The sequence below is a fragment of the Melitaea cinxia genome, chromosome 21 (assembly GCF_905220565.1).
Source record: "Melitaea cinxia chromosome 21, ilMelCinx1.1, whole genome shotgun sequence".
NCBI lineage: Eukaryota > Metazoa > Arthropoda > Insecta > Lepidoptera > Nymphalidae > Melitaea > Melitaea cinxia.
In genome coordinates, this window is record NC_059414.1 from 8,511,628 (window position 1) to 8,746,424 (window position 234,797).

At 35.3% G+C, this 234,797-nt stretch overlaps 9 protein-coding genes, 1 non-coding gene and 1 pseudogene across 10 annotated transcripts; 4 read left to right on the forward strand and 7 right to left on the reverse strand.

The window, feature by feature from the left end:
• Positions 1 to 4,638: 4,638 nt before the first annotated feature.
• LOC123664290 (golgin subfamily A member 5-like) lies at positions 4,639 to 12,822 on the reverse strand. The gene is made up of 8 exons (XM_045598881.1): positions 12,134 to 12,822; positions 11,879 to 12,037; positions 11,572 to 11,782; positions 11,056 to 11,331; positions 9,213 to 9,405; positions 8,271 to 8,555; positions 4,950 to 5,158; positions 4,639 to 4,831 (listed from the first exon to the last, which is right to left on the reverse strand). Exons 1-8 carry the CDS (start codon positions 12,558 to 12,560, stop codon positions 4,639 to 4,641), a joined length of 1,953 nt encoding a protein of 650 aa, XP_045454837.1. The 5' UTR covers positions 12,561 to 12,822.
• Positions 12,823 to 13,526: 704 nt separating this feature from the next.
• Positions 13,527 to 25,425, forward strand: LOC123664291 (serine protease 3-like). The gene is made up of 9 exons (XM_045598882.1): positions 13,527 to 13,701; positions 13,780 to 13,949; positions 18,816 to 18,870; positions 20,463 to 20,622; positions 21,023 to 21,192; positions 21,804 to 21,905; positions 22,152 to 22,294; positions 22,977 to 23,091; positions 24,929 to 25,425. Exons 1-9 carry the CDS (start codon positions 13,527 to 13,529, stop codon positions 25,345 to 25,347), a joined length of 1,509 nt encoding a protein of 502 aa, XP_045454838.1. The 3' UTR covers positions 25,348 to 25,425.
• Positions 25,426 to 27,224: 1,799 nt separating this feature from the next.
• LOC123663825 (ralA-binding protein 1) lies at positions 27,225 to 50,184 on the forward strand. The gene is made up of 11 exons (XM_045598462.1): positions 27,225 to 27,490; positions 28,561 to 28,699; positions 29,088 to 29,307; positions 36,715 to 36,855; positions 36,904 to 36,979; positions 44,080 to 44,189; positions 45,886 to 46,037; positions 47,651 to 47,831; positions 48,226 to 48,350; positions 48,752 to 48,935; positions 49,371 to 50,184. The coding sequence occupies exons 1-11, from the start codon at positions 27,406 to 27,408 to the stop codon at positions 50,040 to 50,042; spliced, it is 2,085 nt and encodes a 694-aa protein (XP_045454418.1). The 5' UTR covers positions 27,225 to 27,405; the 3' UTR covers positions 50,043 to 50,184.
• Positions 50,185 to 72,962: 22,778 nt separating this feature from the next.
• Positions 72,963 to 75,104, forward strand: LOC123663898. Its single transcript, XM_045598544.1, has one exon. It carries the CDS (start codon positions 73,020 to 73,022, stop codon positions 74,280 to 74,282), a length of 1,263 nt encoding a protein of 420 aa, XP_045454500.1. The 5' UTR covers positions 72,963 to 73,019; the 3' UTR covers positions 74,283 to 75,104.
• A 2,499-nt stretch (positions 75,105 to 77,603) lies between these two features.
• Positions 77,604 to 80,025, reverse strand: LOC123663915 (putative glutathione-specific gamma-glutamylcyclotransferase 2). Its single transcript, XM_045598559.1, has 4 exons — positions 80,000 to 80,025; positions 79,441 to 79,680; positions 78,782 to 79,010; positions 77,604 to 77,882 (listed from the first exon to the last, which is right to left on the reverse strand). Exons 2-4 carry the CDS (start codon positions 79,573 to 79,575, stop codon positions 77,692 to 77,694), a joined length of 555 nt encoding a protein of 184 aa, XP_045454515.1. The 5' UTR covers positions 79,576 to 79,680; positions 80,000 to 80,025; the 3' UTR covers positions 77,604 to 77,691.
• A 346-nt stretch (positions 80,026 to 80,371) lies between these two features.
• LOC123664049 lies at positions 80,372 to 81,030 on the reverse strand (annotated as a pseudogene).
• Positions 81,031 to 89,862: 8,832 nt separating this feature from the next.
• Positions 89,863 to 92,066, reverse strand: LOC123664292. Its single transcript, XM_045598883.1, has 4 exons — positions 91,848 to 92,066; positions 90,836 to 90,949; positions 90,296 to 90,487; positions 89,863 to 89,922 (listed from the first exon to the last, which is right to left on the reverse strand). The coding sequence occupies exons 1-4, from the start codon at positions 91,992 to 91,994 to the stop codon at positions 89,863 to 89,865; spliced, it is 513 nt and encodes a 170-aa protein (XP_045454839.1). The 5' UTR covers positions 91,995 to 92,066.
• A 2,381-nt stretch (positions 92,067 to 94,447) lies between these two features.
• LOC123663987 (CCR4-NOT transcription complex subunit 9) lies at positions 94,448 to 96,945 on the reverse strand. Its single transcript, XM_045598622.1, has one exon. The coding sequence runs from the start codon at positions 96,943 to 96,945 to the stop codon at positions 96,052 to 96,054; it is 894 nt and encodes a 297-aa protein (XP_045454578.1). The 3' UTR covers positions 94,448 to 96,051.
• Positions 96,946 to 100,249: 3,304 nt separating this feature from the next.
• Positions 100,250 to 153,620, forward strand: LOC123664293 (HEAT repeat-containing protein 5B). Its single transcript, XM_045598884.1, has 38 exons — positions 100,250 to 100,405; positions 102,533 to 102,744; positions 103,047 to 103,194; positions 104,654 to 104,859; positions 105,210 to 105,307; positions 112,409 to 112,572; positions 120,090 to 120,223; positions 120,722 to 120,872; positions 121,741 to 121,872; positions 122,637 to 122,787; positions 123,120 to 123,308; positions 124,149 to 124,267; positions 124,805 to 124,941; positions 125,355 to 125,542; positions 125,811 to 125,905; positions 126,459 to 126,619; positions 126,953 to 127,127; positions 127,568 to 127,834; positions 128,452 to 128,641; positions 128,805 to 128,959; positions 138,284 to 138,422; positions 138,829 to 139,011; positions 139,349 to 139,467; positions 140,078 to 140,189; positions 140,572 to 140,753; positions 141,442 to 141,566; positions 143,079 to 143,199; positions 143,523 to 143,814; positions 145,415 to 145,591; positions 146,458 to 146,556; positions 146,642 to 146,765; positions 147,141 to 147,292; positions 148,139 to 148,435; positions 149,108 to 149,317; positions 150,403 to 150,542; positions 151,287 to 151,491; positions 152,775 to 152,932; positions 153,444 to 153,620. Exons 1-38 carry the CDS (start codon positions 100,280 to 100,282, stop codon positions 153,618 to 153,620), a joined length of 6,210 nt encoding a protein of 2,069 aa, XP_045454840.1. The 5' UTR covers positions 100,250 to 100,279.
• Positions 153,621 to 157,490: 3,870 nt separating this feature from the next.
• Positions 157,491 to 233,303, reverse strand: LOC123663849 (tRNA (adenine(58)-N(1))-methyltransferase catalytic subunit TRMT61A). Its single transcript, XM_045598486.1, has 7 exons — positions 233,044 to 233,303; positions 232,703 to 232,859; positions 232,286 to 232,428; positions 231,137 to 231,266; positions 190,625 to 190,794; positions 158,061 to 158,190; positions 157,491 to 157,641 (listed from the first exon to the last, which is right to left on the reverse strand). Exons 1-7 carry the CDS (start codon positions 233,236 to 233,238, stop codon positions 157,526 to 157,528), a joined length of 1,041 nt encoding a protein of 346 aa, XP_045454442.1. The 5' UTR covers positions 233,239 to 233,303; the 3' UTR covers positions 157,491 to 157,525.
• On the reverse strand, positions 175,343 to 175,481 carry LOC123664329. Its single transcript, XR_006744813.1, has one exon. It is a non-coding gene; the product is annotated as a U4 spliceosomal RNA (small nuclear RNA).
• Positions 233,304 to 234,797: the final 1,494 nt, after the last annotated feature.

A 234,797-nucleotide genomic window follows, 5' to 3' on the forward strand; every position in this document is an offset into this window, starting at 1 on the left:
GGCAACTGCTTCTCAGCCCCTGAATACCCAAACGCTGCGTGGCCAAATAACACAGACCACACCGTCTTCTCTGCAGAGTTTGTTCCAGAAGAGAGCCAATAAAAACGTACCTCCGCAACCTACTCACAGCAAAACACCAGTGGCCTTGTTCAAAGAATGGAAAGGAAGCGGTGAAGTGGGAATAAAGACCAGATGCGTGGCTCTGTTTATGGACAGCGAAGCGGAGAGAGTCGGAATGAGTTTTTGTCGCTCCGAAGGTCGCGATCGTCTGGTGGTCTCGCCGGGGCTTGCCCTGCTGATGACAGGTAGCACGCTAAACACAAGCATAAAGCGCTCTAAGATCGAGGCGCTTGCGCAAAAACTGAAGGACGACTTAATTTACCGTCTGGTGCGGTTGAAAAATAAAACAATCGTGCTTTTCGAGGAAGGAGAAAGGTCTGCCTTTGCGCAGTCAAGTTTGTGGCTACAGCGGCTGGACGAGGCCTCCGGTGGGGCCCCCGGAAGGATCAGTGTGGACTCAATGAGAGTCGGGTATGACAAAGGCAACGTATCAGACAGGTACGGGTGTCTAAAGGCCTCACTGAACAACGAGGTCATTATATACGAAGACAGGGGGGAGGATCTAGGCTACCTAAAACCCAAGATCAGGACATCTAAACCCCCCGCATCGCCGGCTCTTGAAGAGCCCACACCCAGCGGATCGGAGCGCCTACAGAAACAGGTCGAGGCCCAAAAGGCTGAGTTAAGCAATCGGACAAAAGCCACACCGAAACCGAGCCTGATGTCGATGGCGAAGTTTATCCAATCGACGATCTCCCCAAAACGAGGCAAAAAACCGCCCCACTTGTCCCCCAATCAGGTCGATACAAGAGAGCGGCAAATTAAGGCGTTGGAAAGGTTCACCGAGGACGAAAGTTCGAAGCACCCGGAGGCGCCACCAACTGTTCGAACAAGGGCCGATATGGGGCAAGTAACACCACCAAAACTTCGACCAGCGTCCACACCATCTGAACACGCGCAAAATGCCCTTACCGAGTTCCTGGCCATAACAAAGGCAAACCGAGAGGTGAACCTGGCCACATGCAATAAGATCATGCAGACCTACCAGTACAACAACCTAAAGTTACTGGAGGTGGAACTCGAAGAAGCCGAAGCAGCCATTTACAACAACGACACTCGACAGATACTCAAAGGAAATATGTCGGGGAGGTATATGGCTGCATATAACATCACAGCAGGCTTCGTGAGCGCGGTCGAGTCTGAGGGGCAGGAACAAGAGCCTCAGATCTTCAATACACCACCAGGGGACCCGGTGGTGGTAGTGGCCAGATGCACGAGAGTAATGCTGGATGATCGGATACTCCGGATGGCTCAAACCATCACGGGGGACCGTGACGCCGATGATTCTTCCGTGGTCTGGGGGCTACCTTCACTGGAATGGATAAATGGGGTTCCAGGATGTGGCAAGACAACTCGCATAGTCGGGGAATTCGATGAGGACGAGGAAGTCGTCATTACGACCACAGTCGAGGCTGCCAAAGAACTTAAGGAGAAGCTGGCACACCGCTATGGCGTTAAAGCCAAATCTAAGGTGCGCACTATGGCCTCCGTACTGGTCAATGGTTTTCGAGGGGGCGCAAAAATCAGCCGTCTTACGGTAGATGAAGCCCTCATGAACCACTTCGGGGCCATAGTGATGGCAGCCCGACTATCAGGGGCCAAGAAGGTGGTCCTCATCGGAGATATTAACCAGCTGCCGTACATCGACAGGGAAAACCTGTTCAAGATGCGGTACAGCAGACCAACCCTGATAACAGGCATATCGTGGGAGCTGTCTTGTACGCACCGAAACCCCAAGGATGTCGCCTTCGCCATCAGCGAGGTCTACAAAGATATTTATAGCTCAAGCCCAATAATCCGTTCCCTGCGCGTGGAAAGCTTCACGGGCGCGCAAATCTCTGCAAGACAGAACTGGACCCTATACCTGGTCTTCACGCAGGAAGAGAAGAAGTTGCTGGTGGACCGGGGATACGGGAAAGGGGAGGGGTCGCGTGTCTTGACTATCCACGAGGCGCAGGGCCAGACGAGTGAGAGTGTCATCGTCATCCAGACGAGGAGTGGGAGGCTGCGAATACATGACAGCGTTTCGCACGCGATAGTCGCGGTGACTAGACACACCAAGGCCTGTGTCTACTACACCGACTACAGGGATGACGCGATCTGTCGTTTCGTCGGGAGGGCGGCGGAGGCTACGGAAAAAGACATCCTCGAGCATAGTCTCAAGATGGCGATTCATAATAGAGACACCGCCGTCGTTGAGAGTATTCTCGAGATGTCAAAATAAAATTGGAATAGGTTGCTTGGCTTGGGAGTACTCCTCGTTGGTAGTAATATAGATAATATTAAAAATATATATATATTTAAGAAAACTATTATCACGCATGTAAATAATGTTTAGCTAGATATAAGTATAGTATTATAAGGAAATAATAATAATAACAAAAAAAAAAAAAAAAAAAAAAAAAAAATTGTACCATAGATTAGATTAAGAACCGGTCGGTGGACTCACGTCTCTTTTGGAGACATTAAAAACAAACATAGTGACTTGAACAGCGATGTTATTGACTAACGCCTACCTTGAAATAGAGAAAAAATAAAAATAAAAATTTGCATGTATTAGAGTAAAAAAGGACATGGGTTCATAAGCCCGTGGATGTATGACTTGTTAAAAAAAAAAAAAAAAAAAAAAAAACCTGCCTGCTCAGCGTGGTGACTATGGGCAACACACGAGTTCGCGCAATTTGAGGCCTATGTCCAGCAGTGGGCTAGGCTATAGTGTGAGTGTGTTGAACGTTCTCATATGGACTCGAGTTTTTATGTGTGCGGAAGCTACGTTTAGTGACTCTCCATAAACGCAAATATGTACGGCTCTCGTATCGTTTTCGAAAATGATAGTATAGAAAATAACATTTCTGTTAAATATGTATTGTATAAGAACCGTGTAAAAAATAAAAAATACTATTATAAATACTTTTAGGAGAAACAAACTTATTTATTTTAAAAAAAAAAGACAGAAAACCGAACACTTAACTTCTATTTATTACTCATTTTTACAAATATAACAATTATCACAAAAATTAACCTTAACCACTAACTTAATCGAAAATAATGACCGAGAATTACAATTTTAATTAACCAGGCAAACAACCGTTACTTTGAATATAAAAATGATCAACGCACTCGTCATGAAACAACGACCTATCGTTCCGAAAGCCGAGAAGCAAAAGAGCCCTCTGAACGGGTAGGGACTGCTTTTATTGACGTTGTTGCATGACGTTACAAAACGCGGGTAGGGAACTATTTTTATTAACACTGTTGCACGACGTCACGAAACGTATTAAAATAATCGATATTATGCTAACACGGCCTCTCCTGACCGTGCGCCGTCCCCGGTGCACATTTTCACCACGAACGCCGTCGGTGGACGCTGATAAGGACTCGAGCTCGCCGTCTCCAGGGAGAACTCCTGGGGAAGCAGTAGCGGGAGCCGTCGAAGGCCCAAGCTGAGCATTGTCACATTCATCGTCTGTAGCAGACTCTGGCAGAAGTAAAATATCCTGGCTGAAGAACCTCCGTGAATGGTTTAATCTAAGTACTCGCTCTCTCTTCCGTGCTGCAGCTTCGAAGATTAAGATACCCATGATGGTCGCCAACCTTTGTAGAGAAGAGGCACCGTAAGAAGAAGAAGATCAACGGACAGAGGCAGTACTACGCGATATCCACTATGTGATCAACGGACAGAGGCAGTATTACGCGATATCCACTATGTGATCCAGGGACAGAGGCAGTATTACGCGATATCCACTATGTGATCCAGGGACAGAGGCAGTATTACGCGATATCCACTATGTAATAACGGACAGAGGCAGTATTAAACGATATCCACTATGTAATCAACGGACAGAGGCAGTATTACGCGATATCCATCATGTGATCCAGGGACAGAGGCAGTATTACGCGATATCCCTTGGGCAGAGGCTATATTACGCAATACCCATCACACAACATTTACTTTACCTTACGGGCAGAGGCAGTATTACGCGATATCCACGATGTGATCCAGGGACAGAGGCGGTATTACGCGATATCCCTTGGGCAGAGGCTGTATTACGCAATACCCATCACACAACATTTGCTTTACCTTACGGGCAGAGGCAGTATTACGAGATACCCACGATGTGATCCAGGGACAGAGGCAGTATTACGCGATATCCCTTGGGCAGAGGCTGTATTACGCAATACCCATCACACAACATTTACTTTACCTTACGGGCAGAGGCAGTATTACGCGATACCCGCGATGTGATCCAGGGACAGAGGCAGTATTACGCGATATTATCCCTTGGGCAGAGGCAGTATTACGCAATACCCATCACAGAAAGCAGACAGAGGCAGTATTAGGCCGGGTCCAGACATGATCATTTGACCGATCCTATCACCGTATCCGATCACCGTGCGTATTGTCAAGCCCCGTATCAAGTTGCGGACGCCTCCGATTTGCTCCGTATCCGTATCTTCACAATAGTCATGATCGCGTATCAAATTGCCCAGTTCAGTTTCTGCTCTCGATCAAACATGTCATTCATCCCAGGCCTCCTGCTTCAGATTCCTGTTGTAATAACTTTTGTGGCTGGGATCCCATAAAACTTGCTTTTCTTTATAGGCCTTAATAACATTTTCATTGTTCCAATTCATTGTTTTTTCTTCACGGCAAGGACTGAAAATGACGCGCACGTGCAACCGACCGAGCGTCGCGAGTGATGCGTCCAGACTGACCCACGTCCGTATCTGTATCACCTTTGATGATCGGACAAAAACCGACACGACATGGGACGGGCCGTATCATAACGGCGTATCGAGATCCCGTATCATGATACGTATATCATTACCCGTCCACATATGCGATCATGATACGCGTCGACGATACGGATACGGTGATCGGATCGGGCAAATGATACATGTCTGGACCCGGCTTTACGCTTGTCTCAAATAACAAAACGGTCATTTTGTCACATCGTGCCAGCAAAGTGCAGGTGCCATCGCACGTGTACAGCTCCGCACTACACCGCACCCATATACGGAGCCACCACACGCATGACTACGCCGACAAGCGTGACCACTCGTGAAGGCATCTCACATACCACACTATTCATGTACATTGCTGTAAACAGGGATATTCCGGTATGGGTTATTTACCTTTATAAAACGGTACTTATCGAATCAAAATAACGGTAAGAGAATCATTCGGTAACCGAATCATATCGGTAATACAGTATCGAAATAAACCGGTAGTAGGCATAACGTTCGCGTCGTAAGTTTAAGCGGGCAATTCCCGTTCTTGTAGCTGCGCTGCGCTAGCTCGGATTGCGGTCCGAACGTACACCATATCTCTATCTCATTCGCTCCCGTGTGTTGCGTGATTTTACTTAAAACTTATTTGTGATAGACGACAGGCCCCGGGCGTGGCGCGAGCAAGTTTTCATCTCTTTTTCGCGTTAATGTTTATATTGCATATAACGAATAATTCAAAACAAAAAACTTAATTACTTTCATAGTTAAAGAAGCCAGTCTTATGAAAAACCAAGCATTATCAATAAAAGCAAGGAACATTACAGATTCTTCATTTTAAACGATGGCTCACAGATTTTGTCACCCTTTGTTACTTCTCCGAATCATTTAAAACCGAAATACATAACGTTATATTTCGGTATTACAGTTTAATCGGTAACCGTTTTATTACGGTTTTGGAACCGAAATAAAACGGTAACCTTTTCAATCGGTATCCGATTCATACGGTAATCGTTTCAAACGGTTACCTTTATGAATCGGTTTGGCGAACCCTGGCTGTAAAATACGGTAATTGGTTAGCTTGCTAATTCATGAAAAATATAGCAGTGTAAATATAGTACTGTGTGGCTACGGTACTAAGGAACATAGCCACCCCCTCTCTTTCCGCGCTTGTCGTAAGAGGCGACCAAGGGACAACACAGTTCCGCCACCACCATGAAACCCAAAAAGCCGACCGGTGGCGGGACAACCATCCAACCGCTGGCCCCGAAATACACAGGCCGAAGATGGGTAGCAGCGCTCCCGGCGTGACAAAGCCAGCCCCGCGGCCACGAACTCGCCTGTCCAGCGTGGCGACCACGGGCAAAACACACGAGTTCACGCCACGCTTGGCGCAAACCTGTGGAGACCCATGTCCAGCAGTGGACTGTATAGGCTGTAATGATAATGATAGCAGAGGCTTCACGCTTGCTTACCCGTACTGCTACCATGGCGGTGTATACAAACCGCTATCGAAGAATGCGGAGCATGTGTCTGGCATTCACTCACCGAGCCACTGAACCATGTGTTCAGAGGCTGCTCGTATCGTCTTACCATATGAGCCTGCCAGCAACTTCAACTCGTATCGGTTATGCGGGAGTGCGCTAAGCACACTGTAAGTGCTTGCTAGATTTTAATCACAAAGACAAGGTCCTCTACAGCAAAGATTCGCACTTTCTTAATAATTTGGCAATACAGATATAGCCTGTAAGACCTAGAAATCGGTTAACCTGTCTTGCGTTGGTAGGCTTCGGTGACTGAATAAGCGCCTCAATTTTACTAAAGCTCGGCCTCACCTGACCTTGGTAAATTAATCAACCAAGATATTCTACCTGTTTCTAAAAAGATACTCGACTTAAAGCTGCTCCACGTTCTATCCTGCATCACACAATCATTTAACCACGACCGCGCTTCATCCCGTAAACAACTACCCACACGACCTAAACTCGCGACAGAAATTAAACGACGAACGATCATTACTGATCCTCTCGTTTAATCAAATTTTGGCATCGCCCTTAAAACAATTAGTGACTCGCGATAAGCACTAAATCGTCCCAATTATTAATTCACTTCGTCCTATTTACTTCCACACTCCAAAATCGTGCACAGCCGGATCAAAATTAGAGACATAATAACTCTGCGGCTTGGTTTAAGCAATGAATTTCGTGATGAGTTGACTGTCGATTGTTCGATAGTAGACAGACGAGTCATAATCGCATCTATCGTATATCGTAATCGAACTACTACATCTGCGCGAACGAGATCTACCCAAAGTAACGAATACTCACTGCTACTGCGTGATAACCGTTCGCGATTCTCCGAACACAGCCTGCGTGGTCGCAGGGAACGTTCAGTAAGTTGACACGACGCCCACTTGCGACAATTGCACACACCTGAGATAACCTTTCATCGTCAGATTCACTTCGCGATCTATGACGACGGCGATTTACCCGTGACGGCCTATTGCGCGTTTGTTCGTTCCTTATAGATTTACCGCGGGACTGCCTATTTTCACGACTAGGAGTCCTGCCTGATCGACTATGTGAACACGAACCGCACGATCGTGAACGCGGCATGACGATTTCAAATTAACGGCTGTTTGCTTATGAAGTGGTGTCGTAAGGAGCAATCCCACTTCTGATTTTAGGAGAAACAAACTTATTTATTTAAAAAAAAAACAGAAAACCGAACACTTAACTTCTATTTATTACTCATTTTTACAAATATAACAATTATCACAAAAATTAACCTTAACCACTAACTTAATCGAAAATAATGACCGAGAATTACAATTTTAATTAACCAGGCAAACAACCGTTACTTTGAATATAAAAATGATCAACGCACTCGTCATGAAACAACGACCTATCGTTCCGAAAGCCGAGAAGCAAAAGAGCCCTCTGAACGGGTAGGGACTGCTTTTATTGACGTTGTTGCATGACGTTACAAAACGCGGGTAGGGAACTATTTTTATTAACACTGTTGCACGACGTCACGAAACGTATTAAAATAATCGATATTATGCTAACAATACATTTAAAAATACTATGAGAGTAGCGAAAACAAAAACAAAAATTACTAACTGAACAAAAATACTACTAACAATTTCGTTCAATTATTTACCCTATTGTTTCTGAATAGATAGTATTAACGACGCGTTGACGCAACGGTCATAGCACTGGTGGCTGTGCGCTGGCGGCTACGAGTTCGATTTCCGCACATGCCAAAGAGTTGTATTGACCATACAGATGTTTTCCGTGGTCTGGGCGTTTATGCTTATGTATTGTGTGAGTTGGTGCCGGACCTCGATACAGGATTAAATCCCATTGGGGCCGTAAGTATGAGGCGTTAATTTATTATATACCTTATATTTAATTACGCACCTCTAATTTATCCAACTGAATCCTCAGTATATTATTATCGGCCAGTAACGTGTCTATCTTTCCTTGTTTCTGTATCAACATTTGCGTCAGATATTCTATCTTTTCATTGTCAATGTCTCTGATGACGTCATAGTCTGCTACGTTCAACGCGCTCGTATCAGTCGTTCGTGCTGTGGACGCGGTTTCGTTGATTATAAGATTATTTAGTTCCTCCTCTTTGTTTTGTAAAGCTGTCCGTAGACTGGCTATTGTTTGGGCGGACTCCATCCGAAGAGATTGCAACTCCTGAAAATAATTAATTAATAATTTAAAATACAAATTAATAAAGAATTAAATGAATCTGTGGTAAACGGTTTAGTTACTACTTTAAGTATTATTATATTCACTGTGTATGATAAAGTGACTTTAATATTGTTGGTTTACCTCAACAAAGAGACGAAATAATAAATAAATAAAAACGGTAACCTTTACGTTAAATGTAATTTATTTTGTTTGTAAATGATAAAATCAAAAATCGTAAACCGATATTAATATGTATAGGTTACTATCAAAACAAACAAATATACTTTAGACCACACGACTGAAGTAAAACTTCTGCACAATAGGCCTGCACTGTGTCTTAGATATACGAAACGTAACTGGCTATGAGAGAAAGAGAGAAGGAAAATGTGTGCTCGCACCTCTCTCTTGCTCCGTTAGTATCGCCTGATCACACTTTTGGTAACGTTCTCGTCACGCATTCAACAGCTTACTTCCCAAGTCAAGTACACGTAAAGTAGTAGTGCGTAAAGAATTTTTACTTCGAAAATACATTACTTACAACCAAAACAGATAGGAAGTATTCGAAAATACATCCAACTTTATTAAACTCTATAATTAAATAATTTTTCCTTTAATATAATTCATATAAACATCAAGTCAAAAAAAGAAAAGTCAAACTACCTTTCCAAGAGTAAGACATTGTACTTCAGCCCTATTCCTAGAGCTACGCTCTTCTTTCAAGGTGTCCCTCAGGGCTGTCACGACGCGCTCGGCAGCAGCGTGACGTTGCTCCAATTGTGACATACATAGCTTTATTTCATTGCATTCGTTACGAACAAGTGTTATTGATTGTGATAATTCTTCTTTTTCTTGTCTGTAAATAAAAAAGAGCATAATATATAGCAGAGTAGTTTTCTTAGACAGCGGAAAACGATAAAGACCTCATCCTTAATATTGCAATAGTAACCTACTTTGATAATTATAATTTTATTGTCTATGGAAGCAAAATAATACATTATCAATCAATGTAATTTAGTTACGTCTTTTTTTTTATATTACTAGTTCGGCAAACAAGCGTACGGCTCACCTGGTGGTAAGCTATTACCGTAGCTTATAGACGTCTGCAACACCAGAAGCATCGCAAGCGCGTTGCCGACCCAATCCCCAATCCCCCCAGGAGCTCTGGTCACCTTACTCACCAACAGGAACACAATACTGCTTGAAAACAGTATTATTTAGCTGTGATCTTCTGTAAGGTCGAGGTACTACCCCAGTCGGGCTGCTCCATATTTTGAGCAGGAAATTCCTGCTGTGCCTTACCTCAGTTATGTGTTAAAAGAAAGGTGGGGATGCTCTATATATGTATGTCTACCGTCAATTATCGTGTACATATTTTTGAAGTCTCTCTCTAACGCCATCTTTTGGATTCGGTTGAAAAGCATCTTTAGTGAGTACCCTCTCTATTTCTGACTCCGTTTAAGATACAATTTAAGGTAAAGTTTTCATAAAGATTTTTTTTAATATACATTTTATGGTTTACAATAAATAACATTTCTATTTATAAGGACGTATACAATATTATAATTAAAATGACCGTCGTTAGTATAGGTGTCTGTGTCCGATACATAGAAAAAAATTATTAAGTCCAACAACTGAAACTGGATAATTCAACGTCTTATAAAGTGTTGCGAATTTGAGTACATGCAACTTTTTTGTTAAGTTGAGTTGATTAAAAACAAAGATTTGTTAATCTTAAAATTAAATCAAAATGGGTAAATTCCATTCTAGATAAAAAAAAAAATTACAGTTATTGGAATCTATAGATAAAACCGAAATAACATGTACCAGGTTATCAGATCATCAGATAACGAAAATCACATACAATAAGTTAATTGAAAGTAATGTAAGAAAGCTTTTGTAATAAATTCATTAGAGGATTTATAGTGGGAAAAACTGAAATCATGTTATTAGTATTTATTTTAAATCATGTTTTGTAGCAGATTATCAGAAAATATAAAAAATAAAACGTCAATTCGTAATCAAGATAACAAATATAATTACGTCTTATGTATCTATATCATACTGTGTAATTCTTCTATTTTTTTTTTTTTCGTTCGTTCATCTTTTTAATTATTTTGAGTTTTTTCATAAAACCTATTTATTTATTATGAGTATTTTTTAAGAAAAATTTTAATTGATGTTATTTGTGACAATTTATTCATTTACATATATTTCTTCTATGTGTGCGTTTGTCACTGAACTCTAAATGGCTACACTAAATGCTAAACCGTTTTGATTAAAATTTTGTACATATATTTTATGGGTTCTTGGATGGTTTTAAAACACATACGGATCCTGTATGTGGTGCTGCTATCAGTATGTCAGCAATCAAATTTATTCCTGCTGGGAGGATAATATCTGCCGGGTCCGCTAGTTTATTTATATATACAGACATAAATAATACATAAAAATTGTCTTATAGATCCAAATTCTATTTTCTTACATGATTACAATAAATACTCACTTTAATGTTTCTATTTGCTCCATTAACATTTTTGCATCTTCAGTGAGGTTTGCTCCTTCTCGTAGAGATTTAATTTCATTATCTTTGGCGAAGAGCATGTTTTTAACTCTTAATTTATAAGCTTCCCAATCTTTCTCTAAGCGATTGCACTCTGTCTTTGATTTTTCAATGCTACTTTGTTGTTCAAGTATAGTTGTTTGTGCGTGACGTAGTTCAGTTTCTAATTTATTTAGAGCTCTTTCCTTATGACTTATTTCTTCCGTTAGCACTTTTATTCTAAAATAAATATAAATTTAAAAAAATATATATACTGTGTGTTTAATATAAATGATAATTATCAGTTACAATTTACCTCTAAATAGTGCTAAGATTTTCTAAAAATGCCTTACTTAATTAAGCATGTAGCTAAATTATAAGTTAATTAATAACTTTCTTAAAATAAAAAAATTTTCAACACAAGATACAAAATACAATACCCAATTACTTTAGCAATGGTAACTTTTAAGAAACACTTACTTATCTTCAAATTCACTATTTTTATACTCCAACAAGTGGATATTTGTTTCAAAATCTTGATTCTGTTCTTTATATTTACTTTGAACATTTTTGAATTCATTTTCCTGTGATTTAATCTTCTCAATTTGTGCAACCAATGAATCTTTTTCATCTTGTAGTGTGTAATTTAATTTTTCACTATTTTCGAATTTATTTTGTGTGCTTTTGAGTTCTGATAACCAATATTTAAATACATTGACATAACAATAAAGTTAAAATAATTAACACAAAACTTATATATTACAAATAAAAACAATTGTGTCCATACCATCTTCTGTTATACGCAATCTGTCAAGCAGTTCGGAAATTTCTCTGTTCATAACATTAAGTTCATTTTTCAACATTGCATTCTCAACTTCCAAGTTTTGCATATTATATGCTAATTTTTCACTGTCTATTATTTCTAAGTCTGAAGGTAAACTGAATCCTGAAAAGATATCATAGAAATTAAAAGAAAAGATATCATAAAAATTAAAATAGATATAAACATTTGTTTTCAAAAGCCTAACTTAAGTGAGCTTACTTCTATGCCGAAGTCCAAAATGATCAATTCCTTTACTGTCATTAAAATCGCCAACTAATGTCTTAGGGCTGTTATTGAGATTATATTGGGCCGTTCTCCGTGTTGGAGACTTTTTTCTAATGTTTTCCTGGATGGTTCTAGTACTATCTTGATTTTGTTTAATCAAAGATCGCGGTTGATGGGGTTTTGTTGGTGAAGTTTTTACTGTTGGTGCATAATTTGACCTTGGTTCGGGAGTAAATATATTCTTTTTTGTATTCTTTGGACTGTTTTTTTTCTTCTGGCCCCATGAACTCTCGTGGTTATATATGATGTCATGTTTTCTTTCTTTCACACCATTACTTTGGCGCAGAACCACACCTGTCTGTTCATCGAGGTTGTTGAGCAGGCTTTCCGCCTTGCCAGCAAGATCCGCGAACCACGACATTTATAACAATATTATTTATGTTGTTTTAAGTGTTAGAAGTTAGACTTTTCCTTATAAACTGTTCCTCTATCATTTCACTTTCTTATATTAAAATGCACACATATACGCACACATCACGTTTAATTTAGTAAATATTTTTATATCAAAACCTTTGTTTTAGCGATCATGAGAAATTTAAGCCTGAAATTAGAAACTAACATGACACAAAACAATTTCAGCTTTGTAGACAAGTTGACAGTGACAATGACACGTAAACAAAGTAAGAACATCTGATTTCGTCCTACGTGACAACCGAGGTGACAACCGAAATCATCTGTGTCACAAATTAGCCATAGCCATACAATACAACGAAGAAATTGAATTAAAATTGAATTGAAATTAGAAGAGATATTTAATAAAAAATAAAAATGAACCGGTATAATATTTCGAACAAGACCACACATTTAATAAATAACGTTATTCAATTTTAATCTGCTTTGAAATCTGATTAAAAATCTAAAATTTACATTTTAAGTATCTTGACATTATAAATCCAAGTATATTTTCTTCAATCATTTATTTCAAGTAAGAAATGGCCCATAAAAACAATTCATACAAACAAATACAACAAAAAATTTAAAATGTCACGATCATAGTTTACTTTTTTTATGAACTGTTTTAATTATACTATAACTATATAACTTATATAACTCTTTATTTAAATTAGTAAAAACTGAATTTTCTACAATATTTACTTCAAAAACAGTCAATTCAGGGGGTCTCTTGACATTTGGTGAATGGGCAACTACTGGCATATATAAGAGCAGGCAAAGGCTTTATGAATTGTACAGTGAAAAAGCCTATAATCATAGTGTATCGTTTGCTTCTTTTATAAGTGCCTACTCAAAAATGTTTAGAAGAGTATGTTCCATGGCAAAATCCTTGTATATTAAAGACAAAATAAGAAATGCGCATAATAAAATTAAAATGACATGGAACATAATTGCTTGTGAAAGTGGAAGAGTCACAGATCGCAGCTTCGATTTTAAGTTAAATGTCAATGATAAATTTGTTACCTCAGACCGAGAAGTTGCATCTGAGTTTGAAAAATTTTTCACTGACATTCCGCTTTCAACAACGCAATCACTTAATTCGTCTCCAGGCATTGCCGAATTTTTGCTAAAGAAAAACGTTAAAGAATGTAATGTAATATTTACATTTAAACCTGTAAACCCCAAAGATATAATAATAGCCTTCAGAAGCCTGGACGTCAAGAAAACAGCTGATCTATGGGGTTTATCTGTAAAAGTCGTTAGTTCGATAATTGATGTTGTCGCACCTCATCTAGCTACTATATTTAATGGCTGTATAGAACATGGTGTGTTTCCTGATCTAATGAAACACAGTAAAGTAATTCCTATTTTTAAATCAGGCAGTACCCTAGATCCTAATAATTTCAGACCAATTTCAGTACTCCCAACATTTAGTAAAATTTTTGAAAAAATCATCCTCGGGCAAATGTTATCGCATTTTAATGCACACAATCTACTACATAAGAAACAGTTTGGTTTTACAAAAGGTCGCTCCACAACAGATGCTAGTGTTGAGCTAATTAGAAATATTTTTGAGGCATGGGAGAGGTCGCAGGATGCTCTTGGGATATTCTGTGACTTATCCAAGGCCTTTGATTGTGTGCACCATGAGACGTTGATCAGGAAACTGCATCATTATGGGATTAGAGATAGGGCACTCAGCCTCCTGAATTCCTATTTGAATAATAGAATACAGAGGGTTGATGTAAATGGTAAGAGATCTCCTGGGGCTCCTCTGGATATGGGGGTTCCACAGGGCTCTATCCTTGGCCCATTTCTCTTCCTTATTTACATAAATGATTTGCCATTTTTTGTACAGGACAAGCATGAGATAGTATTGTTCGCTGATGACACTTCACTTATTTTTAAGGTGAAACGTAATTTACTTATGTACGACGATGTAAACGATGCTCTCTCAAAGGTTGTCTACTGGTTTGATTCAAATAATTTATTATTAAATAACAAAAAAACAAAATTAATAAAATTCACGACACCTAATGTTAAACTTGTTGATAATGGTGTAGAATTGGGAGGAGAGATGTTAAAACCGGTGGAGTCCACTAAATTCCTAGGCATCACTATAGATTCGAAATTGCGGTGGGATCTTCATGTTGAGGGGATAGCGAATAGGCTCAGCTCTGCAGCGTTCGCGGTTAAAAAAATTAGACTTATTACTGACGTAGATACAGCTCGCGTAGTATATTTTAGTTATTTCCATAGCATTATGTCATATGGAATCTTATTATGGGGAAATGCAGCTACTGTCAATACTATTTTTGTCCTGCAGAAAAGAGCTATTCGTGCAATTTATAGTTTAGGCCCTAGAGTATCATTAAGAGATAAGTTTAAAGAAATAAAAATATTGACTGTTGCTTCTCAATATGTGTACGAAAATGTTATGTATGTTCATAAAAATATACACGAATTTCCCAGGAATTGCGACATGCATAGCATTAATACTAGGAACAAACATAAACTTGTAGTGCCTGTAACTCGCTTACGCCGAGTCAGTAATTCCTTTTATGGACAATGTATACGCTTATACAACAGGCTCCCAGAAAACGTTCAAAAAGCTTCTATTGCTAAATTTAAAAAAATTGTGAAAAAACGATTGTGTAGTAAAGGATATTATTCGATTAATGATTTTCTAGAAGACAGTACGCCTTGGGAATGATGTGATCGCTTCCAGGCTATTTCAACTTATAAAATTATTGTTCAATTCGATTTGCTTTGGGAAAAAAAACATTACTGTAAAAAAAAATGATATTAGTCCCGCTGAGTTTCTTCCGCCAGTTCTTCTCAGGTCAGAGGCTTCTTCTTTCCGAACTGGTAGTAGACTCATGACGTTCAGTAAGAAATTGTAATAATTTTATGCTGAATAAAATATTTTGAATTTGAATTTGAATAATTCATCGTGTTTTATTTCTATTTTTTATTTTTATTTTTTGTATTAATATTTAGTCATTGTCTGCAATGTTTGTGACGTCCCAAATAAATATATTTTTCTTTCTTTCTTCCTTCTTTCAATTTTCCAATTACAGTAATAGTAATACACATACACTACACATATAATAGAATGGTAGGAAAGTCAAAACTGTACATTGAATATTTTTTTAAAAGAATACTTGGGGTGTGATCTACAATCGATACCGAAGCCAAAAATATAATTTTTAGAATTTTTGTCTGTTTGTCTGTTTATCTGTATGTATGTCCGGGATAAACTCAAAAATTACCGCATGGATTTACTTCAAATTTCGCACGAATATTATACGAAGTCGGGTCAACATATAGGCTACATATTATCACGCTATCACCTACGGGGAACGAGCAATGAACCTTTATTTCCTCAACGCATTCTGTAACAACGTGTAATCTAACGACGCATATTTGAATGTTTTTGTTATTATGTTAATAACCATGCTATATAAGCTAGCTTCACACTATAAAAATCACGCAATATAAGTTATTAAGCCGGTAAACATAATTAAATGAATATAAGTAGATAAGACAATTTTAAAGCAGCGCCATCTATGAGATTGTTCTGTAGATATGAAATGTAAAGAAGAAACGGGTAAATGAATGTTATTTTAAAAGGTATAATCGTAGGTATTTTTTGTGCTGTATAGCGTTCACGAAGACGACGTCGTGGGCAGCAGCTAGTAAATAAATAAAAATGCAAATAAAAATAAAATAATTAACTATGTTTTCATTATATTAAAACTAACACAAGTAATAACAATTTTATAATAATAATAGCCTTTATTTAAATAATCTTATAAAATTATTTTTAACATACTATTGTATAAATACATTTATAAATATATATATATTAGCGTACGGCTCACCTGATGGTAAGAGATTACCGTAGCTTATAGACACCTGCAACACCAGAAGCATCGAAAGCGCATTGCCGACCCAATCCCCAATCCCCCCCCCCCCCCCAGGAGCTCTGGTCACCTTACTCACCAACAGGAACACAATACTGCTTGAAAACAGTATTATTTTGCTGTGATCTTCTGTAAGGTCGAGGTACTACCCCAGTCGGGCTGCTCCATATTTTGAGCAGGAAATTCCTGCTGTGCCCTACCTCAGATGCTCCAAATTTTTTTTTTTAAGTTTTCAGATCGATCTGCCAGCGAAACTAACGTTGTCCTTTAATCTGCATGACATTAAACCTTAGGGTGGCAACCGTGGCTGACCGTACATAAAAGCAAAATATGCCATGGATTGTACCTGTTGCGCTGGCGGTTGCGGGTTCCATCCCCGCACATGACAAACATTTGTATTGGCCATACAGGTGTTTGCCGTGGTCTGGGTGTTTGTGCAGTCCTAGTGGGTCTCCCTACCGTGCCTCGGAGAGCACGTTAAGCCGTCGGTCCCGGTTGTTATCATGTACACCTCATAGCGATCGTTACCCATAGTAGGGAATATATCCACCAACCCGCATTGGAGCAGCGTGGTGGATTAAGCTCTGATCCTTCTCCTACATGGGGAAAGAGGCCTATGCCCAGTAGTGGGATATTACAGGCTGAAGCGTATTATAAGACCAAAATCATGACAAGTGACTGCAGGTTACCAAGTAGAAAACCAAATCCATTTGTACGATTTTATTTTGTATTACCCACACATTAGGAAATTCTAAACATTTTTTAATATCATATCAAAAATCGACCGTTCCAGCGGGGATCGAACCTGCATCTCCGACTGACTGTGTCGGTGCTCTAGCCAATTAAACTATGGAACGATGTACCCGCTAGATCAAAATTTGACCCGCTCGGGATACGTATGTATTTGTATTTAAAAACAAATGTTTGAAAATAAAATTACCCTACTACGAATACTGTTCACAGTTTCTTCATTCTTACATTTTTTATTATACTAAACTCGTTGACAAGCGTGCTCGTTTGACCTAATTTAAAGTTTGTTTTTTTTTCTTGGGGAAGGAGAAATCTCCAAAATGATGCCCAGCTAGTGGGGAACAGCCGGGGTTATGTGGGATTTTTTAAATATAAATTATAGAGTAGTATCCCTTCCGTCTTTTCGGACTTCAAATAACCCTATTGTAGTCACTCATTTCATCTGCCAACTTAACAGTCTTTTCATCTACATCGAACACGTCCGTCCACGCGATACCATTTTTGTACGAATTCCAAAGTAAATAGACTTCATTTCTGTAAAATACTAACAATTTATTCATTACAGAATTTTTATCTGATCTATCGTTCCATCTTGAAATGTTGTTTTTGGCTAACTATGTATGACAGATTTTTAATGGAAGCCTAATCAATTATCTAATAGTAAAATCTTAAATAAAAAACTATTTTATTTAAAAAAAAAAGTAATATAATTAATAGTAGGTGTTAGATATTGATATTTGAGATTATTATCAAATGATAAGGATAACTATGCAATTAAAATGATAAATATTATCGACAGTACCTTTTATTTATGTTGTGGTAAAGGTATTATAAACAGGATTCGGTTTAAAGATTAGTCAGTGTGTGTGAAAGATGTGGCTAGTGACAATTTGCCTAGTCGCATTCGCGGCCCAACGGGTAAGAAAATTACTAATATATATTTTTAGTACGAAAATTGCTTTTTACAATTGGCAGCTGTTATTTCGTCTCCCAGTAAACGATAGAAAGTAAAAAAAATAGAATTCTTTAAGAACAGGATGACAGAACAATTAATCTGCCTGACCTGCGATACATGCAATAACGAAGGAATCAAGGAACAGATCATACGTTCCTGTTATTTTTATAGATATTAGCGTGTGCTGAAATATCTACGTGTTTAATTTAACGTTGTTCGGATAGCTCTAACGAAATTTCTTTTAGAATTTACCTTATTCAATTTAATAACAATATTTTTAACGCGTGGGCGCGTTGGCGTAACGGTCACAGCACTGGTTTGTTGCTGTTGCGCTGGCGATTGCGGGTTCGATCCCCGCACATGACAAACATTTGTATTGGCCATAAATATATTTGCCGTGGTCTGGGTGTTTGTGCAGGTTCCGGTTGTTATCATGTATACCTGATAGCGATCGTTACTCATAGTAGGGAATATATCCGCCAACCCGCATTAGAGCAGCGTGGTGGATTAAGCTCTGATCCTTCTCCTACATGGGGACAGAGGCCTATGTCCAGCTGTGGGATATTACATTCTAAATTTTTATATATTACAGGTCTCAGCCCAGTATGAACCAGTATACATAGAAAATGCCGACCCTGAAGGTAATGGTAATACATGATTATTTTCATAACAAACGAGAATACATCGACTTTAAGCAACTTAAAAAAAAGAGGAGGTTCTTAATTCGGCTATATTTTTTTATGTACTTATGTTACCTCATAACTTTTGACTGGGTAGTCCGATTTCGATATTTATTTATTTTTTTAATCGAAAGGTGCTGCGTGTCAGTGAAATTTAAATATTTTCCCATTTAAATATAATTAAGATCTGAGAAGTACATTTTGAATTATCGCTAATAATGCGTATTTGCTGGACTATTTTTTCATCGACCGATCTTCTTAATCTTAATATATATAAATTACGCGTCACGTTGTTTGTCCCCGATGGAGTACTACTTAACCGATTTTAATGAAATTTGCACACCGTTTGCACTTCGATCCAACTTGAAAGATATTATATTTTATTCCGATATAAATAATTATTATATTCACAAAAAACGTAAGGAATTCGTTAGGCCAGATAGTATATACCTATATTATATAAATTACGCGTCACGTTGTGTGTCCGCGACGGAATAACTACTTAACCGATTTAAATGGAATTTGCACACCGCGTGCAACTGGATCCAACTTGAAAGATAGGATTAATTTTATTTTGACACATGTAATTATTATATTTAAGAAAATATAAGGTGGTACGAAGGTCGCCAGATCAGCTAGTATTATATTATATATCTCATAACTTTTTACTGGATGTACTGATTTTGATCATTTTTTCCTTAATCGAAAACTAGAGAGTGTTAATCGATGTAATTGAAGTTGGTTTTTTTTTCGTTCGTAAGTAAATACAATTATATTTTTTTAGAAACCTTGTCCTAACAACAACGAACACAAAATATAATTATACAATTTAATGCAGTCGTAAAGAAATTCAGCGATTAATTTTTACTTATATATCTAAATGAAAAGAAACGTACGTAACAAATTATTTAAAAGTACCTACTTAAATTATTTATCAATTTTATCCACGATCTGTGATTTTTTTTAATCAGATTTTTTTATTTTTGTCGGTTGATCCGACAAACAGATATGAAAACTTGATAAAAATAATAATGATGACTACTACAACAGATTTTAATTTAGGTGTAATTAATTTAATCTCTTTCGTCACCTAATTGTCAGAATTATTGTTATTACTTATACCATACAAATACCGTTTTCCGCGAATGCTTTTAGCGATAGATCACAGTATACTTAGTACATACTTAAATTTTATTATGAGTATCGTACATCAGGTAAAAGTCTTAATATGTTTTTATTTTAATACGAAACATATCTGCAGATCTAATAGACACGTCTTTACTAAGGGGTATAACTTACAACCCCTTTTCATTCCCTTCAAGATATTATTTTTGAAGTGAAACTTTATGTATCTTTTTATGTAATATGCTTTCGAATAATAAGCTTTAGCTAATAATTTCTTTTTAATCAGTCTGTCAACCATAAAATGTTATTTTATAAATATCTTTAGGTTAGAAATCTAAAGATCCCTTTTTTTATTTGTGTGAACACTTATTTAAGTATAGCGAACGCATAAGATTTAAGATAAATCTAAACAAAAATAATTCTTATCCTTACAGGGGCACAGTCTCGTATCGTATCTGGTTGGGAGGCACAACCAGGTCAGCACCCTCACCAAGTTTCCCTACGGATGGTTAACAGATTAGGAACTGTAACTGGCTGCGGAGGAAATGTTATTCACAGAGAATGGCTACTGACTGCAGCTCACTGTACTGCTTCGTGAGTATTAAAAGAAATATTGTTGACAGTACATGGTATGTACATATCACAAGTCAAGTAAAATGTGACTGTGTCGCACTCTTACGCGGGCCTTTGCAACGATACCGATAACGTTACCTCTGACGTCACTAAATAAAGATGTTTTTACTAACACCCCTTAGACGTTTTTAGGCGTTACACACCTCCCATACATTTATGTCTTTGTTTATTTATCGTGACGCATTTCCGTTTCATTAAATTTCAAATCACAACTATTGACGATGACATCTACATCTGATAGTATCTATATTTTTTTTTGTCTTATCAGTTTTAAGTACATAATATTAAAACTTAAAATTTTTACTTCAATGTATCATAATGGGAATGGTCTGTTTATAATATTATCAATGATATATTTCAGCCAAGTTTCATTGATAGTACGCGCTGGACTTGTCCACATGACCCGTCCTGAAATGATGTTAGAGACTAACGAGTACTACGTCTATCCCACATTCGACGCCTCAAGACCACTCGAGGTGCAACTTGATGACATATCACTTGTCAAGCTACAACAACCATTAATATATTCCGGTAAGTTTTTCTGTCGATACATTCTAATACTAATACAATTAAACGAAATAGTTTTATGGTTGGAAGTGTTGGAACACACCAACCTTCAATTCAATCTGCTTAGGTTCTAAAGTCCAGTTCGTGAAGGTATCACCAAGATAGCAGAATATATCCTGTTCAAAATTTGGAACAGCCCGAGTGGAGAAGTACCTCAATCTTACAGTAAAATAATAGCTGTATATGTGCTTTTAAGCAGTGTTGTGTAGTAAGTAAGCTGACCAGAAGAACTCTTGGTTGGATTAGGGTTAGCAATACGCTTGCGATGCTTCCGATGTTTTAGGCGTTTATAGGCTACTACCAACCGGTGAGCGATTGTTTGCCAACTTAGTTGTATAACAAAAGTTCTGTTATGGGCTATAAAAGATCTCGCTACGTTCTTTATCATAAATGAAATAATACTGCTAGTATTACAATAAATCTGCCCAACCTGGGTCATGTTCCAGTATATTTAAGCCCATTCTCGATTGGCTAATAAAAGACAATACTTACGTACCTGCTGATGTTATAGCCGTTGTAAAAAATATCAGCGTTATTTCAAATATGTCAACACTAAGTAAACGTTGTATTTGCAGAAAACTTACGTTCGATTCGTGTACAACCTTCATCAGATGCATTCAGAAACTATGATACACAGGTTGTTCGTGCAAGTGGTTTTGGCAGAACATGGACTGGCGGTATGTATAATTTTACTCGTCATTTAAATATACTTCACGATCGACAACTTTATGTGCTCTCCAGCAGATGATCACAACATTTTCACACAATAATTTTACAATTACTGAAACACACACTTCAATATTAAAGAAACTTCGGTATTTTAGCATCAGAAAAGTAAAAATTATTAAAAAAAATGGAATAAATAAATTAATAGATTATTAAAATTGATTACGAATTAGTAATTTCACATAACTTTTTCTCAGGTTCTCAATCTGCGCACCTCATGTGGGTTTACCTAAGGTCAATTAGCAACCAAGCTTGTGCAAACATTTTCACGACTAGGTACGTCTCAGCAACTACAATCTGTGCGAGATTCTACAATGTGACTTCACAATCCATCTGCCAGGTAAAATAATACATTTTTATTTTTTTATAAAATATCAAGAATTAATAATAAAATAAAACTTACCATTTCAATGAGCAATCTATTCAAATAAATAAAATTGGAGTGTCTGTTTGTAATATTAAAATGGCAGCTACTTATTATATAGGATGGATGTATACACGGTACATATTCCAAAATAACATTTTTTACAATTTTTGTCTGTCCGTCTGTCTGTCTGTTTGTTCCAGCTAATCTCTGAAACGGCGAGACCGATTTTAACGGGACTTTCACTGGGTAGCTGATGTAATAAGGAGTAACTTAGGCTACTTTTATTTAAGAAATTTATTGATTTTGTAACTCTGCGAACTAAACAATATATTTTTCAATTCCACGTGGCTAAAGATGCGGGCACAGCTAGTCCACAATAAAACAGCTAGTAGACGTTACGCACGTTTACTAGCAGATTTATTAATTTAATTCGATTAGACCAACATCGAACAACAACAAAAACAGTCTGTAAACATTTTATTACTAGGTTAAAACTTCCTCTAAATAGGTAGAATGTTTCGAGCTTAATCTGTCACTGAAAACGCTCACTAAGACACTTTATGTGGGACTTATAAAGCCATACACAAAGAGCAGAAACAAATATAAAAAACAATTGCCAAAGTTATTAACAGTAAAAAAATTTAAACTTATGTAGGGAGACAGCGGCGGACCATTGGTGCATGTGTCTTCTGATAACGAGCCGATCCTGATCGGTATAAGCTCGTTCGTTGCGGGTAATCCCCAAGGCTGCCACTCCGGCCTTCCTGGCGGTAAATATCTATGTCGTCATTAATTTTGTACTTGTTAAGATTATAATTAATCGTGAAAAAATTCTTAGTATATGTATAAATAAATTATTGTTCAAATTTCACTCTGTATTCAAAAGGTTAAAGAAATACGAATTGGTAAGGAAAAGCTACCGACATGGGCGTACCCAGGTTCTGAGCCAGGGGGGGGCAAATCAAATTTTACTCGTATAAGCACCTAGTCAAATAAATAAACATAAAGTAAAATAGGTAATTATTTATTTAAATTCTTTGGGAAAGTTTTAGATTAGGTAAAACCGAATTTCGAGACCGTGGGGGGAAGAGGGGGAGAGGGTGGGGAACGCTACCCCTGGTACCACTGTCACACCTCAGAACCCCATGGTTATGGAGATATCCATGGTTAAAGTTTTGAGGTTAGAAGAAGAATTTCGAAAGTTAGAGGAACGCTTGGCTCCGGCGCTGCGGGAAGTGCAGCCCTTCCGCCCTTGCGTGCGAAAGCACGCTCACTCCTGCTCCGTTCCGCAGCGGAGCCGGCTGCCGCTCCTCTACGCATTCGTTCGCGCGCTTTCGCACGGCGGGCGAGGGCTGCCCTCCCTCCGCGCCTCCGCGGCACACAAAAAAAACACTCTAGGGGTAGGACAGACCAAGACCACGTGGACAGTGGGGTGCTCCGATTCGGTTTTGGGGTATTTTTCGAATTTCTAAACCTATATTCTAGCACGCAATGTTACCAATTTTATTAGAATATTATGCCTGACGCGTTATTTTGTTTAAAAGTGTCGATTTGTCACACAATGCAAACAGTACGAGCTCAAAGGTATTATAATAGCTTTAAATTCTTCTTCTAACCTCAAAACTTTAACCATGGATATCTCCATAACCATGGGGTTTTGAGGTGTGACAGTGTTACCTTGTATAGATTCCCCTACACCCTCCACTCTCCACACCCAAAAACCCCATAATTCAGATTTTCTAATTCGGTTTTACCTAGTCTAGATCTTAGCCAAATTCTTTAATTATAAAATTCTCACAAAAAAAGTTCCGAATATCCATTTTCATTCAACGTTTTATTATTGTTCAACAGAATATGTACATATACGTATTATCAGAATACAATAACTCAGTAACACAGTATCTACCAATATTTTTAATATACCTACTTTGAATTAATATTTTTCATCACCAAAGCCCGTTGTGCTCTTTCAAAACAATTACATGTCAAATAAATGCAAGCCTTTCGTACTCTCTCCCACCGTAGCGGCACATCACGTCGAGCAAGACGAGCGCTCGCCGTGGCTCGGCTAGATTCGGTAATGTTCGTGTGCCGTGTCGGCGCGGAGCCGAAGCGGCCACGGACCGAGCCACTGGCAAGCGAGCGCGGCGTTTGCCTACAGGCTGCTAGCAAGTAGAATAGGTGCGCCGCGCGATTTTTAAAAGTATAAAATTATTCCAAATGGCAAATAAAAACTTTTATCGACAATAGTAGATAGTTAGTAGGGAGGTTAACAAAATCCAGGGGGGGGCAGCTGCCCCTCTTTGCCCCCCCCTGGGTACGCCCATGGCTACCGACAACATTTATTTTTGCGTTGTTTTGACATACGTTAAAAATAAATAGTTAATTTAAAAGAAAGTAAATACTACAGGCTTTTAAATTAACATGTGACGTTTTTAAGTATAGGAACCAGGCTTAAGAATACTTTCATTCTAGAAAAACACACACAATACTGTTTTAATTACATTCACTCGAATGATTATGTTAACTTTTATCTGTAGGTCAACAACTTAAGTAATAAAATTAAATAGTAACTAAGTTATTCAGAAAAAATATATTTCATTTCAGCTTTCATACGTCCTGGACCTTTCCATGAATGGTTTACTCAGATCACTGGAATAGATTTTAATAATCTGAAAGAAGATATTGAGCCAACTACTGTTGCTCCTACGACACCCAGTCCCAGCCCTACCACACCTTCTCCTACCACACCTTCTCCTACCACACCTCCCCCTACCACAGCACCTCCTACAGTCCCTAGTACGCTTCCTCCTACGACTACTTCCCCACCCACCAGTACGACGACTACTTCCCCACCCACCAGTACGACAACTCCTCCAACAACTACTCCAGACCCTGATGAAGACGACATAGATGATCCAGAACTTTCTGAACTTCTCAAGCGCTTAGAAGTTATAGTGAAAGTGAAAGTCAGACTTAGTAAATACAAAAATAATAAAGAGGAAAACATGGTTCTTGTTGAGTAAATGTAATCACACAAGATGAAAGAGTATATTGTATTGTGCAAGTATAAAATATTTAAAATAAAATAACTGCTTATAATAGATTTTTTTTTTAATTTCATTTCATTTACTTTTACTATACATTAAGCTTTATACCAAGACCAAGAAATTAAAGTAAAAAATATTAGAAAATGAAAAGCTTAAGCAAAATACATTTATTTATTTATTTATTAATACTTTATTGGACACAAGAAAATACATTTTAAAACGATTAGATATAAAAACAAATAGTGTATGCAAAGGCGGCCTTATCGCTTTTAGCGATCGCTTCCAGGCAACCTTTAATAAAAGTAGTATAGAAAGAATAAATCGGTAATAGTGCGCAATTAACAACGCATGTTTATTACACATAATTAAATCAATTTATAACACTAAACATAGTTATACAATACAATATCCAAACATTTAAACGGTATATACCTTTTTTTTACGTGGGGAAAATCCTTCATGGATACCCTCCAGCGCGGGAGCGCCAGAGGGTTATGTCAGACTCCTACCGACTAAAAAACCAGCACGTGTGAGTAGTCGTCCGTCTGGGTAGGGCGAGATGGGGTCGCGCTAACATTCGCCACCTCAAACGGTATATACCTACATCAACATATAGGTACATACATATGTAAATACATACAAAATATATTTATACAAACATACAAATAAAAACAATATACCAATAGAATACATGTAAAAATTATGTAAGAGTTAAGTAGTATTTGTGCAACCGATTCTTAAAAATATTTATAAATATTTATAGACTCTGCTTGACGGATGTTAGTGGGCAGGGAATTCCAAAGTTTGATCACTTTAGTGGTGAAAGAACTACCATACGCATTAGTGATTAAGGCGACAAAGAGGTACTAAAGCAAGTTATTACTACGGGAACGCAAGTTTATAGTCAGTGTCATGTCCTAAAAAAAAAACCAAACATTAATTATGTTGACTAGTTGTTTAAAAAATTATAAGCTTTAGTAGGACACCCCATCCTGTCCTAATTTTTCCAGATTTACCCTAATTTTGAAGATTCACCTAATAAAAAAAGAATTCCAGTCAAATCCGGATTTTCTTTTTTCTTATTTATTTATTTATACTTTATTGTACACCACAACCACATTAAACACATTCCTTTAAAAACATTTACAGACTGTAAAAGTGTGGAGTACAATGGGCGGAGTTATGGCTATTTAGCCATTTCTTCCAGACAACCCAATTAAAGGAAGGATAAATTTAATAAAAAAAAAAAAATACAATATAAATGAGGAACTCTTTCTTTTTGAAGTCGATTAATGTTTTTTAAATATTATGAATTATGCATTCAAAATATGGTGGGATCTCATTATTCCGTTATTTTATTAAGTCATGGTTTTGTGCCATTTGTACTTAACTTCGTTTAATAACAAACATAAAACAGAAATATATTAAATTATTTTTTATTAAAGATAAATATGCTATAGTTTAATAAGGATTATATATTTAATTCTTAAATGATATAATTATCTGATGTGAATAGTTTTCAATTTACATTATTAAACCAACTTCAAAAAAGGAGGAGGTTTCTCAATGCAACCGTATGTACCTATATTTTTTTATGTGTGTTCGCGGGTAGTTTCGTCGTTTATGAACAGATTTTGCTGATTCTTTTTTTGTTGAAAAGGAGATATCCCAAGAGTGGTACCATAATAAGGAAATTAGGATTTGTTGATGGTATCCCAGAGAAATTGAGGGGACCTTCGAAAATCGTAGTGATGACTAGTCCGTTTGTTAATTTTTTCGTCTACTTACATTGTATTACTTTTCGATGTAATTGAAATTGGGTTTTTTCGTTTGCTAGCAAACAATTATTTTGTTTTGAACTTTTGAATTCTACTGCAAAATGTCATTTGACATTGACATTGTGACAAGTAAAATTTTGACAATTAGTGATTTAGTTTATAATCATGGAAATCGCATTTTTTTTCGCTAATGTGTTGTTGTAAGTGAAATAAATAATCCGTAATTCAGATATTTTATCAATTATACATTTAAATCATGGACTTCGAAAGTCCTGATGTAGAGAAAGATTTTCCAGGATTATACGCGTCGGAAACTGGACGTAAAAGTAACGAAAGTGACTGTAAGTTGTTATGAATCTAAAATGTATTTGTTGAGTTCTGTGAAAACGCTACGGGAATAGAATTCTTTAGTTTTGAGGATGGTTGTATAGTATTGTGCAGCATGCTACTTCTATATCTCTTACTTTTGACATTAATCAAAACAAAAAAAGCATCTGTTATTATTTCTTAGATCCGTAGTATTAAACGTATTTCCTGCCAGAAATTTACATAAATATAGTTACATATTATAAAAATAATTTAAACTAATCAATACCACTACAGCTTAACAAATGTGTACTATTGATGTAATATAAACATAAATAATTATAACTATATTTCAAATTGTTCTAGGAATGTGAATGAATTTTATTGTATGTGCATTTATTTTAACAAACAAGAGGACTCTTAAGAAACAGACTTAAAACATTCTCTTTTTGTACTCTTGGCTCCCACTTTTAAATGTGATTATAGTGGGAGTTTAATAGGGCTCATTGCTCCACTATGCAATGATAGTACTTTTCTTATCAACTAAACTGATCACCATAATCGAGTAACAGCTGGCAACATAAGTTTTATGTGCATTTCCTGATGGAGTAGTGGTCACGGAAACTAGCCCTGCTGCCTGATGCCCTAGTTGCGGGGGTTTCAATCCCAACACATGAATGTTTTTATAGAGCAGTTGTTTGTCTAGATTTGGGCATTTGTGATTGTTTAAATTCCAAGCAGTCAGATTATTTATAATACACATGTTTGTCTTTTTTGGGTTATGTTGTGTGTATTTCCGAACAACACACGCAAAGGATTCATATCCTTTTGGTGGCCGTTGAGTGTGAAATGTTTATTTCTTTGTTTTAATGTTAGGTTAGTTAGAGGTTACAAGAATTACACCGAAAAAATATATGCGCAATATATGAACAAATTCTTTTTAAATAAAAATTCACTACAACAACTTCTACAAACAGGAATTAAATGCCTAACTCTACTGAAACTTTCATCAATAGATCAGATCTGCATGAACAGTGGATGCCTTGCTTATACATGTAATTATTAAAATATGAATGTGTTCATTAAAACTTTTATTAAAATTTAGTTAGTGACGGTGGAGACCATGAGAAACCTAGCAAAAAAGATCTTCTTGGACGACGTAAAGATAAAAAGGAGTCAAAAAAAGACAGAGGCTATGCAGCTTTAGAAGGCGAAAGTTCTCCTGAAGAAGACACTGATACAAAGTGAGTACTTAAAGTGTAATGTGTTTCTAAAACTTGAGAAGTATTTATTATTTGATTGTACATTTAAATTAACTTAAGTATGTTTGTTTTAATCGAAATAAAGATTCTTCAAAGCATATTTAATAAAGGCAAGCATAAATATGGATAATATTATATAAAAAAAATTTTTTTTTTTAATCGAGAAACTCAAAAACTACTGGATCGAATATAAAAACTTTAGAAGAATTACTTATCACTGGCTACCTAAAATATCATTGACTAAGGTAGGCTATATTTTAATAGGAGAAAAGAGAACAGCCAAATTTGTGTAATCCAAATGAGTAAGACTGTATATGAAAAGATAGTATGTAATAAAACAAACCATTTATGAAATGTCTCTTGTCTCTAGAAGTCCTTCAAAAAGTAAGAAGACTAAATCATTTAAATTTCCAACTAAAAGTAAGGAAAAACGGGAAAAGTCAAGAGATAAAGAAAAAGTTTTAGATGATGCAACAAAACAAAAGGAGCTTAGTGAAAAGGAGAAAAAAAAGGAAAAGGAGAGAGAAAAAGAGCGGGAGAAGGAAAAGAAAGAGAAAGAAAAGCGAGAAAAATTAAGAGAAAAGGATAAGGTAAGCTTTGTAGATATTAGGATATTTTCTATTCTTCATTGCATGTTTTTTATATGTATTACCTCATATTTTTTTCCTAGACGTACCAACTGATGATTTTTTTTTAATTTGGAAGAGAGTTCTTGTCATTTGATCCCAATTAAATTTGAGCAAAATGGCAATTGCAATTTGAGCAAGTGGTTTTTGAGTTATCACCTATAATGCATATTTAAGTGACTATTTTTTTGACTACCTATGTCGATGATGTTTTCATTTTATTACTTGTTGATATTGTAGACATTTATAGAAGTGCAGACTTCTTCTGAAATTTCATCATTTACTCCCAACATCAACCCATAGATTCATAGAACTTATATATAATTACTTGCTTCATCCTGTAATATCCCACTACTGGGCATAGGCCGCTTTCTCCATGTAGGAGAAGGATCAGAGCTTAATCCACCACGCAGCTCCAATTCGGGTTGGCGGATATATTCCCTACTATAGTAACGATCGCTATCAGGTGTACATGATAACCGGACCGAGGAGGACCGACGACTTAACGTGTTCTCCGAGGCACGGCGGGGACACCCACGAGGACTGCACAAATACCCAGACCACGGCAAACACCTGTATGGCCAAAACAAATGTTTGTCATGTGCGGGGATCTGACCGGGCTATGACCGTTGCGCCAACGCGGCGTCGCGTAATATAATTACTATGAGCAATAAATTATGTTATGGTTACAGTTCGAATTATATTTCAGGTACATAGTGCTATTAGACATTTTATATTTTAGTTAACAAAATCTAAACTTTTCGAACTGCAATATTGAGTTTTTTGTACATAGTATAGACTGATATTATAAAACTGAAGAGTTTGTTTGTTTGTTTAATACGCTAATCTCAAGAACTACCGGTACGAGTTGAAAAATTCTTTTTGTGTTGGATAGACCTACTGAGGAAGACATACCTAGGAAGGCATACATAAAATATTTTTGTACTTACTTCTCTCAATTTAATGCGGGTGAAAACGCAGGCCACAGTTTACCTAGGAAGGCATACATAAAATATTTTTGTACTTACTTCTCTCAATTTAATGCGGGTGAAAACGCAGGGCACAGTTTACCTAGGAAGGCATACATAAAATATTTTTGTACTTACTTCTCTCAATTTAATGCGGGTGAAAACGCAGGGCACAGTTTACCTAGGAAGGCATACATAAAATATTTTTGTACTTACTTCTCTCAATTTAATGCGGGTGAAAACGCAGGGCACAGTTTACCTAGGAAGGCATACATAAAATATTTTTGTACTTACTTCTCTCAATTTAATGCGGGTGAAAACGCAGGGCACAGTTAGTGTGTAATAAATAATCGAATAGGCAAAATGAAACAAAATATAATACACAATTATCTAGTGATACTGCTACTCTATATGTATTTTATAAAACAATTTCCCACGCTCGCTGCTAATGTGATAAATATATTAAACACTTATGCTACTTCTTAACATATTGTAAAATAAAGTCCCCTGCCGCGCCTTTCTGTCTGTTCGCAATAAACTCTTAGCTAAATAAACTACTAGATAACAGATTTTCATGTGGTTTTATAGACAGAATGGTTCCTGAAAAATTTGTGGAGAAACAAGAACTTTGTAATATATATTAAGTATTCCATGTACTAACAATGCGACTAATAGGTACTAATTCAAAATTTTGGTTGAAGCATTGATATACAATATTAAAGACACAACTGAGGTAGGGCACAGCAAGAATTTCCTGCTCAAAATATGGAGCAGCCCGACTGGGGTAGTAAGTACCTCGACCTTACAGAAGATCACAGCTAAATAATACTGTTTTCAAGCAGTATTGTGTTCCTGTTGGTGAGTAGGGTGACCAGAGCTCCTGGGGGGATTGGGGATTGGGTCGGCAACGCGCTTGCGATGCTTCTAGCTACGGTAATTCGCTTACCATCAGGTGAGCCGTACACTTGTTTGCCGACCTAGTGACATAAAAAAAAAGACACACTGTCCTAATCACATCCAGTCTATTTCCATTAAATATTCAATCTGAAAGTCTTCCACGGCACACCGATTTTCGCATGATATTTTTCTTGCCGAGTACAAGATGAATTTTCAAACATTTAACACTTGAAAATACAATTCTATCCCTAATTGGTTGTTTGGTCCATTGGCGCAGTTGGCCGTACCCGACCTCCTACCGTACTGTACTATCTTACCCGAGCTATATGAGTATTTGTACTAAATGAGTTTACTACAAAAATGTATGAAAATGTTATATCAGTTAACTGTTACCTAAAACACCAAATCAAAGACGACAAAATCAATTCAAGAAAAAATTGAAATGATTTTTTTTATTATATGTACACTGTCTACTGAACCATCTCAGCTATTTTATGATGTTCCACTAAACTAATGTTTATTCATTGCAATCAAAATATTCCCCAATATAAAATAGGCACGGTGTGGAAATATTGACAGAATCTTGTTAAAATCAGCGAACAGAAAACGATTGTTACATAGACTTGCAAATGAAGCTCAACCTCGCTGAATGATAAATATTGAATATGATAACTTGTGCATTTTTTATTTAATAAGTTTTAATTTAAAAATTTATTTTTGTTTTTACCTACTACCTATTTTTTATTGTGTGCCATAACATTGTTGATAGAATAATTTATCAAAAGCAAAGTATGCTGCTTATCTGATTAAAGTCAACGGTCAGTACAGTTCGCTATAGTATTTAATTATTTGGATTTTTTATTGTCAGATTGACTAACGAAAATAACCGCTTAGTAAACTTGTTAAAAGTTCGAGCATACTTGTCTCATCTCATAAGCAAAGTAAGTTAACAATTTTTTAATAAATAACATGTATTCATGACATGACATGTATTCATGATATGATGACGCCGCGTTGGCGCAACGGTCACAGCTATAGATTGTGCCGGTTGCGCTGGCGGTTGCGGGTTCGATCCCCGCACATGACAAACATTTGTATTGGCCATACAGGTGTTTGCCATGGTCTAGGTGTTTGTGCAGTCCTTGTGGGTCTCCCCACCGTGCCTCGGAGAGCACGTTAAGCCGTCGGTCCCTATAGCGATCGTTACTCATAGTAGGGAATATATCCGCCAACCCGCATTGGAGCAGCGTGGTGTATTAAGCTCTTGATCCTTCTCCTACATGGGGAAAGAGGCCTATGCCCAACAGTGGGATATTACAGGCTGAAGCGTATGTATTCATGCCTCAAAACTCATCTTATCGTTGCCAAAATTATGTGGTAGTTAAAATTTTATGTTAATAGTAGTTTGTGCTCTGATATCTAATTAGTTATTCAATTAAGCTAGAGTGTCGGGCATAATTCATTGGCATACGTGTATATCTCTGTATTTATATATTAATGTGTATATAAATGTTGATATTTATTTATTTTTTATTTCGTACGTATGTGTATAATGTATATGTATATATAATTGTTATATATTCTATTTTTTTTTTTACTTATTATATTTATATACCACCTGTCCATCTGAAAAGCAATATCTCTTATAATGTTTCATAAATTAAAATAAATACAATTAGATTTAAGTAGTTATTAAATAACGTTTTCAATTTGTTGTTTCTTCAAATTTATATTATTTCTTATTCACAAAATTGTACCTGAAATCAGCAAAGTAATCCCTCGCGGTTTGGTATTTAGGCGCAGCGATTTTATATTGTAGCTTTTAGTTGTGCAAACGGTTATTATAATGATTACAAACAGAAAGGGAGTAAAGAACACCCAAAACGTTGATATTTTTTATATTGTATTTTTAACCGACTTCAAGAAAAGAGAAGTTTCTCAATTCGACTGTATTTTTTATGTGTGTTCATAACTTTTTTACTGGATGAACCGATTTTTAACCGACTTCCAAAAAAGGAGGAGGTTCTCAATTCGACTGTATTTTTTTTTTTTTTTTATTTATGTTACATCGGAACTTTTGACTCGGTGGAGCGATTTCGACAAATTTTCTTTTAATCGAAAGGTGGTGTGTGCCAATTGGTCCCATTTAAATTTATTTGAGATCTAACCACTACTTTTCGAGCTATATCTAATAATGCGTTTTTACTTGACGCTTTTTTCGTCGACCTACGTTGTATTATACCGCATAACTTTCTACTGCATGTACGGATTTTGATAATTCTTTTTTTGTTATGGGAGATATCCCAAGCTTAGTAACATGATAAGGAAATCAGGATCTGATGATGAGATCCTAGAGAAATCGAGGGAAACTCTTGAAAATCCGCAATAACTTTTTACTAGGTGTACCGATTTTGATAATTCTTCTTTTGTTGGAAAGAAGATATCCCTAGTTTAGTACCATGATAGGGAAACCAGGATCTGATGATGGGATCCCAGAGAAATCGAGCGAACTTCTTGAAAATCCGCAATAACTTTTTATTCGGTTTACCGATTTTAATGATTTTTAATTTAATCGAAAGCCGAAGTTTATCATGTGGTCACATTTAAATTTCATCGAGATCTGATAACTACTTTTTGAGTAATCTTTGATAACGCGTAGTTGCTTGACTATTTTTTCGTCGATCTACGTTGTATTACTTGTTGATGTAATTGAAGTCGGTTTTTTTTTCGTTTGCGACCAAACACAATTATGATGATACTATTTTTAATTTAAAGTTGGTACTTGTCATGTGGTTTTAGTTAAGTTGAATTAATCGATACTGACTAGAATTTTTTTGAGTTGTCTAATAATGCGTATTTATTTGACTATTTTTTGCGTTGTGTTACTTATCGATGTAATTAAGGTTGACTAATAATCGTACGACTCACCTGATGGAAAGCGATTACTGTAGCCTCACATAAGCCTCTACAAAATCACGCCAAAAATGGCGTGAACTCATGTGTTTTGCCCATAATCACCACACTGGGTAGGCGGGTTGGTGACAGCAGCGCTAACCTTGTCGCATCGAAGACGCTGCTGCCCGTCTTCGGTCTGTGTCTTTCAAAGCCAGCAGTTGGATGGTTATCCCGCCATCGGTCGGCTTTTTAACTTTCAAGGTAGTAGTGGAACCGTGTTATCCCTTAGTCGCCTCTTGACACCCTCGGGAAGAGAGGGGGTGGCTATATTCTTACTGCCCTAACCACACAGCTGAATAGAAGATTTACTCAAGAGTAATCTCTTAGATATATGTAAAAACGGGTAGAAGGAAAATATCAAATTTTTATTCTTATTGTAATTTATATTATTAGTACTTTAGTCAGTTTTATACGCGCACTAAATAATAGGTAATAAACAAAGAGGTAGTGCGTATATATCGTTGTATATACGTACCATTTCTAGCTGGAGAATTAGATTCACCTATCGCATTAACCTAAAAGATTATTTATTCAATCTGCGGTATTAACTTAATCCACGCCTACAAACGTCAAGTACTTTTAGATACAAAATGATGTCGTGCGAAATGATCTCTGTTATCAGTTTTGTTACAGTTATTGCAAAAATCTTGTATTTTAAAATGTACAGCTTAAATACTAGGCATGGTAATCATTTTTAAGGCCCAAATATATAACAAAAACTAAACTTTTAAACATTTGGCTATAAAAACAGTAGATATTGTATTCGAAATTATAATAGGTATTTAATTTATTGTTAGACAACTTAACGCCTGTGTTTTAGATAATAACCGATTGTATTACCTTTCTTGTACATACTCAGGACGGTGAACGTACCCGCAACCCTAGAGTACAAAACGGTATAGCCAACTGCGCCAATGGTCCGTCTAAATGAGAAATTAGAAAAGGTTTTTCTAACGCTAATTAGTGGCAAAATGTATATATGTCAAGAGTCAGACCTTACTACCATTTACCTTTTTATAGAGATTGTTTTTTTGGATAAAATTTTATTGCATAACTTACCCACGGATATTCTAAATATAGACATTGTTGATTTTCGTCGAAGAAAACAATTAAATTCTACAAGAAAAGGATCGATATCTTTGGATAGAAAATGACCTCTATGATTGTTGGGATAATAGATTCCACGAACCTTAACATTTACTCAGATAGGTATATATTTTATAGGCAACAAGTGTATTGATCTGTTGCTGATAGAGCTATCTGATCCAAAAATGTATCCAACAGATAGAAGCTTATGATATATTTTCCTTTTTCACTATAGAAATCCACTGTGTTTGCCAGATACATATTTATTATATTCGTAACATGTGAATACAAAAGTTAAAAGTTATTACAACTAATGAACTGACATTTTTGTTCTTTTGTTTCGTTTGTAGGCGATAAACTATAGTTTATTAGCCTGGAGTTTATTATATATTTTGTAAGCACTTGTCTTTATGCGGATCCTTAATCAGAATTCAGATTATTGCATATTTTAGATAGGGTAGTTCGTACTAAAAAAAAAACGTATTAAATCATAAATCTTTTCGAAAATATATATAATCTAGTGTTAATTGTATAGGTAGGTACTTGTATAGTTACAAATTTACAAGTCAAACATTTTTTTTTAATCAAATTAATAACATGGATCAAATTCATTGTAGTCAAATTTTTTCTTTTTTCTTAAAATAGATTTTATATTTGTTTACACGTTAATTCTATTTTTTATACGTAAAAGACATAAAAATTTACCAGCACAGTAATACCTACATAATTTCACTGTTGAGTAGGTAGTTCCGACCTTGGAATCAGTCGACTGACGCTCAGTTGCTCGGAGACCGCGCCATGCATCACCTGTGGAGTGTTTTTAATAAGGTGATGGATTTGATTCCGATCGACGGCGCGTAAAATTACGATATAATATTTCGAGTGTCACCTTACTTGTGAAATTATTTTATTGTTATAAATAACGTGTCTATATGTGTGCGTGAATAAATGTGTCTGTGTGTGAATGTTTATGTTTCAATTTGCTCGTCCCATTTTATTGGTTTCCTGCTTTATATTAAATATCAAATTTCATAAATTTTTGCTCATGAAACGGTTTACTATTATAATGATGAAATTTTGTACTTGCCGGTTGGCGCAGTTTGTAGTGGTCCTACTTTCTACTCCGGGGGTTATTTGTTCCATTCCTGCCTGAGTCTGGGAGTAATATTTGTATTTATTTATATATGTATTATTTGTATGTAAATTAATAAAAAAATAGCTATGATAGTCGACTGTTTGTTACCTATAACACAAGTATTAAATTACTTACCGTAGGAACAGATGACTGTGTCTGTAGGTTATAAGATATTAATCAAAAAAATAACAATAATTCGGTTTTAGATACTGAGATTTTAAATTTATTGTAGCATTAGTTTTGTAAAAAAATAAAAACAAAAGGAAGCTTACTGTTTATTTATAAACATTGTCTGAATTTAAATCTTTAGATTTGTCGTTTTCTTTTCAGGAGAAAGAAGAGAAAGCTAAATTTAAGCTCGAATCGAAAGAAAAGTTAAAAGATGACAAGAAGGAAAAGGTAAAAGAGAAAGAAAAGGACAAGGTGAAAGAGAAAGAAAAGGATAAAGTGAAAGAGAAAGAAAAGGATAAAGTAAAAGAGAAAGAAAAGGACAAAGTAAAAGATAAAGACAAAGATAAGAAAGATAAAAAGCTCACAAAGGTGCCGTCCACGGTGACGTCAGGGGTGCCGTTTGAAGAAATATTTACATTGGGAGGTTAGAACATTTTATTTTACCTTTTTTATGCGTAATAAGTAAGCCCTTGACTACAACCTTGCTAATGCAAAGCTAAGATTCTTTAGAGGCTTAAGTTTCTCTCTCATTGACATTGTCATTGACATTTGTCTTTCAATGTTTGACTACTATGAACCTTCTGACACAATTAAAAGCCATTAAGCACAGAACTAAACTATTAATCTTATGGTACATAAAATAATAATAATAATAATAATAGGTAATAAAATTATAATCTTATAAAAAAATTAGTTCCTACATAATTACAATTGAAAACAGCTTTTGATAAATATTTTCACAACAACTTACGAACTTTTACCAAAGCGATACAGTATTATAGATATGGTATTATCATTTATCAGAAAATAAAATTTCGGTTTTGTTTGCTTAGATAAAATAGAGTGTTATGTATTAAGTAAAGCCTATTGAAAGTAAATATTTAATATACACAGGTGTACCGTACCTACTATCTATAAACATAAAATTGAATCGTTCACCTACGGTCTACGCAAACAAGCTGCACCAGATTGATTCTTCTTTTTTGAATTCTTTGAAAAATCTATATATTCGCAAAAAATAATAGTGTTACGAAATTTGCGGGGTCAGCTAGTATAATTACAACGATTTATATATTCTCCATAAAAACGTGGGCTTTAAAAAACACGCTACGATTATTATTTGTGGGTTATATATGTCAACATGGATGTTATCATCATCGTCACTCGACTATTCCATTGGTGCAGTGTATAGTGATTGCTTTAACGGGCTATTCAAATTGTGTACTTTCCGTTCGTATGTAAGTTTTTCCTAAGATATTTAGATATCCTAACTTGTTGAAACATCAGACATATTTCGAACAAATTGAGTAATGAAAATATAGTGATTTCCATAGTCTTTATAGTATAGTGATATGTGACTATAGCTGAAAACGAGTGTCCACACATATCTCTTTGCCATGTCGATTGAACAAAATTGCTGTTCTTATACCTATTCATCATCATCATAATTACCTTCATTATCCATAATGGTGTGTAATCACATGATAAGTCCCTTTCCATTTATTAATTAAGATAATTCCATTTCCTTGGTCACGTTATGAATTCAGAACGACCTTACGAATTTATTCCGCTTTTTTAAGTTTTTTTTTTGTATAATTTTCTTAGGGTATATAATATCTACCTACTAATATTACAAAGAACAGACAGTTGACAGTTTGATTGTTTGTTCGAACGGGCTAATCTCAGGAACTACTGGTTCGAATAGAAAAATCCTTTCTTGTTTGAGTTCATTTACCGAGGAAGTTGTAATGTAAATGTTGAATATATAAAACTAAAATTTATAAAATTCGTAAAATTCGCAAAACAAAACAACATGTAAGTAGGTCAGCTAGTTGTTAATACGTCTTGATATACCTACTATTGTAATGTACTTATTGTATTAATATCTTTTTTTTTGTGTGTGTGACCACAGCACACTTAGCATTTCCTTTAAAGCATTTTTAGGGTTACATTACATTACAGCCTATACAGTCCACTGCTGGACATAGGCCTCCACAAGTTTACGCCAAAAATAACGTGAACTCATGTGTTTTGCCATAGTCACCACGCTGGGCAGGCGGGTTGGTGACTGCAGTACTGGCTTTGTCGCACCGAAGACGCTGCTGCCCGTCTTCGCCCTGTGTATTTCAAAGCCAGCAGTTGGATGGTTATCCCGCCATCGGTCGGCTTCTTAAGTTCCAAGGTGGTTGTGGAACCTTGTTATCCCTTAGTCGCCTCTTACGACACCCACGGGAAGAGAAGGGGTGGCTAAATTCTTTAGTGCCGTAGCCACACAGCTAATCAACAGCTATCTAATAGGTTTTTTTTAGGGTTTCGTAGTCATAATCTATTTCTATTGCTGGGATTCCACTAATTAAGAATTCGTCTGGTAATACGTAAAGGATACCTGCCTTATAGCATACAAAAAACTTCGCCTTTTAAAATTTTTAGATTGTTGTAAAGAAATATGTACCTAGTATTAAATTGAGAGTAGGAATCGCTTGCGCGAATCGGAATCATACCAAACGACTACCGTATACCGTATACCGTTGTATTTTTAAATTTAAGAGCCATTAAAATAGAAGGATCGAGGTATTTTATTTCTATACAGCCTCCTTTTGCCTTACTACCTAATTTGAAAGAAAGGCAATGATGTTACACACTTATAACTTTGAGCGTATGAGCCGTCAACAAAATTTAAAGAGTTTTTAACATCCACATATTGTTTAAAAAGAACATAGATAAAAAAATTACAATTCGAGTAAATAGCTGATGTTAAATATCTTAATATTCTATTGTTAAGTTATAAATGTAAATTATTTCTATGTTTTTTTTTATATACTTATGATATCTAATCGGTTTTTTTTTTAAATTGCACTAGTCATTGTGCTGCACCTTATTGTCGGGTTCGCGTGTCACTAAAAAGTACTATTAACAATAAAATTCGCTGTATTATCTGTGTTAAAGACTAAACTAAACAATCGCTCAAGGTAAGTGATAACGTGTGACACAACTTTTTTAATTTGGAGCGCTAAATCTTACGTCAGTCAGTGGTATAACCATGCATTGTACTAATCCTTTTTTGTACGGCTTTGAAATTAACGGTAAGGACAACCTTTGTGTATAATCTCAATCTTGTAATCTTTTGTTTTCAATTCAGCGGTAAAATCTTAAAATATGTAAAATATTTTAAATAAGTTTTAAATTCAGTAATAACTTTTTTGTTTTGCAATATATTGCTGTTTGTTTTTTCAGATTTTTTGCATTTTGTTTTTTTTTTTTTTTTTGATTACGTGAAGTATATGTTCTATCGATAGTAGATCATTCGTATATAATTGTATATTATAATTAATATGTAATAACTTGTTGATAGAGTACGTACAGTTTTTTTTGTACGTATGTATGTGTTGTATAAACAGATAGTGTCTATGTTATTATAATTTCGAATTTACTTAGTTTTAAAAATGATAAAAGATATACCTATTTATAACACTAACACTAACTACGAATAAATTGAGTTGTGAGGCGTATATATTACCAATTTTATAATAAAACGTAGTTCTCTTTTCAAACAGTTACTGCGGAGTTCTTTGATGTTAGCTTCATTTTTAACTATAAATAATTAAGTCAAATGTAATTTAATTTGTAAAATAATGATTCAAAAGTGCTTTTGAAGCAATAACGTAAAATTATATAATATGAAAAATTACAAAGAGATTGTTTGACTCATAATAGTTTATAGTGAATTTACCTACTACTACCTACTACCCTATCAATTGTATATTTGTATATTCGATATTATAGTCGCAGTGCTTGAAAGTTCATCACAGGTGTCAGTTTTTTTTTTTGAATATTTTTCTGGTAACTGACTCCGGTTTACCGACCTAGTTAAATAAAATATATATTTCAAATAACTAAAATAGGAAAAGCAACATACTATTTAGAAATCTTCATTGTAATATTAGGTACACCACACCACAATTCAATTTAAATTCGCTTAAATTTGAAAAACCCACCGTCATATATACGATACCAGCGCTTCGCGCGAATTGACGTCGGATCTTAATCAAACTTCTGCCTACTATTGTTAGCAAAATGTTAGCAATGACAGTAGGACATTATATAATCCTACAATTTTATAATGTCGCGCGTCATATGGAATACGAACAAAGTGTTGTGTTTTTAACATTTGTCGGTTTAACAATGACAGGCACAGCCTAACATTAACCTGTCAAATCATATTTTCTTGAATTCGATACCGTTTTTACCAATAATTATGATTTTTGACACGGTCGCATAATCGCAACATTCCACAGATTAATTTCGTAATAGTAGTTAATTCGCTGTGAATTTTTCGTTTGTGCGTTCTTGTTATTAGTGAAAATATTAATATATTAGTGATGAATAAGTTTACTTGTGAAATATGTAACGGAGATGTGTGTTTGATGGAAGTAAATAGTGCATTCAACACGTTGGATTTTACGGATAAATTAAAAATTCTTCAGGCGTATCGATTTAACATATAAATAACAATGACGTTATAATTTTTCATTTATTAATAAATAAACAAGTACTTTTATTAAACATACAATCGTAACTAATTAATAGTGCTATCAATGATTTCCTATGTTTGACACAAACGAAAATATCAGAGTGCCGGCCTCATGAGGTCACAGTCTATCCAGTAACTGATTTGTTTGATAAATATCAGTTGGTAGCTGTACCTACGTGTATTTGTATGCCTGCATTATTATAAGTATAAATGCACTTTACGTGTCCAATAATTAACTTGTCTGTTCTTGAAATTATCTAAAAGCCTCTATTCCCAACAAAATTGAAATAAATTAGGAAAAAATTGCGAGAAAGTAGGTGCAGTGTAGCTGTTCATATTTTTTTTTTACTGCCTACCCTGTCTAAAAACTTTATGCACGCCACTGCCAGCCACGCCAATAAAATTATTGTCACAAAATAAGAGGCCCGTTTGGACATAGGTATGTCATAGGGACGTAAATAGCGAAGTATATACATACAACTCGGTATTCGATACTCACGATAAATCGATTCAAGTTCGTATGAGTATTTAATCGATTTGATTATGTAATGTAAAGTGCATTTGATTAAAAATTTTATTAGAAAATTAACTTAAACTTTAATATTGTAGGTAATATGAAATAATAAAATGGTACAAAAGGTCAATTTGTCTTTATTTTATATTTTTATATTGTTTTCTATTGTTTGCACGAGTTTAAATCATTATAATGAAATTTTTCGGATTTTAGCGCGGTTTATTAGCCAAATCAAAATTTTATTTACGACTTTGAGCGCCAAGCTCTTTTTTTCAGTATCACGACACAATATTAAATTACGATTAAAATCGAACGAAATGAAATTCAGTATTTAATTAGTTACAGTACTAGTATTTAAAAAAAAGAAGACTTAGAACGTAGGTAACTGTTTTTGAGATATCTCGTAATAATTAGAAATTGCATGCAAAATATATTTTACTTTTCTTACTTTTTAATTACTCGCATTATATTCTATCATATTATAAAGTGCGCCAAAAAAATGTATGTATGTTTTAAAAATACCTTATGTTATTAACACAAATAACTTAAATAAAGTACTTTGGTTAATTTTACGTCATATGATATAATAAAATGCCAATAGGTAGATGCTACATCCCTCAAACTGCTGAATGTTCCAAAGAATGATACAGATTTTAGTAAAAATAGAAAATGTTACGTAAAAAGCATAGATCATAAAGTCAGAAACTACGTTTATAAATCTAAATTACCTACTGGTAATCATTATCGCGGCATTTTGGTGAATTAAATCATAAGTGACATAACAATGTCCTCGTCCGTTTAGAAATCTCAGGATTTTGTTAGTAGCAGAAGTGATGAGGGACCAAGGAAGGTATTTCAAAAAGAGATTTTGAAGAGAAAATGATTTTCAAACCCCTTTTGTATTAGGGGATGTAATAAAGATGTTTTATTACAGCTTTTAACTTTTCGGGATTTTAGTACAACGAGAAAAGATAATTTCGTATAATTTCAATGTTATGTTGTTATTATATTCAATTATTGTTGTTTCAGTGTTATTACGTATAAATTCAAGGTTTCAGAAGTAGGCTTCGGTAATTTCGGTGGTGACAGTTCTTCTCATGTATCGTATATTATGTATCGTATTATTTTAATTACTCAAATGTCCACAGCTCCAATTATTCAAATAATTTATTCTAATAATGGTAGGATCCAGTATCACTAAAGCAGACTAGTTGTTAACTAAAACAGCTAACATAAAAAAATGGTTCTTATTTTCAATATAAATAAATATCGTAAAAGAAAAAAAAACCGACTTCAATCACATCAACAAGTAATACAACGTAAGTAGACGAAAAAATAGTAAAGTAAATACGCGTTATCAAAGATTACTCAAAAAGTAGTAATCAGATCTCAATCAAATTAAAATGGGACTACAAGACAAGTATCAGCTTTCGAATAAAATAAGAATCATCATAATCTGAATAACCAGTGACAAGTTATGCGGTATACTCGTACTAAAACGTAGGTCGACGAAAAAGTAGTCAAGTAAATACACATTATAGATATAACTTGAAAAGCACTTGATCGATAGATCTCAATTAAATTTAAATAGGACCACATGACACGCACCACCTTTCGGTTAAAAAAAAATCATCAAAATCGGTCCTCCAAGTCAAAAGGTCTGAGGTTAACATACATAAAAAATATACATTCGAATTGAGAACCTCCTTTTTCTGAAGTCGGTTAAAATATATATTCAATTTAATATATTTTAGGGTTTTTTATGTTTGTCTGTCATCTTTATTTTGTTTTTGAATCGAACATTGAATAGTTTAAGTATTTTACGTACGAACTATGTTTAGAATTCTTATCACTTTTTTGACTAGCCCGTTGGCACAATGTGGAGTAATCCTGCTTTCTGCTCCTGGGGTTGTGATTCCGCTCTGAGTCTAGGTGTAATATGGATATTTATTTATATATGTATTATTTAACTATATGTATATTATATGTATTTATATGTAACAAGCCCCCTGTTTGCATAGGCCTCTTTCATCATATAAGAGACGAGTCGACCAACATGGTTTAAATTAATTACTAGCTGCCCGGACAGACTTCGTTCTGTCAACAGTTAATAGTAAAAAATTTTTTTTTAATTTTTTTTTTTAGTAGGAGCACCAGTTAGTCGAATTGGTCGAGCCATTCTCGAGTTCTGCGCTTTGCATGCGCGATTTTTATTTATAGAGATTAAACTTATAAAGGCTAATTATAATGAAATAACTTTTTTGGAGCACTCAGTCCTCCCGTGACCATGGTTGCTGTAAAGTATCCGAAACGTCGGGCATCTAAAAAACTTAATAAACGGCAATAAAATCCGAAAAAGTTGTTTCATTATAATGAGTGAAAATCGCTTAAATATTCGAAAATAATATAAGGCTTATAATAATGTATATAGTTTAACTCGCTCTATTAAAGGCTTACAATATTCGATGTATTATTCCAGTTGCTCTACCAATATTCGGAGTACCGCTGCAACAGTCCGTGGAGCGCTCGCGATGCCACGACGACACCGCTCTACCACTTGTCGTACGAGACAGTATCGACTACTTACAGGTAACGTATTCGTAGCAATATTAAGGGGTAAAGTTAGTTTGTTTTAAGCCCGTGTAGTGGATATATGATTTTTTTTTTCTATTTGGTGTAATACAAGTTCCTTTCATATCCCACTAACTTTTTATTTATTGAGTTAAATGACAAAAACTAATATACATAATATACTTACATGAAGATTTTAACTGAGTTGGGGCACAGCAGGAATTTCCTGCTCGAAATTTGGAGCAACCCGACTGGGTACCTCGACCTTACAGAAGATCACAGCAAAATAATACTGTTTTCAAGCAGTATTGTGTTCCTGTTGGTGAGTAAGGTGACCAGAGCTCCTGCGGGGGATTGGGGATTGGGTCGGCAACGCGCTTGCGATGCTTCTGGTGTTGCAGGTGTCTTTAAGCTACGGTAATCGCTTACCATCAGGTGAGCCGTACGCTTGTTTGCCGACCTAGTGACAATCTATAGCGTGTATCAAAAATATTTTTTTTATAAAAGTATATAAATTCAAATGAGGTTTGATATGACAGTAAAAAGGTTATGTGAGTACACCACACCCATTTCTATATTTAAAGCACAGCTCATTTTAGTCACGAGTTTAATATCGAACATATTATTGACCAGCTTTATGATTACGTCTCAAACGGAACGTAAAACGGTATTTCAAAGAAGAATTAAAAATAATGTATAATAATAATTCGTTTAACATACAAATTTACTGTTACAGCATTAAATATAAAGTTACAGTAATAACAAAAATGCCTTATATTCCGATTAGTTATACTATGACATATGTTCACCTGAAGTAAATATGTTCTCTGGATGGATTGTTTTTTTTTTTCAATAAATAGTATTTGTTATACATTGTTTATTTTATTTTTTTATTTTATTTTACAAAGGCAACATAACATGCTTGAGGCCCACATTTGGTAAGCGGTAACCGTAGCCTATTCGCCTTCCTATCGCCCTTATTGTAGGTGCCAAGGTATCGAGAGTAACAAATAATTGGAATAACAAAAGCACGGGCATTATAAGCCCGTGGGTATATATGGTTATAAAAAAAAAAAAAAAAAAAATCCGTAGCCTATTGACACCTACCACACCAGAAACGTCTGCTCGACATCTGGAGCAGCTCGTCTTTCAATTTACAGAAGATCAGAGCTCTTGGGGAGGTTTGGAGATAGGATCGGTAACGCGCTTGTGATGCCGTACGCTTGGTTACCTTACTGAAAGTACACTTGTAAGAAGTATAAAAATAAAAATAATTACTTAAAAAATACTATGTAACGGGATTGAGAAGTTTAAAAGATCGAGATCCAGTTGTAACAACAACTGTGTGAGTGAGATCAGTAAATAGACATTACAAGGTCAGTCAAATTGTACAAGATAATGCTTGTTTGTTATATTGGTTATTGTTGTTGTTTTTATAATTCGCAAGTTAATATTTTATTTCAAACTTTTTCGATAAATGGATATTCCGATAAATATCATTTTTAATTAGATCTAGAAATACTATAAATTTTAGTCAAAAAGACATCGTTAACGATGTATCTGAAACGCAAAACGCAATGGTGTACGCAAATACTTATTTGTCATGTGCGCAGATTGGACCCTCAACGGCATTAGCAAGTTTCTGTGGCAACCGTGCTGACACGTCAATTTTGTTGTATTAACACAGATCAAAAACGATTATTTATCATTACAGGCATACGGCTTAAAATCGAATCAAATATATCGGACTGAACCAGACAAGATAAAGCTACAGCAGCTACGAAAACTGTATACAGATAGAGGGCCAACGTTTCCCTACCACTGGGATGTGCCGGTCGCTTGTGCGATATTGAAAAGCTTTATTAGGTAACGTATTACTTTAATAAACTTTATACTATACTAGCGACCCGCCCTGGCTTCGCACGGGTGCAATGCTGATACTGAATATACTACAGAATGCCTTTATTTATAGCGTGAAGCAAGCTTATAGCATGGTTATAAACATAATAACAACAACAGACAAATATGCGTCGTTAGATTACACGTTAATACAGAATGCGTTGAAGAAATAAAGGTTCACTGCTCGTTCCCCGTAGGTGATAGCATGATAATATGTAGCCTATATGTTGACCCGACTTCTTAATAATATGCGTGCCAAATTTGAAGTAAATCCATGCAGTACTTTTTGAGTTTATCCCGGACATACTCGTACATACAGACAAACAGTTGTCTGTTTGTCTAAAAAACTATATTTCTATAAAACTAAATTCTAAAAACTATATTTTTGGTTTCGGTATCGATTGAAGATCACACCCCAAGTATTCTTTAAAAAAAATATTCAATGTACAGTTTTGACTTTCCTACCATTTTATTTTATGTATAGATACTATCGATAGATATTATCCTATCTTAACTAAGAAAACTACACTACATATTTATTATTTGACCTTAATTAATTTTTTCTGAATCCAAGGGAACAAGAAGGTTCTACTATGTTAAGTATAAATTTTTCATTCAAATGAAATCAAAATTTCAATTATTTTTGTTAGATTTTGCAACATTTTAGGAACACTATTTTTTGTGGATTCTTTGAGATAATTCAACATGCCTGCATAATACTCATTTGTGAAACTCATGCATAATAAATACATAATTCATTTTCACATGATTACTAATGCGTCATAAGTCATACTCATGTACAAGTGATTCTTGTGACAACGTATGTGTGTGTGTACCTATTGATATATGTGACCTTACTTAATTTATGGGTTAATCCGTTAATGTAACTGAAACGTTGTAGGGCTCCTGACATATTAATAAAAATTTGTTGACATAAAGAATGTTTTTTTTTGTCATGAAATGTTTGGATTTTTCTAGTGTCTAGTGCGTGGCGCACATTTTTGTGCACTTATCTAAGTTTTCTAGTAGAAAATGCAACAAAAAGTGGAATTAATGCCTTTTATTAACACGTTTTAAAACTGTATGAGTACAATAAAAAATTAAATATTATTATTAAAATGGTTATTTTTTTATTTTAACTTTTATTATGTGACATTGACATATGACGGCTAGCACATTACTATGACTAAGTCTTAGACAAAAGTGATGTCACTTTACTTTTACCAAAGTCAAAGTATTTGCTTGCCTATGATAGGTGAAATGTAATTGAGATGCTCTGTAACTGCATGTCACATGTAAATAACTACATTTCGTGTAAATAAATGATTTATTATTATAATTGTCTATTTTGAGTACGGATCTATATTAATCTAAAGCTAAAGAGTTTGTTTGAACGCGCTAGTCTCAGGAGCTACTGGGTCGAATTGATTTTTTGTTTTGTTTTGGATAGTCCTACTTACGAAGTCATATTTAATAATGTATTATATATTTATGTATATAAATTATTTTAGTACGTTTGTCATCAAATTCACGCGAGTGAAACCGCGGAGCACTGGTAGTAAATAATAAATATATTCCAGCGAGTTGCCAGACTCAATACTGACGCAAGAGCTACATGGCCAGTTCGAACAGGCCACAGCGATGGCAGAGCCTCAGCGAGAAGTGACCATGACGGCGCTGATCAGCAAACTACCGGCCTGCAACCACAGTCTACTGGGCTGGCTCATGAGACACTTTGAAAGCGTTGTTGCTAACGAACAGGTCAGTTGGACGCTACCAATATTGTTGTTGCATAAATGTGTCGTTACCTATTATAACTTATATTATTATATTCATATGATACTATGTACAAGTATATTGAAAGTTACGAAAGATTGAAAAATAAAATTCCAACTATAAAAAGGCGTAAAAGTCAAAAATAAGCTGATGTTTCACTGGTGTGGTTACTGAGTTTTTAAGCTATTGCCAATTTAATAAAATTTAAAAAAGTACTAGAAACTACGGAATATTTATAGTGTTTGATGCTAGGATGGCGATTTGTGCGCGTGTTGATTTACTACTATTACTCTTTTTTTTCTTCTTGACGTTCGTCGATTGTGTATAATCAACCTCATGGGGAAAAAATGTTTTTATTCTATTTCGTTTAAATTTTTAGACGAATCACGCGAACATTCAAACGATAGCAACGGCAATGGGTCCAGCGTTGAACATGTCTCTCAACTTGATCACTTACTTCATCACGAAAGCTGATAAGTTGTTCCCTGAAGTACGTCTCACAAAGTAAGTTATTAAAGTTATTTCAAAACTTGTACGAGCAGAAACTTAATGAATGAAATCTGTCATTTCACTTCTTAATACACGATCAATGCAAAATTTAATGTGGTATCTCCAAAAAAAAAGATGATTTAAGAAATTTAACTGCATTTTATTGTGTTGGCTAGTTTGTGGAAGATTTTTTTTTTCTCTGTTGTTTCTTTTAATGGTGTACAATAAAGAGTATTATTATTATTATTATTATTAGCACGTACAAACACCGTCCGAAACATAATTAAAACTTTTTTAGTAATGTTTATTCGCATACGTAGTACAAGGCAGTACCGCTATTACCAATATAATTTTCATGTACTGCCAAAGGAACAAATGCTTATATTCTTTATTTTTTATAATTTAACCTCAATCAGATATGTGCCTCCACTTTTGTCGATCCCGGCCGATTTCCCCGAAACGGCAAATGAAATAAGCGAAGAACTACGCAAGCAGGAGTCTCTGTTGAATCAGATCCACGCAGAGATGCACGCCGGCTTCATCACCAACGCCAGAGACCAGCAGCTGTGGGAGGCTCAGAGAATCGTCACGCAACTGAAGGTACACACTAGATTACTCGGAGAGAGATCTTTTCAGCCTATGGCAGTTCACTACTGGACATAGGCCTTCCCAAATTCGCGCAAAACGTCTTGGTTTTTCGCAGTCCTCGACCAGAGGACGTCCCACACTTGTTTGCCAACACTTGATCTCCTGATGACAACTACTAACTCTCTAACATAAGCTTATAAAACGTCAAAAAAAGTTTTGTGTGAAACCGATTGTAATAGAAATATGTGGACGTAAGTACGAGTACATACATTAGTCCAGGACTACGTAATTTTTTCTGGCTCTTTAATGTGGACATAATATTCAATTGAAATTTTAGTCTACAATCAAGACCTCATATTTTATGTAAACAAACGTGTTTAAGCTTGTGGGACGTTCTGGGTTGTTACTAATTTACTAAAATTAAAACAACGTTTTTTTTTTTTTCAGAGAAAGCTCCGGTCGGTTCAGAAGTCAGTTGAACCGAATGCGGCGCCCGTACAACAAGTTTCAACCGATGAGAAACAAGAAGGTGAACCCATCCGAGAGAACTCACAACCAAGCGAAACAATCGCCATTGAAGTCGAAACAAAAACGCCACAACCAATCATACAGACAGTCAGTGACGCATTTCAAGGAACGAAAGATTCTCCAATTGCATCCGACCCGACATTCCCAGTAGAATTCGAAGATAATTTCGATTTTAAGCCAAGTGAAACTAAAGAAGTAACAGAAACGGAAGTACCAACAGAAAGAGTTAAGGAAAAACCTAAATTCACAGAAAAAGAGCTCAAAGTACTGCAACTCCAATTAGAAAATGCAGAGTATTTGCAATTAAAATCACTACTTCAAGCAAAAATAAATTCGGAACAGTTCGAAATTGTTAAACTCAGAAGTCACGTTGCTTTAAAAAATAAACAAGAAGGTAACATACAGACTAGTAAGGAAAATAAAGAGAATTATACGCCTGAAGAACAAGAATTGAGACAAAAGTTGATAAAAGAAAACGCCATCTTGGAACAGAAAAGGCTGAATTTGGTCAACCAGATATTTCAAGAGAGAGTTGCTTGTATACAATTGAAAATCGAGTTGGCCATGAAAGAAATAATGTCAAAATCTTGAATTATTCAATTACTAAACTGAAATTTATTTATCCTAGATTAAGTTTCGATGTATCAATTGTCTTCGTCTATTCCAAGTATGTTAAATGTTATAATTGTAAGATATTAGCGCACTGATATAATAAATACGTTAGTTTAACATATTATGGGAGTTTTTGTTTATTGTTCAAGTATTTTGTTTTAGTAATATTCAATTAGTATAGTTTTAAATATATTTGAAGTAGAGAAATCAAACCACAGCTGCAGCGTAACCGTCGGTAATGTTCATCGTCCAGTAGTTTTCATAACAGTGTGCATCGAAATCTATACAAATAAATAAAATTAGAGTGTCTGTTTGTAATATTAAAATAACCGCTTTTTACTAAATGCATTTGGATGTTATACGAGCTACATATACCAAAATCATTTTATATAAATTTTGTCTGTCTGTCTGCCTGTCTGTTTGATGCTGTATGATAACTGATGTAATAAAGAGTAACGAAGGCTACCTTTATTTTAGTTTTTTTTTTTTTTTTTTTGTTTTACAACCATGTGAACTGAATTTTAATTATTATCTTGATAAATTCCACGCGGTCGAAGTCACGGGCACAGACAGTACTATAAAAGACAAGGTTTGTTTTAGAACAATGGTTTTGAACATGAAGTAACTCTTATTTATAACTCATAAGCATTAAAATTCCGTGCTTGATATCCTCATAAGTCACTTTAAAATTTTTAATAAATGTTTAAGTTGATAGATACCATACCATAGTATTCAGAGATTTTATCTGGCTGTGTGGCTAAGGCACTATAGTATTTAACCACCCCCTCTCATCCCGTAGGTGTCGTAAGAGGCGACTAAGGGATATCACAGTTCCACTACCACCTTGGAACTTAAAAAACCGACCGATGGTGGGATAACCATCCAACTGCTAGCTTTTTAAATGCACAGACCGAGGACGGGCAGCAACGTCTTCGGTGCAACAAAGTCAGCCCTGCGGTCACCAACCCGCCTGCCCAGCGTGGTGACTATGGGCAAAAACCCTCATGAGTTCGCATTTAAAATAAAGGCCCCCAGTTCCCGGCAGCCCCACTATTTCCGGCTACGGCAGCGGCCATAGTAAAGGTGGGGTAGAGAGTGTCAAGTGGCTACGTATAATGGACGTACGCTACGGTTAGACCATCACCTTATCGAATTTGAAGTAGAACTTAGTCACATTAAGTGGAGCATACTGGGGTTATCTGAAGTCCGAAAAAAGAGTGAGGACACGATGATTTATTTATTTATTTATTTATTATTTATTTATTATAACACTAATAAATTCACTATAATCATCAGCACAGGGTACAAACAATTGAGTGATACCTCAAGTATACAGCACAATATACAATAATACAGCTTACATGAAAGTTTTTCATTACAAAAACATATCGAATTAAATCAATGAAAATTAAATTATTACAATAAATCTAAGAATAAAATAATCCAATTTAAATTAATTAACAAAATTAATAATCATACGCTAGAATTTAAATTAATACTACAAAATTATAATTAATACTAAAGATTAATAATAAAACAATCAATTATAAAATTATGAATGAAATCAACATTAAAATCAATGCCATAAAAAAAATTAGGATTTAAATTAATACATGATCCTGGACTCCGGGCACTTGTTCTACTTCCGTGAAGGTGATGGGCTTTCTCAAGGTGGCGTCGCTTTCTGGTCCACAAGACTACGACAACGTGGTGAAAACGGTGTGTACACTGGGTCGCAGGCACATTCCACCATTAAAGTCAACGAAGCAGACCAAACTTTCTCCCAAAGCCTTGGATCTGATGCGGCAGAGGCGCAAATTGCGGCTGCTTCGCCAGAATAGAGGGCTCTTTCCAAGAGGGTACGGAAACTTCTACGCCGAGACCTCCGCTGCTTAAATACGAGAGAGATTGCTACTCTGATTGAGCAGTTTAGGGGGTCCAAAGTTTTCCAAAGACCATTGCGGAGAAGCCTTCTTGCGAAGCTCAAAACAGCGGATGGCAGAACCGTCTGCTCTCGCCCTCAGATCCGAGAAGAGGTTGATAATTTTTATGGACAGCTGTACTCGTCAAGCGCACGCAAGCCTGCGACTTGGGACACCGAAGATCCACGGGCACCATTATTGCGCCATTATTCGGAGAGTATCCCCGACTTCGAAGAGGGCGAGATTAATGCAGCGCTCGGGCAGCTTAAAAACGGGAGGGCCCCGGGGCATGACGGAATTACCACTGAGCTCCTTAAAGGCGCAGGACGATCTGTCCTAAAAGCCTTGGCAAGACTCTAACGCCGTTATCCACCGAGGTACCACGCCGGAGGCGTGGTCCAGGAGTGTAGTGGTGCTGTTCTTTAACAAAGGCGATAAGACTCTGTTTAAGAATTACAGACCAATCTTACTTCTGAGCCACGTCTATAAACTGTTTTCGAGGGTTGTTACGAATCGTCTCGCCAGAAGACTCGACGAATTCCAACCACCAGAGCAGGCTGGGTTTCGAAATGGCCACAGCACCGTGGACCACATCCATTCTGCTCGGCAGATTATTCAAAATACAGAAGAATATAATCAATCGTTGTGTATGGCATTTGTGGACTACGAAAAAGCCTTCGACTCTTTCGAGACCTGGGCTGTCCTGGACTCTCTGCAGAGATGTCATATCGACTGGTGATATATCGAGATACTTAAATGTATATACGACGCGACGAAGATGACCGTTCATGTCCAGGACCAGAGAACAGGACCTATTTCCCTCCGGCGTGGGGTAAGACAGGGAGATGTAATATTTATTTATTTATTTTATTTGACAGGCTTACCTACAGTTATTTACATTAATATAACTTAAAATTAATTACAAATATTACAAAATTAAATGTAATAACTAATTAAAGGTAAACACCACATGTATAACATTAAAGACATTACATAAAATAAAAAAAAAACAAATCTACAAAAAGAAATGTTATCCGCTGATGGTACCAGAATATAATAAAATTACAAAATTATTGTCAAATACTGTACATATATTTTAACACATTTTTACCATAGGAATAGATGGAATCAGCGTGAAGGTCAACCAAACCACTACAGCCGTGTATAAATTTAGAGATTCCTGGCACAAGGGAACTAGAACCTAGAACAGTTCTTCTAAGAGGAGGGCATAGAGGGGTAATTGGTCTCCTAGTGGTACGTTTGGGAACACGGAGGTTAAAAGAGTGTAACAAATGTGGAAAATCAACTTTGTTGTTGAAAATTTTGTAGACAAACATTGCGCCAGACCAAAATACTGAAGTCTACTACTGTAAGAAGTAACTTTTTTTGTCTTTCCTTCGGAGAACGCAAGATGCCACAAAAATCGTTTTTGTATACGCTCTATACGTAAAGAGTGTACACAGTAATGAGGACGCCACACCACACTGCAATATTCCAAGATACTGCGAACCAAAAAGTTAAATAATAATATTTTAGAATTTCTATGTTTGAGGTCTTTAGCGTACCTGATCACAAATCCCAACAATTTAGAAGCTTTGTTGCAAATATTCTTAATATGAGAAACAAACTGAGGTAGGGTACAGCAGGAATTTTCTGCTCAAAATATGGAGCAGCCCGACTGAGGTAGTACCTCGACCTTACAGAAGATCACAGTAAAATAATACTGTTTTCAAGCAGTATTGTGTTCCTGTTGGTGAGTAAGGTGACCAGAGCTCCGGGGCGGATTGGGGATTGGATCGGCAACGCGCTTGCGATGCTTCTGGTGTTGCAGGTGTCTATAAGCTACGGTAATCACCTACCTTCAGGTGAGCCGTACGCTGTTTGCCGACCTAGTGACATAAAAAAAAAAATAATTTTCCTATCAAACAAAACACCAAGATCTCAAATAGTGTCCACCTCCTGAATCAAATTGTCAACTGTAACTGTGTAATATTACCGAAACTGTTTACCACTGCGCTAGAGGATGTCTTTAAAACCTTAGATTGGGGAAAACGAGGCATTAACGTCAACGGTGAATTCTTCTCTCACCTTCGTACGCCGACGATATTGTCATCTTTGCGGAGACGTTGGATGAGTTAGGCCACAAGCTGGCCGGCCTAAACGAGTCCTCCCAGCGTGTCGGTCTCTGTGTGAACTTGGACAAAACGAAAGTTATGTTTAACAACCAAGTCATACCGAGACCGGTATCGGTCGATGGTACCCTTCTCGAAGTTGTTCAGGACTATATTTACCTAGGCCATACTATCCAACTAGGCCGCAACAACTTCGAGAAGGAGGCCGACAGGAGGATTCGGTTAGGCTGGGCGGCATTTGGCAGGCTTCGTCGAGTCTTCACTTCGAAGATTCTGCAATGCTTGAAGACAAAAGTTTTCGAGCAATGCGTCCTGCCTGTGTTAACATACGGAGCAGAGACGTGGACTGACGAAGGGACTGGTCCACAAATTTAAAGTCGTTCAACGTGCAATGGAACGCGCTATGCTTAGGGTTTCTCTCAAAGATAGGATTAGAAATGAGACTATTCGCGAGAGAACGAAAGTAACCGACATAGCCCACAGAATTAGCAAGCTGAAGTGGCAGTGGGCTGGTCATCTGTATCGCAGGACCGATGGCCGTTGGAGTAGACGGGTCCTGGAGTGGAGACCGCGTCTTGGCAAACGCAGTGTGGGACGTCCTCCGGCCCGTTGGACTGACGATCTACGTAATATTGCCGGTGTGGGCTGGATGAGGATTGCGGAAAACCGGGATGTCTGGCGCGAACTTGGGGAGGCCTATGTCTAACAGTGGACTGCCATAGGCTGACGTAATGATGTGATCTAGAGATTGACATCTTTGTAACACGTTCTAATAACGTATCACTTGCATTATATATATCATTTGCATGCCACGTCATGGTAAGCGGATAAAGCGGCACAACAAAAATTTACAAATGTAATTTTTTTTTTCTCGCAAACTTACGAATATTATTGCGTTTATTTTCGTAACGTTGTCGTCGTTTCAATAACCTTTGACTTGGGAATAATTTAACATTCTATATAATATTGAATCAATTTTGAAAACTGGTACAAGTAGTTTAAAAGTTCATCTCTACAGTCTCACAAACTTTATTATTTTATTACTAACAGAGGTCAATTATAATCAGAACAGGTCAGTCCAACACAATTTTTTCTATTAGTATGTAGTTTTCACTTAATAAGCTTTGGAAAAATATATATAAAATGGAATAAAATCATTTCATATCGATTATTCATTAAAATCAACAAGGCTAGATCGTGATAAGATACAGTAATTTAGTCACTATGACTTGTGTGATATTGTATCTTTACATAATCAATCATTTCTAAGTTTAAATATAAATGTATTTTTTTTTCTAGACAATTATTTTTTTTTATGTCACTAGGTCGGCAAACAAGCGTACGGCTCACCTGATGGTAAGCGATTACCGTAGCTTATGGACGCCTGCAACACCAGAAGCATCGCAAGCGCGTTGCCGACCCAATCCCCAACCCCCCCAGGAGCTCTGGTCACCTTACTCACCAACAGAAACACAATACTGCTTGACATCAGTATTATTTTGCTGTGATCTTCTGTAAGGTCGAGGTACTACCCCAGTCGGGCTGCTCCAAATTTTGAGCAGGAAATTCCTGCTGTGCCCTACCTCAGTTAATTATTCTAGATATACTAAAATAAAAACGGTAAATCATATAGGTATATAAAATTCTCTTCTCATAATGTTAGTTACAATATTCCTCCGAAACGGCTGGATTGATTTTTATGTGTGTGCATATCGGGTAGATCTGAGAATCGGACAACATCTATTTTTCATACTCCTAAGTTAAAAGGAGGGTTAATAATATATATGGCAAAACGACGTTCGCGGAGTCAGCTAGTAATATATAATATTTCTTATACGACGTACCTACCTAACATACGATCCAAATGATGGTAAACGGTTACCGTACCCTATAGATGCCTGAAACATCAGAAGCATCGCAAACGCGTTGCCGACCCTACCACCGAGCCTCCATAGGAGCTCTGACCAGGGCCGGATCTACCCAAGGGCTTAATGAGCTTAAGCCCAGGGCTCCGTGGATGCGAGCCCAATGCCCATTTAGATATAATAGACGATACTTGTTGTCTCAAAATGTAAAGCCTTAGAAACTTAGAGCCTGAAACCAGGGACTGTTTAATTTAGCTAAGCAACTGAAAATGAAAACAAATTTTACTGAAAAGCAAGAGTGTGAGCAAATTACCAAAATGTACTCAACAATTATGAAAGCTTAAATTTGAATTTCGTATTTTCGAATTATTTGTTTTTACTGTATTTCCTTGCATAAACCTCTGTAAAACTTATAGCATGAGCTTCAAAAACAAGTATAGCAATGGTCTTTCTTCTCATTTAAATAACGGGAAAAAAATATTTAATCCAAGTAGATAGTGATAATAACTACAAAGTTAAAAATATTATAAAATTACGATTAAAATTAGTTAACAGGGTTGTTGTAACAATATTCAAATTATTAATTTTAATTACGATTAAGATTCAGCCTGTGATATTCCACTGCTGCATAGGCCTCTTTCTCCATTTAGGAAAACAGAGGTCGGAGGTAGGAGGAAGGGTCAGTAATAGTAAGCAAGTATGTCTTCATAGCACACACTACTATTACTTACCAGTATTTTCAATTTTCATTTCCCAAGACATTTACATATACAGGTACTGTGGTGATCTATAGCTTAACCTGACTTATTGATAACAACGTTTTTCACTTTTAGGTATTCAGTTCTTATTCGTATTTTATGTCTCGTATCTGCTCTGGTGATAACCTCGTCGTAGGTAGAGCTTCATGAATATTCATGACGCGCAACCCTTCACTGGTTCCGTATCCTTGGTCCTTGGTCTTGGTTATCATTTCCTCTTGCGTATAAATCAAGTACAGGGTTCTTAATTTAGTCATTCTTATACCTATCTCTGCTCAAGGAGTGGATAATAGGGTTGGACGAGTAGATATCTGTGTATACTTCCCTGATGACATATGCAACTTCGGTGGGGCTTCGGTACCTGCAAGACAAGTCCCACGTGATGTTTGTTGTCAAGTAAGGGTAGCAGTACCTCATTTCAAAGAGATTTTTTCCGTCGATATATGGCAACTGGTTGACGTCTCCGAGGAGTATAACTTTGCTCGCACCCGACAACTTTGCTGCCATTAGGGTACAGCTCCAAAGTGATTCATAAGGGCTTCATACACCGTTAAACGGTTGCAATTTGTATTCTCATTGAATTTTGATTTACTAGAGTGGAAGCCATAGTGCGCACCCTAGACCTATAACCGTTTCGCCAAAGGGCCAGTTTTTTTTAAGTCCTTGGCAGCTTTCACGATTTGTCAGCGATTGTAGCGGAATTAAAAAAAATTCAAAATATGTGTAAGTATATGTTTCTGATCTCATTGGTTGTCTCTATGAATTTGAGACTTCAAAAGACCTCTGAAAACGGAGCAGTTGCCCGCTATTATTTTAATAAATGGCTGATAATTATCGTTACTTACTTAAAATAAATCACCTAAGTATTTCTAGAAAAACGGATACGCAAGTATTTTTATTTTTATTAGGTCTACGAAAGAATGAGTTCATTGATATCTAGCAACTGGCAACCATCAATGGGCAGGAAATCTCGTTTCGGAATACGGTAGAAGGTTATCGCTTTGACCTATTTACGAATACAAAGAAAGATTTCTTTACTAACGCGAAGCTGATTCTTATTTCGATCTTTATCCTAACATAAAATAACAAACCTATAACTACTCAATAAAAATAACGATAATTTACCAATTCTATTAAACTCTATGATTTTAATTCGATCAAAGAGAAGATACTTAAAAAAATAAAAATAAAATTTATTAGATTTTTTTATATTGTAAAGCAATATTTTTGGTAGTAAATCAATCTATACTAATACTATAAAGCTGAAGAGTTTGTTTGTTTGTTTGTTTGAACGCGCTAATCTATAGCTAGGCTATATATCATCACGCTATGACTAGTAGGAGCGGAGCACCAATGAAGAATGGATCAAAATCGTTTTTTTTTTCCTTTAGTGAGCTTCCGCTGCGTGCGCTGCGTAAACAGTTTGGGTTAAAGTTAGCGTTAGCCCAAAGTAACTATTCCACGTGGACGAAATCATGGGCAGAAGCTAGTGATAGATAAAAGTTATGAACGATAGGTATTTTTAAAATTGATTAAATTTATAATCTAATCTTATATTTTTGTTAAATTATTTTGTGAAAACTATCGCTATAGGTTAAAATCACTTATACGAGTTACAAATGAAATCGAGGAAGAACGCAATTTATCGGTATACCTACTAACAATAAAACAATTATTATGTTGGTAATTGGTATCGAAAATTCTCGAAAAACCGCAACCTATTTTTATCGCGCCGGTCCACAACTAAATTGCGATTAGTACACAATTAATTACAAAGCCAAACAATTTAATTTCGTCACACATACAAAACAAAAAATACGACTTTTATTTGTTATCTTATCTCAGAGACTGAATTTGCTTACAAGTTTTGTTATTTTCGTTCGTCTGGGCCTACCCAGGTTATAAGCATCACGATAACCTTTCTGGAATAAACCATAGCTCACACCTAGCCTCACAGATAAATCCGCTAATAACAAAATCATACCTACCTTTTTTATTCATACTAACTCAATTGCTGTCTTTCTGTACGGCGACAAAAATGAATTACAACCTATTCCTTCCTTTCTAAAAATAGACTCCTATTATGATTTTGTATGCTAGTTATAAGTAACGCCCTAATTACATAACCGTAACGGTGTTTTCTTATCACGTTTCATTAATTATTATTATCATCAAGTAGGTACGTTACTTTATCATAATTCTCAGGTAGATTTCATTACATGATAAAACTAAATGTCGTAATTGATTTATAGATGTATTTATTCCACATACCTACTTACTAAATAATTGCAACTGAATTTATCTTATAGTCGTTTGTACGACGAAGAAATTGTTCATGATATATTCCCCTATCATTGAAATTAATATATTTCTACCATAATGACAAGACAACAGTCAAACAGTCAGTGTTGTTTTTGTAATAAAAAACATATCTTAAAATATAACAAATTAAAATGATGTTATTATCTAACAATTGGAGAATTATTCTCTCTCTATTATATTATTATTAGCTATTTATTACAAAGCTGCTCAAACCATGAAGGAAAATTATATTGGTTTAAAAATCGGGTGTTTAAAGTGTCATTATGGATGTAATTAGAAATACTATTAAAAAAATATTGGGAAAATACATACCTATGTTTTTTTAATGTCCTAACTCCTATAAAACGGACAGACCTGCTTACTCAATGATTGAAATACTATATTAACTGTCTCTAAAATATTGAAACAGTAAACTACCGTACGAAGAAAAACATATTAACATAGTTTAGGGGAAACGTTTAATATAATAATATACAATTGAATAAAAAATAAAAAATACATGGGAACCTTCAAAAATTACCTAATTTTATTTTTGTCTGTCAAATAGTACTTTTTTTTTTATTTGAGTAAAACGAAATTGAGATCTTATTTTACATTATATTATTTATTTGTCTATAGAATAGAAACAGCATCGTCTTTGTTCAATAATTTCAAAATATTACATCAGGTTATTTATTCGATTTCACCTAGTTTCATCTCCGATGAAGATTTGTTAGCAAACGGTTTTAAATTTTTAATGATTTTTAAATCTAGATTTGCTATTTAGTACTGGAAATTAATAGTAGTATTGCGTTTGCTCTTCAATATCTGAATGTCTTGTTTGTTTAACGTAGGTACTGACGGGATTTTCGCTGCAGTAGAACTCAATTTAGGACAATAGACAATAGTTTGTTTTAACCGACTTACCGAGGTTACTCAATTCGACCGTATATATGTATATACTTACATAACTTCGTCGTTTATGAACCAATTTTGATAATTCTTGTTTTGTTGGAAAGGAGATATTCCTGGTTTTGGTACCATGATAAGGAAACCAGGGTCTGATGATGGGATCTCAGAGAAACCGAGGGAAGCTCGAAAATCCGCATAACTTTTTACTGGGTGTACCGATTTTGATAATTTTTAACTTAATCGAAAACCGATGTTTATCATGTGGTCACATTCAAATTTCATTGAGATCTGATTACAACTTTTGGAGTAATCTTTGATAATGCGTATTTACTTGACTAATTTTTCGTCTAAGTTTTACGTTGTATTTCTTGTCAATTGAAGTCGGTTTTTTTCGTTTGCCATGCCACGTTTCACATGCGAAAGCATATCTTTCTTCTTAATATTCAACCTGCTGTAGGTAATATTACTGGTAGATTTTCTTTCCTTACGTGGTAAAATAAATAGTTAACTAATACTGATTTTTAGCGAAATAGTTTTAAAATCTATTCTCTCTTTGTCAATGGAAAAAAATCTACAAAATAAAATATATACATAATTATATATTTATATTTTTATATATAAATATCATACTGAAACAATACATTTAAAAAAAATATACTTGCTGGGCTTTGAACCATAAAGTGACTTTTGCTACACTAGCCATGGCCATTGCCAAAAAAAAATCATCGTACATTATTATAGTTTCTCTTAGATATATCAAGTGTAAACAACCACAGAATACTGTTTCAATCCCGAAAGCACACATCATTAGCAATTTATTAATATAAAGCTGGCCATTGACGATCAGTTTTTCGCGTCAGTTTAACTGATCAGTTTTTGGCGTCAGTTAAACTGATCAGTTTTTCGCGTCAGTTGATATATTTCCCCACTGACTGGCGTCACTCCGGCTCTTCAGTTTTCAACCGACCGGGCTGTTTTAAGGAAGTGTAGGTACTACCTATTTTTGTTGAGAAAAAAAAATGGATTCTGAATCCGAAGAAGAAACATTAATTCTTAAAGCGGCTGTTTGTTGCTATATACTGGGTCTACAGTGGTCTATAATTCTATATGAACAGTTTTTATTATTAGTTGTACCTTATCTGTAGTAAGTATGTCAATGGTCAATCGATCATGCACGGTGTCGTTAGTGACATTAATTATAAATTTATTGGATTTTCGTGGCGCGTCGTCAGTTAAAACTCTGGAGCGATGGTTCTACACTCACGATCAAATTTTGGAGAGCGCGAAAAACTGACCAGTTAAACTGACGCGAAAAACTGATCGTCAATGCCCACCTTAAAGAACGTGCTATTGATAATAAACTACATACATTTTCGTAGAAAATATTGTTTGTAGACTTATTAGCAATGTCCGTTATTTGGGACACTTTAAAGAGCGCCTTAACTTATTTAATCTCGGCAACATTAGATTTCACGCATTCATTAAAACTTTTTAAACATATAAAACTATTCAAATATTAATTTACGTAAAACGTAAAAATTAGAATCCCAAATCAACTAATTTAGTTGACCCGAAGTATTGAAACAAGAAGTATCTCAGTGAGCAGTCTATGGTAAATCTTATTTACAGAAACTTTCAGGTGATCTATATATGTATACCTTGACTTAAAATACTCAACTACACACTTCAATATTTCATTAGACATGAAAATTAGCTTCCATATACCAGTATACCTTCTATATAGTTAATTAGTTACCTATATGAATAGTCATGGATACAAACATCATGAGCTGAAATGATTCATGAGGAAAAAAACAAAATTAATAACAGTTATTACTTAAGTTATATACAATTACAATATTCTTTGTTGATGTGAAACTATATTTTTTTATTAAGAAATTAATTACAAGTTTTGAAATAAGGTCATTACAATTCCGTTATTATACATTATGTGATACGTTCCTGGCCAATAATATTAGTAGGTACGATTACAATATACGAGACAACTGTTATTTATAACTTTTTCCGATAGAACTAAATAAAAAATTCTGAATGATTCACAAAAATATTGCCCAGAGACGCTACACTGAGATATTTGTAAACATTTTATAAATAAATTTTACTACACAGGAAATATAAATCGTAAAGTCCAATAAACGAAAAGTTACGGACGTATTTACTCACGGCACTAACGGCCGAACCCAATATTCAATCTAAAGATAGAGATAGGTAGTTATCATCGACTGCTAATAACTAACTATCTATCCTTTGTAGTTGTCCCAATAATTCGCATAGGGGACTACTATCTCCAGTTAGCTGTAGATAGACCGGCTACCTGAGTTCTTCCTTACATTCCAGTATACACAGCGTCACAGACGGCCTCAGTTATGTTACACAGATGTTTTGTAGTATTTAAATTTGTCATACAAATTTTATTCATATTAAAGTAATCTTGTTTTATAAAAATATGGACAAATTAATTTTTACACAGACTTTTTAATTTATAATAAATGATATTATTTTAATATGGAATCCATGGTAAATCTAGTAACGGAACGTTTTAACACGACACGAAAAGACGCTACGACGCCATTACGCTTTATCGTCGTTTCGTTTGAATTTGTATAATTTTTTTACAAATCAAAATTCAAATTATACCAATCATTACAAATTATAGGTACAATCATTCACCAAATTGTTTGTTTTATTCACAAGATGAGTAAAGTATTATTTCACAAGAAACTTATTATTTTTATTCAATTAATTGTTGCAAAAGTGCAATATCACTTGAACTGCTACTTGAACTTGAGTCTGCCATTATTTTTCACTCGAAATCAATTTTATTTTAAACAAAGAAAATACTTTTTCAATTAATAAATCTTAGTTATCCCCCGAAAACTATAGATCGGATATTGTTGTTACTAAAGATAACCAACGTTACTGACAGATAGAGCTCTATTATTATTGGGACGCTTGCACTGTCATTTTCATACGAACTGTTATCTCTAGTAAGCTATCCTCCCTCTCGTCGATAGACAGCTTTGAAGGATAAGATTGCCTATCGTCGACAAGTTTATTGGGTCAGTAAAATGAATGATAGATAGATATTTCTGTCTCTAGTAGGACATAACCAGAGATAGATTGAATATTGGGTTCGGCCGTAAAACAGTAACGGCCGAACCCAATATTCAATCTAAAGATAGAGATAGGTAGTTATCATCGACTGCTAATAACTAGCTATCTATCCTTTGTAGTTGTCCCAATAATTCGCATAGGGGACAACTATCTCCAGTTAGCTGTAGATAGACCGGCTACCTGAGCTCTTCCTTACATTCCAGTATACGCAGCGTCACGGACGGCCTCAGTTATGTTACACAGATGTTTTGTAGTATTTAAATTTGCCATACAAATTTTATTCATATTAAAGTAATCTTGTTTTATAAAAATATGGACAAATTAATTTTTACACAGACTTTTTAATTTATAATAAATGATATTATTTTAATATGGAATGCATGGTAAATCTAGTAACGGAACGTTTTAACACGACACGAAAAGACGCTACGACGCCATTACGCTTTATTGAATCGTTGTTTCGTTTGAATTTGTATAATTTTTTTACAAATCAAAATTCAAATTATACAAATCATTGCAAATTATAGGTACAATCATTCACCAAATTGTTTGTTTTATTCACAAGATGAGTAAAGTAAGTATTATTTCACAAGAAACATATTATTTTTATTCAATTAATTGTTGCAAAAGAGCAATATCACTTGAACTGCTACTTGAACTTGAGTCTGCCATTATTTTTCACTCGAAATTAATTTTGTTTTAAACAAAGAAAATACTTTTTCAATTAATAAATCTTAGTTATCCCCCGAAAACTATAGATCGGATATTGTTGTTACTAAAGATAACCAACGTTACTGACAGATAGAACTCTATTATTATTGGGACGCTTACACTGTCATTTTCATACGAACTGTTATCTCTAGTAAGCTATCCTCCCTCTCGTCGATAGACAGCTTTGAAGGATAAGATGGCCTATCGTCGACAAGTTTATTGGGTCAGTAAAATGAATGATAGATAGATATTTCTGTCTCTAGTAGGACATAACCAGAGATAGATTGAATATTGGGTTCGGCCGTAAGTATAGTGAGTTATCCTTTGATCCCGATCATCGGACAACGCGACAAATGAGGGCATCCCGAACATCTAGATATAATTGGAATTGTTTTAAGTCTTCTATTGTTTTTAATTTTAGTTTTAATTTTATTGCTTTTAACATTAGAAGTGTTTGACTGTGTTGTACATTTTACATTATATACTAGATTGTTAAAAAAAAATCAGCTTATTTTTGTTAGTATTTTACGTAAAATTTATAGACCTTTTTTGTTTTAACAAAAATAAAAATGTAGGTACTACTACAAAACATACTTTCCAGTTTTATAATAATTTTCTAAGTTCTAGATTAAAAATAAAGATCTTTAACCTTAGATTTAAAGAAAGACCCGAACTGGTGGCTACCCTAGATCCGTCGTTGTTGGTTGTTGGTTGTTGGTCTATTGGTGAACACGAAAATGTTCGAAACAGTGGTTTTTTGCCGTGGTGGTTTTTTCAACCAAAAATTTGCCGCCCCTACCAATTATTTTATTTTTACCCGACTTCAAAAAAAGGAACGAGGTTACTCAATTCGACCGTTTAAGTATATGTTTTTTAACCGACTTCAAAAAAAGGAGGAGGTTACTCAATTCGACCGTATATATTTTTTTTTTTTTTTTTTATGTATGTTCGGAGATAACTTCTTCGTTTATGAACCGATTTTGATAATTCTTTTTTTGTTGGAAAGGAGATATTCATAGTTTGGTACCATGATAAGGAAACCAGGATCTGATGATGGGATCCCAGAGAAATCGAGGGAAACTTTCAAAAATCGTAAGGGTGACTAGTAAATTTAATCATGTTTTCATTAAGTACTATAAAGCACTACTATTTAATAAAGGTCTGGAGTCGATCTGATGATGGAGAAGAGAGATAGTCGAGGGAACTCTTCAACAATTTATAGCAATTACCTGCTTTTTGAACTTAATTCGTTTCTATTGATGAGAACTTTGCACCTGTATGAGTTATAAGTGCCATTACAGTCTGATGATGGAGACAAAAGTTAGTCGAGGGAACTCTTTAACGATTTATAGCAATTACCTGCTGTTAGAACTGAATTCGTTTCTATTGATGAGAACTTTGCACCTGTATGAGTTATAAATGCCATTTCAGTCTGATTATGGAGACGAAAGATAGTCGAGGGTACTCTTCAACGACTTATAGCAATTACCTGCTGTTTGAACTTAATTCGTTTCGATTGATGAGAACTTTGCATATATATGAGTTATAAGTGCCATTTCAGTCTGATGATGGAGACGAAAGATAGTCGGGGGTACTCTTCAACGACTTATAGCAATTACCTGCTGTTTGAACTTAATTCGTTTCTATTGATGAGAACTTTGCACCTATATGAGTTACAAGTGCCAATAAAGTCTGATGATGGAGACGAAAGATAGTCGAGGGAACTCTTTAACAATTTATAGCAATTACCTGCTTTTTTAACTTAATTCGTTTCCATTGATGAGAACTTTGCACTTGTATGAGTTATAAGTGCCATTACAGTCTGATGATGGAGACAAAAGTTAGTCGAGGGAACTCTTTAACGATTTATAGCAATCACCTGCTGTTTGAACTTAATTCGTTTCTATTGATGAGAACTTTGCATATATATGAGTTATAAGTGCCATTTCAGTCTGATGATGGATACGAAAGATAGTCGAGGGAACTTTTCAACGATTTATAGCAATTACCTGCTGTGTGATCATCTGTGTCGCAGGACCAGGTTTGATGATGGAGCCCATAAACACTCGAGGGAATTTCTCAACAATTTACAGCAGTTACCTTTTGCTGTTTGACGACCGCTTTGATATAATGGTGCATGTGCCGTGTCGGCGGCACCTAAACACCGACGGTCGCGGGTTCTCTTCCAGCTCGGAGTGGATATTTATGTTTATATAAATATTTATTTTTGGTCTAGTTGTTAATCCTTGTGGTTCTCCCAACCTAGCCTCGGAGAACACGCTAGGTTGTCAGTCCCGGTTGTTATTACGTACACCTGATAGCGAACTTTACTCATAGTATGTCGACGCGTTAGCGCAGCGGTCACAGCACCGGCTGTTGCGCTGGCGTTAGTGGGTTCAATCTCCGCGCACGACAGACATTTGTATTGGTCATATAGATGTTTGTCATGATCTGGGTGTCTGGGTGTTTATGTATTGTGTATGTTTCCGAACCCCCGACATAAGAGAAAAAGCATACTTGTTACCCATACCCATCACTAAAAATTGTGAAATAAAATAATTTTTAACAAAAAAAAAAACCGACTTCAAAAAGGAAACTAAAAAGTGAAAAATAAATTTACTTAGTACAAAGTAATTCGTATTTTGATTTAGTTAATCAGAAATGATTAATAAATATTTTATAATTTTGAAGTTGGTGCCAAGTAAATACTACAACAACCGGGCTACAATAACAAATACAAACAACACACACACAACAAACAAGTACAAAAAATATTATTAGATATGTCAAAACAATAACAGAATAATAACAGTATTCAACCTAATAGTCAATGAAACAAATTATGAAAGAAAACTGAATACAACTTACGAGTAGATACTAGAGTAGTTATTGTTTTACTTGGCACCGACTTCAAAATTATAAAATATTTATTAATCATTTCTGATTAACTAAATCAAAATACGAATTACTTTGTACTAAGTAAATTTATTTTTCACTTTTTAGTTTCCTTTTTGAAGTCGGTTTTTTTTTTGTTAAAAATTATTTTATTTATGTATGTTCGGGGATAACTCCGTCGTTTATGGATCGATTTCGATAATTCTTTTTTTGTTGGAAAGAAGATATCCCTAGTTTAGTACCATGATAAGGAAACCAAGATCTGATGATGGGGTCTCAGAGAAATCGAGGGAAACTCTCGAAAATCCGCATAACTTTTTACTGGGTGTACCGATTTTGATGATTTTTAATTTAATCGATAAACATCGGTGTTTATCATATGGTCATATTTAAATTTTATCGAGATCTGATTACAACTTTTGGAGTAATCTTTGATAATACGTATTTACTTGACATTTTTTTTGTCTACCTATGTTGTATTACTTGTCGATATAATTGAAGTCGGTTTTTCTTCGTTTGCCTTCAAACACAATTATTACCAAATTAATTTAACATACTCATTGGAAGCACAAATTTCATTATTTTCATTAACCGACTTCAATAAAGGACCACGTTCTCAATTGTACTGTATTTTGTGTGCGTTACATGGCGGACGCGTTTGTTTTCTTTTTTTTTTCAATTAAAAAAAAATCGTGGTGATTTCGCCACTCACCTTTTGTGTGCCGGCCGGGGTCATACCCCCCTTCCTCACGCGAGGCCACTGGTTCGAAAAGAGAACTTAAATAGAGAACTACTTTGTTGCATGAATAAAGCAGTTATTACTTTTCAGGAAGCAACACAAATCTCTCAGCAATGGTTCGTGCTAACCCGGTTATTATGATATCGCTAGAAAACTACGTTTCTTGATTTCTTCCTTTATTTTGTCAAAACGTTACTAGTCCAAAATATATAAGGCTTCTGGTAAATCCACCAACTCTTGTAATACTAAAACGTAACATTGACATTATTATAACATCTTGCCTTTGCTGTTACTAAAATATACCTATAAGTAGTTACATATTTTTCATGATTTACTGTCTGCAGCAACTATCTTTTCTTAAAACTATTGGCACTTCAGCTTTTTAAAGTGTAAAACTGACGCCATTTTTTTCTATGGCGATTCTCATTGCTGATTTGATCGCATAAAGATGCGACAAGCATAATTATCTCTTACGAATCCATGCTTATTTTTCAGTTTGTCGTTAGCATACCGATTGTAATTAACCTATCGGTTAATCGCCCGTTAATTAAGGAGGATGTTTGGCCTATGATCAAAGTTTCGGTTTCCTTTTAATAAACGTAACGTTAAATCTACTTTTCAACCGCCTTCCAAAAGGAAGTTACCAATTCAATTGTATTTTTTTATGTGTGTTACCTCATAACTTTTTACTGTATGGACCGATTTCGGTGATTCTCTTTTTAATCATATGTTCGTGCTTGTCTCGTGGTCCTCTTTAAATTTGATCTGATGAGTACTTTTTGAGTTATCTCTATATTTTTCGCCTACCTACGCTGTATTACTTGTCGATGTAATTGAAGTCATTTTTTTTTTCGTTTGCGAGCAAACAATTATTTTCTTGCTGTACTTTTGTTGAGAAAGGTTGAGGCTTTACTCTTGATATATAGGTAGGTGTCATATTAATTGCATCACTCACTCACTCACTTCAGCCTATCGCAGTCCACTGCTGGACATAGGCACCACAAGTTTGCGCCAAAATGGCGTGAACTCGCTGACGTGTCACCACGCTGGGCAGCGGGTTGGTGACCGCAGGGCTGGCTTTGTCACACCTAAGACGCTGCTGCCCGTCTTCTGCCTGTGTATTTCAAAGCCAGCTGTTGGATGGTTATCCCGCCATCGGTCGGCTTTATAAGTTCCAAGGTGGTAGTGGAACTGTGTTATCCCTTAGTCACCTGTTACGAGACACCCACGGGAAGAGAGGGGGTTGCTATATTATTATTAACTGCCGTAACCCTAACCACACAGTGTGGTCTGGAGCTTACTTGTTTTTGCATTAAAGTTACTTTAATGCAAAATACAAGTAAGCTTCAGAGATATTTAAATAGAATCTAAATCTTACCTATTATGCTAAATCATCACGCTAACAACGTCCCATCAAGTAATTATTTACTTATTTTTGTGACAGTATAGAATGGATGCTCTCTTTAATAGACACTCTTAATAGACTCTTTAATAGAAATAGTAAACGATTAAACTTGACACACATGTTTTAGTGGTCCCGTGGCGCCCCACCAGGACGATGAGGGCACCGCTGGTTTTTACTGAGTAGTCCGGCATTGCACTCCCCGCCGGGAGTCTCAGACTTCCGTCGCCTTCGGGTGACGGGGGTGCGTAAATGCATTTGCCAGCGTAAAAAAAAAAAAAAAAAAAAAAAAAAAAAAGGTACCTATTTTTTCCAGGTATGTTATGAATATGAAATTTCGGATACAATTAGGATTATTATACCGGTTTCAAATAAACTTATGAAAAGGTAGTTATAGGAATTGTTAAAGTACTTACTTAATAAAAATAGGTAACATATGATGGTATTTTTCAGTTAACATTTGGTACTACAAGCAGTCATGATATATAATAGTATGGTCATATTTCAGTCAGCCTAATGCACTAATTTTTTGTTGGTAAAGTTGACTAATTGATTGGGTGACGTCATTCGAGGCTAGTCAAACCGAAGCCGCTAGCAACTTCACGCACGAATGCTAGTTCAATCAAGCGAGTGCGGTTAGTCATACTTGAACACCTTGATACCTAAGGCTAGATTTTTAGACTAGCCACAATGCGATTAACTATAACTGAGCATGTATCTGGAACGTTGCACTTCACACGACAAACTATTAAAAATATATTAAGTGTAATTTTAACTACAATGTAAACATACAACTTTGTTATCAAACCTTAAGTTTTAATAAGATCCTTTTGTATAAATGTTTAAACTAATTAAGTTTCAGTATCACATTTATAATTTTGCAACTAATAAAATTGTTTTTTTTTTTTTCAAGAACTCTATATTCTAAAACTTATAGTACAATAAAATTCACATAATTGATTTGGCGCGAGCCTGTGGAGGCCTATATCCAGCAGTGGACTGCGATAGGCTGCAGTGATGATGATGAGTGATGAATTGATTTTAAAGTAGTTAATAAAAGTTTCAATTATAATCAGTAGCAAGTGAATTTATTTCATTTACCTTATGGTACCTACCTTTACTACCTAAGGTAAACTCTTATAGAATTACCTAGTAGAATATATTTATTGAAGAATGTTACTTGTAGACTTTAGACTATAAAACATCTTATTACCAATCAAAACAGGTGCAAATCCATAACCAATAATATCAGCGCAGATGAAACTGAACGGGCAATCTAGTATAGATAAAAAAGTTACGTTCAATTATTAATTGAAATAAACGAAAAAAAAAAGAAGTGTGTGTACACTATACTTCATTGGCTAGCTAACTTCAGTGTGTCGGTTTTTTGTGACGGTGTGCGCGCGCATCGTAAAAAATTATTCTCATTTTTTCCGGACGCGCCAAAAGAGGTATAACTTTAATAAACGAAAAAAAAAAAACACAAATATTCGATCGAGTATTATAATATAAATTCAATTTTTACTTTTAACTCTTAGCGTATACAAAAATTTAAATGCAATAAAAAAATCAAACGACAAAAACCTCATCTATGTTATTTTTTTATTTTATTATTATTATTTTTTTGATGAAATTGTATACCTTGTAGGTAAACTCTACATTAGCTCTACTATAGACAATTATTATATATTTCCATTTTATTAAAATTGTAATGACACTGTTTATTGTTTTTTAATGTCGTAAATTAAATTACAGTTAGGTACATATTCAAAAGAATAATATTAATAACTTCTATACTATGTGTTTATGAAACACAAGTCTGTAAAGCAGATTTTAGTCAATTTGTGACTAAATTTTTTATTGACCATGAAAAAAAATACCATTCACCACACCTAATCATTACGCATACACACCACCTACGTAGAACCATATTTAACACCCGCTTAATAGAAAGCCTTGAACCTGTATGTAAATGAAATGATATCACTGTTCAAATAATTCCGATATCCGAAGTGTTCGCACGTCGGGCATTTTAGGGATCGACCGTCTTCGGAAGAAACTAATCGAGTCATTGACCGACCGAGAATTGCTACAAATAGAGAAACGTGTGTACTTACTCATAGTAGCTATACATATAAATAAAATTAGCGCAGGATCCCGGGTAAAATGACAAAAAAAATCGTCACAGCTTATAAATAAATCGTTCACGAATTTAAGTTATTACTTTCGCTTTGTTATTCTGTCATGACGCAGCTATTATGCCATACTATTATTATTTGTAAACAATGCATTAGGTACGTCGAATTACGTCGGTGTCTATGTAAATTCAATGCTATTTGTAAATTTTACTGTACGACACGCATTTTCATTCTGAATCGTTGGGCATCAACCTAAATAATGAAAAAACAGACTATCTCATAGTTGGAGCTCGGTTACATATTATGAAATACGCGAGCAAAGATTTCTACATACTTGACCACACAAGACAAGGCTCTTAACCGCATTTGTTTTACACACTAACATCTATACATATAATAAAATGGTAGGAAAGTCAAAAAACTGTACATTGAATATTTTTTTAAAAGAATACTTGGGGTGTGATCTACTATCGATACCGAAGCCAAAAATATAGTTTTTAGAATTTTTGTCTGTTTGTCTGTATGTATTTCCGGGATAAACTCAAAAATTACTGCATGGATTTACTTCAGGCACGAATATTATTAAGAAGTCGGGTCAACATATAGACTACATATAATTACGCTATCACCTACGGGGAACGAGCAGTGAACCTTTATTTCTTCAACGCATTCTGTAACAACGTGTAATCTAACGACACATATTTGACTATTGTTATTATTATGTTAATAACCATGTCATAAGCTAGCTTCACACTTTAAATAAAGACATTCTGCAGTATAGTATCAGCATTGCACCCGTGCGAAGCCGGGGCGGGTCGCTAGTAAATACATATAGAAGTTCATACATATTTGAGACACAAAGAACCTACGTGTATCAAATTATTATTTTATATATTTCTTACTTAATTATTTTATTCATACGAAAAACAACAGATAATGTTATTTATTTTTAAAAGAAAAACTGTGAGTCATTTAACCCACGTATTTAATAAAATGTCACAATCATAAAGCGTGAAGAAGACAATATTTAAAAATTAAAAAATATTTACATATTTTTTTACTTAAAAGTCCGCGCGGTTTCACTCGTTGATATTTTGATTTGTCGTACTTAGCGCGATGAGCAATAACATTACATACATAATTTAACATAAACATTCTATATAACGAAATAACAATTTTTAAAAGCTATCGTATAGATTCCAAGATTACCGCATTCCAACAAACAAACTTAGTCCATTAGTATATACCTACTACCTATAATTAATTCTCTGGAAATTATTTTATTATAACACTAACATTTTTAAACTATTTTGCCTCAACACTCGCTGGAGTTGGCGTAATAGGTAAAACAAAATAATTGTGTATGAAACATAACAAAAACTCAATACTTTTAAGTATTAGTAAGTTCAAGTAACTTAAAAACTTTCAATTTATTCTTACATTTTTTTTTCAGTCAGTCTTTCAAAGCATTTGTGACATTAGCATAACTACACAGAAAGCAAGAAATATCTTTATACTTTAGTAAATATATACATGGCTAATAAGTTCGTTTCAGCGTGTCAGTTAAATATCTTAATATTTAGCATCTGTAACTTCTGTAAGGACGGCGAGTTCGTCTAACGCATCGTATTCGGGACGCTTGTTTTAATATTCATTATATAATGAACGCTCGGCGATCGGCCGCCGCCGCCGCCGGTTGCTTTCACTCGGTCCGCTATTAATTACGAACATGATTGTGTTCATTCGGTTCTATTTACCCAACTGTTGCGACTGCTAAAAGATAAAGAAAATAAGTAAAGCGCTACATGACACTCATATCTTATCGGAACCACTCTATTGATCACTCATCATTATATCGCGGACGACTCGCCTTATACGGACGATCGTACTACCTTTATTGTCCAATTTAACGTGTAGACGTGTACGATTTTATAGGCGCGATGTTACCGGTGAAGTCATAATGTGTGCCGTATAAAAATAGAAATACAGTGTTTGCAGGAAAATAGTATCAATAACAAAAGTGTTGTGGTTTGTTATCGAGCGGAAATGGCGGCTAAATCGCCTACAACTAGTGTGAAGTCGCGAGAGATGATCGGCGAGACCACGTTCAGTAAGCGGCGCGAGGTTTTCGAAAAGCACGACACTGTGATTTTGCCCCTACCTTCCTCGACCTCACCGATTCCGACGTACAGGGAAGTAGAACCGATCATTACTACTAACCACGGAATAACGACGTCTAATTTTAAACGCAACACTCCCGGCTATTCCAGCATGCGCGAAACGAGGAACGAAGATCGACAATACGAATATCGACCACGAAAATATTCCGACAATTTTACATCCGAACTCAATCAAAGTGACGATGTTGACAACAGATACAACATGGCTGAAAGAAATAGACGGCTATCGAAGTTACGACGAGACTTTTTAAAGTCAAACCTCCACGAACCGGGAGAAAACACACTTACTCGGAGCGGCGTCCGCGCCTCTCTCCCTACGACTAGTACAGTGTCGGCAATAAAGTACAAACTTGAAAATCTTAATATTCATAAATTTCCATTTGCCGAACCGTACTCGACACCGACACCTGTTCGCCGCGTTGTTGTTGACTTAGGATCTCCAGATGAAAAAGATGGCGAAGGTGAAAATGTAGAAAAGAATGAAAAACATCAAAGTTTACCAAATCATTCACCAAGTTCTCCAAAATTCGATCATCAAAAAGTTTATGAGGAATTAGTGAAACGGTATTCGCCACAACGTAAACCCGTGAACTGGAACTTACCGCCAACGAAACCAAAAGTTGTGGGTTCAGTTCCGAAATCTACATCGAGTGCTGGTGATAGCATTGATAGCACTGATAAGAAAGATGCTGAAGAAACGGACGATGTCTTTGAGAAAAAGGAAAATCAAAATGTCACGAATAATATATCCGACGAGAAACCAATAGAGAATGTTAAAACAAACGTGGAAAATATACAAAACGGGCCCGAAAACAGTCAAAATAAGAATAATACAAGTAAGAAAGAAAATATCAGTAAAACTAACGACTCGAAAGTGTCTTTATCGGAATTAGAAGAAAATGACTACGTACCGGAACTATCAACAATTACACGACAATTAAGTAAAGAGTCTGCGAAGAAAGTAAAAGTCGAAAGTGATTTAACAATTCCAGCCTTGATTGAAAAAATTACCGCGGAGGGTGAAAAAATACAAAACCATAAAGGCGACGGTAAGAAAGTCAAGCGAAAGAGAAGTTTCCTAGACAAACTTCTTGGTCGTAACAAAGGAGTTAAAAAAGAAATACATTAAAATACCGTTGTAATAAGACCCTGCCAAAGATTTTATTTCGGTTAATTACTCAAAGTTAATTGTTCTATTGTTAAATGTATAAACTTTCAAAACCATTTTTATTATAATGATGATGGAAAATAACTTGAAATACTATTTCCAAGGTAGGTCCGGCTTTAAAATGTGACGTCAGTACTTCTTATCACTTGATAAAAATTGAAAAAATACATATAGAAATAAAAAATTATATTACTTTCAGATATGTGTAATAATTATATTGGCATACAAGCTAACGACTGCTTCCTCAATTTTTTATCTTAATGCAATAGGTTATCTAAGCTTGATAATTTGTAAGTATGTGCCATGTGATGATGGACACTCCCTATCGAGCGAAATATTCTCTACTGACGACATTTTGATTTATAAAGTACATCGAACTTTTTCTACACAACAATATACCTTTTTGTTGAAGTTTGAAAGAATAAAATAAAATAATTTAATTATTATTTTGAACATAGTTATTTATTAAATTCTAGATTTATTAGTTTCCTGTTTAAGTTGCCGTTTCAAATGAATCACGTTGTTTTGCATTTGATAATTTAATATTATTTTTCATATTTTATTGTATGTTTTTTTTGTGACTGCATGGGAAATTTATGTTAAAACGGTCTTATTGTCTAATGTTTATATTATAGACTTGTGTATATGTTTGAATGTAAATAGTATTATTTTTTAATTGTCATTCTCCTAAAACATTACTTATTGACTTGGTTTAAGAAAATTAGTATTTGCTAGATGTTATAAGCAAAATTATTTTAATTATTAAATGTTACTAAAATATTATGTGATTATTATTATTATTACAAAATGTACAATATTTAATTAAATAATTTTATAAGGAAAACAAATTGAAATAAATATAATTAAGGATATGTTGTTTGAGGGACAAATACAAACTTAAAAATATATTATATTATAATGTATAAAATATATTAATTATTGTGATATATAAATTTATTGGGAGCTAAATAACCTATTGTTATTAATAAGGTAAGTAAGTACATATCCTAAAAATAACTTGTCTTTTTGCGTAGATATATGCTCGACTGATTTGGAGGTTTTTGTCCTTGTTCTTCTTATTTAAGTCAATATGCGACTTTCAAGTACAGGTTTTTTAAAACAAAAAAATATTTTTTAAAGTTGGACCAGTATATTTTGAGATTACTCAAGTTAAAAAAGAATTATGTGCTCCGACTGACCGTGTCGATCGGAGACGCGGGTTCGAACCCCACTGGAGCGGTCAATTTTTGATATGATATTCAAAAATGTTTAGAATTCCTAATGTATGGCTAACACAAAAATAAAATCGTACATAATAAGAATTATGTGGTTTCATGGGACACCAAGTAGGAACGAAGTTCCTTCGGATAGTATAGATATTATATATATTATATGAATTTATATATATTTATTATATGTATTTATATATATTTATTATATGTATATATAGATATATTTTTGCAAGTTCTTGATTTTTTTTTAATTTTGTTGATTGTATTTAAGATATAAAGCCGTATTCTAAATTTCGCCAAATACATTGTTACATCTAAAATTTATTCATAACAGTAATGACTAAAAATACAATGAACGGTAAATGTTAGTACACATTAAAAAAATTCAAATTATTAAAGAAATTCCTTTTCAGTTTTATAATATTTATAAGGCTTTAAAAAATGTCGCTTTATCGAAATAAGTAGCATTATCTAAAGCTAAACTTGTGTTCGTGAAAATCTGTGTTCTGTTATGCCATATTATGAGTCGAGTTAAATATCTTGTTACTAAGATACACAAATGTATATTAGAAATGTATCTTCAGATTAACTGATATCCATCCTAAGATTTGGAAGGAATGTGTAATAATAAGACGCCGCGTTGGCGCGGCGCAACGGTCACAGCAGTGGTTTGTGGCTGTTGCGCTGGAGGTTACGGGTTGGATCCGTGCACATGACAAACATTTGTTTTGGTCATACGTAAGTTTGCCTTGGTTTGGGTGTTTTTGCAGTCCTTGTGGGTCGGACCGTGCCTCGGAGAGCACGTTAAGCCTCGGTCCCGGCTGTTATCATGTACACCTGATAGCGATTGTTATAAAATATATATTCGCCAACCCGCATTGGAGCAGCGTAGTGGATAAGCTCTGACCCTTCCACTACATGGAGAAAGAGGCCTATGCCCAGAAGCGGGATATTTCAGGCTGAAGCGAACGAACGAATAATATGACCGTAAAACCTCATTCGTATAAGTGTCATTAGTAATTAAATACATGAAAACAGTACCTATCGTACGTATTGCGCTGACCTAATTACGATACGCGCCTAGGCACAGGCAACATGACCACAAAAAATGTTTATCATTCAATTTGTATAAATTTTTCCTGTATAAAATTATTAAATAATTGGACAAGTTCTTTGTGTACAATATTGATATATTAAAGCCTATAGGTAGTATGTAAAACGTCTTAGCAAAAAAAGCAATATCTATAACAGTTAAACACATTTTTTTACTAACAAAAAATATGAATAAAATGTTTATATTTTATCTACTAGAGAAGTATGTTTAGATACCATGCCTATGCCAAAGTTTTTTAATCGAAAGGTGGTGTGTGTCAATTGGTCAAATTTAAATTCATTTGAGTTCTAACAACTACTTTTCGAGTTATATCTAATAATGCGTTTTTACTTGATGCTTTTTTCGTCGACCTACGTTGTATTATACCACATAACTTTCTACTGGATGTACCGATTTTGATAATTCTTTTTTTGTTGGAAAGGGGATATCCCTGGTTCGGTACCATGATAAGGAAACCAGGATCTGATGATGGAATCCCAGAGAAAACGAGGGAAACTCTCGAAAATTCGCAATAACTTTTTACTGGGTGTACCGATTTTGATAATTTTTAATTTAATCAAAAGCTGATGTTTATGTGATGTGGCCACATTTAAATTTTATCGAGATCTGATAACTACTTTTTGAGTAATCTTTGATAACGCGTAGTTACTTGACTATTTTTTCTTGTTGTTGTATTACTTGTCGATGTAATTGAAGTCGGTTTTTTTTTCATTTGTCTGCAAACACAATTATATATATTTTTATATCTAATAAAGAAATACTTTTCATATAAATAATAAATAATAATATAATATTAATATAATGAAATAAATAAGGTAGTTATGTTCAGGTGGAATCAATTAAAGTAACTTAAAAATAATACAATTTATTATCGATTTATAATTTTACCTCTATATTTATAGATTAATAAAATAAATATTGTAAATGAATATCACATAACAATAAATAAAATTTTACTAAATACTAATTTAATAATATTATAAATTTTTCTAATAGATTGACTATTTTCTTTCATTATTAAGTATTAACTATTCTTTTTTACATCTGGATCAAGTTGTCTTACTGCAGCTTCGAGTGAGAAAAGGTGATCATCTATAACACCTGGAAACAGCTGTCTCATTGCCTTTGCCAAGTTATAAATATATTCTTTATTCGTACCACTTGGGCCTTTACAACTTATTACTTGTTTTGCAATATCCCCTATTGAAGCCGGACCTGAAATGACAATAATTGAAATACAGTTTCATATTCAAAGTATTATAGCTCTTATATCTTAGCCCTTTTTTCTCTCTCTTTCTCTTTCTATTAGTATATCAGATAATTCAAAGTTATTAGGTAGGTAACATTTTTAGATTGTAATGGAACAGAGGATATTAAATGTACATAAAGTAATTTAATTGAACCAGTGGTGTGCTAGAATAGAAACCATCAAGTCTAGCTATGATGATATAATATCTCTGCAATAATAAATATCTTTATATCTATACATTTTTTGTAAAAAAAAATTATTAATTATATTTTGATTTAGTAATGAGGCTTGCTCTCAAAGTAGCAAAAGACTAGCTTAATCCATACTGTTCCAATGCGATATAGCCTATAGTTTTTCTACCACAAGTAGCAATATCTTTCTGGTATCTATGATAACAACTAAGACCGACATTTCCACATGCTTTAAAGTAATGTGAGGAAAAATATAATGACATACCCCATGACAAGAAATACTTTTATAAAGGGTCATTCAAATATTACGTAAACATCAAAGGGGGTTGGGCATCTATGTTTTGCTTATTTTTGATGACATGGGGTCGGGGGGGGGGGTCTAGACGGTGTGGTTACGTCAGCAATATTTATTTATTATTTCTGAATAGATTAAAACTATACATACCAATGTTTACGTAAGCATAGGGGGGAGAGGATAGGGTTTGCTGACTTTCGCTGACAAGGTGGAGGAGGGGGTTAAAAATTACTAAAATTCTGCTTACGTACTTGAATGACCCCTAAATATAAATATTTCCTAAGCAGGAATTGAACCCACATCTATCTATGCTTAGGCAACAAACACACCGATACACCAGAAAATTGATCAATTAATGGGTAAAGCCTTTTGCTATTACCTGCGTATGATTCGTTGTCTTTTGTAGCAACATAAAGAGTTAGACTAAATGGATCAAGACTTTCATCCTTTGGATGGAATGTGACAGTCTTCTTAGAATAACCATTCTTTTCCCGATAATCTAAATGATTTGTCACTTGTTCTTTATCCTCTTCTCCTATTTTGTATGCTACACCCCATACTTTACTGCACGGGTCTTCTGAAGGTATTAGAGTAACTACACGTCCAGGCTGGAATTTATTAAAAAAAAAATATTTAAAAGACAGCACTTTTATCTGCTTATAAATTATTTCACCATGACACTACACTTTTTCTGTCAGATTATATTCGCAAATCGAAATCCAAAGTTGTGTTGTACGTCTATAAGTAGAGTTGAAACAAGTGCAAGTATTTGTTATATCTACAACTAATAAATTATATCAGAAACTTATATGGTAATCATGTACAATCGAGGAGTGTAATTTAACCCTAACCTATCTAATTTAAGAAGTACAACGTTTAACGACAGTTTCGTTTAACAAAAAAAAAAATAACCCTAACCTATCTAACTTAAAAAGTACAACGTTTAACGACAGTTTCGTTATACAAAAAAAAAAAAAAAAATAACCCTAACCTATCCATAAATTACACTCCTCGATTGCACATAATATCCCAGATTACCTTTTCTGGTATTCCTCTGTGATCAATGCTGTGCTGATAGAATCTTCTGAGATAACCTTCAATATAACCTAAAACTTTCAACTCGTACTTAAAATCAACTTTCCATACTAAAGAACCGTATCCAAAGACCCACATTATTTGTCAAATATTTTTTTAATTGTTTTTATACATAAGTATTCATATCTTTTTGAATAATATATAAAATCCAAACTATTGAATGTTCTAATACCTAAATTATAACTGTGGCTCCACACATGGCTATTTGTGTTTGCGTATTTGCCATACTTGACAAATAACTTCCATGTGTGGAGATTTACTATTACCAAATTTATTGCCGTATTTACCTATTTGGCAAATATGGCCAATATCAAATACAGCTTACCGAACCTCTGTCGGTTTTGCAAGACACATCAAAGGCCAATATCAAAAATATGTTAAATTTTTTGATATTTGGCTCCATGTGTAGACGGTCGTATCGTCTATTTGCCCGTACGTCAAATATTTTGTCAAAAACAACAAATACTGAACAGCAAACACAAATAGCCATGTGTGGAGCCACCTTAAGCAATTGTCAAATAAAATAAATGTCATATAAATGTACAAATGACATTTACCAACATGAAAGATAATATAATAAAAATAAGGCGCGTTAAACTGCGTTTCATCGAATAGTTCCTATGGCGTTAATGTGGCAGTAATGTTTTCCAGTGTTCCCACATAATCTATAATAACTTACCTCAAAGTAAGGGTAATTTTATACACGTTTTTTAGTTATTCTAATATATTTATTATTTACTTTTATTTTGTTGCACACTAAAAACAAAAAAAAAACATACTGAATAAAGTGTAAAGGTCTTATTACTGATTATATATTTAAAAATTATTCCATTATTGTAATTTTAAAAATCAGGACGGTAATGAAAAGCATAAATAATTTAATTTTTTTTATTATAATTATGATCAGGCAAAAGATGCTCATCTAACGGACTTATACCCAAGAGATCGTCGTCATCTTCATCTTCCATATCATCTTCGTCACCAGAAGTGTCGCTATCGTCTTCCACTTCAATTATGAACCTGTCCATCTCACTGTCAATAACTTGGCCATCAGCGTAATATTTTTCTTCCAATTTTTTCACGTGCTCACATTCTTTTCTCCATTCTACTTCGGTAATCGTTGCAAATGCTTCTTCTGTAATTTGGACGATTTTATTTGCTTCCTGACCTAGGTTTTTTTCAGCAATTCGTCTTTTTAAGACACTCCATATCAGCTCGATGGGGTTTAAATCGCAGTGATAAGGTGGCCACTTTATGCCCATGCGCCTCCAACATTACATCGGCTTCATAAACAGGCGGTTGTTTGTGCTCCTTTATTATTTGAAATAGCTGGGCTTTTACCATACTTGGCAAGTAAGAAAGACCATTACTTGTTATCCAGTTTTGCATTTCTGTCTTTCTGCTTGACATTGTTGGTGCTTTGATAAGCTACACTGTGTGGTAGGAGGCGTTATCCATCACCACAATTGATTGAGGAGGCAGATTTGGTATAAGCTTTTCATTAAGCCACTTATTAAAATTCGTCTTATTCATATCGTCGTGCCGCTTGTGTCTGAGATCTGAAGATCAGTTGAGCATTGGGTATGAAACCCATAGCACCACCTGCGTGGACGATAATCCAACGTGGCCCTTTGGAGTCTGATGATAATACACCTTCTTCTTGCTCGCTTTGCCAACATTTTCCGGCGCAATATGTTGAATGTATATATGTCTCGTCCAAATATACAACTGGGCGCTGGTTTCCGAGACGATTATTTCGCAATTCTTCCAGGTATCGATAACGCCAGGCGACAATATCGTATCTCTCCATTAGAACTTTTCTTTTGGATCCACATATTTTGAAAATAAAATCCCATATCTTTCATTATTCTCCACAAAGTGGTACGACTTGCTTTGAAATTTATCTCGCTTCGCATTTCATGCAATAACTTTGTTAGAGTGGGCAACTCCTTTTTTACGGAATAAAATTCATGTATTTTATGCCTTATAGCACACCGGTCGAAGTCATCCAGTTAGATTCTTTTAGGCCGGGGGCCGGTTTTGCGTGGTGTTGAAACCTTGGTCGAAGTGCTGGCTGCGAACTCACCTTCTTTAGTGATTTTAGAAACGGTTTTTTCGGATATACCTAAAACAAAATAATTCGGTTTATTATTTTTTTTTAAATATGCGGTTTATCTATTGTCAAAGTAATACGTAAACCAACATTAGGCACAAGTGCACATGCTTGCCTAGGTCTTAAAAATAATTACCGTTAAAAAAATGTTAGTTTAAGTGAGGAAATTATTATCTGCTACTGGTAACCCTATTTGACTAACCTGTCATGGCGGCGACAAGAGCCTGAACACATCTTAAAGGAATTAATGGGGCATTATTACGTTTTTCACGTTCACAAAATGTCTTCACCTTTAACACCATCATTCTTTCACCACTTTTCAAAGTTTTGGGCATGATTTCAGTCAAAAATCAAATGAAAATAAACAAAATCTGCGGTCGCGTCTTCTCGTTGCAATGAATTTGACAGAGAGTGGAGTTCAGTGGGGCCAACATAACGCCATAGGAACTATTCGATGAAACGCACTATACACCAAAGGCCCAAAACGTCATCTATCACGACAGCTGAAAACCTGAAATTGCCATTCTACTCCACTATAGTCGTCACAAAATAAAAGGCCCGTTTTGTCATTTGACAAAAACGGTAGAAAGTATCTTGGTACGAAATTGTAAGAAACAATAAAATAATCTGTTGTGTGGGTACGGCAGTAAAGATTATAGCCACCCCCTCTCTTCCCGTGGGTATCATAAGAGGCAACTAGGGATAACACAGTTCCACTACCATTTTGGAACTTAAAAAGCCAACCGGTGACGGGATAACTATTCAACTGCTAGTTTTGAGATACACAGGCCGCATGATGGGCACCCGCCTGCCCAACATGGTGACTTTGGGCAAAACATATGAGTTCACGCCATTTTGGCGTGATCTTGTGGAGGCCTATGTCCAGCAGTGGACTGTGATAGGCTGAAATGATGATGATGATGAATAAAAGAATTATTAATGACATAGTGTTTTTAAAATATACGTACCCTAAATGCTACAACTTTGCCAACACTGCTCAACATTGCCTAAATTCAAAATATGTTAAATTATTGTAGTTGGGAATTGTTTTTAATGTCTACAGTATTACTAAAAGCAAGTCGGCAATGCATATTGCAAAACAAAAATCAAATTACATGCGAAAATATACAAATAAACTGTTAGTGTCACTTCCAAAGTCAGTCACGATACACGCGTTTTTACCGGCTCGAGCAGAAATTTCATTTTGTGAATATTTAAGGCTTATTTACTAAAGTATTATGATGTATACCAAAGATAATATGCTCTTTTATATATTTTTACTATTTTTCTGTTTAAAGTAGTATTTTAACCAGGCAAATCTTGGTCGGCAATGTTGTATTAGGTTTACGAAAAAATCGACACAACAAAGCCTTGGGATAGGGCTGATACTTTTCCGGCGTACGCTAATTGAGTGGTGTGGGCTATACTCTAGACAAGCGGGCGTCGATTTATGGGGTTTTAAGGGGAGGGTTGGAGGAAGGGAATGGGTTACTTTCTGGTATGCAAAACCCCATGGTTATGGAGATATTATGGAGACACCCATAGTTAAAGTTTTAAGATTAGAAGAAGAATTTAGAGCTATTACAATACCTTCGAGCTCCGCGTCTGACTCCACCTTAGTTCAGCTGCTGCAAAAAGTGCACTCATGCTACGTTCCGCAACTTTCACACGTTATTTTCGAACAGGAGTACGTAAAAACGATCTCGACTGCAAGATCAACAAACGATACTAACTGACGTTTAACGACTGACATGTAGACGTTTTCAAACAAAATGGCGTCACTTAGCGTTTTTCTTAGTACCTATTTAAGATGTTTTCATATGTTTAAGTAAAATACTTTGTTAGTAGGTAGTACCACAGTAGCACAAATATTACGATGCAAGTATTTTTTTTAAATTTATTCTCAATTGAAAAAGTTGTAATCAGATCTCGATGAAATTTAAATGTGATCACATGATAAACACAACTACATATGATAAAAACAGTACTGCGGTCACCAACCCGCCTGCCCAGCGTGGTGACTATGGGCAAAACACATGAGTTCACGTTATTTTTGGCGTCAACTTGTGGAGGCCTATGTCCAGCAGTGGACTGTATAGGCTGTAATGATGATGATGACATGATAAACAACGGCTTTCGATTAAATTAAAAATCATTAAAATCGGTACACCCAGTAAAAAGTTATGCGGATTTTTGAGAGTTTCCCTCGATTTCTCTGGGATTCCATAATCAGATCCTGGTTTCCTTATCATGGTACCAAACTAGGATATCTCCTTTCCACAAAAAAATAATTATATATATACATATATACGGTCGAATTGAGTAACCTCCTCCTTTTTTGAAGTCGGTTAAAAATAAAAACAAATTGACGTTTTGTAGCATTGTATTATTATCGTGTGGAGAGAACGTTAGTATGGAGAGTGATAACGAGCATTTGGGGAATTCTATAAATTACTATTATTACTGTAAACTAATAATTAAAATATATAAAAAAAAATTAAAAATGGGGGGACCGCCCTTTCATATTATTATATACATGTCCGACGAAAAGCATTCATGAAGAAGGCGTTGCGGTAGTCTAGGATAAATTTAAATTAAACTTTTCACAACAGGGGGCGTTAATGTTTACATAGTGTAAACTTAAATTAATTTCACAAAAAAAAATTAGAAGCCCTCAATGGTGATTAATATTTTGTGTGTCCACTTGTGTGTCGATTCTTGGTAGATTAAACTTACACATAAGCAAACATTTCATACCTATGTCCATTTTTTGAAGTCATGCAAGCACCAGCATCTGACCTACACCTCGCCCCACACTTCCAGGTACAATTACACTTTTAAAAGGCTTCGCACTCATATTATAACTTTCTGCAGTGGTCATTATTGAACATGTGGCGACATCTATCGCACGACTACGAACTACGTAACTTGAGAACAACTGACGTATCCTACATCGCGCTATCAAAGCAAGAACCCGAAAACAACCGTTGGGGGCGTTACCCCGCCAGACACAATAACTGTCTGGTCGGAGGATCCTCCCTTTTCGATGGGGGATGAAGAACTTCACAACCTATTCTTCACAACCCCAAACTGGTGACCCCGAGCATGAATATCAGCGCAACCTTCATCGTCCTTATCACTTCCTCAAGCTTTCGAGCAGCGATCCATACAGCCAGCCAGCATCTACGGCTACTATGGGTATCCTGACCACCAGCATGCAGCGGACGCGCATTCCTGGTCATCGCCCAACGCCTTCTCAACGACTTTGGTACAGAACACTGTACTTCGGCCGATCAGCAAGTAGAGACGTACTTCTCCCCTGGTCGACGCAGCAGTAGCCACTACGCAGCACTGCACCACTCCAACTCACTGGAGAAATGTTACTTATAAAGACGAGTAAGCTTTAGACAACACGACTGAAGCGTTACGAAACATAAGTCTCTCTCTCTCGTTCTACTTTCACTGACTTATATGTCCCTCTCAACTTCCATTCGCCTCACTCGATCATACTTTTCGTAACACTTTCATAACATATTCACCAGCTTACTCCCTAAAAGAAGCGTGCGTAAAGAAGACGTACTTAGGTAAAGCTTTAGATTAGGTAAAACCGAATTTCGGGACCGTGGGGGGATGGGGGGGGGAGAGGATGGGGAACGCTACCCCTGGTACCACTGTCACACCTCGGAACCCCATGGTTATGGAGATATCCATGGTTAAAGTTTTGAGGTTAGAAGAAGAATTTCGAAAGTTAGAGGAACGCTTGGCTCCGGCGCTACGGGAAGTGCAGCCCTTCCGCCCTTGCGTGCGAAAGCACGGCGGGCGAGGGCTGCCCTCCCTTCGCGCCTCCGCGGCACAAAAAAAAACACTCTAGGGGTAGGACAGACCAAGACCACGTGGACAGTGGGGTGCTCCGATTCGGTTTTGGGTATTTTTCGAATTTCTAAACCTATATTCTAGCACGCAATGTTACTAATTTTATTAGAATATTATGTCTGACGCGTTATTTTGTTTAAAAGTGTCGATTTGTCACACAATGCAAACAGTACGAGCTCAAAGGTATTATAATAGCTTTAAATTCTTCTTCTAACCTCAAAACTTTAACCATGGATATCTCCATAACCATGGGGTTTTGAGGTATGACAGTGTTACCTTGTATAGATTCCCCTACACCCTCCACCCTCCACACCCAAAAACCCCATAATTCGGTTTTTTTTGTACGGAGCATGAGTGAGCGTGCTTTCGCACGCAAGGGCTGCACTTCCCGTAGCGCCGGAGCCAAGCGTTCCTCTAACTTTCGAAATTCTTCTTCTAACCTCAAAACTTTAACCATGGATATCTCCATAACCATGGGGTTCCGAGGTGTGACAGTGGTACCAGGGGTAGCGTTTCCCACCCTCTCCCCCCCCAATCCCCCCACGGTCCCGAAATTCGGTTTTACCTAATCTAGATCTTAGCCCGTACTTAAAAATATCGAGTGTCGACATTTAAATTTCAATATCGAACTATCGATATATCGTCCAAAAAAGTATTACTAATAAATATCGATATTTCTAAATAATAATATCGATATTTTGATATATCGATATTTCATCAACAGTCCTATACTCCTACTTTGTACTCCTGTCTCCTATACATAGACTCCTATATCAAAGCAAGAACTCGACAACAACCGTCGGGAGGTTCATGAAGTTGGCACCCAGAATTATGAATTTATAATTTATGATAATTTCTAAATTTATAATTTATGATAATTTTTTTTTTAATACGCGCAGACGATTAAATAAAACGAAATTATCATAAATTATAAATTCGTAATTCTGGGTGCAAACTTCATGAACCTACCGTCGGGGCCATGGAGCATAGAGAAAATGCTCCATGGTCTGGCCGGAGGATCTCCCTCACAGAACATATATACCCTAAACGGGAAGAACGACAAGTTCATAGAGTGTAATTGCCTACATAGAAGCACACTAGCGCTGCACTTGCTGCCATCGGTAACTATTCGATACCGCGGGAAATTCGAATTGTATTTATCTTTAATAGGTTTTAATACGGAAATTTCAAGAGGCGTAAGAGAAATTAGTATTTTTTTTTCCCTAACGCCTTTAGAATTTCCCGGTATCGTTATTAAAGGGTAAAGGGTAATGAATGATACCAGTTTTTTAAACATTTTTTAGTATATTTACTTTTCGTATCAACGATTTTTTTGATGCATCATTAACAAATTCTCGATTTTTTAAGGTGCAAAACCGTTTCAGGCAGATTTCGATTGTGCTTTTCATTATGTTTATGTAATTTATATCCTTGTGTTCATTACACCCCTTCAGCCAATCTTTATTTAAATAATCACATTTATTTTTTAGGTTATTTTTTATTTTTCTTTTATGTGAATTTTCATTTAAATAATTATTAATAATGTTTGCAGCATTTTCCACCATTTTGCAGAAACTTGGCTGGATATATTTTAAATAAAATTTTACATCGTCGTATTCCTTAAAAGATGTAAATAGATGGAATACCTCAGTGTTTGGATCAGCAAACATGATTTTTTTACAGGGCTCACAGTTTACTGCCATCTTTTTAGCAATAAAGCCACACACATATGCACATGCTTGCATTTCTCCAGAACACTGAGGTATATCAAACTCTTCTACACCTTCAAAAGTAGACTTTATAGATAACATTTCCGCTGGTAAAGGTGTAGAAGAGTTTGCATTATTTTTTGCTGGTTCACCTTTTTCAAGGAATACTTTAAAATTACTTAAAATATCATATTTATCATCCAGACAGTTACTGTTTTTATTATTATTAATTAAATTGGTAATTATACTAGTTTTTAATGCTGCAATAAATTGAACTGAAGTGGGGTTTGGATTACAACCACAATTGCTTCGAATGCACCCGAAACAGTTTTCTAAAGGATCTTGATTGAGCCTTCGGACACATAATGTGTGGACATTATATTTTTTTAAATTTTTATAAATTCGCTCAACTGCGTTTATCGTCCTCAACCAGCCTTCTTGAGATGGGGGCTTACTCCTAGCTCCTAAAAACTTTATGGTTGAGAAAAATTCTCTCATTTTGCAAAAAAGTTCAAAATGAGGACTGGTTGAGGACATGTTGGTCAAATATTTTTTCCCCCTTTTTATGTCCGGCGTATCCCCATTCATGGAATCAAATAGTTTGTCCATATTTGATACAATTGTAGCAGTGCCTGCGGCATCTTGTGGTAATTCATCTGGAAGTAAAAATTAAACATCACGTATTAAAAGGTGTATCTACAATTAACATGACATGACATTCTAACCCATTATCTTTATACATATTTCCTTACTGATATTATCAATGTGAAATGATGAAATCTAGCATGGAGATAGTTATAGCTTATATATGATGATAGTTAGTTAGGTTTAGTCCTTACATTGTTAGTCATTCTTGAGTTCTTGTCATTTTTGTTTAAATGCAAGTGTGTAGGGGAAAAAGAATAGGTAAATAACACAAACTAAATAGATAGATTTTGAAACTTACTCTGGGCTACTTTGGCAAATAATCCTGCTGCAACCGAATGGCTTAAAACTTGAGCAGCTAGCCGTACTTTCATTTTCTGTTTGCCATTCGGTTGCAGATGTTGCTGGGTCAATGCTGGAGCAAATACAAAGTTTTGGTTGTTTTTCTCCAAATTATAGAATTCTTCTATATGGCTCCATTTAGCTACGCCTGCAAAAGAAAATAATAAAATAAATTAATATATTGGTAAGTTGAGATGTTAAAAAAGAAATGAATACTGATTAAATGTTGTGGAATGGTTCGTGTTTATATTATTAGCTATACTTTACAATAGCATTTAGATACAAGAACGTTTTTGGAAATAAATATCTACAAATATTATTAGTTTTTTCTGACACCTGAAGTGGTTTGAAGATCAAACTCAGTGGCTTGCTATAGGAGAGGTCTATGTCTAGCAGTGGACGAACATGGGCAGATGATGATGAACTATATACAAATAATTATATAATTTTTGATAAAAAATTAAGGGTATACATCTCCCAATCCCTTAGAGGACACCCCAGGCATTCTGTACCAAAATATAAACATACTAGCTGACCCCGCAAACGTTGTTTTGCCATATATTTTATTAACCTTCTCAATCCCACCTTATAACTTAGGGGAATAAAAAATAGATGTTGGCTGATTCTCAGATACCGATACGCACACAAAATTTCTTGAATCGGTCAAGCCGTTTCGGAGGAGTTTAACTACAAACACAGCGACACGAGAATTTTGTATATTAGATTACATAAACCGATACCAACCTAAACTTTGTTGACCTTCTATTTGGACATCTTGTAAAAATTGTATATTATGCTTTAAAAAATTATTTCTAAAGCATTTTAGAAGGTGGGGTGGGTCCAAGATAGTCACAATTTCATGTCCCTCATGGTAAAAGAATGGTTGATCTGTCGATGATCCTAAGCAGTTTATTGCCCGTAAATTGACGCCATCCAAATCACATACGACGCCAATTACTTCCAATCCAGCACCAAAACAAGCACTTAAGACCTGAAAATTAATAATTTTTTTGTTAATGTCCATGTTATTGTTTCCATGAAATTAATTGAAAAACTATCTAAGACATAGATGCATCTCTATGCCACATCTCCCCTGAAAATCTACTGATTGTCACGACAGCTATTGCAATTTCAAATTTTTGTTAGTTGATGAAATACATATGATACAACATATAAGGTGCTATGAAAATATATGCAACCGCTGCAATGTGATAAAGTATTGAGTATATAATAATAATAATTTATTTTCAGGCCATATAGCCGAACTTTGTTAGTAACAATATTCTTATGTTCTGTGTTAGTATTTAAATAACAAAAATAAAGCTAAATTAAATTAATATTTTCTAACTGGGGTCGAGCAAAGCCTCCCCATCCGGGCAGCTAACACTACTGTACCTGATTAGTTTTTGAATTTTTCTAGCATCATTTAGTTTTTCATGATCTACTTACATACATACATATATAAGTAAATGTTCAGTTAGTTAGCTTATTTTATATTTTTTTAACTGCTCCGGAGCCCGAAATTTCTTTACTATTATATAAGGTCTAAGTTAATGTGCCAAACAAAAGATAGACCTACCTCCTTGATGAGTACAGCTAATCTGTCGGCTGTAACGCAGGCTCCAGAAAAATAAAAGGCTATCGGCTGTTTCCAAGCTTTTCTTATTCCAATAGCCATAAACGTTAGCGCATGACTTGCGATTTCTTGAGTTCGGCCTTGGGTAGCATGGTCTTGATAGCCGTCTAATTGATCCAGTTTTGTATTATAGCTTAAGTTTTTTCTTATTGACATTTCGTCAAAGGCTATAATACATAAATTATCACTGATTGATCTTTGTTTTGTAATTTCTTTAATAGTTTCAATCACTTGATCGTTTATTCCGCACAGTATTGGTATTTTGTTTAATAATGCCTTGAGTGAACTCACACTAGGCAAACAGAATAGTTTTCTTAATAACCTGTAGCATGAGTTAGACTTTTTATATATACTTAAAGCTAAAACTTTGTCATCTAGTGACCATCTCCTACCAGTCAATTTTCTCGGCCCATTTTTCAGTTGGCTTTGCAACAATAAATAAAGTGAACTGCTAAGTTTGCTTTTAATAATATTGTTCACCGCATCACTATTGTGTAAAGAACTTAAAACATCTCTTTTGCACATTTTAATGTTTTTTAATTTTCTTCGAAGTCTTAAGATTTCAGTTAAATTTCTTCTGCATTTTTTATAAAGTTTCTGTTTTCTGGGAGTGAGTTCTTTAATTCTTTCCACGTCTAAATCTTTAAGCACACCTTTTCCTTTGCTTGATTCCTGTAAAAAAAACATGTCAGAGGTTACACTACCTTTAATGTCAGATCATGATCCCACAACACGCACTATGTCTTTAGATAATTTGTTCCTAATTAATAGCAACTGGTGTAAATGTGTATTATTACACCAGTTGATAGTGTTATTGATATTGGTGGGTGATATTTTTTTTCTATCGTATCTCGTTTTTGCGTTCCCATTGGAATTTCACAAAATATTGCACATCTAGACCCTAAAAAGAACCTACACACTAATGTGAAAAAAAAAATAACATTTGTATCTTTCCAACATCTGATCATATGACAGAAGCGACTGATAGCAGATACTATCTATCTATAGATATTATATTACCTTTGTCAAATCTGGGCTCTGAAGATTAAATTCAGTGACATGTTCTGTGGGCTTAGAACATTGAGATGTACTGGGGGTAGCTTCCATGTCCATTTGCATCGTGGTTGTTTGACACTGAAACATTTTATGCATATTGATTAATTTTCCATTTCATGAAATGTTATATTATAATATTTGCAAGTTATATGCAAGTAAAACTATAATATATATGTAAACAAAGTGCGTGACACTTCATTTAAGTAGTTATTAATATAATTTGTAATTGTTCTTTGATGGATATTTGATCTGCGAATTGGTTGCTATGGAGCTGTTATTTTCATATTAAACGATTGTAAGAATTATATTGTAATTGTAAATATATAAATAATAGTTATTATTAAGAACTGGTGAAGCAATAGCTTTAAATGTTGTTTCTCTTTTCAGGTTAGTTTGTAAATAATTTAATAATAAATAATATTTTGTAAAATTAGTTTATATGCAAAATAAAAAAACTTCTCTTTTCAGAGCAACACAATTATTGTTTTACTGTTCAAAATATACAAGAATAATTATAAAATAAAACATTATATATATTATAGTTTTCCACAAATAATTAGATTATATATGTTGCAGTAAGATAGATACATCCTTAATATAGTTATATACCTTCGGATACAATTATGTACTGCAACATACTTATACGAAAGTGGTTTATTATTAACTTAGGATACTCTTTAAATATTTGAAATCAATTTCCTCTGAATCTACTGCACTTTAGTTAAATAAGTTCTTACCCATCAAAGATGAAGTTTATACATATTTATATGGTTTTTTCCACTTACAATTATTTATATAGGGCTGTGGCAATTATTTCATCAATATAAAAGAGAGCATCAGTACTTGACAATTTTTAAGTTTTATTTTTTATTTTATTTTATAGTTTGCAATGAATGTTACATTATAGATAGATAAAGTATAGACCTCAGAAATTTTTGAATTTAAATAACCTGTTTAATACATAACAAACACTCACTTGAGTTTCTTGTACTTCTTTAAGTTGATGATCATGTCGTAACTGGGCTAAAATATTTTGAGCTTCAGTTGGAATGGCGAACTTATTCAGTCTTGTTTTGGCACTGCTTGTAAATGATGAATCATCAAAATGATTGCCACAAAGCATTATATGCTGTTTGTATAGCTTCACCAAGGATTCATCCGTAGTCCAATCATCATTAGGATAACAAAATTTTGCCCAGACTCTTGCCCTGTAAAACATGTTTTTGTAAAAAAACTTGAAAAGAAAGTTGTGTAACAAATGTTTAACTTTAATAATAATAAGAATAAGGTTTCTGCTACAAGGGTTCCGTAAATGTATTATATTGTGTAAATTTTTGTAGATTTTTAGATTATTTTTAGATTAAGATTAGTTGCACTGAGTTGGTTTTGCCAGTTCTTCTCAGTGGACAAGTTTTGGAACCGGTAGTAAAGTTCATTTGACGTTCAATAAGATACTTTAATGTACAACATTGAATAAAAATATTTTAAGTTTATTTTAAACGTAATTTAGTGCATTGACTTACTTCAGAGATCCATGCATCGACGGGAGTGGAAACCTATGAAAGGTCAAAGAAGAGTTTTCCTTTGAGGTTAAACCGCATTTAGCGCACTTTACACTACTTTTTCCAGCCATTGTGGAAAAACACCACAAAAGCGTCAATTCGCACAAAAGAAAAACAGGAAAAGCGTCAATTCGCACAAAAGAAAAACAGGAAAAGCGTCAATTTCGCACGAGAAAAACAACACAAAGCGTCAATTCCGCACAAGAGAATAACAACACAAAGCGTCAATTCCGCACAAGAGAATAACAATACAAAGCGTCAATTTCGCACAGTAGATTGTGATTCATGATTATTAAATTTAAAATGAAAACACAAACAAAAACAAACCAGCAATTTCACAAAACAGTTGAGAGCTCAGTATTCAAAAGACAACAGAAGTTATCAGAATTGCCCTCTCTTAAAAATAAGTTCAACCATCATAATTTAAATGAATGGATGATTTTTTTGTAGTAATACAATCTAAAAAAGTATACCTTATGTAAAAGGAATAAAATTAAAAAAGGAATTAATTAAATTATGGTATTGATTTAAATTAAACAAAAAAATTAATTAATTTTACATTTTCATATCGTATATCTTCAAATAACAAACTCAAAATCTACTAAAATGGTAGATATGCAATTACTATGGCATTAGCATTTTTATTAATTCGACTATCTCATTCTTTCGTAGAGCGCTATCTACTTTTAACAAACCGTGCCTGTGCTGGCATTCGTCGCTTAGAAAGCTGACACCCCCTGATCTCCCTTTTCACTGGGGGACGAGGAACTCGACATCATGTTCCTCACGCGTTCCCAAAAACACATCTGGGTTAGCTAGCTTACACCAAAATCTTATTTTGAGTCATAATTTATGTAAACGTTAGTTGTTGATGCTTGTTAAATAAAATAATCGAAGCATTGGCAAATAAAACATACCAATTTGTCATTAACCAACTCTTAAGTCAGCCGTGATGAAGCGTAAATAATTAAATACAGCTCAACTATAAAACTAGGCGAGGTATTAAATGACGTAGTATAATAGCTTTATACTGAGGAACAGCAGGAATTTCCTTACCTGGTAGTTACCTTGACCTTACAGTAGACCACAGCTAAATAACACTGTTTAGCCGCAAAGCAGTTTTGTGTTCCTGTTGGTGAGTAAGGTGACCAGAGCTCCTGGTGAGAAATTGGGGATAGGGTCGGCAACGCGCTTGCCATCTTCTAGTGTTGCAGGCGTCTATTAGCTACGGTAATCGCTTACCATCAGGTGAGCCATACGCTTTTTTGCCGACCTCGTTATATAAATCATCTATTTCAACAAGATAGCTCTGACATCTGCATTTTTAAATGATTTTTAGTTAAAACCTTCTTAGAATGAAAAACTTACTACACACACGGATACTTTAAAGTATCGTAACACCGCGAATAATCCGAAAAAGTTGTTTCATTATAATGAGTGAAATTCCCGTAAACAGTATAAAACCTTTTTATTTACAGCTACAGATGATATAAAAGTAGAAAATTAATAGAATATTGATAATATTTATTTCAATCAAAATGTAACTACTTACCTATTCCTAGTTTTTTAATAATTCAAAAAAAGACTAACAATGTTGTGCCTCATATAAATTCAAACAATAACGTTAAAAATAATTTATAACGAGAAGCCGATGTCTACTTTAGCCCGAAAACTTTGCCACGATATTGTAGAACCTATTTTAAAACCTTCATCTAATAACAGAAGAAAGGTAAATTCTTCAGAAAAATCGGAAAATACACCAAATGCAAGAAATAATGTTAAGCCAAATCCAACTTTCCAATTTGAGAATAAGAAATCTGTTAAAATTATGCCTTCAAATAAAACTGATTTAAAAAATAGAGTGAAATTTAATGAAAATGAAGTAAAAACGAAATCAGTTAATTCTGCAATAAACACACCGAGTTCAGGGCCTTTAAGTCGTGATAACAATTCATTAACTTTAATTCATAAACGAAACCATCAAAAAGGGATTTCAAAAGGAATTCAAACAATATGCAAAAAGAATTCTTCTATTTCAGATAAATCATGTACACATTGTGTTGAAACAGTAAGCTGTGGAACTCAATTTATAGATAATTTAAATGGAATACTCAAACAAAATTGTAGTAAATTAAAGGCCGAAGTTGCAATACAAATACAAGATAGTAAAGAGACATATAAATTAAGAAGGAAACAGGCACTTTCAAATGAAACAAATTATAAAATTTTCATAGAAAAGCCACAAATATCAAAACCTCCAAGTATAAGATATGTAGGTGCAAAGTACTGGGCTTTGTCAAATTACCCGACCAGAGGTCCAGACTTAAAATATTTACATTTTTATATTTGTATTCTACAACTTAGCCAATTTATTATTTAACATTGTATTACTAAGTTATAATATCAGTTTTTTTGTAAAAAAAAAACATACAAAATTGTTACACATTGTTACTGACACTAAATAGTTTTATTTAACATTCAATTTATTTTATACATTTTAGAATTTACATTGGGCTATCAATTCACGAACATGTGTTATATAAACTTAGATATAGGCTTTAATTAGCATAGAATTAAATATGCAATCATCAATACATTGTAATTGTCACCATTTATTTGCCATTTAGCATCATAGAAATAGAACAACATGCCACGGTAACATGATTGCTAATCAATGTTTATACAAGTTTGCATATTTAATAATGTATTGAACTTATAAGTATTGCTTTTCATACATAGATACTTTTTTATTACAAACATTTTTATAATCTTAATATATTAATTAATAGACTAATATTTCGATACGAATTATTTTATTAATAGTCAACTCCACAACTACATACAAAGTAAGTGTTCTTCTTGTATATTTCTTGTGTATATTTATAAAGTTATACACAGATTGGAAAATGTAGCTAATTCATATTTATTATTTGCTTATTTTATACTATTATACTAGTTGACCCGGCAAACATTGTCTTGACGCTAAACGCTATTGAAAAATAGTGATTGGTGGTACAAGTGTGAAAATTTAGGGTTGTATTTTTCAGTGCCAAATCATAATAAAATAAAAATATAAAATTTTGTCAAAAAATAAAAAAAAATATTTAGGGTGGGTCACCTTTATACCATCATTAGGGGTATAAAAATAGATGTTTGCCGATTCTCAGACCTACCCAATATTCACACAAAATTTCATGAAAATCGGTTCAGATGTTTTAAAGAAGTTTGGCAACAAACACAACAACACGAGAATTTTATATATTAGATTGTTATGTCAATGAATAAGATATTCTAGCAAAACAATGCAAATACTTGTTATTTGTCATAAGAATATTGTACTTTATTCAATATTAATAGATTACAACATTTATTATTTTGAATTTACACATTCAGGCACATTTTAGCTATATCTATCCGACTGTAAAAAAAATTGTAAGTAGTTTGTATGGTGACAATTTCTGTACTCTCAACCCACAACAACATTATTAAATATATGGATTGATTATTACCAGTAATCATTAAAGTTCATAAGGTTTTCTCTTTCAACAGCATTGTAAAAAATTGCTGAAACTACATCTTAAAAACTTTGTAATGAGAAAACCTATGAATACTTAAATCTCACATATTCTGTTGAGCTGGACTGGCAGGCGGTGGCTGGGCTTCCAAGTTCTTAATCAACTGTGCCAGCCAATGTTTTGTGGAATTGTCTTCTTGAAGGCATGCTGTAAATGTTGCATCCCGTAATTGATCTGGAAGACATTGCCTTAATGCTTCTCGGGCTCTAGGGTTATCTGAGAGACGTAAGTAACAACGAACCACATGTTTTAACAACCTTGCTGATGGATCTTTGGCTAGAGAGAGGACCATTTTTCCTAATATCATAGCTACATGAGAAAACCTGTCGTACGTTTGACAAATGTAACTCAAGCCACTGTCATCTAATAAAATCTTTTGTAATATAAATGTTGCCACAGTCTTGGATAGTTCAGACCCATTTTCCATGATGCGTAAACATAAGGGTATTATCTCTGTAGTTAAAAGAAAGGTAATCACTTCTTGTTCATCAGTCTTAACAAGGGCCCCAATAACACCTAAACTGGTCAGTCTGAGATACTCGAATGGACGAGTTTTTGACACAGTGTGAAGGAAGGGATAAAGAAATAAAGGGACGTGTGCTTGAAGAAAAGCCGATCTTGTTTCTGGATGAGATGCGACACACTGCATCAAAGCTAAAGCATTGCAGACCCTGTTACTTTGATGAGCAGTAAGAGTTGGCGGTATCATTGCCACGTAGATATTGGTAATTTCTTGTAAAAGAGCTGCAATTGTACCAAAACTATGCCAAAGCATAGGAGCCAAATCTGGCACAACTTCTCGTTTTTTACTCAGTTCTAAAAGAGCATTCTCACGTGTTTCTGGATTACACAGCTCCAAAATCCATGCGTATATCTTGTCTCTATCTACAGCTTGCATATTGGCCGGGCTCTGTTGTGCACTCATGTTATTATTCATTACTGCTCGATTTTAGAAAACTTTACTATAAAACTAGACATCACAGATAATCCAACGACAACTCCGTTATAATTATTGAATGAGTGGCTTAAAAACATTTATTGACCAATTCACTACCTATTTTATAATTTTACAAATCGGTAATCAAATCATATGCCAGCACTCAATACTCAATACTTTAGCAGTTGTTAAATGACAACAACTGACAGATAATAGAAGAGTCATATACAATAAGGGCGCGTTCCGTCTAAGGCCCACAACGCCATCGATCACGACTGCAGAAAATGTTGTGAGTAAATATTTTACATCAAAGAGCAACACGGAGGAGAGTAGCCATGTACAGGCGTTCCCCTATGTCAGGGTATAAGGTCAAATGGCCATATGCAAACAATAAAACTAGTTGCAGCCGCACTGACCACTAGACTAAATCTAGTTGCGCGATTGAATCAACGTCCTTCAAAAAATGCCAAATTGTTCTGTTTTTTGCTGCAAAAAAAGATCTGCCACGTCAAATTTACTACAACATGGCGTTACCTTTCATACGTAAGTATTTTTTAATCACATTATTACTTGTAAATATTATCATTCGTGTTGACTCGATTTGTTTACAAACACAGGCCGCTCGCCCGCATAGAATATACGGATCGGTCGAGCGACTGATCGGAGTCTATTTCCGAGAAGTCACTGTCACCGAGCGATAGTGTTGTTACCGGTTTGTTTGTAGATGGTTATCGATAAAAACGGCAAAGGCAAAAGAGGAGACAGACATTTTTGAGATTTTGATTTATTTAAAATATTATATTGCTAGCTTTTTTTAATAAACATAGTTATATAATAAAATTGCATTAAATTAAATATAATACACGTATTATGAGTATTAATACATTTTACTAGAATTACTTAATGTGAACTTCCACCATAATGTTTTATGTATATAAAAATTTGGCAGGTTTTCTAAAAACCCCAATTTAAGGGATACATGGAAAAAAATGGTAATAACAGATTAACCTGGACGCCCACAAAAAATAGTGTAATTTGTTCAGATCATATCAATACCACTAACTTTCAAGTGTTGGCGAACAATAGAAAGATTAGTCGAGGGCACCAAACCAACACTAACGCCAGAACAAATACAATTATTGTAAATAATGATGTGTTCTACAAAGTCTTACTACATTATATATTTCTATCATCATTAGTTTTTGCAGCACACACAATGTAAAGAATTTTTTAGGTTATCTTTTTATCCCTTGGGTTACATTTTTGGAGTTTTAGTAAGGATACCTAATATTTTTGAAAATATAGTATAACCTATGTCGCTCAAGGATAGTGTAGCTTCTTAATGGTGAAATATTTTTTTTAATCGGTCCAGTAGTTTCGAAGCCTATTCAATGCTAACAAACAAACAATCAAATCTTTACTCTTTATAATCGTTTATTTTACATGAAAATGTTTGATTTGTTGTATATAATAATTAAGTCTATTTTTATAATAACACCTTACCTTTGTATCACCTTAAAAACCTTATTTCCCTAATCGAGTACTTGAATTTATCGAAAATGCATATCGACAGTTGGTACAACCACGGCTGTAAGCAACTTGTCAGTGTAGTTGCGGCGTGTCATTATACTGTAATGACACAGAATGTGTGTGTGAAAAATGTAAGTGTGTTTTTAATTTAGTATGTGTGAGTTTCGTAGTGACAGACGATTATTTTTATGTGGGAATTAGATAAAGTGTGCATGTGTGTAATTTCCCCCCGCAAAAAATGACAGACAGTTTTGTATCGGTAGCAGACGCAATGGCTACTCCCCTCCGTGTTGCTCTATGTTTTACATGGAATTTTATTTATTCCATAAATTATTTGATTAGCTCGTTGGCGCAGTTTGTAGTGACCTTACTTTTTTCCAGGGGCTGTAGTTTCGATTCCCACCCCGAGTCTGGGTGTAATATATACATAATTATATATTTATATATGTATTACTAATAAGTATGTTTATCGAAAAAAAAAAAAATTAGCTATAGCAGAACGGACGACCGTGTATATTTTGTGCAGATATTTATAAATTTTAATGATACAATATTTATTTATATTTAATAACAAACTGAATTTAACATGGATTTCCGGGAATTTATCGTTGGATTTTTTCCCACCACGTTTTGATGAAAGTCAACTCTGACCCACTTATATTTGGTGGGCGAAGTGGCCACAATGTGGTCACGAACAGTGTAAGTGAGAGTGTCGAGCGATCGCTCGCGACCACGGACCACGGACCTTACGTGGAACGATAAAATAGGCTTCGCGGTCATTTTGGTCGCGCAGTGGAACGCACCTACTGTCATATCTCAATAACTGTCAATCTGACAGTTGGTTTTTCATTGATGCTATTTACCTTTGATTTCAACTTATAAGATTATTTTAGAATTTTAAACAGTTGCAATTAGTAGGTCTTTTTTTTTAATTGATTTACTTTTTATTTATTTTTTTCACCAATACTGGTTTAGTCGTTTTAGTGTATTAATTATGTTAATTTGAAGAAAACAAAAAATATCGTAAGTATTCGTTAATTTGTAATGATCTAATTTATTAAGTAAGAAAGTAAGTGTTTTATATTTATGAAAAGTAAAATGTGTTCCTTAGATAGTGAAGGCAAATTGTTTTAATGTAGTTAACATCTGATTCACGGATGACGCCATTGTTTACGATGGCGACCCACAAAGCTGATTATATTATGTTACAATTTCGCACAGTTATCACGAAGGTCGGCGAATTACTGAAACATTAACGGAAGTATACAATTATCGTTTTAGTAAAATAATTTCCAATTAATGAAAACGACCTAGATAGGTATTTCGAATTAATTTAAATAAAAAGTATTTTTTTATTTGTCATAATATCATATAAATAGTGAAATAACTATAGGAACGATTAAAACTTAATACTTTAATATTAATTAACTAAAAAGCAAGAAACGTGATACATTAGTACACAGAGATGTTATAATATTGGTTCAAGATTTTATTCTCATAAGAATTTTTATAATTCACTTAAATAAACATTAGAAAGAAAACATTTTTTAATTTATGTAATACATTACTTTGAGCATGTCGGATGATACACAATATGTTCAACACAATAAAAAATACCTTTACATAAGCCTTCACAAAGATTTACTCCTGTGTTGGGGATCAGGACACACACAATACACAAGCACAAACGCCCAGACTGTAACAGATGTAATAAATGTATGCTATGTGCACAGATGGAATTCGCAACAGCTATAAGGGCTGTGATTTTTGTGCTAATATTTTGTCAAATTTTTGTTTTAGAAACATGGAGGTATCACATTCATTAACTCTGAACGAGGCTGCTCTGCAGCAGCTGCCAGATGATAAGAAACCCCATTTCATATTTGAATGGTTGAGGTTTCTCGACAAAGTTCTTGTTGCTGCACATAAGGTAAATAAACAAATTAATTTTGCATATGTTCAGCTGTAAATATTACATGTGTATAATATATTAAACTCAGTTATTTATTGATGTTGTTTTTTGTGCTTATATAAAAAATATTGTGTTTACTACAATTTACAATAAAAAGAGATTATCTATTCTATACAAATAAATAAAATTGGAGTGTCTGTTTATAATATTAAAATAGCCACTTTTTACTAAATGCATATGGATATATACATGGTACATGTACCTACTAAAATAATTCTGTCTGTCTGTATGTTCCGGCTAATCTCTGAAATGGCATGATCGATTTTGATGGGACTTTCACTGCCAGATAGCTGATGTAGTAAGGAGTAACTTAGGCTACTTCTATTTTAGAAATTTATTTATTTTATAACTACAAACTGAACAATAATTTTTTGTCAAATTCCACGCAGACGAAGTCGCCCGCGATTAGACACAGCTAGTTAATAATATTACACATGAATATATCATTCAAAACTTAATTTTATTTGTACTGAATATACAAATATAGATTACAACTAAATATATTTTAAAATTCTACATTTAAAATACACCTACTTCAATTGATTAATATTAAAAATAACAATTTAGTTGCTTTAGATAAATCTTAATTTAAATCAGGGATAATGAAACTTATTTATTAAAAAAAAACCTGTTTGTGACTAAAAAATAATGAGGCTAATATGTTACATCAAATCTGTTTATAGCCAAAAAACAATACCCATATGCTAGTCACCAGAATGTCTCATAATTTTATGTATGTTTACTCATATTCAAAATTTTGCTACATGTAATATAATGTAAATATATTGTCAATCTAGACATATATTACTGTCAGATTAGAATAATGCAGACTAAAACATTATTGTCAAGATAGACTAGCCCAGTGATCCTGCTTTTTGCTTGGAGGCTTGTGAGTTAGATCTATTTCCTGAGTCGGGGTGTAATATAATTATTTGTTTGTTGCTACATGTATAATCCAAATGTGTCAATAAAACTGTAACTATATCTGCTTAAACACAAGAATTAAGTTGCTTAACTTATGAATAGACCACTGTGTGTATCTGTGTGTAACTGTGTAAATCTTTGTTTATGTGCCATTACTTTGCTAGTCCTGACTTTGTTCAAAACATAGGGTCAATTATTTGTGATATAAATAGTATATTATTTATGTCATATCAATGTTTTATAAACTTGAACATAAATTGGCATAGATTTACAATGTAAGCCATGCATTCTTTCATTATAATAAGTCATGCAATTTATAAGGTTTCAAGTCTTAGGAAGTAACAATAAAAATCTTAATATAGAAATATCACTGATGTTGTAGTTTAGAAATAGATTTATTTATTCATATATAACCTTTTTTCTATGTACCACATAGTATAAACTCTTTTGAATTGATAAATTTCTACATTAATTTTGTTTTTACTTTTTATGTTTAGTCCATTATATAGACAAGGTGGTTAGTTATTAAGTTCAAATTCAAGTCAATATGTTCTTATTGTTATTTGTTTATTACACTTATCACATTTTCTTAAATACGTTGGTCAGAAAAGCTGCAAATTATTATAACAATTACCTATATTAAACATCCGTCTCAGTTTTACTTATTACTGAACACCATGACTCGTACAGTTGTGTTTGATAGCTGTTTATAAACAAATTACAAAATCATCCTCAATGAAGAGCTTGTAAGAAAATAGGACTCTTCAAATTGGTGTAATCATATCAGGTAGTCCTGAACTAAGAATATTTATGATCATATATATTGTACTCTTGGCTTCTAACTTTGAAGCTTCCAAAATTTCGAAATGTAGAGTTTAAAACTGTCTGTGCAAAAGGGCTCTTAGTTATGATTATTACACTTGGTACGGTGGTTTGATTTGAGCAAAATTTAAGTTGCAAGATCTAGTATTGAATTTTGATATGATCGCTTGATTAATTGTTAAATTTCCCAGAGTACTCAATAAATGGTGCCCGATTATAACTCTCGAGATTTGTACAAACAAAATACATATTAATCTACAAAAACAAATAAAAAATAAAATACAAAATAAAACGCTATAAGATTTTAAAAATGAATTTTACGTATTTATTGACCCACAGTCAGACCTTAAAAGCTGTCAGCAAAAGCTAGTGGCACAGTTAGTGAATCTGCTTCGTGAAAATCTCGGGCCTCCAGCTCGACGGCTACTCGCAAGATGTCTAGCTACACTTTTCTCCGTTGGGGACACATTTCTGCTTTTTGACACCGTGAACAAGTGCAATGATATAATAAAAGTCAAGGATGACTCGCCATCGTATTTACCAACCAGACTGTGAGTTTAGTACTTTATATATATTAGGTCATATATCGAAATATTTAAAGGGTAAGTTAATTACATTTATGCTCATATTATAATTGTTATTTTATAATTATTCTATAACAATTAAGATTATTTGTTAAATATTACTCAATTACTATACTCATAATAACATTGCTGCATAATGAACAGCTCATATTAGCAACATCCATTAAATCATAATATTTTATCTAAGAAAATAATGATTTCTTGTATATGAATCTATAACGATTAGTATACCACAAACGTAAAATCTTGTTATTTGAATGTGTTTTTAGAGCTGCAATATGCTGTCTCGGAAGTATGTACGAGAAATTGGGAAGGATGATGGGACGATCATACGAAGAAACGGTCACGACTCTTGTGCGGTCTATGAAGAGTTCAGAGTCGCAAACTCGACTTGAGATCATGAATACGCTTGATAAGGTACAGTAGAATTACGGACAGGAAACCGCCGTGTGTATAAATAGATTATTACAAGGATTAACCAATTAAATGTTCCCTTACTCTTAGTTCATGAATTGACTCGCTTGAGTAATATATAATAATATATAATAGTTTAAAACAAAATTTGTAACGGTAAAATAAATATGCATAATTGTGTTATTTGAACATAGTTGAAATAAATAGTTTATTCAAATAACGGTAGGCTAATCATAGAGTTGCTATTTTTTTTTTTATTGAAAGCTATTCATAATGCAGTCATTTAAGATTAATGTGTAATAACATTTTAGTCTATAAATGGTATTTTACTTTGGCTTAGCATATAGAAACACAGTTGGTACATAATTGTCTGTTGCATAGCGAGGGTCCAACAAACAAATCGTTGATGTGGCAGAACTAAGGGGATAGATGAAACGATTTAATTAGGCAATTGGTTTTGAAACGAGATCCTCTATATTATTTATAGGGAGTTTGTGGGTCTGCATATTATAATTCAATATTTTTCCAGAAGAAATGTGTAATCTAGGAACTAAATTGTTCGATACCGCCTAAAGATCGTTCGTCGGTTCAGTACTGCCAATCTTCTTAAAATATTTCTCTAAAGAGAAATCTTCGTGTGCTGTTAATTAAAACTTTGATGAGATAATAACGAAATCTTGCGCGTATGAGTATGTTGTCTGCGATACTATTAGGGACATGCATCACTAGTAGAAACATGATTATATCCCACTGAGGACTTTAAAGTAACAGGCGACTTTAGAATAATGGACCTTCGTGTATATGTAATTATGTAATATAGAGTCAATATTTATCGTTTGAATGTCTAATGGTTGTAGTTTTGGTTATCGTAGGATAGGAACTCTTCATATCTGGTAGGACTTAGAAGACCTCAATATATGCAAGCTTAGGCAAAAATAGTCCAGAGTACCAATCAATAAAAATTGCTGAGTTGGAGATACTACACCCTCTACTATAAACTGGCATTGTCTCGATAAGACTACTAAATAATTTATCCAATAAAATGATGTTCTTTAGTTTACTTAGTTACTCCATGTATAAAAATGTAATGGGGTTCCCATTAGATTTTTTCCCGCTTTAATCCTTTATTAAATTAATATAATGTGTTTACATATTGTTTTTTAATGTTAACGCGAATTTCACTCATTATAATGCATCTAAAAAACTAAATAAGCCGCGATAAAAATTCAAATAAAAATAAAAATATGTCAATATAATAAATTGTCTCAAATTATCACCGTATTCAATATAAATTCAAAATTAAAATCATAATCAAATATCAAAATTAAAATCACGACTACAATCACAACTTAAATCAAAATTAAAATTTAATAATAATAATAATAACAACAATTATAATTTATTTAAAATAATAAATATAAAATCCGAAGCAGTAGTTGAACTACAACATTTGCCGGTATAGATCTGCGTGGGCATGGGCACGGCGCTGCGCGAGGTGTCGCGCGCGGCGCGCACGGCGCTGCTGAGCGAGCGCGCGAGCGGCGTGCGCGCGGCGGCCGCGCACGCGCTGCGCCGCATGCTGCCGCTCACGCGCCTGGCGCCGGCCGACGTGGACGCGCTCGCCGCCGCGTGTCTGCGAGCAGCGCACCCTAGCGACTATGCACTGAGGTACTTTGTTCTACTTTCAAAATTTGACAAGGTGACATTTTAGTTTTTTTTTTATATATAGGAACTCGTCTCACAAAAAAGTAGACAAAAGTAACAGGAAAAATTTAAAACTCGTTTTTTAGTACTAAATAAAAGAAACATCTATTTACAAAGCAGTCAGTCAGCAAAGACAGTGAGCCAAATTTCATTTTTTATGATGATGCTAATGGTGATATAACTTTTTTAAATATATTAGAATAATTATTAATTTATTTATTTTAGAATATACTCGGTTGTTTCTTTTACAAATTTTTTGTATTTTTTTTTTTTACAAAGAATATTCAACTAATATTGTCTTATTACTATCGTAGATGTGCTGTAGCTGAACTTTTAGGCGCTCTAATAGCGGCTACTCAAGCTGGTGAAATGACGAACATCAATATTAAGAATAAAATAGGAATGCAACCAGGTAAATATGAAATACGTTACTAACGTTCAAAATTTAAATTTATATCAGACTAAAGAATATACACAAGTCATTAAATTTTAAAATCAACAATTATCTTTCATGATTAATAGTAAATTATAATTAACGTCTTTATTATTTATGGAGATAAATCATATTCACTTCATAATCATAATTATTTATAAATCTCTAAAAAGATCTATTTTCTCTATAAATATTTGTCGTATAAAGTAGAAATCGAACCCACAACCGCTTAAAATAAAATAAAGTGATGCTACTATACGAGCCTCCGAGGAGGTTGCATTACTCTTACAAAATGACATCTACCTGTCTTGACATTATATTAAATTTATCTTGGGAAAAAAAAGCGCGGGAACTTTGAAGTGAAAAGGCGGTCTTTTTTTTTCAAAAATATTTTATTAATTTTATAATTCATTCACTGGAGTTTTTTATAAATAAATACTTATAAATTAATCAAGAGATGGGGAGAAGTAAGAAAAGGAAAAAGAAGGAGGAAGGTAACGCTGAGGACGACTCGTTGAGCTCCGACTCCGAGTCCATAAAATCTGTTGAGCTAACAGACGCCGAAAGGTATGCCCCGTTTCGGGTAGCCGATTACGTGCGGCACTACCCTGAGAACGGGGGTAATTTTGACTATATTGTATTCCTGGAGAGTACAGAGGCTGACAAGCCAATCGGATCAAGAGACATGATGACACTCGCTAATAGCATAAAAAAATATAATAAAGGCGTGAAACAACTAAAACGCATTAATAAAAGTAAAGTTGGAGTTATCTTTGATAGACCTGCTTTTGCTAACGCGGTCTTAGGCAACAAAAAATATCTTGATGGGTACAAACTTAAAGCTTCCCTTCCGGCTGCCGCTACAGAGGTCACTGGGGTAATTTCTCATGTGCCTATAGAATTATCCAATAAAGAAATATATTCAGCTCTAACTAGCACGAAAAATATTATATCTATACGTAGATTTATGCGACGTGTAAGAGAAAATGGAGAAATAAAATTAATCCCCACAAAAACAATTTCTATAACCTTTTCCTGTCCCAATTTACCAGATAGTGTGGACCTCAACAGCTGGCGGTTCGAAGTACGGCAGTACATCCCGCCAGTAAAGCAGTGTCTAAAGTGTTTAAGATATGGTCATATTGCAAAATTCTGTAAAAATTCACAAAGATGCAGCATTTGTGGCGAAGGTCACAATTTTAAAGATTGTCAGACTCCTTATACTGCAGCCAGTTGCTGTCACTGCTCTGGCAATCACATTGCCATATCCCCTGCATGCCCTGTTAAAAAAGAAAAAATCCAGCTTAACAGAGATAAATTTCAGAAAAAAAGCTTTGTTGATGTTTTAAACAGCTCTCACTTTCCATCATTAAACAAAACTGATCAGTTCTTATCTCTTTTAAATTCCGAAATAATACTCAAATCTATTACAGAAGCTTTAGTAAAACTTATAACACTAAACAAAAATAATGAAATACCTATCTCTTCCCAAAATATTAAAAATGTCCTGCAAGATACATTAAAAAAGGTTACTAATAAATAATTTGTACTTTATGGATACTTTAAATATTGTGCAATGGAATGCTCAGAGTATTCTACACAATCAACATATTTTTAATTATTTCCTTTTGGACAAAAATATTCACATTGCGTTAATTTGTGAGACTTGGTTAAAGCCTTGTCAAAAATTTAAGATACGTCATTACAATGTAATTCGTCTTGATTCAGGAAACACCCACAATGGCGTAGCCATATTAATACATAGCTCTATTTCTTATTCTAAAATTGATACTTTTTATGATGACTCCATTCAAAATGTTGTTGTTCGTATAAAATACTCTAGCAACAAAGAACTTACTATCATAAGCTTTTACAGTCCAACTAATTGCAATCCTGCTTTTTCTAAATCTAAACTAGACAGGTTAATTAAAAGTTTACCAGAACCAATCTTCCTAGCAGGAGATTTTAATGGCCTAAACTCAGCCTGGGGCTGTTCTACTTCTAATTGTCGAGGCAAAGACTTTTTAGAGTCTATCAATAACAATAATTTGGTTATACTTAATGACGGAAGTATGACCACTGTTGGTTCGCACATATGGAGACAGAATGCTCTTGACTTAACCATAGTATCACCTTCATTGGCTCTAGAGTGTGACTGGTCAGTACATGACGATCCCTTAGGCAGCTACCACTTTCCTGTAATCACAAAAATTTTACTTAATAACAATCATTACAATGCCACTCCTATTCCCAATAGTAGCTCACTACCCTGCTTCCCTAACCTGAACAACGTTGATTGGAACATTTATAATTTAAATGTCCAACTATTGCTCACTGAATTTTCTCTTGATACACAAGACCCCCTTCATAACTACACAAAATTTACAGATATTTTACACTCAGCACTGTGGAAATCATCTTCTATTTCTAAGCACTCTTTGGTTAATACAGCTTTATCTTCATGCTCTCCTTCTAACTTAAATAAAAAAAAAAAACTTCTTCCTTGGTGGAATTTCAATTGCACCAAAGCCGTATTAAATAGCAAAAACGCTTATTTGACTTTTAAATCTGATCCCACTGAGGCTAATTACATTAATTTTAAAAGACTACAAGCCACCAAAAAATATATTATCAGAAATGAGAGAAGAAACAGTTGGATAAAACTTTGTGAACAATTTAACAGATCGACTCCTATATCAGTCATTTGGACGTATATGCGAAAATTTAACAAAAGCTATTCTCCACCTTCCCATAACAACTCTGACTATTCTTGGATCTTTGATTTTCTCAAAAAATATACTCCAGATACTGTAGAGCCAGCCTTTAATCTTAATTCTTTCTGCCATATTCTTCCTAATCAAAATTTTATTATAAAATCTTTTACCATTGTCGAATTAAATTCTGCTATTTCATCCAGAAAAGACTCTACACCTGGCCTTGACTACATTTCATATAAAATGCTTAAACACCTGTCTTCTCAATCTAAACTAATTTTATTAAATATCCTGAATCTTCTTTGGGAGCATAATCTTATTCCTATGGATTGGAAGGTTGATTGTTTAGTACCTATCTTAAAACCCAACAAGGACAAGTTTAACTTTGATTCATATAGACCTATAGCATTGACTTCTTGCATGGGAAAAATATTTGAACAACTTTTAAAACAAAGATTGGAACATTTCATAGAGTCTAATCATATTTTACCTTCTAATCAGTTTGGTTTTAGAAGAGGCAGGTCTTCAAGGGAGAGCATTGCTCACTTACATCTTGATATTTATAATGCTATACAATCAAAGCAAGCTCTCGCTGGAGTTTTCTTCGATGTAGTTGGAGCCTTTAATAATGTTAACCATCATATTCTATCCACGGAATTAGCTGCGATTGGTTTACCTGTAAAAGTTATACAATGGATTTTTAATTTTTTGCACAGTAGGAAGGTATTTGTTAAGTATAATAATAGACTTATTGGTCCAAGGCTTTCTCATAAAGGTACATGTCAAGGTAGCATTTTGAGTCCATTGATTTTCACACTTTATATACATAGATTAAACTTAATTCTAGGCTCTCATATATACAATTTACAGTTTGCTGATGATTTGGTAGTCTATTGTTCTAGTAATAATATAACTACCCTAAATCTTAAGTTAAACGAAGCTTTAGTTAAATTAAATTCTTATTTTAATTATCTTGCATTGGACATTAGCTTTGAAAAGTCTAAAGTCATAGTTTTTAATAAAGTAGGGTCTGAAAGAATTAAAATAAACTATAATAATATATCTCTTCTTATCACAAATGAAGTTAAATTTTTAGGTGTTATATTCATGAATAACTTATCATGGAACAAATATGTAGACCACATAGTTGATAGAGCTCTTAAGGCTCTTAATATTTTAAAGTCTCTTGCAAAAACATATTGGGGTTCTGATCCAAAAATCCTTCTTACCCTATATAAATCTCTTGTACGCAGTCATTTTGAATATGGATTTCTATGTTTTTCTGCTAATGACAAGTTGGTTAACAAATTAAATATTATTCAAAATCACAGCCTGAGACTTATCACTGGCGCCATGAAAACAACCCCAATTAATTCGTTACAGGTCGAGTGCAACATTTCCCCTTTACACCTTAGATTTAAATATTTGAAATACTGTTTTTTGCTAAAACTGTTTTCCATTAGTAATCATCCTCTAATTAAAAAGCTTAATTACTTACATAGTAAATATCCTGTAAATGCTCCATTAACTTCTAATAACCCATTTATTCTCTTCGAATATTCATTCATGTTAAATCTAAATAACCAACACAAAATACACAGTTCTAGCAATTGGATGTGTTACGAAAAGGAGTTTGACTGTCTTATTAATCAAATCGATATTATTATTGACCATAAGCTAAAAGAGCGCCAGGAAGTTTACAACCTCATAGCACAATACTCTGATAAGTTCAAACAAATTTACACAGATGGATCAAAAAATGATATAAATGTTTCCATGGCCTATTATGTACCTCATCTGAAGTTTGGCCAAGGCGTCAGATTGAAAAAGGAGATATCAATATTTACAGCTGAAGCTCTAGCAATTACTGCTGCCCTAGAATTCATTAAAAAACAAACTAATCAATATTGGCTGATCATTACTGACAGTATGAGCGTTCTAAAGGCTTTAGATAATTATCAATTCAGTGCTAATACAAACTTCATCATTTTAGAAATAAGACATCTCCTTTATCAACTATCCAGAAGAAACTACAACATCAAATTATTGTGGACACCTTCACATATAGGAGTAAGGGGAAATGAACATGTGGACTTTCTGGCACGTTCAATTGTTGACAGTGACAGCGGCAGCCCTGTTGATGAGAATGTTGCCGTACCATACACTGATCTATTAGTTGCTATTAAATCAAAAATCCTATCTGATTGGCGTGATCTTTGGCGACAAACCTTGTTAAGAAAAGGATCTTGGTATGCTCAGATAAATCAAGATATTGGAAAAAGTCCTTGGTTTACTAAATCGCATCAACATAGAAGCAGAAAATATTATACAATACTATGCCGCTTGAGATTTGGACATTGCAGATTTAATGCACATTTGAATCGTATGCGTATCATCTCATCGCCCGTTTGCCCACATTGCACCAACAACTCTACACAGTCTTTAGATCACATATTTTTTGAATGCTCCGCTTTTAATCTGGAACGCCTCTTATTTATAGCCAACTTGTTATCAACTTCTGGACCAAAAAATGTCCCGCGCAATACACAAGATTTATTGACTAATTTGGATAACTATACTAGTATATTTGAATTTATTTGCAATACTATCAATGATATTTGAAACAGGATCAGGACCTTCATTCATCGGATGTGAAATTTTATTTTGATATTTCAGGCTTCGGCCTATTACAGACTTGGTTTCGACCTCGCCTATCACTTATAGACAAAGAAGAGTAGACGAAAATATGAAATTTCAGACTTGGTTTCGGCCTTACTCTACCAGTCATCGAATCAGAAGAACAATAAAGTTACTTCAGACTTGGCTCCGGCCTTTTGATATATCAGAACGAAACTTACAAATTCAGACTAGGCTGTATGGATTATAGTCCTTTGCCTTTCCCTATTGGGGATAAATTTTAAAACAACATATTAAATTTATCCTTTCTTTAATTAGGTTATCTGGAAGAAATGGCTAAATAGCCATAACTCTGCCCATTGTACTTCACAGTCTGTAAATGTTTTTAAATGTGTTTAATGGAGTTGTGGTGTACAATAAAGTATAAATAAAAAATAAATAAATAAATAAAATGAAAAATACGGGAAATGAACTCCTATATTTTTAGAACAACGCATTAATGTAATGCTATCAAATACACACTTTTATACAGAATACACATCACTACATAGTATAAAACAAAGTCGCTTTCTCTGTCCCTGCACATGTATGTACGCTTAAATCTTTAAAACTACGCAACGGATTTTGATGCGGTTATTTTTAATGGATAGATTGATTCAAGAGGAACGTTTATATGTATAATAACATCCATTAAATAGTGGAGAAATACTGTTATTTTTGAGTTTTCTAATGTTATGTCGTAAATAATTATTTTTTTTTCGCTTAAATTGCAAACGCAGGCTGAACCCTACGAGATTTATCAAAATAATGTACTAAGTATTGTACACATTGAAAAGGTCTACAGAAAACTGCGCGATGGTATATACCTATCTCTTATGGATATCCCACAATAACATTTTTTTGTCATTTACTTTTTACGACAAATAATGGCTAATTTTCGAAGCGATTTTAACCAATACAGCATTAATCCTTATCTTATTAAATACCTTAAATACATTGTTGATTTAATATAGATCTATATGGCCCTTTACATCATATGACTTAAATGAATATTTTTGAAGATATTATAGATTAAAAAATTGCGATACGTAGCGTTTGCGGCAGTTCCGGCCGGCTTTTACTCTAAAGTTAACGCGTGCGGGCCACGGGCAGTAATGTATAATTCAAAACTACTGGATCGATTTTAAACATTTTTCAGTGAATGACATAGGCTATAATTATATTTTATACCCGTGCGAAGCCGGAGCGGGTCGCTAGTCAAACTATAAATTAAATTTTATTTGAAGTCTTTTCAATGTTGGACGTCAACATTTTAGATGTATGGACGATAGCAAAACACTGCGAGAACCACTTGACGAAATAAACTATAAACTAAGAAGCTTATTGAATATGAAGGCTGCAAATTCTTAAATTTTTTACAGTAAATATTTTAAAATTTTAACATAATAAAATAATGAATTAAAGCCGTCTATAATTATATACAAGATCCAAATCAACTAATCGAAATTATCATCGTTGTATGGTCGATCATTAGTTACTAAACAACCAACTAGAGGGCGTTAAGACGTACACTTTTGAATTTTCCAAATATTGTTTTTTGTTTTATTTATTTAAATTTGATTTACACATAACAATAGAACAGAGAAAAAGAACTATTACCAAACCCTTGTTCCAATACACAACTTATCACAAGAGTATTCTACTATACTATTATTTTTTATAATTTTAGTGCAACAAAACAAGAAAGATCCTCCCAAAAACGTGATATCACTAGATGAAGCGCTTAATTTATTAATGGGCGCGTTCCTCAGAGGAGGCACGTCATTTTTGAAAGGCGAGATTATCAAATCTGGCTCAGGTGTCAACAGAGAAGTTCGAGTTTGTGTTACTCAAGTAAGTAAAATGTATTTGAATAATTATTAGCTATTGTACGCGCACAAGCAAGCGCGATGACGTCACGGCGACCGGCCTGCGCCGCCGCCGCCTTCACCGCGCCCCACCGTGTCCTTCTTCCCCCCTCCGGGCCCCCGCGGAGTCGAACTTTGAGCGCGAGACTCGACGCACGTTACTTACTCATTTTAAATTTATTGTCTGTTTAATACGCAATAAAGTCTTTATTATTACTAATTTTGTTTTGCTGAATCCATCGCAAACAAAGTGGCGACCGTGGCAGGATACTACAGCCTACAGCAGTCTATAAGGTCATAACAAGAGGTCATAAGGACATACTTAGTGCTAACGGTCAAGTAAAGGGACTACAACGGACATCAGCTGCTTCGCAACAGGGCCTGGCGGACTATTTCGTACACGATTCCGGAGGTCAACCTGAGGGAAGTGATCCGTTCCTATTTTTCCTTACTTTAAGTTCCGTTTTCCTTTTTTTTCTTTTGTGTAAAAAGCATAGCTATTTCCTTGGGCATATTATTGAAGTATCTTGCTTTATGCGTACTTTCTCCGCCTGTTAGCTAAAGCTTTTACAAAGTGTATATACGCTGTCGCTTGCGCTCATATACTATTCTTATTCTTTCGACTCGTAAGCTAAATTATTTTTGAACAATAAAATCGTTGTTATTGAACTAATATTAATGTACTGAATGATTTTGCATTTTAAATAAAATAATAATTTTTAGCTTATATTACTACTATTCATTTATACTTAAAACTAAAGGTCTTTTATTACTTGCATGAACAATAAGGCTGTCTACTTATCTGCATTTGCTATTTTTGTGCTTAATTAATTACCGATTGCTTAAATTAATGCGTTTTTAAATTAGATTTTATCATTAAAAATTAATTGTCGTATGCAACAAAATTCAGATTATTTTCTACCCGCTTTTTAAAAAATAATTATTTCTTTGTTCCGCATTATTAACGTACTTTGCCGAACATTCCAGGGACTTCGAAGAAAGTACCTACCACCTACTCGGGGTGTATTTAGCGTGATCAGCGCTGGCGGAATTGGAACTGCTGCGGCGGGCTACTGCAATAACTGGTTTGAGTGAACATTTTTACTTTCTTTAATTCATTCTTTGTTCTATACAATGCCGGAAACTGAAATGAGTGGTTTGAAAGAACTTTTAAAGAAACGCAGTACGATTAAAGGTCGTTTAACTAAATTTAGAGAATATATAACGGTTTTAAATCAAATTAAACCTGCAGATTTAACTGGTGCTCAAGTAAAAGAAATTTCATTGAGATTAACTAAATTCCAAGAGTTGTTTACTAGTTTTGATGAATTGCAAGATCAGATTGAACTTTTAAGTACCGACCAGGATGAACAAATTAGAGAAAGAGACTTCATAGAATCTCAATTTTATTCTTTGATATCGACTGCGCAGGAAATAATCGATTCGATTTCTCAAAGCAGGGATCGAGCCGAGGGTTCTGTAAATTCCAAGCCATCAGGCACTTGTTCTCATGCTCTTAATACAATCAAATTGCCCACGATTAAACTCCCGAATTTTGACGGGAACTACTTAAAATGGCTGGAATTTAGAGATACGTTCGACTCGTTAATTAATTCTAATGATACTATACCTACGATAAACAAATTCCATTACTTGAGGTCTGCTTTAGAAGGCAGTGCTACTGTTGTTATAAAATCCATAGAATTTACCTCTGCGAATTACAGGGTTGCGTGGGATTTATTATGCGAAAGGTATAATAATAAAAATATTTTAATAAACAATCATCTAAAGGCATTGTTCAACATCGAACCTATAACGCGAGAGTCTTACAAGGCTTTGCGTTATCTTATTGATCAAGTATCTAAAAATTTAAGAGCACTCGGAACGTTAGGCTTACCTACTGAGCAATGGGACATTTTGGTTATATTTATGATGTCATCTAAATTAGACATTAATACAAATAGAAAATGGGAGGAATACAAAGGTAACCTCTCCGATTTACCTACGTTACTTGAATTTAAGACTTTTCTTCGTAATCGCGCGGATGTGTTAGAAACCACTCAAGGTACCCGCTCGGATAAACACACCCATGACTATAAGTCTAATTATAAGTCACAACAATCTTCTAAATCATTAGTCGCTGCTAATACGGAAGTGTCAAAACGGATTGTATGTAGTATATGTAAGAAGGACCACCGTGTGTATTTGTGTCCCGTCTTTTTAGAAATGAGTTTGGAGGACAGACATAGTGAGGTAAATAAATTAAAATTATGTTCAAACTGTCTCCGCGAAGGGCACAATGCGCACAGGTGCCGTTTAAAGGGTTGTTGTAGGTCATGCAAGGGGAAACATAACAGTTTACTCCATAAAGAAATTTCAGAGGTTTTGAAGGCTGCACCCGTCTCTTTGGCAACAGCTAGCGCAAAAGAAGTGCTACTGTGTACCGCTCTTGTAGATATAGTTAATCCACAGAACAATAGCTGTCAAAGGGCTCGAATATTATTAGATACTGGGAGTCAATCCTGCTTCATGACTACTAATTTTAAAAATAAAATGGGTTTATCTGTAAATCGAGTGAAACCTGTAAACGTATCGGGTATAAATAATATCGGTTTTGATATATCTGAGCGCTGCTGTGTACAGTTAAATTCTAGAGTATCTTCTTTTACGGCTAAGTTAACATGTCTCATTGTACCAAGGATTACCGGTAGCGTGCCTAATAACAAAATTGAATTGCAGAACTTGAAGTTACCATTAAACATCGAGCTGGCCGACCCTGCATTTTATCAACCAGCTGATATTGACATACTTATAGGCGCAGATGTTTTTTGGGATATTATAGGTACACAACAGATCATGTTAGGTCAAGACAAGCCTACGTTGCTAGATTCGAAATTGGGATGGCTTGTGTCTGGCCCAGTAGGTAAAAGTACTTGTAACGATAATTTTATGTGTAATTTTACTCAATTAGATATTTATGAAAGTATGAAAAGATTCTGGGAAGTAGAAGAGTTACCTACGACCAAAGATAATTTATTCTCTGTAGAAGAGCAATTATGTGAAACTCATTTTGTAAATAATACTTCAAGGTTAAGTAATGGTAGATTTTCTGTTAAAATGCCGTTTAAAGAATCACCTGAAGATTCTTTGGGTGAGTCATTTTTTTTTAACTGAGGTAGGGCACAGCAGGAATTTCCTGCTCAAAACATGGAGCGGCCCGACTGGGGTAGTACCTCGACCTTACAGAAGATCACAGCAAAATAATACTGTTTTCAAGCAGTATTGTGTTCCTGTTGGTGAGTAAGGTGACCAGAGCTCCTGGGGGGATTGGGGATTGGGTCGGCAACGCGCTTGCGATGCTTCTGGTGTTGCAGGTGTCTATAGGCTACGGTAATCGCTTACCATCAGGTGAGCCGTAAGCTTGTTTGCAGACCTAGTGACATATAAAAATAAAAAAAAAGCAGTGCACGTGGAAGATTCTTGAACCTTGAGAAGAAATTGAATAAAAATTTAAATTTTAAACAAAAATACGTTGACGATACCACGCCTTGAGCTATGTGGTGCGTTGCTAGGGGCACGATTGTGTGCCAAGGTTATAGAATCACTTACTTGTAATATTAGCAAAAAAAAAATATGGACCGATTCTACTATTGTGCTAGGTTGGTTAAACACTCAATCCCGAAATTTAAAAACCTTTGTTTTAAACAGGGTAATCGAAATAAACGATCTTACTAAGGAATTCGCATGGATGCATGTACCAACAGATCAGAATCCTGCTGATTTAGTGTCCAGAGGGATTGAACCGCAGCAGCTTCAGGATTCTACTTTGTGGTGGCGAGGTCCTTCCTTCTTAGCGAAGGAAGAATCTGAGTGGCCTATTCAAGGGTCCTTTGCAACTAATAATTTACCAGAGTTAAAAGTATTTACATGTACGAAAGTGGACACTAAAATTAATAACTGTTCACTTGTAAAATTCGAAAAATATTCTCGATATGATAAATTAAAGAGGATCGTAGCTTATGTCTTAAGATTTATAAATAAATGTCGTAAAAATGCTGTAAGTAATGATGTAATTGAACCTGAGGAACTGGAGAACTCGTTAATGTTGTTAGTTAAGCAAGCTCAGTTAGAATCGTTTGCTAATGAACTTTATACTATTGCTAAAGATAAAAGTTTGCCTCTTAAGTCTAAATTACTGCCTTTAGATCCATTTATAGATACGTTAGGAATTCTCCGAGTAGGTGGCAGATTGCAAAATTCAAAATTTGATTTTAATAAAAAGCATCCTATTTTATTAGACGGCAAACATCATTTTTCTAAAATACTCATGAGGCATGAACACATTCGTTTACTTCATGCTGGTCCACAGTTATTACTAGCTGCGGTACGCGAAGAGTTTTGGCTTATCGGGGGCAGAAACTTAGCTCGCAGCGTAACGAGAAAGTGCACTGTTTGTGCGCGTATGCGTGGTCAAGTGATAAAACCTATAATGGGTACTTTACCGTCTGTAAGAGTATCCTCAAGCTTCGCTTTTGATACTTGCGGAATTGATTTCGCTGGGCCTTTTTTAATTGCTAGCAAAAAGGGTCGTGGCAGTAATATAACCAAATGTTTCCTTGCACTGTTTGTTTGTCTTCAAACAAAGGCTCTGCACTTAGAGACGGTGAGCTCAATGTCTAGCGATGCTTTTCTTCTTTGCCTACGCAGGTTTGTGTCTCGACGGGGCAGATCTCAAGTAATTTACTGCGATAATGGTACTAATTTTGTGGGTGCAAAGAATGAATTAGGTAGGGTTCTTAAAGCCAGCCGTCAGTCCGTGTCCGATTACGCAGGCGCTGAAAAGATTAAGTTTGTATTCAGTCGCGCATACGCGCCTCATTTCGGAGGAATCTGGGAGGCTGGTATTAAGTCAGCAAAGAGCCATTTAAAACGTGTAGCAAGCAATGCTTCTCTGACGTTTGAGGAACTAGCGACGCTTTTTACCCAAATAGAAGCAATCCTTAATTCCCGCCCGCTATCTCCTCTTTCGTCAGACCCCACTGATCTATATCCATTGACTCCAGGACACTTTTTGATTGGGCGACCTCTGATGTCGGTGCCGTCACTGCCTGTCACCACTAAAAGGCCTAACAGATATGAGTTTATTGAGCAGCTGAGACAACACTTTTGGGAGCGTTGGCGCAGGGAGTTCATCGCTGAGCTCCAGCAAAGAACGAAATGGCGAACTCGGCAGCGTGACCTTCAAATCGGCGACATGGTTGTCCTGAAAGAAGACCAATTACCTCCACTACGATGGCGCCTTGGGCGCATTACTCGATTGTACCCTGGTCCAGATGGCATAAACAGAGTAGCCGATATCTTCACAGCAAAAGGAACCACGAGGAGAGCATTCAATAAAATATGCCTTCTTCCAACATCTCCGGATGCCTAACTAGAGAAAGCGAGAGAAGAATAGTTTGAAAACGTCTTTCAACGGGGGCAGTATGTACGCGCACAAGCAAGCGCGATGACGTCACGGCGACCGGCCTGCGCCGCCGCCGCCTTCACCGCGCCCCACCGTGTCCTTCTTCCCCCCTCCGGGCCCCCGCGGAGTCGAACTTTGAGCGCGAGACTCGACGCACGTTACTTACTCATTTTAAATTTATTGTCTGTTTAATACGCAATAAAGTCTTTATTATTACTAATTTTGTTTTGCTGAATCCATCGCAAACAGCTATCTAATTTACGATTCAGTCGGTATAATCCCACAGCTGGGCATAGGCCTCTTTCTCCACGTAGGAGAAGGATCGAAGCTTACTCCACCACGCTGCTCTACTGCAGGTTGACGGATAATCTATTAGTGTAGGATCCCGATATAAAACGACCTTCACCAAGATGTTTATTTTATGAAACGTATTTTATATTTAATTTTGTACGGGTTAACGTACATAGAGCAATATGATTGTTTTGCTAATTAGTAACCTCTTTAATTTAACTGATTTATTACGAAATTGTTATGCAGATTTCTTATGAAATTGATATTTGTTTGCTACGAATGACGTCAAATGACGTCTGTACTTCTGCCTATATATACTCAAAATAATCTTAATAAATTTAGTGTTAGATCGACTTTCATTGGGTTTGGTTTCCCTCATAACCTTCCCTCACATGTCGTCTCTCACTCATACAGACAGGACCATACAGTTTTTTGGTCCTTCGAGCCGGATATGAACCAGCGACCTATGGACTCATACAGACAGGACCATACAAATTTAATATGTCAATAAATATATTGCTATAATTTTTCATCAATTGAAATATCAGGAGCATCTGTTAATATTGCAATAACTGTTTGATATTTTTAATTTTTCGGAAATAGCTGAAAAGGTTTTACTTTTCCTTTAGCTGCTATGTTGTGTCCTCTTCTATCGCATGAGATGGTTGGTTGGGATCTCTCAGTCACATTCACTCGCAGCAATATTTCACTTTTTAAATTTGACAACCGGGATTCGGGACTGATTTTTCGCAGGCAATCCTATACCACCGTGTTCATAATGAAATAATCTTTAATTTCATTTCATTTTAATTCAATCATCAGACCGGTGCAAAATGCAGTAGTATCGATCGATATTCCTGTTTCTACCTGGCTACCCGAGAGTTGGGACCGGAAAAGAATATGCAATCTAACGTTTGCGTATTCAATGGGCTTCATACTTTCGATTGGTATAGAATTTGTCTAATAATAATCAAACCGGTAAAATGTTTAAATTTTTTATTATTATTATTAATTAATGATGTCCTGGACTGCAATTTGTTAGGCTACCCATATGCAATATATTTATTGACAAATTAAATAAAATATAAAATACGGTTCATCAAACAAACATCTCGGTGAAGGTCGTTTTATATCGGAATCTTAGACCATATAGGCTATCTAATTTCTTATTTGTTTATATCTATTTTGACAAAAAAGGTTTATTTTTTGATGTAATAAAGAGGAATACAACCCAAGAGACATTAAATTAAAAGCTACTAAAAGCTGTATCCAAAAATCAGTCAAGTAAAAGAAGTACTTTAAGTACAAGATAATTTTATAACTGAACCTAATTACTGCCTACCTTCGACTGATTTTTAACCGACTTCAAAAGAGAGAAATCGAGGGAAACTCTCGAAAATCCGCATTACTTTTTACTGGGTGTACCGATTTTGATGATTTTTAATTTAATCGAAAGCCGGTGTTTATTATGTGGTCACATTTAAATTTCATCGAGATCTGATTACAACTTTTGGAGTAATCTTTGATAATGCGTATTTACTTGACTATTTTTTCGTCTACCTACGTTGTATTACTTGTCGATATAATTGAAGTCGGCTTTTCTTCGTTTGTCTGCAAACACAATTATTGTATATAGCTTATAAATGGTGTTCTTGTTCTATTTATTACATTTCAAAAACAAGGCATATGTAATGCAGTGCATATGTAAGAAAAAAAAAATTATATTTGAATGTAAATACAATTTGCAGGCGTACGTAGTGTTCGTACAGAACATGGGCGGCGTGTGGTTGGAACGCAATATGACGACATTCCTCACGCACGTGTTGGACTTGGTCGCTAACCCCAAGGCCGCTAGTTCACATGTTGATGCTGTTTACTCTAGGTATATATTTGTTTATTACATATGAGTAGGTTAATAGCAAAAAACCATACTATATATATTGAGTGTTCATTAGCTATTAGCATCAATTTTACATTTTTTTAAAGTTAATTACTGTTGATTGTATTTTTATTAAACACTGCATTTTTAAATGCAAAATGGTATGCTATATATTATAACCACTTCCACAACACAAACACCAAGAATTCTTTACGCAACTTTTTAATGTCTTAAAAATGACTAATTTGTATTGTTTTTATTTGACCAACTTTATTGTCTATTTGAGTTAAAAAAGTAGTGAGTCATCGCTGTCATGTAGCCACGCCCCTTGACCAATTAAATTGTAGCAAATTAGAATGTCGTCTTCGAATTGGCCTGTTGAAGCAAGCCATTCAGACAGGCTTTGTTTTTACTCTTTTAGCATAGTTAGGATTCACTCTTAATTATTTATTTATTTATTTATTTATTTTAGTATTTGGACAAAAAATTATTTGTTATCAGGAAATGTATAAACTACATACTGAGAAACACACTGGGAAAAATGTTGGGAGAGAAAGCGCAAGCGTCGGCTTGTCGAGAGATCATACAGATCGTCGCCAAGCAGATGAACAGCATCGACTTCAACCCTGAGAACGCGAAGGATTGTAATCAGGTTGGTTTGAAAGAGAGATGGTTTAGCTGCAGTGGTTACTTAGGTAGAACAAAAACCTTTAATGTCCCACAGCTGGGCTGAAATGAAACTATGACCGTCTGATAAGATTTATTACTATTAACTAGCTATTTAGTGACCATTAATTTTCTACACATATAATTTTTTACTAAGTTATAAAGCGGTGATTCTATCTCAGTCACTCAGTCGAGTTGATTATAAAACTTAGTAAATTTAACAATAAGCCCAACTTTTTGAAAAAAAGTGAAATAATGAAATGTTCGTATAATATCATATCCAGCGGTTACATCGTTCCATAGCTTAATTGGCTAAAGCACCGACACTGTAAATCGGAAATGCAGGTTCGATCCCCGCTGGAACGGTTAATTTTTGATATGATATTTAAAATTGTTTAGAATTTCCTAATGTGTGGGTAACACAAAAATAAATTATACGAATTAAAAATAGCATGGTGTCGTCTCCTGTCAAAGAATTCATTGTAATGTGAAACTTTGAATAGTTACGAGTGCTGTAAAGGGCTCACTATAGACGCACCACGGTCGCTTAGACCAAATATAAAATCATCATATCAAAAATTTCGATCTAGCGGTTACATCGTTCCATAGCTTAATTGGCTAAAGCACCGACACGGTTAGTCGGAGATGCAGGTTCGATCCCTGCTGGAACGGTCAAATTTTGATATGATATTAAAAATTGTTTAGAATTTCCTAATGAAATGTTATTTTATTTCATTGGTTCTAAAAAAATTTCTAATGTAGTTGAAACATTGCGTATAAATGGCATTACTATAATCTTGATGCCGTACTTTAAAGGTGAATGATCATAAAAGCAACATTTTTTTAATCTCCAGGAGACGTTGTTCAGCCAGCATCTACTCGTATGTGCTTTGACGGAGGCGGGCGAGTTGGCTTTGCAGTTAGGCACTGCCGTGCATAGCTTAGTCGCTGATGCTTCTCTTGGCCTGCTAGACACCGTCTTTTCGGTGAGTACATACTTTCTCTGACAACGGGACTGTATGAGATGTCAATTTTTAATTTCTCAAATTTTATTCTGTTTTTTTCTGGGATTTGTTTGCTTTTTTTTGTTTCAATAAACTTCTAGGTCCTCTATTTGTGGATGTATATTCATTAGAGTTTGTTTTGAGAACTATTGGTTAAGAATAATAAATTATTGACAGATATAAATACTATATAAAGTCCAGTATAAAAAAAATATCTAACTGGTCAAGTGCGATTTCTTCGAACGTATAATTTTTCATTTCGTAAAATAAAAAAAAAAAATATCTTTAACATTAAGGGAAATTCTTTAATAAACTTTCTATAGGTTTTGGTTTAATAATACAAACCCTGTAAACATTTCAAGTGTCAAACCTATTATGGCTTCAAAACATTTGTAGTGTCAACTGAGGTAGGGCACAGCAGGAATTTCCTGCTCAAAATATGGAGCAGCCCGACTGGGGTAGCACCTCGACCTTACAGAAGATCACAGCAAAATAATACTGTTTTCAAGCAGTATTGTGTTCCTGTTGGTGAGTAAGGTGACCAGAGCTCCTGGGGGGATTGGGGATTGGGTCGTTAACGCGCTTGCGATGCTTCTGGTGTTGCAGGCGTCTATAAGCTACGGCAATCGCTTACCATCAGGTGAGCCGTACGCTTGTTTGCCGACCTAGTGACATAAAAAAAAATATAATGGTTTCAAACAGTATCTGTGTACAAAATCATGTAAACTGAGACCTTCGGTGCTCAGGTGTTGGAGCACCCATGCGTGGCAGCGCGCCTGGGCGCGGCGGCGTGCCTGCGCGGGCTGTGTCGCGCGCACCCCGCGCTCCTCACCCCCCTGCTGGACCGAGCGGCCGACGCGCTCGACGTGCCGCGCCCTACACCGCACCGCATCTCCGGTACCGTCGCTAACTTATATTTAAAACTAAGTAATGAGCATCTGACTCATTTAACCTGTATTATTCAGTCTGTACTATCCCACTGCTAGGCATGGTCTACATTTCAACATTTCACATTCAAGGCACAAGTTGTCGAAGTTTCCTATCAAATGTATATACAAATTATCGGCATTAGTGCGTCTATAATTGAAAATGTTCAAATTGGTACATTAGCCCGAGCCAGACAAGTCGTACAATCAATGCATCAATAGGCGCAATGGGTTCATTTTTTGTATATGAAGAAAAAGTATGATATACACGCCTAGTCTTCTAACGACCCCCCCCCCCCCCAGGCTACTCGGCAGCGCTGGCGGCCGTGCTGGGCGCGGTGCAGCAGTCGCCGCTGGGCGTGCCGCACGGGCGCGGCAAGGTGGCCTTCAACGCGGCCGAGCAGCTGCTGCGCTCCGCCGGCCAGAGCAGCCGCCTCACGGCCGCGCGCACCTCCGCCGGCTGGCTCGTCGTGGGCGCCGTGTGCACTCTCGGTGAGCCTCGGCTTCTGAAGGAAACACACACTGACCTCTCCCACATATCTCAAAAACTTAAAGTAACACTGCTGTTGTACTATGCCAATGTTATAATCTTTTAGATAAGGATACTTGTGGCGCCATCTAGTAACTGTTTTTAGGAAAGGTAAGGTTTGTCAATTCTCTTTAGTTTCGATTGTCCTCCTCCTGTCTATTCTCTGTGTGTTTTTAAAATGTAATGGTAAAAATGGATATATGGTCAATATAGAATTGTAAAAGTTTACAAATTTTTAATTATTAAACTTTTCCAACAACTGCAAACTGTTAAATATCTTTAAATGAAGAAATAAAATGTTGTCATTAAGAATATTTTTAACCTGTACTGAAAAGCCAACTACAGTACGTAACGACATTTGTAGGATCAAGCATTGCCCGCTTTCCACTAAGCGTCCGCAACGCCCACATCATGTTTTCACCATGCTGCCATATTGCGAGTACACAGCTGACGCCTGACACTTAACAGCGCCCAAATTTGCGTCCCACTTATAAATTCGCTCACAATGACCGGCGGCGTTTTTTACGTTAGTGGAACGGCAATTTTAGCGATCGTGATCGATGGCGTTGTGGGCTTTAGGTGGAACGCGCCCATTGTTATTACCCCAAATGACGTCACGTGCTCTCAGATGACATAGCGTGGCGTTATGACGGAATTTTTAAACAAACAACATTAAAACATGAATTTGAGTGCAGGCTATAAATAAATAAAATTTTATTTGTTATGGAAATAAGTATCCATAAAGATTACTTTAAAACTCTTTCTGAAAATTTGACCGATCCCCTATTGTTTTTTTTTTCCAGGTGTACCTGTCGTACGCGGCTTATTACCTCGGATGCTGTTATTATGGAGAAACAGTTTCCCTCGATCAGCTAAAGAGCTCGAGTCAGAAAAAGCGAGGGGAGACGCGTTTACTTGGCAGGTTAATATATTTTATTACTTTACTGTATTGTAATATCAACAGTCTTATCCTATTGATTGATACTTTAGATTTGTGAAGCTCTTGGATTTTTTCAGATATATAAATATGCATACTATTTTTTTCAATTGATTTGATGTTTCGGTGCGAGAGTTGAATTAAATTATTAAACGCATAATCTATCACTAAAACTTTACATTTCATCTACTTGGCTTTGTTGTTATTTTAGTGTCTGTTCAATTACTACATGAAATAGTTGTGGTGATCTTGAATTAGACATCTTTTGCCGCAACAACTTTTTTTTTTTGACCCAGAGGAAATCCCTAACAGATGCCTCCAACCCCAGGGAGCTGTCCGAAAGTATGTCCGATTCACACTAAGACTAAAATCTCTGGGGTGTTCCTTCGCTACCCTGGGGCAGGATCACGGGGACGCTAAGCACTTCCGCGATTTGCCGCAATAACTGGCAATCCCTATTGCAACTAGTTTTAGACGAGTAGTGCCTAGAAACATTTATATTTTTTTTTCTTCATATTTTAGGTAACGCTAGAAGGGAGAGCGGGTGCATTGTCTGCTTTGCACAGCCTGCTCATACATTGCCCATCACTGGTGAATAATGAGGACACTGCTAAGAGATTGGCGCAACCTATTGACGGGGCTATTGCTGTTTTGACCAAGTTAGTATAAATTTCGGTAGGACTTTAGAAAACCGGAAAGTTATAGAAATTAGATGGGATTTTTTTTTTTAAAATCTATTTTACTATAAAGCTTTTGATTCTGAGATAGTGGCTTAGATTAAATACCCCTTATATATTTATTTATAATGTTCTGACAGTGTCTGAAATTACTCTTTACGTTACTACCATGGCTTAAAAAAAAACAAATTTAAAAAGAGTTACAGCTGAGATATTGATAAATAATTGTTGTGTATCTACATCTAGTCTAAATCGATTAATCTTCGTATCATTATATTTATCATCACATCAGCGTTTCGCAGACCTTTGTTTTGCGTAGGCTTTCCCAAGTTTTCGCCAAACATTCTGTTTCTCCGCAATCCTCATCGTATAAATATAGAAATGTAACTCCACAGCGTGGGCACCGTAGTGCGTAACTACGGCGGGTCGCTGAAGGCCCCGGCGGCGCTGCTGCGCCTGCGCCTGTACCAAGCGTGCGCGGCGCTGGGCGCGGCGGGCGCGGCCCCCGCGGCGCCGCTGCTGCGCTTGCTGGCCGCCGAGCTGGCGGGCTCGGCCGACCCCAGCGGCGCCAATGTGGCCACTGGTGAGTGCTCAGCTACTTTGTGTCGCGGTGTCATGTTTGTTTACTAGCCGCTGAGCGGACGGGCTCGGCCGACCCCAGCGGCGCCAATGTGGCCACTGGTGAGTGATATGATATCCAGGCGACCCTAAGCCTATATTTTACTTATCATTTTCGACGTGATAGTGACGTCAATAGAGCCGTGAGCTGTTTATTTTGCCAAATATCTACAGTTCCGACTCAATAATACCTAGATGTGTTAACGCATATATAACTAATATATTGTTTTCAGGAATGTTACGAAGTGCTATGCATCCACGCGATACTATTCTTCTCGGCGAGGAAGGATGGATATATGACACAGATCATGCCGAAATAGAAGAACAGGTAAATTTAGTAGTGGAAATTACTAAATATTGGTATGATAATTGTTTGATCGCAAACGAAAAAAAAATCGATTAAAATAAGAATCATCAAAATCGGTATACCTAGTGAACAGTAAAATACAACGTAGGTTGACGAAAAAGTAGTCAACTAAATACTCATTATTAGATATAACTCGAAAAGTACTTGTTAGATTTCAATAAAATTTACATGTGACCACATGAACACAACACCTTTATTCATTCCTAAATTTTTTTCATCATAATCGTCCACTTAGTCATAAGTTCTGAGGTTACATACATAAAAATATACAATCGAATTGAGAACCTCCTTCTTTTTTGGAAGTTGGTTATAAATGGATGTTACTACTGGTAAATATATTGATATCTGTCATTGAGATATTTCTCATACCACCAAACTCACTCCAAAACCTAAAAATTTTCTTAAATATAATAACACATACAAAACAAACACAATTTGTATGTTATAAAACTTTCTATTAAATAAGTCATGGTAAAAATTATTCTAGTTACGAAAGAGCCCATTTCTGTTTCAGTTAATATCGCCGCTTAGTGCAAGTGGCTCCAGTGCCTTAGAGCACGACCCGTGCTGCCTGTACCGGCGCTCGGCAGGTGCTCAGCCGCTGGGCGTGGCGGTCATTGACGCCTCTGTTGCGCTCTTCCCGCAAATATTCGCGAGAGCGGCGAACAAACATCGGTAATTTTCATTATTTGACTAGACATGCTAAAAGCTGATTTTCAGGGAAAAAGGAACTTGAAACTTTAGAATTAAGTCATGTAGTTTCAAAAATAAGATAATTGAATTATAGTCTATTGTCGTTAAAAAATTGTAATATGTCGATTTTACTGAACTTAGCCACTCTTCTTTATCAATTACAGCTCAGTAAATTAAAAAGACTGACTGAATGCTTTACTGCGACTGGTGTCTTTACACATGTCGTTCGAATTTACTACATTTAAATTGCTGAAGGGGCGTGGCTAAAATGAGTGGCAGTGATAACTCATTATTTTCTTTTATATAAATTTCCAGACAACAAATGCTAGAGCACTTCGTGGAGTGTATCAAGATGTCGAAAGGTGCCAGACAAGAGGCGATACAGATTAACATCTACACTGCTTTACTATTGGCTCTGCGTACGCTCGCCGAGTTGAAAAGCTCCTTGGGCCAGGAAACTGTGAAGAACATCGCTACTGAACTTATTATTGTGAGTGATTGTTTTAGCATAAAAACTCATTAGTGGTTCATTTTAATGTGGTAGCATTTCTGTAATGATGTCAAATTATGCTTTGATAGAAATAGTACTTTAAAATCAAAAACGAAATATGGAAACAGAGGTTTCATTGGAACATCTAGTATCTGGGGTGAATACAACATTTAGTTAATATGATCATAGTACCTAGCAAACTTACCCATAAAGCGATGTTTATCGCTTTATAGAAAAGTTCTAATCCAATAATAGACAAACAAATTAGGAGGATACTCTCACTCACTCACTTCAGTCTATCGCCAGTCTATATCAGGCATAGGCCTCCACAAAAATATAACATGAAATTTTTTTTTTTTAATGATAAGGTTATATCTTCCAGCAGTCATATTTAAACTAATGTCATTTTATCTAATTCATACTCGACCTCTAACCCACAGAGCGGTCTATCAGCTAACAGTGCCACCGTCCGCGCCGCAGCGGCGTCATGCGCGGGTCGCTTGTGTGGTTGCATCAGCGAGACAGAGAGCCAGGCTCTCAGCGAGCGTGTCATTACCTTGGCACGTACGTCCGCCAACCGTCCTGTCCGAGCCGCCGCTGCAGCTGCTGTAGGCGCTGTACAAAGAGCGCGAGGTGCTGCTTCGAGCGCTGCAGCGCTGCCTGTTTTACGTGCACTGGCGCAGGACTCTTCTGCTGTTGAAGTGCAGGTGTGTAGCGTTAAGCTTTGTATCAGTAGTATTTAAATTAAAGAAGTATGTTTAACACCGTCAAGGATGTTTTCTCCTAAGTTAGGTAAATAATGCTTGTGGTGTAGTTATCAGCCGATTCATATACGAATTTATAACATACTAACTGACCTGGCGAACTTCGTGCTGCCCTATTTTTTTTAAATATAATAATTAGATATATCATAATAAAATATAGCCTATCTTGCAAGTTGGATCAAAATGCACACAGTGTGCAAATTTGATTAAAATCGGTGAAGTAGTTTAGGGAGTCCATCGTGAACAAAAACGTGACGCGTAATTTATATATATTAAGATACATTTTTATTCAAACAAAATACATATGTAAATGTGAATATTATTATTATTATATTAGACAGACTCATGAGTGGTATTCGATCCCATGACTGGTGTGAAAAATAGGGTCATTATCGACTATATTAACGGGCAGACAAATGAATATTACAATTAGGTCGTGTATATTATTCACATTTGGTTTCATGTCTCACTTTCGGAATTATCCCTTCCAATTGTCTAATGATGTTCCCTGTCATTTCTGACAAATCCTCTGTAACATCATTAAAATATCACACAAACAGGTGTGGTCACTCCACGCGCTGTCAGTTTTGGTGGACGCGTCGGGTCCCATGTTCCGAAGTCACGTGGAGTCGACCCTTAACCTGGTGCTGAAGCTGCTGTTCACGGCTCCACCGTGCCTAGACGATCTACACCGAAGTATTGGGCGCTTATTAGCGGCGCTTATAACTGTTGTGGGACCGGAGCTACAATGTAAATTTTTTTATTTTGCTTTCTATGATACTTTTTAATTTATATGCTATTAGTTAATTGAAGTAAAAAAAAATGCTTTTAGTCGCTTACATTATTAAAGTCGAATAGCTTTTTAATAATGTAATTGGTCAAATAGCAAGTGGTCGTCGTGATTGTTTCGCAGCGTGCGGCTGCGCAGCGGTGGGCCGCTTCGTGTGCGCATGCGCAGCGCTGCGCGAGGCGGGCGGCGCGCGCGCCGACGCCACGGGCGGCCTGCAGCAGCTGCACATGTTCGCGCCCAACCACATCAACCTGCCCGCGCTCGTGCCGCAGCTCTGTGTAACTGTCCTCCACACACGCACACACACGCGCGCGCGCCGACGCCACGGGCGGCCTGCAGCAGCTGCACATGTTCGCGCCCAACCACATCAACCTGCCCGCGCTCGTGCCGCAGCTCTGTGTAACTGTCCTCTACACACGCACACACACGCGCGCGCGCCGACGCCACGGGCGGCCTGCAGCAGCTGCACATGTTCGCGCCCAACCACATCAACCTGCCCGCGCTCGTGCCGCAGCTCTGTGTAACTGTCCTCCACACACGCACACACACGCGCGCGCGCCGACGCCACGGGCGGCCTGCAGCAGCTGCACATGTTCGCGCCCAACCACATCAACCTGCCCGCGCTCGTGCCGCAGCTCTGTGTAACTGTCCTCCACACACGCACACACACGCGCGCGCGCCGACGCCACGGGCGGCCTGCAGCAGCTGCACATGTTCGCGCCCAACCACATCAACCTGCCCGCGCTCGTGCCGCAGCTCTGTGTAACTGTCCTCCACACACGCACACACACGCGCGCGCGCCGACGCCACGGGCGGCCTGCAGCAGCTGCACATGTTCGCGCCCAACCACATCAACCTGCCCGCGCTCGTGCCGCAGCTCTGTGTAACTGTCCTCCACACACGCACACACACGCGCGCGCGCCGACGCCACGGGCGGCCTGCAGCAGCTGCACATGTTCGCGCCCAACCACATCAACCTGCCCGCGCTCGTGCCGCAGCTCTGTGTAACTGTCCTCCACACACGCACACACACGCGCGCGCGCCGACGCCACGGGCGGCCTGCAGCAGCTGCACATGTTCGCGCCCAACCACATCAACCTGCCCGCGCTCGTGCCGCAGCTCTGTGTAACTGTCCTCCACACACGCACACACACGCGCGCGCGCCGACGCCACGGGCGGCCTGCAGCAGCTGCACATGTTCGCGCCCAACCACATCAACCTGCCCGCGCTCGTGCCGCAGCTCTGTGTAACTGTCCTCCACACACGCACACACACGCGCGCGCGCCGACGCCACGGGCGGCCTGCAGCAGCTGCACATGTTCGCGCCCAACCACATCAACCTGCCCGCGCTCGTGCCGCAGCTCTGTGTAACTGTCCTCTACACACGCACACACACGCGCGCGCGCCGACGCCACGGGCGGCCTGCAGCAGCTGCACATGTTCGCGCCCAACCACATCAACCTGCCCGCGCTCGTGCCGCAGCTCTGTGTAACTGTCCTCCACACACGCACACACACGCGCGCGCGCCGACGCCACGGGCGGCCTGCAGCAGCTGCACATGTTCGCGCCCAACCACATCAACCTGCCCGCGCTCGTGCCGCAGCTCTGTGTAACTGTCCTCCACACACGCACACACACGCGCGCGCGCCGACGCCACGGGCGGCCTGCAGCAGCTGCACATGTTCGCGCCCAACCACATCAACCTGCCCGCGCTCGTGCCGCAGCTCTGTGTAACTGTCCTCCACACACGCACACACACGCGCGCGCGCCGACGCCACGGGCGGCCTGCAGCAGCTGCACATGTTCGCGCCCAACCACATCAACCTGCCCGCGCTCGTGCCGCAGCTCTGTGTAACTGTCCTCCACACACGCACACACACGCGCGCGCGCCGACGCCACGGGCGGCCTGCAGCAGCTGCACATGTTCGCGCCCAACCACATCAACCTGCCCGCGCTCGTGCCGCAGCTCTGTGTAACTGTCCTCCACACACGCACACACACGCGCGCGCGCCGACGCCACGGGCGGCCTGCAGCAGCTGCACATGTTCGCGCCCAACCACATCAACCTGCCCGCGCTCGTGCCGCAGCTCTGTGTAACTGTCCTCCACACACGCACACACACGCGCGCGCGCCGACGCCACGGGCGGCCTGCAGCAGCTGCACATGTTCGCGCCCAACCACATCAACCTGCCCGCGCTCGTGCCGCAGCTCTGTGTAACTGTCCTCCACACACGCACACACACGCGCGCGCGCCGACGCCACGGGCGGCCTGCAGCAGCTGCACATGTTCGCGCCCAACCACATCAACCTGCCCGCGCTCGTGCCGCAGCTCTGTGTAACTGTCCTCCACACACGCACACACACGCGCGCGCGCCGACGCCACGGGCGGCCTGCAGCAGCTGCACATGTTCGCGCCCAACCACATCAACCTGCCCGCGCTCGTGCCGCAGCTCTGTGTAACTGTCCTCCACACACGCACACACACGCGCGCGCGCCGACGCCACGGGCGGCCTGCAGCAGCTGCACATGTTCGCGCCCAACCACATCAACCTGCCCGCGCTCGTGCCGCAGCTCTGTGTAACTGTCCTCCACACACGCACACACACGCGCGCGCGCCGACGCCACGGGCGGCCTGCAGCAGCTGCACATGTTCGCGCCCAACCACATCAACCTGCCCGCGCTCGTGCCGCAGCTCTGTGTAACTGTCCTCCACACACGCACACACACGCGCGCGCGCCGACGCCACGGGCGGCCTGCAGCAGCTGCACATGTTCGCGCCCAACCACATCAACCTGCCCGCGCTCGTGCCGCAGCTCTGTGTAACTGTCCTCCACACACGCACACACACGCGCGCGCGCCGACGCCACGGGCGGCCTGCAGCAGCTGCACATGTTCGCGCCCAACCACATCAACCTGCCCGCGCTCGTGCCGCAGCTCTGTGTAACTGTCCTCCACACACGCACACACACGCGCGCGCGCCGACGCCACGGGCGGCCTGCAGCAGCTGCACATGTTCGCGCCCAACCACATCAACCTGCCCGCGCTCGTGCCGCAGCTCTGTGTAACTGTCCTCCACACACGCACACACACGCGCGCGCGCCGACGCCACGGGCGGCCTGCAGCAGCTGCACATGTTCGCGCCCAACCACATCAACCTGCCCGCGCTCGTGCCGCAGCTCTGTGTAACTGTCCTCCACACACGCACACACACGCGCGCGCGCCGACGCCACGGGCGGCCTGCAGCAGCTGCACATGTTCGCGCCCAACCACATCAACCTGCCCGCGCTCGTGCCGCAGCTCTGTGTAACTGTCCTCCACACACGCACACACACGCGCGCGCGCCGACGCCACGGGCGGCCTGCAGCAGCTGCACATGTTCGCGCCCAACCACATCAACCTGCCCGCGCTCGTGCCGCAGCTCTGTGTAACTGTCCTCCACACACGCACACACACGCGCGCGCGCCGACGCCACGGGCGGCCTGCAGCAGCTGCACATGTTCGCGCCCAACCACATCAACCTGCCCGCGCTCGTGCCGCAGCTCTGTGTAACTGTCCTCCACACACGCACACACACGCGCGCGCGCCGACGCCACGGGCGGCCTGCAGCAGCTGCACATGTTCGCGCCCAACCACATCAACCTGCCCGCGCTCGTGCCGCAGCTCTGTGTAACTGTCCTCCACACACGCACACACACGCGCGCGCGCCGACGCCACGGGCGGCCTGCAGCAGCTGCACATGTTCGCGCCCAACCACATCAACCTGCCCGCGCTCGTGCCGCAGCTCTGTGTAACTGTCCTCCACACACGCACACACACGCGCGCGCGCCGACGCCACGGGCGGCCTGCAGCAGCTGCACATGTTCGCGCCCAACCACATCAACCTGCCCGCGCTCGTGCCGCAGCTCTGTGTAACTGTCCACGTGCACGCGCACTCACGCACTTACACGCATACGTACACACAAACACACGCTCACGCATTCGAACACATGATGCGTCGCATTTGTTACAGACATCTCTTTTACACAAATACAGTTACAAGTAAAGTTTATACCAGGGTACTGTACGAATTATTGCCATCACAATTATACACTGACCATATATATATCTTGTACATACCTATGTGGTCTGCTATATTAACAAACACTTTGTATTAAATTCATACTAATAAAAAAATATGTAAAATCGAAATTAAAAGAATGGTAATATACACGTTTTACACAACAATAAAACGTTTATTATGTGCCGAAAGAAAACACAGCATCGCTAATGAAGAAGCAGTGTGTAACTTACCCTATCTTTATAGATACTACCGTGTTTTTACGCCCTTGTCTATGCTTTGACAGTGTCTTTGGTCTCTAGTTGTCTATGAATTGTCACTGCTAGGCGGGAATCGCGCTGTTTCGTCATTGCTGTCTTCACCAGGAAGATAATTTCTGCGATGCTGTGTTTTCTTTCGGCACATAATAAACGTTTTATTGTTGTGTAAAACGTGTATATTATGTGTCTGTTAGAAAACACAGCATCGCTAATGAAGACGTGTTTGATATCTGCTGGTGACAAGAACAAATAAAGAACACACGCAATGTTGAAAGGAATGTAAATTAAATAAGACTCATTAGTTAAACTAGTATAATATTTCAATTATAATCCTTTATGATTTTATTCTAAATAATAAACCAAAGTAATAATTAAGGGGAATATTCAATGAATTTATTGAAATCTATTCAATTAAATTCTAAAGAAATAACTTCTAATGTTAATAACTCTAAATCAATCAATATTTAAATCATAATAACACTGAATTCTCAACGATTTTATCTACTAATTATTCTTATATATTTCTAGTTATTATAAACTTCATTTAAAGAGGTTCAAAACCTCTCAAAAATGTATTACTATTGTCGCGTTCCTGTGTATTAATCTCTCGGCAATAGTGGTTTCTCCATGTCTGTACAGATGCCCAATTACCTCTTGATAAAATCTCTTCAATTGGTCTGTTTTCTAGCCAGGAGAGTGATGCTACTGCAGCTCTACAAGAGCCAGGTGTAGCATCTATACCAGCATCTTTTAACACTGAACGTATCCAACCACCAATTATTGTCCTAGTTGCTGGTCTTGGGGGTCCTTTAATGGTAATGAATAAATAGCCATCTGTTTTATCATTTTGACGGTCTCTAAATGATTGTATTAAGAGCCTTGTCCATTTGACAGGACATATATTTTCATTTTCATTAGGGAGAAGTCTCCAACCAGACTGCCTTCTGGTACCAGTATCGGTCTTAGCACCGAATACAGGCCATAGGCAAATTTCATGACCGTTGTCGAGAAAATGGGGCTCTTTTGTTCTAAGGAGTGTAAGGTCATGAAGCCTACGACCAGAGACCAAAAGCAAAATTGTAGCAGTTTTCCTCGCAATTTCAAATAATGAACTACCTCCTGGATGTTGTTCTAACCAATCTATGACTTTTTTCACGTCCCAAACTGCAGGTTTAAAGCTTGGAGGTTTAGAATTATGTATTGCTTTTAGTACTTGTCTAATTAAAAAATTTGATGAGATTGCATCACCCATTCCACAGAAGGTAGCAATGGCAGATTTCTGGACTAACATTGTACTGTAAGCTAGACCTTCCTTTATAAAAGTGTCTGCTAAAAATTGTGCCACATGCTCTGGACCAGGGGATCTTGAATTAATCCCTTTGATTGTGCACCAAGTAATCCATCTTTTTAATGCTGGCTTGTAAGTTTCTAAGGTAGATTTGCGCCAGCTTGACTTAAGCAGGTCCCTTTCTGCTTGAGACCAAGATCTTAGCTTGTCGCCCCACCCCCAACTCTCCAAACCTTCAGTGTCAGCTTGTCCACTTGTGGGGGTGAGAGCCCGGTCGTGAGGTCCACTAATACCTTCTGTAACCGGTTCACTTTCATTGGTTTGTCCAGTGCTCGTGCTTGGAGATCCGCTCTCCAAAACGGCTGTTCCCAGTCTGGAGCTACTAAGAGGAAGGTGCCCCTCGATTTGTTGAGGTGGGTGAGAACTCTTGGTATTAAGTTTGGAGGAGGAAATATCCAAGCCAGTGGATAGTTCCATTCCCTCGAGAAGGCGTCTATGAAGAGAGCTGACTTGTCCCGTGGATCTAACGTGACATAAATTGGTACGACAGCAGACCTTTTCGTTGCAAAGAGGTCTATGTTCGGTACACCCCAGCGTTTGAATACCTCCGTGGTAGCCAGTGGTTTTAAGTGCCATTCCGGGATGGGTCGTCTCCGAGATAACCGATCTGCTATAGTATTGTACCTGCCGGGGAGATACTGAGCTGATAGCGTTATGTTCCAGCTGTCTATGATCATCAGAAGCTGGAATGTCAATGATAACAGACCTATGGACTGTGTTCCGCCCTCCTTGCGGATGTATGCCATTACAGTCTTGTTGTCTGTTTGTAAGAGAACATGGGAGTCTCTGAGACTCTCGGCGTTTCTCCTCATTACTGACAGTACTGCAAACATTTCTTTCTTGTTGCAGTGCCATAATTCTTGGTGGGGTGTCCAGACTCCGGAAATGACCTCTTGGTCTAAAACTGCACCCCATCCTATGTCGGAGGCGTCTGTAGTGAGAAAGTGAGACACCTTTGCAGCATGTATTGGTGTTGTCAGTGATAGGGCTCCGTGCCACCACTGTATGTCTAGTAATGCCCCCCGAGGGACCGTCATCCTCAAGAGATTTTTCGGGAACTGTCTGAGTAAAATCTGTAATCGGCGGCAGTGAAGCCGACCTCGTGGGATGACATAACACGCAAAATTTAATTGTCCGAGAAGGCATTGAAGTTGGCGGAAGCGACAGACTCCGTGAATCAAAATTTTTTCTAGTGATTTTAGAATTGAATTTTGTTTCTTGATTGGTAGACTCATTAGGTTCTTGTCTGAACTCCACTGTATGCCTAGAAACTCGAGTGATCTCACTGGTGTCAAGACCGATTTTTTGAGGTTCACTTGCCATCCCAAAAACTCCAAAAGCTTCACAGCTTCCGAGGCCTGTGTTGCTAGTTTGGAACAGTCCTGGTGTGCTAGCAGAAAATCGTCTAGATACACTAGGACCCGCATTCCTTTCTTGCGTAGTATCTCCGCGACCCAGCAAGTTATAGAGGCAAAGAGCCTTGGAGCCGATGATAGGCCAAACGGAAGTGAGGTCATTTGAAGCACTTCTTGCTTGTAAAACATTCGCAGGAAAGGTCGGTGTGACTGTGCTATTGGCAGGTGGAAATATGCCTGCGATATGTCGACTTTTACCAGCCAATCTCCGGGTTGTAGGAAGTCTGGTACCTTGGTATGGTTTATGAGGTGAAAATGTTTCGTTCCTACAAACTTGTTCAACTCTCTTAAGTCGAATATTGGTCTGACGCCACCATCGCTCTTTTTTACCAAAAACATCCGAGAGAAGAAACCGGGGGTCAAAGTAGCAGGTTTTTCTAACACTCCAATTTGTTTTAATTCCTCTATTTGTTCGGTCATTAATCTTGACACTTTTGTTGCGTAGCTCCGAGCTACTCTCGTTGAGGGGTATACTAACGTGGGTTTTCGAATGAAGGGTATCCGAGATCCTGATATAGATTTCAGTAGAAAGGGAGTTGCTCCGAACTTCTCCCATCGACCTCTGAAGTCCTTCAATTGCCCCCCCCCCTGAATTGTCCTTGTAAGTCATTGTTTTTGTCTGTCGAAGGCACGAAAGGAAGATCTTTTACCTGTGCCTTTACCTTTACCGCTGGGCCTAGTTTGAGAATTTTGAAAACGAGAGTGAGAATCATTAGTCTGATTATTATTGTGATTGTAATTTCTCCGAGAAACATCTAATCTCGATCTTTTAGGTTCTGCACTAGTGGAAGGAAAGGCACTGGGATCTGCTCCCTTCCTTTTTGCAGCAAAATTATGAGATTTATTTTCTTTAAAAGAAAGTGATCTCATCCACTGTGTAGGACCACCGAAATTTTGAATGAGGGCATTAAGTTTAAATTGGTCAAATAAGGCACTTTCAGAAGGAGGAATATTTCTTAATGCTAACTGTATACATTTGTTTGGTATTTCTTTAATTAATCTCTCCCTCCTAGTTTCTATACACTCGGCCCTCTTTCCACATAAAATCTGTAATATGTCTTCAGAGTTTTTATTAAAACAACTGCCTTTTCCTATAGAAGAACTAAGTTTTTCTACTAGTGTGGTCACATTTAATTCCTCTGGGGATTTCGCAGCCCAATCAACCACTGCTTGTAAGCCCGTTCTCAGTAACTGACTACTCTCAAAAATAGCATTTGACAAAGCTGCCATGATAGATTCAGTACCAGCTAAATAATCTTTTGATTTACTTAAATGACATAGCTCGTCATTAATTTTAAGATCAATAAAACCTGGAGTAGCTAAATAGGACTGTAAGGTCTTAGCATATCTAACATTTTGCCATGTGGGTAAGCCAAAATGTTGTAATGATTTTATTTTATCTACCCTCTCCGCGAGAGCTGGTTTCACTAATTTAGTTCCATCAATATTGATACCTATTTCACCTAAATCCAATAATTGAGGTGTTTTCTCTGGTATAGTAAGAAAATTATCACTAATAATTGCATTATTAGTAACGTCTTTGTTAACTTGCGAACTACCGAGACTCTGCATATATATGTTTGATAAAAAGCTTACCTGATTCATTAGGGCTTCTATTCGAGGGTCTTCCTTTACACCTCGTCTCTTAAATGATGGTCTTTCACTATCAGATTGAGGAGATGAACTAGATGAAGACGAATTCGCTTCGTTATCATTTGCATTCTGAACACTATTTCTTGTATTTTCCTCCTCGTGCGGAGAGTTCTCAGCGTTATAGTTCATTTTTTATTTTACCCACCATTTTTTTATATACCATTTTTTTATATTTTACCCACAACTTATACTTAACAAATTCTTAAATTCGAACTTTACCGGTAGGGAGTAACACACGCAATGACGAAACAGCGCGATTCCCGCCTAGCAGTGACAATTCATAGACAACTAGAGACCAAAGACACTGTCAAAGCATAGACAAGGGCGTAAAAACACGGTAGTATCTATAAAGATAGGGTAAGTTACACACTGCTTCTTCATTAGCGATGCTGTGTTTTCTAACAGACACATAATAATATGTTAAGTTCAACAAAGTTTAATAATTTTTACAAATAGTGAATGAACAAATTGTTAAACTTCCAATAAGAGATTTAAATAAAAATACAAAAAAAACTATAATCTTATATATAAAAATGAATCGCAAAATGTGTTGCTAAGCGCAAAACTCGAGAACGGTTGGACCGATTTCGCTAATTCTTTTTTTAAAATAGTCCTTGAAGTACGAGGATGGTTCTTACGGAGAGAAAAATTCTAAAAAAAAAAATTTTAAAATTTTCTGAAAAAGTCTAAAAACAACACTTTTCTATACTCCCATACAAAAGATTTGTGATAATACTTTAAAGTCAATTTGAACTTTAATACCATACGATAAAGTTTGTGTTAGGCGATACGAAGTTCGCCGGGTCAGCTAGTTATAAATAATAATGAAAAAGTGATGGAAATAGTAAACTAATTCCGTGTTGTCCCAGCGTGACCTATCCAGTCCGGAGCTGTCAGTGCGGCGCGCGGCGCTGTGCTGTCTGCGGCAACTGTCGCAGAAGGACGCGGCAGACGTGTGCAAGTATGCCATGCTGGCCAAGGACCACGTGCCGCCTAAGCCTTATTGCGGTAACTTTCTTCATATTTATTATTGTTCAGATATATTTTGAGGTAGAGCACAACGAGATATATCTTGCTAAAACTCTTGAACTAACTGAAAAAGTAGTTGAACTGTACAGAAGATCAAGTAGTGTTATGTCCCTGAGGGTAGTCAGAGCTCTTAAGAATATGTTACGTTCACAGAGAGTTGAGTTGGAGGATCGGCAACACGCTTGTGGTGCTTCAAATCTTGAAACGTCCATAATTATGCTACTAGTTTAAAAAAAATACACTTCTTTCTATACTTGTTTTATGGACTAATTTCGCCATTTGATAGATCGCCTTAGTCGTAACAGTCGTATTCGTCCTAGACATGCATTTTTACATTAAGTAGTAATATTCTTCTATAATTTAAATTAATTTTGTTTACTTTCAGGGGTGGTAATAAATGACACCGGTCTTCCAGGAGCGTTGTTCGCATACTTAGACATGGAGCGTGATGAGACCGCTCTGTCGTATGCTCGCGACACTCTAACTTTCTGTCTATTGGCGGCCGCCGCTAACAGATCCGTTAAAGATTGGCTCGTGTTGACTAAGCGAGTGTTGACCGTGAGATTGGGTGAGATCTTCAATATATTAAAAAACGGTCTCTAGCCTTTCCAAATTGTAATATTGTAAAATTTACCTAATTTTTAAACAAAGGTGCGGTATTAATTACTGTATTTTTCGGATTGTGAGACGTTCTGTACGATAAAATGCACCTTAAATTTATTAAATAGTTTTTATATAAAAAATAAACTTCATTTTATCGATTATATCGATATATAATATATAACTATTGTTAATATAATAACTGATATTAGCCATTTAGTTCATCTACACTCTAGGTGCTATCTATGTTTGAATCCATATTCTAAGGGGCACAGCAAGTTCAATGTAAATTCTTTAAATCACAGAGGACAGCAAAAACCCGGAGACAGATTTCGATGCTGAAGGCGATGACGATCAAGCTGAGTTCCATGCGGAGAGTGAGCAGTCCACTCACCCCGCCGTGCAGCCGAGGTGGCCAACAAGGGTAACAATATTAAAATATTTTTTTTTTTATAAAACTAGGGCGGCAAACATACGTACGCCTCACCTGATGGTAAGCGATTACCGTAGCTTATAGATGTCTGCAACACCAGAAGTATCACAAGCGCGTTGCTGATCCTATCCCCAATCCAGGAGCTCTGGTCACCTTACTCACCAACAGGAACACAATACTGCTTAAAAACAGTATTATTTAGCTGTGGTCTTCTTTAAGATCGAGGTACTACCCCAGTCGGGCTGCTTCATATTTTGAGCAGGAAATTTCCTGCTGTGCCCTATCTCAGTTCTAATTTTGCACCAAAATACTAATAATTATTTGTTCTACAAATACGTGTTACTTATTAGGGATAGCACAAAAAATACTCGTCTGATTTCGCTTAAATTTAAAAGGGAATACAACGACAAGAAAAAGCTTTCGAATACAAAAAAAAAAATCTGTACACAGTTAAAATCTATGAGGTTAAAAGTAAAATAAAAATATTATCGAACTAAAAAGCTCCTTCTTATTTTGAAATCGTTCAATCAACACATATCATCATCAGGTCATATATGCGATAGCAGGGTATTTTTTATTATTATTGTGTATTCCTTTTTAGGTGTTTGCCATGGAATGTATACAGAAGCTAATGAGCGCTTGTGAGGCGACAGGCGATAGCGCTCATTTCGATCTTGTCAAGGCAAAAGAGAAGCTGCAAAGTGACCCTAATGGTAAATAAACTTATTATTTGCTTATTAGTAGGAGATCTGAACGAGAAACGAACTGTATGTCTCATGTTTAATGCATGAAAATATTTTTATATTTAGTATATTAGAAAAATAATCGCGAAAGGGTTGACTAAAATTCCTGGTTATATTTAATTCAAAATTTCAAAATTATTGTTATTTAAAAATGGATCTTCGAGTTTAAGTGTGCTTAAATATTGGAAACTCAATATAACTCACGAGATATGGTCAATATCACATTTTACATATAAATCATAGTTTTAGTGACCGTGAAAGTTAAACCCATATCGCGACTAAAGTAGAACACTTATTAAATTTTTGAATATAGAAACAGGGCTCTAAACGGTATTGTGCTAAACGGTTCCAGGCGACTACCTGTCGCTGCACCTGTCGGACCTGGTGCGCATGGCGTTCGTCGGCGCCACGGGCGAGTCGGACGCGCTGCGGCTGTGCGGCCTGCGCACGCTGCAGCTCGTCGTGCAGCGGTACGCGCGCGCGCCCGAGCCCGACTTCCCCGGCCACCTGCTCATGGAGCAGTACCAGGCGCAGGTGCGCTCCCTCTCGACTGACATCGATGCGTTGTATTTACATATGGCCAAGAATTTCTGTACTGTGTGGCTACGGTACTAAAGAATATAGCCGCCCCCTCTCTTCCCGTGGGTGTCGTAAGAGGCGACTAAGGGATAACACTGTTCCGCTACCACCTTGGAACTTAAAAAGCCGACTGGTGGCGGGATAACCATCCAACTGCTGGCTTGAAATACACAGGCCGAAGACGGGCAGCAGCGTCTTCGGTGCGACAAAACCAGCCCTGCGGTCACCAACCCGCCTGCCCAGTGTGGTGACTATGGGCGAAACACATGAGTTCACGTTATTTTTGGCGTAAACTTGTGGAGGCCTACGTCCACCAGTGGACTTTATAGGCTGTAATGATGATGGGCAATAAAACTAAAATAAACCTATTCGTTTCGAGAGAAATTCCAAGCTCTATATTTAGTAAGGTATTGTGACAAATCAAGTTTTAATCCAGTGAAATAGCTAATTCCCAAAAGATTTTATTAAAATTTAGTTAGGTTAGAGGTTTGTGGAGGTTCGATCAGTATTTATAAACCTGCGTTTTAAAATGTTTTTGGAATTTATGAACGGTATAACAGACTACACAAGAACTAACAGAAGAATCAAATCCAAAAAAGTAGCAAGTCGACATTCTTAACGTGACAATTGTTCCGCGAGGCAGGTGGGCGCGGCGGTGCGGCCGGCGTTCGCGCGCGACACGGCCTCGCACGTGACGGCGGCCGCCTGCGACGTGTGCTCCGCCTGGATCGGCTGCGGCGTGGCGCGCGACATCGGCGACCTGCGCCGGTACCGCTGCACGCTTGCTTCGTGCAATATTGCTTTATTACTAGCTGACTCGGCAAACGTCTTGCCGCTGAACGTTATTTAAAAATAGGGGTTAGTGGTAGAAGGGTGAAAATTTAAGGTTGTATGTATTTTTCAACGCCAAATCATAATAAAATAAAAAATAAATAATTTATCTTAAAATTAAAAAAAAAACTTAAGGGTGGACTACCCTTAACTTTTAGGGGGATGAAAAATAGATGTTCGATTCTCAGACCTACCCAATATGCACACAAAATTTCATGAGAATCGGTCCAGCCGTTTCGGAGGAATTTAACTACAAACACAGCGACACGAGAATCTTATATATTAGATTATATTTACTATTATCTACTAGCCAGATGGGTGAAGATCACGCCTAGTTTGGATCTTAGACTACATTTACTCTTAGATTATTAACCTCTTAGACTACACTTATTCTTAGATTATTAACCTTTCGAAGTTTTTATCGTCTAAAAACTTTCACTACTAATTTTTAAATTTAATTTAAAATATTATTTTATTAATACCACTCCTAGCGTGATTGAATGAAAGCCGGGTTCTTATAAAAAAAAAAAAAAAATTACTAGTGTGCTTTAGACCACATGACTAAAGTAAAACTTCTTTAATTCCTACAGTAATATACGAAACTTTACTCTCTCTCTTTCTATCTTCCCTAACTTATCTGTCTGGTTACACTTTTCGTAACTCTCTCGTCACGTATTCACCAAGTTTAAAAGCTATTCGTTTTGCTTACCGAACGTTAAATTAGCCCGTTGGCGCAGTGTGCAGTGACCCGCTTCCTGCTCCGGAGTTTACGGGTTTGATTTACGGAGTATGGGTGTAATATATGTATTTATTTATATACTATGTATTATTTGTATGTATTTACTAAAACAATATCAGTCTCCTGTTATCTATAACACAAGCACTAAGTTGCTTAGCTTAGAAACAGAAGACCGAGTGTGAATGATAAAGATAATACTTATTTATTTATTAATTTTGATATTTTTTTATATATGTAACAAAGTAAATACGAACTTTGCAAGCTTTTAAAGCGAATATCGTTCAATCATAAAAATCTTATAGGTGCTATTTGATTTTGAGTTTTTAATCAACTTCTAAAAAAGGAGGAAATTCTCAACTCGACTACATTTTTTTTATGTATGCTACCATAGATATTTTGACTGGGTGGACGGATTTCGATGTTTTTTCTATCGAAAGGTTGTGCGTGTCCTGTGTTTCAATTTAAATTTAATTGAAATCCGACAAGTACCTTGTTACTTGTCGATGTAATTGACGTCGGTTTTTTTTTTGTTTGCAAGCAAACACAATTATTCACGAACGTTTTGCTACCTATTTATATAATTATATTCACTGTCACTTATAGAATTTTGAAATCACTCAAGAGCAGATGACATGATTAAGTGTTTTTTTTTTTTTTTTTAGATTATCTGTATACTTACATTTTTCTACATTTTATAATTGTGATTTCAGAGTTCATCAGCTACTGGTTTCAAGTTTGGATAAGTTAAATAAAAAAGGCAACACCACGCTCATCTACAACGAAAGTATGGCTACATTGGAGAAGCTGTCAATTCTAAAAGCTTGGGCTGAGGTAAGTATATTTTTATTCGACTTGGGTGTATCAAAAATTAACTTTATTGGTAATATATATGCGAGAAGTCACATTAATGCCGAACTATGCCGACTTAGTCTATAACCAGCGGTTCCGGCCGTTTTCATAAATACCGACCGTACATAATGATAGCGACCGCTACTTAGGTATTATAATTAGTAGTGAAATTATCAGCCAACCACTAATGAAGTAACGTTGTTTACAGTTCTCCTATAGCAGCCATAGCTTCCTGCTTAAGCAGCTTTCCTATTGTTTAGTTTAAATCAGATCAAATACCAAAAAATGTTTTTATAACATTCTAGGTATACATAGTAGCAATGGTCAGTAACGACAGCGCACCCGGCAGTTACGTAAAACAGCTCGATACAAAGCCGGTCAACAATCGCGCCGAACTGGCAAAATGGCGCAATCAAGTTCTCCAAGAAAATAATCAGATAGACAACGCCAACCAGGATAGTTCCGAAGACGACGAGTATGGAGAGTTTGAGTCGAAAGGCGAGAGTTTGCTCAAACTCGTCGAACCAGAATTGGAGAGTTTGGGAGAAAACTGGTTGGCTGCTTTGAGAGATCATGCTCTATTGAGTTTGCCACCTGGTGAGTATTTTATTTTGTATTAATGAATAAAGGGGACTGTCCATTTTCGGCCCAGCGTGAACAGAATTTATACAAAAAAACAAATATACCAAAAATTTTCATATATTATATCATGATTATTCGTGATTTTCAGTTGTATCAATATAAACTGATAAAAAGTTTATATAATAAGTATTTTAATTCATTAATTATATACGTCTAGTTTATTTCCGGTTGGTGATTTGATTATACCACGTTGTCAGTCTTAAACAAACAATTATTATTAACGAACAATCGATTTTAAAATATTTTTAAATCAATTATTTGTTAAAATCGATTAAAAGTATTTGTTAAATCGAATTATGTAATTAGAAAAAAAGTCTATAAAAGTGCATTTAGTAAAAAAAATTTAACTTTGATGAAAAATAAACTATTTTAGAAACATTGTTATTGACTACATAAAAAGCAAGCAATTAATTATATTAAATTCGATTATCGATTTAATCGATTTATTTTGTTTATTGAAAATATTATTTGTTATGGCAACCCTAAACTACAGACTTTTGCGTCATACATTCATTTGACTTCCATATTCTTTCATAGTGATATAGCAACCTACTGAAAGGTTTTCAGTCAACCGAGAATTCATCACTACTGCGACGTAAAATACACAGTAGGCATATTTATAAGTAGGAAAATATATTTTGTATTCATTTTATATGTAAACAATAAAGGTCAGGCAAAGAAGCCATAAAAAAATATTATTGCAACTGCATGGTTGGTCGACAGACAGTAGGTTGTTGTGCCCATGTCATGACAATTATTTGGATTTTGGGCTGGAAATGGTTTCAAGATTTTATAAATCTACCTGCCTAGTTTTTAGATAACATTCTGTTAACGTACGAATCCAATTAGTAGAACAAAAATAACAAAAACAATGATTTTTTATTTCAGAAACCTTCTTGTAATTATCCACAAAAAAAAAACAAAAATGAAACACCTGGACACAAAACTATATCATTTTTCTAATTCCTACTTGTTAGTACTACTAACTTAATATTTAATTTAATTAATAATTTATTAATAATTAATAATTATTATTCTCAGTCACTGTCCACTCGGGGCCGAAACCCCCATACAAAGTGGACAGTCCCCTTTTGGTCACTAATAAACTTATTGCGGTAAACTTGGTATTTGGATAGATAAAATAAGCTTAGTCAAACTTTTGATGGTGTGAAAGATATCAGGGTTAAAATTTCGCATTATACGTAACATCATAATTATATGTAATTTTTTTTAATAACAACTACCAAACGCTAGTTCATCAAGTCTGTTTTTTATTTAATAATCATAGAACCGCAACGATCCGCTCGTTAATCCGAGCGTTTCTTTTTACTGCTCTAATTCTATTTTGTAATGTGATGGTACTTTATCCATATTAAAACACCAAATATTTTTAGAAGTTAATAACTGCATTTGATTATTCTAGTGGGACAAAATATATTTTTTTTAAATCATGATTCTGCTAACCAACCAAACACAACTCATGAAGTAGTCGAGCAGTAACCGTCGCGTCGCCGCGTCGTCCCGTACACCAATGACCGCTATGTCCCGCCGCCAGAGTTCGCGTCGCAGCTGCCGCACGGCGGCGGCGCCTTCTACTCGGCGGAGACGGCGGAGGCGTCCCGGGCGCACTACGCGCGCGCCTGGCCCTCGCTGCTGTACGCGGCCGCGCTGCGCTTCAACGCGGGCACCGCCGCCCCCGCCCCCGCCCCCGCCCCCGCTACTGCTGACGAAGGTGAACTGACTGTAACATCTCTACTCTTTGCTATTCAATGTAGCCGCGCTGCGGTTCTACGTTAGTACTGTAGCATCCTCAGCCCCCGCCCGGACGAAGGTAAATTAATTTTCAAAACTTGCCAAGCTGTAATTATACACGTAGGAGACAACTGAGGTAGGGCACAGAAAGAATTCCCTGCTCAAAATATGGAGCAGCCCGACTGGGGAAGTACCTCGACCTTACAGAAGATCACAGCTAAATAATACTGTTTTCAAACAGTATTGTGTTCCTGTTGGTGAGTAAGGTGACCAGAGCTCCTGGGGGGGATTGGGGATTGGGTCGGCAACGCGCTTGCGATGCTTCTGGTGTTGTAGGCGTCTATAAGCTACGGTAATCGCTTACCATCAGGTACGCTTGTTTGCCAACCTAGTGATATAAAAATAATATAAAAAAAAACTTAGGAGGTCTATGTGTGGGCATGAATCGCGTTTGACTATGACTTGGACATCAGCAAGATTGAGGAAAAAGCAGAATATAAGGGTGTACAAAAAAGACTGTCACTTCATTATGAAAAGCTTCTGTGTTAAGTCACGTTAAACGGTATCCAAAACAGAGCAAGTTATGTGTATATAACAGTCCTTTAGCAGACTAGTAACAATACACGAAGGGCAATAACCTTTTTTAATTATTAACACTATTAAAGAAAAAGAAATAAAGTGAAACTGCAAGATACTGAAAAGTTTTTGTATTAAATCTTAAAATAATATTCATAGTATGTTCTTGTAAATTTAATATGGTATTTAGTATTTACGTTATATGGCAAATAGTTATAAATATTAATTGACCTCCGTTTTTTATTATTCATTCGTAACTTTTTATCGCAGAAAAATCTAATGAAAACATGGATAACCGAAAGAACAAAAGTGAAAATGGAAATTTCGAATTCTTCGAACCTGAGGACGAAAAGTTCCATCTGTTATTCGGTAAGTTATTAACAAAACAATCATTAGTTATTTATTTATATTTTAATATAAGTTATATTTACTCAAATCTACTTCATTTTATTAGGTATTTGTATGGAAGCTCTTTGCGCACAGCGTGACATGAGCGTGGAGAACACGATATCAGTGTTGCTATCTTTAGTGACTTTACTCGATGCTCCTGAAAATAGTGCGAGGTTGCTCAAGGACAGGTAATAGTTGTATTAATATTTCTCAGTCCGGTAAGTTACAAAGGCTCTTATATTCGTAATTTCATCAATTTTGAGTTTTACCCGCCGGCAGTATTCCTCGATGGTTCCATCTGTTAGCTTGCTCACATCACTATGGTGTGGGGTTGTGACTAGTAGGATATGGACATTGTGCTATTTAGCTAAGGTATCGTTCTCGTCAATATGAGTCAGTAACCTCAACTCATTATGAGGAAACTTTTTGTGTTCCCACCACATTTGTGGTGTAATCCTATTTATCCACCGAGCGAAATAGCTCTTCTTTTATGATCGCTTACCATCGGATGAGCCGTATGCTTGTGAGCCGACCCAGTTGTATGAACGTGCCGTTAACGCCAGGGCGCTGGCGATCGAGCTGTGCCAGATAGTGCACCGCGCGGGCCTGACGCAGGACAGCGTGGGCGCGCTGCTGCTGGCCGCCGACGTGCTGCGCCTGCTGCTGGCCGCCGCGCGCCGCGACCTGCAGCGCCTCATGTGCGACAAGATACGAGGTGCGCCCCGGCCTACAGCTAAACTCTTTACTTCCGACTATTTCATCCTTCAACAATCAACAAGACAATAGGGGATCGGACAGTAATCAGATTTAAATCTATAATGTACTTAAATTAAATAAATATACTGTTTTACGATTATCGAATAATAATTTAATATAATTCATTCAAATATTTTTAAATGAAGAAATAAAATGTTGTCCGCATCATGTTTTCACCACGCCGCCATATTGCGAGCATACAGCTGACGTTTGACACTTAACAGCGCCCACTTATAAAATTCGCCTACAAAGCGACGTTTTTTACGTTAGTGAAACGGTAATTTTAGCGGTCGTGATCGATGGCGTTGTGGGCCTTAGGTGGAATGTGCCCATTGTTTTGGGGTACAAATGACGTTACGCGCTCTCAGATGACCTAATGTGGTGTTATGGCGAGATGTTTAAACAAACAATATTAAAACATGATTTTGAGTACCTTAAGGGCTATAATTTTTTTTTTTTAAAGTATCCATAAAGATTAATTTAAAACGCCTTCTGAAAATTTGTCCGATCCCCTATTTTTATCCCTGATGGCGTAAAAAGTGATTTGTAAGAGTTTTTTTTTTTTTTTCATAAAAATCAATTTCTAGTTTTGTTGAGTTGATGAATTGACTCCACCGGATTCTACAATGCATTTGCTACATATTTAATGCATTTCTAAAGTAATGTTTTTTGATTTTAGCTGGGACTGTATGTTGATAAAGTAATTAAATCAATTGATGTTTATTATATTATTTAAAACAGACGACGTAAAGATATATCCAAACAAAAATACTTTGAAAACAAATCGCTTATTTTTTTTTTTCAGAATTAGCACCAAATGAACCGACAGAAAGTATCCCACAATCTGTATTAGAAGTTGTTCATACATTAGGGGAGGGTGGACCAACGGGTGACCTTCCCCCAGGAAAGTCACTAGTATTCGCGTGTTTGGAAGTGTGTATCTGTCTACTCGTACGAAGACTGCCGGCTCTGAGCCCGTTAAAACAAGAGGGCAGAGTGGGCGTGATTGGAACAAGAAAGGGCTTAGGTGTTCACGGAGATACGCTGTTGATCAAGAGTTTGGCTTGTATGTCTGAATTGACTACACTTACAAGTCCACAAGGTAATTAGTACTTTGTTATCAAAACTTAATAGAAAATTATTGATGACTCAAAGTATCACGACTTTAGTTACCGTTATGCTTCTAAATATTTTTTTTAAATCTTTAATTATTTATAGATGGTTTATTCAAACACTGAATATGTCACTCTCATAGGGGCTTATATTAAACTTATCTACGCTTTACTATTAGTTTGTACAAGTTATACATCATTACAGCGTCTGCCGACAATGGATTGCTCAAAATCGTATTACATAGACCCAAGTCGAACAAGTTAATATTATATTTGATAAAATAATCTTACCTTTTCGACTCGACGCGGACACATTCGATCAGAACATGGTACATGTCTTCAATGACTTCACACTCTAAACATTTTGGGGTTGGATTTTGGGGTTCTAAATTTTCAGTGACAAAATGTTTGGCATAATCTAACTCAATGAAAACTACATTTTTAGTTTTCACCATTGCTAATCTAAAATGTGCCGATAAAAATTGTTTCTAATGGCGATTTTAAATTTAGAGATTTGTAAAAAGTAGTGTAGTCAGTAGTTTTGCCTGGTAAGGCTTGATCTTTCTCCCTCGAAACACGTACCGGACTTTTTTGTCTTAATGTTATGAAATAAACGGCGCGTTAGTACCACGTTCGTGCAGCACACTGTAACACGCTCGCAGGCGCGCTGTCCGTGCTGCCGACCGTGCTGTTCCTGGCGACGGAGATCCTGCGCGAGGGCCGCGGCGACGCGCTGCTGAGCGACGCGGGCGTGCTGCTGCTGCAGCGGGCGGCGGACTGCCGCGCGGCGCGCCTGTCGCCGCCCGCGCGCGAGCGACACGAGGCGCTGCTGCAGGCCACGCTGGCCAAGCTGCTCGACGGCGTCAAGACCGGTGAGCACTAGCTTCCTCGACCTTCGACCGCTATTGCGGCGGCTGTAAGCCTTTTGCTTGGATTTACGAAATTTGAGTATTTCATCTAGAAATCATTGGCGCATTCACCACTGTAGTAAAAAATAAATTTCCCATATCGTTGAAAAGCAATATATTTCATTGTATGTATATAGGGAGTGTTGTTAAAATTTTATTTCTAATGTAAACGTTTTAACAAGAATATTATTACTAAACCTAATTACAATAATTTATACATGTATTATTATTTATACCAGCCTATTTTTTACATTTTTAATTTTTATGTCTTAAGAAATAACATTAGCGTGATTTAAAGTACTGCTAACGTCATCTACCGACCATAAAACAAACAAACTTTTTTGAACATAAATTAAATTATACAACGTGTTACAAAATACCCCGTAAAAATATAATTAATTATCAACACCAAAAATTTTGTCAACCCTAGTAAGCTGTCTTGTCAGAGAACCAGATTATTTAACAGAAAGGCCAATTTACCTATCTTAACTAATAATTGTTTACTTTAATAGTTTTTCTACTTTTCATTCATAAATGTTTGCTACCTCCATACAAGGATTATACTCAAGTACTGGCTTCAAAAAATGTCAAGTTGCAAAAAAATATGTTGTAAATTTCTTCTAATCGATATCCTACAACTGTTTCGAGCTTTTTTCCAACATTTTTTTCCAAAATAACGATGCTTTCTAATTCGGAATATTACGATAAGTAAAAGTAAAAAGTAAGAAAATGTAAGTGTTCGTTTAAGTTGTTTCGTTAGGTTCGGTCTTTTAAAATTTTTGTCTTTCCGCGAATCCGGACCTACTGTAACCGATGTAGTTACTAGTCATTGTAGGATGCCCCACCGTGGCTCGTGGAGCACGTTAAGCTGTCGGTCTCGATTGTTATGTACATCTGATAGCGGTCGTTACTCATAGTAGGGAATATATCGCCAACCTCCTTCTTCTAAACGAGGAGAGAGGTCTATGCCCAGCAGTGGGATATTTCGGGCTGAAACGTGAAGTGTATGGGAAAAAAATGGGTAATACGTAGAGTGTACCTTGGCACAGAGGAGCCGGAGCAGCGCATCGACGCGGTGGCGGGCGCGCGCGCGATGGCGTGCGTGCTGGCGCGCGCCGCGCCCGCGCCGCCGCTGCACTACCCCTGCGTCAACCACTTCCGCCAGCTGCTGGACACCGGCGACCACGACGTAACCGCCTTTGTGTTTTGTGTACTACACGCCTATACAGCTACGGAGCATCTAACTGAAACGTCATTGCTGCGTTAACTCATGTACATGTAGTACTCGCATGTGTATAACTCATAAGATGGCATGGCAGAGTATACGTAGTAAAATTAAAACATTTGGCTATGAGGAGATTATACAAACCTAACGAACGTAAAAAAACCTACATAAATTTTTTTTTATCACGGTAGCAAAATAACTAGCAATTTTAAAATTGCTACATTTAACATGAGGTACATTATGCTCTGCTCACAATCCTATGTAACTAGAATTAGTAACAGACTGGGACACGCACATAGCTTTCGCTTCAGTGCACGCACATGCACGCACGCACACACGCACACACGCTCGCAAAAACTCACGCACAAACGCATACACACACTTCAGCCTATCAGCCGCGACAAAAATGGCGTGAACCCATGTGTTTTGCCCACACTCATCACGCTGGGCAGGCGGGTTGGTGACCGCAGGGCTGGCCTTGTCGCACCGAAGACGCTGCTGTCTTCGGTCTGTATATTTCAAAGCCAAGTTCCAAGGTGGTAGTGAAACTATGTTATCCCTTAGTCGCCCCTTATGACACCCACGGGAAGAGAGGGTTTGGCTATATTATTTAATGCCGTAGCCACATAGCATAATGCACATGTACAATAAATAATACAGTAGTGAGGCCATGGTAGCCGAAGTATAAATCGCGTGCCCCGGGCGCAGGTGTTCGCCTCGTGCTGCGGCGTGCTGCGCGGGCTGTGGGGCGGCGCGGGCGCGCGCGTGTCGTGGTGGGCGCGCGCGCTGGCGGGCCGCGTGGTGGCGCGCGCGGCGGCGGCGCGGCGGCCCGCCGGCCCGGCGCAAGTGCGCGCCGCCACGGCCGCCGTCGCCGCGCTGGACGAGCTCGTCGCCGCCGCGCCCGAGCCGCGCCGTGAGTACTTGCACGCGGCTACCTTCCACTTAACGCCCGCAGCACCGTCGATCACGACCGCTGAAATTGCCGTTCCACTTATGTAAAAACGTCGCAAGCGTTGTAGGCGAATTTTGTAGGTGGAACGCATTTTTGAGCGCTGTGTGCTGCTGTAGAGGTTGTAAGTAAATAATTCGCATGGATTTGAATAAAATTTAATTCAACATGAATTCCCGTGAATTTATCGTTGCATTTTTGACGAAACGAATGAGAGATAATGATTCGGAAAGTTCATCAAGTTCTAGTGACAATGTCAAATAAGAAATTGTCAGTGTCAAATTGTGAAGGATTTGACATTTACAATTTTTTTGTTCGAATTTCCGCCACGTTTTGGACCCACCAATATTTTATGGGCGATGTAGTCTCGAACAATGACGTCAACATACGCTCACAGTACAGTCAACGGTAGCAATACTTACCAATATACACTTCAGTCGCCAGAGATAGAAATGCAATACCGCGGATCCGCATAAAATTAGCGGCATTACAAATGCGGTATACGCCTGCGAAATCCGCAAGATTGACGGTCTAATGGTCTCAATCTTGCGGATTAACAAGATTGTCTTTTAGGTGCTGAATTACATACCCTAACCGGATTGTACCCGGCCTTCGAAATTAGCCGATCGTCTCTTTCCAATGGTTTATGTGCGTTATTTACGGCCGGGTACTGTACATGAATACAAAAAATTTATAAGTACGATTAAGGCAATTATCGCGCTTATTTACAAATACGTAGTAAGTTGATAGATTAATTATATTTTAATTTTATTGTGATCGGTATTTAAATGTAAATTACGCGGACTTAATTGTAAATTAAAATCGTTATCACTATTGTTATCAACGTGACAATTTCATAACTGCAGTAATTAATAGTTATTTTAATGATATATATATAGTTAGTAATAATTATTTTTATGATATTCTATTACTTATATTTAATAAATCTCTCTCGAAGTGTAATCCTAAGTGTAATCTAAATCTTTTCGAATTCAGATAGTTTTAAAAATTTTCTTTAATAAGTCTTATTTTATTTAGTGAAGAGTTTATTTAGTTATAACTTTCTAGGCTACTAAACTTAAAAAATAAAAAGAAAACAATATGAATAAATAAGTTGTAATAATATACATTATACAATATAACTACTTTTTTTTGTTTAATAGAGGATCCTCACAGAGGTGAGATAATTAAAATATTTATTTAATATACAAGTTTATAAATCCCCACTCTGAACACGTTCTAACAAGCAACACGTCGTACAGGTATACAGATGCTGTGGATTTTAGTGCCAATAGTGATCTCGTATCTCCATGAGCCGGAAGACGTGGTCCGCATTCCGCACGTTCGCACTCTGCACGAGTTCGCTCTCAATTGGCTTATGCGCATCGGACCGAAATATCCACAGGTAATATATAATTGAAAAATTTGAATTGAATGAATAAATAAAAATGTTTAAAAACTTTAATAGACGACATATGCATGACTGGATGTGCAGATTTAATGTGTTTAATAGATTTTTCTAACACTTGGAACATCGTAATAAAAAATTCAAATAATAGTTTGCCAGAAACCATCTGGTTTTTTTTGGAATTTCTTTTAATATATAGATCCTGATTCAACTGTAAAGGCGCTTTACTGTTAAATATTTTTATTAATAGTCAAAACAAAAACAAGAAAGTCTGTAGTTATTTTATAAAAAAAAAAAAAACATAAAAATGTAAAACAAGTTTTTGACATTTATTTTTTCGAAATACACTTTGTGAATAAGTTTTTATATCTTTTTAATGTACTTTTATCCATTTCAATCTTTGTTACTCAGTATTTTATCGGAGGCGTAAGACGTCCTCATCCCGTATAAAAGTTCCGGATGAAAAGAAAAAGTTTTCTAGTTCATAATATTTGTACGTAATTTCCAGGAATTTAAAACAATGATGCAACAGTCTCCCGAACTACGTACGAAGTTAGAGAGCGCGGTGAAGGCGAGTCAGGCGAGTCGCGCGAGCCGCCGGCCGCCGCCCTCGAGGCCCTCCTTCGAAACGCGGCCCGCCAAGCCGACCATACAGCTGAAGACTGACTTTAGCGATTTCAGGTGAAATCATTTCGTATATTAGTGCTTTTCTTAGTGAATACAATTTTTAATACGCATTCAGCTTGTAACATCCCACTGCTGGGCATAGGCCACTTTCTCCATGTAGGAGAAAGATTGGAGGTTGTTTGTGACAGGTTGGCGGATATGTTCCCTACTGAGTAGCGTTTGTATTAGGTATTTATGTTAACAATCGGGACCGACGGTCTATCGTGCTCTCCAAGGCACGGTGGGAAACAAACATTCAATCGGGAAAAAAATATTTGTACAAATCAAATATAAATCCTGAGCGAGAACCGAATCCACAAACCGTCGGTGTTTTAGGCGACTAATAGCACCACCACACCAGAGTGATTGTTAAATTTGTTTGTTATGGTTCACTTCAGTCTGTAATATCCCACTACTGGGCATAGTCCTCTGTCCCCACGTAGGAGAAGGGTCAGAGCTTAATCCACCACGCTGCTCCAATGCGGGTTGGCGGATATATTCCCTACTATGAGTAACGATCGCTATCAGGTGTACATGATAACAACCGGGGCCGACGGCTTAACGTGCTCTCAGAGGCACGGTGGGGAAACCCACAAGGACTGCACAAACACCCAGACCACGGCAATCACCTGTATGGCCAATACAAATGTTTGTCATGTGCGGGGAACGAACCTGCAACCGCCAGCGCAACAGGTAGATACAATCCGTGGTTGTAACCGTTGCGGCAACGCGGGATTATTTAACAAACTGAACATAAAATAAATAAAAGTAGATTCAATAACAAGATCATGGTTGCCTTTGAATGAATTCATACAATATTTTACTTTATTATTATCAAAACGAAAAAAATTTTTTTTTTGGTACGGTTGGTAAATGCAATTTTTAATACCATTACAATACTCCGCTAGCAGACATAATACTTCTCTGCACCTAGCAGAAAAGATAAGAACTTTGTGCGTCATGCTACTCGATTGCAGATTGTCAATATAAATGTCAAAATTTGTCCTAATGCTTAAAGATGGCATTGTCTATTTTTCTATAACTTTAACGAAATAAATTTAAAATTAATTTTAAACAATTTTTTTTTTATGTTTTGTTATGTATGTAATTAGTTTTGATTTGAACATATGATAGTCTGGACTATATAATATATTAATGAGAACTAAATGGAACTAAATAATTATTTGCAGATAATTACAAATCATGTCCGCGTGGCAGTTTCTATTATTGGAAGACAGTACGAGGACTATTCTACGGAAACATATTTTATTAATTGACTAATTAACTAATCGCTAGCATGTATAATTAATAACTGAATTTGTAGGAAATAGTCATTGTAGAAAATGATACACCTTTTAAGGTGTATATAATGTAGAATATTAATGATTTTTAAATTATGTTAAAAAAGTGTCGAAGTCGAGTGTTTTGAAGTAATGGAAACATGAAATTATTGAAAATGAAATTAAATTATTACAAGTTGTGAAAATTTTATTAAAATATCAAAAATTATTAAAAAAACTAGTAAAGAGTGATACTAGTAGCATATTAGAATATATTTATAACATATGAAGAATTGTTAAAAAAGTTTGTTATAGAATTCACACAACAGATCACAAAAAATATAGGTACCCGCAAAGTAAACTATGGAATGTCCTTCTTCCTGGGGTTTCCCTAAGCGAATGAATTTGAGGTTGTCAAGCATGAAATTTTTCCCTGAAGGCTGGCAATGCACCAGCAACTCATGTTGTATGTCTATGGGCGACAGTAGCCATTTAACATCCGATGGCACCATCATTCATTTGTCCCTGTTATTTAAAAAAAAAACTTTTTGTTCCCTTACTAATAGGTAACAACTACAAGGCTACTAATTAATATATTTAAAATCGAAAAAAAAAAATAACTTAAACTATCTAATTGAACACAACATTTTTTAAACAATTATGTATCTTTTGACTTTAATCATGTAATAAAAAGGTCTTAAAAGTCTATGGCACGTGGAAAATTGACTGAATCTCTGTAATAAACGTTTTTGTAGACTGTTGAGAACTATTCCACTCACTATTGATTTATACCATATAGTCTGAGTAGAGTTGTCTAAAACTTCATAGTTGTAAGTTAAATAACACTTTTTTTTTTAATTTATATAAATATATTTAGTATCAAACATTGTAACCGCCGTTAAAACTTTAATAATCTATCATTTTAAGTATTTTTTTATCTTACTGCATTCATTCATATCTTTTAAACATTCCGAACAGATAATTTCAAGCAAAGTTATTACTTATACTTATTTATATACCTGATAATTATATATATAAATTATAACATTTTTTGGTTAAAACATTTTTTAACGTATACATATAATAGCAATAATATTTATAACAGGTTATAAAATAATTGAAATATATTATATTTTAAATATTTAACTAACATATATGTACGTGTATTTATAAAATAATCTACTATATATTATATTGCAAACTATGATCGAAATCTCTTTTATTTATGACGTATATAGAAAACTATTCGTTTTGCTTATTATTTTTTAATTAAATACTAATTTTGAAATTTTTCGTGTTTGAAAATTATACTCTCTTGACCAAAACAAATTGTTCATTTGAACAAGAACCTGGCTTAATTATCTTGATAGTCAACATTTTATTTTGTGCTCTTAAATTCTATAATGAAGGAAATTATAAAAGTACGTGCATAGCAATTTCCTATAATATATGTAGTTCGTTATCGTATATAATAAAACACACGGTGAAATTATATAGATTTAACAATAAACATAGATCAAGATTTCTGTGATAAGAGTAATACGACATGTTGAAAATGCCAAAATTATAATTTTTTTGATATTATTTTCACTGCCTTACACTCCCAATAAATGAATTGGAGAGAAAAAAATGTTCCGAAAAAATATCTACATTTAAGTAGCTGTATTTGTTAGTTTAAGATATAATTGATATGTAAGCAAATCTATCAAATAAACGATAATTACTATTTGTTGTTTATTTTATTTATATCTCGCACCATTACCCCAGACCCCTTAGACAAGTATCTATTATTTTTAGGTTCTGTAAATGGAATGAAAATATTTCTAAACTTCTTGGAGTAATGAAATAAGTTAAATTAACATTCGACTATATAAATTTTTTATAATTAATAGGTATTACTTTTTAGCCTTTCATAATATACGTTATATCATACTGTCACAATATAGTTTAAGGTAATTTGTTATAATCACACCCTCGAGACAGTTCTCGGAGGGGACTTGTCACTGCCGAGCGTCATCACCGCGATGCTCGGCGACGACGAGTCCTGGAAGGCGATGGTCTCCTTCTGCGAGACAGTAATGTCCCAGAAGGAGAATGACGAGCGGATGAGTGAGGAGGCCGCCGACGAGGCCTCCGTCCGCAGGCGACGAACGGGAACGCGTAGGTGGCGCTACTTAATGCGACTCCAGTAACGCCCCCGTGCCCGTGTCGGGCCGGGATGGGAATCCCATCCTGCTAGACACGGCGTCGTCGGGATTGTTCAGAGGTGAGCTGGACAGTCCCCATGGAGGAGAAGTCTGGTCTTTTCACGAGGCCAGCCTGTCGCTGGAGGGATCCTATTGCCGGCAGATTCGGAACCCTCCAATTAAAGCGGTTGAAGGCTCCCGCTGGGGTTTTGTCGGTATTGCACTCCCAAGTTCTGAAGCCGACATACAATCTAGGACTGCCTACACGGGCGTCCTGGATATCACCCGTAAAAGGGTTCCACCAAACATAGATATATTGTAACAAATTACCAAAAAAAAGGTGATTTGTTACAATATATCCACAATTTTAATTTTATTTTTTCTTGAAAAGGAAGTGTGTTGCGTTTTAATAAAACTTCGAAAATTATTTGCTTATTTATTGTTATAACATTAGAAAATCATTGTTTGTTTTCGTCTATAACCATTTCTTCTACGTCTTCAGAAGGGTTTGCTTTCTCTCCATTATTTGTAGCTTTCACTTCGCTAGAATTCTCTTGAAACTGATTTGATTTCTCTGTAAAAGAAAATACGTTGTAAATATCACATTTATATAATTAACGTGAATTTATCATTAATAATGAGAGAAATGTTTGAAATTACGCAAGAATACATAATTGTACTTGGTAAACTTTTAGAAGATAATTTAGAATAAGATTTTGGATATAACGGTAGTTTGGAGGAAACGTATTCATTTTTATAATTTGAAGCTGTAAATTACCAATGTGTGTATTACCAATTACCCGATGATATCACTAAGGACAGTCAAAATCATATAATTTAAGTTTATTTGATTTGAAGATCGAATTTTTATTTTTATCCTTTAGTTTATGTATTACCGTCCCCTTAATATCATTATTATATTAAGTTATATAGGATATATCATTATTATATTAAGTTATAACAGGACCATAACATTATGCTGAATGGTCTTACTTCGTATGAAAGTGGGCGGTAAAGTAGCAACAGTGAGGTAGCCCGTGTGTCCCGGCGTGCTAGTCGGCCACGTGCCCACTACGTAGCTCTTCTCACTGGTCGGCTTTTCGTCGACTGGATTATCTGAACTCTGTAACAGACAGGAATATAATTATATTACATTCAACAAACTGTTAAAAGATAGTTAGATTAATGGTAACTGAAGATGAAATTTTTGTATTTTGAGGAAAGTAAAAAAAAGGAAAGGAAAGTAAAAAATCATTATGCCTATCTATATTCACTTATTACGCAGAAGTTCGGAACGACAAGAATCAGTAAGGCTGAGAAATAAATTTTTAGATAGATAGAAAATATATATTTTTTATGTGAAAAATAAAAAGTAGATTTTAATAATTTATTCTATTGATGTTGTAATGTGCTGAGTTAAAAAAAATATCTCAATAGTCGAAGCTATTTTTTCGTCATAGAAGAAATAGGATAAATCGTATCTATTTGTGTATGTAATATAGGTGCAAAATTTTTGACAGTGGAGTAGTAAATATAATTTATTTAACTAATAATAAGTATGTTTTAAATTTTACACCGATTTCGATTACGGCGATCAAAGCAATAATTATGTTTCCACCCTATGAGCCATAACAGGGTCCGCTCAATTAAATCTCATCTTTAATACGCAAGTGTTTTAGTAGAGCTGTTTTGTATCGTTGTACTCGTATGTAATATGTATATGCACGTGGGAATAAGCCTCTGTTCATTTAATTGGAGTTTTATGTTTCAATCAAGTATTAAATTAATCTCTGCATTAACTGAGTGCCAATCAAATGTCTATAAATGTAGACAGTAAGTAAGCAGACAAGCAGTTCGATATTGAATAATTAGGTTATGCTAATAGATGCACGATTAACGCTATTTTCTGATTATTCCTGTCAAAGATGTTGCAGCGTGCGTCATCTCATCGCCTGTTAAACGTGTAAGATCAACAGACTGCGCTGTACACCTGTTCGCTGAGTACGTGCTCGATGGTTCGGGACACTTGAGCACAGAGGTCTTAAGCTTTAATACGAGGAATGTTTTTAAAAGTAATTTTAGTGTTAGTTTTGGCATAGGATGTACAAAATTAGCATTTTAGGTAATAAACAGGCAATCTTCACTAAAGTCTCAAAGTTTGAGAAGACGATTTCACGGTGGGTACATTACCTAAGTTTGTTATATTAGGTACGTGTACATGTACGTTATATTATAGCAACTTTTAAATTGTCACATGATTTTGATACCTATAGCTATGACTTTTTTTGAAGTGTAGATTGTTTGACGTTCGATATGGTAAATGTAATATGGTAATATGATATGGTAAATAATAAAATCTAATGGCAGAAATAAATGTTCTAATTTTGTTTGATTTGTACTATATAGGTGTCATAGTAGATTGGCCTAATAATTAGTTATCCGCTATTTTTGATAAGAAAAGTTCTTCCGAGGTTTCTACTACTTAAAATTTCTATCTACTACATTTTTTAAATATTGTAATAAAATATTTATGAGCACGAGTATATGCATTGCAAGCGGGTCAGGGCGCAGTTATTATCGATGTCACGGATTCGAGCTCGTCAGGTGAATTATCGTGTCCTCTGCTGTACTCACTAATTTGCCTAAGATTTTGGATCATAATTTTTTTCTTCATAATTTGTTATCTGCATATTTATTTGTTAATGAGAACGTAATTTAGCCAATGTTATCACGTAGTACCTATACTTTTAAAAAAATCGTAGCAAATTAAGCTTACATGATAGTATGTAGATGAAGAACAATAAATTATCATTTCTACACTATTATATATTTTAATTTCTGTCACGTATTAAACAATATCGTTTAAATATTTTACATGAGCGTATTTCGTAAAAGTACTTTTGTCAAATAATTTTAAACCTTGCGGTGGCGCCATACCTGCCGCTAATGACAGGCCAGTGCGTCAGATGTCTCTCTCAATCACTGAGATTACTATAAATTGTACGCGCAGTTGTCACGCTGAGATTATAAAGCACATTGGCTTGCTGTTACCGCTCTTTGATTAGAGCTATGTTTGTTCTTTACCGTACGACAGTTTTAACGGTAGGTGTTAGGGTTACTCAGTTGCTTAATAAGTTTTTGCAGTCATTATTGTACGTCAGAGGATGTTTCCTATTTTCTATTGTTACTTCATTTCTACTCCTTTTTAGTCCTTTAGTCAATAATACATTTTTATTTAGTACTGAAAAGGTTCAATAGTGTTGACCTAAACAATTTCTGTTTAGATCTAGTAGGTGTTTAAGATTTTAGATTAACATGGTTACTTCTATTGCTAAAACTATTCAATAACGGGATTTTTACCATGTTTTTTATTTTCTTGTAAGTATGAAAAAGGAGGTAGTCCGGTATGGACACTGTCAAAGCCGTCAAGATCTATCCGCAAAAAAAAATGGTAAATATCCCGTTTTTGAATAGTTTTAGTAACAGGACCTGTTTAGTTTTGTCGGCTTACACAGCCGATAACTTAAAAAAATGGCATTTGAGTTAACTATATTCAATAATAAGCTACCATTGAAAGAACACTATTTGAAGAACACAATAAAATCTCATAAACACGGCAAATAACATAAAAGTATATTTTTTAATAAAATTTAATCGTCATAACGACGCAATAACAGTTCAGTACAAGCTAATGGCAATCGTAACCAAGAGCACAGATGCTGTATGTACGAATAATTTTTATGTCTTACAAGTACGTTCGTAATGTGGAACCTTGGTCTGTGAGAAGATTACACTAATTTGGAGCTGGCGATGCTAACCACAACTTGAACTTAAGGCAACCTTGGCTTTGATTTGTAAAAAAATATGTTTCTTCATTTGAAATCATTTTTAAACTAAATAACGTTCTTGAGAATAAAAATAATTATCGGCTGTATTATAAATATAAGGGGATTTTTTTTTATTTACTATTAATTTTTTTTTTTTTTTTTTCTTTTTATTTGGGAAAACAAACAGTATTACAATGGGTATCAACAACATCAGTATATATACAAAAAGTACTTATCGTAATACCAACACCGTTTACCACGGATTACCTCAAATATTACAAAATAAGTCGATCACAGTTACAAGACAAACAGCTATAATTACAAGGTAAATCCAATTAATTTAAACATTGCAATACAAGTTTTTTATAAGTGCGGGGACTCGTCACAGCAATATCGATTGCGTTAAACAGATCGTTATAAGAACTAAGCATTCGATGCAGTGGAGATCGTCTACCAGCGTTTGTACGGCAGCGAGATGTGGCAAACATTTTAATAATATTGCGACAGTGGGTTCTATTCGGCACTCCATAACATACTTGGTTCACAAGACCAGGACAATCATATCTATTGTGACACAAATCATACACAAACATAGCTTCAAGTTGACTACGTCTAGCTTCTAGGGTAATGAGATTATACTTCTTAAGCAACTGATCATACGGCATTCGACACAGACAACACCTGTAATGCATACTCTTTAAGAATTTAGCTTGAATGTTTTCGAGTATCGCAGTATATTTTTTGTATAACGGGTTCCACACAAGCACAGCATATTCGACCTGAGAGCGGACCAGAGCATTATATAGAGTAATATAAGAGGATGTCTGTTTAAAATTAATGGATGCTCGCATAACAAAACCGAACATTTTGAAAGCTTTACTTCTAATATTTTCAATATGCATATCAAAATGTAGCTTACAATCCATCAAGACTCCAAGATCTCTGATGGATTTAACAGAATCTAATTGTACATTGCATAACTCATATTGAAAGCGACTAACATATTTCTTTTTCGTGAAAGTGATGTGCTTACACTTGCTTATACTAAGTTCCATTTTGTTGTTTATACAGTAAGTAGAAAATCTATTAAGATCTGCTTGAAATGTGACGTGATCATTAAAACTGTCTATAGTATGGTAAATTTTTAAGTCGTCTGCATATAGTAAGATATTACAAAACTCAAAACAGTATTTTATGTCATTAACAAATAGTAGGAAGAGTAAAGGACCCATTATCGAGCCCTGAGGAACACCAGACGTTATCAAAATAAATTCTGACTCACCACCATTGAAAGCAACTTTTTGAGTCCTATTAGTTATGTAAGACTTAAACCAGCGCCATAAATTACCACGAATGCCATTGAATGCTAGCTTTTCTAAAAGGATTTTATGATCAACTCTGTCAAAGGCCTTCCTAAAATCTGTGTAAACACAGTCGGTCTGTTTATTTTCATCAATGCTTTTAAATAAGTATGTTGTATAAACTAACAAATTCGTGTTGGTTGAACGACGGTTAACGAAGCCATGCTGTTCAGGAATTATTATGTTGTGCAGCGAAGGGTATATGGCATTATGAACAAGTTTCTCAAAGAGCTTTGACAGGGCCGGCAGTATTGATATTGGTCGATAGTTCTCAACATTTGACCTATCGCCACATTTAAAGACTGGTGTGATTCTAGCGGACTTCCAAATTGTTGGGAAAACGCCTTCACTTAGGCTTAAATTGAACAAATGATGTATCGGGCGGTACAAGACGGAAGCACAGGACCTAAGTAGAATAGGAGGTAGATTATCCAGACCAGAACTTTTAGTGACATCCAAGGCTCGCAATGCAGTCAAGATATCAGTTTCGGATATATATAAATCTGTTAAATTAAGATCTGAATTTACATTAACGTCAGAAATATTATTTACGTCGAAATCACATGGAACATTATTTGGTCCAAAAACTGATCTGAAATGCTGGGAGTATAACTGGCTTATGCTATCTGGACTACTTGCTGTAATACCATTATAATGAAATGTACTTGGAGAGTTGTGGTTCTTATTTTTATTATAGATATATTTCCAGAAATAATTAATATTTTTATTTACTTTTTCCTCCACTTCCTTCATATAAAGTTTATAGCTACTCTTTGATATGCTTCTAAATCTATCCCTGTACACAGCAAATTCTTCATAGTCAGACGGATTTTTGTAAGTTTTCCACTTTACCCAGGCTCTATTTTTATTCCTAAATATATGAATCAACGCTGAATTAAACCAAATGGGAAACTTAGTGGTCTTAACTAATTTTGTAGGCACATACTTCTTAATAATATTATAAATAACTTCATAGAATGCCGAGGTAGCGTGCTCAGTTTTTTTACCGTGAAATATTAATGCCCAATCAATCTCGTCAAGTGCCTCAGATATAGCAATAAAATTAGCCTTGTGAAAGTTATACTCAATCCTAGGTTTATTAGGAGTAGATATAAAATTACTACTTATAGGGACAAGCACGTAAAAGGGCGGATGGTTTTTATCAGGAGGTACCAGTGGGACGGGAGCAGCATATGATTCACAATCACTTATGTCAGTAATAAACAAGTCAAGTATGCGGTTATTGTTATTTTTGAATTTATTCATTTGGAAAACAGTAAAACAGTTAATAAAATGATACAGGTACATGCACGATGAATTATAATTATTACATAATATGGGTGTTAAATATTTTCCAGTGTCCCGCCATTCCATTCTAGGTAAATTATAGTCACCCAATACAATAAATCTGTCAATATCACCAAACTGAAACACTGACTCCAAATCTTCCAGATGCTGTTTATAAATATGAGAGGGTACATTAGGCGGTATATAACTAGCACTGATTACACAGCAATAGTTACGCGTGTGTAGTTCAATAAAAAGACTATCAATAAAAGGCGATGAGGACCCCAATGAAGTCTCTAAGTTGCTTGACTTGACGCGGCTCGTTGGGGTAAATGGCCGCGCGCCCATGCCGATGCGAACCGCTACCAGCACACCGCCCCCGTCACGTCGTCCGCAACCGTCGCGGTCCCGGTCGCAGCGGAATACGTTATAACGAGCATCAATAAATTCACTATCGCATATATTACTATTTAACCATGTTTCAGTAAGAACAATGACATCGTAATTATGAGAGAGAATATTCATATAAATAGTATTAAGTTTTGTTTTCAAGCCACGACAGTTCTGATAAAATACTGATAACACATATTTATCCATTGTTAAACCGAGTATATAAAACGTATTTAATAACATAATAATGCCGCCTACCCGCAAATCTCAAATAAAAACATAAATAGTAAATATTTAATCGCAGCTGATTTAAAAAAACATAGAACCTAAATACAATATACTTAATATTCCTAAGTTTGCCTGCAATACAAAATATATTATAAAAATATGATAATATAAAAATAAACATTTTATCACACTGCCAGTAAATACATAAAAGTTCATCATAGTAAAAAAATACTAATTGAAGACGCATAGCCACAACAAAAGCAACCGTAAACACACCACTCCAGCCACCAATAGCTGTGCTTGCATAAAACGCGACGGAGACATAATAATATAATAATCGTATAAAAATTAAAAATAACAAAAAACTATGTATGATAAATATATTACAGTTAAGCTTTATATATAATAAATAAAAAATAATTACATTGCTATAAGGGTACAAGCCCACCACTACAAGTTCACAATGGTAATAAAGCAATAAGCACGCCCTGAAAGCAGTAACAGAAGCAGACGTAAACATGTTACTCAAGCCACTCATAGCTATGTTTGCATTGAACGCAACAGAGACGTAATATAATAGTTTTATACAATACAGAAACAACACAACGACACGTATTACATGATAACAAAGCTTTATATATACTAAGGGAAAAATAAAAATATTATTATAGGAGTGCGAACCCTCTACTTGTAAATAGTAAGAAAAGATGTTACTTGAACTTGGAGATGTCAGCTGATGTTTTAATAGCAATAACGGGCGATGTATCCGATTTGCGAGCGAGAATTGTGCCATGCTTAATCCATACATATTTATAATCACACTGCTTAGCAACTTCCCGACACCGGCGAAATAATAGTTTGTAGTGTAATGTTAAGTGTTCGTTTATGTACACAGAGTTTGGTGATCCTGATACGGATAGCCTTGCTGAGTCCAAGCCTTTCATGGTGCGACACGCAGCCAGTACATTGTCGCGTTTTAGTTTACTGGTAAACTTAACAACAATATTTTTTGGTCTTCGATCCTTTTGATCACCATGAGGTACTCGATGAATGGCTACAATATCCGTGGAACGTATAGGATGTTTGATTTCGTTTCCTAGGCATTCTAATATAGACAATAGGTTTTCACTGCGTCGCTCCGGGAGATTAGAAATTTCAATATTGCAATCCCTTGCCTGCTGTTCCATGTTTAAGATTTTATTTTCAAGGACTGATATTTTACCCTCGCAGTCGACAGATGTCTTTGTTCCACTCTCCAATGATTTGATACGAGTATCAAACTCGTCCAGGCGATCCGACGAGAAATTCAATGATTTTTCGAATTCATTTAAACGGTTGTTAAATAGGGTGATAGAATTATTTATTTTGATATTTTCAGCTTTCAACTTGACTATGTTATTATTGATATCACTTAACAATGTAGATATTTTGGATAGCTCTGTAGACATAGCCGAGCTTACTGCCGTAGCAACACAGTTTGAGATGCATTCATTAATATTTGTATTCCATAATACCATTTGCTGCTTGAACCTTTCCTCAAAGATGCCAAAAAGTTCACTCATATCTGGATCATGGGGTACTTTTCGTTTTCTAGAATAGGTGTAATCGATTTGTTCATCACATTTTGACAGGTCACCGTCCGATAAGAATTTGTTTGGTGGCGTTCTTTGCAAAGACATTATCAATATAAGATCCTGGGAGTTAGAGGAAAACAAAAAATATTTGTTGTCTCTTAGTCTAGCGGTGAGGTGGTGAGGAAACCGCACCGCTGCGGCCGACAGATGCGATGCCAGAAAGAGAAACCTCGCTTAGATGTTACTATCGCGATTAACTTAACACAGATTAGTTTCACAGCAAAACAAGTTATCTGCTTATTACACTACGGAAGTAAATCGTATGCACTTTATCTTTTTATTGTTAGTATACCAGCAGCACGTCCGTCTCAAACAAGTGACCGACGATGAATGATTGTTGAGTTGTTTGCTGATTGTTCTCAACAGAATGTATCTACTCCGAATCCGATATAATTTCTATTATTGTATGTACGATATATTCTTTCAAAGCATACTTGAATACAGCAAATTTAAATTTAATTTAATTTAATTTTAGTATAATTAAGAAACTTTTAAACTACTGTTATGATTTTAATGACTGACATCTTATAAAAGCTAGGAAATCGTGAAAAATAAACTAACTATATTTTCAAATAGAGAAAATTTGTCCACAGTTCAATATTAATTACTTAGAAGGAAACCGGGGGAGACTTTTTCATTACCCATTTATTTAATGGTAACCAATAGGTAACTATTTAAAGGTAAGTTATTGGTAGACTTTATCAGAAGGAGATAAAACAGATCTTGATGGGTTGTTTTACCACAGCTAATAACTACTCTTAGGGGGAATAGGAAATAGGGTCGGCAACGCGCTTGCGATGTTACTAGTGTTGCAGACGTCTATAAGCTACAGTAAACGTTTACCATCAGGTGAGGCGTACGCTTGATTACCAACCTAGTTATATGTATATATAAAAAAAAACTACAACGTTTACCTGCTAAATAAGGTACTTCATACTTTGGTGGAAAAGTATATATTTATATAATTTTTATGTATATCATTATTAAAAAATCATCAATTATATCATTTTTATCTGTAAGATACCGTTATACGTCAGGTAGCTTTATCAGCAACCGTGTAACAGGTCTACAGTCAATAGTTTTATGGAAAGATTTATTGATCGTTAATGGACACTAAATACGTTCAGATTTGTGTTAGCTTCTGAATCGTATTTAATACCTTGTAGACATCCACCTACGCTTTGTCTCATAAGTACTTACCTACTAGAACTGTAATAGATTTTACGCTAACTTGTAATTTTATTTAACGGCATTAACAACTACCCATATACCTATTTACTTAAAGTTAATATTTTTTGAAAACAAAAAATATAATATTTAATATAAGAAAACCAACAAACATAGATACTTTAAATGATATTTGAATTTGCTTGCAAACCATGACTAACGGAAATGAATTGTACCACGGACAGTGAAAAGGATAAAAAAGAAATAAAGGTTTATAAATAAAATTATTTACATCTTTGGGAGTTATTTAAATGACTTCATCATTACAGCCTATACCGTCCACTGCTGGACATAGGCCTCCACAAGTTTACGCCAAAAATAGCGATAAAAATGACTTACTCTTACTAAAATATAAAATGTTTTTAATAAAGAAAATAGTATACAGAAAAAATATTCAAATATAAAACGAGTCGATTGAATATTGATTTTGACAATATAACATTGTTATTATTAAGACATTACTTTAAATTATAATCCAACATCATTTGCTGCAATATGAGTGCGCGCACGCACACCACACTGCAATTACGTTACATAAATTTATTCAAACTTGGAACGGGCCGTGATCGATGGTCCGTCTCGTTCGGAAATGCAACAAAATATTGTTCTTGCGCTTTTGATTTATAACTACAGCTTTATGAAACTACCTTAAATCGTTCATAATTGAGATCATTAAAAAATATTAGAAATAACTAAGTCTCAATATGGTGATGATAAAATTCTTCATATATCACAATTGCCTAAGCGACTGACTATAAACTAGATAAATATGTTGACAAAGCCTCAATATAATCTACCTATAATATGTGTTCGGTGCATACTACCGATTACATTTTTTGAACGTATTGAATTTTTTGTTCAGATTAAAACATAAAACCTCCGTGGTGTCAACACAAAATTTAACTCGCCGACGGATGACGTGGGATAAAAGAAAAAAAAAATCGAAAAAAGAATGACCAGCAAAGAGGCGCATTAAGAATTGAGATAAGAGAGATGGACGAGCACTCAGCGACGCGGGGCCATCTTTATTATTTATTGACACTTAAAATAATTATCTACTTTTAGTTTGGCCCGTGCCGAAATTTTATGTTTACGGAAGTTGGTGAGCTTTAAGAATCATTAGTGGTTTGGTGGGTCATTTGAATTTATTTTTTTTTTTTTTTTTTTTTTTTTTTTTTAAATAAAGTTATGTCCACAGGCTTAAAGTGCCCATGCTTTTGTTATTCCGATTTTAAGTTTTATTACTGATCGTTTACTTGTTACACTACTGCAGCTTACACTAAGAGACCTAATTATTCTATCTTAGTATCCCTAATGCAGACGTGAGTCCACCGACCAAAATTATGCTAAACTTAATTGATATCTTACATGCAAAAAGACATAGAATTATATTGCGCCTTACTTTAATTATTGTTGTCACTATTATAATAATTATTATTATCTATGTTTATATATACACTTACTTGCTATCTATAATATATGTACACTTATTGTCTAGCTAACGTATATGTACACTTATGGCCTACTTGGCCTACTTACAATATACACTTAACCTATGTTATTATTAGTAATTTTTTTTTTTTTTTTTTTTTTTTTTTTTTTTTTTTTTTTTTTTTTCTTACTCCTAAGTTTTTTCCTTATACAATTTATTCCTACAAGTAAGGTGTGCTACAATTTTAACATTTCGAGCACACCCTCAATGACGGCGGCATCCCTGTGGTGAATCGCCATCCTGAGGCTGTGCTCGAGGATATCTTTTTCAGAAGTTTCCGCTGCCTTCGTCACAAAGCGACCAATTGCGTCGTCACGGTCGTCGGTGTAATAGACACAGGTGTTGGTATGCCTAGTCACCGCGACTACAGCGTGCGAGACGCTGTCGTGAATCTTGAGCCTCCTTGTCTTCGTCTGGAGGACAACGACGTCCTCATAGGTCTGGCCCTGCGCCTCATGGATGGTTAAGACGCGCGATCCCTCACCAGACCCGTATCCCTGGTCAGTCAGCAATCTCTTCTCCTCTTGCGTAAAGACCAGGTACAAGGTCCGGTCCCTTCCTACAGGAATGCGCGCGCCCGTGAGGCTCTCCACTCGCAAAGATCGGATCTTTGTGCTTGAGCTGTACACGGTCTTGTAAACCTCACTGATGGCAAAGGCGACGTCTTTGGGGTTACGATGCGTGCATGACAACTCACATGAGATGGTTGTTAACAGGTTTGGTCTGCGGTACCGCATTTCGAACAGGTTGTCCCTGTCGATGTACGGCAGCTGATTTATATCTCCAATGAGGACTACCTTCTCTGCTCCCGATAGTCGGGCGGCCATTACTATGGCTCCGAAATGGTTCATGAGGGCTTCGTCCACCGTTAGGCGTTTGATTTTTGAGCCCTCACGGAAACCATTTACCAGCACGGATGCCATAGTGCGCACCTTTTGCTTGGCCTTGTTGCCATAGCGGTGCGCCAGTTTTTCCTTTAGGTCTTTGGCCGCCTCGACTGTGGTCGTAATCACGACCTCCGTGTCCTCATCGAAGTCCCTGACTATGCGAGTTGTCTTACCGCATCCCGGTACACCGTTTATCCACTCCAGCGATGGTAGCCCCCAGGTCACGGACGGTAAACCGGCTTCCCGGTCGCCCGAGATGGTTTTCGCCATCCGCAGCATCCGGTCGCCCAGCATTACTTTCGTGCATCTGGCCACTACCACCACCGGGTCCCCTTCAGGTGTGTCGAAGGTTTGAGACTCCTCGTCACTCCCCTCAGACTCGACCGCGCTCACAAAACCTGCTGTGGTGTTATATGCAGCCATATACCTACCCGACATCTTGCCCTTGAGTATTTGTCGGGTTTTGCTGTTGTATATGGCTGCTTCGGCTTCCTCGAGTTCCACCTCCAGTAGCCTTTGGTGATCGTACTGGTAGGCCTGCATGATCTTTTTGCAGGTGGCCAGGCTTACCTCGCGGTTTGCCTTTATTATGGCCAGGAACTCGATTAGGGCGTTCTCTGCATGTTGAAACGGTGTGGACGCAGGTCGAAGTCTTGGTGGTTCTACTTGTCCCATATCGGCCCTAGTTCGAGCGGCGAGTGACGCCTCCGGGTGCCTCGGACTGTCGTCTTTGGTGAACCCGCTCAGCGTCCCCGATAGTCGCTCTCCCTGTCCAGCCTTTTTGGGAGAGGGGTGATGCGGGAGCTTACCTTGTTTCGGGGAGATGGTTGCCTGGATAAAGGTCGCCAATGACATCGAGCTCGGCTTAGACTCAGGTGCGGCCCTTGCTTTGCGTTGTTCAACCTTCTGGTTCTCGATCTTTTGTTGTAGGCGCTCCGAGCCACTAGGTGCGGGTTCGCTGACAGTCGGCAATGCAGGGGATGAAGGTGTTTTGGATTTCGGTCTTAAGTAACCAAGATCCTCCCCCCTGTCTTCGTAAACAATGACCTCACTGTTCTTAGAAGCCATTAGGCAACCGTACCTATCCGATACGTTGCCTCTATCATAACCGACTCTCATCGAGAATCATCACATTTGAATTTATTGTAAATTGCCATAATAAGGAAATTATTTGATTGAAACATTAAACTAAGTACGTGTACCTTATAAATATAACGTAGATATGACATTTTGCTTGGGAGAGAACCATATAATAGTAATAACATAGGTACACAAAGTATAGAAATAAACTATAAACTGATGAAGCCAAAATACGTTTAAAATGCTTACTTTTGTAGACAAAATTTTGCATGTCATTGGTTTAAGAACTTTAAAAATATTTTTATATACCACAATATTTAAAAAAAAAAAAAAAAAAAAAAAAACTAAACGGAACAATAAAAATTAAGACGTTCTTTATCTCTTATTTAGCACTAAAAATATTTATTTTACATTTTTTACAAATACGATTTCGAAGAATCGAAACGATAATGCAAATGACGGTAAAGCGAAAAAAAAAATCGGCGATAAAATGACGCAGCTGCCAAATCCCGAGACAAAATACGAGTTTTATCACCAGAGCTCGTACCCGTCGCCGTAACTGTCACCGTCTGATAAACATACCTTCGAATTTAGACGTTCGACTCATACGGACACAAATGAGGTATAAATAAAGGATAAATTCGAAGCGTTCGAGATATCGTAAAAAGCATCGGTAGCGGTCAAAACGCATGTTTTCGATAGCGTGTATCTTCGTAAGGTGTATAATTTATAATACGTCATCAATTTATTTCCAATAACAATCTATACATTTGTTATAATCTTAAGACTTTTATGACTAGCCCGTTGGCGCAGTTTGAAGTGAACCTGCTTTCTGCTCCGAGGGTTGTGGGTTCGATTCCCACCCCGAGTCTAGGTGTAATATAAATATTTATTTATACATTTATATATGTATTATTTATAAGTATGTATATTGAAAAAAAAATGTAGCTATAAGCCAGTCGGCTTTTACCTATAACACAAGTATTAAGTTGCTCAGGTACTTTAGAAACAGACGACCGTGTGTGTATTGTGTAGATATATATTTATTTATTACTTATTTATTTATACTAAAAAATAAATAAAAGTTCTGTAAACATTTAAAAAAAAATGACATAAAAGTTATTTGGATATGGAAACTTAATCGGTAACAGTTTTAAAATCGATTGAATGCTATCGACTGAGTAATAATATTAAAAAGGTTACAGTTTATATCGAGTTAGTTACCAAATATCAGATCTTAATATTGTGAATGCTTCATATATAAAGCGAATGTATACGGTATAGACATTATACGATCAATAAACGATTACGCAACGATTAAACGTTGCGGTATCGTAAATCAATCGCCATTACACTGCCATCTGTCAATAATGAGAGCAAATGAATCATGTTCAACGTACACTCAGCACCGTAACGTACCTTAATATGACTTTTAATACTTTCATCATAGAGTTTAATACATGTACATTTTTATGACTCTCGAAATGTTTTGTTTTTTAGCTTCTTACTAGCTGCTTAATGCGATAATCATCAAAGATGTGGGATGAAAAGAGCCGCTGTAATATGCTGACAGTTTTGATGGAATGAGTAAAACAAGACGAAAAGTTTACTTTTTTTTTACGCTATGATTACCATAAAAACAGTAATGGTTATAGTTATAACATTGAAATTTGAAAGGGTCCGTCAATATAATGCAACTGTTTTCTCTGCGACTTTTAATTACTTATTTCTCATGTATTTTCTAACTAAAATCAGTTTCAATACATACTCGGTATTAAATAATGAACCCAAAAGTTTATGCCATTTATTTATTGCTAAACTAACAGCCATTGAAATAGACTTTAAAATACATTAAAGTTTTTATCAATAAATAGTTAATCGTGGCTCGAGTGTAAATTTAATAACAATTTATTTTTCCTATGTCAACGATAAGTATTGAAATATTAATAAGCGAATACCTATGTTTTCTTTCATATGAACATATTATGTGTATTGCGTTTGTGCATAAATATTAAAATATGTTCTAGAATTCAGGGCGCATCATATCCACGTAAATTTATAACAACATTCGTGTCATAAATATGTAAAATTTAAATAATTAAATTAATTTATAACTATATAAAGTACATAGCATTAAGCATATATTTTAAACGTTAATCTACAAAAAAATTACAAATAAAAATAAAAACAATAAGTGTTTTATGGTCACTAGCACTATGATTTATAATTAAATGGGTTATATACGATGTTTGTTTTTATGCCATTTTTATTCCGTTTCGAGTTAATAAATTGTACACTCATGACAACAGCATTTGCAATAGTACCGACATATCGGAAACTCAAAAAAAAAACCAACAAAAAACAGCAAACCCGTTTTAGATTTAAAATATACTTTTTAATCCGTTATTACTTTATTCATATTATTAAAGGGTTAAAAATTCAATACTTCAAAGTCCTCCTTGCAAAATGTAAATAGCTGCAAGCTACCGAATTAAATTCCGTGGGTGTCGACTGCCGTGCCGGTTTACGCTTCACGAAATATTTACATTATTATTTACACCGTTTTATAAGTATCGGATATTATTATAAATTATGACACAATTGAAACGATATCGACGGATCGATGATTTTTATGTTATAACCCGGAGCCGACATTAATAGGGTTTATACACATTTATAGCAATAAAAGCGTCGATTTTGTTTAATTTAGTTATTTAATAATGTTATTTACTGTCAGTTCGTGAATTGCAGCTGCAAATATAACCAGAATCCAACCCTCTTATTGTGGATGATGAGACCTAAGTATTGTTATTATTGAAAATATTGTGATATACTTTAATAATATGCAATATTGGTGATGTTAAAAATGTTGCAATAAAAAACGAAACAGTCGCAGCTTAAATTAAATTAAAAGTTTATAAGGTGTACTAAAATTAACACATGAAATGATTTGAAATTACTTATAAATATTGCGATTTCTTACGAGTTTATTTCTAGCATTTTGATTATAATGATATTTATAATATGTCAATTTATATATATACCTATACCTTACCTATTACTTGTATAAACAAAATTTATTGCAGTATAAAATACATATATAAACTTATTCACAATATCTTAACTGGAATAAACTAATCCTAAATAGTATAATAATTAAGAGAGTGATTACAAATAATCATATTAATCATATGTCGTATGTATCCGGTTTGTAATCGTGACCGAGTCCTTACATTTCGATGATTGAAGCACTTAGCAGTGATTGATTTAGGTTTTGAAACGCCGATGTTATAACGTTGACATATTGGCTAATATCAGGGAGCCCTTTTAAGACTAACATACACAAGTAGAGACTGAGCGTGTTCCCATTAAATATAAATATCGATACGATTACTAATTACATCGATACATTTATATTTATTTGATAATATTTACATAAAATATAATAGATATATTCTGAAGTCCGCGGATCAGCCAGTAAAATATAACGTCCTATATATTGTTTTTATATAACTACTAGGTCGGCAAACAAGCTTACGGCTCACCTGATGGTAAGCGATTACTGTAGCTTATAAAAGTTACAGACATCTGCAACATCATAAGCTTGGCAAGCGCGTTGCCGACCCTGTGCCCAATCTCCCTCGGGAGCTTTAGTCACTTTACTCACCAACAGGAACACAACACTGCTTGAAAGCAGTATTATTTAGCTGTGATCTTCTGTAAGGTCGATGTATTAACCCGGTCGGGCTGATCCATATTTTGAGTAGGAAATTTCCTGGCGTGCCCCAGTTAAAATATATAGCTTACACTCAAAACTTAGTTCTGTTTGTAGGTATTATTATTATATCTCATTATTATTGCAGCACGAAGGATTTTTTACGCAGAGAAGTACAGACCTCCCGTGAATCGATAATGCGATTAGACCCGATCAATCGATTCCACTCAATATGCCAGCACTTTCTCTCGCTGTAAATGTCAAATCTTAGTGACATTATTAAATCTGGATCAGGCGTAATCTTGTGTTCAGTTTTGTAACAATCCTTTTTGTCACGGTCACTTATTGTGTGTTTTATAGACTCGATCTATTATTAAGTGTCTGTGAAATTTATTCGTTTTAATTTATAGGAACATAAGAATATAGAAACATCAATAGAGAAGTAGTGTAATAAAAAAAAATAGACAATTAAAGAATATAAATAATTTATTTGTTTGAAACTGTTTTCCTTAGACTACATGTTCAATAAAAAAAATTAAAATTTTAAAATAATGTATAATATAAAAATTATATAAGCCATCTATCTATATAAATAAAAATGAATGTTGCTAAGCGCATAACTTGAGAGTGGATCGACTAATTCGGCTAATTTATTTTTTGTATCGAAGGTTTTAATACTAAAAAAAATAATTTTTACTATTAACTTTTGACAGAACGAAGTATGTTCGGGCAGCTAGTAAAGAATATCGGAACCATTAATTTAATAACAATCAATCTTACTTAATATCGAAAGTGAAAACTATTAATAAAAAACAAAAACGCATTTCAAAGTGATTTTTTTCAATATTTGCTATTCGTGATTTATTATTAAAATTTTACATTAATAACAATAATATTTCATTACGTTTTATAAAGTAAATTTTTAAAACCGTCTTTGTAAAATATGAAAATATACCTACGTATTACGTAACCACAAACAGATGCTATATCATGTAATGACTTTAGAATAGTTTAAATAAATATTTCGTGGTAATTTTGGTTTAGCAATATAAATTTTTTTATATTATACTACAAAATTTCAAAAGCTTTTGATAGGTATGAGGCACAAATATAAATGAATGTATTTTTCGATTTCAAAGCTTTTTTGGCCTTTACGGCCTTTCAAAAATTGCCATAGCGGTCGGTATTTCACGACCACAAGGCGGGGTATTGGTAAAGTTTTCAACTAGCAATAATCGCACCTCGGATTAACCTCATTGGTTACGATATTGCCTCTGCGCAAAGTTAAATTTTTACATTTACTCTGGACTACTAGTACTATCGCGATGAGCAAACCATAGCGCGATGTAACTGAACGCACAGTGCCATCTATTGAGACATTTCGGTACTAGCCCGGTTTTGTGAATGTGTACTTCTGTTGCGATTCTTTGCTTCTTCACGTTTAAAGAAACGTTATTAATAATATATTACTTTTATAATTTTATTACTATATTATAAAAAGTGGTTATATTTATATTATAGTAATAGAGTAATGATAAAGTCATACATAATTAGAGGTGTTTTTTGTTGTCACTCCGGTCTTATTTATAACAAGAATAAAAAATAATAGAAAAACACATATTATTATTTTCTTAGATTATTATAAAATTTATGTTTACTTATCTTTAAAGATATTTACGTAATGAAAAATATTAATGATAAGATTAGAGCGGTAATTTTTCTAGCTAAGCGGATCGAATGTTGCGCCGCGAAAATGCTTGCACGTAGCATTTTCTCAGAGGATCTTGTGAATGAATCGAGTCGGAGTCACGATCTTATTGTGACTATTTTTTACAGGGCCGTGACACTTCGCCTTCCGTGTCGGAGGTCGGCTGAACGGCCGTTTGTCCATAGCACCGACTCGACCCCAACTAATATTGTAAATGTGGATGTTTTTACTTCTTCACAAGAAAACTATTTCACTGTTTCCAATGACACTTTTTATGTATGTAATAAATCTTAGATTAACAAATATATGGCGCGTAAAATCACGCGTGCGTAGTCATTGTTAAAATTATTTAAAAAAAAAATTGGAAATTGTTGCGTGTGATTTTTTTTTAAATTATTGTTATGATATTATTTAATTTCTACAATTGATTTTTCAATAAATTTAACATTAAACATAATACAAAAAGGGTTTTTGGTTTTTAGAACAGTTTGTATTTTTGTATTTAAATATTAGATATTTTTATATATTTAATACCGTGTCGGCGACAATGGTCAACAGTGGATATTCGGTCAGTGGTTTCATCGTGACCCATTGCAACTTTCGGTCACGATGTCTTTCCCTCTTCAATAAACGATATTTACCCTTATAAAACTTTACAAAAAATATTCATCTCCGGAAATCACCGTAAAATTTTCGTCGACTATTGTTTCCTGAAGCGTGCAATCACGATCCGCTGTATTACTCTTTGATAAAGGAAAAAAAAAAACATTTATTAATTTCGTTTTAAAAAGTTTAAGATAGGTGTTAAAAATGCGTTATATTTATTCAGAAACGATGGTAGTTTACTTATGCATGACATAGTTTTAAATTTGCCAAAAGAAAATTTGGTCGTATTGTAATTTAAGAAGTTTCTCTGAGCTATGCTATTTACGTATTCAATTTATTGACCTATTGTGATTACGTATCACTATGGAATGAATGCTCTATTAATTATACAAAGCCAACCATTGTATATAACCTCAGTAGATATAACTGTTATTCTGATGCCAAACAGATATCGGCTGCTGATTTCGAGACACAAGCAAAGCGCCATGCCTCCGATTAGCTATCGATAGCGATCTTCATCAGCGAGGTCGGGGGCAGCAGTAATACCATTAATTCAACCAGTAGGAAACAATGGTACCCAAATGTGCTCATTAATGCTTGAGCAACTTCTGTCGATCGCTTTGTTTCAATATCGATCAGTGTATTAGGAAATTTCTATAGATCAATTAGTTCTATTCATACTCTGTGTTTTAGACGTCAATTTTGCAAATATGCTGGATTATTTCCTACCGAAAGATAGAAACGTAATTGCGGATTGTAATTATTATTATGTTGTCAGATTGTTTTATCAGCTGCGCGCTGGTTCAAGTCAGAAGAATATACGTCCGAAGAAACACTTTTTCTATAAAGAACGATTATAGGAAAATAAAAGGGACGAGGATAAGATTAATTTAAAAATGGCACCAAAAAGTCCACTTATATTTGCAGATTTTTGTACTCGATTTCTTTTTACTAACTAATAAGTATGACGTTGGCTTAAAGGTTAATATTATGTTACAAAAAATACTAAAAGTTTACAAAATTAACAGTTTGCATACAAAGCACTCAATATAATTTTAATATTTGTGATGTAGCTATAAGTTAAAATAATAGAGCAGTACAGCTTGAATTTCATAAGTTGTGGCACAAGTCAAGTTAGAGACAATACGGTTGGTTAGTAGATCGGGGTCAGGGCGGGTCACGAACCGACATAGGCTCCAGGCACCAGTTTTAGGGTCAAACTGCCTCTGAGCTGTAACAGGGAACGACTTCCTAAACTTAATAAATATTTGTAACGTTTACGCGTTTGCTTTATTGGAATATCGCGTAATTATAATTGTATTTTATAATTACGTGTCAATTTTAATGTTTACTATCATGATTTAAAAAAATTAGTTTAAAAATGGAAATGTCCAGTCATACTTAATTCTTAAATATTGTGGAAAGATAGAACATATTTCGTTCACATTTTAATATCTTTCTTGATTAATCAGTATTAACCACTTCAATGAGACCAGTTTAGGTGAGAGAATCTGTTTCTAGATTAAGAATTGTTAGTTTACTTATAACGATAGTAGAGTGTCCCACTTGTTGTCAGCAAATATGGTAACATTATGTTATGCTGATAAATATTTACAGCCCAATAAAACCTTGACCACTGACACGAAACAAAGCTAAAATTACTACCTCAAACGAAACAATGGCAATATAGTTCGTGTTAATACTAATTAATATAATAAACATGATAAAGGAACATATCCGTAATTGTGATTGATCGCGACCAGAAACGACAATGGAATTCGAAGTGGGCAACCGGATAGTGGACCGGTGGACCAGTAGACCAAGATCACGAGTACTGACGAGTCTATCGGTTGTTCGACGTGACGACGCGGCCCTGATTGATACTATACGATTTGATCATTACTTGCTATTTTGTAACTTATTGGAATGTGGATGGAATTTTGGATGTTGGAGTCGATCGATGCTTATTCTTGGTTGTAGAGTAAATCAAAAATTCTAATATAGCTTTTGATAGGTGTTTGATATGACATTTTAAATATTTAATCATTAAATTGTATAAAAATTACAGTTGATTAGTAGTTTTACTGCGATAGGAAAAAAAAAACGATAAGATATATTTTACGCGTCAAGAAACAAAATTTTATGTTGATTTATAAAAACATCGTATCGTTTTGAAACCATGTAAATGCTTAATACTAGTTTTCAGTTATAAATCAAACGAGTTTGGAAAGGAGCCAAGTGAAACATTAGTTAGGTCTGTCCTAAGACGAGACACGGCTCGTCCAGATCATACGGCACTAGTAAATAAACGATGGCAGGCCAATTTGATGCGATTTATGTTTTAACATTGCGAGTATTAGGTTACGATTTGTTGTAATACTCTAAATTTCAGACCTGTTATGCAAAATAATTTGTCTTCGTCTTGTCTTGTTTTCGCGCACGAATGTATACTTTGTTTATTTCTCCAAGAGTCGAATAAATTTGTTCTAATTGCAGACGATTTCTCTTAGTAACATTGTTTGAATCATTAGTATAAACTATTTTATAAATTGAACGCAGCCATCGGTAAAATGTTTCACGTTATTTAAATTTGTCGTAGAAAGTGAAGATGCAAAAGACGATATACACTGGCATTTGTACAATCCAATTTTACAAGGCACACTTCCCGTATGATCCTAAGGGCACTTCGTTACGAGTGCAAGTGACAACTTACAAAACGCAAGCGAGTGTCACTCGAAATAAATCGAGTGAGAAAATAAAGCATTTCGTCCTCGTTTCAAGTCTCGGACGCGTTGTTCGAGCTCATCTTGATACGGTTCCTCGTGGGAACACCAAACACTCACTCGCTAATTTATTGCCGAGAACTTCACTACATGCTAGTGACGACTCTATTCGCGCTCTCGTAAATCCGAATCGTAAATGAGAGCTCGCGCCATAATCAACGGCTGCAGCCGTACTTGAAATAAACAGTTTTTTTTTTCCATTTATAGTACCTATACGTACATACAAATAAAAATATATACAAAATTATACATATAAAATTAATCCCATCCCATCCCAGAACTAAAATAATATAACTTTTGGAATCAAAAACTTTTTACAAGAAGCAAAGAAGTTATACTTAAGTTTCTATTCAACAATTTTTTTTAACTTTAATTGGCTCAAAGGACCAACAAAATATTATTATAGCAAATAAAATAGATACTCAGTTTATAGGATTAGTCGAAGAATACTAGAGTAATACAAAGTAACTAGTAACCCGTGTCTCGGTATATGATTCACACGGTAAATCTGATTACTGCACACCCGCTACCACTCACTAGCAGTGGCATAAATAAATGCACGTGATGACGCACGAATTTACTATATCGGTTATTTATAATGACAGTTGTGCAATAAGGCTTAGCGGTAAATAATGCATCTTCAACTACATTACTCTGACTTAGCTTAAGCTGAAACCCGCGAAATATTACAAGATATAGTAGACTCAGTTTTAAATTAAACTCACTACGAGCTTGATTTAAATCTTGCGAAATTTTGCAATTTTTCGAAATATTGTGTAATACTCTATATCAATATTTAGATCAAATGACTATCATTTTAAGTGAATTAAAAAATATAAAACCATTATTATTTAATTCAGAGAGAAACAATTATGACTCGAAATGAAAGCACAAATGCGACTTTGAACACGGATTTGCACTTTTAAAGCATCAACATAAATATATTGAATAGAATATTAATAGTGAAAATAGTAACTCTCGAGAACGAAGAGCTCGCAGCCATTAGTTTATGTTGCGTGTCGTTAATGCAAATGTATGTACTACTCCATACCAATATTTTGCGTTTAAGTTATTATGTTTCTATCTTCTATGTATTGAGTGAGACATTCGTCTTTCTGTTCCTCGATAAAGTTGCTTTTGAAATGTTACTAAGTATTCAGGAAATTACCATTTATAACATTAATACTTGTTTTTAGATACATTCTAAATTTTAATACGTCTTGAATATTGATTGACATTGTTTGACTTCTTAAAGCCGCGACGTTTTTTAGCCTACAGAACTTTTCAACCAACAGGCTCTCTGAAATAAAAATGTTTTTCAATTTGAGTTTGTGTGTTTTGTTTGCATAAAAAAAGAAAATACACAAACTAACATTTTATTATATTTAGAAAGAAATATTTCGATAGAACAAGTTTTTAAATATAAAATACATTTACATATTTTTAGCATAGTTTTTATGTGCAATATTAAATTCTTGATAGTGTTTACACAAAGTTAAGAAAATCGAGACAATGTAGTTAAAATGTAGCTCAGAGCTAGTGAATTAAGTAAAATATATAGCGTAACAGACATATTGTAAGTTAAAGGCTGCGTTGACACTTGTCTTATGTAAAGTTACGTTTTCATCGAGCGACTCTTGTCAGGTTTGTATTTGCGTAGTTATAAATTGTTTGGTGAGCTTACAATGTTATCTAAATGAGATTCTACATAAACAGCTTAAGACTCTCAGAGTATTAATTACGATACGCTTCAAAAGGTTTGACAAATATACGATGCTATATATGTAATTACACATTTATATACTCAGTTTTTTTATTGAGTACATATTAAAAATTATCATTGCTTTGTTTGAACAAAAAAGCAGTAATTTTGAAGGTTATAATGCAAATGTTAATTTACTCTCGTGCTGTCAAATATGTACCTACGAAATTATTTCATACGAGTAATTATTATCGAAACTGATTTAGGTCGCATGGAATAAATATAAATAAATTTAATAAGTTCTGTAGACAATTGACAAGATCCATGAGATACAATGTTTGCTGTATAGATAGGTATTGCAATTGCCAATCGGAATTATCTTGATATTAAAGCGCTTAGAAATTTCTATTACACTGCACCCGTATTTAGGTATCTGATTGAGAGGAGTAGGCTCAATATATCTCTTTGGGCGTTAATAGCTTCGAACTATCGCGTTCCTATTATTTTGTCAAGTTGCGGATTTATAGATGGCGGGCATAACGGTAAAACTGTGTCGAGTCCCAGGAACACTAGCTGGCGATGGTGTCCTAAAGGTCGTCTACGGTGTTATACAGCTGATGCTATCGAACGGGAGGATAAGACGAACCAAGTCCATTTATAAAAGAGGCATGCGAACGTAACATTAATAGGACATTTAATAATGGATTTTAGTTGCTATTGATAATTTCACTTCTAATGAAATTGATCGCTCCTATGAAGATTAGTAAACGCGTAGGAACGACTGAACTGTAAAAAAGTAGAAAATATTATTGATTAATCCAGGGCAAGATACAAGGCAAGCGCAGTGTGGGTCGAAGAAGAACATTTTGGCTAAAAAATCTACGCCAATGGTTTGGGAAAAGTACCCGTTCGTTATTCAGGGCTGCAGTATCAAGAATACAAGTTGCCAAAATGATCCCCGAACTTCGTGAGAAGATGGCACTTTAAGAAGAAGATGAAGAATTATTGATTAAAAAACCTAGCAGCTATTCCATATCATTTTTTGTTAATGGCGTATTAGATGATAATCTAAATAGTATGACCATTTATCTGTCATCTAGAGCTGTGTTATAATTTTTAATTGGAATAAAACATGAAGGAGGTCGGAGAACGAACGCATTTATTAAACCTGCATTGCCACACGGGCCATAACAAGCGATTTCACGGCGCGGGCGCATCCTTTAGCCACGGCTGTCTCGATCCGCCATCTTGCCTGCGACAGATTTGTTGCGTCACACGCCGCAACAATATGGAGGATCGTGTTACACTGCCCTAAATCTCTTTGTTCTTTGATTCGCGTGTTCAAACTGTCTAGTGAATGGTGTTGGTAAACATTATTGGAATTATTCGCCGCTCTTGTGTTATAAATGATAGACTTGTTTCAATAGGAATTTATGCAACGTAAGGTACCTATCACGTGTCGTGGTAAACGTCTTACGAAATCTCGTATACGCCATAAACATTGCTATTACATTTAAACCATGAGCTCCTCTAAAGAAATATATCTTCAATGGCTCGATATTCAAAGACATTTCATCATTTCATCACACCCACGGTTCCGAACTGTTTTAATCGACCCTTGTCATTTAATGGCGATTGATTACGATAGAAGCGGTCAGTCGATCGCTTACAAGCTCGGACAGTGTTTGGACACGCGCCGGCGACCGACAACGACAGATCGCGCCGATCCGCGATAAGATGCTATCTGTCGGGTGCGCACGCGCCGCGCACCGGTTTAGATTGCGCCGTGAAATGGAGACCGATTTATGGCTGTGCCTAATGGCTTTCTCGATTAATTGTCCTCTAAATTGTTGAAATTACAACACTATTAACGTTTTACATTACTTGACATAATTATATAAGCGCCCTGTTAAGGTATTGGTTTAACTCGATAACATTGTGCTAGTTGTAAGCTAACTTACAATTTTATTTATTATTTTAGTGCTTAACTGTAAGTCTATCCGTATGCCCTACTAGATCAATAGGAAACATAACGCAAATACATAAGTTTAGCCTTATAGTGAGTTATATTATTTCTTCCTATTTGCCAATTTAAATAAATAAAAAAAAATGCCTAAATAAAGTCTCGTCTGTTTTTCTTAATGCAATGAGCAGTTTCTACACTTGTTCGGGCCCAATACAAGAATACATAAAGATATTTGTTACTCTAGTATTGGGGGTTACAATACTTTTGTTTAATATTATGAACGGATCTACGTCTATCATCCCACATCTCGCCGGGTAAGTAATGTGGGAACGTGAGTGCCTGCTTTGTTCTAGCGCAGCTGCGTCCGCGCACGCATAAATCATATTCGGCTCCATACAGATCGATACCTCGCTAGATATCGCTGATAGATTTAATTAAGAACTGTAATATATGATGGAGAGCTAGATAACCCTTTGTTTGAAAATTACTCAAGTGAAAATAAATCATTGTCCAAACCAAGAGACATTTGTTGCCCTTTACTTCGAAAATAGTAAATCATTTTACTCAAAACTTTTTTTTTATTGACATACTTTTAGGAGATTTAAATAGGTTGTATGATGCGATAATATAACGGCATCATAAACATAAATTGCAAAGATACAGTTTATTTACTATTTATTGTATTTTTTATTGCACTTTAACTTATTTACAGTTTTCGATTACAAAAAATTAATTGCCAAGGGATTACCTCTAAAAGAGATCTCTTCCAGTGAACCCATGATGGTGATAAATACATACCTAATCTAAGGTATCAAATGCACAAAGTAAGAAGTTTAAGCTGACTGGGTCATCATAATCAAATATAAAGTAATGAAGCCAGACATAAAGCTTGCCTACAACGGTCTTTTTATAATAATATTAGCCACTAGTCTCTGAAATGATATTTGAATAATAATTGTGTTTGCAGGCAAACGAAGAAAAACCGACTTCAATTATATCGACAAGTAATACAACGTAGGGAGACGAAAAAATAGTCAAGTAAATACGCATTATCAAAGATTACTCCAAAAGTTATAATCAGATCTCGATGAAATTTAAATATGACCACATGATAAACATCGGCTTTCGATTAAATTAAAAATCATCAAAATCAGTACATCTAGTAAAAAGTTATGCGGATTTTCGAGAGTTTCCCTCGTTTTCTCTGGGATCCCATCATCAGATTCTGGTTTCCTTATCATGGTACCAAACTAGGAATAAATACTTTCCAACAAAAAAAGGATTATCAAAATCGGTTCATAAACGACGAAGTTATCCCCGAACACACTTAAAAAATATATACGGTCGAATTGAGTAACCTCCTCCTTTTTTTGAAGTTGGTTAAAATTTACAGCTGAAATGGATAATACTTATAATCTATATAAGAGCTCGGTAAGTATTAGATTTAGATGTGCGAAACTTTACATAATTAAATATAGTTAGATTGTTTATAAGAAATAAACATGTTTCATTAATGTATGTTTTTTTGTTATACAATTAGGTCGGAAAACAAGCTTACGGCTCACCTGGTGGTAAGCCCTCCAGGAGTACTGGTCACCTTACTTACCACAGGAACACAACATTACTTGAAAACAGTATTTATTATATAGCTGTGATTTTCTATAATGTTGAGGTATTGCCCCAGCCGGGCTGGTCTAGATTTTGAGCAGGATATTTCCTGCTGTTCCCTACCTCAGTTAAAATTGTTAAACTGTATTTTTTTTAGCATCGAGAATTCGACTATATAGGTAAGTAATGAGAAAAAGTTAATAAAAAGTCGAGTAAAGCAGCAGACAACAGTTAGTCTAATTTAAAGACAATCACTATGTTAATGTCATGTCGCAACCGAATTGAATATTCCTTTTGAGTCTAAAATGACCTCTTGTTGACATTTTGTAAAGCAAGCAATTCGTTTCTGATCGCACAAGTATCGTTATAGCAATATGTAGCGGTGGCAAATTCCTGAAGTATCACAGAGTAATAAACAACGCGGTACGTTAGGCTACATTGTACAGAGTAAGCGTAGATGGCAGAGACAACCCATACACTATTTGCGTACAAGGACACAGGCTCATAACCGAGACAGTGGCCAACCTGTGAATACCAATCATTATGATTTGCTAAGGTCTCCTAGGGCTGTACTGGGTTTTCGTGGGACTTCACGATATGGGATATTTATTGCTATCATTGTTTTTTAAAAATAAGCTAGTTTTTATAACTCCGTTTTTATACAACAATGAGATTATTTATCTTATTGATTGTCTTTGTTTTCAGTTACAAGTTGGTCAGTATACTAATAACTAATATTATAAAGAAGAAAGATTTGATTGTTTGTTTGCATTGAATAGGCTCCGAAACTACTAAACCGATTTGAAAAATTCTTTTACTATTGGGAATCAACACTAAACGCGGGTGGTATAGGCTATATCATAATAAATAAAAAAAATGAAAAAAATTATTTTTGAAATTTTTCTTAAATACCCGTCCGAAGTCGGAGCGGGATTCTAGTTAATAATATTTTCACGTTAATCTAAGTACCTACTCGTATATAAATATTCTAAAGTCAACACCAGGATAGATAAATACGTATAGAACACGTTTAATGTCTCAAAACCTAATAAATAAATAACTAATTTAACATGGCCCTAATATTCTAAGACTTGAAATTATACTTAACACAAGTATCGGAAAAATAGTCAAAGACATAAATTATCTTTTGAAATACTTACTATCTTACTAGCATCACGTTGTATGGAACTGTACAGTGGAGTGGCATTTTGCGGTCATATCTTTCTAGGATTTCCCAAAATTGGCAACATTACAAATATGGTATGAAATAATTCCGTCCGTTATCACTAATACAGTTATAATATATTATGTGTAGAGCCAATTCGGGCCAACGATAGATTTAAAATGCAATATTGATTTTCCCACGACTGTTGCGAGCTTTTGTGATTGAATAAGGTTTTTATCCTACTGATAGAAATCGTTGCGATAATTTATAGTTTTCAAGTTCAGATATAACATACATATACTTAAATTCCTAATTTAAATGAAATATCATAATAATACTCTTATAAAAAAAATAGTAAAAATTAAAAAAAAAAAAATAGTACAGTAAAATTAAATCGTTAAAATAAATTAATTTTAAAACATCTAAATCTTGTATTGATTATTGACCCAACATCCAAAGAATTGTACCTAGTATAGGTACTTCCATTATGTGAAATAATAAGTAATGACAAATTTAATGTTTCAAGTATCGAATGACTATCGATAACTGCCACTGCCACTGTCTATCGGCTACCGTTCAAAGCCTGACCCCTCGCGACAAACGGCGCGCGTGACGATTTCGAGCGCTCCGATATTTCGCCTATGTTAAAAATTCATCCATTCGATATGGTCTATAATTCTGTATGGTAATAGACTAAATCTCTAAAATAAAATTTTGTTTTCGGCCAACATAAGACTGTTAAAAAAAAATCAGTTCTGAAATTTTGGCATTTAAAGGTAGAATTTTTAAGTACGCTGTTTTTTTTTTTTGAAGGATAAAGAAAAAAATATAACACAATATAACGTATATTAAAGAAAAAAATTAGTTAATATTTGTATTGTACTTTGAAATTCATCTAACTTTACATATTTATGTAAGTATACTTTTTAAAGATAAACGTACAATATATACGTTCAAATGTTACATAATTATGTACTAAATTAAACTTATTAAAATATTTGTAGAACAATATACTTACTCATCTGATAATACAGCTATAGATCAATGAAGCTATTTTCTTTTTCAAATAAAATCTCTGACACAATTACGTTTGAGTTTATCTTTGTAGAACTTCAGTAATCTCCTAGCTTTAAATACAAATGAGAAAGATATACGATCGTATTCATACTCTCGAAGGAGTTATCCAATTAACTATACTGATAGTTTAAGTTTACCGTATATCAGAGCATCCGTTTCAACCGTCTTTATGCGAGTAATAATTTTACGTAATTTATTTTATACAAAAATAAATATATATCACAATGAGCCGTTAGTAACGGTTACGCTTAACGTAAAACGATTTAATTCGTACATATAAAGCTTAGCGTAATTAGATATATAAGGATATACCCAAAGATATAGCCAAATAAAGTACTATAACGCAAATTGGTCTAGCAGCTTTTTGGTAAGTAAAGTGTTGAGTGTCTTTAAATATTAAGTTTATATTTTACAATTAAAGTTAAAATTTGATTGATGTTTTATAAATTTTATTAATTTGTAAGATTCCTACAATGTTTGATGTTTTGTAACGACACAATTTCAAGTTGTTAAAATTTACAAAAATATAATACTACCCTCGTATTGGGTATCGATATGTGAACTAATTCGTGTCGCAACTAGACATGTGTAAGTAATGCAATTGATACATTACGCGTGATATTACTCGAACATGAAATATGGCATCACACATTACGCGACGAAATGAAGTATTACACATCACACTTGACATTACGCGCTCTGTTCGGTCGGAATGTTGGATTTCTTATCTATTTGCTCTGTCTAACTTCACTTACTGAGTGAGACACGGTGATGCGCGGCGCACTTTTGCAACCAGTCATAACCTCACTCTCTAGCTCTACATTATTTTCGATAGTATGAGTGAGAGCGAGCTACTGAGCCGTGGCGAGTTTCCGTCATTTTTTTAAGTGAAATATGAATCGTATTTAAGAATGCTAAGGCATATTATAGCACAACACTAGACTTGCGCAAAACAGTGCTTCAAAATGTAATGTAATATTACATTACATTTCGTACTGAGTAATATGGCATCACACCATCACACCGAACATTACCCGAAATGTGTACTGTTCGGCGTGAGATATTTCTTATGAAATGCTATATATCACGTAATTGTCATCACACCAAACATTCCATGAGATTTTGTACTGGTATGTTTAAGTGTACGGTGTTCGGTGTACTACGTAGCAGACTAAACATCACTTTAGCATAAAAATGGTAAATGAGAGGTGGAAACTGGCTAAAAATTCATAATATTTGTTTTGTTTTTTTTTTTGTTTTGGTTTTCTAAAAGTTTGTTCTAAAATTAGCTTTGATTTGTAAAAAAAGTTGGTTTCCCTTCATACTTAAGTAAACCCCAAGGAAAATTGGGATATTTATTCCAGGCTTAGGACTGGCAATACAAATGGACAACTAAATTAATACTAGCCGTGATCCGCGATTTTACCCGTTTAGTTTCGATCCCCATGTGATTATTGATACCAAATTTCATCAAAATCAGAAAACGTTAGATAGAGTTACTTTCGTATCCCTACTAATATTATAAATGTGTGTTTGTTTGTTCGTCCTTCTTTCACGTCAAAACGGCTGAACCGAATTTGTCAAATTTTGGTATACAGATAAAACAGACCTTGGAGAGCCTTAGGCTACTTTTTATCCCGGAATCATCACAGGAACGGGAACTACGCGAGTGAAACCGCGGGACGCAGCTAGTTTATAATATAAGTTAGGAATAAACTAATGACCATGAATACTGGCGTATTTAAAAATCAACTTTATATACATACAATGATTACTTTTTTTATGTCAATACTTCATTTATAATTTTATTTTCACAAGCAACATAAACAAACAAAACATTTTAATAAATGCAAAAGCTGAAATTTGAACTCGAGTTTTAGCGGCAATCAAGTGCGTAACGCATTATTAAAAAGTATTACGTACAGTGTTGTGCTATAATATGCCTTAGCATTCTTAAATACGATTCATATTTCACTTAAAAAAATGACGGAAACTCGCCACGGCTCAGTAGCTCGCTCTCACTCATACTATCGAAAATAATGTAGAGCTAGAGAGTGAGGTTATGACTGGTTGCAAAAGTGCGCCGCGCATCACCGTGTCTCACTCAGTAAGTGAAGTTAGACAGAGCAAATAGATAAGAAATCCAACATTCCGACCGAACAGAGCGCGTAATGTCAAGTGTGATGTGTAATACTTCATTTCGTCGCGTAATGTGTGATGCCATATTTCATGTTCGAGTAATATCACGCGTAATGTATCAATTGCATTACTTACACATGTCTACACAACACTGTACGTAATACTTTTTAATAATGCGTTACGCACTTGATTGCCGCTAAAACTCGAGTTCAAATTTCAGCTTTTGCATTTATTAAAATGTTTTGTTTGTTTATGTTGCTTGTGAAAATAAAATTATAAATGAAGTATTGACATAAAAAAAGTAATCATTGTATGTATATAAAGTTGATTTTTAAATACGCCAGTATTCATGGTCATTAGTTTATTCCTAACTTATATTATAAACTAGCTGCGTCCCGCGGTTTCACTCGCGTAGTTCCCGTTCCTGTGATGATTCCGGGATAAAAAGTAGCCTAAGGCTCTCCAAGGTCTGTTTTATCTGTATACCAAAATTTGACAAATTCGGTTCAGCCGTTTTGACGTGAAAGAAGGACGAACAAACAAACACACATTTATAATATTAGTAGGGATACGAAAGTAACTCTATCTAACGTTTTCTGATTTTGATGAAATTTGGTATCAATAATCACATGGGGATCGAAACTAAACGGGTAAAATCGCGGATCACGGCTAGTATTAATTTAGTTGTCCATTTGTATTGCCAGTCCTAAGCCTGGAATAAATATCCCAATTTTCCTTGGGGTTTACTTAAGTATGAAGGGAAACCAACTTTTTTTACAAATCAAAGCTAATTTTAGAACAAACTTTTAGAAAACCAAAACAAAAAAAAAAACAAAACAAATATTATGAATTTTTAGCCAGTTTCCACCTCTCATTTACCATTTTTATGCTAAAGTGATGTTTAGTCTGCTACGTAGTACACCGAACACCGTACACTTAAACATACCAGTACAAAATCTCATGGAATGTTTGGTGTGATGACAATTACGTGATATATAGCATTTCATAAGAAATATCTCACGCCGAACAGTACACATTTCGGGTAATGTTCGGTGTGATGGTGTGATGCCATATTACTCAGTACGAAATGTAATGTAATATTACATTACATTTTGAAGCACTGTTTTGCGCAAGTCTAGTCGCAACCCATACTGGTGGCCCTTTGGTATTCTGTCAATTATCAGCTTGTTAGACTCTGATCGATCCTCGCTTACGCTGCAGTGGCGTCGTAACTTACTTAAGTTAATGTGTCAGCTGTGTGAGGTCAACGGGCGGCCCAGATTGCGCTATTTAACTAGTTAGCGAACGAAATTTTCCTATTGTAGTATATATAGACAATGTTACTTCAAGTCGACTGCTTATGTCCTGCTTATGTATATCTTAGGTTATTTGGAAATTATTACTATAATCATTTTAATAATTAATATTATTTGATTATGTGATAATATATCCAGTGTGTGTAGTATGTTTAAATTTTTGTTTTTTTTTTACGATGTAGTATTAATTAACGTAATTACTTATTACTAGGCTATATTATATTACGCTTTTTCTCAAACTGATGCCGAAATGGTGCGGGTAGAATCTGTCTTTAATGCCCATCTTTAAATGTTTTTTTTTTGCGTGTTTTTATCATTTACTACGGTTTCATATCATATATGAGTTTAAGTTATCTTACCTTATGTTTCAGAAATGAGATATCTCGCACAGGAACAGTTCTCCTACTGACTTTGATTTCCGTTTGCAGCACCTCCATCGTACTGATGTCTTGAAAGCCATGGTTTTCTAGCGCCAAACACGTGCGTTGGACTTGTTCTATGCATGGAGAAAATGAACAGAAACGTCCTCCTGTAAATATACATAATAATACATATCATTTTCTATTATCTGGTAATGATCTACATAAATAGCATAAAAATATAAAACATTTTATATTTGCTAGGCTAGGAGTCTTACTAGTACTGTTTCTAATGATTCTTACGATTTCTTACGTTTTGTAATTAAACTACTATTACTTGAATTGAAGCTGAAGTGTTTATTTATTATTTATTTATTTCATTAGATATGAAACGAGCTCCTTTGAGGAAGATTTTATATATATATTAGAACGCTCTTGAGGCTATAAAAATATACTGGAACTTAAATGTGAACTGGGCGAAACTGTGTGGAACGATAGGTCTGATAATATTTAGTATTAGAATATTGGCAATTCTGTTATGATAGTAACACGTTAGCTTTCAGAGTTATATTTGTTGTTTTGTATATTTAAATAAAATATCAAACAATTCGATAAGGAAATTTTACATTAAAAAATATTTACTGAACTACTACTGCGTGTTAGCGAATAGCTTCTCTATCAAGAGCGATATCAATATCAGGTTGTTATGATAGCAACGGGGACCGACGACTTTAGTACTCTTCGAGGCATGCTGGGGATAAGGACAAGAATCCACATCGGCAGGAAATATTTGTAAAAATACAAATGTTTGTCTTGGCCAACAATCCACAACATCAGAACTATTGTTAATCATTAATAGGGACTCAAAAATGCATATTTATAAAATAAATATACCAAGACTGTATCAAGATACAATAAAATATCTTCCTTATAAACGGTAAAACCAGGGTGGCTAACATTTCTACTTAAGTACTGGCTGGTTACCATAACGGATCTTTTTGTTACAATGATACAGTTTGAACATTTTTACATGGTAAGAGACCGATGCGCATCTTTAACGTGCCGCCGTCTCTTATCCGTCAAATCTTATCGACCAATAGGGACAGCGCACGTCACTCACTCTGCCAATCTGAGTTGTAGTACGAGTTCCAACGCAACGGGGGGTGATTTTCAAATTGTTTCCATTTTAAAATGTGTATCGCGTGCCTGGATGATATAATAGGCATTGTAGCGGTATATTAGCATAATGCGACTGGATAGAGGGGTAATGAAGCCATTACAGAGGATCTCATGCGCATAGGTGGCGAAATATGTAATACGTTATCTTAATGCATCGCGAGTCACGTAGCTTTGTCGATCAGAGCTCGGGGTGCTTAGTTTTATGGTGGGCTTGTGGTTGAGAATTTATTCTGAGGTAATTGGATTAAAGTTTTTTGTAAGCTTTTTGTGACATTCACTCGAACAAATGCGCGAATTGATTGTTTTAAAATGTATCGACATAGACATTGTAGTGTAATTCTTTTCAAAAAGTATTCATGTAATCCAGCAATGCGTTATCTCAAATTCACAGCAAAAAAAAACATTTATTTTTATCTTGACAAGTTAAGTTAGTACAGAATATTAAAACAGCTATTTAACTGTATACTGTACACATAACGAATTCTCATCACCAAGGAATAATAGAGCAGTCATATCGACAGACCCATCTAGCCGAATATACACAAAGCTCAGTAAATAGCAAGGAAAGGGTTTAAACAATGGCCGTTAGTCATCCTCGTGGTTGCGACAGAGTAGGTCACGGGACTGGAATGCCGGCTAATTGACAGAGTAGTGAGGACATCAGCGCCGGTATATTACACGAACCGACGCCGTTAAAAGCTGAACAATGTGCACTGACTAAAAATATTTCACCGCCAAAATTATAGACCCAATACGACGGCGGACTAGTGTGCATATCAAACATGCTTAATTATTCGAACTGACGTCATGTAAGACTATAATTACTAGCATATTCTGATACATATTACAAAAGTGTTAAAGCGATTACAATGTAACATTAGGAAATCCACAATTTCTACTAAACTAGTAGCTTTATCGGTATAAATATTAATAATATAAAGAGTTTGAAAGCTATGATTTCATGTTAAAATTTCTTTAACAAGCTTAACGCTACGTTATTACTGAGTGACAAAAGCTATATTTTACGGACTAAACGGAAAAGCCAAGATTCACACTGGCAAAGCCGAAGACGGGAAGGCAGTGGATTATAAATCACATTAGTGTAATGCTGTGTAACCTTTGAATTTTTTTAAAGCAAGATAAACTTATACTAAATATGCGTTATTTAAAAAATATTTAATTTAGCATAATTGACAGAAAATTTATTGCATAATATTTTAAATAGACTTAAAATAAAACTTAAAAATTAGTTTGAATAAAAAGGCAACGCTTTCTATGCGGCTACGTAATCGGAATCTATTCATTGTTGCTATGGTTTGAGCTAACTCTATTAACCACAACAATAGGAGATGAACCAGATAGATAAAACGAGTCTTTTATCAATTAAATAATGTAATTTTTGACTTCGAAAGTCGCTGCATAATGATGGAGTTATAAATTTATATTAGAATGCAATCGTATCTACTTTGTATATCAGGTAGGTATGTGAAATGTTTCATATAATTACCATCCTATTTTTAAAATGGATTTCAGGGCATATTAAGGTGTGCTATACACATTTCTGTAAAAAGTAAACACCTTATAACAATGAAAGTATCTTAGTTATAAGTTCTTAATAGTTGTCAGTTACATTTTATTATATTTATATAATTATGTAACAAGTCAAATCTAAATTTAAGACTAAGATTAAAATATTTGCAATAAGTAACTCGGACTTAACAGTTGAATATTTATATATCAATCAATTTTTTTCTGTTCTGTCAAATAATTCATTCAATCAATCAGCAATTCTGTTTTTTTTTTAAATAGTATATATCTTTTTATTTAAAAAAGAGCGCACAAAAGTGACTATGGCGATCTATACATATTCCTTAACTAAGAAAAGTGCACTAAATTACAATAAAGGTTCAGTATCCAAATTTAATTAATTAAGTACTTAATTTATTAATAAAATGGTATGATTTTATGTCATATATCTATATATATTTAGTTAACGAGCATAGATAAAAAATTAAATTAAATACAATACTTAAAAAATAATAGAAGCATCATATTAAAATCGATCAGTTTCGACATATCGCATCGATATATTATATATATATTTTACCGGTGCGGTTCCCAGTAACAGCTTAACACTTTTGATAGGTCATCCTTGATTGGAGCTAATGTGGTTACGGGGTCATAGTGCCTAATCCTGACTGTGAGATTTTATAGTAAGGCACTTTATTTTGTAATATTCCTTGTACATCCTGTAATCCTAAGTACCCATTTGTATGAGAGATGAGTATGGCAGAGTGCTAATATCGCATAGCGAATATTGTATTTGTTAGTATGACTACAATTTTTTAACTTGTAACCTCTTGTAACTATTACGAAGATTTTTGGTTATATTTGTGGGTTTAAACTTTTCAGTAGAATTTTCAAAAAGCAAGTATTATAAAATGTATAGAACTCTAGCGTGAGATTAGTGTTGCCCAAATTCAGTCTTGGTCTTGCAGTCTTGGTCTTGTTCTTGCGTTTTTGCAAGACCAAGACCAAGAACAAGACCGCGTATTTTTAGCAAGACCAAGACCAAGACTGACCGTGCAAGACTTGAGCAAGAACAAGACATAGCCTGCAAGACTCTTGCGTCTTGCAGCTAGGACTTAGCGCTATTTCACTGAGTAGTTAGGTGTAACAGTTCGGTGTATAGGTAGGTACGCTTAGGAATTCTATGAGACGCAAAAAACTGTATCAAAGAATATGAAAAACTGGACCTATGCGCATTACGACTAATACCATAAACATAGCGAATAAAAAAATATCTATTAAAATCAAACTGAGTGCATGCATAGTTATGTTTTAACCATCGGCACTTTGATAATGCGGCATCAAAGGTTTTGTACTTACTTCTCAAAGAAATTTGCCGCTTTTCGGAAGTACATGGTTATGATACACGCGCCGGCGGCTTCTTTTGAAATCTAAAACAATCGTTGCCGCCACGCCGAAATCATAACATTTGACACTATTTGATTGCCGCCATAGGGCGTAGGTATACTCATGCAAAATAATTTCGAATTTTAAGAGTACCTACAGGTGTTCCAAAGAATAAATAAGTTTCAGAGTGCTTAGAATGAAAATGAATACATTATACTGATCACGCAAGTAGTATTATGATTATTGATTAGGATAAAATGGTAAAGTATCATAACCTAATGATAAAGCTGTTGATTTGTGTTGTATTTTATTTTTTATTGAAATAAATGATAAATCGTAAAACTCTTTTATTAAATTTCTTATAAGTTGAGGGTTCAATCTCTTTCTAGACAGATAAGTATTGTTCTTTAAAATACAGTCAAGTTATTGTAATTAATTTGTTTTTTTACATGTTTTAGCAAATGTAAGCTTATAAATCATAAATGTTTATTAAGAAACAGTTACTTCCATGGAAAACGACATATAGGTCAGTTGATTTTTCGAATTTCTTATCAAATCTTCAGTTATTTATTAATCTGCTTGATCTTTACTATGGCTATGTTAATTCAAGCTCACAATGTTCCAATTCTAATACGTTTTTCTAAGATTTAAAGTAAACTTTAATAAATAGTAATAGACTAATAGGTAATTGCAAGACTTGCAAGACTCTTGCTGCAAGACCAAGACCAAGACCAAGACTGGGAGCGCAAGACCAAGACCAAGACTGGCTAAGTCTCGTCTTGTTCTTGCATTTGGGCAACACTACGTGAGATATATTTTATTATTAGTTTATTTAAATGAAAATGTCTAACAGAGAATACACTTTTGTTGTAACTAATTGCTGCTCTAATTATTTAGAAGCAGCATTGCAATCATAGACACAACGACTTATTAAGTCTTGAAAACGAAAAAATATATAAATTTATACAAATTTGATTACTCACAACCACATGTGTCTTAATCAATTAGGTTTTAATTTCAGTAATAAGAAGTATATCTACATACAATTAGCACAGATAGTAATGCAAAATACTTTTATTTTTAATTAATAGATTATTATCGATAGAATCCAGTCCATCACTACCTAAATATATATCACAAAAGGTTTGAGCTCCGTCAGTAACAATACATAGTAGACAATCTATTGATGTATTGGCTTAGATAAAGGTAGTGAAATCATATATGAACTGCGGTAATATCAAACAACTATCGATTCAACTCTATATTTATTCAACCTTATTCCTTGTCACACAAAGTGTATTATAGAAAGAATTACAAAATAATGGTACAATATGAATTTATGGTATGGTAATGAGATAGCTCGGTATACGGATGCTGTATTGTTCTTACGATGATCCGATTGAAAAATAATAATTTCGATTATCGATATTTGAAACATTTTTAATACAGTACTATACTATAATAGTGGTATAGGTATACTTGGTGCATGTAGAGTATTTGTTACGTAATCTGTATAAATAATATAACGTAATAAATGTGTGCATATAGTTAATTTAACTATCAAAAATAACTTAATACACATATTATTATACTTAATCCTGGCTTTTGAAACTTCGACCCAACTGTAATCAGTGTTTCATCATCATCAATGTTTCATAAACCTAGTTTCTACTATCCTAACCTAACTAAAAACCTAGTTTATTCTTTCTAGTTTTAGTTTAGATTTTTTTTACCTCGAAATCTATTGTAATAAGCCTTTAAATTTTGCGATATATGTATATTACTGCTGTATAGGTGACAGGGTGTTATATGCATAAGCCGTTTAAATTGAAATACGCCGGCAGTCTGACTAAATTTCAGTAACGAAAATTAAAAATTAAAATGACGTCTTAAAAATATAAAATGTACAAAACATAAACATATTTTTTAGACAGAGCAAAGATGGATAAAAAAAAAAACAAGAAGCTGACTCTTTTGTTAGGATCACCTTTTAATGGTCAAATAATTAAGTAGAAAGAAAAATAGAAACTTAAGCAACAATCGACGATAAAATTCGTATTTTTCTTTTTAATTAAAATTGTATAATTTTATAAAAAACATTATATAGTCACAATATTTGCGGTATAATAGTTCGGGTTTATTTTACAATATCATAATTAACGATGCAGTGATCTACATCAGTTAGTCTACGGTTTTAAACCAATATTAAATATGTGTGCGATAATAATGCAGTAATAACTATATGATATATGATGTATATACGATGAATCGTATAGATTTGGTGATCGTGACGGAAACGTTGAACGTTGGTGCAACGGTCGGCGGTTGCGGGTTCGATCCTCGCACATAACAAATATTTGTATTGGCCATACAGATATTTGCCGTGGTCTGGGACCTGGGTGTTTGTGCAGTCCTTGTGGGTCTACCCACCATGCCTCGGAGAGTACGTCAAGCAGTCGGTCCCGGTTGTTATCATGTACACGTGAAAGCGATCGTTACTCATAATAGGGAATACATCCGCCAACCCGCATTGGAGCAGCATGGTGGATTAAGCTCTGATTCTTCTCCTACATGGGGAAAGAGTCTTATGCCCAGCAGTGGGATATTACAGACTGAACCGTATACGGATTTGAGATATGGAATTTACTACATGATATTTTCTAAATTTTTCCGCTTCAGCGAAGACCTTATATTCAAAATTTAAGTTTGCAAGGGCAGCCTATAATTCAAATATAATATGTATGCAATTATTTTTGCACAGCAAGAGTACGTATCGTCGACTCGGCGCAAGTTCGTATGGAACGGGGCGTTCGCCGGGGTGGCCGCGCATGCGCCGTGCCCGCCCCCGCCCGGAGCGCTTACTATTATAAAATACCACCTATAAAACGTGAGGTAATTCAATGTAAACAATCCGACCAATGGTAATTGTGATGTCAAATATTATGTTTCATTTTAAAATATTTATGTGTTCATCACCTGTTAAAGCTTTACAATTTATCAGAACTAGAATTTTGTATAATGACTGTTCAGATGGAGGATCTGTGGAGCTCGAAGTTACCTTAGCTCCGCTTTTATCAGCGGATGGTCGCGGTTCGAGACCCGTTATGTATAAGGATATCTTTGTCGGTCTCCCTATGAAGCGTGGATACTCATACATATACATATAATTTTGTATAGATCAAATAAATAGTTTATATTCTTGGTAAAGATTCTTGTGAGTGTTGAAAAAAAACTTTTGAAAATCTTCTCACAAATCTGTCCGAATTGCACCAAATCATAGAAATACCCAATCATTGTACCTACTGCCCATGTATGAACATACAGAGATTCGAAACATTTGCGTCTTGCGCTTATTCAGAGTGTATCAATAAGTAGGAAAAATAAATTATGCATGTTAATGCAATCCAACAATTAATAATAATTATTAATTACATTTTTAATTGATATTCAATAACAAATACTTTAGATTAAATTTGACGGCGAAAGGTAAGAAATATCAATATGACATTATCCGCTTATTATCAGCAATAGAATATGACAATTGATATCGACACAGAGGCAATAAATCAAATTATATTGGTTGATTTCTTGCTTACAATTATCATTGCAAATGTTATTATTTTTTTGTTCTTAGTTGGTACTTGTCTTGGAATATTAAAACAATATTCTTATCTATAAATTTATCTTCGACAGTGATATAAAAAATTAGCATTTTTTTTTGAACGAATAAATCTTTGTTATTTGCAGGGATTATACACCCGCACAATTTACAATAATTAACTATTAATTTAGACAAATATTTATTAGTCTAAAGGTAACTTTTTGCAAATACACATTTGTGAATAATTGCACATTATGGAATATCTATTATTAAAATTCAGAATAAAATTATAGATTAACTAGCTGACCCCGCAAACGTTGTTTTGCCATATATGTTAACCCCCTTAATCCCTTCCCCCCTTATAACTTAAGGGTATGGAAAATATATGTTGGTCGATTCTTAGACCTACTCGATATGCACAAAATTTCTTAAAAATCGGTCCAGCCGTTTCGGAGGAGTATTGTAACTAACATTGTGACATGAGAATTTTATATATAAGAAGATATCTGTCTAGCGTGTCACTTCCGTCAATCTTCAACTATACCTACGTTAATACTGTGTGGGTAAATAAATTACATTTTCCTCATCAGTGTCTGTTACAATTTGATCTATATTTAATAAAGACGCTGATACTGCGCTTGATATCTGCACCAGCAAAATTGAAACAGATTCTTGATAGCCAACTTCCAAGAGACGCGTTCAATTAATTTAAGGGGCATTCGTTAATTTTATTAATGCCCCAACCTAAATCTACGATCACGGCCGATGTGATCGCTGCGCCTTCTCATTTTCGAAATTAGCAAATGAATAAAAAAAGAACTAAAAACCGCCAGCAGAGACAAGATAAAGAAATATACTGAGAGGTGCTGCGTTCGAGGGGCAAGATAACACCATTAACGCCGGGGAGGCTCGCCAACAAAACATCAGAGCGAGAGCGCCTATACTCATTACCAGATAAAAAGCCTTAACTGACAATTTATTCTAAAAAAACTAAACTTTAATCACTGAGCCATATGGTTCAGTTTGCTTCAAACTACGGAAAGTAGTTACATAAGTAGTTGCAGTCGATTTTACGAATTTTGCACACGCAAGAATGGGATGGTGTGTGATTGTAATGATAGCAAAATGAGTGAAGTAAGTTTTTCTCAGCCACCCAACCAGCAACATAATTAATGACGCTCGTGTCGCAGACGAATTTATAAATTGGGTTTATTCCGTTTTAACAAAGGGGACATAAGTGATAGTGCCGATAGCACATCTACGCAACTCGCTACATAATTATGTAACTTACTTTACGCATATTAATTTTTGTGAAATTAATTTTTTACTTAGAATTTACGACGGTAAATAGCTGAAAAATATTCGAGTAACCGTTTAAGGTGAAGATAAACTGAATATCGATTAAAGCTTTACATGCTTTTTTGTAAGTAGAGAAAAGGCTGTCTTGGGATTAATCATTAAAGTTCAGAAAATAATAATAAAATCATATTATTTATGGCATTTACAAATTTCACTAGCATATGGCGCATAACGTTTTTAATGCTAACAGCTATCAATGAGTTGACTTTTCAAAAATATTCATAAACATATTTTTTTTTTTTAAATACCCAAACTGTGGCGCAGAAGTTTAGGGAAGCTAGCGATACCATTAACAATATAAAGACAAACAAAATTTACCGTTTATCTCCATGTATTATAAAATATAAGAGCCTAAACCTATAAATCTAATGAGTTAAATACTACGACCGTATTTTCCTCTAACAAAATACGTCGAAATCGTCAATAAATTAAACCTCTGCTACGTCTACCCCATAAATCGTTTTAAATACCTTTCGAAACAATAAATAAAAAGATAGCACGGTCGTACCTGTAAAGCGCATTATTTGTTTCGCATATAATAATGGGATATTTAGTGGGCGATATCAGTTAATACGGCGGGTATGGCATAAATCGGCGCGCGCGCAATCTAACATCGCGCCCCGCCCCCGCGAGTAACTCACTGCTATCTACCCCGAATATTGTTAATCAGTGTATCATTAGCTTTTGAACGATGCACACTAGTCGCTTTGTTTATTTAAACTTGGTTGCTGTAATAGTTATTTTTTTTCTTGCTTATATATCCACCATAGTGTCAATGGCTTCAGAGGTTAAAGCTATTGAAAATAATTGAAGCTTTTTAAGTATTTTGTTACAGGAAAATAAAAAAGTTTAAGAACAAGCCTACATACATCCAATTTTAAATTGTCTTATAAAATATTCCTTATATTTAAAACACAATTAATCAAAGTAATGTAAGCTAACTACCGAACTGGAAGACTATTGCAGGGTAATACAACATAACTACGAGTATAATAAAAATAGTTATAAATACTGTTCAAAAAAACACATTATGTATATGATAACTTCTAAGCCTGAGCAGATGGTGGTTGGCGCATACGATAGCTCCATAGCGTACCATCCGATATAGATAAAGCTAACGGGGAGGCGCTGCTATAAATCCAAAAAACGAATGAAACATTATATTTCTGTCTTACTCTAACACATGAAAAATCTAGGTACCACTGCATCTTCTCACTCAGCATTATAATTAAATTCTAATGGATTGGTATAAAAATGTACATTATTAAGCATAAGACAGTTCATTTTAAGTTGAGCAGAAGGGTAACTAACACATTTAAAAGTATGAGATGTATAATCGATGTAATATATATGTATAGTGTTAGTTTCATCAGTTTGCAAGAAAACGAAAAAAAAACCGACTTCAATTATATCGACAAGTAATACAACGTAGGTAGACGAAAAAATAGTCAAGTAAATACGCATTATCAAAGATTACTACAAAAGTTGTAATTAGACCTCGATGAAATTTAAATATGGCCACATGATAAACATCAGCTTTCGATTAATTTAAAAATCATCAAAATTGGTACACCCAGTAAAAAGTTATGCGGATTTTCGAGAGTTTCCCTCGGTTTCTCTGGGATCCCATCATCAGATTCTGGTTTCCTTATCATGGTACACACACCACCAACAAAAAAAGAATTATTAAAATCGGTTCATCAACGACGAAGTTATCCCCGAACATACATAATATATACGGTCGAATTGAGTAACCTCCTCCTTTTTTTGAAGTCGGTTAATAAGGAATTTGTACTGCAGCTTTGACGATTCTGTTCAAGATCTGATTCAAGTTGTAACAACCATGATTCGGTCTCGGTCTGGTATTAATTAATTATATTCTGAAGTAAGGAATAATCCCATAACATTATTCCCAATATCAAGAACAGTGGAGTTATAGTATAGTCCTAATTCATAGTCTCACATGACTAGACAAAGTTTCATACGATATCATCGAATATGAATTTAGTCATCATCATCATATCCACTGTTTTTGTATCTATTCGTATTCTGGCATTTCTATAAAATTAAACATATATAAAATTGTTAAACCAATGACCATTACAAGCTGTACCCACTATATAGCAATAAAGTATTTTACAAGTGATACAAGAATGTACGGCAATCGGTGAGCGAGATCTCTCGTTGCTTTAACTTTATAAATACAGCGCTATTTATTTCTGGAAATCAGCCGACTCATCAATAAGGGTTTGGGTGTTCGCAGGATTCGAGAATTGGAGTCTATATTCGTGGAAATATTGATTGATGAACTCTGGTTTATTACATTTTCCGCATAGCTGAAGATGCTATCTGAGGTAAGAAATGGTTTACAACGCGCTATTTGAAAATCTTGTTGAAATATTACAACTAAGAGATAGAGATTCTCTATTTCTTTAAAATTTATGAAATATTAATTTTGGATATAGCTCCGACATCATTAATAGTAAAAAATAAAAAAAAATTGAAAATGAGAATAATTGACTATATCATCATCATCATTACAGCCTATACAGTCCACTGCTGGACATACGCCTCCACAAGTTCACGCCAAAAACAACGTGAACTCATGTGTTTTGCCCATAGTCACCACGCTGGGCAGGCGGGTTGGTGACCGCAGTACTGGCTTTGTCGCACCGAAGACGCTGCTGCCCGTCTTCGGCCTGTGTATTTCAAAGCCAGCAGTTGGATGGTTATCCCGCCATCGGTCGGCTTCTTAAGTTCCAAGGTGGTTGTGGAACCTTGTTATCCCTTAGTCGCCTCTTACGACATCCACGGGAAGAGAGGGAGTGGCTAAATTCTTTAGTGCCGTAGCCACACAGCACAATTGACTATAATATAATTGACTATATATTGTAGTTTTATTTATTTATTTATTTTGGGAGGAACAACAGCTGAGAAATACAATGTACAAAATTATATAGAAATAAAAAGCTACCAATAGTTGCCCACTGGTAGTCACAGAATATTAAAAAGAAAACTTACGCTACACATAAGCCGTAATAACAAAAACACGTATAGATTACAAAATGTGGTTAGTGAAATGAAGTAAGCAAACAGAGTTAGGTGCAGTCAAACTTTAGATACAATTATAAAACTATACATACAAAAATGTATAAAACTATACAATTACTTATTAAAGAAAGAAATACTGATTAGGTTTCTTGCAGCCGCACAGCTAGTGTTAAATAGATCTAAGTCAAATTTTTTAAAATATGCATTAAATTTACTACCCGCCAGTCCAATGAGTTTTGCATATAGTTTGTGGAAACTAGTGGTGTGTGTACTAACGGGTTATTGCAAAAAAGTTGAGTAGGTACTCCTATGGAAACTTAGGCTAAAAGATCAGGGCAATCTATTAAGTTACTTGTAATTTTTAAAAGATAAATTAAGTCACTAAGTTCACATCTTAGTTCAAGGGGGAGAATATGAAATTTATTGCAAAGTTGCAGATAAGTTTTTCGAGTTATATGGTTGATTTGAAACAAATGAATTTAATAAATTTATTTTGTATGTTCTCAAGACGCGCGATGTATGTTCCGTACTTGGGGTTCCAGACCTCGGAGGGGTACTCCAATTTAAAAAAAAAAATATATTTTATGTAACTAGGTCAGCAAACAAGCGTACGGCTCATCTGTTGGTAAGCGATTACCGTATCTTATAGACGCCTGGAAGACCAGAAGCGTCGCAAACGCGTTGCCTGCTTCATCCTCAATTCCCCCCAGGAGCTCTGGTCACCTTACTCACCAACAGGAACACAGCACTGCTTGAAAACAGGATTATTTATCTGTGATCTTCTGTAAGGTCGAGGTTCGAATTTTATAGTTGAAATGGATAATATAATCTAGATATATAAGAGCTCGGTAAGTATTAGATTTAGATGTGCGAAACTATATATAAGTTAATATACTTAGATTGTTTATAAAAAATAAACATGTTTTATAAATGTATGTTTTTTATACAACTAGTTGGGCAAACAAGCGTGTGGCTTACCTGGTGGTAAGCCCTCCAGGTGTTAATGTCGAGGTACTTCCCCAGTTGGGCTGCTCCATATTTTGAGCAGGAAATTTCCTACTGTGCCCTACTACCTCAGTTACAGTTGTCTCTCAAATGAACAAAGAAATAATGTTTCTGTTTATAACAATCTTCATATTCATTACTTTTTTACTACCTGAAATCGGAAGCTCTGATCAGCGCACATAATTTGAAGAAAGGGTGGTTCTTGGAAACTGCATACACTATCAGGTACTTAAATGGCAGCGAAGTTTGTCTTGTGAGCATAACATCGGCCAGGCTGGCAAGACAGAAGACAAATGCTATACGAATGGCAGAAATCCACAATTTTATAGCAGCATAGTATCATGAACTTTATTAAATTTGTAGCTGTCGACAGTCAGAAGACGATATAGACGTCAACGTTATGTAACATTAAAATTTTGTAAGAAAGCTTACTGTAAATATCACCGTGAGTCAGAATTATTCTTTTTTTTAAAGATAATGGGCAATTAAACTTACTTAGGAAATCATTTGCGAGAAATTCTTTTTCAAAATCTCAGCAACGCTTATCAAATTAGAAGTCAAAATTAAGGCCAAACTACTTAACATAGGGCGAATTTGCATATCATTTCTTTGCAGAAGAAGGTATCAGTACCCAAATTATATTTAACTAATTCATAAGATTTGGTGCCGCGTTGGCGCAACGATTACAGCCATGGATTGTACCTGTTGCGCTGGCGGTTGCGGGTTCGATCCCCGCAAATGACAGACATTTGTATTGGCCATACAGGTGTTTGCCGTAGTCTGGGTGTTTCTGCAGTCCTTGTGTGGATCTCCCCATCGTGCCTCGGAGAGCACGTTAAGCTGTCGGCCCCGGTTGTTATCATGTACACCTGATAGCGATCGTTACTCATAGTATATATCCGCCAACCCGCATTGGAGCAGCGTGGTGGATTAAGCTCTGATCCTTCTCCTACATGGGAAAAGAGGCCTATGCCCAGTAGTGGGATATTATAGGCTGAAGCGTAAGCGTAATTTATAAGACGTAAGCTAGTACTACTAATAAATGTAATAATTACTTCTGAGACTTTCTCAATAAGCAGTGCATCTTCCAACCAACCAATGTTTTTAAATTATGCTATCTTCCATAAAGTATTGGTATTTACATAATATATTAATTAGCATATCTTTATTTATAGGTACACATTCGTCGCGACAATCATGATAGAGGAATACGAAAAACGTGATTTAAAGTCAGCAATGTAACAGTAAAAGTGATATATTCAAAAACTAAGTCACGAAGTTGGTCACAAGACCTGACACACAAAAATCATCGTCACGATACGTGGACGGAGTTTATTTACTTAGAAAATTTGCAAATTCAGTTAAGGAAAATGTACAAATGAAACAGTAGGAGTATTGAGTTGTAGGTACCTACGTACATACTTTAAAAAAATCCAGGAAAACGAATAGATTCTTTTGGTTTCTTTCGCTATTTTTGCTGGTTTATATTTTGAGTACAGATTGAGGCGATTTCAAGCATTTACTAAAAAATTAGGTTTTAACATTTTCAGACGAATGTGATGCCCTTGATATGAGAAATTTACAAGCAAATACATTTAAGCCTTACCTGCTAATTGCTATAGTGCGATTTTACTTTTGATAGCGTGAAACTATGAAACGAATCTACATTTAACGCGTGCCTTCAATAGTGACTGTCGTTTGACCTCCGCAACCGGAAACCAGGACAGGCAATAAATTGCGTAGGAAAGGATTTAATAAAGAATGCTCTCAATTATCTTAATGAATTCGTAATACCGAATAATGTTTATGTAATTTAAACTGTTGACCCATTCTTAACATACGAGTATAAACATACAACAATGTTATTATACATAATAGTTTAATTTGCTTTAAAAATAATTTTAGAAGCAAAATCTTTGTACTCACAGCAAAATATTTATGTAAAGTAGTTGTACGGAAACTAACCAAGTGGTTGTAGCTGTAGGTTGTAATCACCTCATGTAAATAACGAGTTAGTTACATTTAAACGTACACGAAAATGTTTTATTGAAAATTGTAATTTTTTGACAACCAAAATAGGTTTTAAGGAGTTAAGTGAAATCCGCTAAGATTCCAGTTTGAGATATTTTTTGCGAAGTTAAAAATCAATTTTCATATAAATTAATATGTACTAAATTATATATGTATTAATGTTTATTTTTCTCAGTTTTTGCGAGCATGATTCAAGGCATTTTGTATAATATGAACCAAAATAATAATAATAATAATGTATTGTAATGTACGTCTCAAAACGTATTGTATTGTTTGTATGAGATGAGAGTATTATGTTGTAGAGATGGTAAAATGTTCTTTATACACGTCTTCATACATATAGCTCGTTGATTTTATTTGGTAAATACTATAAATAATAATATGATTAAATGTTAAAATTATTTTGATTGTGTATCATTACAGCCTATACAGTCCACTGCTGGACATAGGCCTCCACAAGTTTACGCCAAAAATAACGTGAACTCATGTGTATATTAGCAGTCAATTCTGGTATTATATGTATCTGGATACCTTTTGATATACTTACATATATGAACACTGCGCGGTTCCGGATTCCGTGTAGCGTTCAGTTGTTATTGTTTTATAACCTTTTGCAATGTAGATTATTGTTAACGACGTTTTGTTACTTTGTATTATCTATAATATAAAAATGAGTCGCTGAATGTGTTGCTAAGCGCAAAACTCGAGAACGGTTGGACCGATTTCGCTAATTCTTTTTTTTTAAATATTCCTTGAAGTTCGAGGATGGTTCTTACGGAGAGAAAAATTAAAAAAAAAAAAAAAAAATTCCTGAAAAAGTCTAAAAACAACACTTTTCTATACTCCCATACAAAAGATTTGTGATAATACTTAAAAGTCACTGTTAGGCGATACGAAGTTCGCCGGGTCAGCTAGTTATTGATATAATTTTAAATATGTCATTTTTATAATATTAATTCTTAGTAATAATAGCTATTGAGATTAGCAGATATTACATATCCTCTCAGTCACAAGAATTAATTTCGATTATTGACTTAGTTATTTTTTTGTATATTTGTACAATCCCATCAAGAAGATACAACATAGTGAACAGGCAGCAACACATACCGAAGATAGTCTGCTAAAGGTCATCGTATATCAAGGTGCGACTACGCGATTATACAGTAGCGCGACACCGTTGTATGTCGAGTGTCGCGCCAACATGTTGCCAGCTCCTTATATGCAATGAATGGCCGACTGTGCGTGTAGGTCGCCCCTATACGGCCATAAATTCGCAATTAGAATCTTCATTATTTTTTATTGGTTAATTTAAAAATATATCCGGTTTCTTGGAAATACAAAATACATTATATAAGTACGTATACGCTTTCATTATAAAATACCGTAATCGTTTATAAAATCGATGTTTCGTCGGGTACTAACAGTCGGCGCTTTAGTAAATCATTAAGGGACGTTCCAATACCGCTCGGGTCGTATTAAAACGGATAAGGCAATAAAACTCATTCACACGTTCGTCAACTAAACAGGGCCTTATTAAAAACGCTGAATCGATTCCATATCGATACATTTCTCGATCTGATGCTTTCGATTGAAATTAAAACAGTGCGTTTACGCGGCCCTAACTTGATTTAAACGCGGTTTAAATATTTAAATTTATTCGTGTTCCATTTTGTGAATACTAGAACTCCATGTAAAACTTCGCTTGCGTGTAATTTATTCTAATGTCACTGCATTTACCATTGATTAGTAATCGCTTAGATATGGATATTTCGTTTTGATAGAGGCACAATAGAACTAAAATCGTGTTTACAAGACCACTGCTTAGGTAAATCAAGGTTCTGTGAAGTCTGCAACTGCGAGATGTCTTCTAATTTAGATTTGTGATATTGGCCGATTATGTGCGCCTATTTGCCTTAACGTAAAATTATTATGTTTTAATGAATTAACTGTGATAATGGATCAATAAATTAAATAAACTAGATAGTAGTTGTAGAAGGCAAATATTTTCATTACAAGTAATTATTCGTATTAAAATTACGTATTAATACGTAACAAGTTATTTATTATACGTCGGTAAAATTTTTACACATTTTATGATAAATCACTGCCCACCACCCGCTTGCGCAGCGTGGTGACTAGGGGGCAAAACACATGAGTTCGCGCCATATTTGGCGCGAATTTGTGGAGGCCTATGTCCAGTAGTGGACTGCAATAGGCTGAAATGATGATGATGATGATAAATCACAGAAAGTATATTTTTTTATCTACTAACAAATATGTCACAAATCTCAAACCAATACTTCTTATTTTACTTGTAGATTTTATGCTAATGTTGTTTGTTTATAAATGATAGGTCATCGAACCAGTATGAGCCCGTTAGAAATAATAAGACGGAATCCACCTGTCGGGGGTCGGTCCGTGGGAACGAGCCCCTAATTACGGCCGCCCTACAACAAGTCTAATTCGCGAGCTGCGTGCGCGCACCTCGGTCTCACGCACGCATTGTCTTCTGTAATTGCCGATCCTGTTCAATTTGTTGGATTTGTTGCCTCTCCGCACTGTGATTCCTTTAAGTGGCCACTTTCAATTGGCTAAATAAATGGCGCTTGCCTAACTAAGAAATCTATAGCTCTTTACTGTTTGCGGTTTTTATTTGAGGTCGTTAAATATATTAATGTTCATCAAAATAACTCATTGATTAAATATGATATTAAAATAAAGGAAAAAAAAACACGTATACATATTTTTTTCCTATAATTTTTTTAATACTATGAGCAATATTATCATAATGATTAAATATAAATTTTAAACATTATAGAGACTATGCTCAAAAAGCTTTAAAGGGCTGCGTTACCTGCGCAAGCGCAGGGCGTTACGCCTTCGGGCGGCTGATGAAGACATCATGTAGCGAGCTAATTGATTAGTCGCGTGACGACAAGCGAGGTGTGCGGACGTGTTATTATGCAACGTTAGATATGAACTCTCCTTTTTAAAGAAGATGTTAGCTTCACTAATTGGTTAATGTGATCGCAAAATATACAGATTTCTTAGTTTCTGTTTGCATCAAATAAAAGTGTGTTGATCTTGTAATATTTTCTTATTGTATTTGTAAATTATATAGTCTATCATATCATTATTATTATATCATCCATTCATATATCATTGTATATTAATATATTTTATTAATTTATATTGTCTCAATGTTTGTTCTTTGATGTATACATGACAATATATATATATATACTTATAAACGAGGTTTCACTATCTCACAAAGGCACAAAAATCACAGACAGTTTCTATGTGATACGACTTGGAATTATTTAAAATAAGACAAAATCGAAGTGTAAAATATACCGATACCAAATTTTATACGTATCTGTAGATAAATAGATTTTATCCTTCGCTATTACGTAATAAAGCTACAATTTATTAACTTTAATGAATAATGGACGTGTTAGTCACGTTTTACTAATTTCTATTTTACAATTATGATATATAGTTGCGTAAAACAACATTTCGTATTAAATATTACCAATAAAATCTACTAGTTGTAAATAACAAAACCAAAATCAAGAAATGAATTGCTTTAAACATATGTAGTAATTCTAAGATTAAAAACTTTCATTTACGTGAACACATTACTTCAATAAAGATTGTAATTGATTCCCTTGCACACTAATTAAAAAAACAGTTAATTGCTTACTGAGATAATTTCTACGAATGCCTATTTACTTACAAGTTTTGCGTGCTTATGGTAACATACTTAATAAAATATTTGCATTTATTACTTTTTGCTTCTTATGTAATTGGGTTTATAAATAATAAACGCTCGTAACCGGCACATTTATCAGTCAATTTACAGATAATTTAAAAATAATACTTTATTTAATCAAAAAATCACAGAAGTAGCACAACGATATTTGTAAGTACAAAACTACAAATAGATAAGGCGTAGCGTGCTTCGATCCATTTGCTTACAGTAGAGCAAAACGCTGACCGCCCGTGGACACAAACCAAATTGTTTTAAAACATTCAACGCGTATTAATTACTAACATAAATGGTTCTAATGCGAGATATTTGTTTAATCGCTTTTATCAATGAAGCGATTTAGGTTTATTAGTATTCTTTTATGGGTTAAATATAAATATTGAATGAAAGCATGTAATAAATACATATTTATGTAGTCTAGTCATTTGATAGTCATTTGACTAGTCTCTTGCAGCACTTGTGCAGTGACCCTGTTATGGGGTTGTGGTATCTGATCGGGGGGGGGGGGGGGGGGGGTTGTTCCTACCCTGAATTTATTAATATATCTACCACTCATATGTACATTAATCGAAAAAAAAATTATGGCTATATCAGTCGGCTATTAGCTATAACGAAGACTTTAAGTTGCATGTCTTAGGAACAGATGACTGTATGTTAAAGATATTTTATATATAGCACGGTATTGAATATCTTTATCCTGTTAATCATACTAGTATCTTTAGAAAAATATAATATATAAGTCGTATTTACTTATATTTATAGTTCACTAGTGGTCGCCCAGTGGTCGACATTCGACCATAATTTATTTAAATTATAAGTTTGAACATTATTAAGGTTCTATTGTCAAATAATTCTATAAAAATAAACAAAAGAGTATATATGCGTGTGTGTTAACCCTCGGTCGGTCGCGCATTTTTTGTTTACGCGGTTGGTCGCGTGGGGTCTCTCAAGACCCCAAAAATAAACAGCTTAAAAACCAACTATCTAATTAAATTTTCTTAACTATCTTAGCAAATTATTGGTAATTAACCTAATTATAACGTAACTACAACGAGTTACGTAAAAATATTCTTATATTTCTGCCTTCAACTTACAATCTAAAAGTAGGAACCTAAATTTCTCTCCTTGAGATCACAATTACAAAAAAAATGTTTTAATGTAACTAAATGCAGGAACTTCTCCTTTTAATAAATCTATATACAATAACACTAAAATAACAAAGGCAGTTACGTGAAATTTGGAAAAAACTAACAAAAAAAAACATAAACTTTTACCAATTGAAGTCAGTCATTTTTTTACCGATTACCTTTTTGGACACAGTCGGTGTATACCGTTTTAATACGTGTTAGGCATATGTTACCCTTACAATAATGGCAAACAGATTTGAATTTTCGATCTGATGATCTTGGACAATGAATGCAAAGGTATCTTCCTCATTTTTTTTCTTTTTTTTATGTCACTTTGCAATTTATCAATCAATTTGCAACTTATTTTGTAGGTCCCATTTCTCTCCCTCTTTTTGACGATGAAAAACTTTTGTGACGATATATTTATCAATGGCTCTTCATCATCATCTCTATACGAACTTTTCAAATCTATGTGTTGTTTATTCGATTCCACAAACACATGCTGTTCGTCCAACGATTCCAGAACCTGACGATGCTCACGCAAAGATTCCCAATTCTCAACCAGTTCGTCCCGAGATACCTCATATTATTCTGTAGATTCATCTTCACATTTCTGCTCAGAATCAGTGTTATGCTTACTCCTTTTATCCGGATATATACCGCCTTCACCATCTTCATCATTACTACCACAGTAAACATCGTTATTTTCATCATCTAACCAGCTTGATATATGACGTTGTTGTTCTTCGTCCATTTTACCAGTTAATTAAATTTAAAATAACAAAAAAATACATAAAAATATGTTACAAATGAAATCTAAACTAAAAAAATCAATTAAATTTTACTTACGCGGTTAGTCGCGTGGGGTCTTTCAAAGCCCGTACGCACAAAACACGTTTGTATCTTACGCCACTTACACACGAACTGAAGTTAATGGGTATACAGAGCAAGTATAATCCAAATTAGGAGGGTACCCAAAATATTGAATCGCTGAGATGGTTTTAAATGTTAACATTTTACATTTCTGTAACACCTGGGCTTTCAAAGACCCCACGCGACCAACGGAGGGTTAAATACATGGCAGTGTGCGTGTAATGTTTTTTTATTTATTTGAAAAAATGCATAATTAAAAAAAATGTTAGCGTTCTGTTTTCCTTCTCTATATAAAATAACAACTATAAGTGTGCGAAATTTCATACTCCTCCGTCCGCACAATTTTCGTAAAAAGGGTTACAAAGTTTTTGCTTCACGTATTAATATATAGATTTAGGTATATTTATAGTTAATTTCACGTGATACGAAAGAATCGATTAAGACTCAATAAAGACGAACTTTAACGACGACGGGGTAAGTTACGTCAAAAAGCTAGATACCAGCTGTATAATAAATTCCCACGTAAAAGTACCGACTTTAAAACATAGGCATAAAATAATAAACAAACGGCAATCGGTGTAAATAACACAGTCGACAGCCGCATTTATGGGCGACGTCTGTTGATCGTATTGAAACTAAATCATTTCAACGTGACCCCAACCGGTCACAAAATACAAATAACTTCGCTAATGAACTTTGATTAAAAACTGATTTATTATTTTTTACGCCTATCACCCGCTAAGGGCTTATTGTAAATTATCATTTTATTTGCTGTATATTAAATCAATGCTCGAATCGGTTCATGAATCATTGTTGATTAGATTTAGTAATGTCGTTAAAAATTTTCATAGTGTCCAGAGATATTTAATATATACGAGGGTTGGAGTATTTTTATATTTCATTAAAAAAAATATTACACTAAAATAAGTAATAATAAAAAGAAAATGAACATATGATTCGCTGTTGTTTGATTGAATCAAACATTTTTTCATTAGAAGATGAGTACATTTAAAAATATGTAAGTTCAAACAAATACATCTCTCATTTCACCCCCTTAGTGGTAGGCACTACAAAATAATACGTTTCTAAATACGCAAACACAAACAATAATATTTTATTACTGCAATAGACAAATCCCTTAAAAATATTTATGTCTACTTGTATCACTTTCAAGACGGAATTTAATAATTGTGTTTGATCGCAAACGAAGAAAACCGAATTTAATTACATCGACAAGTAATAGAACGTAAGTAGACAAAAAAAAAAAAAAAATAATAATAATAATAATAAGAAACGTACTAGTCGTCACAAAGATTTTCGAGGGTTTCCCTCGATTTCTCTGCAATTCCATCATTAGATTCTGGTTTCCTTATCATGGTACCACACCTGGGATATCTCCTTTTTAACATAAAAAGAATTATCAAAATTGGTTCATAAACGACGAAATTATTCCCGAACGTAAATAAAAAAAAAATATATACAGTCGAATTGAGTAACCGCCTCTTTTTTTGAAGTCGGTTAAGAATTTTAAAAAAGGTTCTTATTTATTTCTAGCCAGAAGCCTACAGATAAACTTATTGCATAAATATTTCCACTGTAGGAGCATTCAACTCAATCAGATTTTTCATGTCTGTTATGACATTAGTTTATTTTTTGACTATGTTTACAAATTTTTATTACCATAGAAATATGACATATAATAAACAAGTTAAAATAAGAGCATTACGTGAAACAATCGGCACGTGCCGACCACGTACCAACTACCAACGGCCAGAGTTCGTATACCTACGTAAGCAATTTAGTGACGTGTGCGGTATGCAGGGAGCGGCAAGTCAAGGCGAAGGGTCGTAGAAAGGAGTCTGACGTCTGTATTAATTTTATACTTTAGTTATTATCGTGGCACGGACCGATTGTTCTGGTTCTTGTCTTATGTAAAACAGTCATGGAAGTTATGATAGGCTGTGATAGCTTGGTCGGATTTAGGTTGTAGCAATATATCAATCGGGGTAGAGATAAACTGCTCGATGGAAATACAATCTTGTTTAATTGTTCTCACAATATCGGAGATTATCAAGGCTCCCGAATTGGTCGAAATGATACATTTATGAAGTATATTTATCTATATACATAATTTCGACCAATATATAATATATCAATGTATTATTTACACGCAATTTCGTTTAAATGTATGAAGTTTAGATAATCAAGAACAGTTTAAATTTTCAAAACTGATTCAGGTAGAAAAGACCTCAATGCACGCCATGATGGTCTAAGATCAGTCTCAAAAATGTAAAATCTTGCATGATTGGATATTTTTTTTTAGAGAAAATGTATAAAAATGTTAATAATTTTGTTAATGTTAATAATATATGTTAATGTATATAATATATGTTTTAAAATTATATAAAAAAAATCATCACATTTCACAAAATCAATTAGGTACATTTTTGCCTGAATTAAATCAGTTCAGTTATTTATTCAAAGAGCTATTAGTCTTTATTTTGTTTTTCCTGGAAAAAGGTTTTATGATCTTATGAGACAAAGAATTTAATTTATGTATAATCTCGTAATCTAGCGAGATCTCATAAAAATTGCACGAGATGTAATCTTTAGAAATAAGGAAACGTTTTGCTAGATCTCGTCTCGTGATTGTATTTTTTCTAAGAATATTTTAGGTAAGATTAAAAGTTAGCCTTGAATTACCGATCTAATCGGAATCATTGTTTGACGTTTAATTGATAAGGCATTAAAATAATATACAATCAATCACAAATATGGAATTCGATTTTGTTGACGATAAAATACGTGCGTAGATAACACTATGCAATAAATTAAATCTAGTATCGTAAATAAGCTAGTGACCTAAAAGCAATGAGACCTAGACACAAAACATAACTTTTGCATAATGACAATCAAACCGAAAATATTGCCGCACGCAAAATCATTCAAGTATTTTTGTTATCTATTAAAAATGAAATTATACATTTTCTTAATTTAATTTCAAGCGGTTCGATGATCTTTAAAAGATTGGACCGAAAAGAAAATGGGTTACTTTTAGATACTTTTGAAGATTTTGAAGATTTTCTAACCGACGATTTTTTGTGAATTTGATACATGAATCAGATAACATTGCGTTATTTCATTATTTGAATATTTCTGCTATTTTAGACATGCTATAGAATATTACGTTACAACTGATAGATGCAAAGGAGTTACAGAATACATGTTACATTTATTATGTATTAAAAACTAACACAAACCGTAAATATAGAAGACACTACTAAAACATCTAGATATGTGTATTATATTTCTTCTGTGCATCTTTTTTTTTATGTCACTAGGTCGGCAAACAAGCGTACCGTAAGCGATTACCGTAGCTTATAGACGCCTGCAACACCTGAAGCATCGCAAGCGCGTTACCGACCCAATGCCCAATCCCCCCAGGAGCTCTGGTCACCTTACTCACCAACAGGAACACAATACTGTTTGAAAACAGTATTATTTTGCTGTGGTCTTCTGTAAGGTCGAGGTACTACCCCAGTCGGGCTGCTCCATATTTTGAGCAGGAAATTCCTGCTGTGCCCTACCTCAGTTATAGCTTATAGCTACAGCAGCATCTGTTTGTCACTGAACTCCTTCTAAACGGCAGAACCGATTTGGTAAAAATTTTGTACGTACACATATTTCTGTGGGTTCATGGATGGTTTGAAAACACAATTGGACCCGGTAGGTGCTGCTATCGGTATATCAGCAATCAAATTTGGTAGCAGTATTCTGAGCAATAACAGCGTGTATCTGGTTTGCTAATAGATAGATAAATATGTTATAACATACATACACGGTCATCTATTCCTATGGTATGCAACTTATTGCTTGTTAAAGGTAACAGGCGACTGTTATAGCTAAATATTTGACTCGAACGCGCAACCGGCGGAACAGAAAGCGGGGCCAGTAAGAATAGACAGAAAATATTCCTATAACAGTCAAACATTTCAGCAGAAACACAACCTCATCTAATCGTGTAATTTTACTAAGCATAAAAATATTTTATTTAAGTGTTAATGTTTGTCTTTATATTTTTGTCCTAGTATCTAATTGAAATATTTCACGAATTAATATCGTTTAAACTGTAACAGTCCGTAATTAAAATATAACCGAAACGTTAAAACAGTTTTACATTTTACGTTCATTTGAAGCGAACATTATATAATTCAAAGTAATTATTCGCAATTGAAATATAATTTGTCTAATTGATAAAGATTTTGCAAGCGACTTTGATGACAGTACAATGACTGCCGCTACTAAGTACAATTATTTTACAATGGTTCAAATGGGTTGTGGGGTCAGGAAATTTATTATACTAAAAGGTATATAACTTTTCAGTCATTTCACTTTTGTTCGTCTTTTTTTTTAAAATATATAGCGCTTGACTGCGATTTCACCTGATGGCAAGTGAAGATGCAGCCTAAGGTGGTGCGCGCTTGCCTAGAAGATGCCTATTCACTCTTGATTTAAAGATACCCAATTTACTTTAGATAAATATTTTATACGTAAATAATGCTATCACTATTATAATTAAACAACTTTTTCGGATTTTATCGCAGTTTAATAACACAGAAGACTCCCGTCTTCCCGTGACCATTGTAGCTGTAAAGTATCCATAAAAAAAAACATATAGGGCATAAAAAAACTTAATAAACCGCGATAAAATCCGAAAAAGTTGTTTCATTATGAGTTAGAGGCGTTATCACTAATATATCATTAATATTTTACGAATGAGTAACCATTCAAATAGTTTAAGTTCGAGTTTTCATGTCTATACTCGTCCGAGTAGAATTACCAAGTATTGTGGTAGATTTCTAAAACATATCCTTAGCCATAAACATCCCACTTACACAGTATAAATGTTTTATTTACTTTTTATAATAAAGATCAACATTGTGTTTAGTACAATATCTATCTATGTAGCGGGTAATAAGCTATTAGATAGCTCACTATATGTTTTGAAATTATTTTTAACCGTTAAAATAATGTAGAGATCGAATTTTAGTAAATTTACGAACTTTCATTGATTATTTGTTTTTTTTTATTCAGTCCGTAACATCCCTCGGCATAGGACTCTTCCATGTATTAGAAAGGTCGGAGCGTAATCCACCACGCAGCTGCATTGTGGCTTTGTGGGATGGAATAATTTTACATTTGTATTTAAGTAATTTAACTTTATATTAGTGACGAAAAAAATATTGTAATCGAACTACGAGTAAGTTATCCTTTTTTTGCCAGTTGTACATATGTTTGCGGTTAGCTTTACAATGTAAATGCTAGACTCTAATTGAAAATCTTTTTTAAATTGTTACAATAGCTGCGTTCTCTACGGTCATTGAGAATAACAAAGAAAAATTTTCGTTTTGAAATTTTTAGAACCATCATTGGGTATTTTAAGCCAATCGTATCTTCTCTTACTATAGCTGTTAGGCAGCAAAGCTCTTTATACCTTATGTTACCCGCTTTTTCACTTACAGTTCATTTCCGTATAAAAAATCAGTGTGACATCAGTTTCATGTGTAATCGACAAAAATATTACTCTAAAAGTTATTATTATAAAAGCAAGGAGAATAATGTATTGTAATAGCATTATAAATTAACCCATTAATACCGTAACATGTAACTATGATTAAGAGCAAATTTTATTATAATTTCAAACGATTAATTGTATTTTAATTAAAACAATTTATCGTCACACCTTACATACTTTAACTGTGACACTATTTAATTATTATTAAGTGCGTGTCATAGTATTATTAAGTTGATATCTATTCGTATTTTATTCAGGCTTGAATTATATAAAAGGAAATATAAGTTACTTAAATAAGATTGTAATATTTAAATTTAAAACTTCTAATTCTTCCATGATTTAAAATTGACATTATACAAAGGTAGTATATATTATATCTACTCGTATACGTTATTTATATCAACGGCGATTTGATCTCGACGCAATCATTGAAGCGAAACTAAATTTAAATGTAAGGATAATGGAAAAATACACAACAGCATGACAGTTTTTTAACTTTCATAGGCACACATGGTTTATATAGAAAACGGAATATTTACTATAACTGTTTTTCCCGATATATTGACAAAATAGCAAGCATACGGTCATGAGTGCACTAAAGTTTAACAGAAAATTTGTAAGGGTGGCGGCTTCGTTTTAAACACTTCTCTTTGGAGCTTTGACGTTAATGATGAAAATTGAGATCACTCAACTTTCGAAAATTGGAGATTATTCAACTCTCACTCAACATTTATTTATTTATTTATTAAGGACAACCAACAGAAGATACAATATGTTTTAATACACAATAGTTAGGTAAACAATGATCATTGTACCTCTTTTTGTAGACAGTCACTACATTTATATTCATATTATATTCATATCCATTTATATTCGAATAAATGAACACATGAAATGTTATTTAATTTATATATTTTTTAATTCGATATGATAGTCTTCCGAGTTGACCTTTATCCCGAATAATTTCAAAATCATTGCAGCCGACATTGAATAAGAAAACATTAAAGATTAAACAAATTCATTATTAATAGACATTCTATCAACTATCTATCGGTCCGGTTGTAATTCAGTTAAGCAAACAAAACGCTGTATTAGTCATATGCTCTATTGTCCATGGCTGTCGTTCTAAGGTTTATCTTAATTGACCACTATTTGATTTAGTAGCGCAAACATTACAAACGATCATCGAAAACTTCGAAACTCGTACGAAACTCTTAACACTATTAATTAAGGTTCAAAATACAAAGGCAAATGTCTTGAAGATTCGATACAATGATGTGGTATTTCGAAAACATTCACAAATCTAAGATTTCGGCGGCAGAAAGTCTGAGTGAGCGGTATTAATTCTTATGGCAATTTAAATAAGGGATTGAAAAGTTGAATCAAGTGAATTTTTACGTTTGCCGCTAGCGCCGGCCGAGTAGCGCCTGAGGGGACAGGCTGTGTCATGTGGCTATTACACTTATGACATGTATTTGGAAAGTAACAAGGATATAAGATTGTTATCGTCGAAGTATGCGAATCGAGACCCCTGCAGGGGTGCGAGAAATATGCATGAAATGTTTTCGACAATTCCTTGATCGTTATCTTTAATTGTAGGATTTGATAATTAAACGCGTTGGAAACGTTGCGTTAGTTAATTTATTGCTTCGTGTTTTAGCGGAATTGGTTCATTTCGTATTGAATTTTATTTTGATTACAAAAATTCTATATAGACATAAAAGTTACAAATACTTTCTAAAACATAAGATATAAGTTTATAGTTTCATTCTAGTTTAACAAATTATAATTAAAAGTTTATATGTAACGCTAAATATTCTGTTTCATCACGTTACCAGCTGACCCGAAAAACGATGTCTTGTCATAAAAATTATCAAACGCGGAAAGTATAATCAATTGATTTTTGCGCAATTTTCATAAATTTTCATTCCACAACAACCTTCTACAAAGTATTTGTAAATATATATTAAAAAAAATCACTCTCAAATTATGGTATGACCAAGAGAAATATTATTCATTTTTACATATATAGATGTCACATAAGGTTATTCGACATTAAGAAAATTGAATCTCACATTTTAAACGATAACAACAACATAAATAATAATAATTCTTAATTTTTCTTGTGTAAACAAGAGATACTTTGAATGAAAACACACTTGGCGATAATATTGTTAGTTATCAGTGAAGTGTTGACAGCCGAGCAGCTACGAGATTGGCGGAGTCATGATGATAGCTGATTTATAACTTGCACTTGCAGCTTTGTAGACATTCATTTAACGTTAAGTGAATTTGCAAAGTGCATGGCCTTGTAATTCGATACTGGATTACGCAATGAGTTCAATTATCGAATTTCAACAACGTCTTGGAGTTATTAATAATTGTCATCACTGTCGTGTTGTATTAATGATTTTAATAAGTAAATATATTCTGTATGTAATAAGTAAATTAGTAAAATAGGTAAAGCGTATATTATACATACGTCAAATAAATATTTATTTATTTATTTATTTATTTATTTATTGATCCACCAACATTTGTTTACATCAATACATACAAAAACAAAAATACATAATATACATAACTTAAACTAGATGTAACAAACACTTACAGGCAGATACATCATGCTTAATAGGAATAAAACTTCTAATCACGAGTTGAAGTAAAAACTAAATAAAAACAAAATAAAAAAAAAAACACAAAAAAAGAAAGAAGTATAAACACATTTTAAGATAATTGGAGTTCGGTATTTAACAGCGATCGAACTTTATTAGTTGAGTCTGCATTCATATCAAATAGGTCACTATGGCCATTAACCAGCTTGCAAAGCCTAGGAACAGGGGAGTTTGATCCAAACACTGTTTTACGGGGTGGTGGATAGAGGGGAGCTATTTTGTTACGAGGAGGCCTAATTGGTACACGTATATTAAATTTATGTAACAGCTGAGGGCAATCAATTTTATTGGTGAAAATTTTAGAAACAAAAAGTAAGTCTAACCGCTTTCTACGCTCGTCCAAAGAAATCATTCGGAAGTGTTTTAGCTGCTTATGATAAGAAGGTATTTCCTTTTTTGAAATTCCGTTTGAAAATAATAAATACCCCAGGAATCTTTTTTGTATTCGCTCTATCTGTAGAGAGTGAGTTGCATAGTGAGGCCTCCACACTACCGAACAATATTCCAATACGCTGCGCACAAGGGAGTTGTACAACAGTATTCGAACCCTGTTATCACGCAACCCTTTCATATTCCTTAATGCAAACCCTAGCATTCTTGAGGCTCGACCCACAATCTGCTCAATGTGAGGTACAAAAATTTCAACCTTTTGTCAAAGACTACACCTAAATCGCGGATTTGCTCTAGTTCCTTGATGTTATTCTGAGCAACATAATACTGGAATGAAATGAAATTTCTCTTTCGACCATACCTTACAAAAAAACACTTTTTTGGGTTAAGATCCATTTCATTACGCAAACACCAATCGACAAGCTCATCGAGATCCTTTTGAAGCTTCACGGAATCCTGCACAGTGTCTATGACCTTTGCTATTTTCAGGTCATCCGCATACATGAAAGTTTTAGAGTATTTAATGACTGTCGGTATATCATTGACAAACATACCGAATAAGATTGGACCCAGGTGAGATCCCTGCGGCACACCAGAAGTTATTCTCCGCGAACGAGAATGAAAGCCATTAACCACCACAGAAAAAGTACGATTTTCCAAGTAGGATTTTAACCACTGTAAAAGTTCTCCAAAAACACCATAAGCAGAAATTTTACTTAACAATATATCGTGGGGCAAACGATCAAAAGCCTTAGTAAAATCTGTATATATAACATCTACCTGCCTATGAGAATCCAGAGCCTCCGCCAAGTTTTCCGTAAGATCTACCAGATTAGTACATGCTGAACGAGAGGGAACAAAGCCATGCTGTTGAACGCACAGACTCTGTTTAAAGTGACATTGCATAAGGGGACAAATAAGCGATTCAAATACTTTAGCTAATGTGGATATAATGGAAATGGGTCTGTAGTTTGAAACGATATCATCTTCATTTGCCTTGTGAATTGGGACAACTCTCGCTTTTTTCCACTCCATCGGAAATGTTCCCGTCTGTAAAGATGTGTTAAATATTTTTAATAAAGGCTCAACTAGGTACGTAGCACATCTTTTTATAAAAATAGGTGGAATCCCATCCGGGCCTGCACCTTTGCCTTCATCAAGACCTTCCAGCTTCCTCAGTAGAGTTCCAGAATCTATAACAGGAATCGTTAAATATTGACTGCTACTTCTGATGTACCGCAAGGTGTCTCTGTGATCATAGGTTGGAGGACTACTATTCGTGTATGCGGATGCAAAGTGTGACGCAAACATTTCACAAATTTGTTTACCGTCTGAGGTAGAAACTAAACCATCAGTCATATTAATCGGGTAAGAACTCGTGCCACCACGTTTAGCCTTTACATATGCCCAGAAATGTTTAGGGTTCCTTGAAATGTTTTTTTCAGATTGACTAATATATTTATTATAACAAGCAATAGCTAAACGGGTGCAACGTGAATTTAATAAACTCAACTCCAGTTCGTCCATAGGATTTTTATATTTTTGAAAACGACGCCTTAGATTATATTTTTCTTTCAAACATCGTTTCAAGTTACGATCAAACCAAGGTGGGTAACGTGATTTTATCAATTTTTGTTTAGGAACAAATTTTTCAATTATAGCACCAATAGTAGTATAAAAGTTAACAAGCATAGTATTGACGTCATTGCCCTCCCCAATAATCTTTACCCAATCACACTTTTGAAGTTCTTTATAAATATTCAAAAAATCGGCTTTGTAGAAGTTTAATTTGAAAGTTTGGTGATTAAACGACAGTCTTGGTTCCCCATTAAATGAAATATCTATATCTAAAGGCGGGTGTAGCTGGTCAATGGTACTGAACGTAGAGTGACTTGGACGGACCGTGCAAGTTGGAAAATTGGACAGCACCAAATCAAGTATTCTGCCGGATCTATTAACTATATTGTTATGCTGTTTTAGTTCATATACATTTAATAAATCTATTAGAGGTTGACATAAATCTGACACTTTATAATCACAGGAAGAATCCGCTACCGAACTCCAATCGATACTGGCTAAATTAAAGTCACCTAAAATACAATAACAATCACAATGATCTAGCACAACACTACAACTATCAATAAAGTGAGTCAACATCGAACTATGCACTGGAGGAGGTAAATAAACTGCGCAGAGGGCTACACGGCGTGCTGAGGCATGCGATATCGGAATTTCAAGTATGATCCAGAGGTCTTCAAGTTTTGACTCCCAGCCAAACATACGTTTGGAGAGTATTCGTCTGGAAACTGCCACAAGAACACCACCACCTTCTTTTTTGTGGATTAATTCAGCGCTACTCCTATCTTTTCTATAGACCACATACCTCTCATCAAACAGCTCACCGCTAGACACAGAGTCGTTCAACCATGTCTCCGTCAGAACAATTATGTCGTAATCATTACAAAGTACTCCCTGAAGAAAGCTATGTGTTTTAGTTCTCAGTCCACGTGTATTTTGGTAGTATAACTTAATTAAATCGAATTGTAAAAGAAAATTAATAATAATATACCAGCACCGCAAAAGACATTAATCAGAGTCATGACCTACGAATTATTTTATGTTTTTTAACATATCCACGCTTTTCACCAGAATGTATTCAGTTTCCTCACTTTTCCTCAAGAACACTCTGCCATTTCGAATCCATACAAACTTATATCCTGCTTCCTTCGCCCTCTTTCTAGCTGCAGCGTGAAGAGCCTTGTTCGTGGGAGAAAGATGTTCGCAAACAAAGACCGGTGTTCTGTCTCCAGGAAATCCTAGCAATGCAGTATTCAGTTTATTTTCGAGAGGTTTTCCTTTATTATATTTGATAGACGCAGCAAGAAGCTCATCGCGCAACCTTGGTGAAGATAATTGTACAATTATAGATCGTGGGCGTGGGGAGCCTCGATTAAGCTTGGCAGTGCGGGTACAATTTAGTATGTCATTCTCCTTCAATTGACAACCGACCGTTCTTCCTAGATCACAAACTATTTTAATGAGGTTTTCATTTCGGTTTTCAGGCACACATTGAAGCTCAACATTGTTTTGTCTCGACTGTTGCTCCATTAGATTAATTTTCCGATTAAGATCATCAACTGTAGAACTAAGGTCTTTTTTTGTAGCTTCCAAATCAGATATTCTGAGCTTAAAGACTTCGACCTCCCTTTTCATATCTTCATACTTCTCGTCAGTGAAGTTTAAGAACCTTTTAATTTCTGTTATATCCTCCTCTAACGGCTTCATTTTACTATCGATAATGTTGGTAATTTTATCTTCTATTCTTAAAAAAATTTCATCGATTTTATTATTAATAACTTCTTCTATTACCTCGCGCAAATCATCCCGAGAAATGCTACTATTCTCCTGGGTTGGTGGAGACTGCAGTGCAGGTCTTTTACTTCCTCTTACATTCGATACGTTTCGAACAGGTGTGTTATCCTTTCTTCCAGATTTAGAGGTATTACGACTACACTCAGGGCAATTCCAACTACTTCGCATATCGGTGCTGAATACAGTAACATCAAGGGACATGCATGCAAAATGATAATTCTTTTTACACTTGGAACATATTATAAAGTCATCGTCATTATCAATTTGCGGCACACAACAACCCCACCTAGAACGTGACATCACAAAGATAGAAATGTTGTCCTCTCAGAGTCAAACGCGTAGTTCTTCGTTTGCGTATCTCGTCTGCGAAGCTTAATCTATGACGCGTGATTTGAGCAACGTCATACAATATCAACGAGTAACTTCTGCACGCGATAATGGTACTTCTGCGCAGCACGTAACCGTGAGAATCGAATCACTAATGCACTCTGGACACTATAACAGTGCAATGTTCAACTGACCGCACAAATTATCACAAAAATATTTCTTTGGATAATATTGAGTTATTTATGATAATTTACACTTTTATTGTGGCTGTTTATATCACTAATATATACCAACACTCCTTATTAACTGAGGTACTATAGCCGATGTAAGAAAATATTAATAGAAATAATTTTTAACTGAATTCTTTCGCGGGACTCGCTCAAAGAAGTATTCTCTGGGTGGTGTCAAAGACCAATATAAATATAATGGACTTCACACCGTAAACTAGATCAAGAACATAAATCCATATAAAAGGAGATTGTAGAATTCGGTCAATATAAGTCAGACATTGAAAATAGTAAAATTGAAAAAATTAAAACATTTTTGTTGAATAAATCATATAAAATTAAATAACACAGCTAAGAAAAATAAACTACAAACAACAGTACCTAAGTAGAAGAATGTCTAAAATTTTATGAGTTTAATAAACAAAAAGACTAAAACGTTAAAATTCGTAACCCCTATAAAGGCCAGTTCGTTTGCTTTTATAAGCACAAAAGGTGCTATTTTTCAGCTAAAGATAACGTCCCTGGAGAGACAGTTGAGGCAAGGGGCTGTCTTATTAGACTTTCGTTCGTTCTGCGTCCAGACCACCAGAGTAGAGGTCTCGGTTACATTGATACGTCATGTTCTGAGACCAGACATTTGTAAGTGTACTAAATGCTGCGATTACGGCCAGACACTTAGTAAGTGCTAGTAATAGTGCTTGGGTATCATTAAATGCCCTTTTTGTGGAATGCACAAGCCTCTGATTTAAATGTGTTTTGTACATACCAGAAATTATTTTACGTCTCGCATTCATTACTATATTTGTACGTGAAAGTACCGGCGTATCTTGTGAGGTTAACTTCTACCGTTTACCTTATCAGCATATACAAAATCTACGAGTTTTAAATTTCAATACACAGATAATGAGTTTCAGTGTTCTCAGATATATTACAATAAACAAACATGTATGGCACCGAGCATTAAAATTTAGGTTACGAAAACAAATAGAAACAAATGTAAAAATAAAACCCGTTGTTAAGTACTCATACTAAAGCAACTATTACATGCATTTGTTCATCGTACGAGCGTGAAAGAGGTTCACAAAGAACAGTACAGATATTTCACAGCTATTGTTACCATAGACACATCAGTGTGTCGACTGACCATTTATTAATAAGACATATTTGGACAACGGCCGTCGGGCGATAAATAAACCTATAGAAATCACAGTGAACCGAAAGACTTGTTAGATACGCCAGCGATACTGATATATTTAACGACTATTGTATCAAACACGTAATGAAATATGACTTGTATTATGAAGATACATTTAAAAATACTGCTAGAAGTACTTCACGAGAGATAAAATGATATGATAGCTATAAAATAATTTAAGCTTTCACGGTTCCTATTAACACTTTTATTTAAACGTAATTTACAGTAGTTGATAACATCAAGAAACTCAAAATAATAATAACAAAAAAGTTTAAAAAATAAAAACATTTTTTTTTTTTGATTGACGACAACAGATACATATAAGGTACATAATGTTTCGAAATATGTGTCCTTACGTTTAGGCCAACGTCATATAGATTTACATGTATGTATACCATAGCCAAAATTATAAGTGAAAAAAAAATGAAATTTTTTGTAATTATAGCTCATTACTAATTAACTTTAAAATCAAAAAATTTGAAAAAAAAAGTCAAAGCTTAGGTAAGGAGGATATAAATAGCCGACGTCTGTAAAACAGTTTTATTAAATTTTTCGAACTAATGTAATTTGAGGGTAGAATCAGTGATCGAGTGACTTGTTATCACCTATGCCTTCACATTTTTTTTCAAATATGTCGATTTTAGTTACGCCATATTTGATTTTTTGTTTGTTTGCCATGGATAACCCAAAAAAAAACTAATGGACTTATTAATTTTTTTTAGGCTACATTTTAACGAGAGAAAGCGAAACAAACAACATTGCAAAAACATGTAATATACGCAAGCGAAGCAGTGAGCGGAGAGCTAGTTAATAATAATTTAAGGTCAAAGCATACAATAAATCAACTCGTAATTTAACAATTGATGTAACAAAATCTCTGATAAATAATATTTAGTTGGCAATTACTGAAATATTCCTATTACAATGGTATATTACATCATGACTTAAAAACTCGATGTCACATAACAATAGGGCAGCTAAAAGCCTTCAAGGATAAATAACAAAATGTGTCATTTGTTTGTGAGCGGCCAAAGCGATGCGTATCTAGATTTTATAAGGATCTACCAATTAGGCACAATGATCTAGGGCTGGCGATTGTAATTAAAGAGAATTATATTCCTATTGTTATTCTGATGTAACGAATTAAATGAATAGACAATAACTTTTAAGTCTATTTTTGCTATATTTTTTTTTTTTTTTTTTTAAGTATAATAAACATTATTTTATACTCTGATTATAAAATATACAGGTTCTAATTAAATTATATCTATAAGAAATTTACATATTTTACGTCGGGAACAGAATCGTTACAAACGAGCCTTAACAAATATAATCAAATTTTGTATAATTTTACACCAGAAAGAATTTTATGAATTATTATAAAAATTAGTAATCGCTGAAGTAATAACTGAGGCAAGCAGTTAGTTTTGAAAACGCACTTGCGGTATTTCTGGTGTTGCAAGCATCAATAAGTTACGGTAATCACTTACCATCAGGGCATCAGCTGCACGCATGTTTGCCGACCTAATTGTATTAAAAAAACAGTTTTGTTTTTGATCATAAAATACTATAGGATTTACTGGAATACTTAAAAAAATGAGGCAAATTCGTGCCGAACTATTTAATAAGTAAGTAAAATAAATAAACTTCATCTTAAGTGAGCACACACCCCTACAATGAGAGCTAAGGTTAAACGACTCTCAACTCAATGAAACGATTTTAAATTCGTTATCTAGTTCAGCACTAGCATGTTTAATGAATAGAATCGAATAACTTACAAGCGAATCGGTATAATCGACACTGGGTAATCAGATTGCAATCGATTTTGTCGATTTATAAGGATCTGTAGTTTCCTGCCGCGAGTTTATCTTTATCAAGATGGTGGCTTTCGTTCGCTTTTCAAATGTGATTTGCTTCATGTATTGAATATTTGCTTCATATATTATTTGAATTCAGGGACCGTGGAGTAGATTTTTAATGGAATTAATGTAAATATATATAAGTTGAACATAGGAATAACCTATTCTCCATAATGACGCTTTTAAGTGGTTTCCGAAGCACAGTGGGGATACCCACAAGTACAGACCACTCACCCACATCAAACAACACCCACTTTGAAAGATGTCTGAATTTCCCATTTTTTTTTTTCTTAATTTTTAAGCCAGTAAAAACTTCATAGAAAAATGTTTGAAAGCTTAAAAAAACAAATAGACGAAACAAATTGCAAGAGTCTTTTTTAAATTCTGACGTCACCAAGGGAAATAGGATGTAGACTAGCTGACCCGATAGACCTCATGTCACGTATTAACTATGACTATTGTTAGCATTTAGATTTGTAATTATTAAAATATTGGATTTTGTGTCGATATTATTAGATACTCTTATTGTTTATTTGTTTAATACCGAAACAGTACAGAGATGGTGACACCATCTTCCGAATGGTTAATATTCATTTACGATTACTCAGTCGTTATCTTTGTTATCTGTTTTGCGGGGTAGTTACACAATAAATACTCTTATCATTTAAATTTATGCTTCTAAAAATTTTATAGGGTTGTATTTTTCTCACTGTGATTATTATTTGTTGAAGTACCGGAAGAGCATAAAGATGGAGATACCATCTTCGGAATAGTTAATACTAATTTTCTGTCTGGCCATCTTTGTCATGTATTGGCGGATTATTGTCCCATAAATATGATAATTTGTAAGTGAAGAAGCAGTTATTGTTAAATTATTGAACGGCTAACGTTGCTGCTCGACAAGTGGCGTCTAAGTAATTAGTTTGATAAATTATTCAATGTAGTTAAGTATATTATGAATGAATAACTATTGATTTGAAGCGAGAAGTGTTTCGCTGGGTGTTTTCAGTCGTGTTACGATACTGAATTCGAATTGGTATAATTATTAAAAAAACAATATTATAAAAAAAGTGTTATAACCAATCTTCTGTCAATTCTATGTCAAACGTCAAAAGAGAAGAAAAGAGTTTATATTGTCCAAAGCGCTAAGGTTAGATTAGAAATAATTTTATATGGTGGTTAAGTATTCTTAAATTTCCTAATCGTCTGCGCACTTTTCTTAATTTTTTAACCGACTTCAAAAAAAAGGAGGAGGTTACTCAATTCGACCGCATATATATGTTTTTTTTTTTTTAGTATGAAGTCGGTTTTTCTTCGTTTGCCTGCAAACACAATTATTCTCTCATCTTTACCTTCTCCAGACAATAACAAACACAATAAAAAAGAAAACGAAGTTCATTCGGATAGTATAGAAGCAACACAATTTGAAAAAAAAAATGTTAAATTTTATATATCTTCTAGTTCTTGGTTTATTTATAATTTTGTTGATTGGTTTTTAATTAAGTACATAAAAGTATTTAGGAAATTTAGTATTTTAGAAAATAACAAATACCGTAAAATAAAATAAATCAAAGAAAATAACGATAATTATAATTCAAACTATGAAGTGAAATAAAAAAAAAACATATGGCTTTATTTATTTTTGTCGACAGTATAAAATTACACAAATATTATAATTTTAGTTTTACAAACGTCATATTATATAGTCGTGTGACTGATGTTACGTCACTTCCGTTATATATATATTTTTTACGGTTTTAGTATCACATTTTTTATCAGTTCGGTCGCCCAGCCAAATGTCAAGCCTGCCGTAAGGAACTTCGTTCCAATTAGCGAAATCGGTCCAATCGTTCACGCATGATGGTGTGACAAAGGAAAATAGTAATTCAATGATATATATATGTCTTGCCGCTAAACGCTATTTAAAAATAGGGGTTGGTGGTAGAAGGGTGAAAATTTAGGGCTGTATTTTTCAACGCCAAATCATAATAAAATAAAGAATAAAAATAATTTATCTAAAAATTAAAAAAAAAATTTAGTTGTTGACTACCCTTAACATTTACGGGGATGAAAAATAGATGTTGTTCGATTCTCAGACCTACCCAATATGCACACAAAATTTCGGAGTCAAGCCGTTTCGGAGGAGTTTAACTACAAACACCGCGACACGAGATTTTACATATTAGAATATATATAAGTAAAAAGTTGTATTTTTAGGTATAAGTTTACCGTCGAAATACAATTGTCTAGTAACTAGACATAGGTCAGACGTTTAAAACTGAGTAGGAATAATTTACAGCGTTGTAAAATAAAATGATAACCATTTTGCAATTAAGAAAACCCTCAATATGTTCTTTTCTCAGTGTTTACGGCCCTTCTCTGTAGGCGAGACTAGCGTGGGATATATTACTGATATTTAATGTTATTTAGATGGTGATATTATTTCGACATCAACTGTTAATGGTATTATAATACAGGCGCGGTGTTATTGTTATTTTAATACGTGTATATTTACTTTATGACTTTATTAAAGATTAAGGACCCGATAAATTGTTTCGAGCTATAAAAGGATAACTTTGGATTCCATTTGCATTTAAATTAAGTATTTAAATAAATAATAGCGCAATACACTTCATTTATTAGATTCCTGGGAAGTTATTTGATTAATGTTTTCTGTTAGGCCTATAATTACAGCGAGACGTTGAAAACGTAGATTTTGTTACGTATAACAAATTATGAAAATGGAATACCTATAATATGCAAAAGTATTTATTAAGATCTGTAATTTGGGGCTGTAAGTTAATGCTAAAAAGTTAACCTAACACGTTTTTATTGTCTAGCTGTTAGTTTTCCTTTAGTAAGATTTTTCGAAGTGAGACCTTTAGAAGAGAGAAGATCTTTAGAATCGTTGTGATTTGAAAGTCGATGAAACGAAATATGCTTCACGATAAAGAAAGAAACATAAATATAGATAGGAGAGAATGAGATAGAATAATTACTGCTCATAACGCGTAATCGACGTGTTGTGCATGGCACCTAAGGGGGCGTCCATAAATTACGTGAGGTGTTTTTTTAAAATTTTCTGTCCCTCCCTCCCCCTGGTGAGATGTCGTGAGATTTTATTTAACCCCCTCCCCCATCGCCAAATCTCACGTGAGATTTTTCAAAATGTGGGTTTCTTACGTAAACGCGTTGCATTGTTATTGTAAAAAGAAAAAAAATGCTTAGTGCTTTTATTTACGACTTGTTAAGACTAGTAATCAATATTGCTGAGAGTTTTATTATAAGTGTAATAAAAATTTAACAATAGAATACTTAAATCGTAATTCGTAACTACTGTGATTTAAAAAAAAAAATACAGTCGAATTGAGAACCTCCTCCTTTTTTGGAAGTCGGTTAAAAAAGAATATCTACTCTAATTCAGTCCACGGAGAATCATGCGCGGTCTCAAGAGAGACTATTAGAACCACCATGTCCATATGATTTTCAGTAAAATCATCTGCTTCTTCAATTTCGTTCTGATCTAGCCACTCTAAGCCGTTGGCGCTTGCGCACGCCGCACAGTAACTCATTAGCTCGTCTTGTGACAGTTCGTGAGGGTCGCACTTTCGCACTCGCGGAACACACGCGCTTGCTTAGCTGGTGCAATGTGGGCTGTTTCAATCAGAAAAAAATTGGGTGATATTGCCCTCTCTCCAACGTAAGATTAGATGAGATTTGACTCGACCCCCTCCTCCCCTTAAACATCTCACGTATTTATGAACGCCCCCTAAGGTACGGCTTACCTTACCACGACTTTTCAGAAGATTCACTGCTACCGTGTGTGAAATGCACATACACACACAAACACACACACACACACACACACACACACACACACACACACACACACACACACACACACACACACACACCTCTTTATTTTTTATTCAAATTATATTTATAATAAAATTTCCGAAATGTGGCATTTAAAAATCTTACCATCACTTTTTATAGCAGTAACAGCATGAGGAACACCAGACCAAGGGCTTGGTAGGTCCAAAAAAACTGCATCAGTCTCTCCTTTGAGGTCGTCTCCAAAGCCCTCTGCCAGTACATCCCTGTGTCGCACCTGATAAAGCATTTAAAAGAAATTATGATAGCTATGTTTGTCGATACAAATTCGACAAGGTGTTATCAAAATACAACCCAAAAGTTCAAGTACGCGAAAAATGTTCCTGGTAACACTTGTAATGGAAAAGTAAAATAAGGTTAACCAAAGACAAACAACGGAACCTATGTTATTTCACTGTCTCTCAGTTTGTTTGTTTTTTTACAATTTTCCTCGAATTTTTTTTAGCCAATTTCTTCAAATATCGAAATTTGCGGAATACACATTTGAAGGTAGTCAGAGAAATACCATTTGTCTATCGAGAACATGAATTTGTTATAATTACATCTTTTTATCACCAAACTGATATAATTATAACACTTAGGGCTTATAATAGTAATTATTTTTTATCCAGAGCAGTTCAACAGTAAGAACTATGAAGTGAACATGTTCGATGTTATAATGATAAATTATTTATTACTTTCCACCTAGATCTGAGAAGATTTTAAGAAATCATTTAAGAATATGTCATCTATACTAATATTATAAAGCTGAAGAGTTTATTTGTTTGTTTGCTTGAGCGCGCTAATCTCAGGAACTACTGGTCCGATTTCAAAAATTCTTTCAGTGTTAGATAGCCCATTTATCGAGGAAGGCTATAGACTATATATCATCACGCTAAGACTATTAGGAGCGGAGCACCAATAAAGAACGTTTCAAAATCGTTTTTTTCCCTTTTGAGAGCTTTTGCTGTGTGCAGTGTTACGCAGTGCTACGTAAACAGTTAAAGTTTCGCAAAAAAAAATTTTTTTCCACGCGGATGAAGCCGCGGACAGAAACTAGTAAACTATAAAACTATAGTGAAATTTTTTTTATATTGTAATAATAACAAATGTAGTGTACTTTCTTTATAAATTAATATTTAATGGTAACTTTCTTAATTAATGTAGCTTATTTAATACAGTAACTTTGTTTGTTATTCATTATGTTATAGTAATCGAAAACGTTAAGTGTATTTCTATGTAGGTTTAAGCACTTACTGAAACAAAATCTGATAATCCATGTGACTCAAATTCTTCTATAGCAATTTTTGCTCTGTGGTCGTGGAAGTCAAACGTGTACACATGGCCATTAGGCCGTATACGACGGATCAAGGCATGAGTTAAAGAGCCACTACCAGTACCTGGCCAAAAAATATAAAATTGTATGTTAAAAAAATCTATAAGTAATATAAAAGATGTATTAAATATTAGCTTTATTTTCAATATTCCAATTAATGTAAAAAAAATTGATTGAATAAAATTTAAGTCGACGTAAAAAAAAATTTTTGCACAGTTAATTAATATAGATTTCAAGTTTCAGGTGTCCTAATAGAATATAGAGTGAAGAAGTCAAAGAAAGGGTAAATAGGTTTTATTAAAAAAGATAAATTGTAGGAAAATAGCAGATTAAAATACCAGCTTCAATGACGACACTTCCAGGAACTAAATCAAGTTGTAGCAATATCATACTAATATCAGGCGTGTATATGATTTGTGTCCGATGTGGAAGTGTTAGTGACCACAATTCTGGAGTCGGTTGCAACACATGCCCCCAACCTTTTGATAGTTCAACCTGTGTGAATTTTTTTTTAATTTCATTTCTATCCAGATTTATTAATGTTTTTCGAAATTTATATGAATGTAACCTAAAACCATCTGAAAGTTGTTTCTTATAGTAAAACATTGTTTTACTTTTTTCGGTATTATTAAGAAGAAAACAAATGTATACTTACTACTATACTATAGATAATACTTACTCTACTCCCGTATTCAGATCCTATTAAGTTTCTAACTTTTAAAGCACCAAAAGTTGTTTGGTAAACATTCTCAACCATTTCACCTTTTTTATTTTTTATTTCTGGCTTGACTTCGATTGCGTGGAGATTATTACTTAAATACAGTATAACTACATCGCCTTCATCTATTTTATCCTTATATTGTCTAAAACTCATTTTATTGTGGTAAATGAAATAAAATTCTTTGAAAAACGTAAACAACCTTTACATGTGAGTTTGACGTTGACGTCTTGCGAGGTTTTAATTACAGTTTAGCTTTAGACTTTAGGGGCACAAATTTAATTCACCTGGAATTTATTAGTACTACAGTCATGATGATAATCTTATCGTTTATTTTATACAAAATTAGACTTTTAAAATGATGTAAAACATGTTTTCATTTTAATTTCAAAATTAAATAGTACATGTCATCAAATATTATCTGTGGCTTATTTGAATATGACACTGAAACGTCAGACGAGTCAATACCAATAGCAAACAGCGTTGCAAAAGCTACCGATTTATCGGTAGATCTACCGATTTTGGCCCTTGTCTACCGATATACCGATTTAGCAGTGCTATCTACCGAATTTTTGGATTTTCAACTAATGTAAAATAATTTAATAAAAAAAAGGTAAATTAATATTCTTAATACGGTAACACTAAAAGAAAACGGTAACACAAAATCAATGAACGGGGACTTCCCGAAATTCTTCCCACCACGTTGAATATGACCGTTCAAATCCGCGGTGTGTTAAAACAAATTGTACTAATACGTCTTAAGGTGATATCAGACGGTTCACTCGAATGATTGTTCACTCGAGTGAATGCTTCATTTTTTTTTCATTCTATGTTCACACGGCTTAGACGAAATGATACAGAAATGAACATTCATTGTTCTTTCTTTTAAATATGTCATCGAATGAAGTCGTACGTCTTGGAATTCGTTTAATTTGTGATCATTTAATCAAAGAGTTGACAAAAAGAAGCAAAGAAAACGTCGACGGTGGTGGGTGCGACCATGGATTGCAAGAAGAAATTTATTAGGAGCTTCCAATACATTGTTGAGAGAACTAGCCGTTGAAGATCCTGATTCATATTGTAATCATCTTCGAATGGATGAAAGTAAATTTGAAGAACTTCTACTTTCTACTTCGACAACGTGATGTCCGTCGGCTACAGGACTCGAAACAAAATGGCCGAATCCGAATGAACGTTCTCTCAGTGTTCAGACCGTTCATTTCTCGTTCATTCGGAGTGGGAATGAAAGATACCGGATGCCAATATCCAACACTGTTGGATCGGTTCACTAGTGAATTCATTCGGCACTCGTGTTTCATTTTTTGTTCAGACATTTCATTTCGAGTGAATTGTACCGAATGAAAGGTGAAAATGAACAAAAAATGAACCGTCTGATATCACCTTAATAGCAGAGTTCTGCTCGCATATATCAAAGGGCATGTTAATATTACATACTCAGATAATTAAGGAAAACCTGTTATTAGGTTACTATAAGATTGTAGAGTGAGTGTGTGAGTGAGAGGAGTGATATGTTTAGTATAAAAGGCTGTTGGTTTTGGAAACAAAATAAATAAATTACTTCTTTTTGTCTCCATTGTATGGACTACTTCTATAATTAATGTTTCTTAGTGATAAAACGTATTGCTTTTGAGTACTTTTTTTTCTGTAATGTAAAATCATTATAATTATAAATGGAACAAAAATTTGCACGCCGT

Bases quoted from the DNA above. Each gene is read 5' to 3' on its own strand.
- LOC123664290 (XM_045598881.1), bottom strand. From the start codon at position 12,560: ATGTCGTGGTTCGCGGATCTTGCTGGCAAGGCGGAAAGCCTGCTCAAC. The intron at 9,406-11,055 runs GTGAGTATTTAT...TTTTATTTACAG, and splicing joins GAGCAAATAGAAACATTAAA to ACAAGAAAAAGAAGAATTAT. The intron at 8,556-9,212 runs GTAGTTTGACTT...AATTATTTTCAG, and splicing joins AATGTCTTACTCTTGGAAAG to GAGTTGCAATCTCTTCGGAT.
- LOC123663825 (XM_045598462.1), top strand. From the start codon at position 27,406: ATGGACTTCGAAAGTCCTGATGTAGAGAAAGATTTTCCAGGATTATAC. The intron at 36,980-44,079 runs GTTAGAACATTT...GTATTATTCCAG, and splicing joins AGAAATATTTACATTGGGAG to TTGCTCTACCAATATTCGGA. The intron at 48,936-49,370 runs GTACACACTAGA...TTTTTTTTTCAG, and splicing joins GAATCGTCACGCAACTGAAG to AGAAAGCTCCGGTCGGTTCA.
- LOC123664292 (XM_045598883.1), bottom strand. From the start codon at position 91,994: ATGCTTTGTGGCAATCATTTTGATGATTCATCATTTACAAGCAGTGCC. The intron at 90,488-90,835 runs GTAATATAATAT...TTTTTTTTACAG, and splicing joins AGAGCCCAGATTTGACAAAG to GAATCAAGCAAAGGAAAAGG. The intron at 89,923-90,295 runs GTGAACAATATT...TGGATCAATTAG, and splicing joins CTTTACACAATAGTGATGCG to ACGGCTATCAAGACCATGCT.
- LOC123663915 (XM_045598559.1), bottom strand. From the start codon at position 79,575: ATGTGGGTCTTTGGATACGGTTCTTTAGTATGGAAAGTTGATTTTAAG. The intron at 79,011-79,440 runs GTAATCTGGGAT...AATAAATTCCAG, and splicing joins ACAGAGGAATACCAGAAAAG to CCTGGACGTGTAGTTACTCT. The intron at 77,883-78,781 runs GTAATAGCAAAA...TTGTCATTTCAG, and splicing joins AGACAACGAATCATACGCAG to GTCCGGCTTCAATAGGGGAT.
- LOC123664291 (XM_045598882.1), top strand. From the start codon at position 13,527: ATGACATGGAACATAATTGCTTGTGAAAGTGGAAGAGTCACAGATCGC. The intron at 20,623-21,022 runs GTGAGTATTAAA...GATATATTTCAG, and splicing joins GCAGCTCACTGTACTGCTTC to CCAAGTTTCATTGATAGTAC. The intron at 23,092-24,928 runs GTAAATATCTAT...ATTTCATTTCAG, and splicing joins CCACTCCGGCCTTCCTGGCG to CTTTCATACGTCCTGGACCT.
- LOC123664293 (XM_045598884.1), top strand. From the start codon at position 100,280: ATGGAGGTATCACATTCATTAACTCTGAACGAGGCTGCTCTGCAGCAG. The intron at 103,195-104,653 runs GTACAGTAGAAT...TTGCCGGTATAG, and splicing joins TCATGAATACGCTTGATAAG to ATCTGCGTGGGCATGGGCAC. The intron at 127,835-128,451 runs GTGTGTAGCGTT...TCACACAAACAG, and splicing joins CTTCTGCTGTTGAAGTGCAG to GTGTGGTCACTCCACGCGCT.
- LOC123663898 (XM_045598544.1), top strand. From the start codon at position 73,020: ATGGCGGCTAAATCGCCTACAACTAGTGTGAAGTCGCGAGAGATGATC.
- LOC123663987 (XM_045598622.1), bottom strand. From the start codon at position 96,945: ATGAATAATAACATGAGTGCACAACAGAGCCCGGCCAATATGCAAGCT.
- LOC123663849 (XM_045598486.1), bottom strand. From the start codon at position 233,238: ATGAGTTTTAGACAATATAAGGATAAAATAGATGAAGGCGATGTAGTT. The intron at 232,429-232,702 runs GTATTTTAATCT...TTTTTTGGCCAG, and splicing joins AAGTGTCGTCATTGAAGCTG to GTACTGGTAGTGGCTCTTTA. The intron at 158,191-190,624 runs GTAAGATAACTT...TGTCTGTTACAG, and splicing joins TCTCATTTCTGAAACATAAG to AGTTCAGATAATCCAGTCGA.